General features: G+C 37.0%; 29 protein-coding genes, 1 long non-coding RNA gene and 2 pseudogenes across 45 annotated transcripts; 15 read left to right on the top strand and 17 right to left on the bottom strand.

Moving 5' to 3' along the window:
• Window positions 1–4,151: 4,151 nt before the first annotated feature.
• LOC121800269 lies at window positions 4,152–5,263 on the bottom strand (annotated as a pseudogene).
• Window positions 5,264–14,907: 9,644 nt separating this feature from the next.
• On the bottom strand, window positions 14,908–16,355 carry LOC121801479 (transcription factor TCP15-like). Its single transcript, XM_042200977.1, has one exon. It carries the CDS (start codon window positions 16,066–16,068, stop codon window positions 15,061–15,063), a length of 1,008 nt encoding a protein of 335 aa, XP_042056911.1. The 5' UTR covers window positions 16,069–16,355; the 3' UTR covers window positions 14,908–15,060.
• A 3,327-nt stretch (window positions 16,356–19,682) lies between these two features.
• LOC121801468 (ran guanine nucleotide release factor-like) lies at window positions 19,683–22,858 on the bottom strand. The gene is made up of 7 exons (XM_042200965.1): window positions 22,638–22,858; window positions 22,510–22,545; window positions 22,272–22,409; window positions 20,859–20,945; window positions 20,300–20,347; window positions 20,144–20,220; window positions 19,683–20,026 (listed from the first exon to the last, which is right to left on the bottom strand). The coding sequence occupies exons 1-7, from the start codon at window positions 22,710–22,712 to the stop codon at window positions 19,879–19,881; spliced, it is 609 nt and encodes a 202-aa protein (XP_042056899.1). The 5' UTR covers window positions 22,713–22,858; the 3' UTR covers window positions 19,683–19,878.
• Window positions 22,859–42,527: 19,669 nt separating this feature from the next.
• On the top strand, window positions 42,528–46,280 carry LOC121798098 (cullin-3A-like). Its single transcript, XM_042196937.1, has 2 exons — window positions 42,528–43,033; window positions 43,983–46,280. The coding sequence occupies exons 1-2, from the start codon at window positions 42,870–42,872 to the stop codon at window positions 46,021–46,023; spliced, it is 2,205 nt and encodes a 734-aa protein (XP_042052871.1). The 5' UTR covers window positions 42,528–42,869; the 3' UTR covers window positions 46,024–46,280.
• A 3,163-nt stretch (window positions 46,281–49,443) lies between these two features.
• On the top strand, window positions 49,444–51,241 carry LOC121799538 (origin of replication complex subunit 6-like). The gene is made up of 9 exons (XM_042198940.1): window positions 49,444–49,656; window positions 49,745–49,791; window positions 49,877–49,981; window positions 50,073–50,153; window positions 50,241–50,352; window positions 50,443–50,593; window positions 50,687–50,757; window positions 50,850–50,946; window positions 51,028–51,241. The coding sequence occupies exons 1-9, from the start codon at window positions 49,537–49,539 to the stop codon at window positions 51,108–51,110; spliced, it is 867 nt and encodes a 288-aa protein (XP_042054874.1). The 5' UTR covers window positions 49,444–49,536; the 3' UTR covers window positions 51,111–51,241.
• A 9,537-nt stretch (window positions 51,242–60,778) lies between these two features.
• Window positions 60,779–63,215, bottom strand: LOC121798097 (protein PHYTOCHROME KINASE SUBSTRATE 1-like). Its single transcript, XM_042196936.1, has one exon. It carries the CDS (start codon window positions 62,236–62,238, stop codon window positions 61,093–61,095), a length of 1,146 nt encoding a protein of 381 aa, XP_042052870.1. The 5' UTR covers window positions 62,239–63,215; the 3' UTR covers window positions 60,779–61,092.
• Window positions 63,216–63,326: 111 nt separating this feature from the next.
• LOC121798096 (probable methyltransferase PMT2) lies at window positions 63,327–67,471 on the bottom strand. 3 transcript variants are annotated; one of them, XM_042196932.1, is made up of 7 exons: window positions 67,305–67,471; window positions 65,849–66,503; window positions 65,511–65,721; window positions 65,030–65,324; window positions 64,535–64,906; window positions 64,332–64,409; window positions 63,327–63,873 (listed from the first exon to the last, which is right to left on the bottom strand). In XM_042196932.1, the coding sequence occupies exons 2-7, from the start codon at window positions 66,494–66,496 to the stop codon at window positions 63,648–63,650; spliced, it is 1,830 nt and encodes a 609-aa protein (XP_042052866.1). In that variant the 5' UTR covers window positions 66,497–66,503; window positions 67,305–67,471; the 3' UTR covers window positions 63,327–63,647. The 3 variants fall into 3 exon arrangements, with proteins under 3 accessions (XP_042052866.1, XP_042052868.1, XP_042052867.1); XM_042196934.1 differs by lacking the exon at window positions 67,305–67,471 and adding an exon at window positions 66,895–66,994; XM_042196933.1 differs by lacking the exon at window positions 67,305–67,471 and adding an exon at window positions 66,829–66,975.
• Window positions 67,472–75,722: 8,251 nt separating this feature from the next.
• LOC121801627 (membrane-embedded CAAX protease MroQ-like) lies at window positions 75,723–78,882 on the top strand. The gene is made up of 10 exons (XM_042201160.1): window positions 75,723–76,079; window positions 76,678–76,769; window positions 76,999–77,106; window positions 77,237–77,319; window positions 77,446–77,579; window positions 77,678–77,727; window positions 77,821–77,913; window positions 78,227–78,318; window positions 78,418–78,524; window positions 78,655–78,882. Exons 1-10 carry the CDS (start codon window positions 75,876–75,878, stop codon window positions 78,700–78,702), a joined length of 1,011 nt encoding a protein of 336 aa, XP_042057094.1. The 5' UTR covers window positions 75,723–75,875; the 3' UTR covers window positions 78,703–78,882.
• A 2,684-nt stretch (window positions 78,883–81,566) lies between these two features.
• Window positions 81,567–88,338, top strand: LOC121798094 (protein FEZ-like). Of its 2 annotated transcripts, none has more exons than XM_042196931.1 (4): window positions 81,567–82,011; window positions 82,506–87,534; window positions 87,623–87,915; window positions 87,992–88,338. In XM_042196931.1, exons 2-4 carry the CDS (start codon window positions 87,348–87,350, stop codon window positions 88,055–88,057), a joined length of 546 nt encoding a protein of 181 aa, XP_042052865.1. In that variant the 5' UTR covers window positions 81,567–82,011; window positions 82,506–87,347; the 3' UTR covers window positions 88,058–88,338. The 2 variants fall into 2 exon arrangements, with proteins under 2 accessions (XP_042052865.1, XP_042052864.1); XM_042196930.1 differs by having other exon boundaries at window positions 82,497–87,534.
• LOC121800365 (secreted RxLR effector protein 161-like) lies at window positions 85,223–85,982 on the top strand. Its single transcript, XM_042199936.1, has 3 exons — window positions 85,223–85,490; window positions 85,534–85,768; window positions 85,832–85,982. The coding sequence occupies exons 1-3, from the start codon at window positions 85,223–85,225 to the stop codon at window positions 85,980–85,982; spliced, it is 654 nt and encodes a 217-aa protein (XP_042055870.1).
• Window positions 88,339–88,900: 562 nt separating the features above from the next.
• LOC121801607 (60S ribosomal protein L34) lies at window positions 88,901–90,149 on the bottom strand. Its single transcript, XM_042201133.1, has 4 exons — window positions 89,979–90,149; window positions 89,777–89,856; window positions 89,266–89,375; window positions 88,901–89,178 (listed from the first exon to the last, which is right to left on the bottom strand). Exons 1-4 carry the CDS (start codon window positions 90,055–90,057, stop codon window positions 89,085–89,087), a joined length of 363 nt encoding a protein of 120 aa, XP_042057067.1. The 5' UTR covers window positions 90,058–90,149; the 3' UTR covers window positions 88,901–89,084.
• Window positions 90,150–91,884: 1,735 nt separating this feature from the next.
• LOC121799496 (zinc-finger homeodomain protein 10-like) lies at window positions 91,885–92,878 on the bottom strand. Its single transcript, XM_042198888.1, has one exon. It carries the CDS (start codon window positions 92,772–92,774, stop codon window positions 92,259–92,261), a length of 516 nt encoding a protein of 171 aa, XP_042054822.1. The 5' UTR covers window positions 92,775–92,878; the 3' UTR covers window positions 91,885–92,258.
• A 7,978-nt stretch (window positions 92,879–100,856) lies between these two features.
• On the bottom strand, window positions 100,857–104,232 carry LOC121798093. 2 transcript variants are annotated; one of them, XM_042196928.1, is made up of 8 exons: window positions 104,053–104,232; window positions 103,259–103,596; window positions 102,668–102,739; window positions 102,283–102,347; window positions 101,984–102,140; window positions 101,686–101,775; window positions 101,499–101,588; window positions 100,857–101,403 (listed from the first exon to the last, which is right to left on the bottom strand). In XM_042196928.1, exons 2-8 carry the CDS (start codon window positions 103,538–103,540, stop codon window positions 101,245–101,247), a joined length of 915 nt encoding a protein of 304 aa, XP_042052862.1. In that variant the 5' UTR covers window positions 103,541–103,596; window positions 104,053–104,232; the 3' UTR covers window positions 100,857–101,244. The 2 variants fall into 2 exon arrangements, with proteins under 2 accessions (XP_042052862.1, XP_042052863.1); XM_042196929.1 differs by lacking the exon at window positions 104,053–104,232 and having other exon boundaries at window positions 103,259–104,016.
• Window positions 104,233–105,050: 818 nt separating this feature from the next.
• On the bottom strand, window positions 105,051–109,185 carry LOC121798092 (probable apyrase 6). 2 transcript variants are annotated; one of them, XM_042196927.1, is made up of 9 exons: window positions 108,406–109,185; window positions 107,609–107,721; window positions 107,291–107,398; window positions 106,824–106,878; window positions 106,332–106,523; window positions 106,152–106,249; window positions 105,871–106,067; window positions 105,526–105,764; window positions 105,051–105,446 (listed from the first exon to the last, which is right to left on the bottom strand). In XM_042196927.1, the coding sequence occupies exons 1-9, from the start codon at window positions 108,998–109,000 to the stop codon at window positions 105,421–105,423; spliced, it is 1,623 nt and encodes a 540-aa protein (XP_042052861.1). In that variant the 5' UTR covers window positions 109,001–109,185; the 3' UTR covers window positions 105,051–105,420. The 2 variants fall into 2 exon arrangements, with proteins under 2 accessions (XP_042052861.1, XP_042052860.1); XM_042196926.1 differs by having other exon boundaries at window positions 105,051–105,764.
• Window positions 109,186–113,620: 4,435 nt separating this feature from the next.
• LOC121798631 (amino acid transporter AVT1I-like) lies at window positions 113,621–115,172 on the top strand. 3 transcript variants are annotated; one of them, XM_042197721.1, is made up of 4 exons: window positions 113,621–113,834; window positions 113,911–113,979; window positions 114,067–114,518; window positions 114,591–115,172. In XM_042197721.1, the coding sequence occupies exons 1-4, from the start codon at window positions 113,729–113,731 to the stop codon at window positions 115,110–115,112; spliced, it is 1,149 nt and encodes a 382-aa protein (XP_042053655.1). In that variant the 5' UTR covers window positions 113,621–113,728; the 3' UTR covers window positions 115,113–115,172. The 3 variants fall into 3 exon arrangements, with proteins under 3 accessions (XP_042053655.1, XP_042053656.1, XP_042053654.1); XM_042197722.1 differs by lacking the exon at window positions 113,911–113,979 and having other exon boundaries at window positions 113,622–113,834; window positions 114,007–114,518; XM_042197720.1 differs by having other exon boundaries at window positions 113,624–113,834; window positions 113,911–114,518.
• A 2,193-nt stretch (window positions 115,173–117,365) lies between these two features.
• Window positions 117,366–118,410, top strand: LOC121800090 (extracellular ribonuclease LE-like). The gene is made up of 4 exons (XM_042199650.1): window positions 117,366–117,470; window positions 117,549–117,704; window positions 117,790–117,988; window positions 118,095–118,410. Exons 1-4 carry the CDS (start codon window positions 117,366–117,368, stop codon window positions 118,316–118,318), a joined length of 684 nt encoding a protein of 227 aa, XP_042055584.1. The 3' UTR covers window positions 118,319–118,410.
• Window positions 118,411–119,764: 1,354 nt separating this feature from the next.
• Window positions 119,765–127,293, top strand: LOC121798310 (mitochondrial Rho GTPase 1-like). Of its 2 annotated transcripts, XM_042197240.1 has the most exons (15): window positions 119,765–119,862; window positions 120,058–120,281; window positions 120,897–121,029; window positions 121,200–121,349; window positions 121,757–121,933; window positions 122,066–122,317; window positions 122,645–122,713; window positions 123,776–123,831; window positions 123,961–124,042; window positions 124,949–125,160; window positions 125,263–125,326; window positions 125,681–125,793; window positions 125,891–126,041; window positions 126,590–126,776; window positions 126,904–127,293. In XM_042197240.1, the coding sequence occupies exons 2-15, from the start codon at window positions 120,070–120,072 to the stop codon at window positions 126,975–126,977; spliced, it is 1,932 nt and encodes a 643-aa protein (XP_042053174.1). In that variant the 5' UTR covers window positions 119,765–119,862; window positions 120,058–120,069; the 3' UTR covers window positions 126,978–127,293. The 2 variants fall into 2 exon arrangements, with proteins under 2 accessions (XP_042053174.1, XP_042053173.1); XM_042197239.1 differs by lacking the exon at window positions 119,765–119,862 and having other exon boundaries at window positions 119,892–120,281.
• Window positions 127,294–128,380: 1,087 nt separating this feature from the next.
• On the top strand, window positions 128,381–132,790 carry LOC121798091 (beta-1,3-galactosyltransferase GALT1-like). Its single transcript, XM_042196925.1, has 8 exons — window positions 128,381–128,688; window positions 129,595–130,427; window positions 130,599–130,825; window positions 130,928–131,209; window positions 131,289–131,417; window positions 131,489–131,668; window positions 132,113–132,220; window positions 132,310–132,790. Exons 2-8 carry the CDS (start codon window positions 129,668–129,670, stop codon window positions 132,517–132,519), a joined length of 1,896 nt encoding a protein of 631 aa, XP_042052859.1. The 5' UTR covers window positions 128,381–128,688; window positions 129,595–129,667; the 3' UTR covers window positions 132,520–132,790.
• Window positions 132,791–134,332: 1,542 nt separating this feature from the next.
• LOC121798231 lies at window positions 134,333–135,849 on the top strand (annotated as a pseudogene).
• Window positions 135,850–138,643: 2,794 nt separating this feature from the next.
• LOC121798232 (extracellular ribonuclease LE-like) lies at window positions 138,644–139,850 on the top strand. Its single transcript, XM_042197139.1, has 4 exons — window positions 138,644–138,803; window positions 138,884–139,039; window positions 139,166–139,364; window positions 139,467–139,850. The coding sequence occupies exons 1-4, from the start codon at window positions 138,699–138,701 to the stop codon at window positions 139,688–139,690; spliced, it is 684 nt and encodes a 227-aa protein (XP_042053073.1). The 5' UTR covers window positions 138,644–138,698; the 3' UTR covers window positions 139,691–139,850.
• A 2,289-nt stretch (window positions 139,851–142,139) lies between these two features.
• On the bottom strand, window positions 142,140–143,599 carry LOC121801465 (myb family transcription factor PHL8-like). The gene is made up of 4 exons (XM_042200963.1): window positions 143,117–143,599; window positions 142,976–143,052; window positions 142,792–142,895; window positions 142,140–142,710 (listed from the first exon to the last, which is right to left on the bottom strand). The coding sequence occupies exons 1-4, from the start codon at window positions 143,238–143,240 to the stop codon at window positions 142,239–142,241; spliced, it is 777 nt and encodes a 258-aa protein (XP_042056897.1). The 5' UTR covers window positions 143,241–143,599; the 3' UTR covers window positions 142,140–142,238.
• Window positions 143,600–161,524: 17,925 nt separating this feature from the next.
• LOC121799763 (cyclic dof factor 3-like) lies at window positions 161,525–162,794 on the top strand. Its single transcript, XM_042199224.1, has 2 exons — window positions 161,525–161,849; window positions 161,950–162,794. Exons 1-2 carry the CDS (start codon window positions 161,715–161,717, stop codon window positions 162,538–162,540), a joined length of 726 nt encoding a protein of 241 aa, XP_042055158.1. The 5' UTR covers window positions 161,525–161,714; the 3' UTR covers window positions 162,541–162,794.
• A 3,114-nt stretch (window positions 162,795–165,908) lies between these two features.
• On the bottom strand, window positions 165,909–167,503 carry LOC121798905 (transcription factor MYB105-like). Of its 2 annotated transcripts, XM_042198164.1 has the most exons (3): window positions 166,864–167,502; window positions 166,426–166,782; window positions 165,909–166,314 (listed from the first exon to the last, which is right to left on the bottom strand). In XM_042198164.1, the coding sequence occupies exons 1-3, from the start codon at window positions 167,117–167,119 to the stop codon at window positions 166,070–166,072; spliced, it is 858 nt and encodes a 285-aa protein (XP_042054098.1). In that variant the 5' UTR covers window positions 167,120–167,502; the 3' UTR covers window positions 165,909–166,069. The 2 variants fall into 2 exon arrangements, with proteins under 2 accessions (XP_042054098.1, XP_042054097.1); XM_042198163.1 differs by having other exon boundaries at window positions 166,426–167,503.
• A 26,401-nt stretch (window positions 167,504–193,904) lies between these two features.
• LOC121798085 (transcription termination factor MTEF1, chloroplastic-like) lies at window positions 193,905–202,763 on the bottom strand. Of its 3 annotated transcripts, none has more exons than XM_042196919.1 (2): window positions 201,858–202,763; window positions 193,905–194,164 (listed from the first exon to the last, which is right to left on the bottom strand). In XM_042196919.1, the coding sequence occupies exon 1, from the start codon at window positions 202,740–202,742 to the stop codon at window positions 201,864–201,866; it is 879 nt and encodes a 292-aa protein (XP_042052853.1). In that variant the 5' UTR covers window positions 202,743–202,763; the 3' UTR covers window positions 193,905–194,164; window positions 201,858–201,863. The 3 variants fall into 3 exon arrangements, with proteins under 3 accessions (XP_042052853.1, XP_042052854.1, XP_042052852.1); XM_042196920.1 differs by having other exon boundaries at window positions 193,905–194,159; XM_042196918.1 differs by lacking the exon at window positions 193,905–194,164 and adding an exon at window positions 200,017–200,542.
• On the top strand, window positions 197,801–198,575 carry LOC121798088. Its single transcript, XR_006050000.1, has 2 exons — window positions 197,801–198,173; window positions 198,262–198,575. It is a non-coding gene; the product is annotated as an uncharacterized LOC121798088 (long non-coding RNA).
• Window positions 202,764–208,785: 6,022 nt separating the features above from the next.
• Window positions 208,786–210,404, bottom strand: LOC121798087 (expansin-A1-like). The gene is made up of 3 exons (XM_042196921.1): window positions 210,218–210,404; window positions 209,836–210,148; window positions 208,786–209,517 (listed from the first exon to the last, which is right to left on the bottom strand). The coding sequence occupies exons 1-3, from the start codon at window positions 210,342–210,344 to the stop codon at window positions 209,211–209,213; spliced, it is 747 nt and encodes a 248-aa protein (XP_042052855.1). The 5' UTR covers window positions 210,345–210,404; the 3' UTR covers window positions 208,786–209,210.
• Window positions 210,405–230,325: 19,921 nt separating this feature from the next.
• Window positions 230,326–233,496, bottom strand: LOC121801189. The gene is made up of 4 exons (XM_042200638.1): window positions 233,342–233,496; window positions 232,107–232,761; window positions 231,456–231,496; window positions 230,326–231,372 (listed from the first exon to the last, which is right to left on the bottom strand). The coding sequence occupies exons 2-4, from the start codon at window positions 232,240–232,242 to the stop codon at window positions 230,527–230,529; spliced, it is 1,023 nt and encodes a 340-aa protein (XP_042056572.1). The 5' UTR covers window positions 232,243–232,761; window positions 233,342–233,496; the 3' UTR covers window positions 230,326–230,526.
• A 1,367-nt stretch (window positions 233,497–234,863) lies between these two features.
• LOC121798081 (KH domain-containing protein HEN4-like) lies at window positions 234,864–238,138 on the top strand. Of its 5 annotated transcripts, none has more exons than XM_042196914.1 (7): window positions 234,864–234,938; window positions 235,622–236,197; window positions 236,399–236,782; window positions 236,865–237,119; window positions 237,203–237,457; window positions 237,533–237,597; window positions 237,814–238,138. In XM_042196914.1, the coding sequence occupies exons 2-6, from the start codon at window positions 235,634–235,636 to the stop codon at window positions 237,572–237,574; spliced, it is 1,500 nt and encodes a 499-aa protein (XP_042052848.1). In that variant the 5' UTR covers window positions 234,864–234,938; window positions 235,622–235,633; the 3' UTR covers window positions 237,575–237,597; window positions 237,814–238,138. The 5 variants fall into 5 exon arrangements, with proteins under 5 accessions (XP_042052848.1, XP_042052846.1, XP_042052843.1 ...); XM_042196912.1 differs by having other exon boundaries at window positions 234,931–234,938; window positions 235,618–236,197; XM_042196909.1 differs by lacking the exon at window positions 234,864–234,938 and adding an exon at window positions 235,212–235,283 and having other exon boundaries at window positions 235,618–236,197.
• Window positions 238,139–238,277: 139 nt separating this feature from the next.
• LOC121798082 (casparian strip membrane protein 1-like) lies at window positions 238,278–239,455 on the top strand. The gene is made up of 3 exons (XM_042196915.1): window positions 238,278–238,802; window positions 238,901–239,024; window positions 239,139–239,455. The coding sequence occupies exons 1-3, from the start codon at window positions 238,591–238,593 to the stop codon at window positions 239,358–239,360; spliced, it is 558 nt and encodes a 185-aa protein (XP_042052849.1). The 5' UTR covers window positions 238,278–238,590; the 3' UTR covers window positions 239,361–239,455.
• LOC121798080 (cytochrome P450 704B1-like) lies at window positions 239,420–241,549 on the bottom strand. Its single transcript, XM_042196908.1, has 6 exons — window positions 241,135–241,549; window positions 240,834–241,049; window positions 240,487–240,771; window positions 240,060–240,416; window positions 239,789–239,989; window positions 239,420–239,695 (listed from the first exon to the last, which is right to left on the bottom strand). Exons 1-6 carry the CDS (start codon window positions 241,408–241,410, stop codon window positions 239,516–239,518), a joined length of 1,515 nt encoding a protein of 504 aa, XP_042052842.1. The 5' UTR covers window positions 241,411–241,549; the 3' UTR covers window positions 239,420–239,515.
• A 1,407-nt stretch (window positions 241,550–242,956) lies between these two features.
• Window positions 242,957–244,473, bottom strand: LOC121798079 (NAC domain-containing protein 2-like). The gene is made up of 3 exons (XM_042196907.1): window positions 244,205–244,473; window positions 243,833–244,113; window positions 242,957–243,599 (listed from the first exon to the last, which is right to left on the bottom strand). Exons 1-3 carry the CDS (start codon window positions 244,377–244,379, stop codon window positions 243,207–243,209), a joined length of 849 nt encoding a protein of 282 aa, XP_042052841.1. The 5' UTR covers window positions 244,380–244,473; the 3' UTR covers window positions 242,957–243,206.
• Window positions 244,474–251,735: 7,262 nt separating this feature from the next.
• On the bottom strand, window positions 251,736–259,603 carry LOC121798077 (anaphase-promoting complex subunit 2-like). Its single transcript, XM_042196906.1, has 16 exons — window positions 258,107–259,603; window positions 257,426–257,512; window positions 256,504–256,735; window positions 255,927–256,204; window positions 255,615–255,686; window positions 255,084–255,328; window positions 254,341–254,757; window positions 253,961–254,162; window positions 253,749–253,866; window positions 253,529–253,611; window positions 253,257–253,376; window positions 252,773–252,861; window positions 252,582–252,663; window positions 252,278–252,466; window positions 252,068–252,136; window positions 251,736–251,993 (listed from the first exon to the last, which is right to left on the bottom strand). Exons 1-16 carry the CDS (start codon window positions 258,347–258,349, stop codon window positions 251,871–251,873), a joined length of 2,649 nt encoding a protein of 882 aa, XP_042052840.1. The 5' UTR covers window positions 258,350–259,603; the 3' UTR covers window positions 251,736–251,870.
• Window positions 259,604–276,370: the final 16,767 nt, after the last annotated feature.

Below are 276,370 nucleotides of genomic sequence, written 5' to 3'. Positions count from 1 at the left end.
CATCACACATTTCTGAGCCCTTGCATCAAGCTTTCCCTGCTTGCAGTGGGCATATGCTCTACAACCGAACACCTTGAACTGATTGTACTCTCTATCTCCACCATACCATCTGACATCTGGGATTTCATTTCCTATAGCTGATGATGGAGAACTGTTAATTAGCACTGCAGCAGTACACACAGCCTCCCCCCAGAACATCTTTGGCAAGCCTGATGATAAAAGCATGCATCTGACTCTATCGAGGAGTGTTCGGTTCATTCTTTCAGCAACTCCGTTTTGTTGCGGATTAGCCGGGACTGTCCTATGCCTTTGTATCCCATTTGATTTGCAGAAAGACTCAAAATCTTCAGATAAGAACTCCAGCCCGTTATCAGTCCTCAAGCACTTGAGAGTGGTGGATTTCTTCAGCTTCATCTCTGTGCACCATTCTCTGAATTTTTCAAATGCTTGTGACTTCTGCTTTAGGATGTATATCCAGACTTTTCTGCTATAATCATCTATTATTGACATGAAATACCTGCCTCCTCCCATAGAAGCAGGCTGAGCTGGACCCCATAAATCACAATGCGCATAGTCAAGAGGTAATTTGGAGGTGTGTTTACCAGCCTTGTATGGTAGCTTCTTGCTCTTTCCCAGAGCACAGTGTTCACATTCCTTGAACCTCTGATCACTTCCAGCCGGAATGACCCCTTTCTGGATCAGTTCTCTCATCCCACTTTCTCCAAGGTGGCCGAGCCTCTTGTGCCACAGACTCATATCAGAGTCCTCTGCAAGATTCACTGAAGCAACAACAGTTTCTGCTACTAGATAGTATAAACTGTTTCTTCTCTCAGCAATCAGCAAGATTTTTCCATTAAGTGAGACATTCATATAGCCTTTCTCAGAAGAAAACCTGAAACCTCTAGATTCAAGCATGCCAAGTGAAATCAAATTCCTCTTAATCTCAGGAATGTACCTGACTTGAGTAAGCAGTTTTGTTGATCCATCATGAGCTCTCAATCTGATATCTCCAATGCCTTTGATGTAGCACATCTGATCATTCCCCAACATTACTGACCCGGTTTGCCTCAGAAAGGTTTTCAAACCAAGCTTTGTTGGAACAAATATGGAAGCTGCACCCGGAGTCCATTATCCAAGAACTCTCTATCCCACCACTCACCACATTCATGATCTGGGGTGGATCTGTGTCTTCTGCAAGATCAGCCTGATTTTGGGTAGCCTTCTCTTCGTTTTGCTTCCTTTTCCACGAGTAGCAATCCCTTTTGAGATGCCCAGGTTTCTTGCAGTAATGACAGCTTCGCTTCTCCTCATTTTGCTTCTGATACTTAGGCTTTTGATTCTGATTGAATTTCTTTTTCTTGCCTTTGAAAGCCTTTACATTCAAGGCTTGACTGCCACTTCCTTCATTTGTCGTCGAAGAGTTCTTTTCCAGCTCCTTTGATCGAAGAGCACACTGAACTTCTTCATATGTGATGCCAGATTCTGCATTCCGGCCAAACAGCATTGCATCTTTAAGATGCTGGAATGTTTTGGGAAGAGCATTCAAGAGCAAGATGGCCTTGTCTTCATTCTTCATGGGGCCATCTACATTCTCCAAATCATCCAGATTCTTGCTGAAATCATCAATCTGCTCTGCGAAGGGTCGGTCTTCAAGAATCTTGTATGAAAAGAGGCGCTGCTTCATGTATAGGCGATTAGCAAGCGACTTGGTCATGTACAGCGCTTCGAGCTTCGTCCATACCCCATGCGCTGTGGTTTCCTTCGCAACCTCGCGCAACACCTTGTCCGTGAGATTGAGAATAATGGCGCTATGGGCTTTCTTGGCAATCTCAGCCTTCTTCCTCACGCTCTTCTCATCGAGATCTTCTTTTTCTTTCCCCTTCGGATCAATTGGCTCGATTGCTTCATCGAGCCCTTGCTGGATTAACAGAGCCTTCATCTTGATCTGCCACAGACCAAAGTCATTCTTCCCCGAGAATTTCTCCGCTTCGAACCTCGTCGTCGCCATCGATATCAACTCCGATTGCGTTTCCCACAGACGGCGCCACTTGTTATGAAAGTATGCAAAAGATCGATGATGACAACCATGCGAAAAAGAAAGAACACTAGAGTTTTACGTGGTTCGATCGTAAGATCTACGTCCACGGCCAAAGGCAATATGATTCAGTATATTGAGAAATATGCAGAGATTTACAATCACTCAAGAACTCTCTCCAAGAACTCAACACCTCTAATCTAATTCTAAACCAAGAACTAATCAAGTGATAGTTTGGAGACTCTTTTCTTGAATATCGAAGTAGCTGATTTTCTATTTCAGATGCAGCCTTCGTCTGCTTTATATCAGTCCCTTCATCCTCCAACGGCTCTCTTGAGATGTTAGTTATCAAACCAGTTATAACTGTTCCAACGGCTATTTCCCGTTTCTTGGTTTGCATCAACATGCCGAAGTGCTGCATGATGCCGAGCTCAGTAAAATGCCGAGCTCAATGAAATGCCGAGCTCAATAAAACGCCGAGCTCAATAAAACGCCGAGCTCAATAAAACGCCGAGCTCAATAATATGCCGAGCTCAATAATATCTTGAACGAGCTCAACCTCTAACAAATCTGCAGCTGTTGAGAATGACATTGATTTTAGCTTGCTGCATCCAACGGTGATTGTGAGATTATACTCCAACATGACTCACCCTCCAATTTATTAAATGTAGACAACGTTTTATCAATTAAATTGTGATTTATAGTCGGCATGATAATAGTTACGCTATGAGGCTTTACTCGTAGAATAAGTTGCTTATTCATATTTAATGGCCTAAGATTGAATAAATGACGAACGTTGATGGAGTTCGAAAAGGCCACAGCCTTTGGTTGTCGCACTTGAAATTGCTATTGTAATAGTACTCTCTTTGTCCTCTAAAAATAGAAATTATTTCTTTTTTGGTCTGTCCCAAAACTTTTTATTTTAGGAAATTTCATTTTCTTCTAATGAAGTGAGACCCATTTTCTGCTAACATACTTTTCTTTCTATTCTTTTACTTTACCAGTTTTGTAGTATTAAAATTTGAACCATATCAAAAGTTTCTATTTTTAGGGGACGGATGAATGTGGTATTTTTTTTTCAATTGAATATAGAGATAGGCCAAATTAAATCAATTTCAAGCCCATTGGCCTTTTAAGTATTTTAGCTCATCTTTATAGGTATTTTGTTGGTAGTTTTATGTTTTATTTTAAATAATCTGAGATGTTACTTGCAATATAAAGAATATTTTCCACTTTGTCCTTTCACTTAAATTCGACAATATTATCTTCACATATATGAAAAGTGCATCAATGTAATTAAAGCAATTAAGTTTATGTTTATGTACTCGAGCCAAGGCCTAATTTCATGCGGTTGGTTTTGACCCAATATATCGTTCTTATAAAATAAATAAATCAATCAAATTATTCCTTAATTAGTATACTCCACTAATTGTATAACTTTCACATGGTAAGTTCTTTTTCTTAAAAACAGAGTTTGACAGGTCTTAAATCCTTATCGACATGATAGAAACAGTCCTAGCAATTCAATGTAACATTTAAAAATTAATATTACATGCGATAAATGGTTAGTTTTTATTAAATGGATATCATAAATTAACAAATCCTCCTATAGTACTAGTATTTGTTGCACCCTAATTAACATTTACATTACAGTAATATCATGAATTGAACATCAATAATTAAACACTCCATCTATCTATTCACAAAAAAAAAGTCTTAATTATAGTTGCCTATTCGATTATAGAGAAGAGTTAGCGAGAATTTTGGACGTTCACAAAAAAATTGTCTTATCCTATTTACATTATCCTCTCCTGCTTTTCTTTAATTCAGTGTTCCCCCTTCCTAGGACTATTTGTCTATTTTGTTGATCGAGAGTATTAATTAACAAACTAAAATCCAATAATATAAATTAATTATTATATGTCATAACTGAGAATAATCAGTCATATTTAATTATAAAATTAAATTAAACTAAAACATAAACTGGAATTCCTAAATTCCAATTCCTTGTTGAGTTTCTAAACTCCAGCTCTCCAAATCACATTAACAAACAACATAATTAAACACTTCCAGTAAATTAACACAAACATACATGATGCAACAACTCAAAATTATGTAAAAACCTCCAAGTGACCAAACCAATCAAAAGGTGCGAAAAAACACAGTTCACACACAACAAATTACAACGGTCAGAATTAGGTTAATCAAAATCCAAACTTAACAGCCACATTAGATTAAAAAAAGCTTAATTAATAAAATCAACTCATTAATATTCATAATCATCACGGAAGATCGAGTAGCTGCTCCTCGCTTCTCTATCAGCCTACTCCAAAAATACTCCAAGTAACTAAATAATTCTGCAGATTATTAAATCAACAGCCAATTTAAGAAATAAAAAAGTAATTACCCTAGCAATGAGCCTTTCAAACGCCTCAGGTCCATTTTCTTGAATATATTTTTCAGCAGTTGACAAAACATCATCTGGCTTGCTAAAAACATCCTTTTTTTCTTGGGACGTACCACATTTTGATCGATCACATCCTTATATTTATAGATATATATATTAGTTCTATTAAAATAAGTTGGATATATAGAAATGTTTGATCATTATGTTTTACTATGAATTTACCACTCGATGAGTTTAGAGAATGTGAGCTCGAATAAGGTGATGAGAGAGTAGAGCACCCAACATGTCAGCCATTGCTGACCGTCTATGCGCGATTTAGTCTCGATGGCCTTCACCGAACAATACCTGCCAAATATTTATAGGGCTCAGGGCCAAAATTGAAAAATAAACACCTATTTTGATATTTTTGTAGCGATATTTTTCTAATTCAATGGTTTAAAAAGTAAAGTGTGTTTTCACGGACTAATTTTGAAAGGGAAATGTGACTTACAGAGGATAAACGAGAGAAACCAGAGGCCTGATGAGATCGCACCACGATTATTAGATTGTAAGATAAAGAGAAAAATATAGGTTTGTTGTGAAAGAAAAGTGATACTTACATAGCAAGAACATCAATGTTCTTTGCCACAACAGTGAAGAGAATGTCTCCAGAGCCCATGTTTGAGATTAATTTCTTGTTGAATTAGTTTGTGATATTGTAGAAAGAATAAGTGTAGCAACTCTCAAGTGAGTGGCTGAGTGTATGGGGCAGTAAAACACAAGAAAAGGTGTGTAATTGCAATCATTTATGCGTGTTTTCTGCAAACTAAAGTTTTCAAGTGTGAAAGGAGGGAAATTGTTATAATCCAAATGCAAATTTCTCTCTCTCTCTCTCTTTAAATTTTTGTTAAACATTTTCGCATGATATATAATTTAGTTTAGCACTTTGTCTTAAAACTTTTTATTTGATCTCCTAATTTTTGTGTTGTTACTTGTTAGGTTCACATGTTTAACTAGTTTAGTACTTGCATGGTGATGGTTGGGCGAATTTTTTATGGTGATGAATGCAGGAAAATACAGATCACGACACAGAGATTTACGTGGTTCGATTTACTGAGGTAAATCTACGTCCACGGGAAGAAAAGAGGGCAGAGTTGTATTGCTTGATCTGTTTTCTACAGCTTACAATACAGACTTGCTATTTGATATTTGATCTCTCGAGAGCCTCCTCTCCTATCTGATCTAAGTTCTATTTATACATTGAACTAAGATCGTGGCTTGCATCACCACTAACTAGGTCGTGGCTTACATCATCACTAATTAGGTCGTGGCTTACATCATCACTAATTAGATCGTGGATGTCGTGGAGGTCATGAGATCTTGCATGGGTCCACCACTAAATAGATCGTGTAGTGGAGGTCGTGGAGGTTCTGCATGAGTCCACTATCTCCCAGTTCGGTCGAAAACTGAGACCGAACTGCTGAACTATTGCCGAGCAGCTTTTGCCGATCTGAGAGTAGAGCTTGATTGGTCGGCTTTTACCGAGCTGTAGGCTGGGGCTGAACTCTTTGGTAATGCCGAACTGATTGGTCGGCTTTTACCGAGCTGTAGGCTAGGGCCGAACTCTTTGGTAATGCCGAACTGATACTCTTCCTTGGTCTTTGGGCTGATGGGCCGTCACTGCTATTGGGCTTGTTTAGTACGTACCCCATCACATGGATAAGAAGAAAAAAGGAAACAATATCCAAATTTGAAAAAGTGGACTTTGAAACTGCACAAAAAGGTGAAGAAAATGTGGGAGCCAAATTGATGATGGAGAGAATCTTATGCTTAGCCAAGAAAGAGGCACCGAAACTTAGACTTAATGGACACTACAAAAGACTTATGTTGGACTTCTTCATTTTCTGAAAATTTATTTTGTAAGGGCTCGTTTGATTAGATGAGTAGAGTAGGAAAAGGATGGAAAATGCTGACGTGGACCTTTCTAACCATCGTTTGTTTGCATTTGTTGTTTTTTATCAAGCTCGTTTGAAAAAACACGGCCCGTTTGAAATTAATGTTAGCTACCCATATTCAATTGGTAACTCTAACCCCCAAAAAAGAAGGTTTAGTGAGACAGAGTTTCATTGTTTGAAAAAGACTCCCCCTATTCTTCCCCTTTTACCTTCTCTCTCCATCCTCATTGTTGCTCGAAGGCCACTGCAAAAACGCAGCAAATACGCCATAGCTGCAAAGAAAACTCCATACAGGTCAGTAAATCCAACCATTTTTGTTGTTGCGTAGACATTCGAGCTCGACGCTCTCCGTCGTGGGTAGATGGTTGTTGTCTGCAACATCTATGAATGACCCCCAATTTGATTAGACATGCAAATGAGATTAGATTTGAATTATATGGTGTTTTATTTGGTGCAGGTTCTACAGTTCAATTGTAATTAGGATTGTTACTAAATTCTATTATGTTATTCCCGTTTTTGATGTCTATTTGTGATTTGTACATAAAATGAATAATTTTTCAGTTTTCATATCTAAACTCACGGCTAATCAAATTAAATAATAAAATAAACTAAAACTACAACTAACACAAAATATTATAAGCTGAAAGAAATTGCATATAAGCTGAAAAATGATACTTTAACGTGACAAAATGACATAAAACTGATAAAATGATACTTTTGCCTGATAGAATGATACTTTCAGCCGATAGAATGATACTTTCAGCCGATAGAATAATAGGTAGTTTTTGTGTATAAAATGACATTTTTGTTTAATAAAATGATACTTTTACCTTATAAAATGATAATCTAAGCGGATAAAATGACAATTAGCTTATAAAAATGATAGTTTAGCTGGAGAAATTGCATATAAGCTGAAAAATGATACTTTAACGTGACAAAATGACATAAAACTGATAAAATGATACTTTTGCCCGATAGAATGATACTTTCAGCCTATAGAATGATACTTTCAGCCGATAGAATGATACTTTCAGCTGATAGAATGATAGGTATTTTTGGTGTATAAAATGACATTTTTGTTTAATAAAATGATACTTTTACCTTATAAAATGATAATCTAAGCGGATAAAATGACAGTTAGCTTATAAAAATGATAGTTTAGCTGGAGAAATTGCATATAAGCTGAAAAATGATACTTTAACGTGACAAAATGACATAAAACTGATAAAATGATACTTTTGCCCGATAGAATGATACTTTCAGCCTATAAAATGATACTTTCAGCCGATAGAATGATACTTTCAGCCGATAGAATGATATGTATTTTTGGTGTATAAAATGACATTTTTGTTTAATAAAATGATACTTTTACCTTATAAAATGATAATCTAAGCGGATAAATAGCTTTTTTCATCCTAAACTTCGATTAAAAATGATTTGACAAGTCATACATTACATACAATTAAGTTTCATACATTTCGCCAAAATATCAATGGACTTAGCCATCCAAATGTCCTAATTCAGATCATAGTCATACATTACCACAAAAGCAGCTAAAACATGGCAACCTGTTCCTCGATTCCTAAACATCTCCCGATGTGCAGGCCACCCCATTCGACTTTTGCCATCCAATTCCTGATGCGGTTTTCGATGACATTTCAATTAGCACCAGTCGACAATGAATCATAAACGACTTTGGAAGGCGTGACGATTTATGAACATACGCTGGAGCCGACGATGACTGATTAAGCAATACAAAAATGCAACGAGAATTAGTAAGCAAATTTACCTTGGTCGTGTGCCCAGTCAAAGACGTCGGCTTGTGCTCGACGGTAATTATTTGCCGGCCAAGAGGTGTTGGGCGTCTCCTTTTGGCGGGACTGCTAAGCAGATTTTAGAGAAGGCGGTAGTGAAAAATTTGGGGTAGATCCAAATTATAAATGCTACTTTTGATAAAGGGCAAATTGGAAATTAATGTAATGTGTTAGGGATAAATATGTCATGCAAACCAATAAAACATGCTTCCAACTAATCCAACCAAACACTGATGTTGCCCACATGTTCCAACACAACTCAACGAACCAAACTCCATTATGCATAATATACACTACCACAAACATTAAGTTAGCAACACAACCCTTCAAAAATTTGTATTTGCTACTCATCTAATCAAACGAACCCTAAGTGTTAGTTCGATTATCATAGCTAATTATCCTATTATAGATCATTTATGATTAAATTGTAAGACTACTTAAATTAAAGGAGTACTTATGACTAGTTATCATATGATTATAGGATCGAGTTGTGAAATTCAATCTTATGAACCAAATACAATTCATATTTATTCTGAGATACAATATTCCTTACTAATTTATCACATCGTTAAGTTAATAGAGAATTTTTTTTTGTCATGCATAACTATTTGCATATTCATAGAAGAATATAAAACATTCGTGGAAAGCAGTTAAATTGGGCAAAATGCTCAACGATGTATACTAATAGCATTAACTACTTCCATCTCATAAATTTCTCATTTTACTATTACTAATTTTTAGTAAAATGAGTCTCACATTCTATATGTACTTATTTTCATTCATAGTTAATTATAAAATTAAAATATATACTTATTTTCATTCATATTTAATTATAAAATTAAAATATATGAATCTAACTTACAATTCACTAACTTTTTCACTTATATTTCTTTATATTTTTTAAAATTCATACCAAGCTAATGTATGACGCATAGAACAAAGGAACTTCTAAATTTGGTAAATAAAATTAAAAGAAACGGGCTTTAATTGTAGGTAATTAAAATAACAACTATGTTAATAAATTATTAATCTATTGGCTTAGAGTTCAAATTGGACCCCTTCCCATTCCTCAGATTTAAAAAATATTGGACCGAAAAATGCCATCATTAATTAGTAAGGTATCCCAGCATTCTTTTGCAATTCAAATCATGATTTATAGTAATAGAATTATTTATCTAACTGATCACTATGGATGTATCGCGAAGGAGGAAGAGGCCAAAATATGCTCTTAACAAAACACAAAAGATAATGTAAAGTAGGAAAAAAAAAACAAAGATAATATAATTGCTTTATCTTGGAGATCATGATTAATATTCAACTAAAGAAGAAGCTACTTAACTCATTGCGGGCAAACGGGTTAGGAGAGGACCCTACCAATATAGTATAATAGTAGTATTTTAAATTATTTTTGGGTGTCCAAAAAAAAGGGAATGTCTAGCAAATTACAATGAATGATTTTTGTAGTTCAATTTTATTTAGTGAGTGATAGCGTCACAAAATTAGGAATTTTTGTTAAGCAAATTGGTCCGATTATTGGGTCTCCTGCGGAAATTAGTTAACGACTTTGATAACATCTATAATTGTTGGGTTTTTAAATTTGAAGGCGAAATATATGGGATGATGATTAAATCCATTTTAAAATACTAGGATGAACTATCTACGAGCCCTAAAATGAGGTAAAGTCAAACAAATGTGTGTTACACAGCATGAGAGAGATTTGTGCTTCCCCTGCGAGGAACAATTTTGTTCCCTAAAGCAAAAAAATATATTATTATATTCGTAATGTTCCTTAATTAGCGCTTCTCTTCCTTCTAATAACCTCCTAATTTACGCAGACCAAGCAAAATGTGTCACTTTTCCACATTTCCTGTGCCAAGCAAAAGGCTAAATCGTACTCGACAAAATTTTCAAACAAAAAATATCAATTTAGTTTTGTGTACATCGGAAAACGAATATATAAATATATATTATTATGAGTAGTGATAAACGTACATAATTTCTACATACATAATTGGATATTTGACATAATTCACATTTAAAACCGGTTCACAAAGTTTAATTACGTTTAAATAAATTAGTATATTACGCATTTATCCTTTTATAACAAATACTAACACGCCCATTTCTCTCTCTCCTCTCCCTTCCACAATTTTGATAGAAACGTTATGCAGTTATCTCTGTCCTCCACAATTTTTTCCTAGAATTGTGTATTGTATCTATCTCTCAATATTCCATATATTTTCTACTAGTAGTTTCTATTTCTGTTTTACTCTCACATCAAATATTGTATATTCGAACTAATTAATTTGTTTATAATATTACTTATTGTTGAACTATTTCACTTCGTATTTTTTATTGTTTCGAAATATTTGCATAGTTAGTTAGATATTTATCTGTGAACTTTGATAATGTTAAATAAGTAAATATATTCTATTATACTAATATTTATAAATATAATTTTAAAACATTGCTTTTTATTGTAACAACCCGTTAAAATACATACATACAACGTCGGTGTGTGCTGCCTTCAATATCATTAATCATGAAGATTACAATATTAATTAAGATTATGAAGTGTAAATTACTTGAATTACCATTTTTTTAGTATTGAATTACTTTTGCCCGTATGAATTGTAACGCAGATATATTCTTGTTGAAGTACATGAAATATTAATTAATTATAGTTCCTTATAATTAACTCATTACTGAAATGTACACGAGAGTTAATTTTATTCATAAGAAAAAAGACTCATTAAAATAATCAAATAAAAATTAACAAAAGAATATAAAACTAGAATAGAAACTAAACTTAAACTAAAACTAGAAACTAAACTTAAACTAAAACTAGAAACTAAACTTAAACCAAAACTAGAAAATAAACTTAAACCAAAATGAAATAAAACATAAATAATCCAAATTGATAACATGGATATCGGCGCTCGCCGTCGACACTCCAGCTCCTCCCCGACAAACGTAAATGTATTAAAAAGTAAAAAAAAATTAAGTAAATTTAATTTAGAAATTATTCTCTTTATTTAAAAAAAATCGATTATTTGATTCTTTTCATTCTCATCAACATTGAATTTAATTATGGTTTATCGACGTCAACGTTACTAATTACAATCTTCGCATGTATATCTAGTTTCTATTATGGATCCTTCTAAAGGGAGGAGGAATTCAATATTTATAACTTTAATATTTAAGTAGCACTAGTATTTATTAATCTTAACAACTAAAATTCAACTACAATACAGTTGATAACACTAAAATCAAATATATTTAAAAATTTCATCAAAGAAATGCAATAAAAATAAAATAATTAAACATATAATAAGGTTGCACATACCTTAAATACATATTTTAAGTATAAAGTGAACTACAAATACACATTTAGTTTGCACATATCTTAAATAAATAAAAAAACATAGTATTAGTTTTTTTTAATAAAAAAACACCCAATGGGGATTGGAAGGTTTAGACAGACCCCCAACTCGTGAATATAAGTAAAATATATCGTTCCAAAACATGACCCAAGCCCAAAAGTGACTTGGATCCAAAGATAGATAAGAAACAATAAATTGGAAGCCCCACAGGGTTGGGAAACACCATACTATCAAAACTAAACTAAAACTAGGATGAATAAGGGGAATAACTAAAAACAAAGTATTATATCAACAAGATCAATCCACATCTATACGTCGGAAGCAAAAGTTAGGATATCCAAGCTGAATCAAATACTTAACATATAGTTTAGGTTGCACATGCACGTTATTCATCAAAAAAATATATATAGAATTTAAATAATAACGATTATATATATAAATTATATATATTAAATTATAATGATTTCATCTATTATCTTGTTTTAACTAAGTTTTTTAAAATAAATAAAATATACTGCATAAAATATCAACAAAGTTAATTTTAATTAAAAATAAAACTACTAAAGTTATATAAGTAAAGTAGTAAATGCTTAGATCTCATAAATATTTTAAATATTTATTTTGGTACAAATACAATAAGATTGAATGTAGATAAAAAAAAGATAAATAAATATAATATATATATATATAAAATATACAAACAAAATAATAGCCCATTTAATTTTAATTTTGATTATTCCCACCAAATTACAATAAAAATAGTAAGTAGAGTCTCAACTTGCTATTTTGGTCCGTTCACGATTAGAAGTCCCGATTTCACAAAAATAGTCTAAAAACACCCCATCAAAAGAATGAAGCGATTCATGTTATTTATTTTTCCGGATAACGAGATCCAGCATCCGTGTGACTGTGTGTTCTCAACGAAAAAAACGATGCATAAGTTATTCGTTATCAATCTTTAAATTATAAGTCTTATAATTGTTCATATTCTTATTCTCATTTTCTCAAAAAGAATTGTAGAACACTATTTTTTTTGTAATTCAATTAAAAAGAAAAATAAATTTTTTGCCTGACTAAATTATACTATAAGAATAAAAAAAGAATTATTAGTAAATTGGAAGTTATCAATTATGATAAACATTAAGAAAGTTCGAATATAAAGAATAATAGAAACATTCGTTTGAAAGAAATAATGAGTTTTAATTGAAAAGACATTTATTATTTTAATCGATAGAGGAGTAGGAATTGGAGTATTTGATATGGAGATATAATTTGATGAGATAGATTTAATTGATGGAATATGAGTATTATATATGGAGATTTAACTTGATGAGCTAGAGTTAATCGATAGAGTTAACCGATGGAGTAGGAGTATTAGATATGGTGAATTAATTTGATGATATACTTAAATATTAAGATTACTGTTTTTTAGAATGTAAAATATAATAAGGTTAATTTAGTAAGGAAACAATATAATTAATAATAAACCGGTTTAAACAAAACCGGTTCGGTTAAATAAAAAAATTAAGGGCATTATGTACCTAGAATATTATTTGTTATTTGCGTGTGTACATTGATGTCCATAATAAATTTGTGAAAATAATCACACACCCGTCAAATTGTACTCATATTTGACTGACGTTAGAACTCATTAATAACAGATACAACTAATTGGAATATAGATTTTGACCCAATTCTGGAGTAATTAAAATCTTATGCCAAAGGTTTTAGATTCAAATATATTAATTACTATGACATAATAATATTAATAATATTTAAAAATCTGTGTTTTATGTAATAAATTAACAAAAATAGATATATACAACCGGCTGGATTTAATACCCTTGATGCTTATCCATTGCCGCCAGCATTAGGTATATATATATACTCTTTTTCTCGTATTAACTTTATTTTTATCTTGTAGTAGTAGATTATCCATTTTTTTAGGTGAGTGGTGTTGCCACGACTTATGTCATGCAGAAAAAAATAGACAAATTATTACATTAATTAACTTGTACTTGTATTCCATGAGAAATCACATCAACATTATATAGTAGTAGTATATCATTTTCTTCTTTTCCGTGACTCGACATAATATTCGATTCATAATTCAATTTACCAAAAAAAAAATACGATTTCATAAAAAAAAGAGATAAAATTGTATATCTTCATGGTTGACGTACACCGGATTCCGCTGCCGGCGCCGCCTATTGATGTCGGCGGTGATAGAAAATTTTACAGCTAAAAGGGCAAAATGGAGACAGCATACATATATAGTCAAAGAAGCCAAAAAAGCGTACGCTCACATACTATATACTACTACTAAATAAGTGGAGAAAAGATGCTTCTAAGAAAACTGAGAAAATAAATGGGAGCAGCAAAAAAGAAAGAAAACAGAAATTGATTATTTAGAAGATCATCATCATCATGATTCAGGACTTAAATGAACGGTCCAGATTATGGGGCGACCCCCCTCTAATGGGGGGTGCAGCCTTGTTGTATCAGAAAGTGGAGAAATAAATTTGAAATTCGGAGTCTACTGTAACTAAATAAGCCTCAGTTTTGGGGAATTTCTCATACCTCTGTGGGCTCCTTATCCCACTACTTTATGCATTCAATATTTTCTCTTCTAATTCAGATATTTCTGTGATCATAAGAGTTGTACATGTTCATTACAACAATAATATCACCATAGGGTTGGTTTAATATATAGCCACTAGTAATTTCATTACCATATATCGCATCTGAGTCTGGCCTTTTAAGGAGTTGTTTGATACAGGGAATATATAGATAAGGCAAAATAAATTTTAATGATGCGGTGATTTTAGTTGGGTGATACCGGTGCCATATTTAATTAATTTAAGTGTAACTTTTGGAATATTTGGATGATGGACCTATAAGAAAAAATTTCATGCTTCATACTGGATTTTTATTTGGCAACAATCATAGGCAGTAGGTGGGGGATGCAGTCTTCCAAGAGCCCTACATAGTGCATATATCACATGTTATTTCTGATCAAATTTGCGAATTATATTTAATGCATTTTGTCTTGCAATTGCACTATTTCACTACGTACACAGTTATTTAACTAATTTACCAATGACCCATGTTGAATTATTTGCAATAAAAGTATGAATTTATTTTAATATTTTGTTATTAGTAAGTAGGGCTCAAAACATGGTTCATGCCTATTCCTATTAGTATCTGCAGGTCCACAGATGAAGATCTTTCCCAAATATAATACTAGTTTTGGTCAATGTTAATAATCTTGAGAAATTGAAGGTTTTTTTCCCAAACTAGTAGAGTAAAAAAAGCAAACAAATCAAACTCGATATTCACGCAATCAAATTGCAAAATATAAGAAGAAGAGGATGAGCAAACAAACCCTAATAGAACTAAGCTAATTTCTCAAACTAACCATTCATTATATATGTAAATATATAACGCACACATTTATATATATAGATTCAAATTTGATGAAATCCGTTCAAGTGTGATTACTGCTTGCAATATGCCGGTCATCAGCGGCGCCGTCGTAGCCGTTTCCCTGAGCCTCCATTCCTCCGCCGCCAGGCATATACCTATACGCATTAAGCGCCGCCAGCATGCCTAAATTCCCTTCACCAACCGCTCCACCTCCACCTCCATGCGCCGGCAAGAGCGACATTGCCGTCGGAAAATTCATAAAATGCAGCCCACTGCTTGCCACCGCCGCACTCCCTCTATACACGCCGGAATTCGCAATCGACGGAAAACTCCACAGAGATTCGCTGCCGGAATTTGTGGAATTGAGAAAAGCCGACGCCGGGATCTGGCCCTGGCTCGCCGGAATTGTCCCCGAGCTAGACTGCATCATGTAATTCCCCATCTGATTTTGCACCGCCGAGCGCAGATCCTCTTCCGACGCCCTCTTCCGCTCCGCGCTCCCCTCTCCGTCGCGCGATTCCTGCTTATTGAGAAAGCTCGCCGCATTTTCCGACGAAGACAATCCGCCTCCATGGAAGAAAATCCTCCTCTGCGAAGAATCCCCAAAATTCTGCCCAAAATAAGCGCCGTTGCTCAAGCTCAAATGCGACGGCGCCGAGAACGTCGAGCCGGAGCTTCTCACCGATATATTCAGCGAGGTGAAATTCGCCGGAATCGTTCCAGTGCCGGTGGCGGCGATCACCGACGGCTCCGCCTGCTGCAGCAGCCACTCAATCGTCTCGCCATCCGATTTGTGACCTAATTCCTTGGTGAGCTGGAAAACCCTAGCTGCGCACGTGGCAGGCATTCTAATCCGACGCCCGCGGCCGTCGACCTTCGTGTGTCGATCCTTGGTCGAAGCTCGTTTCGGCGGAAGCTTCTTCTCGGTGGATTTTGATATCGCGACGAGCGATGTGTCGGTCGATTGCTGATGTTGTTGCTGCTGCTGATGATCATAGTCGTCTCGTTTCTCTAAGAGTTGTAAAGGGAAATTAGGTTTTTGCATAGGGTTTCCGTTGCCGCCATTCATGATGAACAAATATAATATGTTAGGCTACTCTAGTACATGACCCTCATTTTGTGGGACTCTCCTTTCTTTTTTTTTTGGAAGATATTAGGAGAGAGAAGAAAAAGGGAATGAAGAGATAAGGGGAGTGATGAAAGAATGAGAGAGAGAGAGAGGGCAAGCTTTAAGCAACAAACATAATGAGTGGGAATTATATGGGTGGTGGGCTAGGCCAAATTAACCTATCTTTTCTTTATTCAAATACTGGAGTATCTTTTTTTGCTTTTTCTTACTATAAATTTTCAATCTTTACTGTATATATATGCATGCAGTAAAAAGTGAAGGCGAAACTAAGGTAGTGAAACATATTTGTATGATCATCTGGAAACAGGTGAGGGTAGTACGATATATATACAGAGGGGGTGAAAACTAAAACTCAGAAATAAAAGTTTGAATTCAAGTGTACTTTTATTTGAAATTTATGATATAAGGCATTTACAAATGTGGGATTGACAGTTTCTTGATTCAGACTCCACGTGCATTGCCCTTTATCATTCAATTAATCTACAAACAGACAATGAACTGGACTGGACCCTACATTTTAAGCCAGGAACTAAGCCTGAGAAAAATAAATGTTTACTAATTAATATCAAACCATTATCCCATAAATGCAATTAGGGATGTCAATTTAGCGCCCGTAACCCGTGGGCTGGCCCGAATAACCCGCCAAATTTATAGGGTTAGGGCTGAAAATTTTCAGCCCGATAAAATTACAGCCCGATCAGCCCGCACCCGATTAACCCGCAACCCGTTAGGGCCAGACCCGAAAACCCGATGGGTTGGCCCAGAAACCCGATAAAATTTCTATTGTTCTATTTGTTTGACTCTAATTCGACACTTCATTGATTATTTTATAATATAGATTACTGAAAAAATAACTTTCCATTTTATATATTAAATATACTATAAATTATATATTAATTTTTTATTAATATAATAATAGATAAATGAATTAGAAACTTCAAATTCTCTAAAAAATATATTTAAATTTCTAAGCATGCTTTAAAATTTCTTGATGTTTATGTTTTATTTTGCATAAATCTCAAATATTAGTATTTGATCATATTTATGTTTGAGTTTAAGCATATATCTCAAATTTATCATAATTAAATATTTTACATTTTATAAATATAACTAATTTTCATCATTATTTATTGGATTGATCGCATGTTAATTTTATCGGTAGCAACCCGATTAACCCGATGGGCTAGCCCGAAACCCGAGTTTTTAGTGTTAGGGTTGAACTTTTATAACCCGGAAAAATCACAACCCGATTAGCCCGCACCCGATTGACCCGCAACCCGAATAAGGTTGGCCCGAAACCCCGGTGGGCTGACCCCGATTGGCATCCCTAAATGCAATCATTGTCACTTCTAACTCTCTGTTAACTATATAGTTGAGATGATTTAATGGCTTTGAAATATATTCCTGATTGTTCTGGTGTCACGAATGCACTCTTGTTTTCCCTTTTTTTTCTTTTTGGATTATTTGGCCCATTATATTAATTAATCATATTTACACATCACATAAGACATGAATATTAGTATGAAATCATGCATATTGAGGGGGGCCGTGGGCTGGAGATTAAGACATTAATTATTAATGAGATATTTGTAGACTAACTAAAGATGATTACACGACAGTTAGTCATGATCAAGCTCCTAACATTATAAGCTACTCTAATCACACTCGTTCAACATAATAATCCATGATTTCATGGCACGTAGAAGACAAATAATTAGGACACTCACCAACTTAATTGTCTAGATTTGATTGTTAAACTGAATATCTTGCTTTTAAATTAACTATAGTCGTCGTTAGTTAATGGCCTCATTTTCTGATTCGATAGTTGGTATTCATCACAATATATATGTTACTAATATTTCATTAGATATCAATGAGGCATTTAAATTAAGAACATTTTCTTGACGGTGCTTGATGATATCTCCATTATATCAATAATTCGTTGCTCCATATTCTTCTTATCATTTAAATATTTAGTGTCATATAACCTATGTCAAGACACACACTTGAAGGAAACAGTACTATTAATTGATGGCACAATCTTATCCACAAATTCATAATTTGAACGACAAGTGAGATTATTATCTTGATTAGGAATATGGCGCCATCATGTGAAATACAGTAATTAATTAGAAACCTTGAGAAAAAAAAACAATATTTTGCTTTCATATACAGTTTCACTATTCATTCACTAATGGAGAAATACAAATCCTAATTTAATTATATTTGCTACTATTGTTTACATTATGTGTGTGTGGATATCATCAAAAAATGATGATAACACTACAAACATAAAAACTCTAGCTAGTTCAATTTCTTCATTCGATTGTTACCTTTTTCGGCCTAAAACTACTAGTGCGATTTTCAAGGAGAAGTTGCTAAATCTTATTTGTGGAGATATAAATATAAGGATGAATTGATGGGGGGGGCATGGAGATTAGGTCAATGATGGTTGTTGGGAGATAATCACGTGCCATGACTTGTCCTATACCGATGATCAAGATGGCTTACCATCCTCTAACTAATTTATCTAATCATGCACAACTATTTGTCGGAATTAATGCATATCTTCTTCATTTTACCCATCTCTTTCCTTTCCTTATTCCTAAATCTATTTACTTCACAATGTATTTTGGTCTTTTTTTCTCAAAAGTCTCGTGTTACATTCAAATTTAATGTAAACAGCAAGAAAAAGATGAACTTTCAATTTAATTAATGACTAGCTAGACTTATTATTTGCAATCCCTTTTCAAATTTCAATACTAATATTTTTGTTTATTTTAACATGATTTCTAATTTGGGCAACATAATATTCAATTTAAAAGCTGTATTTTCTAACTCCATAATTTCGATGGCCAATTGATATCCAAGCTAGGTACAAAGGTGGGTTCAGTTGTACTATTTCAAAAGTCAAATCCGACCCCAACTATAAATAAAATCAATTCCAACAATTAATCTTAGAGACTAGTATTTTGTATTTTACATGTAACGAGTTGACACTACTACTTGTATTTTTCGTCCAATGAAAAAAAATCATACAGCTCAAGAACACAATATTGAGAACATGGGTGGATGGCTAAGGGCCCTTTCATTATTTATTACCGACAAGGTTACAGTTGGGGCAAAACTTTGAGCTTATTATTAATTAATTACTTTTTCCCATTCCATTTTTACTAGTCACGATATAAGATTGTAGTATAACTTTGCCTAAACATATTAATTAGTCACATATTACACATTTGCAGCATCGACGAAATCGCCCCCACACATATTTTACGTAAAGTTTGAATATGAATGAAGGATGAAGATTTGAAGAAAGGGTGTAGTGCGCTGTGTACGTGTACACAAATAGCAATTATTGAATTGATGTGAATTGACTACCCATGTACACAAACAGTTGCACTAGACTTTATTGTATGAAAACAACTCAAATATATTACACTAACATTTTTTTCAAACACCATCACTTACCTATTGATATGAATAGGAAAAAGAGTCAAGCTTTTCCAATTGTGACTTTGAACTATAAAAAAGTGTCCGACATCAATCTATCATTTTCGCCGGCTTAAGAGAATTTCCATATCCTTGACTATTGATGAGTGTACATTTATGTTATTGTTCAAAGATAAATATATAAAACACTATTATCTTGGATACTTTTTATCCGTAAACACAGACATGTATCGAAATGCCGACGATTCTAGATAAAAGACAAACGGCAGAAACTGTAACGTAAGCAAGATGCCTAGCTCAAGCCACGGCACCAAAAAGGCTCCACTCATTCACCTTGAAACTAGAGATGGCACCTCTGAAGACCTCCTCCATCGGCATGCATCCAGACTGTGCAGCAGGCACGGCTAAGCCGGCACCGACTGTTGCAGCACTCTCACTCAAAGGGCTGCAAGAAGGGGTGCAGAAGATGAGCCGGGGAAGAAGAGCACATACTAGAAAGCAGTTTGCACCTGAGATAAAATCAATATGTGCACTGGGGCGGCAGTCATAAAGAAGTACTTACTTTATCATCATCGGCTCATATGCAGTAATCAGAACATCAGTACCGACATCCTTGAGGCGCAAATTAGCTAGATAAACCTGGAAATAACATATATTAAGGTCCCAACCAAAAATCTTTAGACAATTCTCCTAGGAAGAAGAAGAATGGCAAGTTTACCTTAACTAGGTTTTGTGCATCTCTTCCCTGTCTACCTTTAGATATGGCCTGACAATGGAGCATAGCAACAATGAAGTTTGCTGATAAATTATTATAGGAATTAAACACCAAACACACAATGTCAACCTCAATATTCTTGAATATCTTGCTAGATATTTACACTTGTACTACCTAGGCACTAAGAAACAACTCACATTAAGTTCAAGGACCTATATCAGGCTAGCAGAACTTGAATGTCTACAAGAAGCAGATGCAGAGGGCTTTTTTGATGCCAATCTTGAATTGTTTGCAAGAAATCCAATATTGAAAATGTTTTCGATATACATGTTCCAGAAGTAGGGAGATAACAAATGGGGTGTGTAACTACTAACACAGGATCATGCAAGAAAATAATATGTTCAAGGAGAAGTGCGTTTTAACACAGAACATATTTCTTTTAGGTACAGGCTCCAGAGGATTGGGTGGGCTGGTTAAGCTCTGTATATCACAAACTAGATACACTATGATATCACTCTTAATGCATACAAAATAGTATCAATCAGTAAAAGGCTGTGCATACCATCTGCCCAACTGCAGTTGTAATAACAGCAGGACTGTCTCTAAATCGTAGTGCATCAGCCTCAAATACGCCTGATTGTTCAAGCACCTGTTTTATTGAACAAGGGGATGCAACTATTATGAAGGAAACTCAAGATTTTAACCTATCAACTATACATTTCATGCTTTTAATACAATAACATAAATTGTCAGCAAATAAGATCTAGAAAATACTCCCTCCGTTTCCTAAAAGTAGAAATTCTTTCATTTTTAGTCCGTTTCCTAAAAATAGAAACTCTCCATTTTAGGAAATGGACCACACATCCACTAACACTAATTCCACTACTTTTTCTCTTCCTCTCTCTTACTTTACCCATTTTTTCTCTTCATCTCTCTTACTCTACCAATTTTGCATTAAAACTCGTGCCGTTTCCAAAGTTCCTATTTTTAGGATACGGAGGGAGTAATGTTTAGAGTGAAAATTTTCATCTCAGTCAATAAATTACATGATGACCGTGTTGTGCTACACTAACACAAAAGTTGAAATAATAGAATTACAAATGCAGGATCACAACATCATTAACTTCAGTTCTCATATTAAATGACCAAAATCTACATGACAAGCTAGCGATCAGAGAAAACATGTCATCAGCTAGTAAATTAGTACAATGGTGATCATATCTAATAGTAGATAATTCCTCTACAGCAACCTGATTTCAAAGTTAAACCTGTATAAATTTTAGATATGTTTCATCTCTACATCCTCAAGGACAAACTAAAATCTTGAAAGACTCAGTCTGCAATTTCTTTAGGATAAAATTGAAACTGGCAAAACTCAAAAAACCACTTGACAACACACTCGTATTGGAAAACTTTGTTCCAATTTGACCCAAGGTTGCTTTTGGATTTGGAGCTAGAGATTTTTAAAAAAAGGTTAGAAAATAATTGAAATTCCATCCAAGTAACTTTAGAACAGAGAAATTTAAAAAAGAAGATGATACAAATTACAAACCTTTCCCAATCCAAACAACCGCCAGAGTTGATATAATGGAATCCAAATCTATCCCAAGGTACTTTAAGCCCAAAATAAGGCCGTATAGATAACCTCTCTATCACCATCATGTAAACCAGTGCTATCACCAAAACAGCTAATTTGAAGCTAACATCAACCATGATAATGACAAACTTCTCTGACAAAGTTTTAAATAACTGGTGATTCACATTAAAGGGAAAGATCAAATGTGGTAGATAATGGTTTGGCAGTGAACTAAAAAAACAAAATAAATTGATATCATCGACTTCCTAAACTTCACTATTCGTTGGAGTAGCATGAGATGCAGACAATTGGTCCAATTGGGCCAAGTAGCACCATGAAACTCGAAATCTTGCAGAAATTATAAGGAAAAAGAGGTGAGATTAAGAACTCTAATTGTACCGTTGCTCCTTCAGCATCTTGCTCATTAGCCAGGTCTTGAAGAAACCACGTGGCACTTCCGTGATCCGCCACATCTGTCTTCAAGTCGAGGAGCTCAAATATCAAGCTCTCGTCGCGCGTTGGATCAACAAAAACCTCCTACAGCAGCAATTTGATTAATAAAAGAGAGCCGATAAAATACAAAAGAAAACAACGAATTCGGAGGAAAGGCAAATTAAACATTCAGGAAGTCTCTAACCTGATGATCAGGAACTTGGCGCATGTTGCTTACGTCCTGCATAAACAGTAAATTGAAACTTCATTAGATCTAACAAATTAAATTTTTTTTAAAGCAGTACAAAAGGGGGAAAAATAACGAATATAAACCTGAAAGCGAAGCGGAAAGGTGGAGGAGATGGCGCCACCAAAGAGTGGGCGTTGAGTGCATAAATCCGCAGGCATTTTATTCTGCTGCTTCAATCGCGGAGAAATTTGTAGAATTTTCAGCGCGCGAAATCGAAATTGGGGAGTGGAAGAGTGTGGGAGCTCAGAAGAAGAAAGGGATTTAGGTAGCGTTTGTTTTACACGGTGGTTGGGTTTGAAAATTTATGTTTTAAAATGAAATCGAAATAAGGAATAAAGATAAAGAAATTATGATATACTCCCTCCGGAACCATGAGAATATATACTTTTCCTTTTTAGTCAGTCCCAAAAGAATATACATTTTTCAATTTTGAAAACTCTTTTCACTCTAATGAGATGAGACTCATTCTCTACTAATAATACTTTAATTTTTTTTTTCTCTACCTCTCTCTTACTACCCGTGCAAAATCCATAGTTCATATTCTTTGGGGACGGAAGGAGTAGCAGGTAGGTTTTGTAAAATTGTTTAAAAATTGTAAAAAAAAAAAAAGTGTAGCTTAAGGATGACGCTATGATAGACTTAATTGCTTCAAAATTTTAAAAAATAATTAAAAAATAGATGAAAAATGTTTATGACGCATAAAAACATTGTTCTTGTTCCCATCCGTGCATTAATATTTATTTCACAATTAAAACACTTACTATAAATCTTTAAAAAATTATTAATTAGTACTACTACTTTTTTATTTTACAATAAATTAAAATAAATTTAAAGTTTAAAAAAAAAAGAGATTCCTTAATCCGTCCCCAAGAACTTCAGACTATTCAATTGTGTTGTCACAACTTCATCTTAATCAATGTTTTAGAAATTGGACCGAGCGAACCGGCGAAATTACTGGTTCATGGTTTAATTGGTCAGACCGGTTCAATTGGTCAAACCGCTATACTATTACAAATATATTAAATTAAATATATAATACACAAAAATATAATAAATGATAAATTATAGTAATTCATAACAAGTAAAAAAACATTAAGTCTTGTAAATAATTAGTTATAGATATAATATAAATATAAAAAATATTCAAATATTAAAATTAAATATTTTTTATCAGTAATTATAATTAAATACATAAATTATTAATTAATGTAGATGAAAATATAATATTATATGTATAAAAGTAGATAAATTTCATATTATTTCAAAAAAGTGTATGTACCAAAGTAATATTATAAAATATTTAAAAAGAATTATTAGGTAGTTGAAATAAGAATATACTCTAAAAGAATAACATGCATTTATAAAAAATAGTTAATATCCATATTTTACATGTAGGCCTTGTGGTGGAGTGGATGAGGTGTTGACATTTGGAGGAGAGATCATGGGTTCGATTCATTGCAGGAATAAATTTTGATAAAATATTTTGAAAATGAAGAAAACCGGTTACCGGTTTCACTGGTTCACACCGGCTTAACTTGTTGGCGGCTTTTAGTGTTTAACCGGACCGGACTACTTATCGGTTCATGGTTGGACCGGTTGGGGCTTCATCTTCAAAATCCGTTGTCCACTTACAATTTCATGTGGCTTCAAAAGGGATTTTGAAGATTTGACGATGGGCTTCAAAATCACTAATGTTTTGTCCTTCTTCACCGTTGATATTGTCTAAAAACTACATTAGAATCATCGCAATATATATTGCAATTGACATTCTAACATCGTAAGAATTTGAAGGCCACATCATTTCTTATCAAAATATGGAGTTGGAATCATTGCAATACTTATTACAGATAAAATTCTAATATCGTAAAATTTCGAAAGTTGCCAACTCTTAACAAAATATGAACAAACTTATAAGTACAATAATGTTTAAGATCCAAAACTAACAATAAGTAGTATTAAATGACAAAATTATGAAATTTGGTTATTAAGTCATGTTTTATACTCAAAGACTTAGTCTTATAAAAGTAATAACCAATTGACAAACAACTGTGAATACTTTAGAAAATAGAACGAGGGGATGATTAACTTGATTAGGAAGAGTGAGAAAAATGAGTTAGTCTTATAAAAGTAATAACCAATTGACAAACTGCCGTGAATATTTTGGAAATCAGAACGAGATGAGAAAATTAGAACGATTAACGAACGAAATGAGAAAATTAGAACGAGGAGATGATTAACTTGATTAAGAATAGTCAGAACCAATTGACAAGCGGCTGTGAATACTTTAGAAATGAGAACGGGGAGATGATTACCGGACGAGATGAGAACATTAGAACGAGGAGATGATAACTTGATTAGAAAAATGAGAAAATTAGAAATACACAGGTTTCGATCCTGGAACGGGTTATGGTTCCACCACTGCGCCACTCTGATTAATGCTAAATTTACACAATAAGTATATATATTATGACATTATATGTTGGGTTGCGTTGCCGCTGATCTCACACACGTAATCGAGAAAATAAAGCACGCAAACGATATAACGTGGTTCGGTGATAAACCACCTACGTCCACGGAGAAGATGACCGGAATCTTATTGATGAACTCTTTACAATTACAACGAACTCACACTCACACTCTACCGCTCACAACCGCTCGCTATCTTGAGAATTAATCTCTCTAGGTGTGTGTGTATATGGTGTAATTCTGCTACTTCACTACTGAGCTCTATCGAGCTATTTATACAAGATGCAATCAAGAAATAAAGTCCAACTAACTCTATTTCCCAAAGTTAGTTATAACCGCTACTCGGCTCAAAACCGAACTCTTCCTTCTCGGCTAGTTCCAGCTCAAAGCCGAGCTTCCTTCTTCTGCCTTCTTCTTCTCGGCTAGTTCCAGGCTAGTTCCAGCTCGGTAAGCCGAGCTTACCGAACTCCTTTCACCGAACTCCTTTCTAGCCGAACTCCTTTCTAGCCGAACTCCTTTCTGGCCGAACTCCTTTCTAGCCGAGCTAGCTCAAAACCGAGCTTCATTTCTTGATCTCTTCTTTGAGCTGCATCTCGGCTCCAACACTCGATCAAATCAGTAGTTTGCACGGACACACTTTCACAAATCTCCACCTTGTCCTTGCAAAACTCCATCAATATCTAGATTCCCTTCTCAATCCTGTTCCATACTTCAACATTCCACAATTTCCACCAACTTCAAGCAATGCTTGAACTTCAAAGTTGGTAGTGACTTGGTTAACATGTCTGAGGCATTTTCTTCAGTGGGAACCTTCACCACATTGATCTTCCCACTCTGAATTTCGTCTCTGATGAAGTGCCTCCTTACATCGATATGTTTAGATCTCTCATGGAACATTTGGTGCTTGGCTAAGCATATGGCTGAATTGCTGTCACAATTAATCATTACTGCTCCCAGCTCTATCCCCAGATCTTGTAAGATTCCTTGCAGCCATTTTCCCTCCTTTGCGGCCTCTGTCAGTGCAATATATTCTGCCTCAGTTGTGGACAATGCGACCACCGGTTGTAGATTCGACTTCCAACTAATGGCTGTACCAAACAAAGTGAATATGTAGCCGCTTTGGGACTTCCTATTATCCAAGTTGGCCGCATAATCAGAATCACAGTAGCCTACAAGAATCTCATCTTTCTCAGACCATGCTTTTCCACCAAATCTCAAACCAATCATAACAGATCCTCCCAAATATTTCAAGATCCATTTCAGAGCCATCCAGTGTTCTCTACCCGGATCAGCCATGTACCTGCTAGCCACGCTTATAGCATGGGCCACATCCGGCCTTGTACATATCATCAAGTACATTATGCTTCCCACTATATTCGCATATGGTATCGCACTCATTTCCCTTCTGATTTCATCGGTTTTAGGCGCCTGTTCTTTGCTCAACTTAAAATGGCCTGCTAATGGAGTAGAGACTGCCTTTGCATTTGTCACCTGATATTTCCTTATCACTTTCTTGATGTACTCAGCTTGCACAAGCCTCAGTTCCTTCTTCTTCCTATTTCTGACAATGTCCATGCCTAGGATTCGTTTTGCCTCCCCAAGATCCTTCATCTCAAACTTTTGTTTAAGCTCATCTTTTACAATCTGCAATTCACTCAAGCTTGATCCAGCTAGTAGAATATCATCTACATACAGTAACAGGTAGGCTATTATCAAATCTCCACTTCTCTTGACATATACACAGCTATCAAAGCTGGATCTCTCAAACTCCATCAGCTCCATTTGCTCATGGAACTTCTTGTTCCACTGCCTACTGCTCTGCTTGAGCCCGTATAGGCTTTTCTTAAGTAAGCAAACCTTCTTTTCTTCTCCAGGCCTTTCAAAACCCTTAGGCTGCATCATATAGATCGTCTCCTCTAGATCCCCATGTAAAAAAGCTGTTTTTACATCGAGTTGATGCAGCTCCCAATCAAAATGAGCTGTCAAGGCCAATAAGATCCGAATGGAGGTGTGTTTTACCACTGGAGAGAACACCTCAGTGTAGTCAATACCTTCTACTTGTGTGAATCCTCTAGCTACCAACCTTGCCTTAAAACGTATGCTTTCAACTTCCCCAACTTCAACCTTCTTCTTAAATAGCCACTTGCAACTTATGAGTTTCTGAGTCCCTGGGTCATTCACCAGAATCCAAGTCCCATTTCTCAACAAGGACTCTATTTCTTCTTCCATGGCTCTGATCCACTTCTGACTTTCTTTGCATTTTATGGCTTCTTCATAGGTTGAAGGCTCTGAGAACATGAGCACCTCTGCTATACAAAGAGCAAAGAAGCTCATATCATAATCTGAAAACCTGCTGGGCAAGCCTGCATTCCTTCTTGGATTTCTTCTGTTTCCTTGATTTGATGGATCTCCACCTCTTGTGTTTTCATCTGACTGAGAACTGGAAGCTCCACCTTCTTCTTGGTGTTCAGAGATTTCAACACCCTCATCAGCATCAGACCAAGCAGATTTCTCATCAAACTCAAACTCTTGAATGCTAGAGCTACTGTCACCACCAGGGGGTGCTTTAGTTATCTTGAATGACATTTCTCCTTCATTGAACACTACATCTCTACTCACAATGATATTCTGACCCCCTTCATCCATATTCCATAACCTATATCCCTTCACTCCATCTTGGTATCCCAACATCACACATTTTCTTGCTCTTGGTTCCAACTTATTCTGCTTGATATGTGCATAAGCCGCACACCCAAAAATCTTCAAGCCTGAGTAGTCTCCCAAAGTTCCATACCATCTCTGATCAGGAGTCTCATTAGAAATTGATGAAGAGGGGCATTTGTTAATCAGATCAGCTGCAGTAGAAACAGCCTCTGCCCAAAATTTCTTTGGCATTCCAGAGTAGAACAACATGCATCTCACTCTTTCTAGCAACGTCCTGTTCATCCTCTCTGCCAGCCCGTTCTGTTGAGGGTTCCTTGGCACGGTCCTATGCCTTCTTATCCCTTTCATTTTACAGAAGCTATCAAACTCAGTAGATAAGAACTCCATCCCATTATCAGTTCTTAAGTACTTCAGCACCGACCCTTTCTCATTTTCATATCTAGTATGCCATTCTCTAAACCTCTCAAATGCTTGAGACTTCTCTTTGAGGATGTAAACCCATACCTTTCTTGAATAGTCATCTATAATAGATATGAAATACTTACCTCCACCTATGGATTCTGCTGGAGAAGGCCCCCATAAGTCACTGTGAGCATATACAAAGGGAGCTGTTGTAGTGTGCTTTCCACCAGAGAATGGTAGCCTTTTTGCCTTTCCAAGAATACAAGACTCACATTTGTTGAGCCTCTCTGATGTCCCCAGCCTCATTGCACCCAGCCTAGCAAGCTCCTTGATGCCTTTTTCCCCCACATGCCCAAGTCTAGCATGCCACAGATCCAGGCTCTCTGACTGAGTAACATTTGCTGCATTGATCACGGTTTCACCCACCAAGTAATACAGGCTATTCTTTCTTTTGGCCTCCATGACTATTCTGGGACCCTTTGTCACCCTGAGTACTCCGTTACTGGACTCAAACTTGTAGCCCTTGGACTCCAGCAGCCCTAAAGAAATCAAGTTTCTCTTGATCTGAGGTATGAACCTCACTTCTGTGAGAGTTTTTACACTACCATCACTCACCTTCAGCTTGATTTCTCCAATCCCTCTAACATCACATGTCTGATCATTCCCCAACATTACTGATCCTGTGTGTGCTGTCAACTTTTGAAACCAGGATCTGTGGGAGCATATATGAAAGGAGCAACCCGAGTCCATGATCCAACATTCTTCAATTCTTGCCCCTGAGAGTATATTCAAGGCCTCATTGGCCTCCACTTCCTGAGCAAGATCTGCAGTATTTGAACCTGCATTGATCGCTTGTTCTTGCTTCCTTTTCCAAGCAAAACATGCCTTCTTCAAGTGACCCGGCTTTCTGCAATAGTAGCAGCTTCTAGTCTCCCTCTCTCCCTCAGCCTTATCTTTGTTTTGTTTCTTCTTGTTGAAAACTTTCTTGTTCTGACCCTTCTTCAAGAAAAGACTCTCAGCCACTGGATCATTTTGTCTAGTAGAAGTGGAATAATCATTCTTATGCGATTCCTTCATTTTCAGAGCAGAATGAATTTCTTCATATGTAACCTTGGACTCTCTTCCAAGTAACACCGCATCCTTGAAGTGTTCAAAACTCTTAGGAAGCGAATTCAGCAGCATCAAGGCTTTATCTTCATCCTTGATCATTTCATCGATATTTTCCAAATCATCTACACACTTACCAAATTCTTCAAGTTGCTCTGTAATTCCTCTCGCATCTGAGAATCTGAATGCAAGGAGCTTCTGCTTCAGGTGTAAACGATTTGTAATGGACTTGGTCATGTACAATGACTCAAGTTTTGTCCATACTCCCGCAGCTGTCTCCTCTTTGGAGACTTCCCTCAGAACCCTATCTGACAAATTCAAGATTAGGGTGCTGTAGGCTCTATACTGCATATCCTGAAGCTTCCCTTTCTCTTTTTCATCGACCTCCGCTTCTTTCTCGGCATCGACTTCATTCTTCAAGATATTCCATAGGCCCTGCTGCATCAAGATGGCCTTTATCTTCAACCTCCACAGCCCAAAGTCATTTTTCCCGGTGAACTTCTCCACCTCAAACTTAGCTGTAGACATTTCTCAAACAGACGGTGGGCAATCGCCAAGATCAGCTCAAGTACCGGAATTCTTGGACCCTAACTATCCCAGAAAGCAATCAAGAACTCCTTTGGGAAATTCCCACAGACGGCGCCACCTGTTGGGTTGCGTTGCCGCTGATCTCACACACGTAATCGAGAAAATAAAGCACGCAAACGATATACGTGGTTCGGTGATAAACCACCTACGTCCACGAAGAAGATGACCGGAATCTTATTGATGAACTCTTTACAATTACAACGAACTCACACTCACACTCTACCGCTCACAACCGCTCGCTATCTTGAGAATTAATCTCTCTAGGTGTGTGTGTATATGGTGTAATTCTGCTACTTCACTACTGAGCTCTATCGAGCTATTTATACAAGATGCAATCAAGAAATAAAGTCCAACTAACTCTATTTCCCAAAGTTAGTTATAACCGCTACTCGGCTCAAAACCGAACTCTTCCTTCTCGGCTAGTTCCAGCTCAAAGCCGAGCTTCCTTCTTCTGCCTTCTTCTTCTCGGCTAGTTCCAGGCTAGTTCCAGCTCGGTAAGCCGAGCTTACCGAACTCCTTTCACCGAACTCCTTTCTAGCCGAACTCCTTTCTAGCCGAACTCCTTTCTGGCCGAACTCCTTTCTAGCCGAGCTAGCTCAAAACCGAGCTTCATTTCTTGATCTCTTCTTTGAGCTGCATCTCGGCTCCAACACTCGATCAAATCAGTAGTTTGCACGGACACACTTTCACATTATATACTGTAGCTTTTCCCCGCTTTGTTTTACTAGGATTAGGAGTTTATGATTAGTATTTTATTTTCGTCGGAGTGATGGACTGATAGTTTTGGGCTTTTGCGTGACTCAGATTATTTTGCGTCATTTATTTAATTATGCTACTGCATGATATATACCCATATTAAATAACTTTCAGATTTAGTAATACAATGTTGCAGATTCTTAATTTCTAAACACAAACAACCTTTTAGAGCATCCACAAATGTGCTCTTGCCAGCGGCACGGTTGTGGGCCTGGGCGGTACTATTCATGCCTGCTTTCTGGCAAGAGCACAACACCCACAACTGTGCTCTTCAGCAAGGACGAGCACAATTAATTTAAAATTCAATTAAACAATAACATTTCCATAATATTAAAATTCATTTAAAAATCACAATAAATATTACAAATGAAAAATAAAATTAAACATTACATAATTAAAATCCTAAAAATGAAAAATTACATAATTAAAATCCTAAAAATTAAAAATTACATAATTAAAATCCTAAAAATTAAAAAAACCACTACTCGTTGCCGAATTTCGCCCACATGTGGTTGATTAGGTCTTCTTGTAGTTGATTGTGGATTCGAATATCGCGCATTGTGTGTCTTGTCTCGATCCTCTGGCCAACCGTCGTATGCTCGCCTCGGCGTGGGGGAGACCTCGCTGTTGAGCTTCCGGCTTCGTCCTCGTCGTAGAAGCTAGCCGCCCTCGGCCCTTCGTCGGCTATAATCATGTTGTGTAATATAATACACGTGAACATGATGTCGGCGATATTATTCACGTACCACAGCCGAGCCGGGGCCTTCACAATGTTGAATCGAGCTTGAAGGACCCCGAAGGCTCTTTCGACGTCCTTCCGCGCTGACTCTTGACGCTGCGCAAAAAGAACCCGTCTCGGGTCGTGCGGGTTGTGGAGCGTCTTCACGAACGTCGACCACCTTGGGTAGATACCATCGGCGAGATAGTAACCCATGCGGTATGTATTTCCGTTGATGGTGAAGTCGATCGCCGGTGCTACACCATTCATCACATCATTGAAGAGTGGTGAAGAATAGAGCACGTTCAAGTCGTTGTTGGATCCGGCAACGCCGAAATATGCATGCCAAATCCATAGACGATAGTCGGCGACCGCCTCAAGGATAAGTGTTGGGCCGCCGCCTTTGTGACCGCTTAAGTGTTGCCCCCTCCAAGCAGTCGGGCAATTCTTCCACCTCCAATGCATGCAGTCAATGCTGCCAAGCATTCCGGGAAAGCCATGGACTGATTCGTGAAGACGAAGCAACCGTTGGCAATCATCGGTGGTGGGTGCCCGAAGGAATTCATCCCCAAAAGCAGAACGAACGCCCTCGCAAAAATTCTTTAAACAAAGGATTCCAGTGGACTCACCGATATGCAAATACTCGTCGAAGATGTCGGCCGTTTGCCCAGTAGCGAGTTGTCGGATGGCACACGTACACTTCTGCAACGCCGTGATACTTTGGCGGTCGGCTGCATCTACACCTGTTTGAAAGTATTCAACACGTGCGGACAATGTGTTGACAATTCGCATGAACAAGCGCTTTGACATGCGAAAACGGCGCCTGAAGTAATCTGCCGGAAACCACGGATGGTCGGCAAAGTAGTCGGCAACGAGCCTTTCGTGGGCTCCCTCCCGGTCACGATGGATGTAGCGGCGATTTGATCTAGTGCGTTGAGGAGGATGAGCGGGGGTATTCGCCGCGACATATGCTTCGTAAGCGGCACGATGTTGTTCGTAGTATTCTTGTTCTTCGCGCTCCGCTTCCGCCATGAGATGAGTGAAATCCATTTGATGTTTTGAGTGAATGTTGAATGTGTTGATAGTTTGTATAAGAATTATGAATGAGAGATTAATGAGAGATGAATTGATGTGATAAATGAGTGATGAATGTGTGTATTTATAGATGATTTTGGGGGAAAAAAATTAAAAAAAAAATCAAAAAAAATTCAGAAAAACGGGAAAAACGGCCATATTTTTGGGATTTGGAAAATATTTTTTTTTTATTTTTTAGCATTATTTATAATTAAATACCGATTTTTTTTAAAAAAAAATAAAAAATGTTTAAACACAACGGCTATGCCGTTGACGAATGGGAGCGCGCCACGTGTGCGTCCGCTGGCACGGACGTGCTCGATACATCGAGCAGCGCCGTGCCAGCGGCGCGAGCGCAGCGGCGGCGGATGGCGTCCGTGTCAGCGGCGCGGACGGCGGTGGCGACGGACGCCACCGCTGCGCATGCTCTTAGTTTGGTGGATAACTCATATAGGGGTAATTACATGTTTCATACAAAATGTTTTACCTTTGTTTCAATTTAGTACAAATAGTATTAAGTTTACATATTTCATACAAAAAGTTACATTAGTGTTTTAAATTAATACATTCCGTTAAATATTTTAAACACCGTTAGTTAGTTTACAATTTGTCCAACTTATCATCATAATAAAAGAACAATTAGAGTTTTAATACAATTAATCACTCTAAAAAATAGCAGTCAATATCAATTCTTCCAGCAATTGATCGTGGTTTAAAAAAAATTGTCTCTCAATATACTCTATTTTTTATTGTATTTTTTTTATAGAACACAAAATAAAATAAATTCATATTTCATCTTTACAAAATGACTAATTAGAGCTTCAAACACTCAATAAGTTAATATTTGTTTTTTACAAAAAAGATTCAATATATTTTTAGTTGTATTCTCCATTGTTACATGAGAAAGCTTTGACAATAAAATGCAATTCGCTAATTTGATGGTGAAAAGTGGTGATTTTTTTTCTCTGTATTTTTCATTTTTGTGAGTAATAAAAATGATTGTGTTTGAAACATTAATGAAACTTTTTGTATGTATGATGTAATTGGAAGTAACGGTGTTAGTAGGGACATAACGGAATGTATTATTTTGGAACACTAAGTAAACTTTTTGTATGAAATATGAAAACTTAATACTTTTTGTTATAAATTGAAATAAAGGTAAAACATTTTGTATGAAATATGTAATTACCTCACTTATATAGGGACTAGATGGAATTCTAGAACAATTTTTTTTTTTAGAATTTCATCCTTATATGAGTTATCTCCTACCAAACATACACCAAGGTGGTGTTCAGTTTCTTAGATAAAATAGTATCATTATACAATATAAAATTATTCCATGATTATCCATCTAGGATTGAGTTGTGATATCAAATTTCATGAACCAGACACACTACATATTTAATTATTGGATAAAATCTTGCAAATGGAACACCCTTAAGTTACTTTATTCTCCATAAAGTTGAATAGTTTGTAAATAAATGTCATTTCTTTTTTTTCCTCATTTTCAGCAAACAAGCAAGAAGCCAATGAGAATAAATTAATGGCGATGTACCACTGCCTTTGTGCAGAAACTTGTTCGGCGATGTCGATGAAAGTAATTGCGAACCAACACCGGTTTGTGGCCATGCTTGAGTTAGTGAACTTTGAGTATTTATTATATATTTACTTAGTTAATTGAGAATAATTAGAAATATTCTCTCAGTCCGTGAAAATATAACATGTTTTGTCATTTTTAGACGTCCATAAATAATGATTACGTTTTTTTTGGTAATTGAATCAACCATTCTACTAAGACACTAACTCAAATTTCACTAACTTTTTTACTAATTTTATAAGATCAAATAATTTTATAAAGTGCGTGTTGAGTCATAAAATGATTTTTATTCACTTACAAAGGGAGCAATGAATAAAAAAACGAGGTTAATGATGAATTTCTCAAAGATTATTAATAATATTCCATTTATCCCACTTAACAATAATACATTTTCTAATATGAAAACAATAAACAAACACTCAAATAATTTTTTACTCACACAACTAGTTTTAAGAGCTATACATACCTTATTACAAACAATATTTGAGTAGTGAAAATACTACTCTCTTTGTTCCAAGAAAATTGGGTCACTTTTTTTTCACTCATTTAAAAAAAATTATAGTAATAAATAGTTGACCTTTTTTAACCTTTGTTTTATTATTTTGGAGCCAATGCAAATTTAAAATTAATTAAAAAAAATGCTAAACCAAGTGAAAAGCCTGCGAAGAAAAAAGAAAATTGCTTTTGATGTATATATGCATGGTCAAAATTAATCAGTTTAATTTTTCTTTCTTTATATAATTAGGATTTCCCAATGTTTAAGTTATTATAGTATTTATTTATTTTCTTATTTAATTAGACTAAATTAATAGAAAATTGTTGACCAATATTAATTGCCCTTGATATTTATTCTTTTTACAGAACAGTGTTTCATTTTAGTTTATTTTCTTTTAGTTCATTTCCTTTTAAGTTTTATTTTTCATTTGTTTATATAAATGTCATTAATTGTTAGGCTTAAAAGAAACGAGAAAAAATTCAGTGGTCTCAGTATACCACGGTGGAAAGCATATCTGGTATGCCGTGCCAATAGTATTTTGACAAATAGGTATGCATAGGGACCCATCTCCAACTAGAATCACACACAGACACATGCATATATGAAAATTCCTCATGTCCATACATAAATCATATAGTCCTCCATATACACATATATACGCATTAATTACTAGTTTCATATACACATTAACTACTATTATGTTCTTAAAAATCTTTCACATTAATTAAAAAAAGGCACCATTTCTACTATTGTGGAGAAAAAAATCACACTCGGAATCATCACCAATAGCACGTTAACTTGATATTAGTGGTATTATTTTTGTTTTTCTTTTGACTCGTATTGCACATAATAAATTAAATGATAATATGGTGTACTTCTTATTTTATTTTTCTATAGCACGTTAATTGTTGTATACTATGTTAAAATATAAAAATAGGAGTACAAAATAATAATAACATGATCCAAAAAATATTTTTATTATATTGAAAATTTGCCAATATATACCATAAAAAACTCTAGAAACAAAGTAGAATGAATGATTATCGCAGCAAATAGCAATTAAAATAAAATAAAAACAAATAAAACTACTATACTCAAACTAATCACCGACAATAAAATTTAATCATATAAACAATATAGTATAGTTATATGAAATGCAAAATTTTTATATCAAATAAAAATTTTCAAATCAAATTTTTACCGTTAGCTAAGAGGATGGTAATTAATGTGTATATATGTGTATATGGAGTGACTCCATATACAAATATGGAGTTATTTGTGATTCTAGTATACATGCCTATTTGTCAAAATATTATTATCATGGCATACCACATAAGCTTTCCACCGTGATATACTGAGACTGAAACCACTGAATGGTTTCTCAAAAGACACACATTTCTAGTTCATTTCCGTTATCCATATTTTTCCTCGTGTTATCTCTTAAAATTTTAATTAATTGAAACTTTTATGCGACTTATAAACAAATTTATTACACTTCTTTGTGGCATGGTTCACTTTATATGATGACTTATCCATGGGATGGAATCCCCTGCTGTGGTGGGGAGCACAGCAGGGGCTGCTGCCCCTCACAAAAAAATATTTTATATTAAATATATATATTTTTTAATAATTCAAATTTATTATTAAAATATTTGTATGTGAGAGGGCAACAGCCCCTGTTGTGCTCCCCACCACAGCAGGGGATCCCATATAGTTATGTCATATTCATACCAGTTGTGGCGTTGTTCACCTCACCAATCCATGTGAACAACGCCACAACTGGTATGAATATGACATAACTATTGATAAGGGGATCCATCCCCTTATCAATAGTTATGTCATATTCATACCAGTTGTGGCGTTGTTGTAACATCCCAAATTTTGTGACATTTATTTAAGATATGTCGATTGGAAATTTCATTTATGAAATTTAAATTGTTGCTATGTGATTGAGTTTGATTATGTGGAATAAATCGTCATGGGGAAATTGGAATGAAGTGCTAGTTATATTTAATGTGGGGAATCAATTTAAATAAAGATCATGCATCTTGTTCTAGCCAAATAAAGTGGCTATTGTCGGCCCCTCCAATTATTGGATATTTTCTTGGATTTAATTAATTGTTTTGGGATATTCATCCAAATTAAATCCAAATCAAATTATCCCTAAATTGTGCTACATGAAACTCGAACTCTAACCTATTATTTTTGTGAGTTTCGGATATCCTCTACTTGAATTAAGAGGATGAATTAGTTTCTTTGATAAAATTGGTACCTTGTTGATTCCTTCATTTATTTTAAATCCAATTAAATCTTGCCACATTTTATTCCCTCACCCCAATTAAATTAAGAGTTGCATTATTTCCTTGTGACTAATTAAGCCAATTTTCGCCCCCCCTATTTGTAGAGGAGAATATATTTGTTTCCTATTTTGTGGAATTCCCTTTATTCAATACCAAATTAATACCTAAGCCAAATTAATTGGGGATGTGAATATTTTTCTTCTATTGTGTCTTCATCCCACACTTTTTTAAGCTTAATTTCCTTGGGGGAAATCTATTTTATTGCTGCCTATTTATGGGAGTCTTTTCCTATAAAGAAATTACCAAATTTAAATCCTATTCTATTTAATTGAGGATTTAAATAATTTCTTGTGCACACCATCAAGATTTTCGCCCCTTCCCTCATTATTTCCTACTTGAAGATTTAATTTATTTTGTTCCCTTGTTTATGGAATATTCATTGACTTATTTCCTAAATTGTGAATCTATTTCTCTCCAAGTAAATACCAAATAAATTCCTTATTGAATTAATTAACCTAATTTTCGAAATTTTGCCTTCTTTTTAATTGTGGGATTATATTTATTGGCCTCTATTTTATTCCTCCACAATTAATTAATTAATTAATTAATTAATGAGATTAAACCTAGGACTATATAATCACCTAAACTAAACCCTAGCCCCCATTCTCCCTCATAATTTTCGTGCCTCACCTCTCATCCCTCTCTTCAACCTCTCCAAAATTTCTTCCATCCTTGTTCTTGCATCCATTGATGTTTTATTTTCAAGAGTTCCCGACGAATCGCATCAATCTTTGCTTCTATCATTTGGTTTTCGATTCAAGAAGGTATAACTAAATCTTTTCCTCATCTTCTCCATTGAAACCTTGTTCTTGATTCATTCATGCATATAGTGAGTGTAGGAATCACAGATCGCAAAATTAATTGGTGGGAATTTGTGTTTGTATGAGAAAAACTGTGAATATGCGATTGTGAATGAATATGTGTAAAGTTTGAATGATTCATTGGTGAATGATGTGTGGTTATATGAGAACATGATTGTGAGAACCTTTTGAAGCATGTTTGTGTGTGGGAAGCATGAAAAATTGTGTTTGGTTGAATGAGGAAGAAACCCTAATTTTGAAATTTTGAGACCTGAAAACTGTGGTGTTCGGACAGTGGATTCCGACGTGTGTTTGACTGACCAAAGGATTTTATTTTGGTTCGAATTTTTAACTGAGTAAACTTCAAGGTGTTCTGTGTGGTGTGTAAATTTCAGCCCTTTTTGACGAAAGATGAATTTTTAATAAATTTTTTAAGTCGACTGCGCAATTCTGCTAGAAACTTGTATTCACACCCAGAAAGTTTCGTTTTCTATTTGACCGATCAAATGGTCTCATTTTGATGTGAATTTTGAACAGGATAAAATTCGAAGTGTCTTCTGTGTTTTGTGAAAATTTCAGCCTCATTGGGCATCGGATGAAGTTTTGGTGAATTTTTCAAATGAACTGCGCAGTGCTGCCAGAATTTTTATGCTCCGACCAGAGAGTTGCATTAAGGTTTTGACTGACCAATCGACATGATTTGAGTGAGAAATTTTAACTGGATGAACTTGAATGTGTCTACTATGTTGTGACCAAATTTTAGCTTCATATGAGGTCGGATGGATTTTTTGGTGATTTTTACAAACAAACCGCGCAGTTCTGTCAGATTTGTTGTTATGTGGAAATATCACTTGTTGCCAAGTTTTAATGAATTATATGATGCATGTATGATTTGGGAAGGTATCATGTGACGTGATTATGTGTGACAAGTTGAGAAATATTATGGCATGTTGTTCCTTAGGTTGATGAATGTTGGGATGGGTAAATTAAGGGAATGATAAAAGGAACGATAGGACATGCATGGTAATGTGAATTTATGGAAGGCTGATTTGTGTTGTGATGATTGTCAAGGGTTATTGTGTGTACGTGAGCACAAGGAACGAGGGTTGCCTTAAGTGGATATTGAATTGATTAAACCAACGAGGTGGGCTTTCTTTACAAATCTTTTTATTTTCCGAAAATATGACGTGGTGTTATAAGGGTGGTTTAACTTGTTATGTCATGCCATGGATTGTTTTGATTGAGATTGTGTGCTTGATGCCTAGTTCGTCTGAGTTTACTCCGTTAGGCTATATGGCTGTGTTGTGAAACGAATTCGGGTCTGAGTAGGGCCGCAAACCCTATCAGGCTGTGTACACTGGTGAGATCGGGAGCCGTCCTTGCTAGTCGGCCGGTCTCGTGGGCGAATAGTGTGGCCACACTTTCGTCGCACTGTGGATTGATGATTGTGATTGATGGATTGTTGAGAAAATGTGGAGATTATTTGACTGGCCAGTCTATGAAACGTTTTTTTTGTTCTCGATGATATTTCTTTACTACGTATAAAACTCGAGATCACTGGTATGGATGACATAACTGTATAAATGTTTTCGGCATGAGCCCATTGAGTACAACAAGTACTCAGCCCTGCATATGTTTTTCCCTATGTGCAGGTTGAGCGGGATGTTGTGGTGGATGTTGAGTTGGCCTAGGAACTTTGGATGTGTTGTGTCTTCATACCTAGACGTCATCATTGACTCTCTTTAAACCTTATTTCCGCTGCTATATTTTTGAACTATGCCTCAAGACTTTATTCTGTTTCGTACTGTGTTTGAGCATGTTTGATTGTGTTAGGCGTTAATCTGATGTTTACCCTATTACTCTGAAATGGTTTTTCGTGAACTAAACCAAATATTTTCTTTTGGAAGTTAATTGGATTTTAATATTTATTTTCTCCGCTGTTTCTTTTGAAAAATCCTTTGCCATAAGTCGTTGCTAATTAATAATAAATTTATAACATTAAGTTTATTTAAACTAAAAATTAGTTGTCTAAACTTTTAATGAACTAAAATATTATTCCTTTAAGCTAGTTAAGTTTTCATATAAAATGTTATCCTTAAATGGTGTCTCTAATGTTATCCCGTGGTCACGATCGCCTCGTTTGTAGTACCCCAAGTTGGGCGGTCGTGACAGTTGTTCACCTCACCAATCCATCTATATCGTGTCTTCCACCCTGTTCTTACAGAATTTCTCATCATTCATCAAAGGAGAGACAGTGATCATATCAACTTTACCTCATTGGCCGGCGTTAATGGCTTGCCACCTCATTGTGGCAAGAGCCAATAACACATTGTCTTGTAAAAGCAGTAAGCTTAGCTTGATAGAGAACTGCATTAGTGAATTTAGTGGATAAGGAGACACCGTCTAAGACCATCCACTACGCGGCGCGCCACTATCCCGCGTTCCGTCGCGGAGGAACGGAACGCTCTCGCGACGCGTTGCGGCACACCGGCCCGTCCCGCGCCCATCACGATCACGTCCCATGACCCGTCCCTGTGAGACAAGAGACGGGTTGTCTCGCCACACGCCATGGCGACGTGGCGCGCCCCTGCGCCATGCGTGACGCCCACTCACACGCGCTGACGTAATAAATCTTTTTTTTAAAAAAAATTGAATTTTTAAAAAAAATAAAAAATTTTATAAACGGTAATATTACCGATTATATCCATTTTTTCTTGTTTTCTTTTTTAATTAATTATTTTACTCTATAAATACTCCCAATTCATCATCATTTCACACACAACTACACATCCATTCTTCCTAAATCATCTCAATTTCCTCTCCAATTTTCATCTAACATCTCATCACAAAATGTCCGGCGACGGCAACTCCGGCGGTGGAGGCTCCGGCGGGTGGGATCTCAACGCGTTCGGCGATTGGGAGACCATGTACAACACACTGGGTGGCTCCGGTTCGTCGACGCCGGGCACCCAGGGTTCGGCGACGCTGGGGGGTACCAACCACCCAATTTTGACGTGGATGCATATGCTCGTCCCTCCGCCCCGCGGAATTCGCAGGGATTATCCCAGATTCGGGAGGATTTTCCCGTTGAACCCACGCCGGGAGTAGGCCGAGGCGGGGGAGGAGGCCGAGGCGGAGGAAGCTCCAGGGCGGAAGCCCAGGCGGGCACGGAGGAGGAAGAGGATGAGGATCTAGGCCGACATCCGTACAACAACAACGAAACAATGGCGGTGTACAACGCCTGGATTTCTGTCTCGTACGATCCCATCGTCGGGAATCAACAACCCCGGAAGTGCTTCTGGGAAAAGGTCGCCGAGACCTACCACCAGATCAAGCCGAAAGGGTCCTGCAAGCGCACATATAAAATGCCCCGCTCTCACTTTGACCTAGTCGACAAACATGTCAAAAAATTCTGCGGCATCTACTCGACCGAAGCGGCGCACTACCAAAGTGGCGCCACGGGAGCCGACCTTCTGAGGGCAGCTCTGCGCGTCTACAACCAGGACACCGGCAAACAATTCAATTTTGTTGATGTTTGGCAGGTCGTCAAGGACGAGGAACGGTGGGCCGGCGGTGTCCGCTCCAGCTCGGGCTTAACCTCGAAGCGCACGAAGCACACGGCGAGTGGTCAATACTCGTATGGTGACACCGGTGAGGGCAGCGACGCACAAGAGGCTGCCTCGCATGAGTTTGCGGGTACGACCGGCGGTGACGGGGGATCCAGCCGTGGGCGCCGTCAGCCGCAAGGGACGAAGGCGGCGAAAGCGGCTAGAGCGAGGAAGGGCCGAGGCGAATCAAGCTAGGCGGCCCCGGGATCGGGCTCGGGGGAGGCTCGAACTCCCTTATGGCCATGTACATGACCGCCACAATGGCGGGCACTTCCCGCTTCTCGCCCGCCCAATACCAAGCCTGGTGGAACGGAATTGTATATATGGCAGCACAACTTGGCCTTCCGCCTCCTATTGCACCTCCACCGCATTCGGGGGATGATTCGCTGGTGGAGTAGTTTTTTTATGCAACGTTTAATTCTTTAGGATTTTAATTGTGTTTTTTTTTTTTTTACATTTTAAGTTGTAATTTTTTTTATGTTGTGTGTTTTTTAATGAAGTGTGTTTGTTTTAATTGAATTGGGTTGGAAATAAAAATAAAAAATGAAATTGAATGAATAGTAATTTAAGGGACGGTTAAGGGACGGAGGGTTGCAGGTTCCGTCCCTTAGTTAAGGGACGGAATAAAAAAGTACAGTGGGGCCCTTAAATAGTAGTTTAAGGGACGATTAAGGGACGATATAGAGACAACGTAGTGGATGACCTAACAATCGAGGAAGTTGACCGCTACAAATAATTTTGCGTCATGAAGGAACAATTTAATAAGAAAGATAAATAAATAAAATATAATAAAAATATATTCTCTGTCTCATAGAAATATGCCACATATCTTTTTGGTCTCTCATAGAAATAGTCTATATTCATTTATGACAATCCTCTTCTCCATCTCTTTTACTTTATCATTTTATGGCTCCACCATCCACTACACAATTTCAATAATTTTTTTCTCCATCTTCTACTTTATCAATTACGCATTAACACTTTTGTCAATTCTAAATGGTCTATTTCTATAAGATGGATGGAGTATATTTTAAATCATTTCTAGTAATATCATTCTACAACGGAGGAGTTATCTATCCCATTTATGTCATTATCATCTTGTCCATGCTTTAGTTCTTAATAAACCGTCAACATATATTGGTATCCAATGGTTTATAAATGTGATGTGACAAATATTAAAGAAGAAAATTAGTTGATGTAAAATGGTTTAGGAAGATTAATCAATGGGAAATGATTACAAATCAAATGGATAAAAAAAATAGATTGAGAAGTATCTGGAGATTTTTTATAAAATTTACTAATACGGTAATTTACATTTCATAAATGTGTGGGGGAAACCAAGTCACCTTCAATTTCCCTCTTATAATTTCCGAATCGACCCCAACGAAAACCCTATCGAAAACTGGCATCCCCTTTTGACAAAAGAAATGAAGAACGGTTGTTCCTTTTGATCAATTATCTCAAATTCATGTTCATGCTGGATTAGCTCGGCTCACAATTCAATCTATCACTGCATCTCTGCGGTTTTCAGCTCCAATTTCATCCCCTGTACCTGGATTCTTCGCCTCATCAACCAATTGAAAAAAATCCCTAAAATCGCGTCATCGATCTGACCCTAAAACCTCGGGTTTCGTAAATTATAGGCTCTCGGAGATCACAATTTCAAATTTTTCGAAAGGATGAGCAGCGGGCCGAAGAAGAGGAATTTTCAGATTGAAGCGTTCAAGCACAAAGTGGTGGTGGATCCCAAGTATGCAGAAAAGACTTGGAAGGTTTTAGAGGACGCGATTAGAGAGATTTACAACCATAACGCTAGCGGCCTTAGTTTTGAAGAATTATACAGGTTTCTTTTTGCTGTTTCCTGCCCCAGTTTCGTGAAGTTTTGTTTTTACTTCCTTTTTTACGGTTTAGTTCGTCACCAGCTTCTTAAGATATTTGTTATTGAAGTTGATTGGGCGCTACTCCTTTTTTTTGCTGTCAATTGTCTGCGTATGGTTGTTGAATTGCTAGTTTTCTTTAAATTGATGGATGATTCTGTAGCTGTACGCTGTAGGAGTTTACATTTGATTTGGTAATTGTTCAAACGTGTTTTACCACCATTTCTATGCAAGACACGCTAGCTAATCAATGTGTTCGTGGGTGGAATTTCATTGTTTCCTCTTCCCCTATCACATTTGAACAATGTTATCTTAAAGTGTAATCCCGTGGCGCATAGTTTACACACTTGATGTGTAATTATCCTATATTTACATACTATTAACTAAACAGATTAAGAATTCCACAGTGAATGGTATTTTTAGAGAGCTGTGTTTGAAGTTTTTAATAGAAATTGCACATAATATGGTTTCATGGGCGCCTTGTCCTCTGTATGTGTACTGTTACTACATTTCAATCTATGTAGTGGAAAGAACTCTGCTTCTGAATTTGTTTCAGTTAATTTGAATATTACTTTGCTTCAATCCTACTTTGTCTCACCATTATGCATTAGAAAGGAACCTTCCTTCCAGTGCAGAAGGTAATTTGAGTTATGATGTGTTGAAAGAGTCAATAAACATTATCACTGATAATAGTTTGAATGAGGAGAATCAGATATGTGTCCTTTCATTATATGCTGTCTAGAGGCACATTTTCTAATAGATGCTGTGATTTTTGAATATATGCTTCTTTTGGATGAAGTGAATCCTTGCTTAAGTCAGACATTAAGAGTGTATGTGTGAAACGAGTAACTTACCAATTCACATGCTCTTCCTGCAACATATTGGGTCTCTAATTTGGAATTTCTTTGCATCCAGAAATGCTTACAATATGGTATTACATAAATTTGGTGAGAGGCTTTATTCTGGACTTGTGTCTACAATGACACTTCATCTTCAGTCAATGTCCGAATCCATAGAAGCTGCCCAAGGTGCTTCATTCCTGGATGAACTTAATGCTAAATGGAACGATCACAATAAAGCATTGCAAATGATCCGTGACATACTAATGTACATGGACAGAACATTCATCCCAAGCACCCACAAAACCCCTGTTCATGAGCTCGGGTTAAACCTCTGGAGGGACCATGTAATCCACAATAGTAATATCCAGTCAAGACTTTTAAACACCATTCTTGAACTGATACACAGGGAACGCACAGGCGAAGTTATCAACAGAGGGCTTATGAGAAACATTATCAAAATGCTAATGGACTTGGGACCTTCAGTCTACCAAGAAGATTTTGAGAAATCATTTCTTCAAGTTTCTGCTGATTTCTATCGAGCAGAATCTCAGGAATATATCGAATGTTGTGATTGTGCAGACTATCTGAAGAAAGCTGAAAGGCGACTCAATGAAGAAATTGATAGGGTATCGCATTATTTAGACACAAAGACTGAAACAAAGATAACCAATGTTGTAGAAAAGGAGATGATAGCCAACCACAAGCTCAGATTAATACACATGGAGAACTCAGGACTGGTAAAGATGCTTCTCGATGATAAATTTGAAGACTTGGCAAGGATGTACAACTTATTCCATCGGGTTTCTATAGGTCTCTCCACAATCAGGGATGTAATGACGTCTCACATCAGAGATACAGGCAAACAGCTTGTTACTGATCCTGAGAAATCAAAGAATCCTGTGGAGTTTGTTGAGACACTCCTTGAGAAAAGGGATAAGTATGATAAAATCATAAGCTCGGCATTCAGCAATGATAAGACCTTCCAGAATGCCTTGAGTTCTTCATTCGAGTATTTCATCAATTTAAATCCTCGTTCTCCTGAGTACATATCTTTGTTTGTAGATGATAAGCTCCGCAAGGGACTGAAGGGAGTGAAAGACGATGATGTTGAGCTTATTCTTGATAAGGTGATGATATTATTTCGTTACCTTCAGGAGAAAGATGTTTTTGAGAAATACTACAAGCAGCACTTGGCAAAGAGGCTCTTGTCTGGAAAAACAGTATCTGATGATGCAGAGAGAAGTCTCATTGTCAAACTTAAGACTGAATGTGGTTATCAATTTACATCGAAATTGGAAGGGATGTTTACAGATATGAAGACTTCTCAGGACACAATGCATGGGTTTTATGCTGCATGCGGTGCTGAGCTGGGGAATGGCCCAACATTAGTTGTACAGGCTTTGACTACTGGGTCTTGGCCTACTCAATCCACCAATACTTGCAACCTTCCAGTTGAGCTGTCAACTCTGTGTGAGAAGTTTCGATCATATTACTTGGGGACTCATACAGGTAGGAGATTAACCTGGCAGACAAATATGGGAACAGCTGATCTGAGAGCAACCTTTGGGGAAGTACATAAGTATGAGCTGAATGTGTCGACTTATCAAATGTGTGTCCTAATGTTGTTCAACAATACTGAACATCTTAGCTACAAGGAGATTGAGCAGGCCACAGAGATTCCCTCTTCTGATTTGAAACGGTGCCTGCAGTCCCTAGCTTGCGTAAAAGGGAAAAATGTGCTCCGTAAAGAGCCCATGAGCAAGGATATTGGAGAGGATGATGTATTTTCTGTTAATGACAGTTTCACCAGCAAACTTCGAAAGGTTAAAATAGGAACTGTGGTTGCACAGAAGGAATCTGAGCCTGAGAAGCAAGAGACAAGGCAGAGGGTGGAGGAAGATAGGAAACCCCAGATCGAGGCTGCAATAGTCAGAATCATGAAATCGAGGAGGGTATTGGATCACAATAATATCATTGCAGAGGTGACAAAACAATTGCAGTCACGGTTCCTGGCCAACCCTGGGGAGATCAAGAAACGAATTGAATCGCTTATAGAGCGAGACTTCTTGGAAAGGGATGATGAAGATAGGCGATTATACCGGTATCTTGCCTGAAAAATTTCTCTACTTTGCCATGGAAGTGCTGCTGATTGACAGTCGAGGCAAGTTTATTTCTGAAAGATGCAATTAATATTCTGAGTGAAACTTTTATCTCTTCTTGCAATGGCCACTGTTCAATTCAACCCTTTGTAACGTCATCTACATTTTTACCTGCAGTTATGAATTCACTCTCTCGCACCTTTAGTTCCTTGTATGTGCTATACTCATTGACAAGTTATCATATTTCGTAGTATATCTTTTTTGAACCATTATTTATCTCTAACAAAGACCTTCACTTCCAAAACTGTGATGGAAAACGTGTAAATGTTTGTCTGTAGAAGCTTTTATTGGGTTGTTCTGATACATTTTTGTTTATGGTAACAAAAGTTCTAAAGAGCCCATTATATGGAGTAGTATATTGGGCTTAAACTTTTTAGGAAGCTTGTCATTTTTAATTTGTGGATCTATTTATACAATAGGATATTTTAATAAATGATTTTTTTATTATCGATATTTAAGAATAACAGAGTTGAGTCCCATTATTCACAAATCCACTCTTAAAGACCGAACCACCGAACCATACCAAATTAGGGTTTTTAGATCTAGTTTTTTATGGATGAGAGATACAAATTTATCAATTATTTTCGCCTACATCACGAGCCTATTTTAATTCATCCGAAGGTAAATAAGTCACACTAACATGTTACGAAGATTTAACTTCATTCCAGTAGGTTTTTACTTCATTCCAGTAGGTTTTTACTTCATTCCAGTTAGTTTTTACTTCATTCCAGTAGGATTATTACTTCATTCCAGTACGTAAATGCGGTTTCGTCGTCGCGTGCCATTCTTTCTCTCTACAATATCTATCACCACCGCCACAACGCTGATATGGTGTAATAAACACATAGAATGATGTAATAAATTATTGGAATGAAGTATGTGTAGAAGCATTTGAAGTCCTACTGGAATGAAGTAAAAACCTTATCCAATGAAGTAATAACGTTTCTGAATGAAGTAATAAATGCACTTGAATAAAGTGCATTTTTAATGTAAATAAAGTAAAAACCCAGGTCAATGAATTCAAATGAAACATATGTTGAATCATTTCAAAACCTACTGGAAGAAAGTAAAAACATGTTGTAGTTTCAAGGTATTACGAACGGAATGAAGTAAAATGGGCTTGTAATGAAGACCGAAAAATTTACACAGCAGCACATCTCATCAAAAAAACTAAATCTAATGGCCTAAATTTGGTCTCTAGTTCGGTCTTTAAAATTGGTTTGACATTGATCACAACTCTAACAGAGTTTGTTCTACCTTATAACCTACCCTCAATAAAAGAGTACTATATGTAAAATATAATGAGTTTCAATTGTATAAAGCTATAAGTAGATTTGCAAAAGTGTTCCAAACATTATCATAAATAAATGAAATGCAGTCTAAGGGCAATGGTATTGGGAGAATAGGACGGCGCCAACGCTCGAGAGGGAGGGGGGGGGGGGCACCCCGCGTTGCTGGAGTGGAGGGGGAGAGAGGAGAGGAGAGGAGAGGAGAGATGGGGCACTGGGTTTTCTATGCGTCTGACATGCAGGGGCGGACGTAGAAAAAATTGACGGTAAGGGCTGGACTTCACTATATATTTTTTTACAGTCAAATATAATTATATAAGTATAAAAATTGCAAAAATTGTAAAAATGCATATATATTTAATACGAAGTAGTCCAAAATATATCTAATAAAAAAACATGTGACAGCTGTGGTTTTACATTTAAAGTGGTAGCAACTGAATTCTATGTGTTTTCATCCCAACGCTTTTTTTTAAAGAAGCGTCCCATCTTCTATGGTCAAGTCAAAAAATAATGATTGAAGTACAATATACATAACTTCATAAGATACTATCAACACTCACTAGCATAAACTGTATTCTATACGACAATCACGAATATTAGCTTGCAACTAACCATTGTTATAACTTTTTTAGCTTGCAACTATTCTATCAAAATCTTATAAAAACAAGAGATAGAATATAAAATTAATAATTAATAACTTTAATACACTCCCTACTCACAATTTGTGTAAAATTTGAATATTAATTTCTCCAAAAATTTCAAAAACTCAAACTCTCATTTACAAAATTGCACCGTTTCTGTATTGTTGCAGCCGCTCTCTGTAAACTTCAAAAACTCTTTCTGTTTCTCTCGCTTTAATTTTTTAAAATCCTAAAGAAGTATGTACTTTAAATTTTATACCCATTTTACTTAAATTTTAACAAAAAAAGTGTGTCAACTTGAAAAGGTGATAGCACTTTTAAAGAATAGGAGTACATTCTCTTTTTAAAAAGTTACTCTACAAACTAGTCAATGAATATAAAGTTGGGTCCATCTGACTTTTACCTTTATACTATTAATTATTTAATTCATTTGCGAATATACTTCCATCTTCCTTACTCTTCAAACACCATTTTTACGCTTTTCTTCTGCATATGCTTATTTTTTCCTTCTTTAATTTCAGCCCCTCACAGTTATTCATTCCAAGATAATTTGTTCTTTAGTGGCATTATTTGGTAAGGGCTTAATACAATTTTTTAAAATTTTAAAAAATTTGAAAGTAGAAAATATAAAAAAAATAAAATTGGGTAAGGGCTTCAGCCCTACCCAGTTTCTACGTGTGTCCGCCCCTGCTGACATGCACAGGGCTATGCGTTGCGACACTTCACGCCAGACCACAAAACATTTCTATTTATTTTTATTTTTTTAGGAAATTTACTTAAGCAATCTTTGGTATATAAATTTTCAAACTCTAAATATCAACACATTTTTAATAGAGTATTTTTATTATTTAAAATATTTTTTTATTCTGTAAAGTGAATCATGAATAAAAGATTAAAAAAAATTTGTAAGCGTTGATGTATGAAGAGAAGTAGTAGAAAAAAATTAAAATTAAAATTAAAATAAATAAGGAGAGGAATGATGTGTTATACTCCCTCCGTTCCATAGTAATAGTATCATTTTGCTATTTTCGTACTTTCTATAGTAATAGAGTCATTTATCTTTTTAGTATAAGTCACTCTCTCTTACTTTTTTCTCTCTCTTCATCTCTCTACCTTTTTCATTTTCCACTTTATTCTCCTTTTACTTAACTCAACTAACACAAAATTTCTTAATCTCCCTACCAAAAAGAAACGCATCTATTACTATAGAACTGAGGGATAATTAAAATATAGAAATATTCACCGTTAACCAGTGAGGATATCTCGAATAACTGTCTGTAACTAAAAACCCGCGCACTGTCGTCGTGTGCCAGTTGGCGCCAAATAAAGAATCGGCATTTTTAATTTTCCCCGCGCGCCAATGAACCCCAAAAATTTCAACGCCACCGCATTCCCGCCATTAATTCTTGATAATAAAACTGAAAATTCCCAGCAACCCAATAACACAAACCCCCCAATATTTCTCTACAGATTTCATTTCTCTCAATCCCAAAAACCAACAACAAGAATCGCGTAGTCCAATTTCATTTGCTCAAAAAATGGACATGTCTGACATAGCCAGGAAATTAGGCCTCTCCGAATCCAAATACGTCGTCCGTAAGGCTGCCGAGCTCCGCCGGCTAGCCGACATCCAGTTCGATTCCTCCATCATCGGCGTCGTACGTTTTCTCCTTTCATTCCGATAAAAATCGGCCCATTTTCATAGATTCAATTGATTTATAAAGTGTGCTTGATTTTGATATTCAGGGCGAGATCTGCAAGGCCGTAATTTGCCTCGAGATTGCAGCTTCCAGGTATTTGATCAATCATGATAAGATTTCTATGCGAATTCGAATTTAATTTCACTCAATTGATGCGATCTATGCAAAATTGTATCAGAATGGAAGTTTTGTTTGATCGGCATGAAGCAATAAAGCTGAGTGGGGTTTCCGAGAAGGCTTACAACAGATCCTTCAACTCGATGCAGAATGGCATGAATTTGAAGTCAGTATCTGCTATTGGAATTAGAACCTTTTTAGGGTGTTGATGCTATCAAAATTTTCTTTTACTTATTTAGTAATCTTGTTTTGTGAAGGAATAAACTTGATGTAAGAGAATTGGCCATTCAATTTGGATGCGTGCGCCTCATCCCTTTTGTTCACAAGGGCCTTTCTCTGTAAGCATTTGCTATCCCTAATTTTGTAGCCAAAATGACAAATTGTCTGTTTTGCTGTCTGGTTATAATCATATGGTGTTGTTTTAGGTATAAGGATCGGTTTCTTGCTTCGTTGCCTCTTTCTCGAAGGGGCGGTACTGATTTTAGTCGGCCGGTTTTTACTGCAGTAGCATTCTACCTTTGTGCCAAGAGGCATAAGGTACATATATATACATAAATTTTGCTATCTTTTATGTTGGGTTAAGAGAGTGCTTTGAGTCATTTTAGTGAGTGTTTTATGTGAATGCAGCTCAAGGCAGACAAGTTCAAGCTGATTGAGCTTGCTGGCACATCAGAGTCTGAATTTGCTAATATATCTACTTCGATGTTGGACCTATGCTTTGATGTGTTTGGAATAGCCAAGGAGAAAAAGGATGCAAGGAAAATCCAAGGCAACCGAGGTAACATAACATCAATGGATCATCACCATAGCTTTTAATGTGGCTAAGATCATTCTGAATCAGTTTCTTTAATCAAACAAATTGTATTTGCAGAGCTTATTGATGCATTGCCTGAAAAGAGAAGGCTAGAGGATGGTGGCTACTCTTCTAGTGATGGTGAAGAGGTAATAACAATTGTTCATTGGTGTAATGTGTTGTGGTCTAGCATGAGTTTTGGATGGTGCTGAAGCTGAAGTTAAACTGATGTTTGATGCAGTCTCCGGCCTACAAGAAGCGCAAGCAGATGGATAAACGGGATCACGATGAGTGGAAATCTGCTGTTTTGAAGTCTAACAAGCTTGGCAAGGCTCAAGGTAGTTAAGAAGAAAAACTTTACAATTTTTTGAAGTTTGTTGCATTTTTAGTGAGTAATGTGATTTTTTGTTCTATTGTAGCTGCTGCAAAGCTAACGAAAAGCAGACAGAGCAGGCTTGATTTTCTGAAGAAGGCTCCTGAAACTGCAGCAAAAGCCTTGTGATCATAGATATTGATTTTTTGTTTCAATTTTGCTGATCTCAACTACAGTATGATTTTTCAAACTGTACATGACAATTGAAAGAAATGGATATAAATTATTGTTGAAATGAAATTGGCTCATATGTGAAACAATCATAGATTACAACATCTGCAAGTTTACCATGGCTGATTCTGGTGTCAAAATAATTATAGAACAAATACGCAAACATATCTCAAATTCTCAATCTTACAGAATAGTATTATTTTAGATGGTAATCAAGGGGGATAATTAGGAGTAAAAATTTCATGATCCTTCCATACCAAGTTGGCATGGTGATTTGGTATACTTTACCAATAATTTATTGACAAATGGAAATAAAAAGCCCCTCATGCCTCATCAATTCAATAAAACTTAACTGCACAAAATAAACGTTCACTAATCATGGAAAGTAGCATTATATCACTATTAACTATGGAAATTACCAAATAGAATAGGCGTGCAATATTACTAGACATATATATGTATATTGACCTCTTAATATAATAGGAGTAATATTTACACATAAAAAAGTAATCATATTATACTATTTTTTTATGTAAAGAAAGAAATTACTCCTTGATAGTACTAGTTTGAGATTTTATTAGTGAGGCCTTTTTTTCTTATTTTATATTTAAATATATATTCGAAAATTTTATACAAATAACAACTATGACTATAATATTATATTTTCTTATCATAATCCAAGTCTTAAGCAACTAATTAAGTATATTTTTTTATATTTTCAATAACTTTCATATATTTCTTGATATTTTTAGCATGGTAATAAGAAAATATTGAAAATCATAACTGATTACTTAATATGCTAACAAAATACTATATTAGTTATAGTCATAAATTTTATTTGTGTAAAATTTTTGAATATACATAAATATAAAATAAGAAAAAAAGGTCTCATTAATAAAATCTTAAAATAGTACTATCAAAGAGTTGTAATGTGATTTTTTTTTCTTGACATGTAATATGATTACTTTTTTACGTGAAATATTATTACATTAAGAAGTCAATATACATACATAATTACATATTGTAGGACCTATTATATGAATGTCTCAATATTTAATAGTAGTAAATGTTACTTTCCATGATTAGTGGACGTTTATTTTGTGCAGTTAAGTTTTATTGAATTGGTGTGTAATTGATATGGCATGAAAGGCTTTTTTATTTTTATTTGTCAATAAATTATTGGTGAGGTATACCAAATCACCATGCCAACTTGATATGGAAGGATCATGGAATTTTTACTCGATAATTAGAATTCATAGTTTTATTGATGTACAGTATTATAGGATTCACAAGCTCTCGTTATATGGGAGGATTGTGTTTATACAAGGAAAAATATTAGTATCTACTTTAATGTCTTATCAATTATTCTAATTTATTCTTTAATCTCTCCTCTAATTTTGATTTATTATACGTTTCACACCTCCCCTTAAGTTAGACCAACGATATCTTTGACGCTTCACTTGCAAAGACCAAAAATATTTTTGAAACTTCTACACAATTTACTGTCTTTGTCAATATATGTGCCAATTGATCCTCTAATAGGAAAAAGATTAGTTTCACTTTCATTTGCAATCTTCTTTTTCATGAAATGTCAATCTATCTCTAGTTCTCTACGTGTTTGGTTTTGTCATATTTGGCTGGATTTTATGCAATGCTAGTTGTTGTATTATCACTAAACAATTTGTTCTTATGCGTTAGGGGAAACCCAAGTTTTGGTAGTACTTCTTAGCTATAATAATATCTATGTTATGTCACTTTTCATTAATCAAATTTTACCTCAACACTTATAGGGCAATAAAATTTTAGGAGTATTTCTCAGTGATCATGTTTTCTCCAACAAAGGTAAAATATCAAGCTATGGAGTCGATGAGATTGCTTGCCTAATCACATTGATGCACCCAAGAATCTCTAAGTATTCATTCCTTCAAGTAAGGCTATATCCCATAGTGCCCTTCAAATATGAGGCTAACCTTAGTTTTACTTTCACATGAGCTTCCTGTAGCCGACGGATGAATTGGCTTATAACCCCGACATCATAAGCTAATCTAGTCGAGTATGCGAGAGATAAATCAATTTTCCAACCAAGTGTTGTGTTGGCATCTCTTGCAATCAGTTGTTTTCTTGCTTAATTTCCAACAAAGCGTTGGATGGTCTTTTAATACCGAATTTCAACAAGTGCATAAAAATGAATAAACTTGTCCTCAAAGTGCAATAATTGATAAACAACAAAAACTATTTAAGGCCTTGATCATCAATAACAGGAGCATAGCCCTAAATATCCGAATGGATTAGAGAAAAAATAGATTCCATGCACATGTATGTGGCTTTTGGCCAAAAACCTCCGAGAACAAGATTTTTTAAATATCCCGTACATGAGTGTCCTAACCGACGATGCCAAAGTCCGACAGTTTGCAGATCCATGTGTCAGCAACACAGTACCTTGTTGAGCCATTTTGTTCTTTCTTTCAGTGCCAGAACCAAAGTCCGTCCTCGTCCGAATATTCTGCAACATACAAAAGTGCGATTGAATTAATAAGATAGTTACGACTGAGAGTAGTTGAGCTAAATTGAGGGATTTTACCCTCCTCCTCCTCTGTTATGTTTGACACAGCTGTTCCGATTCCACGGAAGAATCCGCCATAGGTGGGGGCTGCTTTGGCGCGGTTGATCGATCTCGCAGAGATTGCCATTGGCTGACAAGTGCCGGACGATTGCGGATGCCAGAATTTGTGGATGGCTTCATCTTCTTCGCCCCTTCCCACCATTCTGGAAACCCGATCAAGTAGAAGCAGCCATCCCTGTCGTGTCTCCGCCCTCCGCAATGTGAGCACACAAGTTTGCTCTTATCTTCTCTCACCTTTCTCCGATTCTCGCCTCACCATCGCATATGCCGTCGTCAATGAGGGCAACGGATCCGTCAACAGCACCTCTCTTCTCACCGATTCGAATCGATCGTCTATTGCCATAAGGAACGGTAACAGCCTCTCTGTTTGCACGTAGTTATCGAATTTCTCGATACACTCACTACAAGTCATCGGATTCGGTTTCCTGCAGTCCATCTCAAACCATATCTCTTGAAATCTGCTCCAAATTGAATCCAACGATCCTCCGTTCTGTTTGATGGAATAGGCATCCCAGAGGTGCTTCGCGGTTGGGTGTTGAGCAACAGCTAAGTTGACAAGGCTTGGATCCATGTTTTGAATGATCCAGATTGCAGTCTGATTGGGGGAAAGAGGGATCTGTGTTGAGAGGGGGCTTCGGGTCTCCGGTGATGTGAGACGTCAAACCCTTGCCGCCTAGCTCTCGCTTCATCGGGTAGTTATCGTCGTTTAGTTTGAAAGCGATAACGGTTGGTGTATTGTCTATGGTTAGGTTTTGCGGATCCACAGGGTTGTAGCGCAAAAACAATTTTGCCAGATTCATGGCTAATTCATCTCTAATTTCTATTGACATTGTTGAAATTTTGCAGGTGTTGTGGCGGGATAGGTATTCTAGATTATAGATTCACAAGCTCTATTTATATGGAGAGGATTATCAATTAGACAAGGAAAAATATATTTACTTTATTAACATATCAATTATGCATAATTCTATTCCTAAGATTGATTTCATTCTATATGTTTGAAATATCGATTATCGAGTTTCTAATTTTTGACAATTAATTAAACAGATTTATAGGATTCAAGAGAAAGGTGGCGTTTTGTGAATATAAATTTCATTCAATTGTTTCCCTAAGATGTCTTGTTTTAATTATTCGAATCATCTCCAATTTTTTTTTATTTTTTCACATGTTTTAATTAAAAGCTTTCTACTGCATTGCGTTAGACTTGGATTGTTATGTTGATACATAATATACAGGTATTTATAGACTCTTGAATATAAATGTACCCAGGAACTCTACTTATTGGAACTTTACATTATAAATGCTATTGTATCATCTTTCCAATACACTTGAAACTCACATGTTCTCTTCCTAACATATTTGGGAGTATGTTTTAAAATCCGGACCGGTAAGCGAATCGGCAAAGCTATCGGTTCACGATTTAACTAGTCAGATCGGTCAGACCAATGGTCGAACCAGAATACTATTATAAATAAATAATTAAATAATTATATATGTGTACATTTATATAGTAATAATATTAAATTTAGTGAATAACAAATTAGAACTTAATAAGTACAGTAAATATTAAGAGTTACACATTTATAAATAATTTCAAATAATAAATTATTTTTTGTGAAACATCCCAATATAATAGTATAACAAAATTTGAAAATTAAATATATTATTATTTGGTAAAAATTAATAAATTTAAATGAATCCTCAAATTTGAATAATAGTAAAAAAATTTCCACAACATAGCAATTACTATATTTAAATATTGCAATGGGATTCAGAAAGTTTTTTCCATTAATTATTTCGCTCCCCAAATATACATAGCAGAGACGTTTCCTTTTCCTTTTCCTATTCCCAAGCTGTCTTATATGCAATTAATCCTCGTTGCAATTTATCATATCACCATGGCAGCACCGCAGCAGCATGGAAGTGCAGGTTTTGCAAGAGGCGCCAGCATTGAGACCATCCACAATGCCGCCCAGCCGAGCGCCGGCGCTGGGCGGTTCGCTGGGCGGTCTATTGCAGTCGCCCAGCGGGCGAATGGAGAGAGAAACCGCGCAGCGCTGGGCGGTGCGCTGGGCGATCTGCTCGGCGCTATTGCAGCGCCCGGATCGCCCAGCGCACCGCCTAGCGCGAAATTTAAATTTTTTTTTCGAAACACTATATATACGCGCTTTGCTCGTCATTTTCATTCGCACCACTTGTTTTAACGAGTACTCTCTCTATCTTAATTTCTGTACAAGAGCAACAACGCGAAATGAGTAACGCTGGTAGTGGTAGTGGTGGTAGCGGAGGGGATGCTGAGGAGTACGAACGTCGAATGGCCGAAGCGTTGGACGCCTATACGACCAACGCGATAAACCAATGGATGGAAAGAGCCTTGCAGCCGGCGATACCTCGACCTCCCCCAGTGGTCCACCGCCGCAGTGTGATTGATCGGGATCACGTAGCTGCACATCAGCGCCTATACGAAGACTACTTCGCACAGGAGCCTCGGTTCAACGCCAACCTTTTCATGAGTCGTTTTAGGATGAGCAGAGACCTGTTTATGCGTATTGTCAACGCATTGGAGTCTCGATATCTGTATTTCCGCTTCAGGCACGATGCGGCTGGCGGACCCGGCCACACACCTATTCAAAAGTGCACTGCGGCAATCCGGCAGTTGGCCTACGGAGGCGCGACAGACATGTGGGACGAGTATCTCCACATCGGTGAGACGACTGCCCTGCAATGTCTGAAGAATTTCTGTCTGGGAGTGATAGAAGTATTCGGTGATCAGTATCTCCGAACGCATACCCCCAAAGACTGCCAAGATCTGTTGCGGATGCACGGGAGTCAGCATGGGTTCCCGAGTATGTTAGGCAGCATAGATTGTATGCATTGGGAGTGGAAGAACTGTCCCACAGCCTGAAAGGGGTTCTACACGTCCGACTACAAGGGAAAGAATCCCACGATGATCCTGGAGGCCGTAGCTGATTACCGGCTTTGAATTTGGCACGCGTATTTTGGGATAGCTGGTTCGAAAAAACGACCTCAACGTCCTCAACTCGTCGCCACTTTTCAACGAGCAGTGCCAGGGCGTCGGTCCGGCCATCAGTTTTGTCGCCAACGACAACCAACATGATATGGGCTACTACTTGGCGGATGGGATATACCCTAGGTGGCCCGTCTTTGTGAAGACGATCCGATGCCCAGGAGATGAGAAGAAGGCCTACTTTGCGGCACGGCAGGAGTCGGCGCGCAAGGACGTGGAGCGCGCATTTGGTGTGCTCCAGTCTCGATGGGCGACAATTAAGGGTCCAACGCATTTGTGGAATGTCCAATGCATTGCTGATATAATGTACGCTTGTATTATCATGCACAACATGATTGTCGAAGATGAAGGTGGCGAACTGACCAATTGGGTCAACGACGATAATGAAGCCGGTCCAAGCCACGACGTGGCCGCCCCCAACGTACGGAGTGGGGTACCTCACGATGAAGCCGGCCTCCTACAAGCACATGCCGACATGCGCCAAACGACGGCTCATATTCGACTCCAAAAGGATTTAATTGAAGAGTTATGGGCGCGGAGGATTGACAGCCGTTAGTTTTTTTAATTATGTAATTTTTTTTAATTAATGTACTTTTTAAATTTTATTAATATTAGTGAATTTTCTTGTTTTTGTGTCGTAAATTTAATTCCGTATATTGTGTGATTGTTAATTATTTCATTTTGTATATATTTGTTAATAGTGATGTGGATATTATGTGGCTAGGCTATGGCTGGGCTATTGCTGGGCTATTTGCTTGTTTTGATGATGTGGCAGGAAGATTTTTAGTGCTGATGATGTGGCAGTGGCTAGGCTATGGCTGGGCTATTGCTGGGCTATTCCTATTGTGGATGGTCTGAAGGAGACGCGGAGGAGCGGTAATTATTGCAGTACGTTAAAAAGAGGGAGCACAGATACAAAACCTAGCTATAAATCAACAGAAATCACTTTAAATTTTTTGAAACGGTCGGGCCGGTTCACGGTTTCCGGCCGAACCGTCCGGTTTAACTGGTTCAAAATGGTCTGTAGATCAAACGGTTCAATATGCCTAACCGGACCAGACAAGGCATTGGTCCGCTGCTGAACCGGTCAACCAGCCGGTCCAGTTTTTAAAACACTCATATGTTCTCTTTCCAACACTCCTCTAAGGGCATCCGCAGTGGTGCGGATGTCTCGGCGGACATTCCCGCGGACATCCCAAAAACACCTCCTGTCACGTCATACGGACTTCCCACTGCGGATGCCACGTCATACAGACATCTCACTGCACAGTAGCGGACATCCCCAAGAACATCCCGACGGACTTCACACATTCATAAAAATTCACAAATTCACAAATTAAACAATTTACGGATCTAAACAATTTACAGAATTAAAAATTCGACGCAAATACGGAGATCTTACAACCACTTTATTAAAAAAAAAGATACATAATTATAAAAAAACATACATAGTAATTTAAAAAAATTACATAGATAAAAAAAGGCCGACTCACTCCTCGGATTCCCCGCCGCCAGTACCCTCGTCATCACCGCCGCCACCCCCTCGTCGTCACTCCCCGACATGTATCCGAACCCCAAATCGCGCTGCATAGTGTTGATGAGGGGTTTAAGCGACCGCTTGTAATGGGGTCGGTCGATTGGCGCCATTCAACCATCACACGTAACAAGGTTTCATGTGCTGCGATGCGGGCGAAGGAGGGGTTCTCGGGATTATTTTAGGTGGGCGCTGCCGATTGGGCCTCGGCGGATCCACTGGTGCTTCCCCTCGCAGTCCGCACCGCCGCCTTTTGCCCAATCGGGCGACGGCGACGGTTCGACGATATGGGTGCGGGGAATTCTGCCTCGGCGGGGGGGAGTTCGTGGGAACCAACACTGCTACTGTACTCCCCGGAGGCGCTGATCTTCGTCCGCTTCGGCCAGCCAAATTCAACTCCCGCAGTGAACTTGGGCGAAGACTGCACCACAAGATAGACCTCCCAATATTTGAATTCCCCGAACCCCTTTTCACTGTCAGGGAACTGCTGGTGCGCCAGAAGCTTCACATCCTCGGAAGACATGCCGCTGGTTGCCGAACGGAGGTTGTTTGTGTAAATGCCGGAAAATCGGCTGTGCTGCCTCCTCAGCCGCTCCCACTGTTTCCGGCATTGCTCTCCGTTGTGAGGCTTCCCCCCTGGCGGTTTGAACTGGAGGTAGCTTTGGCTAATGCGCCACCACATCCTGTCGATGTGCTGGTTCGCCCCGACGTAGGGATCCTCCACTACACTGATCCACGCCTTCGACAGCGCAATGCACTCCTCCATGCTCTAGACGGTCCTCTTGTTCCCACTGGACCCCTCCCCCGCCTCACCACCGTACATCGGGACGGGCGAGGTATTGCCCCGTCCCCTGCCCCTCACTCTCCCCCTCCTCCCTATCGCCGTTGGTGCGTCTGTGGGAGAATCCCGGCATTTGGGGCATCGCGGCGGACACCGGCGTACTCCCGCTGCCGGAAAAATAAGGCGACTATGACTCGCTCGTAGCGGAGGAATCGCTATCGTGATGCTCCATTGTTCTTCAAAAGAAAAGTATTTTAGAGAGAGATACTCATTAATACAAGTGGTGCGAATGAAATGAAGTGCAACGAGACGTATTTATAGAATTTTTTTTAAAAAAATTAATGCAATAATCGGGACGTCCGCGCTGATGTCCGTGAGAGAACGCAATGACGGACGTCCGCACGTACGTCGCGACGGACGTCCGCACGTACGTCGCGACGGACGTCAGCGGAAGGCCGCAGAACTGCGGCGTCCACAGCGGATGTCCATATCCGCGTCACATGCACACAATGGCGGACGTCCTGCACGCCTGTCTGACGTCCGCCGGGACATCTGCCACTGCGGATGCTCTAAGTAAAGTATCGAGTTTTTACGATCTTCACATTGATAAATAGTTTATACTCGTATGCAGGAGTCCTTCAATTTTCATTGATAATTTATGCTCGCATCATAGAGTTTCTTCTATTGTAAATGCTTCCCAATTTTAATCGGTTATCGATGAACTTTCTAAGGGCATCTCTAACCCTCTACACTAAATTTAAACTCAATTATGAGTATATGTCACATAAAAAAAGTAATTTTACTCTAACCATTATTACGAAACTCAAAAGTTTACACCATTTTTTAGTGTGTCATAAAATTTTGTATTAGCTCTGTAGTTGGTGTAATTTTGTAGAAAAAAGCAAAAATAGGTTTAGGTTTGTAGTATAATTGGAGAAGTTTTCTACACCAAAAATAAGATTTGGTGTATGGTTATATATGGTCTAATGACTCTAATCCAATGCCTATCGCCATCTTATTTGAGTATGGTATGTGTTGTTTTCTCAATAAATTTTTTGTTCTTTTTGCCTTGCTACCAAGTCATTTAATAGTCATATTTCTTGATATATGTTACTCCTTATCTATTCAGTCCGAACTGCATTAACGCTTAGGTCCCCAGCTGAATTGCACACCAGCTTTCTCCATCAACAAAACTATACGCCTACATATATATATATGCTAGAGGAATTTTGGTAATGAAGAAAATGATAGTGCTATATGTAAATAGCACACCTCTCTAAATCATGAAAACCATGCACTTCTCTACTTCATCATTGGTTACATTACATGAGGCAGTTGGCAGTTTAGACTTTGGAATCTCAAGGTATCAATTCTTCATTTATTGTAGTCTGCTGTGGGGATTATTATCTCTTCATCATATCATATTCAACCAATCCCACTCATGAAAACAAATTTTCAACTAAGTTTTTACTCTTCAACTTGCCCCATTTTTTCCTTCAGCTGGTGATTGAAATATAAGTAATCATAATGAAATCAAGAATCACAACATTTAGTTGCACTAGGTGATCCATTATCCATCTATGAAGATTGAATGCTAGTATAAGATAAAAAGATGAAGTCTAAAATGTCATACCGGCTGTCTCCTTTGAAGGAGGGGCCATGCCATTAATACGGCGCTTATGGAGTGCGACTGCACCCCACCAATCCATCTCGTCTCATGCTCTCCTGTCTCGTGGCCTCCGTTAGAGCAACGTGTCGCACCAAAAGGCAAAAACACAACCCACTCTTGGCATGACTTACCACCAAATTTTGCAGAATATTTAGCTTGTGATGTCTTAGTTGTACATTGAACGCTACAATAATGCTGCATAAAGGGTAATTATTTATTTACTAATGAGCTATTTATACATATGTGATATGGTCTTGCTAAAAATAACTAACTTGGTAAAAAAAATTAACAGGAAAAAAACTTGACTAAGTACACAAGATATGTGCAGAAGTTGCAGATCTTGATTGAGACATGACACGGTGATCAAGTGAGTTCTGCCTGCTCTTTCCATCAAAGCTGAGCTTGCTATCGTCGTGGAACCGTGTCATCGGCGTGAGGGGCCACCTCTTCGTCTGTGCATCTCCGGCAACATTAACAGCTTTCTGGCTCTTGCAGCCTGAGAGAATACTCGGCCGAATCTTTGGCATTTCTTTGAATGGAGCAGTTTTCTTGGCACACGGCTTTTGGATGGTGGAGGATATGTCGTCAGAATCCGAAAGGAGGGAGAAATCTGCAGCGCTGGCAGTGACAACACTCCACTCTATGCTGGCCTCACTCGGAGCATAGCATGTTGTGGGATCAAAAGGGTTGTCTATGCACAAGCTCTCGATTTCAAACAGATCAGAGCTTGCGTCGCTGTCACTGTCGTTGTGCATTTCACTTGATATTGAAGGGATTTTGAGCTCTTCAGCTGCTGAGAATGGAGTGATTGCATCCCATGTAACCATGGTGTCCAAGGTGAAGCAGTTGTTCCCTTTTATGTGGATTGGGGAGCCAAACACTTGTTTCTGAGATCTCTTCACGATCTCCTGTTTCTCTCTCTTGGTGAAGAGATCATTATTGGTTTTGTTTCCTGGTTTTGATCTGCCACTGATGATGCTGGTGGTCAAGCAGGAGCAGTTGCAGCCAATGCTGGAAAGGAAGCTCTTCTTGCTTGCCTTGCTCAGCTGCTGCTGGCTTCCCGGGGCAGTGCGGAGCAGGGAGCTCCAGCTGTTCCAGCTCGACTGAGAGCGTATGCTGAGCGGATGCTCCTTGACTGCAGTTTGGACAACATCCTTGTTGAGCTGTTGCTGATGGAGGTGATCTGGAAGATTCTTGGCGGAGATTTTGGGAGTGTCGTGCAGACCCTCGTCGAAGTATTTCCGAGCATCGAAGACGTCTATTTCTTTGTCTGGCGATGTCTTCTTGCCAAGGAAGATCCGATCATGAGTGGCGGTGAGGCCTTGAGTGAATGAGGCTGCACTGCTAGTGTTGTTTTTGGTGATTTCGGAAGCGTGTTTGGGAGGCAGAGCCAGCATGGTTACGGGCATCGACATTTTAGGTACCGGGGCGGGCTCGAGCTTAGTGTTCATACAAGAAAGATGGGGGAGAAGGGTTTTCAAAGATTTTTTTTTTCAAGTGAAAAAGGGCTAATAGAAAAGGATGAGTTTGTGGAAAGTTGGCAAACCATGATAAGTGTATATATAAGGGAGACTGACTAGATTGGCTGTGTTGCTGTTATTTAACTGGAAATACTCTTTTGGATTTGAATTAAGTAGCAAGGGGTGTGAGCACCACAGAATCCCATTATGATAGCCATTTTTGGACAAGAACATAAAGCAGCTACAGCATCTCACTTTCTTCTACAGTAGCATTATGATCACATTCACACATCTTTTCCCTTCACGTATCTTTGGTCAATTCATCTCAGCCTACTATTATATCTATCATCATTCATCACTATTCTCCAGCTACTATCTCTGCATTTCCAAACATCATTGGCTGCCTTACTTTACACACACACACACACACACACACACCATCATTCATCTTTTCAAGAACTGCTAGATAAAATAAGGTCAATTTACTTAGCACTAGCATGTTACTATGATGCATGCATGAGCCCACAAAGGAAAATGGCTTGTTTCAAGAAAACAAATTGTGTTTTTATTCTTGGCAGTCAAAAACATCCACTAAAGCAAGTTTTAACCTATGAGGTGTAATAATTGACAAGTTAATACCAATTGACAGGAAATTTATTAGCAGAATTCACAATAATATTTTCTCCTGTCTCCACATTTTCTTTCAATCTAATCAGAGAAAAAATAATTCCAGATTTAAGTTTCTTGAGAGCATTACTGCATACGCCCCACTTGTTTTATCTGTGTTATAATAAACTCTTTCACTAAAAAACAATGGTGCTGTCTTATGAATTTGTCATGCTGTCGGAATTGATTCCAAAATCTACTTACTGTCGACATATACCTATAAATGAAATCAATCTTAAATGTTTTTTGTAACCAGACAAACTTGTCCTTTTACTACACATCACATGAAAATCATAGCAAAACAACAGTATGTGTTCGTGTACCTTTTAAATCTGTAAATCAACATAGATAGCAACGTTTTGGTTTTCACTTAACTGGCAAATTCTCCTATATTGCAACATAGAGAAAGGGAATGACTGAAACTTCACACATCCGAGACTCCTATAACATGAATATATAGTAGTTGACATAAATAGTTCTGTCATTAGCAACTTGCTTGAAAAAAGTAGAGCTAGAAGCAAAACGAAAGAAGGATCAAAAAATGCTCTAGTGTTACATAGTAGAAGTACAATCTATAACTTACTGACCTATCCCTGGTGGGATCAAGCCTAATGTCGCCTCTTTTTCATGGCAGAATCATCGATCTGCAGAACTCTCATGGGATAGTGATGCAGGGAGATTGTATTAAAGATCAAAGAATTGCAGTGAGCTCATGCAGTTTTGCAGCCTTGTTTTCACTGGGAAAAAGTCGAGTTGCCAACCCAATATTTCTTGACAGCAACCAGTACTTTCTCGGGAACAAGTGGACCGTCCTCATGATCGATCATCTTGGAGTCCCATCTCATACCTCCGATCATTCTCTTCACCTTCACAAGTACATCAACTTCATCTCTGAATATAACCGCACCTTCTGGACGTAAAATCCGGTCCATTTCTAATAATATGTCTTCAAAGTCACACCTGTGTTGGAAGGGGAAAAACCATAAACTCAAAGAATCATTTTCTAAATCTAGACATGCATTTTAGGAGCGGAAGACAACTAAAAAATGATGACATTCTTTTATAATTGAATAGAGGAGAACCACACAGGAGAGGATAATCAGAAGAATTTTCACATAAGTAGAAATGTAATTGTCCCAGACTTAACTGACTATTGATCCTCAAATTCATTCGAGATAAGATCAAGTATGTCAGGATTTGGTTTCAAATTAGTGAATCAGGCATCAGTCAGAAGAATCATTAAATCAGTAATCTCCTGTATTTCTGCAATTGCTTGATTGCGAGAAAAGTTTCTAAATTTATTTATGTCAGGTAGCTAATTTCATGTAGAGAAGTCCAGAGTCCATACTGAATATAATGGAAATAGAATAATGTTTCGCAGCAAAATATCCGAGTAAAGGGATTATGAGTGAACTTACTTGTCCTTGTACAAGCTAAAAACACCATTAGCATGAATGAGATCATATGTTCTAGGATAAGTAGAGAAGGCTTCACACCTGGAAAGGAAATTTCAATAGGCTGTCATTATCAGAGTAGATAGTTGTTGCACCAAAGATATTTGTGTAGTTTAAGGTAGATGATAGGGTAGGTGGACAGAAAACAGTGGGCAAAGAATACATACCAGTCATGATAGATACCAACCAATCCTCGTTCATAAACAACACCAAGGGTATTTTTCTTGGCAATAGTGGGTACAACATTCATGACCCACAATTTGGGCGATTGAAGTGCAGCAGCAAAACCACCGAATCCAGCATTCATATCCATGATGTTGCGGTACCTTCCAGAGTCGAGAATTGGGATAGTCTTTCTGTAGGCATTGACATGTTTTTTCCATTGCTTATCATCCTCGAGGAATGCCTCTGCAGAAACTCCAGAAACTGAGCCACTAACAATTCGTGGAGGTACTGAATGAAGCCTCTCGGGGAATGGTTTAATTTCTTCACTGTTAGGATTCTTATTTGGAGTAATGCATTGCTCCATTTTCTTATACCTGATAAAAGAAGCATTAGTCATTACTCATGGTGAGCAAACTCAACCACTTTGGTAACAAGGAAAATAATCAAACAATAAGATCTGCAACATGAACTCTATCAATGAATTGTCGGACACATACCAGACATTATCAGAATCTTCAGATTGACAGAATGTTGCTCCGGCACTTTCCTGTTTAGCACGACAAGCATCAGAATCCATTGTCTTCTGCCACACAGCTATTTCACCTTTCTCTGACTTTTTCTCCCAACAGAGAAGTTTAGCAGCATCTTCTATCTTTCTCTGCTCTTCCTTAAGGTCTTCAAGTGGTCGTTGCCATGCCTTGTAGTTAGTCTTCCAGTTGATAGGAGGGCCTGAAAGCACCCAATAGCCACCAGGTCTAAGCACACGATCAACTTCCTTCATATAGAGTCCATCTGCAAAATGGAAGTGAAAAGGTTGAAATATAACTTCAACAGCTCCACAGCTCAAAGATGACAATGAAACTTCCAAGAGGGTGGTGGTAAAATTGTATCACATTCTAATGACTTCCTCTAATAAGATAAAGGTTTGGCTTTCCATGATGATTGTGCAAACAAGAACAACAAAAGTTTAATTTTCACCATTTATCCCCCAAGGTATAAGACAGCGAGAACAATGAGCCATGTCAAAAGCTCTAGATGGATATGGCATTTTTATCGACCCAAGAACACCAATGACAGCAGGTACACCCCTTTCCAGAGCAAACTGAACTTGGGCTTCATGTGAATCTCTAGGTGCAAAAGACATTGCTATGACATTTTTTTTCCATAGATACGCACCCCAACTGGCTACCTGAAAAGCAGGATCAGATGGAAAGTCAATTCAGTGCAGTCCATCTCATAATCTTAACTTTTGGAAGAGAAATACATTGCATAGTATAAAAGATTTTTGAAGAAAGAATTCTATTAATATGACATACCCCACAACCAGTGTCCAATGCGGTTCTAACAGTTCCATTGTCAATTGGTATAACCGAAGCAAGCTGGTCAATGTACTTATCGGCTCCTTGAGGAAATTGGGTTCCTCCACCAGGGAACCTGAACACATTACCTTCATATTGGATCCAGTTTTGTATAGCCTTCTCTACTGTCAAGCTCTTATATGGAGCATTAGCATAGGGCACATAATCACGACTTTTTGGCCACGGAAATGGGGTCACATATCCTTCTGGAGCCGGAATGAGGCAATGCAACTTCTCTGCTTGAGGAGGGCAGTGCCTCTCACGGTAGATCATATTATCCCTCGGGAATGTCATTGCACGCCCTTGGTCCTGACAGGGGGTGTAATCAGTGTAGCGTTGATGGCATGGTTTGTAAACTGTTGCTTTTGAATCAGAATCATCAATAATCCCAGCTTCACCGCCATGATGGGTTTCGAAATTGAGATTGGGAAGAACGTTACAATTTTCTCCACTCTTAGTCATCTCCAATGCTATACTGTCCCCCTTTCCAAACCCACTTCTCTGCCATGCTCCTAATAGATAGAAGAAACAGCAAAGACCTGCTACTATAAAAATTGACACATGACTCCTGGTCCTACCATCTCCCGCATTAAACTTGTTCGCCATTACAGGCCTGAAACATCAATAGGGCATAACTCAAGTTAAATAGAGGCAGTGGAATGCCTGTTAACCTTACTTCTCCCTCTTTGACAAAATACTCCCGTATTATAAAGCACGAGAGTCCAAACAGCATATATACACGATAAGATTTGAATATAATTATAGCCCCAAACCACAAAACCACTCAAAGATTATAAAAATATGAAAAATAAAATCTTCTTCTGGAACAACTAATTACTTGTGACAAATATAGGCTACAGAAGTAAGATCCACCAACTTTATCAAGATCTGTTTCGAGTTTTTAATGAAATGTGAGCTCAGATCTAAAGAAAATTTACCTTTTTGCTTCAAGTTCAACCAATAATTAAGTTTCATAACCATTTTCAGCAAACCAATACAACAACCTAAAAGATTAGATTAGATCATCATCCAGATTCGGAAAATACATGGAAAATGAACAAACGTCAATCACACTCCACCCACACGAGGCAGCAAATTGATAATCCTTCAAATCAAGAGACATTTGCTTCAATATACAGCAAAAATTAATTAATCAATGACACCAACAAACACAAAGATAAACCGGTATCCTAGTACAAATAGTAGCTTGATTTGAAAGGCCCCCCCTCATAAGTATCGCATTCCTAATTAATGATTCGACTCGCATCTCAAAAGTCAAAACAATATTACCAAAGCCTGAAAACAGATATCATTCATCCAGTCATTGATTCAGTCACAAAAAAAAGTGAAAACAAATCATAACTTTCGAATGTTTCACGTATGAATATGATGCATGAACGATGAAATCACATACCAATTGCATCAGTTGAGCGAGTCCTGAATCGAGATCTATAAATCTCACAGCTTTGTTATTTTTTTTTTCCAATTTGAAAATGGCTGGAGCGGATCCAATAAGTAGAGAAAAAAAAGCCCCAACTTTGACATTCAGGAAACAGTCTGTGTATATATAAACATTTATATATTCGTCGAAGTATACAGATCAGCGTATTACGTCGTGCGCTCAATCTCATTTTAAATCATCTTTAAAAATGCATTGTTGCTTTAAAATCAAATATATTTATAAATAGATTTACATGAACAACAATAGTGCGATATTATTGAATTCTAATACTCCCTCCGTTTCATAAAATATAAGTAATTGATATGACACGAGAATTAAAATAAAATTAATAAAATAAGAGATAAAAAGAATGATATGATAAAGTAAGAAAGATGAGGAGAATTGTATAATTAAAATAGTATTAATAGATAATAGAATCTATATTATTAAATTGATATAACTTCCTAAAAATAAAATATAAATATTTTTATGAGACAACAAAAATAGAAATTGGACATATTTTTTTTTTCGGATGACGGCGGGAATATAAACCGACTTACTAGATGAGGGCAAAAATAATTTAAATATGAATAAAGATAAAGCATAGATATGCACTTTATGGGTGATTGTGGGACCCACTGCTATTGCGGTGCACTGCCCTCCCAGTTCCCATGCTTCTTTAGATAGTTATAAAATTTCAATTTTATGGTGGAATTCCATAAAATGCAATGCAACTATTCTTATTTATTTTAGTGTAATTAGATTAACTTGATTGATCAATATTGTCATAACGAGACCTCATATAAGTTGGAAGTGTATAGTGCAAGTTTGTTTGAATTCATTATGACAAGACGGGGGTTCGGGGGCAGCGCCCCCGAGTAGCGGGGTCCAAGGGGCAGAGCCCCTGGCTGGGGTCAAGCTGTATAGAAAATTCATTTATTTCCATTAAACTTGCTGTACAGAAAATTCATCCGGAAATATAATTTCTGATAATTGAAGGACTAATTTGCAATTTTAGAAACCCGCCAAAATCAGTTAAAATCGGTTAACTGATGAAGAGACACAATGTTTCGTGAAGAGACGCTATGCTTCGTTTCTGCATCTTCTTATTGATCATTTTCGGTTCTAAGATCGGATCGAGAAATCAACATACGAATCTTCTACAAACCTGAATTGTATCCGATCAAATATTGGTAGAACCACCAAATTGATTTGATCTGAAAGTGTTTCACGCCTTCCAGGATATCCAGATTGTTCACAATTTGTTTAAACTCCCTAACAACTATCATCATTATATTATATTTTATTTATATACATATGTACTTCGCTATTTATTTTGAACAATTTCAAACCATTAACTTGATCTCAGAAACCATAGGCAGAGTTATATTCATATTTACTTATTTGAGTTATTAGCAACAATGCAGCACTAATGTCATGCAATAAGGCTTTAGTAGAATGATTTTGCCTTCAAAACCTCGTACTAATAAATACTGAGATTAACACATTAATGGAGACTGGAGAGAGACACAAAGTAAATCCAAACAATTAATGTAGTACTTGTATTTATGTGCGTCACAACAGCCATATAATAGAATTGATATATCATGACCAGATTTAATACTGTGGAGTATTAAAATTCAGATCTAGGACTACCAAGAAACATACAAAATAAATCGATTGAAAGATCTAATTAGGTTGACATCATTCTCTGTCATTGGCTTCTTATTTGCTCTATCTCATCTTGATTCAGGAAGATTATTTTAAAGGTTGGATGCTTAGAAACCAAATATCACGAGCATTTTGTACATCTTGTTATATTATTATTGTTTTTAGTTTAAGGATATCCACCAACGGAATCAATGACTATTCCTCGTACTGATTTGCAGACATTTCAAAAAGTGGGACAACTGACCAAAAAATTTTAAAATTGTTCCATCTTCAAAAGTAAGGATCGGATGAACGGGTCTTATGTCACTTATCCCTTGTGTTTTTGTTATGATATTATTAGGCATATGATATACTACTACCTGATTATCCAGCCCATAAAGTTGTTCGAGGCCCACCAGTGTGAATTATAGGGATTCATCATTTGGCGTCCACTGTCCACCAATACCAAATCGTGGTAGTGTATTTAATTAACAATTTTGAAATTACTACCTACTAATGCATGTACTATATTTATACATATATAACTTATTAATAATCAAATCAATTAAAATTATTCCTTCTATCCCAACTAGATTGACTCATTTCTTTTTTACATACATTTTAGAAAAATTGTAAAAAATAATTAAAGTGGATATACAATAAAGTAAAAATGAGAATAATGTAAATAATATTCTTCTCTATAGTATTCTCGCTTTTTCTTTACTGTATATCAACTTTAACTATTTATTACGATTTTTTCAAAACGAGTGCAAAAAAGAAGTGCAACTTAATTGAGACGGAGGAGAGAGTATTATTTTATAAAATATATGAAGTACTATACTAGTCAGAACATACATACGCTTAGAATTAATTGCCTGATCACTATATTGGAAGGAAGATGGAGAGAATTTTGGTGCCAATAAAGTGAAGTGGAACTGTGGAAGTGATGTATTTGTAGATTGAATTTAAAAATGATGTTAAAAATAGCTATTTTTACCTTTGGACATTTAACTTTGTTTTTTTATATATATTCAATTTTACTAATTTATTGAAAAAAACAAAAATTCTAGTTGCCTTTAAGCACAACGCTCCCATTCTCTTATTGTGTAGGCGGTATATTCCTAGGTGAAAAATAAGCATATAATCCCATCCTTATGCAATATAATGCTTTATTTTGTTATATCGATGCTTTAGTAATTAAAAGTCTTATTTAGTACCATCACTGAAATTTTGTTACATTTTTTCATTTATATTTGTCTCAAAAAATTTATCACATTTCACTTTTTACTATTTTTGGTAATGGATCCTACATTTCACTAATTTATTCACACTCACATTTTGTTATAAAACTAATACTTTAAAAATAAGACTTCGCGTCCTACCAACTTTTTCAACTCACTTTTCATTATATTTCTTAAAATCAATGCCGGATCAAACTGTGACAATATTTAAAGGACGAAGAAAGTACTCTAGTATTTTATTAAGTAATAGAATTTCACATTTCACTAAATTATTATACTAACTTCCTGTTATAAAATTAATACTTCAAATAAAAGTGAAATATATGTTCCAAAAAATTTTATTCACTTTTCTTTATAAGTACTATTAACAAATCTATCAGGTCAAATGACATAGACATTATTATTTTGTGAACCAACAACGTACTGTACAGCTGTAAGAAGGCAAAATTGGCAGGGTAGGTGCAATTTTTTTTAACTTTTAGTACTGCTCCCTATTTTTAAGAGCATGCGTAACAGTGGACGGACGGACCCGCTAGTACGAACAAGCTCCACCGCCGCTGCGCTCGCGCCGCTGGCACGACGCTGCTAGCTGCGAAGAGCACGTCCGTGCCAGCGAGCATGCGACGTGGCGGCACGCGATTGGGCAACGGCATAGTCGTTGCCTTTGAAATTTTTTTTATTAAAAATTCAGTATTTAATTTTTAAAAATGATAAAAAATATTTTCCAAATCCAAAAAATATGGCCTTTTTTTGCCCGTTTTCTGATTTTTTTTATTTTTTTTAAATTTTCCTCCCAAAATCATCTATAAATACACACATTCATCATCCATTTATCACTTCAAATCATCTCTTATTCATAATTCTCATACAAACTATCTACACCTTCATCTCTCACTCAAAACCTCAAATGGATTTCACCCATCTTATGGCGGAAGCGGAGCGCGAAGAACAAGAATACTACGAACAACATCGTGCCGCTTACGAAGCATATGTCGCGGCGAATACCCCCGCTCCTCCTCCTCAACGCAAGGTGGTCGACTTTCGTGAAGACGCTCAGCAACCCGCACGACCCGAGACGGGTTCTTTTTGCGCAGCGTTAAGAGTCCGCGCGGAAAGACGTTGAAAGAGCCTTCGGGGTCCTTCAAGCCCGATTCAACATTGTGAAGGCCCCGGCTCGGCTGTGGTACGTCAATAATATCGCCGACATCATGTTCACGTGTATTATCTTACACAACATGATTATAGCCGACGAAGGACCGAGGGCGGCTAGCTTCTACGACGAGGATGAAGCCGGAAGCTCAACCGCGAGGTCTCCCCCACGCCGAGGTGTGCATACGACGGTGGGCCAGAGGATCGAGACAAGGCACACAATGCGCGATACCCGAACCCACATTGAGCTACAAGAAGACCTAATCAAACACATGTGGGCGAAATTCGTCAACGCGTAGTGGTTTTTTTAATTATAGGATTTTAATTATGTAATTTTTAATTTTTAGGATTTTAATTATGTAATTTTTAATTTTTAGGCTTTTAATTATGTCTTTTTAAATTTATTTGTAATTTGTAATGTTATTTCGGTTTTTAATGAATTTTCATATTATGGAAATGTTTTTGTTTAATTTAATTTTAAATTGAATTGTGCTCGTCCTTGCGGAAGAGCACAGCTGTGGGTGTTGTGCTCTTGCCAGAGAGCAGACAGAAAAAGTGGGGCCGGACCCACAACCGTGCCGCTGGCAAGAACACGGTTGTGGTTGCTCTAAGGAGTGAAATCGTTATCCTATTAGAGAAATTTAAATACAGGCCTTCAGCATCCACATCCATGCTCTTTGACAAGAGCATGAATGTGAGCCCGAACCCACTTTTATTAATTTTTTACTTCATCTTCTTCCCCAAGAGCACAAAACTCACATCCATGCTCTTCCGCAAGGACATACTCAAGGGTCCCACCATTCTATTATTCAATTTAAATAAAAACATTTCCACAATATTAAAATACATTAAAAATGCCTGAAATACTATTACAAATTACAAAAAAAATTAAAAATTACATAATTAAAATCCTAAAAATTTAAAATTACATAATTAAATTCATAAAATTAAAAAAACCCACTACTCGTGGCTGAATTTCGCTGAAATGTGTTTGATTAGGTCTTCTTGTAGCTCAATGTGGGTTCTGGTATCGCGCATTGTATGTCTTGTTTTGATCCTCTCGCCCACCGTCATATGCACACCTCGGCGTGGGGGAGACCTCGCGGTTGAGCTTCCGGCTTCATCATCGTCGTAAAAGTTAGCCCCCTCGGTCCTTCGTCAGCTATAATCATGTTGTGCAAGATAATACACGTGTACATGATGTCGATGATATTCTTAATGTACCACAGCCGAGACGGGGCCTTCACAATGTTGAATCGGGCTTGAAGGACCCCAAAAGCTCTTTCGATGTCTTTCCGAGCAGACTCTTGATGCTGCGCAAAAAGAACCCATCTCGAGTCTTGCGGATTGCTGAACGTCTTCACGAAAGTCGACCACCTTGGGTAGATACCATCGACGAGATACTAACCCATGTGGTATGCATTTCGGTTGACGGTGAAGTCGATCGCCGGTGCTATACCATTCAAAACATCATTGAAGAGTGGTGAAGAATAGAGCACGTTCAAGTCGTTGTTGGATACGGCAACACCGAAATATGCATGTCAAATCCATAGGCGGTAGTCGGCGACCGCTTCAAGGATAAGCGTTGGGCCGCTGCCTCTGTGGTCGCTTAAGTATTGCCCCCTCCAAGCAGTCGGACAATTCTTCCACTTCTAATGCATGCAGTCAATGCTGGCAAGCATACCGGGATAACCGTGGACTGTTTCGTGAAGATGAAGCAACCGTTGACAATCTTCGGTGGGGATGCCCGAAGGAATTCCTCACCAAAAGCAGAACGAACTTCGTCGCAAAAATTTTTGAGGCATAAGATTCCAGTTGACTCAGCCACATGCAAGTACTCGTCGAAGAGGTCAGTTGTTTGCCCAGTAGCAAGTTGTCGGATGACACAAATACAATTCTGCAACGCCGAGAGACTTTGCCGACCGGTTGCGTCTCTACGTGATTGAAAGTATTCAACAAGGGCGGACAATGTGTTGACAATATGCATAAACAACCGTTTTGACATGCGAAAACGGTGCCGAAAGTAATCTTCCGGAAACCGCGGCTGGTCGAAAAATTAGCCGGCAACGAGCCTTTCGTTGGCTCCCTCCCGGTCATGAGGGATGTAGCGGCGAATTGATCTAGTTGGTCGAGGAGGAGGGGTGGGGGTAGTGGCGGTGACATAGGCTTCATAGACGGCACGATATTGTTCATAATATTCTTGTTCTTCGCGCTCCGCTTCCGCAATGATATTGGTGAAATCCATTTTTGAATTTTTTAGAGAGAGTTTGAGTGAGAGAGGAAGATGTAGATGAGTTGTATGAAAAATATGAATGAGAGATAATTTGATGTGAAAAATGGATGATGAATGTGTGTATTTATAGATGATTTTGGGATTTAAAAATTATAAAAAAAAACGGTAATAAAACGGCTATATTTTTGGGAATCTAAAAATAGATTTTTTAAAATTTTTTGGTATTATTTTCGATTTTAAGAAAATCCAACGGATAATCCGTTGGTGAATAGAAACGCACCACGTCGCTTGCTCAGCGGCACGGACGACGTCTGTTCCAGCGAGCACCGTTGCAGATCCCCTTTGAAGACAAAGTAAATGTAGTGGCTCAAAGATCAAAATAATTAATTACACACAAACAGAAAGTCAAACAATTAAGGTGATTGGTAGTACCGATTTAAGTTTTGATTTACTCCCTCCTTTCTATAGAGATTCTCTCGTGACATGAATTTTAAGAAATATAATAAAAGTGAGCACAAAAAATTAGTGTAACATAGCTCCTACTTCTGTATATTAGTTTTATGATAAAATATGAGTATAAATAAGTTAGTGAAATATGATGTCCACTACTAAAAATGATAAAAAGTAAAACGAGATAAATTTTATGGGATAGATGAAAATGAGAAAATGAGACAATCTTTATGGGACGGAGGATGTATGTAGAATGAGATTCCTATTTTGTAATATTACTATAATTTTTATAAATGTATGTAGAATAAGCATCAGTAATATCTGATTCATTATTAAATATAATAAAATATAGATGAGACAATTATTTATAAATAAATGAAAAACTACACTCCTACGAGACAATTAATATGTACTCCTATGATTTTTAATATATATAGAAATGGTACACATGAACTTTAGGTTATTTTCCAAGGTATACTAATTTTAGATTATTGGCTATCTTCAACTAGTACTTCGCATAATTGGGTGTGAATTAATCGGACTCTAAAATTATTGGATTAAATTTTTTCAAATGTAATCTTACTCGAATTATAGGCTACTCGAATAAGTCTACGAATTTTGAGAAATTTCGGAATATGGGTTTAAATTCGCTGACCTTTCGAGATAAGGGATTCAATTCGCTTACCTTTCGAAATATGGGTCTGAGACATGCGAATTTTTCGGAACAAGGGTTTTACACCTTTTTATATTTATTGACTTCATTTTTCTTATTATTTCCCTTCCAATAATTATAGATTTACTAAACTATCCTTTAACTCATCTCTCAAAAATTTCATTTTACCTCCCTCCAATAATAACATACAGTTAAACTTTCATTTCTTAGATTAACGTTATTTTGAGCACCCACTTATGTTTTCTCCCCTTTTATACTGTCTTTTAATCTCATATCCTCAAAACAGGATGAAGTAGACATCTTGAAAAAGACATCTACAAATACCATCGATAACTTTATGATCTACTCTGAATGAACAAGCAAAAACTCCATTAGTCGAACTGCTCAAATTTTTATAGCAACTGGAAATCATAAAGCATCAGAGACATTTAGTCGTTCACATATAAGTATGTGCACAATCATAATCTGATAACAGATGTCCTCAGTAACAAATCCACTTCCTCAATCAACAAATATTTCTCTAATTTCCGCAATAAATTCCAAATTTAAACGAATAATAACAAAAAATTTCTCAAAGGATAATTTTAGTAAATAATAAGAAATAATAAGAAAAATGAAGAGAATAAATAAGAGAATAATTTCTCAAATGAAATTTTTGAGAGATGAGTTAAAGGATAGTTTAGTAAATCTATAATTATTAGAAGGGAAATAATAAAAAAAATGAAGAGAATAAATATAAAAAGTGTAAAACCCTTGTTTCGAAAAATTCGCATGTCTCGGTCCCATATTTCGAAAGATAAGCGAATTGAATCCCTTATCTCGAAAGGTCAGCGAATTTAAACCCATATTCTGAAATTTCTCACGAATTTTCAAGCTTCGGTGTCAAGTGATTAAGGTTGACCAAGAGGATGGTTTGTTGAGTTGGTCAAACACAGCAATTCCTTTTTCCATTTTTGATGATTTTATTCAAGATTTTCAATAGATGACATGAAAATGGCGTGAAGAAGATTCAGGTGGAAATTCCTTTCTTTAAATCCTCGACAAAATTGTCAATTTTTTTAGGCTTATCTTCAACTTTTATCCCAACAATATATATAAGCATTGTACATCCAAACTCACTCAAATCAATTTTGTAAAATCCGTTCAAAATGTCAGTTGCTGTATTCACTTCGTATAGTCTCTCGGCACCCTCTCTCCCATCCATCAAAAGATTCAAATCCCAAGTAGAGCAAACCCTTCCCCTTCGATCTTCGCCATTAACACCTGCTCTCAAGCTTCAAGGCACAACCACAAGAGGGCTGTGCGGCATATGCTGTTATAAGGATAATGATTCAAAAGAATCCGTTAAAGAGGTAAGCTTTACGCACTTTTCAGTCAATTGATTTCTCTGTTCCTTGTAAATTGCCTATATATATGTATACAATTGATTAAAGGGCTTTCTTGATTAGAACTTTTCTGCTGCGGGCAGAAGATTTGTTGTTGAATTGAGAGTGGATTTCTTGAATTAGTGAAAAAGAGTACTAACAGTTTTAATGCAACTATTTGGGGTTCTTGAATTGATTTTATACTGAAAATAATTGGCCAACTACTAAGAATTGATGGTAAGACATGAAACATAACATGGTTTAGGATTGATATATTGATATTCTTTGATTTTTCAGATTTACTGTTGAATAGGGAGTGGATTACTCGGAATTAGTGAAAAGATAACATTTTCATGAAACTGCTTGGGTGTGTGTGTGGCTGGGGGGTGTTTTGGAATTGATTTTCGATTGATAAGGATTGATAATTGCTAGCAATTTGATACTAAGAATCAGGCTTTTAGTATGTATTTGAAGAATAAAATGAAATGCAATATGTTTGGTTCATATTAGTTGATTTCATTGATTCTGGTGCGTGCAGACCTAAGTGCCTTTGGTTAGTTACAGTGCTTTATTGTAATCTTTACAGGAAAAGAGATTAGAATGGCGAATATTGAAACGTTGGGATGTTCCATGGAATTGGCAAACAATCTCACTAACCTCGCTTGCTTGTGGAATAAGGTGCATTGTGATACTGGCTTTTATAGTTTATTCTAGTAAAAGAGCAGTCATATATGCTCTGATTGATGATGCCTGTGTTTGCTACAGACTTAACTTCAGTCTTTTCTAGCTATGTAATTGGATGTTTTGTCTACCTTATGTATGAATACATGATCTTTAGTCATGGAGTTGTCAAGCATATTGGATCTCCTCTGTTTATATGGGAAAAACTGATAAGTTTTTCAGACAGTTTTGTTTTGACAGGACTAATTGAAGCAGCAGCAGTAGAGTACTCAGGGATTCAAATCGAGGAGTTAAGTCTGGATGAGAAGGCGGAGATCTTATTTTTGGATCAAGGGTACGAAACATCTTTAAGACATGTAGTACTTCTTTATCATGGATTTATTGGTTCTGTCCTTACATATTCTCCTCTGTTTGCCATTGTTTATTTGCACCAATTCTGATGTGTTCCATTTTCTCTATTGTAGAATTGCAACTACAGTGGTTCTTGCAGTTTTGTATAGTCTGACAAAGTCATTCTCTCCCCTTCCTGATGACATATATCGATATGGTAACTAGCTCAGTTTATATAAATCAAATCAATCTAAATGGTCTCATTTAGATTGTTTTCGGCAAAAGTTTAATCGCCATAACTAATTACAAAAAAACTCTGAGATAAGCTCAATTCATACTTTAGATTGGAGGGATCCTTTCAATCTTCAAAAAGGCTGGTTGTTATGGGCGGGGATTGGTCTTGGTGGAGCTTTGGCTGCCATTGCGGGAACAGGAGTTGTGATGTCTTTTTTCAACGGTGAGCCCCCACAGAGAGAGGTGAGAATATCTTTCTAGCTTAAATAATGTTTTCCGCCCTTGTCTAGCTCATAAATACTACATTCAACATAATTTGATAATTCATTCGGTTACTCTAGACTGATGCCCTTGTGCGCTTGCTTCCACTTATCGGATCTTCGAGTATCAGGTACTTTTCTCAATCAGTTTATGTTTCTGCCACTTTGTTTTCCTCCTTGGTATGATACAAAGGGAACTAACCATTTTCCCTTGTGAAATATAGCACTGCTGCTTTGGTAGGTATTGTAGGTGTGCTTGCTCCTATTCTCGAAGAAACTGTCTTTAGAGGGTTTTTCATGGTAGCTCTCACCAAATGGTAAGCTTTATAAATTGCATTTATGGATAGTACCAGCAATTATGAAATACTATGTGGTTATACTAGATACACTACTTTATACTCCCTCCGCCCCATGATAAAACTGTCATTTTCGGGTGTCCCACAAAATAGTGTACACTCTCTTACAAGGCCTACCCATCCAAACCAGTTGATGTTTTCAAATGTTAACGGCTATTGGATTTATTAACCAAACAAAAAGGTCTCTTTGGGCACAATGGCATGAATTTGGGGATATATCGCCATCAAAGTGCCAATATAAATTAGACGCAGCTGATTGGAACTCGACTGACAGGTTGCCAACGCCTCTTGCTGTGCTAGTCAGTGCTGCTGTATTTGCAGGAGCACATCTCACTCCGGGTGAATTTCCTCAGCTGTTTGTACTCGGTATTTATTCTTATCTACAACTTTTGTCCATTGTTTGAAGTAGCAACAACACACAGTTAATGTGATATGGGTAACACTGCAATGCTGGTATTTACACAGGAACGGCATTAGGGCTAACTTACGCTCAAACGCGCAACCTTCTAGCACCAATCACTATCCACGCCTTCTGGAACTCGGGTGTTATATTGCTTCTAACCTTCCTTCAGGTAATTTCCCCACACGACAGACACACAAAACATAATCACTCACACATTGATATATATGATGCCGTTTTGATCTGTTAAAACTGTAGCTTCGACTGATGGATAAAAAATTCAATTTATTTGTGTTCCATAGCTGCAGGGATATGACATCAAGGACTTGTTGTTACAAGGGTCGTATTGAACTGAAGCTCGTGTTATTGATCTCAAACCTTTCTAGAATCTTCCTGAATCGACTGTGTTAGAGCTCTTTTTCCATATTCGGGAAATGTATATGCTAGTAACAGGAAACTTACTCCAATAAATTGTATTGTACACATTAGTTGGTACCGTTTTATCCACACCAATCAATTTCAGTTGCTCATATTGTTCATCTGCAGATGAGAATACAAAGTAATTTTACATTTAATCGTGATTAACTCAACTAGACTTAAACCAACTCAACATGGCTTGTTAACTCTCCTAGATAGAAAGTGAATTTAGTATATTCATTCGTCACAATTATATATATTTCAAAGAGGGGAATTCTTACACCAAGTTTGAGTTCACTTGTTAGTGACATTTTCATTTCAGTTTGCAAATGGTAACATATTTTTCTTGTTACATTTTTTTCTTTTTTCACTCCTATGATTTAAATGAGGAATAGTGGGATACAAGGGGTGAAGAGGAATCGACCCTTCCCATATAAAAGTGTAATATAACAACTAATTACTTAAATCTTCACACGAATTGATGCTTTAAATGGTAACAAAAGTCTAGGATGCTTTGAGTTGAAATATATGAAAAGAAAAATGGGACACGTATTTTCACATTGCACGATTGGGAAGCAAAAATCTAGGTCAAAACAATCAAATGAGAATGGAACAAAACGAGGTTTAGGTTTCTGGAATTGCTACATCTTCATTTAATTGAGCACATTCAAGGCAGGGAATTATGGACAAAACGTTGGCACGACAAAACTAAATTAAAAATATAGACAAGTAGTAATCTTCTAGTCCTAACTTTGAAAAATGGTGTTTCATATTTGCTAGAAATTCAAACTTTTATGATGTTATAAACAAGAAAATTAAAAACTTGAGGAAATCCATGCCCTGAATCTCTAAAAGGGCTACACTATCCAAGATTATTGACTTCTGCTTCCCAAACAACCCCCTCTTCGTCTCCTATATTTTATTTCTAATATTTTTCAAAAAGTCAGTTAAATAAAAATAGTTAAGTTTGGATTTAAATGCTTGTAGCAAATATTTTATTTGTCGTTTTCATTTTGGACGGGGATTGCTCTATACTTCTTCTTTACTAAACTCACCGACAATTTACTTAGCTTTTCCTAAATTTTAGATGCTTGTTTATATATTACATCAAATCATGTACGTAGTACTATATTAATTTCTGGAGTAATTTTACATCATAAATGTATTCAAACTAATTACTACTTTACCAACACCGAGATATTGATTACTTCATGTTTGTATATATGACTAGAATACGTTTACTTTGATTGATGTGATTGACCGATAAAATATTGAGATTTGAGTATTTGGATATGATGAAAAAATAAACTCAAAATTAATCATTCCATTCAAGTAATTAAGCAGTAAATCAGCTTGTGATTATGTTTATCATTCTATCATATCAATTAGAGTAAACACTCCTTAAATTTAGTAGGGTATTACTCCCTCCGTCCATGAAATATTGTTCAAGTTTGACTCGGCAAGAGTTTTAAGAAATATGAAAGGTTGAAAAAGTTAGTAGAATGAGGGTCCCACATTTATATATTAGTTTTATAATAGAATGTGAGGTTAAAGAGTTGGTGGAAAGTGAGGTTTATTTACTAAAAATAGAAAAAAAGCAAAGTGGACAACTTTTAACGGACGAACCAAAATGGCAAAACTGGACAACATTTCACGGATAGAGGGAGTATATACTACTCCCTCAGTTCCATAGTAGTGGATGGTATTTCTTTTTGGCACGCGATTTAACAAAAATTATGTTAAATGAGTTAAGTAAATGAAGAAAAAAGTAGGAAATGAAAAATGTAATGAGATGAAGAGAGAATAACTCGATAAAGTAAGTGAGAAAAATGTGTTGACTTTTATCAAAAAGAGAAATGACTTGACTACTATGGAACGTGCAAAATGACTCCACTACTATGAAACGGATGGAGTAGTATAATTGTTGGTGTAGTTATACTTATATATGGATGTCAGCCAAACGATTTAGCTACACTACCAAAAAAACAATGTTTACATACTTAGCAAATGATTCCGAGCACCAATATGTGCAACATATCTTTATATCCAAATATCATTTGTATGTACCAAATCAGCATATTATTATTGAAATAGTATGAAACATAACTTCTCAAGCCATGCCCGTTTCAATAAAAGGGCAAAACAAGATAGCAAGGAGCTGTGAGCCTGTGACATACTATTAATTACCTTAATTTCACCAAAATTAGTCAACCATTCTTGATCTCTGAATAGGAAGGCACTTGTTTATTGGACCAATTAATATTGTAAAGACCTATACTGAAGATAATGGAAGATCAGCCAAGATCCGTGTCAAAAAAATATGAGAAAACCCTAATAGTGATTAACTAGTTAGGATTAATAACTGTGGTCCATTATTTACGTTTTAAACAAAAGGCATCTTTGATTAGTCAAAATCTGACAAAGTCAGTGGAATAGAAGCTTACAGGAATGGAATAGAAGATTGGATCCTGAGACACTGACTCCACTTAATTATTTTTTTAGAATTAAACTAAGCTCTCATACTATAGTCTCATCACACAATTTAATTATTTCTTGAATACAATTTGAAGCCTCTCTGCATTGGGAGTGGTTCACTTGGTCGTCCACATTTTCAAATCAAATTTATTTATCATACCATGCTTTTTAATAGAAGCTTGCTTTGTCGACTTCACCCACTTTAATAATACAAATAAGTGTAATAGTATGACCCTTAAATGTGGCCAAACCTGCTCCATCTAAAACCAGCCCAAGATGCAACTTGGGCTTGAGCCCAACTCCTTAAAACCCTTGATATGTGGCAATCTGGTAATACAAGAGATCTCTATTTCGGTCTCTTGCTCTGGTATTGTAGTTTGACTTCTCTCCTCTTCCGTTGTGCTTTCTGTTCTTTCTGGTTTGGTCTGGTTTGTGCTGCTGGTTTTGGTTTACTTTCTTGGTCAGTGGAAGTTTTAAAACGTGTGGCTGCAACAGAGCTGAGAATCTCTGTCAGTGACCCCCTACGTCCTCGAAAAATCGAGTGTTTGTGAACTGGGAAATCCTAACTTAGATGCACTGTTGTGTAACTTCCTACTGAGTCTGTTTCCCTTAACTGCTTCCTTCTTGCTGCTTCTTCTTGAGCTTTCTGGTTGTTTCTTGGTTGTTCGATAATGTCTAACCTCCCTTTTGGCCTTGTTCCCTTTAATGGGAAAGCTGATTTCAGTATCTGGAAGCAAAAGTCGAAGTGTGTACTCGTGCAGTAGAAGGTATACAAAGCTGTTGATGGCTCTACCATTGATGATCCTACCAAACAGGCTGAAATGAATGAGTTAGCCTGTTCTACAATTTTATTGAGTTTGAGTGATTCTGTCATTAGAAAAGTTGGTGTTATTGATTCTGCAAAAGTTCTTTGGGATAAACTTGATGAGTTGTATACTCAAACTTCTTTGTCCAATCGCATGTATTTGCTTGAAAAACTTTTTAAGTTAAACTGGTTTTGTCTAAGGACATTGATGAGAACCTTGACTGTTTTTCAAAATTTATGCTAGATATTAAGAGGTTTGGGGATAAAAATATTGATGATTATACAACTATAGCTCTTATGAATGCTATTCTAGACTCCTATGGTGATGTTAAGGCTGCAATCAAGTATGGTAGAGATAATGCTGCCATGGATATGATTGTCAGTGCTTTAAAATCAAAGGAACTGGAATTGAAAGAGAAGTCTGACACTAAAGCTGCTCTTGATAAGGCTTTGCAGGTCAGGGGTAGATCTCTCACCAAGGCTAAAGACAAGCAATCTAATGACATGACCTCTGATAAGGGAAACAAGAAGAATCACAAAGGCAAATCAAGATCCTCCTCACAAGAATATAAAAAGTCTAAGAGGTGTTTCAAATGCCATGAACTTGGACATTTCAGTAAGGAGTGCCAATTGAAAAAGAATAAGAAAGCCGATTCTGACATGGTTGCAAGCCTTGTCAAATCTGATGATGACAATGGCACTTGTTTTATGCATTGTGATGTTACTTCTGCTAATGTTTCCCTGAATTCAGAATTCAACAAATCTGAATGGCTTGTTGATTATGGATGCACTTACCATATTTCACCTTTCAAATAATTATTTTCTGAATTAACTCATGTTACTAATGGTTTTGTGTCTATGGCAAATAATAAGCAGTGCGAGATTGAAGGCATTGGTCAAGTATGCCTGAAGTTTGATTCTGGTTCTACTCACACCTTGAAGAATGTGAAATATGTTCCTAGCCTCTACTACAACCTCCTATCCTGCTCAGCCCTGGAGTCAGAAGGGCTGGAGGGCAGATGGGGGAATGGGGTTATGAAAATTCTTAAGGGTTCTTTGTGCATGTTTAAAGCTGTTAAGAAAAATAATCTCTATGTGTGCACTGCTATGCCCTTAAGTGATTTACCTGTTGCCAATGTTGTTAAGTTGAATCCTACTGTGCTTTAGCATAATAGATTAGGACATATGAGTGAAGACATGTATATTATGTGCAAAGATGGTGTTTTATCTGATAATGATGTAAACATGCCTTTACCTTTCTGTGATACTTGTGTGAAGGGGAAGCAACATAAAGTTGTCTTTCCTTCTTCTGTGCCTACTTGTTCCAACACTGATATTCTTGATTATTTACATGCTGATGTTTGGGGGCTAGCTTCTGTTACTACTCATGGAGGGTGCTCTTATTTCTTGTCTATTGTTGATGATTTTTCAAGGAAAGTTTGGGTTTTCTTGTTGAAAAACAAGTCTGATGTCTTTGAAAAATTCAAAAATTGGTTGTGTTTGATTGAGAACCAAACTAGGAAGAAGGTCAGGACCCTTAGGACAGACAATGGCCTGTAGTTCTGCAATCACCAGTTGAATGAGTTATGTGTTAAATTTGGTATTAGGAGACATAAAACAGTCTCCTATACTCCTCAACAGAATGGTGTGGCTGAAAGAATGAACATGACTTTGCTAGAAAGAGTTAGATGCCTTCTTTCTTTAAGTGGTTTGTCAAAAAGTTTCGGGGTGAGGCTATTAACACTGCTGCTTATTTGGTTAATAGATCCCCCTCTGTCCCTCTGAAAGGAAAGTGTCCTGAGTCTATTTTTTGGGATAAACCTGTTAACATTTCTCATCTTAGAGTTTTTGGATGCAGTGCATTTATACATTCAAAGACTGACAAGCTTGAACCAAGATCCATGAAGGGCATCTTCTTGGGCTATCCAGATGGAGTGAAAGGTTACAGGGTGTGGCTTAGGGATGAGCCTGGATTCAGAGTCACAATTAGTAGGGATGTGGTCTTTAATGAGACTGAATTTCCTTGCTTGATTGATTCTGTTATTTCTAAGCCTGATGACACCTCAAATGAGGTGGAGCCTGCCTCCTGTGAGGTGGAATCCACTTCAAATGAGGTGGAGGGCTCAGTACCTTTTGAGAGTGTGCAAACTGACAATTTTTTGTAGGAGAACTCAGAACCTGTTACTGAAAACACTGATTCCCAATTTCATCCCACTGGGACTCAAGATACTTCTGAAATTATGCAACCTGATCTTGTTATTGTCCCTAATGACTATCTTTTGGCCATGGATAGAGGTAGAAGGACAATAAAACCACCACAAAGATTTGGTAATGGACTGAACTTGTTAGCTTTGGCTTTCAATGTTCATGAATCAGATGGGGATGAGCCCCAGTCATATAAACATGCTCTTAAGTCCATGTTTTATCCTAAGTGGCTGCTGGCCATGGAAGATGAAATGAAGTCTTTGATTTTGAATAAAACTTGGATTTTGGTTCCTAGACCTAAAGATTGTACTACTGTTGAGTGCAGGTGGTTGTTCAAACTGAAGCAGGAGCTTAATGGTTTGAGGTACAAAGCCAGTCTGGTTGCTAAAGGCTTCACTCAACAAGATGGGGTAGATTACACAGAAATCTTTGCTCTTGTGGTAAAATTTACAACTGTTAGCTTATTGCTTGCCTTGTGTGTTTTTTTTACTGGGATCTTAAACAAATAGATGTTAAAACTGCCTTTTTACATGGTGATCTTGATAAGCCTATTTACATGAGCCAACCTGAGGGGTTTGTTGACCCCTAAGTACCCTGATCATGTGCGTCTCTTGAAAAAGGCTTTGTATGGCTAAAAACAGTCACCTAGGAGATGGAATATTAAGTTTGATCAATGCATGCAATCTATGGGATTTAGTAGAAGTGCTTTTGATCATTGTCTGTATTTCAAGGATCTCAATTTTGTTCCTGTTTTTCTTCTCTTGTATATTGATGACATGCTAATAATGAGTCAGAGTTCTTATACTGTCAAACATGTCCAGAATTTGCTTTCTACTAACTTTGATATGAAGGATTTAGGAGATGCTTAGAAAATTTTGGGCATTGACAATGTGAGAAACAAGAAGAAAAAGGGGTTGACTCTCAGCCAAAGTTCATATGTAAAAAAGATTCTCAGTAAGTTTAATATGATGGATGTCAAGTCCTCCACTATTCCCTTGGCTGCACACTTCATTCTCAGCAAGGACCAGTGTCCTAAGAATGAAAGTGAGATCCAAAAGATGAAGAGTATTCCTTACTCTAATGCTATTGGGTCAGTTATGTACTTGATGGTGAGCACAAGGCCTGACATTGCTTACTCTGTATCATGCCTGTCAAGATACATGTCAAATCCAGGACAACTTCATTGGGAAGCCCTTAAGTGGCTACTGAGATACCTTAAGCATACTGCTCATTATGGTTTGAAAGTGTACAGATAATACTAACCTTTGTGGTTTTGTAGATTCAAACTATGCAAATGACAGGGATAAGAGGAAATCTACAACCTCTTATGTATTTACACTTGGTGGATCTTGTGTAAGCTGGAAATCAAAATTGCAACATATTGTGGCCTTATCCACTACTGACTCTGAGTACATTGCCATCACAGAGGCAATGAAAGAGGCTCTATTGCTGAAAGGGGTTATGAGTGAATTAAAATTCCTCAAGCAACCTGTTGTGGTCTTTTCTGATAGCCAGTCAGCCATATAAGTGTGCAAAAATCCTGTTTTTCATTATACGACTAAATACATTGATGTCAGATTTCATTTTATCAGGGATATAGTGGAAAAGGGTGAGGTCCTGCTAGAGAAGATCCATACTGATCACAACCCAGCTGATATGGGGAACAAGTGTCTCTATGTGGAGAAGATGCTTTCATGCATTAGGAAGCTTCACATTGATTCTAGTTAGATAAAGTGATCAGGTATATCTTTCCTTATTTTGTCTTGTTGTACTTTGGTACACCTAAAGTAGATAAACTGTGGAAAGGGTGTTTGTCTAGCCCTTGACTTAGCAAACACTATCAGGCGATGATGAAGAGCACATGCCAGATCCCTTATTGGTTTGATAAGGTCCAAGGTGGAGAAATGTAATAGTATGGCTCTTAAATGTGGCCCAGCCTACTCCATCAGTAACTAGCCCAACTCCTTGAAACCCTTGATACGTGGCAGCATCTTGTGGGGTGTTGAGGCTGAGTCAATTAAATACTCCCAACCCTCTTTTCCCTTCCTCACTTTTCGATTTTCCCTCTCTCTTCTGTCAGACCTTGAGTGATGATATTTGGGTTTCGATGCATCCTCCTCTTCTGAGATCTCTCTGTGCTGTGAGCTTGAGAGTGTTGATCTCTTCTTCCTCTGTTCTGCGTGTGTTTATACACTGAGTCAGTGAGTGAGTGGAGTGTTTGGAAACCCCTGGTTTCTGGTCTGGTGCAATAGGCCAAGTGTGGTGGTTTCTTGAGGTACTGGAGACTTGGATGTACGGTGTTTGGCCGCGGCTTTGATCCTAGGTTGATTCTGCAGCGGGGCAGTTACTGGATCTAGGGTTATAGTGGATACGGTGGAGCAGATCTGTCAACTGCTATAGTTTTCTCCCTGAGTGGCAAATCAACCGGTGAACAAGGGATTGGAGGGTCGGATAAATAGGCATGTGCAGTTGTACCTAGTGCAACTTGAGCCTATTTGATTTCTTCGATAGATTTCCTTGTTTCTGTTTTAGTTATATTTCCTGTTACACTATTATTGTATCCAAACGCTTTTGATATGTGTGCTAAGTGTTTTCAGGTAATGAATCTCCAAGATCTAAGATGTGAAGCTGCTTGATGATTGAGTAGTTAGATCTGTTGTTATCTTGTATTACCTTGTAATTTTCTGGGCTGATAGTCACCTTAAAATAAGCATAATAAAGATTACAATCACTCCCATTCAAATCTCCCTGAGCACTGATTTGGTGGCTTCTTGAGATTCCTCATTTTGTGCGTGTGCGTGTGTGTATTCTTGACTTCATTAGTGTTTAGTCCAATTTGTTGATAAAATAAAAGTGAATTAAAGTCAGCCAGAAAAGGCGGCTGAAGCTTCGGAGGCAGACTCCTCCTTGGGAAGCAAGCCATGCCTCTCCATATTAACTCCCCATTTTAGCCTCTTCAAACTTCATCTTCTCCATTTCTACTGCATGCTTTCACCTCACTCCATTTTAGGGTTTTCACCTTCTTGTTTTCTTTTCTTTTATGTTGTGTTGTGTTCTGTTACTTGACTAGTAATTTCTTGAAACAAAATTAATATGGAGGAGAGGAATAGTAATGAATTAGGTGACAAATTTGATGAGGAGCTGCCAGGGTTCAGATTCCATCCAACTGATGAAGAGCTAGTAGGGTTTTACCTCACTAGAAAGATTCACCACAAACCTCTCTCGATCGAGCTCATCAAGCACATCGACATCTACAAATACGATCCATGGGATCTTCCAAGTATATAACTTTCTCCTCAAATATTCAGTGTCATGTTTCACTTTTTTTATGAACTTGAAAAATAATAGTAGTAGCTTTGTTTATGCAGAGATAGCAACGAATGGGGAGAAGGAGTGGTATTTCTACTGCCCGAGAGACCGCAAGTACAGAAACAGCAGCCGGCCTAATCGTGTGACCGGGGCTGGTTTCTGGAAGGCCACTGGAACTGACAGGCCGATCTACTCTTCCGAGACCAGTAAATGCATAGGTTTGAAGAAATCCCTTGTTTTCTACAAAGGGAAGGCAGCAAAAGGGATCAAAACTGATTGGATGATGCATGAGTTTCGGCTTCCCTCTCTCTCACCTTCTTCCTCTTCGACCAACAAAAATATCCCCATAAATGTACGAATTTATTTAAGTTTATAACTATTTTAGATGCTACTGGTTATAACTGTGCATGCTCTTTGTCTTCTTTCAGGAAGCATGGGCGATATGTAGGATTTTCAAGAATTTAAATATTGAGAGAAAAAAATTATCAGCTTGATCATAGGAGCCTGATCTTGCTACATGATTCAATGACTTAATCTGTCATCACTTAGCCCAACGACTACATAATCCAGATCTCCATGAATCAAAATTTTCATCGTTCAAACTCTCCTCATATTGAAAAATGACCTCTAAATGAATAAAAATAGGCCCTGATAATAATATAAGAGAGAGTTTTTCCATATAGAAACCAAAAATTAGATTGTTGAACATGGACACTACGTTCCCTTTTGGCATAATTCGAACTACATTTTAAAATAGAAAACATTCAAACTGTAAGATGAAACTTATTGGTGAAATCTTTCCAATAAGAAAACACTTGGAGCATGTACAATCATTTACATTAAACTCAAATTCAATATAGTGTAAATGTCACATTAAAGCAATTTTACTCCACCAATTTACACTACACGTTAACTTAAAAGATCATTTTCTATATCCTTTTTTACTCATACACTTTGAAAAAATGTTTTGGGTTTGTTTTAGCATAAACTTAAAGATAGTTATATTTTACTCAAAAACCAAAAATAGAATTAGTTTTGCAGTACATTAGAACAAAAAAATTACCATGAGAAATGGTCTCAAGAAGAATGAGATTACAAAATGGGTCACCTTTGAATACATCACAAAGTTGAGTCCCAACTAAGTTAAGTCCAAAATTTCAGAATGATGACTAAACTTCTGTGGATGTATTTGTTTTGTTTTAAAAAGGAAATGACAGATTTTAGTTGAAACGAAAACGAAAGTAGTAGTATTTATTTTGAAGTGTCACAATTAAATATACTTGAGCTTTTTTATAAGCATCAACAAAACAATGAATTGTGAATAAGAGGAAGAATAATTAGAGGAAACCGCGTACAGTACTAGTTCATAAATGAGTATCATCAAACAGAAGAACGCGAGTCATTTCAATAGGGGAAAAAAAGAAACCTGGAAAAAACAGGCAATTCAAACTCTCACAATACAATTTCTAAATCTCTCTGATAAATTGCTTTTCAAAATTATCTTAGCCTCAAGCTTTGAATCTAGTTCTTGGAAGCAACCTTTTCCTTGGCCTTCTGAATCTTCAGAACCTTCTTCACAATCTTTTGTTCTTCCACCAAGAAAGCTCTAATGATCCTTTAAATTTAGAAGATAAATGATGTGTCAGATCACAAGTCAAGAATCGACAACTTAATTGAACAATAAAGTAAATAAAACACCAACCTTTCCCTCACAGCAGAACCAGATAAGACTCCGCCATAGGCCCGATTCACAGTTCTGCGGTTCCTGGACAATCTGGACCTCTTATACTCTGCAGGTCTTAGGTGAGGAATCTGTCCACATTTAAAAATTCAAAGCATACTATTCATGTCAAGTATTACTCCAAAGAAATTCAAAGCAATGAAGTACAAGTTCATGATTTACAAATGATCTAAGTAGAAGATTGATTGGCCGATTGCATATTCAACTATACAGGCCATCAGATCCAAGCTCCAGGGATTAAAACTTACCATCGATAAACCACTCTTAACCCAAAAAAGTTGAAAAACTATCTGGATAGTGGATAGGCTTAAATGAAATAATCGAAAACTAATTCCATAATCCAAACCAAGTTATGAAGGCAATGAAAACCATAAATTGGTAGCTAAAAATACGAGCATACTTTAGTTTACAAATCCATTGAATAAAGTAAAAACAGCAAAATCAAGCTTTCGAATCCATTAACGACACATACCCCTTGGATCCTCTTTCCGGTGACGGGGCATTTTGGTCCACTCGCTCTCTTCTTGGTGGTCTGATACACTAGCTTCCCACCTAGAATTCACATATGACACGCATTCCATCACTCACACGCCAAATCGATTTGATTCGTGGATAGAAGAGAAATCATTGAAAACAAACACAATCAATTCGAGCAAAATGTTAAGTAAATTAACCGGGAGTTTTGACGACGCGGTGTTGATTGGATTTGGTGGCGTAACTATGACGCTTCCTGTATGTCAGACGCTGCACCATTTTTCCGACTGGGGGTTTGGCCGTTTGGGTGGGAGAATGCGAGCGCGAGAAGCGATGAAGGGGGAGAGCGTTGCTGCTGTCGTAGCCCTAAATCCGACGGTGGATATTTTTATATTTAGGAGATTGGGCTTGTTTACATGCCTCGTAAATTAGCCCAATTATAATATTTGTGTTGGAATTGAGCCCATTACCAAAATATAAGTCCATTTTAATAGAAGAAATTATAAAACTCTTTTTTTTTTTATCAAATTAAGTTATTGCACCCGATCAAATATAACAATCCTAATATAAATATCAGAGCTATTACATTTTACCTATGAAATTACAAGGATGGATGGTTATAAACCCCGGAGATAGTCCAGAATAGAATGAAAATGGAGACAGATCGAAAAAGTTGTACAGGAGTCTAAAAACACTAAAATTAGTATCATATGAGAAAAAAAATTAATGATGAGAGTATTTTTAGTTGAAAATGGAAAAATAGAAGAGTGATAGAGCAAAAGTAGGAGAGAGTGTGGAAAAAATAGTGATTTATTGACATCAATAAAACAAAAAAAGTGTAAATATGCTACTAGGGTTCGGTTTGCAAGATTGTATCTCAGATTAAATATATAGTGTATTTAGTTCATGATATTCAATACCATAACTCAATTCTAGATGGATAATCATGAGAAAATTAATTATAGCTATCCCTTTATGATTAAAATAATCTCACAACTCTATCATAAAATTGTATTTTAAGGAGTACTATTTTATCTAGAAAATCGAATACCAATAGTGTAAATTTTAGCACACTATCAACAAGTTTAAGAATTCAATATTGAAAGCGATGGTAAAACTCATATTTATAATGATTGAAAATCATGTTCTAACATTCCCAACCCACAAGATTTCAATACTATATTTTATCACGAAAGTGGAGATTTCGTAAACAAAAATCAATTCCGTGAGATTTTCGATAAAAGAATCTAACATCTCATGCCTGACGCCACACCCACCAAATCTTATTAGAGCATCCGCAATGGGGCGGATGATAGGCCGCTCGATGTCTCGGGCGCGCCATCGTCCGCCCACTGTGGGTGCGCGGATGATGCCCGATGCATCGTTCGCGCCCTATAGATCATCCGTCCCATCGTCCGCCCATTGTGGGCGACGCGGACGATACAACGCGTTTCCGTTTTTTTTTCTCGAATTTTTGTCTATTTAAACATCGTTTGTCATTCTATTTTTCATACGAACATTTCTCTCATCTCTCACATTCCATACGAATATTTTGATAATCTCTCACAAACAAAAATGAACCACGACGACGACTGGAGTACCTCGGAGGGCGTTAGTCGGACCTTGACGTGAGCCTTATTCGATGTCGTCAATAACCGTCGTCGTTGAGAATGCGTATTTTTTTAATTCGTATTGTAATGTATTAATTTTAAATGAAATGAATGTTTTTTTTCTAATTTTTGTAGTTATTTAAATATTTAAATAAAGAAAATGCTTAGGACGGCCTTTAGGGCGGCTTATATGTCACGACCGCCCTCACTAAGGATAGTAAAGACGGGGAAATCGTGACTAGGGAAGGGACGAAGGAGCAGGGAAGAAAAAGGGGGAGGCAAATATGAAAAACCCAATTAACTTCAAAAAGAAATATGTTAGTTTATTGAAAAGTTAAGCAACGGATTTTAGCCTCAAAATACTTAATGTCATAAAGCAGTATTAAATAGTGCGGAAGACTTCTAGAAATTTATTTCAAACACGGCAGCGGAAAAACAAGTATCAGAGGAGAGTCATAGGATGACGCACATGTTTGAAGACACGACGCATCCGGGAATTCCTAAAGCTCACTCAACATCCGCCGCAACATCACCCCTCAACCTGCACATAAAGAAAAAGGATATGCAGGGCTGAGTACTTGTTGTACTCAATAGGCTCATGCCGAAAATATTTTATAAAACAAGATGTAGATACAAGAATTTGACCAACTTTACTATCAATTGAAGTATGGTCATACCAAAATATTTATTATGGTATTTATGATTCACAACCACATCACCCGATTCCAACAGAGAAATATTCTCAATTTAGTTTTTCATTTTTTTCAAAATTATAGAATACCGGTGGATTTATAAGTTGTATGAGAAAATAAAATACTTAAAATGGGAGTGAAAATGAAATTAATTAGTGAATAACAACAATAAACAGCGTTAATGAAGTGAAAAACTCTTTCCACTCTCGCCATTGATGTTCTTGTTGTTGTGCATCCACACTTTGAGCACTCCTCTAGCGACGCCGACGTCGAGGCAGAACTCTTCCACGGCCGCCTCGTCGCACCTCTGCATTTTCCAGCCGAGCTTCTCGGAGAAGGAATGCATCCTCTCCTTCTGCTCCTGGCTGAATTTCGTCCTCGACCGCTTTCTCCCCACTTCTTTAACGGTTAGCTTGGGCTGAGGCTGTCCGAAATTGAGAAAGTGTGCGCGGCGGTGGAAGTTGCGGTGGCAGCCGCAGGCGGCGCATATCAGTGAGATAGGGACGGCGGAGCGGGGCGGCATCGGCATGTACTCTCCGCAGCCGTCTACTGCGTGGCCACCTATATTGGCTGCGTGATTCTTCATGCATTCTTTGAACGCCGGCGAAGGGTGGGATGGAGTGGGCGTGTGCGGTGGGGTGTCAGGTTCGGTTTCTTCGCCACTTTTAGTGGGGATTAAGTCAAGGTCGACCATTGCTAATTTGTGTGTGTGAGAAAGAGAGAGGTTTAGGTTTTACAAAAATAGCAATAAAATTGTAATATGAGAGATTGTTGTAATATGGAAGAATAAGTGGCTATATATTGAAGAATAAGTATAGGTCCATTGCTAATTAAGTATTTTTAATACAACTAAGTGTGTCTTTACGCACAAGAGATCATCCCCAACCCAACCCCCCTTAAGCATAGAGAAAATATACGACTAATGAAAATAGTTTCTCTACAATTAATCAAATCACAATTTTGTATGAATTCTTTTAGGTGGCAACAATGACTGATCCAAGAGATAAAATTTGTGGGATAGGATACATCCATCTTTTTAGTTTTATTTTTAGAGGTAAAATGAAGGTCAAGAAGCAAGATATCAAATTAATCCATGACTCCTAGCTCAACTGGTTAAGAAGGGAGGCGAGGATACCGGATCTTGAGTTCGAATCCTGGATGGTGCAACCTGTGATTAATTTCCCTGTGGGCCTTTACAAGGCTTGTTGCCTTGGGGCTTGGCATGCTGATGAGCCTTGACCCGTCCGGGACAGCGCTGGTCTACGGGCCGAACCCGTCGAAGGGTGGCTGGTCTACGAGCCTGACCAAGGCTAGTTCACGAGACCGAATCCGGCTGGAGGAAGGCTAGTTCACGAGCCACGAGGGTTGGATGGTGCAACCTGGGATTAATTTCCCTGTTGGCCTTTACAAGGCTTGTTGCCTTGGGGCTTGGCATGCTGATGAGCCTTGACCCGTCCGGGACAGCGCTGGTCTACGGGCCGAACCCGTCGGAGGGTGGCTGGTCTACGAGCCTGACCAAGGCTAGTTCACGAGACCGAATCCGGCTGGACGGAGGCTAGTTCACGAGCCACGAGGGTTGGGGAGGGCTAGTTAGCTTGTTAAATGTATCACGAACTCCGATGTATGTGTGTGTTAAAAAAACAAGATATCAAATTATACTTAAATTAATATAAGGTAGTTAGCTATTCTAAATATATATTGTTATGCGTGTCTTCGCTTAAAGGAGTCTACGTGTAGAAAAGGCAAACAGTTATATCTTCATTAATTATTTGGAGCAGAACGAAGTAATACATAAGCTCTAACTATACCCTTTAATTTAGCGTGCAGCACATCATGATTTTGGTTTTTTGATATTGTATATACTTAAAAATGCATCATGGATTATTAGTCCAAATAATTAGCATGTCCGAGTGAGTGATTGAATGCATATATAAAAAATTCAAACAACGAATTTAATTGATCGGTCGTTACGGTCAGAATTTGCTTCTAAGTTAATTATTGTGTATATCTTCTGGATTTCACAAATTAACTAGGAGTATAATATTTTTAATTTGTTTGGTTTATCTTCAAGGAAGAACACTTGCAACTAACAATGCGAAAAGGTATTCACGATTAATAAGCAAGTACCACGAAGCAGAAATATAGGGGTTTAAATAGTGACGATATGCAACAGTATTGCTTAAGCTAGAAGTTACCATATAATACAAAATGAGTTTTTAATTATAGCTAGTGTGTGTATGAGGTATAGTCAATTTTAAAATAAATGAAAATAGTAAAAAAAATCCTTTAAATGGAGCAATTATTTCTAACCTCGAAATTATTACATAGAGTGACCAAATGACCACATTAAATGGAGCAATTTAAAAGATTCCTTGGAATGACGATGTGATCTGATTTACATAAAATGGGACTTGATCAAACTTCAAATCCTACAAAAATGTTAATACTAGTATTTTGATTGAAATATCATCTAGTGATAAGGAGGCATGCAGACAAATAGTAGTGCTAAGCTTTGTGCTGGAAAAAACCTATAAAGTAGGAAATGACAGCCAAAGATTTGCAATAGTGTAAAACAAGCATGAAGCTAAGTGCTGAAAATTTTAATGGCTTCAAATTTCAACACTATGCACCACCCTGTCTGCGGAATTGATACTTAATTGGTGGATCAAGAAAATGTCAAGACCATAAGTGACTTATTTGTCGAATATTATATTAATTTAATTTTGAATCTGTAATTTTCAAGCATAGTACTGTATACTAGTACTTCTAAAAATTGAAATATAGTAGTACAAAATTGGACTCTATGTTGATAAATTGGATTATGTATTAATATTGGAAATGAGCGGTAGTAATGAGTTTTTGATTAAAAACTAAGGTTGCATAATTTTCATATATAAATAAAGTTCATAAATATATAGCACTATAAAATAATTAGGGGTGCAATTATTCCCTCTTGTTCTCACATAGATACTCTATCCGTTTCTCCATAGTTGAGTCATTTTTTTCATTTTGGAAAGTTCCCTCATAGTTGAGTCATTTCCCTATATAGTAACTTTTTTCTCTTTCTTACTTTAATCTCTCTTACTTTATTATCTCCATTTTATTCACTTTCTATTTTATTCTCTCTACTTTTTTCTCTCTCTTACTTTTTTATCTATTTAATTAACACATTCAACATCTTTTTCTTAAATTCTGTGCCGAAAATTTTTGCGTCAACTATGAAGAAAAATAGGAAGTACATGATTGTAATCTTCCTCCCTCACTCTCCCATCCTCGCCTTGGCCGCGCCACCGCCTTTGTCTCGCTTAATTCATCCCCCTCTCTCCTCCACCGCCGCACTCGGCCTCGCTGCCGTCCGTCATTTTGGATTTTGTTTGAGGATTGGATGTTGAATTTTGTTGGGATGTGATAAGATGGGAGGGTCGGTGGGTTTAATCTTCTTTTGACTAATTTATTAATTAATTTCTACTAATTCCTAGTAGTATTACTTTAAATTTTAATAAAAATAAGATAAATATGTTTGTAAAGACAAAAAATAATACTACTAATTTTGACTACTAATATTTCGATCTTGTTTTTTAATTTTATCTACCAATGTAATAACTTAAAAATCAATACAAATTTAATTTTCTTTTTATCTGCATTAATTTAATCTCTGTTTTTTCCATATCGTATTTTACTTGTACTCCTTGTCTTGAAATATTGCTCCCATGAATTGTCGGCAAATTTGATATTTCCAATCTTTAGTAGTATATGAGGCGTACACTTAGGGCATCAGCCGTGGGACGCTCTAAGGCGCGCCATGAATCCCGCCCTATGCACCGTCACGTCAGCATTTTATTCTCCTGCCCTTTCACCTGCAGTGGGACGCCCTAAGGCGCACCCTAAGGGGTGCCCTAAGCATTTTCTTTTATTTGAATAATTAAATAACTACAAAAATTGGGAAAAACCTTCATTTCATTTATAAAATTAATACATTACAATACGAATTAAAAAAATACGCAAACTCAGTGACGGCGATTATGGGCCCACACTTCTTCAATCATGTCGTTCATGAGCTGCACATGGTCGTGTTGGTTGTGCATTGAGGCCTGTCTAGATAGAACATCATTGAAGCCCGACTGCATTTAAGGCTTGAGTCAAGGTCGGACTACCGTCCTTCGAGGAACTCCGGTCGTCGTGGTGGTTCATTTTGGTTTGTGAGAGATGCGAGAAATGTTCGTATGAAAAATAGAATGAGAATCGAGGTTTAAAAAGACAAATTTCAAAAAAAAAAACAAAAACGCGTTGTATCGTCCGCGTTGCCCACAGTGGGCGGACGATGCCCTATCGTCCGCGCTTCGTCCTCGGACTAAGCTTAGGGCGCGGACGACGCATCGTCCGTCGTCCGCGCACCCACAATGGCGGATGATGGCGCGCCCGAGGCATCGGCCGGCCTATCATCCGCCCCACTGTGAATGCTCTTACACGGCCACTAATATTATTGACTGCTTTTAAGAGCTTCACATAATTTAGGTACCTGAAATCAAACCTCCCACCAATCGAATCTATGGAAGTATTAATGTAGCAACAATTATCATCAATAATCTTTTCAAGAAAGGCTACTGCTTTAAGCCGATGTGTGCCTTAAATATGCTTGTGTAGGTGTAGCCACTTTTCTATGTTGTCGACCGAAGTCATGCACTCTCTCTGGTGCATATTCATCAAAGAATTAGGCATCGTGCTCGATTGACCCTTTAATGCATATTTATTTACGTAGTATTAAAAAACTAGTGATGTAGATGAATTGTAGTAATTGTTTGATAATTTTCAAAAATAGGAGAAAAAATCACTATTAAAATTTTAAAAAATTGCGGTGTGATCCACACCAGGAGGATACAACGCACCCAACCCCACCCATCCGCCCCGAGCCCTCCTCCCTTGCAATGCACGGGATCGGACAGCACCACAATTTTCGCGGTCTGGTCCTAGCTATTTCCGGTATGCGACGTGGATGCTCTATGTTTCCCATATGCTAATCTTTCATCTTTTTCAAAGTGGAGGGGGATTTTATTTTGTGGTGGGAATAATGTCAAACTTATTTTACAAGATTATGGTTGTTTGCGTGGGTTAAAAGCTGAGATTAGTTATTATAAGTTCATAACCATTCAGATTAAATAAAGAATCTGTCTCATATAATTTGCCAACTCAGTTGTAATTTAGTAAAGGCTTCAAGTTCAGAATGTGCTCAAAACTTATGTAACAATCGGACAAAATAGAACAGGTAAAAAACAACAAAAAAAACCGTTACATGACAAAGAAATAATGAATCAAAACCAACTGAATTCTGTGGCTTTCAATAACACCTGTCTACTGCTTCGCCTCAAGTTGTTTCTCGCGCCGCCGCGGCTGCTTCCGGTGGGGGCGGCTCTCCGGCTTCCTATGCTACACTATACACATCTCCAAATCCAAACTCCAAAAAGCTCAAGCCTAAACATCATATCTACCTAGTAGACATGATTTCTCCTCCCCCTTTTCTCCTTCCATCTCCCAAATGTGGTGTTGTAACTTGCAAGTGAGACAGTACCCTCAATCTCAAGTTCTATTGTGGATAGGATCCGATCCTCTCCGAACTTTCCTCTTGCTGGAACGGCTCGGATCAATTGTCCGCTCCAAAGCAGGTGACCCCTTGTTGCCAGTGGGCATCGTGTTCGTGTTTGTGTCAGGTGCCACGAGCATCGGGTGATCCGCAAGAAGGCGGCCGCCGCGGGCTTCTTGAGGATGGAAGGCTAACAATCCCACACATATCAACACCAAAACTGACCTATGAATGCACATCATCACCATAGCTTAATTAGCTTGTGAATTATGTAAGAAATGTGGGGCTATTGCTAATAAATGTGTAACAATGTTTCCATCCAAAACTACTTCTTATATAATTCTTGGAGGGTAGTTTCAAAGCATAAAGCAATGAGAGGGCCCCCAATCCATATAAGAGTTTTGGATTCACCCTTCAATCATAAATCTATGCTAAAAACTAATAAGGCTGTGTATTTATTTATTGAGAGAAAAGGAAAAGAATCTAAATAAGGGATGAATAAAGGTGATTGGAATGAAACACATACACCACCCTCGAGAAGCTAAGCATCTTTTTCTTCCTTACATTTTCTATCATTTGCTCTGCTTTTGTCCTCTTCAACAAAGACCAATGCCAACTCATCTTGGACCGGCCGCCACATCGGCGCGCCCTCCAGCCTACGTGGATGCACTTTTCTGACATGTACTATAACACTGTCGGAATATCATGATATCATGATTTTTACCTTTATGAGATGCTTACTAGTAGATTACCCTTACTTAATGGTTAAGAAATAAAGTTAGTTAATTAATTATGTTTGAGCAGCCAAAACATAAGATCAGTCATAAAAGCAGAAGGGTAAAAGGATTTGGGCATAAACATCTTCTCTTAAAAAAACCCAAATTCAGCTTTATGCTATTTTTGAGATCTCACTTTAGAATTCCAAGCTCTCTTCTCTATGCAACAAAAAATACAATTCCTGGTTTCTTGTGCTAAATGTGTTTTCTTTATGCTTCTTTTGCCAGTTTCTCTGAGTTTTTTCTTTATGAAAATTATTTATTTTTATCTCTAATTTTCACATATAACCAGGAAGACCATCTTTTTCTTTATCCACTTTATTTTGGATATTAATCAAATATTAAAATCACATGCAACTTGGAACATTCTAAAGACATGTTCTGATGCTTTATTTTAAATCTCTCTGCTTTTATGAGATTCGATGGAGTTTGAAGGGAATGTTTTTGTTTTTATTTAATGGTCCAAACTTATTGCAGCCCGACAAGAAAATGTGATAAATGGACAGAAACTGTGCTTTTGATTGTCCAATTTGAGTTAAGGATTGAGATGTCATAAATGAACAATGAAATCTATGAATGTGAGCAAGAGAAATATGATTTGTAGAGTGTGTTTTGTATATATAATGGGCTACACATCAGTCATATCTTGCAGTGAAACAGAGGGCTTTTACCATTGTTGAAAGTTTTCACTTTATCTATGCATGAATATGTTCTTGAGAATATCAGTATAGTAGTAGATACTTATGTGAAAGTACTGGTTTGCCCTCATGGATGTGTCCAAATGACTCTATCACATACTGTCATATCAAATTGTTTTGAGACCATATTGTATTGATATGTTCTTTGGTTTCATATTTAAAATTGGAATAAATATAAGGTAAAAGACCAATTTTTTTCTCCAATTGAGTGAACTACATAAACGGTTCCTAAACTTTGACGTTTGCACGTGCGTGGTCCTTGTTTTTTGGTATTTATGCATTTCAGGTATTTCAATCCGAAAAAAATGAAAAAATGTGCAAAAATAGGAAACGAGCAAAAGTCAAAGTCAAGAGACTTCACATGATATCTTTTTCTCCGGGATTGCAGATGTGCAAACATTAAAGTTCAAGGGCGGTTTACGTAATTTACTATATTTGAAATGACTTTTTTTTATAGGATAGGGGTGTGGCTAAGATAAAATCATTCTTATTGTATGTTGGTGTATGGTATGCAACTATCAAACTTAACCAAAGAGTTTTATGAAGGAAGTTGTTCAACATTTGAAGGGAACCAAAAAACAGAACAAGCAAAAAGGATTAACAAAAATCGTGATTAGTTATAGAATTTTGCTTGCATTTGGATCCATGCCCTAAAGCGCTGGACAATCAATAAAAGGGATGGATCCAATTATGTTAGAAAAGATAAGTGGGACATCAATATTCAAGAATTAAGTTAGAAAGAATATCCACATTTGTTTTTGAGTTTAGTGATGCAGTCTCAAAGCAAAGCAATATGATCTTTTAAGCCTTTCATGAAACAGATGGGCTCCATTGCATTCCGATCTTTGAACGTTGATCCACAGTCAAATTAATATTTATCAATTCATCCTTGCTAATCATTAGTAGTATTAATTCTATTGCTTTGCAATTTGAGACCGTAATCTTTTAGTAGATGATCAAACATAATCATTTTTTCATTATATATCATTTTCAAAAGAGTGGCTAAAGTGTCGGTAACCTTTTAATATGAGTGAGAAATAATTTTCATATTTATGAAAAATGGAATGCCACATATTCTAGACCAAGACCACTTCGGTATTGGTTCACTGTTTTTCATTAATACTACTATTTTTAAGATTAAATTATAAAATAAATAATGAAGGATGCTCATATTTTAGTCTCTCTCATATTTTTCAAAATTTGAAATAAATTATGAAGTTTGAGATTTTCGCAATCATCTCATCCTTCTATTTTTCATCAAATTATGCGCTGATGTGTTAATCGATTTAACACAAATGGACAAAATGACAACATCTAATTAAGTTAAAATTTACGTTTTGCCCTTCGTATTTTAAACCGGCTACCAAATCAGCCGCAATTAGCTAAAACATGAAAAGACCAGATAATAGTAAAAATCACAAATTTCATAATTTATTTTTCAGATTTTGATTTAAGTGATAAAACTAACCAGCATTCGATCACCGACTTATTTAATAATCACAGAAGAAACTAGAAAACTAGAAAAGGCTCAATCCCAAAAATAGAGTAAATATCAATCTCTCCACAAAAAGCCGGTATTGGGATTGATGACCGTTAACTTTATTTTTTGTATACTTTTTTTTATTTTTATTTTGTAAGGTTGTGACTCGATAAGTCGATTCTTGTGCGCATTTTTCTTGAATTTGTTTACAAAATTAAGAAATTTAACCAAAGCTTGCATCACATAGTTTAAAGACATATATACATTCCCACCAACAACGTTCGAAAGAACAAAATGGCGAAACAAAGAATAAATTGCCAAAATACATATTATTACACTAGCAAGGTACATCAAATACGTACACTTCTCATCAGTACTTTTTTGGGTTTTTCTTTCCAGGTGGGAGTTCTGTCCTGAGTAGGCGAACGTCTACGTTAGTCGAAAACGCCGTTGATCAGCTCGTCTCACGGTCAGAAATTCATAAATCATATACACATGTAACAGAGCCAAGTCTCACATTGAAAATTTAACATGAAAGTAACCGCAAAAGAGTCGACTGCAAACGCTGAGACTGGAGCACAACTACCGCATGCCTTGAATGGGCAGAGGGAGATAATGAAACTATTGTTGGATCAGACGTGCTCATGCTGAGGCGCGGCCTGTGAAGGGCCAGCAGCATGTGGAGTGGCCAACGGAGTGACTGCTGGTGCGGCTGAGGTGACGATGAGGCCTCTGCTTTGGGCTGATTGAACCATGATTGCAAACTGTGCAGCCGCTAGTGTTGCAGCCTCCTATGCCAGCAAACGACGATTTCAGGACATTAATAATGGTTGGCTTCTAACGTCCAAGACGGAAATTTCTGTTAGAGCAATTATATGTAACATACCTGTCTTTGTCTCCTACGTTGCAAGATGCTTATGGCCCAGATCATGATGTAGCAAGGCATAAGAAATCCAACAGCTCGAAGCAAGAAAAGCTGCAAGTGATGTTGATATTGGATTATTCAGCAATTTTTTGAGAATCGAGAGGGTTGGACAGCATCTAACATATTAAGATGATCTATGAAAACTTACAGATAAGAAAGTTGATGCGTCGTCCTCTCCGTCTGCATCCCCATCATCAGTGATGGACAGTGCATGTCTCAGTAGCAAAAGAGCCATTAACTGCCAATTGAAAGATACCTCTCAATATTTCGATTGAATGTGGTCTTTAATGCAGGGAGAAAAATAAGTAATGGGGGGACTAGAATTGAAAGATGACTATAATTTCCCACTAAGGGCATAGCATTTTAATCTATTTTCTCAAATCTTAGTCAAACTATAGAGATACTGCCCAATGAGGAATTGCAACAAAGAAATAGCAAAGGCTTACAATCAGAGCAGCTGAACGGCAGAAGGCAGCACCACTGCTGTTAGCGTTGTTATAATCATCATAGTCAGCATCAAACAACTGACGCTCAGCCTCAGTAATTGCCAGAAGACGTGGATCATGCATGTCTAGTGGTGTGCCAGATATTTGCCACACTCCACTGGAAAGAGTTTCAAGAAACCAGATCATAGTTAGACTTTAATCCCATGAAAACTGAAACAAACTTTTACTTTTCTCTTTTTCATTGTGACCAAATGAAGTTGGGAAACATAATATGTGCACTTTTAAAATCAAATTATTACCCTATATCAATGGTAGTTTCATCAGGTTGAGGACGTGGTATAGCAGTATAACCAGGCTGATATTGCTGCAGAACAAGGTAAACAATGTCAAAAAAAGAGGCAAAAACATCTGTATCACAAATCTTCATGTGAGATAAGCAATTTCATTTTTCAGTTAGATGGTATTTGAGTTCATAATAGGTGAAATCGTTGCTAGTGTAATGCATCACATGAAATTGAACCAGCACATTGAGGCTGTCATGATTGATGAACAAATACAATCCACAAGTGTTCCAATAAATATATTTCATGGTTGTGATATATCATCATTGACATAAGAGAGAATATGTAAACCAACAGCATAAGAGGGAAGATATCATCAAGAAGTAAACGTAAAATCACATACCTTGTGACAAATCTCACAAGTAATATCTCCCTTCTCATTGCACCAGTGTTGAACACATTTCCTATGAGCATACTGCAAAGTAAAAGATCGTAGTAAAATAGTAACCAAGTCGCTTGAAGAAATGAATACCCAAGAGCAAAGAGGAGAGGAAGGATCAGGATCGTCATACATTAACGGGCAAAAAGGATAACCTAAATATTACATGCCATACTGAAAGGAAAAGGCATGCTGTTTGATTATAAATATAAAAACACAATCATGACAGAGAATTCAAGAAACTTCAGTAAGAGAACTCCCACAAAAAATTATTCAGAGATCTATATCCCCACCATCAAATAACACTGGTATCCCTGCAGTCCCAAATTGCATCAAATCTACTACAACTAGATGCTCACAATCATTCATACATGCATAATACTTTTATTTATCTTTTCGGTAATCTGAATATTTTGCCTAACACCTATAAGATGCCAGTTTTAGTGGACTCAGAAGCACACAGCTTAAACAAAGCAGCTAAATTACAACCCAGAAATATATATACAAATCAACCCAAACTAAACCAAAAGAGCAAGCATCAAAGGAGCATTTTACCTTAAGACTCCCACTGCAAGCACAGGGACTCTCCAAATTATTTACAGAATCCTCTTCTTGACAAATCCGGCATTCCCCCATCCCTATCAGTGGTGCATTCTCGTCTTCCTCCTCATTGTCAACTGTCACTACCACTTGGTTATCTTCAGCCACTGATGATGAGGAACCCACCACTTCAGGCTTCTTTCCATTTAGCCCCACAGCCTCAGGAAGCGGCTGGCTCGGGCCACCCGCCTCAGTCTTCAGTAGCTGGTTCACATTCCCCACCAAAGGTTCAGCCATTTTAACCTTGTCTACACCACCACCGCCTCAAGCAACAAGAACAAGCACAAAAAATCCTGGGTTGAGCAAGTCAACAGAAACCCTTCAAAATCAGAATCCAAATACTGCAATTTTCCAATATATTCACAGAAAAGATAAAATCTTTCGGCCTCGGGATTACAATAAGACAAATGCCCTTTTCAATTTAACGAGAAAGGTCTGATCTTTTGACCTGTACATTGACTCAAACCACCCAAAGAAAAGAAATTGAAACCAAAACAAAAGAAACTCATCTCAACGAAGACGTAAAAACCCTAATCCCTAACAAAAGAAAAAAAATTGAGGATCAAAAGGCGTCAGAAATTCATTGATCACGCTGGCAAATGCAGCGGGATCAGCGAATTTTCTAGCTTAGGGCGCCAAAACAAAAGGTCAATATCTAATCAACAGCACAAAAAATGAATTGGGGGAAACAATTCAAACAACGACTAGGAATGAAATAGAGAGAGAAAAAGGAAAAAAAAAAAAGGTACCTGAATGAGAAACAGAATACTCGAACGAAAACGGGAAAGAAATCGCGAATTTGTTGCACAACCAATAAAATCAAAATTCTATAAAAGGGTCAATAAATATATTATGAAGTTGTTGATTGCTCACGCGAATTTGATGACTTTGGCTTATTCAAACTTATCGCCAAGAATTACTCTGTTGGTGAATAAGGTGGATTCCTCTACTTTTCATTATTATAATAAAATAATTTTCATTTTGTTTGGTGTAAAACTAAATACAGATAAAATAATGTTGTTTTTGTCATATATAGAAAATGGGGTTTGTGTATGTAGAGTCCGGATTGTGGACATGGTGAAAGAGTTTGTTTTTATTAATGAGGATGGTGATATAAAATAATTGTGGGGAATGGGTTTTATTATTATTAATTAATAATTAATATTACTATATTACTTATTATTTATTGTTTCCAACGGTCTGATGATATGAATGGGAAATGGACAAAAACGTAGCTCAGACGGTGCAATACAATTCGAAGTTTGTTTGAATTTTACTTTTCTCTAGATGAATATCAATGGAATCCATATATTGGTGTGCTGTCCAAGAAAAGGAACGCCAAGTCATCGGCGGCGATTGAATCTTTTACATTTTTTTGTATTCTCTATTTTTTACTATTCTATATGATTTGGTTATATAAACAAGTTTGAAATAAATAATTTAATTTATAAAGATTGAATAACAGTAGTAGGGGAGTAATATGTCTTTTTCCTATGAGAACTTACATATATAAATGATTTGATACTTTTGTGATTAAATGTTTGTTAATACTTCAAAGATATGTTTGTGATTAAATGTTTGTTAATACTTCACAATCGAGATTTGAGTTTCGAATTAGACAAATGCAAAGCTTATAAAAACCTAATGGAAATTAAAAATCGATTATATATTTGACATAAGACTATTATAAACAGAGGATTGTAGAGATTCATATAAATACTGGGAAAAAATAAATAATCCTAGCAAATTGAGATGAAATATAAATTACTACTCATAATACATTGTGGAACAACCATTCACTGTGTACAAAAAACAAACCCTAAATATTGATAAGATTAATAGTTAAAATGATGCTACAATCAGAGCAGAGCTCCCATTTGTGCAATCAATCACTGGATTGTGTAAACAGAATCCTACACTAAATCTTCTTCTATACCAATGGACATACAAGAACTGTACTCACCCGTAAACATGGCCATGCGCCCTGGCTAAACCCCTCGCTCCTTAACTTGCTCGACAATCGGCCAGATTCCTCTATTCTTGGCCGAGATTCGGATGGGAACCGAGGTTGAGGGAGTGCAGAAGCAACAAACTTCTTCACATGCAGTCTAGATAGATCACTGAGGCACTTGGTCGTCGTCGTCTGAGTAAATTCAGTGACGTACATTTGTAACTCCGCTACTTTTATGAGTATCGACTGATGCGCGTGGTTATGTATTTACCTTTTTCCATATCATAGATCGTCTTCAGATGAGGCTTCCGCCTTCTCACCACGAACCATGACACAAGCACCACCATTAGGAAGATTCCGAAGAGAAGAGGTAGGGGCGAAGATTCACCTCCTATAACTGGGGCCAACCAATCTGCATTATCTGCGTCTAACTCGGCTGCACTCTGCAGAATGAAGGCTCCCAGCGCCCAGTCAAGTGGGATACTGTCAACCTGGCTCGCGTATTTAATCCTGCTCCAAGATCATTCAGAAACAGTGGAATATGATGTTATGAATTAGCAGGAAACAAATATTAGCGTCCCCTCAACTCCCTAAGATCGATGCTTGAAAAATGTACCTTCGATCATCCAAAGCAATTCCTAGACTATCGTGAAGCATGGCGACAATATATGCTGAAGAGAAGCAATAGTGCTTAAGGTCCTCTGCATTGAGAAATGAGTATTTCTTTGTCAACTTTGACCAGTCATCTTTGCAGAATTCTTCCCCGGCAGCCATCAGACCAGACAAAAATGATCTTTGCCTCAACCTAAAGAACTATTTGATGGAAGAGAAGAGAAAAACTTTAGGAAAAAAACAAGTATTGAAAAAGAATGAAATTTCTCGAACGTTGAACGACACCTTTGAAGTGTGAAAGAAATTCTCTGTTGCCAGAAACTTCCCCTGCAGCTTTGGAATAAATGTTGATCCGATGTAGCAAGTGTGATAAGAGCATTTGTCTGTATTTGACATAAAAGAGTCAGTTAAACATATCCTATAAAAAGATCTTTAAGAAGCATGTGAAGTCATCAGATAAAGTACCTTTCCCTCTCTGCAGCAGCTTCAAAGAAGCAGATCGGCACTCGGAGAAATTACCACTGGGAGACAAAGTAGACATGTATCTCCTTTTTTCGACCAAAGAAATAGGAGAGAGCCTCCGTGCCTCCTTTTCATAGGCATATCCTCTAGGAGTACAAGGATCCATTGGTTTCTTTATGTAAAGAGATTCGGCAGCTGCAGCAACAAACAAATTTACAAACTTCAAACAAAGGTTATGTGCCCAGTGTAGAAATTATGAGCAACCAATCTAGCTGAGATAACTAGACAGCATAATTCAGCTAGTTCTCATAAAGGTTCCAGACCCTAACTACTCCAAATGAAGAGTGAACGCGGTATAGTATAATATAGTTTTCCCATAGCATTTCCACTCTAATACCAAATAATTCACCAGATGAGATAGGTATAGGGGGGGGGGGATTGGGGAAGCTCTATAAAGATAACCAGACGATAAAAGAATTCTTCAGCTTGACATACGCAATTCTTGGTGCCCTGATAGAAGAGATTCTTTCAACGACTCGAAGGCAACATTCTGCAAAAATATAGTAGTCAAAAACCTTGGAAGAGGCACCAGTCTTCACAGCTAGTAGCATAATGACATCACGATCAGCAGTCATGTGTTTTCAGTATGCAGTGAAGAAGCCAGAATACCATAAATCTATTTACAAGAGTTACATGTATATTCCTAAGTCGCAAAATCTATTAAATGACACCATTATTACACAAGCAATAGGAAAGATTGTTTCAGAAATTTTCAATTGATATTTCTTTATAAATTCAAATTAAATGCAAGAGAATACCAATTACTCAACATGCACAAACTCTGAAGGTATGCAGTGACTGTAGTCTTATAAAAGTGGCAATCCATATTTTGAGAAATCCACTAAAACATATGAAACTCAGCCACAGGAAGGATGCTTTAACACTGATATTAAGTCATGTACCTGGCCATAGTGAAGTAAGCTGTGACTGTATAGGTTGTAAGTGAAATTCCCAAATTTAACTTGCCGGGAGAACTCAGGGGCCATGGGCTCATTCGAGACGAATGTGACCTGTAGAAATTCAGAATCTAAATAAAAACCAAAGAGATGAAAAATAGGAAAATGAAAATGTACACTATATAGCTTAAGACACATCATGGAGTAACATATTTGCAGCTTCATTTTCAGAAAGGTAAAAACTTGACCCACAAACCATTGATATTGTTGTTTCTAACTGTGATATGATTTGCAACAAAAAACTAACAATAACCAGAATAGAACCTGAGCTGAAGCACCACCAAGTTCAATGATACCAGTTGTATGTGCTGGTTCGGCTCCAAGAGTTCCAAGAGCATAGTTAGCCACAACCCAAGCATACAAGCCTTCATCAGACCCTACAACAATTCAGAAATTACCATTGAAATCATAAAAAATTGTGAAGCACATAACACAGACTAAATAGTACTCCTAGGTGGTGTTCGGTTTGCAAGATAAAATAATACCAAGATATAATCTAGGATTGAGTTGTGAGATTATTTTAGTCATATGGGGTTAGCTATGACTAATTATCCCATGATTATCCATCTAGGATTGAGTTGTGGGGTTGAATCTCACGAACCAAACACACAACAAATTTAATCTCCGATACAATCTTGCAAACCGAACACCCCCCTAGTAGTAGTAGTATATAATTCCAACTGCTGCACATGCAGATTGATATCAGCGGAGTCTGAAAGCGAAGGAGCAAACTTAAGGAACTATAGGCTTGAGAATGTACAAAGTCAAATAATTGGTCACGAAGAGCGGTTAACACTTAATTTCCACAATCAAGACGTCAATACAAGGAACCAAATAGACTTATAAGCTCAAAGCTCAATTCTTTCCATACAATCCACAACACAATTTTACTAACTTCCCTCAAAAGCTTTCTTCAGTTTCAACTTAATCAGCAAGAAGCTTATTTCCAACAGATTGATTAAAAAGAAAAAACTCAGCTTATCCCACATAGAGATCAACAAACTAAGAGACAACAAGAACAATAATTATGCAAAACGTAAAGACATCAAATTTGACCATACCAGTGATGACACTAGCCCAATCATCACGAAACCTAAATCCAGATGCTCCCAAAGTTCTCCTACAAGCATCCAAGATCCTCTCTTGACCTTCTTTCTCCAACAACCTCAAACCAGCCGTCGCCATTAGGCGAATCTCGGTGTCGCCCCAACGCTCTCTCGGCACATTTCTCTTAGCGAATTCCACCAATTGTGCCACGGCGGCGCCAGCCCCCTGCGGATCCTCCGCGTAAGCCGAGAGACCCGGATTCACCCTCATCGACGCCCGCCCCTTGTCGGAGAAATCCAGGGCCAAATTCCCATTCACAAAGTCGTACTTGAACACATGAATCCTGGTACCCGTGCTCCCTCCGTCGATCACGATGCCGTATTTCTTGTTTTCGTCGATTCTGTTCCCATACAACAGAGCGTAGCAAAATAGCAAAATCGCAATTGAGATAGCAATGTAGAGACAGAACTTTGATATTGGATTTGGCTGCTTGTTGTTGGGGGGTCGGAATCCGGGTCGGGCCGTCCGGAATTGGAATTTGATCGGATCCATATCTTTGTTCTCTTCTTCAGGACTAGGGCTTACTGTGCGGGCATTCAATCGGCGCATCAAAGAATTGAATTTTGTGAACCATAGGAATGTGTTAACGATGAACAGAAACAAAATTCCTATGATTCACAAATGAAAATTTGTTTTTTTGGGGAAAAAGGTTTGAGTTTTGAGAGGGGCCTTCAAAACGAAAATTTGCAGCCCTCTCCCTCTCCTCTTTGTTGATTCTGAAACTGTTTTTCTTTTTTTTTTTTATCTTTTTCCTGTTTCTCTTTAAATGCGACGAAATTTCCTCTTAAATATTTTTCGATTTAAAATTTGTAGTCCGTACGAAGGAAATCACGTCCAATAATAGAAGCAGGGGTGCGGAATTTTCCGCGGAATTCCCAAAAACACATCCAGCCACGTCATACGGAATTCACACTGCACTGTCACGTCATACGGAATTCCCCGCGGAATTCCCGAATGAAATCCCACAATAAAAAAAATTCACAAATTAAACAATTTCCGGAAATAAGAACTTTACGGTGAATAAGCTGAGCCGATTTACGAGCAACCCAAGCAAGGATCATTGGAAAGCTTTGCGTAGGGTTTTGAGATACTTGAAGTATACTCTTAACTTTGAGCTGCATTACACAAACTATCCTCAAGTACTTGAAGGGTATTGTGATGTAATTAAAACAAGAAATATGAAAACAATGCTCTCTGAGATTTTTGGAATTACAGTCAAATGTCGAATCAAGTAAAACTCGACAATTTCAAAGGTTAGTCTAGTCCGACGGCGGTGGGAACCTCGCATAATAGGCCCGGTAGACGGCCTGATGCAAATAGGGAAAAATATTCCATTAATAAAAAAATAGAAAAGTATATTTCACCAAATTAAAAAATACATTTCAATAATGCCCACCTCCACATCAACGACGACCCATCCGCTGCCATACTTCTTCAATAATATCGTTATGGAGTCAAACATGGACTTGTTTTTAGCGCATGTCGGCGAATGCACGAACTCGATCGACATCGTCGTGGGGTATCCCCATGCGGACATTGCCAGTGGCCACGCCGTGGCTTGGACCCGCAGCATCCGCGTCATCGTTGGTCCAATCAGTCAGTGCTAGACCTTCATCTTCGGCAATCATGTTGTGCATGATAATACATGCGTACATGATGTCGGCGATGCTGTTAACATACCACAGTCGTGCGGGACCCTTCACTGCCGCCCATCGAGCCTGTAGCACCCCGAATGCCCGCTCCACATCCTTGCGCGCTGCCTCCTGGCGACCTGCAAAATATATCTTCTTTTCATCTGCTGGGCACCTGATCGTCTTCACAAAGACGGGCCACATAGGGTATATCCCATCCGCCAAATAATAGCCCATGTTGAGCTGGTTGCCGTTGGCGACGAAGTTGACGGTCGAACCAACGCCCATGCACTGGTCGTTGAAAAGGGGCGACGACTGGAGGACGTTGACGTCATTGTTCGACCCGGCTACTCCAAAATAGGCATGCCAAATCCACAGCTGGTAGTCAGCTACCGCTTCAAGGATCATCGTGGGATTCTTGGCCTTGAAACTAGTAGTGTACATCCCTTTCCAGACAGCGGGCAGTTCTTCCATTCCCAATGCATACAATCTATGCTGCCTAACATCCCCGGAAACCCGTGCTGATTCTCGTGCATATCCAGCAGAGCCTGACAATCTTCGGGGGTAGGCTTCCGAAGATACCTATCCCCGAATATCTCTCTAACGCCGTGACAAAAATACTTCAGGCAGTCCCGCGCAGTCGTCTCGCAGATGTGGAGGTACTCGTCGAACATGTCGGCCGAACCTCCGTATGCCAACTGCCTAATTGCGGCAGTGCACTTCTGAATCGGCGTGTGGCCGGGTTTACCAGTCGCATCCTCCTGCACCCTAAAATACTTGTATCGACTCTCCAAAGCACCCACGATACGCATAAAGAGCGCCCGATGCATCCTAAACCGTCGCCGGAATAGGTTCTCCCCAAACCGTGGCTCCGGCGCAAAGTAATCCTCGTACAACCGCCTATGGGCAGCGAGGTGATCCCAGGGCACTATAGTGCGACGATGGATAGGTCGAGGCACCGCCGGCGCAGAGGCCGCTTGTTCCACCCTCTCTGCGGCCTCCCGCACACGTGCGTGTATCATCCGCATCATGTGTTCATAATGCCCATCACCACCACTACCACTACCACTACCGGCCATTACGGATATATAAAATAAATTTAGAGAGAGAGAGAAACTTGTTAATACGAGTGATGCGAATGAAATAAAGTTCAACGGGATGTATATATAGGAACTGAAAAAAAAACATTTAATGCATTCAACGCGGAATTCCGCGGGCGTCAACGCAATGGGGAACGTCTTTACGGAATTCCCCGCGGAATTCCGCGGAACCCCGCGGAACTGCGAATTCCTTTGCTGAATTCCGTATCCGTGGAAGGGACGCACAATGGCGGACGTCCGCCACGGAATTCCTGCACGCCGGTGGGAATTCCGCGTGGACGTCTGCCATTGCTGATGCTTTAACACTCCATATTTCTCTCTTTTTAGTATCCATTTGCTATTGGTGAATTTCTTCATAAATTATCTACCGTATATCACTGGATTTTAGAGATCAATACTATCTCCACAGATTTGAACTTGAAATTCGACTAATATATCACACTCTCACTAATCATAAAAAAATTATGACACTATTAATTATCACCATTGCATGCAATAACTCCATAACATTAATTATTTATACTGTGTCTTACGCTTTGAATTGATAATACTACTATAAATATTTTGACACATTATTCTTACTCAACTGTTTATTTACTGCATTTTAGTATTTTACTATATCATTTTGAAAATTGGAATTAGCACTCTCTGTTCAGATTACATCCAATAAATGATTAGGCCAAGAGGCCCAACTAAGAGGGGTATAAGATTTAATTCATATGATTGGGCCAAAGCCTAAGACTGGGAGTATTAGACCCCAAATTATTTTCTGCAGTTGGCCTGTAATTTCATTAATATCTATGAATATAGTACATAAATGAAAGCACAATGTTCATTTAATCTTTGTTGAATACACACAGGCCACAGCTATAAACACTTACCTATTATTCCTTTCATTGAGATAATATTAAAATTGCATTTTTAGTTACTTCTTGTAGGTTACTCCCTCCGTCCCATTAAATATAAAATATTTAATTTTTGGCATGGAACTTTGTGTAGTGTTGTTTTGTGAATATAATTAATGGAGGAAGAATAAAGTAAAAGAGATGAAAAAGTAGAGATGATGTTATTTTCAAATTAGGAAACGTCTAATTTTTAATGGGACAAACCAAAAAAAGAAAACGTTTCATTTTTAATGGGGCATTGAGAATATAATTTTCACTAAAATATCTCAACAAATGATTCTATCGCTAACTCATTTGTTGAGATATTTTACATACAACTGTATCGTCACGCATAATGAGCACAAAAAAAAATTAGTAAAGACTATTTTTCTATATTTTATATATTTCAAAGTATAAATTGGGATTAATTAGATAATTTACATTTGATGGAGATTTGAAAATTGCATAAAAGAATTACTTTAGCAAGGGCATTAGCCCCTTGAGGTCCATCAAGTGCCCCATATTATTTTTTGTTTGTAATTGAAATTATTTCAGCCCTCCAGTGCTCGGGTTGTAGAATCAACTCATACGGGAGATGCATCAATTTGTATGATTTCGGAGTACGTATTATTATGCATTATGTCTAATTTTATTTACTGTTTTCTATGTTTATCAGCCAATAATGTGGATTGAACATTTCAATTTGTTAATAAAAATAATAATGATAATCCTTACATAACATCTGTTTAGTTAAAATTGAGATAAAGAATCTCGTAGTGCTTGAAACTTTGAAAACCGTGGTGGAGATTAGAGAAATGCATGCACTTGATATATAGTGGGATTCTTGATACATGAGTTGTCTTACATATTTATGATTCCACTCATTTTTAACTTTTAAGGTGTCTATACTAAAAAAGGTTGATAAAGAAAATATTCTTAATTCCATGGACAATTTTTAGTGCCATGCAATTTCCAAACTTGTGTTGTGAATTACGTATCGTCATCAGGATTAGAAATTTAAAAGCAGGAAATTCTTACTAAATATTAACAAAATTTGATTTGAAATTTTAGACTGATTCAACCATTTAAAGACAAGATTGATATCCATTTAAAAAATTAATTTAAACAGCTTAATAAAAGATAAGAGTATCAATGCATGTGTATCGTTACCCTCCTATTTTTGCTAGTTTCATCTTATTTTTATATGAATAATAGTATGTAGATACCAATTTTTATTTTTAAATGAAAAAATCACTATTTAATCCACTTCTTATAATAATAAATCACTTTCCACATATGTGGGTACGTTTTCTGAATTATTTTCTTCCCCGGTCTCTTATTATCAAACTCTATGTTGGTAGTCTAGTCATCCCCATTACCTTGTGAACCATGCCTCTTAATTTTATTCCAAAAAGTGCAGCATATTGTATCTTTATGGAAGCACAAAAAAATAGAATATTGCATCCACTATGACTGAATTTTATTGCAAAGTAAAGCTGAAACAGACATAGCTTTAAAGTGACCTAATCTAACTTCAAGAATGCTTGAAAAAACAATTAGTTAGAAACAACAAACACCAACATTTGCGTACATGCTAATATATATAAATACATGTTCATCTCCTTCAAAATTGAAGGTAGAACTTCTTACTTGTCATAAAACATGGAGTTGCCTAATATTGAGAAATTGGAATCCCAAAACCATCCACCACAAAAAAATGGTGCTTCTTTCATCACTACTTGCTTCAATGGCCTTAATGCTCTAACTGGTAAATATATATATGAATATAAATCGTAGGTTTCAAATATGATTTTATTTATATAAATCTTTTCTTGTTTAATTAGGTATTGGACTATTATCGATACCATATGCACTATCACAAGGAGGGTGGCTTTCTCTCATAACACTTATTGGTATAGCAATGATATGTTTTTACACAGCTTTACTTCTCAAAAAATGCATGGATTCGAATAGTCTCATCAAGACTTACCCGGACATAGGCGAGCATGCGTTTGGAAAGAAAGGGAGAGCCCTAATATCCATCTTCATGTACCTTGAGCTCTTCCTCCTCGCAGTGGAGTTCCTCATCTTGGAAGGTGACAACTTGCACAAGCTCTTCCCTTACACAAACGTTCGCGTTTGGGGGAAGACCATCGGGGGAAAGCCAATTTTCATCATCCTCACCGCGCTAGTGATGCTGCCCACGACGTGGCTGAGAGATCTCTCCCTCCTAGCTTATGTCTCTGCAGGTGGGATTCTTGCCTCTCTGATTCTTGTTGCTACGGTTTTTTGGATTGGGGCGTTTGAGAATGTGGGATTTCATGAAAAGGGAGCTCTTTGGAGGTATAATGGAATGCCAACTGCAGTGAGCTTGTACACATTTTGTTACTGTGGTCATGCTGTTTTCCCTACTATTTGCACTTCAATGAAAGACAAAACACAATTTCCTAAGGTATTTACTACTTATATATTCACTTCTAATTTTAGTTGAACCCTAATATTTTTTTTCCAACGAATTTTTCAGGTATTGTTGGTGTGCTTTGTTTTTAGTAGTGTAAGCTATGGATCAATGGCTATTATGGGATACCTAATGTATGGAGAAAATTTGATGTCACAAGTGACTTTAAATCTCCCATTACAAAGCATTGCCACAAAAATTGCAATCTACACAACGCTTATCAATCCCATTACGAAATACGCCATCATTATATCTCCAATCGCAACTGCTCTCGAAGAGAAGTTTGTGCAAAATAATAGTTATGGATTAAGCTTGTTAATTCGAACGAGTTTAGTGGTGTGCAGTGTTGTTATTGCGCTAATCATGCCCTTTTTCGGATACGTGATGGCATTTATTGGAGCGTTCCTGAGCGTGAGTGCATCCATATTATTTCCATGCCTTTGCTATGTGAAGATCAACAAAGCATCTCGAGGATTAGGGTTGGAGCTTATGTTTATTTTGGTCATTCTTATTTTTGGAATTTTTATTGCCGTCACGGGGACTTTTGTTTCCGTTAGAGACATCGTTCAACATGTTGGTATCAAATAATTAATATTGTATAAATGGGTAGATGATCAAGTATAATTAAACTCTCTTTGTAAAGTCTCATGATATTGTCTATTGGTCGTCTATAGCTGTAATAAAATAAAGTGCACCAATTTATTATATAAACCTTATGAATATATACATACTCCCAATAATACATGTTTGGGATAGTGCATTATACCTTGTATAAGAGACTGTGACGGATTCAAGATTTTTTGTCTGGGGGTACGATAAATAATTATAGTTATTCGAAGTCTCAAAATTTAACCAATTTTTTTATTTTCTTTAATTTGTTTTCTCAATTAAAATTTATGATTTTATTTGTATTATTAAAAACATCATGATGTGCATTAGAAGAGAATTGGAAAGATAAAAAGTAATTATATATTATGCCGAAACCATATGGAATTAAAATACATTAGAATATTTTTAAAAAGCTAAAATAATGAAGATATAAAAAATTCTTTTACTGATTTGAAAAACAGAAAGAAAAATGTACTCATGTGCGAATTGAGTTGGTTTCAAATGCATTAAATTATTTTGAAACAGCTAAAATGAGGAAGGTACCGAAAAATGCTTAAGATCCCTATTAGAATATTTAAACAGGATAAACAAGATTTGAATAAATAAAAAGTAATAATACGGAAAGGAACAAAGGGCGACATTGGTAGGATTCGAACTCGGGCCTTTGTTGCAGAACAAGATGTGATTACCGCTGGACCAAGTATGGGAACTACATATAAATAGAGGTGCCCACGGTTCCGGAACCGGCGGTTAGGTTTGGAACAGCCGGTTCCGGTTTTGGAAATTGTCAAACCGGAACCGAACCGTGAGGGTGTTTCGCGGTTACGGTTACGGTTCCGGTTCCAAAACCGCCGGTTTCGGTTTCGAACCGGTGGTTTTCCGACTGTTTTTTACAGTTCCAAACCGTCGGTTTTTTGCGGTTCCGGCTTGGTTTCAAGGTTTTCCGACGTTTTTTCGCGGTTCCGATACAGTTTCGGTTCGAAAATTTTTGAACCTGAACCGAACCACGGTTCAAAAATTAACGGTTTCGGTTCAGGTAAATTCTCACGGTTTCGGTTTTAACCGCCGGTTCGGTAAACCTTGGGCATGTCTACATATAAATACTTTATAGCGATAAGTTTTGGGAGTATAGTGGTACCCCTTGTTCCCATGTGGCTCCGCCATTAATAAGAGACATGTACACTTCAATTTTAAACCTATATATAGAGAGAGATTCAAGTATTAACTCTTTGTATCTTGAGAACGTGAGAACAATTCAGTACTTTTGTAAAAATCTAGGATAGATGGTGCATCATTTTAATATTTTTTTAATGAATTAAATTTAATAGTCTTCTTACATTTTATTTTAATTTTAATCTAAATCAGTACAGTATGATGTTGATTTTCGATTTAGTGATAAAGCTTTGCGAACACTTAAGGTTCTTTTCTTTGTTTATATGATATTGAATAATGGCGTAAGACTCTTATTACAACTTTTCCGATAATAACATTTTTAACATCACCTTGGTTACTTACGAGTGGAGTTTTATACTACTAAAAAAGTGAAAATGGGTGAAAATATTCATTCTACATGAGAGGTGCACGGATTTAACAACTTGATTTCTAAATAGATAATAAAATGCATATACATTTTTCAGACAAAAAAGTAATGTGTACTCTATATCTCAAATGAATATATAAATTTAACAATAAAGAATTACTCGTATTACTTATAAATATAAAACGGACCGTTGACAAATGAACGTTGGACTTTCCAAATACACAAAGTGCGTTAATAATGGAAATCTCGAATCAATATTATTAATTTGATGATTATTACTACCTTCACGTGCCGAAAAATAGAAAGTTACATTGAAGGGAATTGAAATGGACATAAATTTGATTGGATTGACACTTGCCATTGAAATAATAATTGACTAACATCCCATTTAAGTTTTATTTCTAATGTAAATGTTCGTCTCTAAATATTTATTGCTTTCACATTTTCACACTATCAATTATTGTGATCCCGTAATTAAAATTCATATCCACTCCCAATCTAAACAAATATGCCATAAATGATCCAATGCACATACATTATTTTTATTTCTATTCCATAAATGGTCTCAATCAAATACAAGCAATATAATGTCATTCTAGAGTTCACATTCGTTGCCGGCATCGACCGTTTTCATTTTCATATCTGCCTATAAAAGTGACTGAATTTTATCATTCAATTTAACACATCTCACAATGGAGAAAGCTAGTGTGACTCTTACTATTAAGTTCTTGCTCTTACAATATCTCTTTGCGTTTTCTATAGCTCAAGATTTTGATTTCTTCTACTTCGTTCAGCAGGTAATTAATCGTAGCCAAATTCGTGAATGGTATACTTTTAAAAAGTTGTTGAATTATAACGTTATGATTTTAATTTAGTGGCCCGGATCGTATTGTGATACGAAAAAAAGTTGTTGTTATCCAACCACGGGAAAGCCCGCGGCTGATTTTGGCATCCATGGACTCTGGCCGAATTACAAAGACGGCACTTACCCTTCAAATTGCGATCCCAACAATTCTTATGATGAGTCCAAGGTAGTTTTCAAATATGATATTTTTGCTATTCTAAATTCACATTAAAACGTAGACAGTCTCCTTAACCTTTGAATTTAATATGCAGATATCAGATCTAATTAGCCGAATGCAACAAGATTGGGCTACATTAGCTTGTCCTAGCAACAGCGGCTCGACATTCTGGTCACACGAGTGGGACAAACACGGCACGTGTTCAGAATCTAATTTGGACCAACACGCCTACTTCAAAGCCGCTCTAAGCCTCAAATCTAAGTTTGATCTCCTTCAAATCCTTCAAAGTGCAGGTAATTCCCCTTCCTAGCCTTATGTTAATAGTGAAAAATACTAATCGAATTTTGAAATTAAGTTACGGTGAGAAAAAGTTACGAAACCTAATTATTTGATTATCAGGGATAAATCCGGACGGAGGTTCTTACAGCTTGAGTGACATAAAAAGTGCAATTAGCAATGCGATAGGTTACGCTCCATGGATCGAGTGCAATTCCGATGCAGATGGAAGCAAACAGTTGTACCAGATATATCTATGCGTCGATACTTCGGGCTCTAATTTGATTGCATGTCCTACTTTTCCTCATGGAAAATGTGCACCCACCATCCAGTTTCCATCGTTTTGATATCGATGCTTGTTTTACAATTTTAGAATTTGTGTTGTTACTACAATGTAATGTCTCATTGACTATTTGATTGCATATGTAATGACTTTCGATTGCCATGAAATGCATTTTAAATTGTATTGTTTCCTTTTTTTAATGAATAGGATTGATTCTATAAATATTTTTATTTGCCTGTTATTCTAATCACCATATAGTATTAGATTTAGATGCGTTTGATACTATAATTATTTTTATTAGATTTAGATGCGCTTGACTGTTTATTTGCCAATTATTCAAATCTTTAGGTAAATGCAAAACACCGTGGGAGAAATTGGTAGTATATTAATGCCGTGCACGGGCTCTCTATCTTTTCAGTTTACTATCTTTGAAATGACGAACCAAATATTCGATATATTTAAATCATTACACACATTCAATGCATGAATGATGCGCTGTAAATTATGCAAAACGACGATTAAATTCATTCAGGTTCGTTTGGTAACATGAAATTGAGTATGTGAAATTAGAATTGGAGCTTTGGTTTCAAATTCAATGTTTGGTAATATGAAAAAATTAGATTTAAAATTGAATTACAATTTTCATTATACACATACGACACACATTTTACACACACCAGACGCACAACACATAGACTTGCGCACACAATACATAATTTTTCAAATTCAATTTCATATCAAGGTACATACTCCCCCGTCCTACAAGAATATTCATTCTTTCATTTTTAGTCCGTCCCATAAGACTATGTACTTTCCAATTTTGTAAAGTCTTTTTACTCTAATGAGGTGTGACTCATTTTCCACTAACAATACTTTAATTACTTTTTCTCTCTACCTCTTTCTTACTTTACCCATTTTGCATTAAAATCAGTGTCGAACACAAAGTGGATATTATTTGGAGACAGATGGAATATTATTTTTTTCTACCAAAGAATTTGTAATTGAGTTATAATTCTTCAAATTCTATTTCATAGAATTATAGTTCCAATTATGTGTACCGAATGAACCATAAAGCTAGTAGCCTAAATATCTGCCTCACACGCGGAAAACTTGATGTAGCATTTTTATGAATACTACTAAACATGGGTTAAATTATGGTCTCTCACAATATATTTTTTTGGTTTTGGGGCATATTTGATGCTACATAAATTTTAGATACTATGGATGCATATTCTTCCATATTTGATATAGTTATTGACAAAATACTATAATTAATGAGACACTAAACATAATTACATAATGTCCAATTTACTGAATGTCTTCGTAACCTATTGAATCTTAGTAAATAAATTGTGGATTAAAAGAATCTGTGTTTTCATTATTTTGTCTGGGCCAAAAACTTAGCACATCGAACTTATGAATTTCAGCCCAAATTGTTATAAAACCAATTGGGCTTTGGCCTAATTATGAAGTTAAAATTTAGCAGTTCATATTTGGTGTCATCTCCACCGTCCGATCAAATTAGAGACGGCATCTCTCCATCTCGATTCCGAACTCTGTTCTAAGCTCAAGCTTAAACCCACAGGTTCCGGTTTCCCCTTCCGCAAGGTATACATATATCTTTATATGTATATTTATATATGTGTGTCTGTGCATTTTCTGTTTGCTCTTGTATCATCGACTGTTAGTTTTTTTTTCTTCCGAATTTGGGGAAGTTCTTCGATTAACCACAAGCAGCTCCGTGCACGTACAAACGTATTTTAATCTCCGATTCTCGTATCTGATTCGATTCCTCGCGCGCAGCGGTGATTGAAAATGACGGGAGGTGCTCTGGCTGGTGATGGGGCGGGGAATGGTGTCAGAATTGTGGTTGCCGGAGACGCAAAGACGGGAAAATCGAGTTTGATTGTCACGGCAGCTGCTGAAAACTTTCCGACTAATGTACCACCGGTGCTGCCGCCTACGAGGCTCCCCGTAGACTTGTACCCGGAACGTGTTCCTGTCACCATTATTGATACTTCATCCAGGTATTGGCTCCTTTTCGTTAGAGCGTGTGCATTTTTTTCTGATTTATTGGGAAGTGATGGAATTTATTAGTTGCATGGTAATCGTGTGTATTATGGTGTTCTGGAAGAAGCTTTCAAGTTGGCATGGTGAGAATTAGAGTGCGTGTGTTTGTTAATTGTTGATGTTAAGGGGAAGTTGAACTTGGAGATTGTTAATTTCCACTTCTCTTTTATGTACATAACATTTCATCTTTTCTTTTGTTCACGGTCTGCTTGTGTATGACTGAAGATTATATGCGAATCATGGTGGAAAACTTTGCCCACAATGCATGCATTGACGGATAGCAAAATTTTGAGATTTTTGTGCTTGTAAATTTGTTTTTGATATCTAGCCTAGTAAATCCACCCATTAAATTAGTGTATATGGGTGTCTGTGAACTGTGATTATGAATTTAATATCTATTAGTACTTCATTGGCTATATGATACAATCTGTTCAACTAATGAATATTGGAATCAAATGTCACTTGCGTGATTTTTCTGTTCATATGTGTCTTTAGCTCATTATTTAGCTGCTTGTCCTTCTAAGTTCATTTTGATTAATTATTGTTTCTACCCTTTGCAAATTGGAATGCAGTCCTGAAAATAGGGGCAGGCTTGTTGAAGACCTCACAAGGGCTGATGCTGTTATCCTTACTTACGCATGTGATAGGCCCGATACTCTTGACAGACTAAGTGCTCATTGGCTTCCTGAACTTCACCGACTAGAGGTGTCCACTACAAACCCTGTGGAAATTGGATTGAAGTTTCACAACTGATTTCTAGAGCAAGATATATTAATGCTGCACTTGTTGTTTTTTATAGTAATTAGCTTTGACATACTGGAATCCATCTTTCTCGGTAATTGTGTTGAAAATTTTGTTCGATTTATCTTTTGCAGGTTAAAGTGCCTGTTGTTGTGGTTGGTTGCATGCTAGATAAGAGAGGTGATCAACAACCAGTTAGCCTGGAGCAAGTTATGTCACCTATAATGCAACAGTTTCGGGAGATCGAAACCTGTATTGAGTGCTCTGCATTGAACCATATTCAGGTTGAGTTTACTTTGTTTCCAATTAAATATGTGAAGTGGTACTAAACCTAAGATTTTATTAGGTATGTAAAGAGATTATTGAAATCTGTCAGTATCTTGGATTTCCATTTGTAATAATGCCAGCATCTTCTTTGTTATGGAAACTTTATAACATATATGTCTCCGTTCCTTGTATATTATAGATCCATTCGTTTTTCCTTATTGATACTGGAAATAATATCAACTTTAAATGCGTTGTTTAGCCGCACACTATGTCATAATATCAGTGGCTATATATGCTTTAACATATCAAATTGCCTTTGAAGTAATTTTGATCCTTTTTGTTGACATTCTTTGTGGATGATAGTTTCATCTTGCATTCTTTGTCAGTACAAGTTTTCTAACTGAATGATAGTTTCATCTTGCAGATCCCAGAGGTTTTCTACTATGCTCAAAAGGCTGTACTCCATCCAACTGCACCACTATTTGATCAGGAGCAACAAGTTTTGAAACCACGTTGTGTGAGGGCATTAAAAAGGATATTTATTCTCTGCGATCATGATAGGGATGGATCACTCAGTGATGCAGAGTTGAATGAGTTTCAGGTTATTTTCTTCAAATTACATTTCTACAATGTTACATGTGTTTTCTGGTGTAGGAACCAGGACATTCCATGTGCTGTGAATAGTTTCTTTGTGATAATGGACAGTCTAATATGTTAAATAACAAATATGCAGGTCAAGTGTTTCAATGCTCCACTTCAAGCATCAGAAATAGTGGGCGTTAAAAGGGTCGTACAAGAGAAATTGCGAGAAGGTGTCGATGATCGTGGACTTACATTGTCAGGCTTTCTATTTCTGCATGCTCTTTTCATTGAGAAAGGGCGTCTGGAGACAACATGGACTGTCCTAAGGAAATTCGGGTACAATAATGAGATCAGATTGCGTGATGATCAGTTGCCACCTCCAATAAAGAGATATCCCGACCAAGTAACTTTCCTTGTCTAAGCAACTAATAAAGAGATATCCTGAAATAATATTGTTTGGAGGACGTCCTGATGGAGGCCTTAAGGCCATCTCAGCTTTCCTATCAGAACTAGCTGAGCGTATCTAATGCTACCTTTTGGCTTTTTCAAAAAATTAACTAACTTCTATATGTGTAGATGTCCATTGAGATTCACATCTAACTTATATGGCTATTTGCAATAACGACTCCTTTTTCTTTGAGGTTGTTCTTTCTATTAGGATTGCTTGTACCTTTTAAGAGGACAAGGTCTCGTATTTACATCTCTAACACTTGCGTGTTCATTTGTATAGAGCGTGGAGCTAACTACTGAAGCTACAGAGTTTTTGAGAAAGACTTTCCTCACCTATGATGTTGATTGTGTACGTAAAGTCTCCTCCAGTTGATTTCTTTAGTTCCATGCTTATGTCATCTTCTTCAGTGTGATTATTTCAAGTCACTTAATTCCATTATGCATCTCCCCATATGAGCACTTTTAAGACCTCTGTTTCATTTTACTGATTGTAATATCTATTTGATATCATGACTCTGTACAATATAAAGAATTTCATAAGTCATAACATCCAGTCGATTGAATCTCTCAATTAAACAATCACCCTGGGTTTCTCAATTCTAATAGTAATTGGATATCCAGGCACTTACGATCTCTTACAGTTTACTTATTGTAGATCATATGATATCCAGAATGGAGAGATTCATTTCTAACTTTAAATGATACTCTACTATTTTCTTAATGAACTGATCATGTGAATACTAGCATCCAGAGATTTGTTTTTGTTTTCTTGCCATGGCTGGTAGCATAAACACGCCAATCATCTCCTGAACTCAATAATGCACTCTGTGAAGTAGCCATGTGGGATTGTGGGGACCTTTATAGTATCGTAGTCACTTGCTACCATTGTCAACTCTGGGAAAAGATCTGATATATTTATGCATCTCGTAGCAGAATAAATTATCTTTCAGTAAATTGTTTTAGAAATAATCTTGCTCATTCATTTTCAACTAAACATTTCAAGCAGTTTTATATATAGTGTTACTGAAAATGCTCAATCGTGCATCTGACATTTGCTTGTACAATACCTTTAGTCTGAACTTTTAAGCCAGCATTGTTTTGTGGACGTGTACTCAGCAGTGTTAGTATTACCTGTTTTATTCTCATATGTGTACCTTTACATTCTTTACTGTAACTGTAAGACAAAGATACCTATATCTTTTCCAAAAACATTTGTGATATTCCCAATTACAAGAAAGTTCCATAAAAAACCTATGAAGCAGTTGAATGTTCACTTGATTGATAACATTTAATGTATGTTACTCCACGTTATACTACTCTTTTTACCTGTATCATATGTTGACCTTTTTTCTTATTGATTTCGTATATCTTAGAGTCTCAAATACTGAATATTATATTGTATCTTCTTCAGGATGGAGCCCTTCGATCTCATGAAGTAGAAGATTTGTTTTCTACAGCACCTGAAAAGTAATCTTTTTTGCTTTAGGTTTTTAGGATGTCTTGTATGTTATTGTCCTTCAGACCAATCTTTTTTGCTAAAGAAGTTGCATTCATTTTTCCACTTTTTGCTAATGTGGTTTACTCCTTGAAATTTAGTCCTTGGAATGAAGCTCCATATGTAGATGCTGCAGAGAAGACGGCTCTTGAAGGGCTATCCCTTGATGGATTTTTGTCACTGGTAACTGCTGTGTTTGTTTGTTATAGCTGATCAATTTACCTACGGTTCATTAGTTATTTCAAACTTCTAGTCTCTTCAACTAACATTTATTACAGCTTCACTAGGTGGCCAGTTACAATTTAACCTGCTGTCCCCCATGTCTCTAAAACCTTACTGGGTCTTATAACTGAATATCAGTTGCATACACGAATGTATACTGGGAACAAATCTGATCCATTAGCATCATTAATTACAGTAGGAAAAGGTCCTAATCCATGACAACGAATTATTAAATATAATTAGTTTTGCTCTCTCCCAATAGTGACATTAAATGTCACCAAGCATGACATACACAGATTTTGTAATAAAAATCAACAAATACACCCAATATAAAACTGCCTTGCACATCAGGGATATTAATCTGGAACTTTCCGTGCTGAATTGGTCTATAATAATTAATAAAACCATCTGAATTAACCAATGCTTCAGAACCAATGCAGACAATATAAATTTTCTGGCTGTTTATGGTATTATAGTTTTTCTTTCTTAGTTTTTTCTGTTTGAGGGCATATTAGCATGGAGTTAAAGCAAACTAATTATATAAATGCTTAAAATTAAATGTATTTTGTGATGAATATACATTCCATTTTAAACATATTATTGTGTCACGGAATATGATTACCAGATACATGCGATGTCTAAAGTTGTTAGCATGAAGAAGTTTTTTTCATATAGCTTGGCACGAACACAACACGACACAAATTTGTCAACATGATAACAATTTGGATACAATAGGTCTAGATGCGAACCCATTATATTTGTGTCAATAGTCGTCGTGCGATGTTATTGTGGTGTGGCAATCTATGATCATGTTTTGCTTACTAAAACATCTTTTGATGTCTAAACTAAGGATTAAATATATTGCAGTGGGCCCTTATGACGCTTTTGGACCCAATTCGTAGTGTTGAGACCCTCATATACATCGGATATGGTATTGATCCATCATCTGCTTTTCGTGTAACTCGAAGAAGACGATTAGATCGCAAGAAGCAGCAAACAGAAAGAAATGTTTATCAATGTTTTGTTTTTGGACCAAAAGAAACTGGAAAATCCGCTTTGCTTAATGCTTTTATTGGAAGGTATGTTTCTGGATATGCACAAGAATCTATCCTCAAATGGGATTTGTTTCATGTATTTACATAGATATTATTCCATTCTCTAAAACTATGCTTATCAAACAGGCCTGAAGAATATGCTCCAACAATTGGCAACAGATATGCTGTTAATGTTATCTATCAACCATCAGTAAGTGCCCACGTTCGATTGCTTGCAAATGTAGACATGCCAAAGCATAGCAAAGGTGTCTCATAATAAGCATAAGTCTACAAATATGTATACATCCAAGTATCTGCAAATGCTTGCCTAGTTACAAAAGTGAGCTCTTCCTCACTGACACATGGTGTTCTTTCTCATTGAAAACAGAACAATCTAAAAATCAGTGAAAAATAGAAAAATCTAAAAATATACTATCATGTATTATGTTCAGTGACTTGAGATGAAACTTATACTAAATCTGTGGCCATTGTATGAGATAAGTGAATGTTGCTCAATGCTCCAAATCCAATTTCTTATGGTGGAAGATGAGGGTTTTTAATACAGGGACTTAAGAAGACTCTTGTATTGCGAGAAATTCATGAGGAAGGAGTTAAAGAGTTACTAGCAAAGAAGGATGCTCTGGCTGCATGCGATGTGGCAGTGTTTGTTCATGACAGGTAACTGATTTTCTTGAAACTGTTGTTTTAATTTCACCGAGCTTGTAATAAAAAAGTCATAGTATACCTTTATAACTGAGTTTTTTTGCTAATTTAGTTCCCGCGAACCTTCTTGGGAGAAAGCAATGGAGATGCTTGTGGAAGTAGCAAGTCAAGGGGAAGCCACTGGTTATGAGGTGCCATGCCTCATTGTTGCTGCCAAGGATTCTCTTGACCCTCACTTGTCAGTGATCCAGGATTCTACACGGGTACTAATCCTTGAGTGTGTACATTTGAATATTTTTGGTCTCCCCCTGTCCTGTTACCTGTTTGGGTTTCAACTTGAGTTGTACAGATGAATCAAGATCTTTGTCTCCTAAAAACCCTTCAAGCTTGAATCCTCTTATGTAGAATCAATCACCTGATATGTTGAGGATCATGAAAATAGAAAGGTTTTACAAATTACCATGGAAAGCTTGCCTATCAGATTTTTAAACACATTCATTAGGTTGTCTTTTTTTCTTCACTGCTATTGAGGATCTGTGTCTCACACATCACATGCCATTAAAAGAAACTGTTCCAGCCATCGATTTATGAAACTACTAAAACAAGATAGATAATGTTTGTTCTCACTTATATACTATACCATTTAAACTATATTCATGGAGTTATACGATTGTATTACTTCGTGGTGTCATTGTATATTTTATGTGAGTTCAGGAAGATGATTACACTTTCGAGCTCGATGATGTTATCATTTTTGGGGAATTCTAGTATAGTGTCCTTCAGAAGATGATATTGTCGTGAATTCAAACAGGTAAGCCAGGACATGGGAATAGAGGCTCCTATCCCTCTTAGCACAAAGCTCGGAGATTTCAGTAACATATTCGATAGGGTTGTGAGGGCTGCAGAACACCCTCACTTGAGTATTCCCGAGACGTCAGCTGGGAAAAGCCGTAAGCAGTACCACAGGCTGCTTAATCGCTCCCTAATGTTTATATCTGGTGAGTATAAACATCATAATCTTATGAAAAACTGCAATGCTTGTTCGAAATACATGTCTTGGATGTGATGTTCTATTAGTGCATGCTTTATTCGAGGTAACAATGGGTTTTTCTATTCGTCGTGCAGTTGGAGCTGCAGTTGCTGTCGTTGGGTTGGGTGTTTATCGGGTTTATTCTGCAAGAAGGAATTCTTCTAGTTAGGAGGGGGATGGCAAGACTCCCTCCCATATGCAACACTTCATTTTGGTGGATTTTCTTTTCTTTTTATTTTTAAATTTAATTATACTGAGATAAGTTAGATGGGGGGGATTGCGCTGAGAAATATATAACCTCTTGCTGAAATTTATGTTTGCCATTTTTTCCATTCTTTGATAAAAAGCTGTAATGAGGGTATATTTTAAGGTTTGACTCGTTTGGAGAATGACAATTTCTTCTGGGAATACCCAAAACCCATGATCGCAATAAGACAAACGATGAAACTCTTGTCTTTTTTTCTTATATAAATGTCTGTATCATATTTCTGAGTATAATACATATGTACTATGTAGGCAGATGTGATTCGTACACGCCATCACCATAAACCATACACAGATCTTAAAATAAAATAAAGTCTTCAATTTCTAACAAGTGTCAAGCAATATTTTAAAGTTCCGTTTTACCTTAACAATAAAATAAAAAAAGGAGATGATATTTGACTTGAGATGCACTCCATAACGCTGCTCACTTTGGTAGGCAACGATGTTAAACGGTAGTCTTCAAAAGTTGTTTAATTAAAAAATGAAAGCAGTTGAAAAACATTAGATAAAATAAAGGAAACGAGTGTATACGTTAAAACGACAGTGTAACTACTACTATCTCCACAACCAACCGCCTCTACGTTACTATTTGGATATTACCAAACGATTTCAATTGAATTATCGCAGATAAAACTTTTCTTGAATTATGTATATGGGGCTTGATTGCCTTATTTGGCTGGGTAGACAGTATTTACCCATGAATTGTGACGTTCTCTGTAACAAAATTAATTAATTTTTTATAATACTATCAAGCCACTTTAATATCACATAATTAATCTTGATTTATAAATCTGACCATTTCCTCGTAACCAATTAATTTTGTATAACTATATATACTAATTTAACTTCGGAATTATAATCCATAAAGTACAAACGAGACAGGAATTCAAATAAAATGAATCTAGAAATTCCACATGACTTAAAGCAAAATCTCTTATAGAGAATTCCAATGTCTCAACTTTATCCTTTAAATTAAGTTTTCTAGAAGTGAAACTTTAAATAGTAGTACTATAAATATCGAGAAATATTATCTTAATAGTAGATTTTATGTGAGCGCATGAGAACTACTTTCATTTTGTTCATGTTACCATTATTTATTGTCTTAATCATTATTCCAATACCTCAAAAATTATGGAGTACTAAATGAATAAAATAAAAAATCGAAAAAAATTCGATATTAATCCAAAAAAAACAAAGCAAATAACATTAAATTTTAACTAATCGAGGGTGGTAACAATATTAAGAAATGAATCCTATTTGAAATTTGAATAATTCAGTTTATATGCCCCACGCTGCCAGCCAAAGAAAACACAACACATATCACACGCGCTTTAACTTTTTTTATTATCTTGCTCCTCCTCCCTTGCGGTCCGGTTCCTATTTTCCTTTCCGAAATCAAAGTATGTAGCCAGTCAAGCAAGCAGCCTGGCATAATTAATGCCATTTTAATGATAAAAAGAAGGCAATTAACCTTAAACTACATCTAAATTTCAACCAAACCAAGCATAACTAGTCTACCAAAGCAGCAGGCACCAACTTTGAAGTTGAGTTTCAGGCTAAACAAAAATCATCTGCTTCCTTCACTTTCTCGCTCTAAAACGAGGCTGCGTGTTGCGGTAAGGATCGCTTTACGATTATGTTTTGAGGCAATGTACTGATTTCACGTTATAGCGCTTATTAAGCAGGAATTATGGCTTTCTTCTTTTGTATTTTGGTTTAGTGCATTGGATTTAGATCTGTAAAGTTGTCGGTGTCGATTTTCATGTGTTGCTGTGGAGGGATATGGTTTGTGAAATGCTGGTGCTGTTTTGAGTCGATTGGAAGGTTTATTGAGTTGCTAATGGAGTAGATTTTTTAGAGTTTTAGTTGTTGGGAACCCCCATGCGGGTTTTGGTTATTAGTAGTCATTTTATGTGATTCTGTGTGGAGATTATGATTATAATTAATTGAGGTTTGAAATCGAGATCTGCGTTTGGAGGCTGCACTCAATTTGTGTTTTTGATTTTTGATTTGGATCTATAAATCTAGGTGCAAGTTGATAACTTCTGTTAGTTTTTGTTTCTGACCATTAATTGGTGTGATTCCAGTTGATAATAATCTCTACAACTTTTTGTTCTGAATGCTGGCTTATAAAGTACTATACCAGAACTTCTGCTTTCGTGCGTTGTAGTGAGTTCAGAAGCATTTGCATCAAATGTTTGATGAACTTCTGCTTTCGCGCGTTGTAGTGAGTTCAGAAGCACTTGCATCAAATGTTTGATGAACCTCTGCTTTCGGGCATTGTTGTGAGTTCGGAAGCACTTGCATCAAATGTTTGATGAACTTCTGCTTTCGGGTGTTGTAGTGAGTTCGGAAGCACTTGCAACTATTGTTTGTGGTATTACCAAAAGTCGAAACTGTTTGTTTGTTACTTTGAGTGCTGCAGATATGCAGTGTTCGGACTTTCTGAATTTGGGTGGAATACCTAAATGAGTTTGTTGAAGGGGTTGAATTTTTACTTCTAATTTACTTTGCCGTTCCAGGTACCTTTTTCTATGTAGTTATCCTGGTTCCTCCGAGTTCATTGGTATGTAGGCTCACCATTAATGAGCAGAGATGAAGAAATGGTATGGTGGTGTTCTGACGGCGTCTTTCTTGATGTTATTTGTTCTTGGATACTATATTATTAGAAATCCTATAAATGAGAACTACTTCACTAGTCCTGTGATTTTCAATGGGACAAATCCTCTGGAGTGGATAAGTGCAGGTAGTCCTCCTGCAATCCCCAATCCAGAGAAAACTTCTCAAGTCTTCTCTGCTGAAGCTATTGTGGCTAATTTATTTGCTCAAAGGAACTTGTCAAATGAAGAAGAGACTTCTCTTTACACATGGAACCGTTTGAAACCCCTGGTTATGCATGCGGAGGTCTTACCTAATGCTGTTGAAGCTATCAAAGAAGCTGGTGTAGCTTGGAAAAACTTGATGGCTTCACATGAAGAAGAAAAGTTGCAGAGTAATGGAAGTTTACCAAAGAGAGGGAAAGAGAAACAGTGTCCTCATTTTCTTAGTAAAATGAATGCGTCGGAGCTTGATGATAATGGATTTAAGTTACGTGTACCTTGTGGCTTGACTCAAGGCTCGTCAATCACATTGATAGGCATTCCTACAGGCCTTCTTGGTAATTTCCGAATAGACCTGACTGGTGAACCTCTCCCAGGCGAGCCAGATCCTCCTGTTATTTTGCACTACAATGTTAGGCTCCATGGTGATAAAATAACTGAGGATCCTGTAATTGTCCAAAACACCTGGACAATTGCACATGACTGGGGCGACGAAGAGCGCTGTCCAATTCCAGATGAGGGAAAAAGTAAAAAAGGTATTGGCCTTTTTCCAACAAGCTCGAGTTATAAGTATTAAAGCAATATCTAATATATATTGATTTCAAATTTATTGAGTTATTATTATATTTCCTTTTTTTGTTTCCAAGTTTGTTCTATTATTCTGATGATGCTTGTCTTCCTGGCTGCTTGTATGTTGTTGATATCAGTGGATGAGCTAGACCAATGCAATGAGCTTTTGGGTCAAGAGAATAACCATACAATCAAAGCTAACCGGTATAGTGATGGATCGATTTCTTTGGTGCATGATGGGAAACCTAGAAAATACTTTCCTTTTAAGCAAAATGATTTATTTGTTGCTACACTGAGAGTTGGTTCAGAAGGAATCCAAATGACAGTGGATGGAAAGCACATAACTTCGTTTGCTTTCCGTGAAGTAATGAATCTCCACCCCCCTTGATTAAAAATTCACTAAATTATTCAAATTACCCCTACTCAATGATTGACACAATTTTTTTTCCCTCTGTTAACTGTGCAGACATTGGAACCGTGGCTTGTTAATGAAGTACGGATTTCTGGGGATATAAATTTAATTTCTGTTGTTTCCAGTGGTTTGCCAACATCAGAGGATTTGGAACATATAATAGACTTGGAAGAGCTTAAAGCTGTTCCAATACCTCCTCGAAAACAACTTAATCTCTTTGTTGGGATTTTCTCCACTGCAAATAATTTCAAGCGTAGGATGGCGATAAGAAGATCCTGGATGCAGTATCCCGAAGTACGATCAGGACAGGTTGCTGTCCATTTCTTTGTCGGACTGGTATGTTGTTTTTCTGGATAAAATTCCTTTTAACTTACCCCTTTGCGATGCTAATAGAAATACGACCTGCATCTTGTAGCATAAAAACCAAATGGTGAATGAGGAGCTCTGGAATGAAGCACGCACCTATCAGGACATCCAACTGATGCCTTTTATGGACTACTACAGTTTGATTACGTGGAAGACCATAGCCATCTGCATCTTTGGGGTAAAAATATCTTACCTTCCTCACTCATGGAGTATTCCTTCAGTACCTCATGGTCGTAGTATCTTGGACAGACCGAGGTTTTTTCAGCTAAGTTTATAATGAAGACAGATGACGATGCATTTGTTCGTATAGATGAAATCTCGAACTCTCTAGGGAGCACCAATGTGACTCGTGGTTTGCTCTATGGCCTCATCAATTCAGACTCACAGCCTCATCGGAATCCAGACAGCAAGTGGTACATCAACCCTGAGGTAGTAGCTATTCAACTTTATTTCAGCATCTTGTTTAATCAGCTTTACACACAAATCAGATGAATAAATTGTAGAGCATTATCTAAGTAGAAGCATTGGCCTATTTCTGCACCGCCGCATCATGGAAATAAGGGTGACGATGCAATTTAAAATGATACAAAATGAATATCTCATCATGTACAACCTATGGAGTTGGTGGCTAGAAGAGAAGGGTGAAATCATAGTTACACAAAAGATCTTAAGTGTCTTCTAATCGAAGCATATATATTGTGTTGTGTCATACTTTTTATTGTTTTCTACAATCAGTAGCCATTAAGGTTTGGATTTTACTTGCAAATATTTCTGGGATAATGGTGGGCTTTTGTATCACTTTCTCCCTATATAATTTGTGAAGTTCCAAATGGATACCAATCTAACTTGGTTATAACTGAAACTCTTTTGAAGGAATGGCAAGAGGAAACATATCCACCTTTTGCCAATGGTCCTGGTTATATTGTGTCAAATGATATAGCAAGGACAGTAAGCAAGAAACATCGGAAGGGGAGCCTGAAGGTAAGACCGCAATTATGCAGATCCTGTCTCAGTGTTGTGCCTTACAATCAGGTTTTGGGTATCACAAACTCAAGAAACTGTAACTGCAGATATTCAAACTAGAAGACGTTGCCATGGGAATCTGGATCTCAGAAATGAAGAAGAACGGGATGGAGGTGACTTACCGTAAGGACGAGAGGATCATCTATGACGGTTGCAGGGATGGTTATGTTGTTGCCCATTACCAAGGCCCCAGAGAGCTCCTCTGTTTGTGGCAGAAGATTCAAGAGAAAAAACGCCCTGTTTGCTGCGGCGAATAACTGAATGACAACAGGTGTAGATGATATTTGTTCTAGGAGAAGCGATTATATGAGTAGAATATATTATTGCTGTCTTTTTTTTTTGGACAGCAACGGAGATATTTGTATCATATGATATGTATATACCGAGGGAGGCGAGACACGAAATATTTATTAGTATGTCGATCATATTTTTGGCAGAGAAACAGGATACCATCAATTGCTAATTAATTTAACGTCTAATTTCTCCACACTGGGAGTGATGATTTGGAGAGATTTGATTGAATCTAAAGTGAAATGTTTTTTGGAGTTTGCATTTAATCATCGGTCGTTAATTTGTGAAGTGAAATTAAAAAAACTTCAACCAATAACACGGTCAACTGAGGGAAGACCTTCCCTTGTTTTCAAAAAATATTAGATTGATCCCGGAATATTTCGATAGTTACGTATAAAGCTACCTAAAATCTTACAAATTCATATTTCATCACTAAAAGTTCATATGAAACACATAAAAAGGAAATAATGAAATTTGAAAATACAGTGAGACAGCTGAATTGGAAGGGTTTTAGAATGACATCTCTAGCGAATTAAGAAACCATGTCGACCAATGGAAACTTCAAAGGCTTGCAACCATTGTCATACACTCGGCCAATTCCGATCATATGATAACATCTTAGTTATGTTTGAGATCTTCACAGGTCTTGATCCACTCTTCCCCAACCCTCTTTGCCGCGTCCTATGAATTCTACACATTTTACTTTCATTCTAAGAGCATCCACAATGGTTATAGCCCAGCCACAAACTCCTCCTGCCACATCATCAATACTAAAAATCCTACTGCCACATCAGATATAGCCCAGCCATAGCCTAGCCATATCATAAATAGCCCAGCCACATCAATAGCCACATCACTAATAACACAATATACGGAATTTAATTTACGAGACATATACGAGAAACATTAATAATACTATTTTAATTTTTAAAAAAAAGTACAATAAATTAAAAAAAGTACAAAATTTTTAAAAAAGTACATTAATAAAAAAAATTACATTCATAATCGAAAAAGTACATTGCTTAAAAAAAATCACAAGTGGTGCAAATGAAAATGAAGTGCAAATCGCGTATATATAGTGTTTCGAAAATTAAAAAAAAAAATCCGCTGGGCGATCCGGACACTGCAATGGAGCCGAGTGGATCGCCCAGCGCATAGCCCAGCGGTTTTCGACCGCCTAGCGCTAGGCGAAATTGATTTCCGAAAAACCGCTCGGCGGTTTTCGGATTCTCCAATGGTTTGCCTAGCGGCCGCCTAGCGCCGGCGCTTGGCTAGGCGGTGCGCTAGGCGCCATTGTGGATGCTCTAATACTGACTTTACACAATCAGAAATGCGGGTTTCATAAGCACCGTGCGAATTTCATGTCTTTTCAAGAACATGTTCCGATTTCAATTATTTTTGGTAAATACGCAATAAAAAATCTATAAAAATACAATCCGATGTTATGACACTGTAATTAAGTAAGAGTGAATTTGAAAATAAATATAAAGACTATTAATACCATTAAATAAAATAGAATATTAATTAAGTTTAATTAAGACAACTAAGGATTAGTGTAGCAATTAGTTATAGCCTTTGTTTCGCGTGCGTTAGGGAGTTTCGCAATCATTCACCTTATATAAAGAAAAACTAACAATACCATTAATTACATGATATAGAATATTAATGAATTATGTTTAATTAAGGAAATTTATTAATTACTCTTCTTGTTTTGCGCGTAGAGAGTGGGTTTAAATTCACCATTATATCTCTTCTTCAAAAATTGCTTGTCATAAAAAATCAAACTCCATTTTCAGTTTTTCACAAACATAAATTCAAGTCCACTTTCACACAAACATGGAGTCTCTCGAATATGAATCGGAATCTCAAAGTGGTGCTTCTTTCATGACAACTTGCTTCAATGGCCTCAGTGCTCTAACAGGTATATGTGTTACATGTATATATTTCAAGATCCAACAAATTCATTTCGTATATTTCACATTTAATTTTTGAATTATTTTCTTGTTTTAGGGATTGGAGTATTATCCATACCATGTGCACTATCTCAAGGAGGATGGCTTTCTTTTGCATCCCTTATTGTTATAGCAATAATATGTTTCTACACAGCTTTACTCATGAAAAGGTGTATGGATTCAAGCAGTCGGATTAAATCCTACCCCGACATAGGCGAGCATGCATTCGGGAAGAAATGGAGTGTTCTAATATCTGTCTTCATATATCTCGAGCTCTTCCTCCTTGCAGTCGCCTTCCTCATCATGGAAGGTGATAGCTTACACAAGCTCTTCCCTCACACAAACGTTTGTGTTTGGGGGAAGACCATCGAAGGGAAGCCGATGTTCATCATCCTTACTGCACTTGTAATGCTGCCTACGACATGGTTGAGAGATCTCTCTATCCTCGCTTATGTCTCTGCAGGTGCGATTAGGCCATTTTTTTTAATTATTATTGTTGCTACGGTTTTTGGTCGAAGTTCTATCACCTTGCTTATTTCTCTGCAGGTGGGATTTTGGCCTCAATGATTATTATTGCTATGATTGTTTGGATTGGAGCGTTTGAGAATGTTGGATTTCATGAAAAGGGAACTCTTTGGAGGTATAATGGAACGCCAACTGCAGTGAGCTTGTACACATTCTGTTATTGTGGTCATGCTATTTTCCCTACTATTTGCAATTCAATGAGAGACAAAACAAAATTTCCTAAGGTATATATATACTCCATTATTCCCTTTACTTTTTTTTCTTCTTGTAATTAATTGAATAATTTATTTGCTACTCTCTTTTTTTTAGGTACTGGTGGTGTGTTTTGTTATGAGCCTATAGTCTATGGATCAATGGGTGTTGTGGGATACTTAATGTATGGAGATAACTTGATGTCACAAGTGACTTTAAATCTCCCATTACAAAACATAAGTACCAAAATCGAAATTGGCATGACACTTGTCATTCCCATTACAAAGTATGCCATCATTATATCTCCCATCACAACGGATCTTGAAGAGAAGTTTGCACGAAATAATAACATATTACGCTACTTAATCCGTACGAGTTTAGCAGCTTGCACGAAATAATAACATATTACGCTACTTAATCCGTACGAGTTTAGCAGCTTGTAGTGCTGTTATTGCTCTAAGTGTACCCTTTTTTGGATACGTAATGGCGTTTATTGGGGTGTTTCTAAGCGTGAGTGCCTCCATATTGTTTCCATGTCTTTGCTATTTGAAGATCAATCGAGTATCTCGCAAATTTGGGTTGGAGCTTATACTTATTTTGGTGATTCTTGGTGTTGGAATTTTTTTTGCCATGGCGGGGACTTTAGTTTCGGTTAGGGACATTGTTCTACATCTTTAGTATTTGTAAAGTATGTTAAGTATGGGTGAGCTACTCATGTTGCTTGTTGTTTTTTTCTAAGTACTTCTTATTTTGTTAGTTGACCGTTGAAATTTTACTATGTTTGTATTGATTTTGTTTTAGTAATGCTACGAACACTTTAGGTTATTGTGGTATGCATTTTGCAAACACCGTGTCATTCCGAGAACGTGCTAATTTCAAGTCATTTTTCCGATGTCAACTTTTTTTGTAAAGGATGTTAAGTAATATGGGTGAGCTACTCTTGTTTGCTTGTTGTTTTTTTGTACTCCCTATTGTGTTAGTTGACCGTTGAAATTTTACTATGTTTGTATTGATTTCGTTTTAGTAATGCTACGAACACTTTAGGATATTGTGGAGTGCATTTTGCAAACACCGTGCGAATTAAGTCATTTTTCTGATTTCAATTTTTCTTGTAAATACTACACAATAAAAAAAAATCTATAAAAATACAACCAGCACATATAATATGATGGATCATTATTATGACACACTACCGTGCGAATTCAAGTCATTATGAAATCGTTTTCCTATTTTGGCATTTTTCGTAAGTGTTTAATACAAATTGGACATGTTGACTATATAGATTCTTTATAGTGTTTATATTGATTTTCACAAGTACATATAGAGATTAAGGATTAATATAGGTCCAGTTTTTTGTTATTTTCATATTTTTATAGAAAAAATAATCATATGGAAATATACATAATACAATTGATATTTCATGAGAATCATTATAGAATAACATTTAATTTTATGTATAACATGTGGAGGATTGTGAGGATACATACCGTCCATATTTAGGCGCTGTTAACATGATTAATTTCAAGATTTCAGTTACAATTAAGTTTCATACTATTTGGTTTACTGGACTGTATTGGAAAACAAAACAATAGTACGTACTAGCTCATCTCGGAAAATCATACTCCATTCTTATCAACTTTGGTTTATTGGACTGTATTGTTCTGCGTAAATTTGTTAAAATTATAAAGAAATTGTTACATGCCAAAATTTAAAGTCAACCCTAAATTTTAAAAATTTATTGCTGTCCGATAATGTTAAGTTCAGAAGCAAATTCGGCTACTCATCCGAAATTCTGCTATTACCATTCACATAAGCTTCGAAAGATTGATGTGACATTGTGAGTACTAGCTAGTTATACAAAGAAACAAATTACTTATTTAATCTTTTCTTTTACATATAAAAATATAGAATTTGTCCAAAGATATGGCTCTTATATTTCAGAGACGCGGAATTTTTTTTTGATAAGGGTGGTGTATTTTCAATTTTGATTTCGGTTATACGTGTTTTTTGCATAATTATTTATTCAAAATATTTAAAATTTGGCGATATTATACTACTCCCTTGTTAGGAATTAGAGTCCCATGTTAGTCGGTGAAGACAAAAACATGTTTGGAAATTCAAAACAGTCTTCAAACATTAAGATTTGAATCATGCATGGTTTTCATTTTAGAACATCTTTAAGAAATAGAGAGGATTTTAGAACATCTCTAAGAGGAGAGGTAAATGGAGAGGAAAAGTTATATAACTACTATATTTACCTTTTTTTTTATGAAAAATCATTCTCCAATGGAAGAGGTATTTGAGAAGATACTATACATTTTTTTTCATTTTGAAGAGATATCTTTACCTCTCTATCAATGGAGAGGTAAAATCTTATAACTACCGTATTTGTCTTCTTTATGAGCACTAGGTTCTTTGCTTTGTCCATAAAACGTACTCCATCCGTTCCACAAAAATATACACTCTTTCCTTTTTAGTCCATTCTACAAGAATATGCACTTTCTAATTTTGGAAAGTCTTTTCTCTCTAACGAGGTGTGACCCATTCTCCACCAACAATACTTTATTTACCTTTTCTCTCTGCCTCTCTTTTATTTTATTAATTTACATTAAAATACATACTGAACTCCAATGTGTATATTCTTTGGGATAATAATGGCATGAGTATCGAAACTTTTACCAATAAAGAAAATTGCTAACGTCACTTCTGTTGCAGTTGGTACTCAATTATTATTCGATGCGTGTGATGCGTGAATTTAATTTTCAAAGAAATATTTTGCAAGTGAGGTGCACGGTTTGATAAGTTTTTCTAAATAGATAAACACATATACATAGTTTTAAAAATTAGTAGATAGATAATTTCAACAATAAAGAGTTAATAAGTAGATAAAATTAGTAGTTGACAAATGTACGTGGACCCGGCCAAATATACAAAGTGAGTTAATGAATTGAATTGATTACTACTACCTTGACGTGCTTAAAAATAGAAAGTAAAGGGAAACGAAAATAAATTTGATTGGATTGACAGTTAAAATGAATTAATGCCATTGAAATAACAATTAACTAACATCCCTTTATTACCCTAAACCAGAGCGGATTCGGCTAATCAAATTGAAATCCATCACAAGTTTTATTTATAATGTAAATGTTTATCTCTAAATATTTATTGCTTTCATATTTTCACAATATCAATTATTGTGATTGCGTAACTAAAATTCATATCCACTCCCAATCCAAGGAATATGCCAAAAATGATCCAATGCACATACATTATTTTTTATTTTTATTTCGAGCCATAAATGGTCCCAATCAAATGCAAGCAATCAATATAATGTCACAATTCATCTATTTCTTGAGTTCACATTCATAGAATCGTAGCAGTTTGATTAAGTTGCCATTGCCGGCATCGACCGTTCACATTTCACATCTCTCTATAAAACTCACAAATTTGCATCACTCAATGTAACACATCTCAAAATGGAGAAAAATAGTGTAACTCTTACTATTAAGTTCTTGCTCTTACAATATCTTTTTGTGTTGTCTGTTGCTCAAAATTTCGATTTCTTTTACTTTGTTCAACAGGTAATTTAATCATAGCCTAATTCTTTACATTATAATTTTGTACTATTGTAGTTGAATTATAACATATGATTTTAATCTAGTGGCCTGGATCATATTGTGATACGAAACAAAGTTGTTGCTATCCAACGACGGGCAAGCCTGCAGCAGATTTCGGCATCCATGGACTATGGCCCAATTACAACGACGGCACTTACCCTTCAAATTGTGACCCCAACAATTTATATGACCAGTCCAAGGTAATAACAATTGTAAATTATTTTTAAACTATTAATTATAATTTTATAATACTGGTAGGTTTCATTTATTTTGCTATTCTCCTTATAGATTTTTTGTAATTTGTAATATTTCAATTTATTATATAGATATCAGACCTAATTAGCCGAATGCAACAAGATTGGCCTACTTTAGCTTGTCCCAGCAACAGTGGCACCACATTCTGGTCACACGAGTGGGACAAACATGGCACGTGTTCGGAATCTAATCTGGACCAACATGGCTACTTCAAAGCCACTCTCAACCTCAAATCTAAATTTGATCTTCTCCAAATTCTACAAAATGGAGGTAATTCCCATTCCTAGATTTAATATTAATTGATTTTAGTTTGAACAAACAAAAATTATTTTGAGTAATTTTTTTTATTAAATCTAAATACTTGATTACCAGGGATAAATCCAGATGGTGGTTCTTATAGCTTAAGCAGCATAAAGACTACAATAAGTAATGCAATAGGTTACACTCCATGGATCGAGTGCAATTCTGATGCAGACGGCAACAACCAACTATACCAAATTTATTTATGCGTTGATAAATCAGGCTCTAATTTAATCAAATGTCCTATTTTTCCAAATGGGCAATGTGCATCTACCATTCGGTTTCCATCGTTTTAATTTGATTTAGACATATGTTTCTTGGTGTAGCATTTGCTTTTGTTACGTCAATGTATTTTTCCATAACCGTTTGATTGTACGTATGTAATCACATTGTCATGAAATGTATTTTAAATGTCCTGTTTCCGTGTAAGTGCAAAATGACTGTTAGTATTGTCAATTTTTTTCTATGTCGATTATTTAATGAGTATATATTGGGTGTGCATGTTTACTAAAAACGGGACTGTGATCGAGATGAGGAGGGGTTAATTTCGGGGGAAGAGAAGTAGAAACGAAATTAAACACACTGTATAAATTCGATTCATAAAGGAATTAATTAGTGGTATTATTTTGGTGCAAGAATTAATTCGATCATCTTATTATTTTGGTGCAAGAATTAATTCGATCATCTTATTATAGTATATGTATGTGTGATTTTATTGGGTTATGAGTGCTATGGGAAATAGGAGTAATAAGGATTTTGTCATAGCACCCATAACCCAATAAAATGAACTATTACAACTAATATAAAAAATAAATACAAGCATATTATTCGTAGTATAGCTCTATTTAATTATTTGGTTATTAAAATAAATAACAAACATAAAAATTTAACTGTTTTATCAATAGATTTTTTTCTTAATCCTTGATGTCAATAAACCCTATAAAATTTTTTAAAAACTATGTATGCATATTTCGTGTTTGATATTTATTGACATTTAAAAGAATATATTCATCTCTCTCACGAGAATATACTCCTTTTGTTCTTTAAATTTTGTCACATGTTTTCATTTCCGTCCATCTCTCAAAATTTGTCTCATTTCATTTTTTTACCATTTGGTAGTGGACCTCATATTTCACTAATTAGTTTCAACTCATGTTTTATTATAAAACTAATATATAAAAGTAGGACTCACTCTCTACTAATTTTCTGAACTTACTTTCCATTATATTTCCTAAAACAAGTGTCCGGTCAAAGTGTGACAAAATTTAAGGGACATAGAGAGTAGTACATTTTTTATTGGGTATATATTTTAATGCACAATAGGTAAAATATGAACAAAAAAGTAAACAAAGTATTTAGTGAAAAATGAGTCACCCCCATTAAAGAAAAAAATAGTTTCCAGTATTAGAAAATGTTAGTCCTATGAGACGGACTAAAAAATAATAAAGTGCATACTCTTGCATAAGAAAGTAAGTAATAAATAAAGAGTAAACACAAAATTCATTTTTTCAATTTCTACGTGCAAAGTTTTTGTTTTTTCATTACAGGCTGTATGTACCAAATTAGACTCGATTCATTTTGGATTAAAATAACCTCCACTTTTATTTTATATTTTCATTATTTAATAAGGGTCCCCGAATACTTGAAAAGCCCAAAATTAGCTTATCGAATTTGAGCCCAATTATTATGAAATCAATTGGGCATATAAGCCTAAATAACAACCTTGAGGCCTCTAGATTCATCTTCAAAATGTGAGACTATGAGGTTTTTTATGAGAGTTTGGAGACAAAGAAAGCAAGGAGTTGGACTATAAACCCTTATTCAATTTTATCTTCCACTGCAACTTCATAAATAAAAGATTTTATATTATCCTCAATTTTTCTAATTTACTACCTGTTTGTTACGAATTTTTGGGCGCTCCGTCCGTTGTTGAATCACCAGACCAGAGGCTTCATCGCAACATCTGGAATAAAACTTTCATCACGTTCTCTCTCACAACCATTAACACAAACACCTTCCTTGCAAAGTACTAGTAGTAAAACAGGGGGGAGAGGATAGATCCTGGAGGAAATTCCCAATTTCTTCATCAATCCATTTCCATTTAATCATCAATCTCTCTTCTCTCTTTTCAATTCGTCGCCAAAAATGGCTTCGGAGCCCTCTCCCTCTTCCTTCCCTTCCTCCTCGGCCTTATCAACCCCTTGACGCAGGGCATGGTGGTGATCGAGAGAAGCAGCACCGATAATAGCAGCAGCTCGTCAGGTTTTGGGTCCTTTGTTCTCTCGCAAGAGCGGCGTCGATCAGTGCTTGGAGGATTGGGAAGCCGGGAAGAAGGAGAAACAGATGCCGTGCAAGCATAGGTTTCACGGCGAGAAATGGCTGAAAATTAACGCCTCCTGCCCCGTTTGTAGATACGAGAAGAAGACAGAGAGTGAGATTGATGGCGATTCCATTTGAATCTGCTTGATTGATTTGTGTATAAATCTCTGGTTTTTGTTCAAAGGTTGATCGAATTGGTGAAGTGAAAAATTAGATGAATTCAACAATGAATTTACTTTGTCATTCACACAAACAGAACACACACAAGAAGATTTTGCTACATGATCACCATTTCTTGATGTGCTAGTATGCTAGTACAGTACTAGTTTGTATTTCTATTCATAAATTCAGTAACTTCTTTTCAAATCTTCTAAACTATAGTACGTGTGTGTTTTGAGGTGGAGAATATGCATGAACTAGACTATATACTTTAAAAATAAGGATATCCTCCAATAAAAATCTTATAATAATAGCACAAGTAATTATATTATAATAAGATGAACATTATGTTGATGAATATACACACTAAAAAGTCCCATCGGAGTTCAAGTCAATCCCTCTAGGTCTAGGCCCCGAGTCGAATTCATTGAGATTCAAATCTATATCATCCCTTTTCCGTTTCTCCAAAACCGGATTATCATTGATTCCCTTCTCATGAGAGTTCTCCGAGGAGGTGAGAGAGCTCTCAAAGGAGCAACCAGCGAAGATCTTGTCGGCGGCCACGACGAGCATGGAGGCGTCGCTGTCGGTCATGACAGAGGTGGTGCATCCGGAGTCGACCATGGAGGCAAGGTGAGAGAGCTGAGCTCGAGCACGCTCAGCCTCGATGGAGCAAGCTCTGTATCCAGAGAGAGTCTCCTCCGCCTTCTTCAGCACCGACTGGAGATATCTCCCTTGCGCTTCCATTCTCAGCTGCAAATGCTTCTGCACCTCTATCTGCTGATGCAGCTTCTTCTGCACCTCCATCTGCATTTTCAGAGCCTCCGCCACCTGCACTCTGCATCCACAAACACAACACACTCAGCCACCTCCACCACCCCTTTCTCTGCCTACTGGACCCTCTAATTGAAGTTATTACTCATTTGTCTTCTCCGCATTGCTCTTCTTGCTAGTCACTATCTTGCTACTCTCCGTCTCGATGCTCTGCGACGACGACGGCTGGCTTCGTCCCACTCTGTATTTCTGCACAGTAGAAGAATCCATTCTGTTAGTATACCATACTTTTCCAACATGAATATGATAAAAGGGAATAAAATATTTGCCTGTAAATGGCTCTTGAGGTGGTAAAGAGTCAATCCTTGAATGCCCATGACCCTCATCAAGGATTTGGGAGTGGCCTCTGCAAACAAAGTTGTTAGACATTAGATTATATGGTTGTAGGAATGGACAAGTGTGATACTGACTCTCAGGGCCTCCGAGCTGTTTGACAGCGTCGACGAATCGTCGGTGGAGCTGAGGGGTCCATTTGAGTCGGGGCTTGGCGTCGCTGGAGAGGACGAGGTTCATGTCTTGGTTATGAAGAGCCATGGATGGTGATGATGATGATCATAGGAGGTGATTGAATTCTCTTTATAGTTGTTGGCATGTACTATGTTGTCACTCCATATCTGGAAACATAAGTGGGGTTGTGTTGTGAGGGAATATATGCTGTGAGCTGTGGCCCTTTCTTTTCTCCCATTTCCCATTTCTTTTTTAATTTGACTTGAAAGGGTGGGGAGAATCTCTGTGATGCAGCAAAAACAGAGAAAGCAACATACTTCAATTTGGAGTCTCAAAAGGAGAGAAAGAGAGCAAAAAAAAAAGTGTATGGTTTGTTTTTATCCTCCTGTATTCCCACCTCTCTTTCACTCTTATTCCCATAGGAGTTAGGCAGTGCCCACCATGATGTATAATGGGAGCAACTTTTGTCAAACCCTTAAGAAGCTTTGATGGAAAGAAGAAAGAAAATTTAATCATCATGATATGTTTCTTTTAGAAGATTGAAAAGGGACAACAAAATCAATGCATATAAACTTAATTAGATTTTGGGGGTAATTATCACATTTTATTTTTCTTTTTCCAATTTCCTCTCTGAGAGGGTGTGGTGTGGATAGATTTGGCCGGTTCTTTTTGTTGTTTGTAGGGATAGAGGAATAAAGGAATCTAGCATTAGATTTTTGGACAAGCAAGTATTAGTGTTATCGATAAGTACTGCATTGATATTATTAATCAGGAATAATATGATTGACATGATAAAAAACAATTTGGTACAATGACCCTTTTGGCCATCTTGTTTTTTTCATTTTGTAGCTGTCTGACACTCTGAACCAAATAATAACAGAAACTCATACTAACATAGGCAGAAACAGAAGCACTATTCAAGAATGAGTTTACTTAAGTCAGAAATTCAATCTCTGCAGCAGTCTTAAAATATGTATTTATTTTATAGTATTTGAAGTGTCAAAGTGATGTAAAGAAAGCCCATCTTTTCCTCTTTGCTTAAAGTCCAAGAATTGCATGGATTCTTGCTCAATGATTTAAAATATTAAGCAGTCAAGTTGATGAAGTGAAGCAGTCTAACCTAGTCTTTTGCCTTTTGATCATTAAGGATTTAATTATTAAAAGTTGTTTCCTGAATATATAAACAATGATGTCTGTTTGGAATTTAATTAAGTGGTAATAGAATCTTTTTTTCCCCCTCAATCACAGACACAAGGAAATGACAAAAAGCCTCACATTAATACATGCATCCACACTAAAGCAATCCATGAAAAAGGGAGCATACAGATACAATACAATCAAAAGGAGGGAGAAAATTAAAATTCACACGTAAAAAATTGCATGTCTTGAAATTACCTATGAAATAAGATAAATTCATTATCATTTTTACAAAAACTGTAAAACCAAAAAAGGAATAGGAGAGAGGTACAATGGCAAACAGCAAATCCTAAAAGTCATTTAGATCAGATCAGTCTTTTGCATTTCTTGGGTTGCGCGCAAAGAGTCGGATCCATGGAATAAAAATTCAATGATTGATCACCAAAAAAAGCATTGCCATTACTTATCTTTATAGAGAAGATCATTAGATGCAAAGTAGAAAAAAGGAAACAAAAGCTTAATGTTTAGCTTTTAGCTCTTAACACTCTTAACACATGTTACATTGCTCACTCATGTCTAACTATGTTGAGGTGCAACAGTTGACTGAACATCTAGGGGCAAAGCACTGTTTCTATGCGTGACGTGAGAGTAGTACCAAATCGAAGTAAACACTACCTTCAGCGATGCCGATTTAGTTAGCATGACTAACAATGTTGCTTTGTCTATACCGCAATCTAAAAGAAATCAAGTTCACATTTAAAAGGGGAAATGGAAGACATAAGTGGCCCAAAAGTTTGAAAAATGAGGTGAAGAAACAAGAGCTTTCCCTTTAAGCAGGTTGGTGTACTTTTATATATTCCATGGAGAGTAAAGAAGATTGTAGGATGATGCAAAAACATGGCCTTGGGATTTTGAGGGAAGCTCCAGTGAATCAAAAGTCATCAAATTATTATTCTCTTTGGGTCCCACTTAGGAATCAACAAAAGGAACTTGTCACAATCTCCCACCTATTTGTATTTCTTATTACTGATATTTATCCACATTAAATTTTGTGGAAAGATCATTGTAATCCCTTACGTAAGCATTATGCAAGCATTCTGCCTTCCTCTCTGATTGGCTCGAAGACCCTAGATATATATGGTTGAGTCAGTCATTTTTCTATTTCAACAAATGTTTGCTGATCATTTGAGAAACAAATTGAGTTTAGACAGCAAGATTTTTGCATTTAAATGAGATCATACAAGAAAATGTAAATTTGGTATGGTTTCACAAGGGGGATCTTCCTTTGGATAGAATGAGGTTGCATAAAGTTGAATATTGTGACCTAATATTTTTACTAGTTTTGTAGCCACCCATTTTTCATAGTACTATGCTACATACATCGATCATGTGCTGTCCAATTCTGCTTTAGTATATATCATCAATTCATGTAATATATTGAGATATAAGCCCAATTAAGTTTATGATAACAACTAAAAATATAGGGTAGCAAACAGATAGCTAAGTAAGGAATGCTACTAGTACATTTTTCTCCAAATTCATTAGTGGCAGATAATGTTTCACTCACTCTCTCAGCTATGATATATAGATCTGCTGATGAAATTATAAGAAATTGTATTTTTCTTCAGTAAATAAGTACCAAAAAGTAAGCCCAATTTTCTTCTTCTGAGAAGCCGTTGCATCCATCTCCGCCTTAAAGCTCTTCTATCCGATGATTTCTACAAGTTTTTGAGGACGATATTATTAATAGCTTCACCAAATGAAGGCTATTTGAATGTATTAGTTTAATTACTTAGTAGTATTTAATTTTACGTTATGTTATGTATTATTTGTCGCACTCCAAGCACAAAACTCTGGCTCCACCTCATGTGTTCATCAGTTTCCTGAGAACTATACAAGAAATTTGTGAAATCCAATTGGAGCAAGATCATTCAATAACACAGAGATATAAGTGGTTTGACATAAGCCTACGTTGTTGGATATTTTAGTGTAATTGGATTAACTTAATTGATCAATATGATCATAATGATATATCAAATAAGTTGGAAGTGCGGAGTGCACACTTACTTTGAATTCGTTATGATTAGACAAGGGTTCGGGGGCAGCGCCCCCGAGTAGCGGGGTCCAAGGGGCAGAGCCCCTGGCTGTATAGAAAATGAATCCGGAAATATAATTTCTGAAAATTTGAAGGACTAAAATGCAATTTTCTAAACCCACCAAAACTGTTAAAAAACAGTTATGAAATTGAAGAGATGCAACGTTTCATCTTCAACCTCTTCTTATTGATCATTTTATGGTTCAAAGAGGATGAACAGAAAAGACATACGAATTCCTCAAAACCTGAATTGTATCCAATCAAATATTGGTAGAACCACCAAATTGATTTGATCTGAAAGTGTTTCACGCCTTTCAGGATATCCGATTTGTTCACATTTTGTAAATCTCCCTAACATACGTCCACTGACAGAATGAGAAGGATATATTGATGATCAGCTAAGAATTACAACGAAGAAGAACACTCTCAGATCGAATACAAACGGGAATTATGAACACTCATTTTCTCCCTCAATCTAACTTGAAACACACCCTGGTTTCACTCCGTATTCTCTCTGATCTGGAGATGCTCTCTCTTGCTTATTTCTGATGCTTGTAGCACTACTTATAGGAAGAGTAAGATCGAACTCAATGCTTCTCGATCAGTTTCAATAACCGCTTCTTGATAACTACTCTTCATCAATCGGTTGTAACCGCCGTCAACCGCCAACTGCTACCATGATCACTTCTTGAATCGTTTAAGTGTTTTATCAGCTCAAAAACGCCTAACAAAATTCATCGAAACATGACCGGCAAATTAATGGATCACACACACATACTGAACACACACACATACGCATCAAGAGCAGAGCTCTTCTTGCTGAAGAGATGATATCAAAGTGGCAGACTAATAATAGTTCATCATCTTTCATGAAAAAAATAATAAAATAAAAGTAAGTTTATTTATCATCTTAAAAATGTGACAAACTTGACCTATGATGAATAGTCAACTAATCCTCATATTGCTTCAGTTCCTAATCCTAGGTTAATTAGTCAATAAACCTTGAAACTTCCCAACAAAATCCACCCAAAAACAATCATCATATTCCTGCCACAATTCCACAAGCAAAAATGATATAGCATGAAGATGTGGACCTTTTTAGAGGATGGGGCAATGCATGATGCACGCCAAAGGGGAAAACTTTCTAGTTCTGCAACAAGATGGTGATATACATATACATAAATTGGGGTGATTATTTCTTTTCTAGTACTACAAGTGGCTGACACCTCACACCCACTTCCTCCACTTAGGCATTATTATCATTTCATTGTCTCTGCTTTTCTTCTTTGTGGATAGATTTAGGTGGTTTACATAGCATAGCATAGCATAGCATAGCATAGCATAGCAATAGCATGTTCCTTTTCCAAGTTTTGAATAATTTTAAAGATATTCCAATAACTTAGATGCTCTCATCCTTTCTTTTTCTTTTCAAACCTAATTTTGACATCACTACACCTTCTATACCACCGTGTTTTATGCTTCTTATTCGAGGGTGATTCCGGCATCTAACTTAATTTGCTTCAGAAATCAAATTTCATGGTTAGAGAGTAACAATCGATTTGATTTATATAGTCTAATCATAATAATAATAATAATAATAATAATAATAATAATAATAATAATAATAATAATAATAATAATAATAATGGAGTATTTTGGATTAGAATGTAATGACAAAATTGCCCTTAATGATATTCCAATAAAATAAAATAAAATTTAGAACCAATCCCACCCCTCTAATCTCGCCATTAAACCTGCGATTACCCTTAAACACATACACGGCTCTCCTAGTTTACTACTCATACTTGCCAAAAGATTCGATCTTTCTAGTTTCAAAGATTCTTCAACTCTTGTTCATTTTCAGTAGCCAAAATTTCGAATGGCCCTTTTGTTCGGATTTGTTCTGGACTTTATTCTGCTTATTCTTAAGTCTTAACTTGCAGAATAATGAAGAAGAAGAATATTGCAGGTTTTTCTAAACTTTCGAAAAAAATAAATGAGAAAGAATTAAGAAGGTAATCGTTTTTCTTCTTAAATTTCAGAAAAAATAGGAAGAAGACGACTAAAAAGGATAAATGCGTCATCTTGCATAGTTTTCCCGGATATATAGAGTTTTTGATAGAAATCAATGGGTTCCATCTTAAAACCAATTGGTGATAAGAGGAGGAGGAGAGACACATGAGACTTATATAGTGGATTAAGCTCTTTGTAAAACCAATTGGTGATAAGAGGAGGAGGAGAGGCACATGAGACTTATATAGTGGATTAAGCTATTTGTGTACAAAGATGTGCCTCTCTCAAACCCTTCAAGGATCTTGGAGGGGTAGGACTTTTTAATGATCGGGACAATCGGCCCAATTTTTTTTTCGATCGGTTGGACCACTGGCCCAAATTTTCAACCCAGTTATGACCACTGGCCCAAATTTTCAACCCAGTTATACTGCTAGATCAATCATTTTTTTCGGTTTCAGCCCAGATATACCCTTCAAGGTGAATCTTGAAGGGGTTGGACTTTTTTATGATCGATTGGACAATCGGCCCATTTTTTTTCGATCGATTGGACCACTGGCCTAAATTTTCAGCCCAGTTATACTGCTGGGTCAGTCATTTTTTTAGGTTTCAGCCCAGATATACTGCTGGGTCAGTTAAATATGACCCACAGTCAGCGACCCGCTACCAATTTGTGACAAGAGGAGAGGCACATAAGACTTATATAGTGGATTAAGCTATTTGTGTACACCGATGTGAGATATTATTATATTTATTTTTATGTTTCAATTGCCAACCGTTTTTACACTAGTACTAGTTATTTTTTATAAAAAAATGAGAAAAGTGGAAGATAATCTTTGTAATTACTTTATAGGGATGCCAAAACCCTTTGTGATGATACACTAGCAAATTCATAGTGCGTTCATTCGCATTCCACTGGATAAATCTTGATAAGATACTTATTACTTTAAATATCAAATTTACAGTACTATAAATGAGTTTTGTCGAATCAAATAATATTCTTATGGTCGAATGTAAATAGAATTGAATGGAGATGTTGAAGTAGATTATATGTATTGTCCGTAGCCACAAGCAAAGCACTCAATGCAAATGGTAAATGCAGTTTGGTCAGCCAAATTTGAGAGGAATTTGAACAATTGAGGTTGACATCTTTGCCATCATCCAAAGTTGTATGGTCACTTGTGCTTATTGCCGCCTGATGAATCCGCGAATTTTTGATGATGATAAATGCTCGTAAAAATAAATTACGACACAGAGAATTTTACGTGGTTCGATTTACTGAGGTAAATCTACGTCCACGGGGAGAAATGGGGGCAGGTTTGTATTGCTTGATCTGCGAATTACAGCTTACAACACAGACTTGCTATATGATTATTTCTCTAGAGAGATTCTAACCCCTTTCTACCAGATCTAAGTTCTATTTATACATTGAACTAAGATCGTGGCTTACATCATCACTCTAGGTCGTGGAGGTCGTGTAGGTCATGGCCTAAGATCGTGGCCTGAGTTGACGCCACGTGGTAGTGGGTGTGTTGGAAGTTGTGGAAATCCTGCATGGGTCCACTAACTCCTTGTTCGGTCGAATACTGAGACCGAACTGCTTTGGTTGCCGATCTGAGAGTAGAGCTTGATGCCGACCTGAGAGCAGAGCTTGATTGGTTGGCTTTTACCGAGCTGTAGGCTGAGGCCGAACTCTTTGGTAATGCCGAACTCCTCCGAACTCTTTGGTAATGCCGAACTCATACTCTTCCTTGGGCTTTGGGCTGATGGGCCGTCACTGCTGTTGGGCTTGTTTAGTTCGTACCCCATCACTACCCCCCCCGAAAGACGAAGTGAATCACTTCGGCGAAGCGAGTCACTTCGGCATTCTGGATAAAGGTACGGGGGAGGCTGACGTCAGGGGACGTGCCTTGCATGTGACTGCATTAAATGCGACAGTAAAATCCGGCCGTTGAATCCTGAAAAGGTGGGATTCGAAACGGTGCGACGATTTTGAAATCTTCGCCGAATCTGATAAATATGCTCTTTCTTCCTCATTTGAACACCTTTGCTGTTGCGTCTTCTATACTCTCTCTTTCTCGAGAAATTTTCTTCCGCTTTCAAGAGCTTCTTCAGACTTTCTTCACTTTCAAAAAGTAAGAAAAATGTCTTCTTCTTCTTCTTCGGTGTCGGGTAGCGGTAGGAAAGGGGATAAGGGGTCTTCTAGCCGGAAAGAATCCGGGGAGAAGACCGTAGAGTATTTTCACAGTATCTTGAGTAAGGATACTGTGATATCCCTTCACGAAAAATACTCTTTTCCTGGGGGGAAGGTTGCGATTCCTGACGACCTTTATAGGGCGGACTCGCCGCCGGAAGGTTACGCCACCGTCTACGAAGCCAGCTTAGAATGCGGGCTTCGTTTCCCCCTTCCCCTTGCCTTTGTAGAGTTGCTAGATTTTTTTCAACTCCCTTTAGGTCAGGTGACTCCGAACTCTTGGAGGCACTTATCGGCTTTTGCTGCCGAACTGCGTAGGCTAGATAAGGATCTGTCTCTGAGGGCAATCCTTAATTTTTTCCAGTTTAAAAGGAAGGGATCTTGGTTTTACTTGGTCCCTTTACAGCCTTTTAGGGCCTTTTGTAAAACCAAATGGCCGAAATGGCAAAATCGCTTCTTTTTTTATAATAGGACTGCGGCTCCTAGTTTTCCCTGGAGAGGGCCGAAGTCCGTTATCCGTCATCCTCGGCCTGAACCGTTGGACGAGCTCGATGGCGAGCTCAACAAGATTCCCATAGTTAGGAAACAATACACGGAGTCTGAGCTCGTCAAGGGCGACGTCGTGTTCGACATCTCGTCTTCGGACGAAGAGGCCGAGGGTGAGGATTTCTCTTTATCTTTATGCTCTACTGCTTTAACGAAGAAAACTAACCTTGCTTTCTTGCTTTTTGGCAGTGTACATGCTGAACAAGGCTACCCGAAAATCTTCGGAGTCCAAGGAGCCGGAGAGAGAGAAGGCTACCAGCTCGGCGCCTGATGCCGAGAAGAATCCGAAGAGGCAAAAGACTTCTTCGGGTCCAAAGAAGCCGGAGTCGACTTCGGCAAGTAGGAAGGGGAAGACCCAGAAGCCCCCGAGAGCGCCAGAGAAAGACGTGGTCTTGGCGCCCCCTTCGGAGCATATCTGTGAGCCATTTTTATGGCCCACGGACTTCGCCGAGGTGAATTGTCTTCTTGATTCTTTGGCTTGGCTTCTGTCCTGTATTTTTGGTGCCCTCTGTTGACTTTTTTCTTTATCCATTTTCAGAGGAACGATATGCTCTCCAAGCTCGTCGCCGTCGAACTCTCCAAAGCGTCCAACGACTATGCTGAGATGCAGAGGAAATTGGCGGCTGCTTGTCACCGGGCCGAGCAGGCTGAGGCAAACTTTGAGAAAGCCAGAGCTGCTAGGATTTCGGCCCAGGATGAAGCTCAGTTTGCCAAAAACCAGCTCGTCATCCAGCGAGAGCAGACGAAACGGAGTGATGCTGCCGCCGTGGTTGCCCAAGGAGAGGGTCTCCGTGTTTACACGGAGAAACTCTTTTTGAGCAGCCAGTTCTCGGCCTTTGTCGGTAGTCTGGTAAGGCTAATTGCCGATAAGGGCGAGCAGGGGGCCGACGTCGTGCTGCCTCTGTACAGCCGAGAGATAGCAGCTCGGCTTCAGAATCTGCCGCTCCTTGAGGAGCTCGCTTCATCCTCGGTCCTGCTTTCTGCAGACCGAGTCCGGAGTTGTCGAGCTGATCGGGACGAGAACCTGGAGGCTATCTTTGCCTCTGTGGGACCCGTTTCACCCGCTTCGACTTACAACGGAGAGGGTGAGGCCGAGCCGTTGGAGCTGGAGGCCGAAGTCGAGCGGGCCGGGCATCCGGAGAAGGAGGCCGATCAGGAGGCGGAGGCGAGGCCGGCAGGAGGCGAGGCCGAGGCTGAGGTAGCCCAGGAGAAAGAAGCTGTACCAGACCGAGGAGCCGGAGACGAAGCTGGCGGAGTATGATTTCGTCTCCCTTCTCTTAGTCTAGTTTCTTCCTTGTAAAATGGCCTTGAAGCCCTAGTGTAAAAAATTTTCCTTGTGAATGAAAAATTCTCTACACTTGTCTTCGTATAGCTTTTCGTACTCGCCTTTATTCTTGTTGGATTTTACTATCTGCTCGGTACAGCTGCCGAACTAATATAGCTGCTTTGTACCCAAGGAGATGGAGATACTTCACTGGAAACGGCTGTACTCTTCGGCTTTGGACGAAGCTGAGAGAAGAGCTATAGCCGATCAGACGAAGAATGACGAGCTTCTGGCTCGTTTAGTGAAGCTGGATGCCGATAATAAGGACTTAGAGTCCGATAAGAATGATCTGGAGGCCGAGCTGAATACGACCATTGCCGAGAGGACTGCGTACGAGGATTACATCCGTGTGCGCGGGGGAATGACCATATCAGATGTTCAGAGTCGAGTTGACGAACTGTGGGAGGAATATAATGTACTCCGGAGGAACAATGCGCTGGAGAGCTCGGCTTGCCAACAAGTCGTGACATCATTGCGGCGCTGGGCCTCTCGGTACGACATAGTTCTTGCCCGGCGTCCCTCAATTGAGAGATTCCTCCGGCATTTCCCGCCAACAGATGCTAGTACTCCAGCTCAAACCTCTGATTCACTTGCTCAAAACCCTACTCCAAGTCAGCAACGAACTCAGGGACAACCGGAGACGTCAAGTCGAGGACGGACTGAAGTTCGCAGAGGAGCTGTGGTTATGAGTGAGCAAGATCGGCAGATGCTTCGTGAAGAGACTCTTCGCCGCCGAGGTGCTAGGGCTTCCCGGGCTCAGAGAAGAGGTGGCAGGTCGATTAGAGCATCTCGTCGACCTGCTTATTCTGCGGCTGCCTGGAACGCCCGAACTCAGCTTCACGAGGATTTTGTGAATAGATGGCTCAACTTTAGCAACCCTGGACAGTAGAATAGTCCTTTGTAATAGCGTAACGCCATCTCGTAGGGTAGCGGAGTTGTGTGCCGAACAAGATTTGAAAAATGAAATTTTGTTTTCGCTTCTAACACTGTATTTACAGCTTAGCGATAAATTTCATCGTACTTGTCCTCGGTCTTATGAAGTAAACTTCTTTGACCGGACTTGGTCCTTGATCTTATGAAGTAAACATCTTTGACCGGACTCGTCTTTGGTCTGATGAAATAAACATCTTTGACCGGACTCGTCTTTGGTCTGATGAAATAAACATCTTTGACCGGACTCGTCTTTGGTCTGATGAAATAAACATCTTTGACCGGACTCGTCTTTGGTCTGATGAAATAAACATCTTTTGACCGGACTCGTCTTTAGTCTGTGTTCTAATTTGGCGATTTTTGTCGCCGGGATCGAACTTTCCCTTGTCCTAATTCGGCGAGTTTTATCGCGTGGATCGGACTTTCCCAGTTAACCGAAGTGGTCTTATGCAGTAAACCTCTTTGACTAGACATGGTCGTCCTCGGTCTTATGAGGTAAACTGCTTTGACCGAACTTGGTCGTCCTAATTCGGCGAGTTTTATCGCATGGATTGGACTTTCCCTTGTCCTAATTCAGGCAAGTTTTATCGCGAGAATCGGACTTTTGTTGCAGTTCGTTTCAGACGAAGTGCTTGATTCTTAAGCAAAATTGTGGTCTTGTATCCTCTTTAGAAGCTTTGACACACAATCTTTGGCTTGTTGCAGCTCGTTTCGGACGAACTGCTTGTTTAAGCTGAATTGTGGTCTTGTATCCTCTTTAGAAGCTTTGACGCACAATCGTTGGCTTGTTGCAGCTCGTTTCGGACGAACTGCTTGTTTAAGCTGAACTGTGGTCTTGTATCCTCTTTAGAAGCTTTGACGCACAATCGTTGGCTTGTTGCAGCTCGTTTCGGACGAACTGCTTGTTTAAGCTGAACTGTGGTCTTGTATCCTCTTTAGAAGCTTTGACTCACAATCGTTTAGCTTGTATATGTTCTAAGAAGGGGATCAGCCTTTGAAGAACGAGATACCTCAGTTATATTTGTAAGAGACGACACTCACATAGACAGACACAACGCACGTAGAGACAAGAACAAGTAAAAAACAAAGAAAACACATAAGACTGACTGACCGGACTGTCTCTTACAAATGGAACTTTTTGAGGTTGGAAACGTACCATGTTCGGGGTACTTGTGCTCCTGACGTGAGTCAATTTGCAAGACCCTTTGCCGAGGACTTCTGACACCCGATGTGGACCTTCCCATGTGGGTTCGAGTTCGCCCAGCTTTTCTGCTCGGCTTACTTCGTTGTTTCTCAAGATGAGATCTCCCACTTGAAATTGCAGCTTTTTCACCCTTTGGTTATAATACCGGGCTACTTGCTCCTTGTACTTGGCTGCTTTTATGCAGGCCAATTCTCTTCTTTCTTCGGCCAGATGTAGTTCGGCTCTTAGTCCGTCACCATTCATTTCTGAGGAGAAATTGAGTTCGGGGACTGGATATGCCGATCTCAACCGGAATCACAGCTTCAGTGCCGTACACCATCGAGTTCGGCTCCGGTGTGACTTCGGTCATTTCGCCGGCCTCTGATTCCGGCTGCTGTGATTGCTATGCTTGATGGTGCCGAACTGATTGCTCGGCACTTTTAAGCGCAATCTGCGAACACACTTGCTCTTTTTCGATCACCTCGGATGACCGCTATCTCTCCTTTGGTGGGGAAGGCGTTCGGCGAGGAAGCCTCTGATCGCTATGATCGGGCTTCTTTTTGTCTTCTCTAGATGAGCTGTCTAAAGACCGTTTTCGACGGTCTGCCTCATCGGCACGAGAAAACTTGTCCGCAATGTCCCACATCTCTTGAGCTGTTTGCGGACTGCATTCCACGAGCTTTCTGTAGAGAGCTCCGGGCAGGATTCCATTTTGGAATGCCGAAATGACAAGTAGATCATTGAGATTATCTACTTGTAGGCATTCCTTATGGAATCTCGTCAGGAAGTCGCTGATCTTTTCGTCGCGACCTTGACGTATAGAAAGCAGCTGAGCCGAAGTAATCCAGGCTTCCGCTTTCTGAAAGAACCTCCTGTGGAAAGCATCCATTAGATCTCGGTAGGATCTAATGCTGCCTTGGGGGAGGCTATCGAACCACCTTCTTGCGTTCCCGATAAGCAGTTCGGGAAACAGCTTGCACATGTGGACCTCGTTGAGACCCTGGTTCGCCATGTTATATTGATAGCGTCCCAAGAAATCATGAGGATCCACGAGTCCGTCATAGGTTATCGACGGAGTTCGGTAGTTCTGTGGTAGGGAAGTTCGGGTAATATCGTCCGAGAACGGAGTCCTCAATGCTCCGTACATGGCGAACCCGACATTTCTTCGGTATGGAGGAGATGGAGTTCTCCTGTGATTCCGGTACCGAGGATTCTTTCTTCTGGAAGACATGATACTACTGCGGTAGTGACTGTCTCGTATGGAGGGAGAGGGAGAATCCGCCGTTTTCGCCTCCGGCTGCTTTTGGCTTCTCTGCAGGAAGGTTAAGAATTCCTCCTGCTTTTCAGCCAAAAACAGCTTGACAGCCTCGTTCAAATCGGGCTGCTGGGAAGACTCGGTGTGACGGCTTTTGGAGCGGCTTGTTCCTCCGCCATGAGAACTGGTGGTGGATTTATCCCTAGGCTGTTTTCCAGACCTATGGGGTGGATTGGCTTCCTCCTGGTTCTCACGGGCAGGAATACGGGTCTTCTGCGATCTGGTATGCATTTTTTGGGTTGAAAAAATGGTCAAAAATTCGCTTTATCACAAATTTGGTTCTCTGTTTCCCACAGACGGCGCCAGTGATGAATCCGCGAATTTTTGATGATGATAAATGCTCGTAAAAATAAATTACGACACAGAGAATTTTACGTGGTTCGATTTACTGAGGTAAATCTACGTCCACGGGGAGAAATGGGGGCAGGTTTGTATTGCTTGATCTGCGAATTACAGCTTACAACACAGACTTGCTATATGATTATTTCTCTAGAGAGATTCTAACCCCTTTCTACCAGATCTAAGTTCTATTTATACATTGAACTAAGATCGTGGCTTACATCATCACTCTAGGTCGTGGAGGTCGTGTAGGTCATGGCCTAAGATCGTGGCCTGAGTTGACGCCACGTGGTAGTGGGTGTGTTGGAAGTTGTGGAAATCCTGCATGGGTCCACTAACTCCTTGTTCGGTCGAATACTGAGACCGAACTGCTTTGGTTGCCGATCTGAGAGTAGAGCTTGATGCCGACCTGAGAGCAGAGCTTGATTGGTTGGCTTTTACCGAGCTGTAGGCTGAGGCCGAACTCTTTGGTAATGCCGAACTCCTCCGAACTCTTTGGTAATGCCGAACTCATACTCTTCCTTGGGCTTTGGGCTGATGGGCCGTCACTGCTGTTGGGCTTGTTTAGTTCGTACCCCATCACCGCCTATCAACAACAACCAAATTTTATCTATACATTAGACAACGTTGGATCAAGAAAGGTGGATTTGGGTTTGGCCAGAGAGTTGATCAATCGTACTACCAATTTATCAAGTGTAAAAAATTTCATTAAAAATCAAACCTTTAAATTATATTTGTCATTGATCATATGATATGGTTGAGTTTCACTTCCATACTTGTATCTTTCTATCATTCGGTATTCATCATGACTAGTGATGATCAACTATTTCTATATTCCGACGCTTACACTATCTAATCTCAAGAATCTATGTTACTAGATCCACTTTGGCATCATAGGGATTAGGAGTTTAGGAATATTTAACGGATCAAAATTTGCCACGTAATACAACATTTTTTCTAAAGATGTAACACTCGTAATGAAAGAAGTGATACACTTGGGGAATCTAGTTTTCACCTTGGACCTATTTCAAGAATTTTGGCCGACAAGTTCCCAATTTGTGAATCGATGCCATCATAACATTAATTTCAAATTTAATGTTATGGAGTAATTTTTTTAAATGTTTAAATATCGATCGCAGTGGGGTCATATAATTTTAAAAAAAATTGGATCATAATTTAAATAAATTAGTATATTCATATTTATTCAATATTTACGGTGTCACATAAATGAGACATTCTTTTATGGAACATCCTTACCGCTAGCTAGGAGCAATTATTTATCCACATTCTGCATCTCAGTGAGCCGACAAATGATTTTCTATATAACAAAATCACTTTAAGCGTATGTTTTTATTTATTTATTTCACAGGCATTGACGTTACTTCAAGATTTGTGCAATTTCATTTCAAGTAACCTAAACTCTAATCAAATTTATTTGTTGGTGAATGATGACTACGATAAGATGTCTCCAAGTCCATTTAATAAGTTGGAGATTTAAGATCTGAAAAATTCGAGTCGATATGGATGTGTTATATATTTTGTATTTCTTGTAATAATAAGTTTACAAAATACAAACACACTTTTTTTGTGGGTACAAAGTTGGAGTGAGTAGATTTAGTGAAATCATTTTGCAACACATATACAGTAAAATTTTAAATATTCCCTCCGCTTTAGGAAATAATGAATTATCTCCTTTTAAATCTTACTTTGAAAAGTGCTCCATTCAACCCATAATAGGAATCACATTTGCACAGATTTTAAAAAATATAAACAATAGTGGGTTGAAAAGTAAGTAGAATATAAACTCCACTTTTTTATATTAATTTTATAATAAAAAGTTAAGTTGAGTGGAGTGGAGTGGGTTAGTAGAATGTGATAACTGCTCACCTTTTATAGTAAAAATGAAATGTAAATCTTATTATGGACAGATCAAAATGGCAAAATGTGACTCTTATTATGTGACCGATAGAGTATGACTTTCTAATTTTAGAAATATAATTACATTATTAATAATGTGAACCACCCTCCCCACTAACACTATTTATTTTTTGCTTTCTTTACATTTTTCCTACTTTATAAATTATACATTAAAATTAGTGTTTAACCAAATATTCATGCATTTTAGGGAAGGATGAAGTATTATTTTTTAGTTAATTTATAACAGTTTATATGAACTAAAGAATTTGATGCGAGCACTTTCCCACTTGGGGAGTAAAAAACAATGGAGTATAATTAATAAATATGGAAAATGATTTAGCAAACAGGATAATGGAGGAAAAGATACTCCGTGGACCCAGTCTTATCTCTTGACACGTGTCAAAAACTGGTAAAGGATTGCTTCAACTGGATTTGGATCCGACAAACCTCAGCCACGAAAAAATGATTCTCCGCTGTGTGGGCCTACTTGCTTACGTCAGTGGAACACGCGTCCAAAAGCTGTTAGCTGGTTGAGGAACTAACCTGGGCTGACAGATGGGCTTCTTTCACAAACCTTTTCAGATGGGGCCCATAACGCCAGCAAGCGTGGCTCAATTGCCACGTGCGACTCTTTGTCAAACTTTGACAGCTTGGAAATTTGCTCTGCAAAATATCCTTTTGAGCATCTCCAATAGCACTGGACGTCAAATAGCCATCAAATAGCCTTCACACTGCCACATCATCAGCACTACAATTCTCCTGCCACATCAGCTTGCCACATCAACTGGACATCAAATAGCCCTCACATAGCCTTCACACTACCTATCCACATCACTAATAACAATTATATAATTTAATTTACACTCGTATCAACATACGAAATTTAATTTACGAGACAAATACGGGAAATTCGAATAATACTATTAAAATTTAGAAAGTACATTAATTTTAAAAAAAAGTACAATAATTTAAAAAAAGTACAAAAATTAAAAAGTACAATTAAAAAAGTACAATATTTCTATATGGAAACATAAAACATTCAAGGATGTCTCTATAAAAGAGAGACAACCTAGAATGATTTTTGTCCCACGTCGAATGTGAAACATAAAACATTCAAGGATGTCTCTATAAAAGAGAGACAACCTAGAATGATTTTTGTCCCACATCGAATGTGAAACATAAAACATTCAAGGATGTCTCTATAAAAGAGAGACTACCTAGAGTGGTTTTTGTCCCACATCGAATGTGGAACATAAAACATTCAAGGATGTCTCTATAAAAGAGAGACTACCTAGAGTGGTTTTTGTCCCACATCGAATGTGGAACATAAAACATTCAAGGATGTCTCTATAAAAGAGAGACTACCTAGAGTGGTTTTTGTCCCACATCGAATGTGGAACATAAAACATTCAAGGATGTCTCTATAAAAGAGAGACTACCTAGAGTGGTTTTTGTCATGGTTTCATAATTCGCAAGCCCATTAAATATATATTGGCTATTACGAATTTCTTGTATAAATTTATTTGTAAAAATTGTTTTAAAATATTAAAAACAATTTTCATAAATAAATAGTATTTTTAAAAAACATTTTTAAATTCGAATTTTTAAAATTCGAATTAAAAAAAAAAATTTAAATCCGACGCCGGTTTGGCGCCGATCCGGGACGCACAATGGCGCCCGTGAGGATCGGCGTCGGAACCGGCGTCAGCGCGGGAATCGGCATGGCGACGCCGATTTTGACGCCGATTTCGCCGACGCCGGTTCCAATGGTTCGGTGTCAAACCGGCGTCGGCGAAAAATCGGCGTCGCGGTGGTGACGCCGGTTATTGGAGATGCTCTTATATTCTCTGTATAATTAATTCTCTACAAGAAATAGAATATATGGCTTAGACAATTTCGCTTCATATGCATAGGCTTTCTGCACTTTCAACAATCAATACCCTTTAAATCTCCCCATCTCAATTTGTTAATACCCATCATTGTTGATTTTTTTTGTTAAAGTTTGCCTTATACAGTATTTGTCAATCTTCTGTACTCATAAAGAAGTTTTCATGCGATTACATCAAAATTAAACATTTATTCTCATATATCAAAATGGGGTTTGAAATGTTATAATAGGAATATGTTAGAGATAAATGAGTCTAAACGCCTTATCCTCATTTCCATTTCCCACATCGATCCATTATTTATAATTCACAGATAATGTCATTAAAAATACGCAAATATTCTGAATTTACATCTATAATTAAGTATGAAATTTTCCTTCATATGCAATCAATTTGAAATGCCCTATGCTTGATATAGAGCTTCCAACTCTTCATACAGGCTACAGTTCTTTTGCATTCGAAATCTCATGTACATTTGGAGAATGTTTTTTTGGGCAATACAGAAACATACGCCCTTAAATTCTCATCACTGATACCAGAATCTTTCTAGCTTGTAACTCTAGTTTAATTCGGTCAACTCCTTGTAGCTTTATAAACACCAGATTGCATCAACACATTACACATCCTTGACTTACACACCACAAGCAAAGTTGACTTTTTCATCATACTTTTTCATATCAAACTTTATTTAACTAGAAATCGTCTTCACTTATTGTTTCTCCAAATATTTGCCTCAGAAAAGATACAAAAGTTATTGAACAAATATCTTTTAACTTAACACAAGCAAAATCCAACATATTGTTAGTCTAATAATCCAACAAATTTGCACATATAATCTACTTAGACTTTGAATATATGATTGCATTTTTGAAACATGAGAACAAAAAATGGAGAAAAGCACAATAGAGTTTAATGTACGGTTCATATTGTTACAAAGGATAAGATAATCCATTTATAAGATGCCTTCTTTTCAATTGAAAACGGTCATTGGATAATTTTCTCAAATTATGTAAAAGCATTTCAGTATTTTCCGCCTTCAATTCCGGATAATATAAAAAGAAATATTGACATGCATGGTTATATATTTCCAGTCTTCCACCCTAAAGAACATGTGAAAAAAACAAGTGATTTAATAAATAAAATTGATATTTTAATGTCTTTTTTCTGTCATGATAAATTTACAATAAAAAAACACGCTTAAAATTTATTTATTTATTTATTTAAAATCTCTGGAAAGTGAAAATTGGAATACTTTTTAAGTACGCAGTCAGTCAAGTGGAGTACTATTATTTGATGAGTAAAACAAGAACAAAAAAATGGTGGTAAATTGAAACCTGAGCTGTACAAGAAAAAGGCATTTTGTTGAAGAAAAAGGTTGAATTCAAAGGCGGCACTCTAAAATCCATTAATAAAGATTTTCGCAAGGCCACAAAACAAACTTGTGGCTCAGAATACATTTGCTCCGCTGACGTGGCTCCTTGGCCCAACTTTCTCTCTCCTACCATCTTCCCATATACACCGCAAATTCACCGAAATAAAGAGAAAAAGGGTAAACCAAAATAACTGAAAAGACCTCAAAATTTCCGAACAATCAAATACTCCCAGATAGAAGAGGAAAGACGTCTCTCATTAGGTAGAAACAGAGATCTTTAAATTGCAGAGATTGAAACTGCAGATCATAAAGAATGTCAGAAGTTATAAAAGATTCAGCAATCAAACTGTTTGGTAAAACCATATCGCCAGACATCCTCTTTCCCGATGCATCACTTTCTCAGCTCACACAATCTTCCTTCACATCATCAACCTCTCCTGATAGCAGGGTATATACTCTTTTTTTACTTGATTTAGCCATGAATGTGTTTGACGAATTTATGCTATTTCCGACCGATTTTAAAGTTTTGTTGATGTGGTTATCTACAGGATGAATCGGTAGTTGAGTCAAACGAAGAAAAGTCAGGCGAGGATGAAAAGAAGGAGGCGGCGGGGAAGAAGCCGGAGAAGATAATCCCGTGCCCGCGGTGCAGCAGCATGGACACGAAATTCTGCTACTTCAACAACTACAACGTGAACCAGCCACGTCACTTCTGCAAGAAGTGCCAGAGATACTGGACAAGCGGCGGCACCATGCGAAACGTCGCCGTCGGATCCGGCCGCCGCAAAACCAAGAACTCCCCCAACTACCACGGCATAGTGGTTTCCGACGCTGACGCCTTGCTTTTCACCCCTCATCACGGCGGCTTCCCCTTCAGCTTCTACCCCGCCGCATTCTACTGCAGCTCGGCCCTCGGGAAGCACTCGCGCGATGGGGTTTTGGTGCCCAGGACGCTCAGGATTCATGACCCCACCGAGGCGGCCAAGAGCTCCATATGGAAGACTCTGGGGATCAAAAAGGACGGCGCGGGCATGTTTGTTGGGAGGAGAGGCGTTGCTAATGATACTACGGCCGTGGCGCTGCTGCGGGCGAATCCGGCGGCCTTGTCGCGCTCGCTTAACTTCCATGAAAGGGCCTAAACCTAAAGTTTGGTTTTTGGTCTTGTCATATTCTAACACTAGATCATATTGTCTGATTTTGGGGATTTGATGAGTTTATATATATATATGGGGTAGAATTTGCATAATGTATTAAGGTGTTTTATATTCTGCTTGTACAAGAGTTTTTGCTAACTTGATTAATTAGATGTGGTAAATAAGAATTAACTTGTATGAAATGTAGTACTATATCTTTCTGTAACTTTGGAAAGCAAATAAATCTTGAGAGTTTTGTAGATTGAAAAGAGTCCTTTCTGTAATTATATGTAAGTAAACATCCTTTGTAACAAAAGTATTTTTGGTGAACCCAAGTTCAAATCTTGGGTTGAGTAAGGTTATGACTATCATATTCTGTGGATTTCTTCTGGTATATGAATGACATTTGTCGGAAATTGCTTACCATCCTGAGTTTTCAGCATACACCTGATTGGCGAATACAAGACTTGATGAATAGAATATGACAATCCTTTCCATCTGAATAGAAAATGAATTAAATAATCTCCTGGTGCTGAAAATATGGGACCATAAATTATTTTCTTTGCTAAATTTGGCCTATTTAAAATTCATTCCTCCAACCATATTGTAACACGAGAGAATATTTTAATTACTACCACACAAATCTGTTTAGGAAAATAACTACTGGCAGTCTGGCAGCAAGTTGGATTTGGAGAAATTATTTTTCTTTAATTTCGTAATTTGATTTTCTGTTTTGTTTGGTGTGTTTCAATGATCTAAAAGGTGAGAGACAAGGAAGATATTTAGATGTTGTTTTCAGCAATTGCAGACCACAAACTTTTTTAGCAGTAAATTAGTTGGAATGGGACCTAAGCTTCTAAACCATGCGGTACTGCGACACCTTTTATTTATTATCTATATGCTTCAGTATCTAATATATATATATTTTTCTTTATCCTTTTATTTTCTTCTTGTCTTTTTTGTACACTATTCTTGTTGACACGAATAGTGTTTGGTGAATATCGAGCACAATACATATTAATATTAATACAAAGTTATTGGAGGTTTTTATCCATTCTATTATCCATACGAGATTGAGATTACGGGTTGAATTATCACCGTTGGGGCGATTTCAAAAAAAAAATCATGGCTAAGTCATGCAATCATATACTCCCTCCGTACCAAGATAAGTGGGTCGTATTCCTTTTTGGGATGTCCCACTATAAGTGAGTCATTTTCAATTTTAGCAAAAAATCATCTCTCTTAATTTATTCTACACCTATTTTATTCTCTCTTTACTCATCTACTTTTCTCTCTCTCATACTTTACTCTCTCTATTTTAACTTATTTAATATCAATTCTTTAAACCTCGTACCGGAAAGAAGTACTTCGCTTATCTAGGGACAGATGTAGTATATGATAGGCAAACACATTATTTTGTCACATATATAAAGAACAATTAATTAATTTCATAAATACATGCCATTGAAGATATGTAAATGAAATTTGATTAAGAGATAAAGTATGATATAAGTAAATTAACATTACTTTTTTATCATAAATTTAATATTGTAATTTATGATTTTTAATTCTTACAGAGTTTATTTTATTTACATTGGAGAAGGCGACTTAAATAATTATCCGAACTATTGGCTACTGGATAATGGAATGAACACCTTGATTCGACGTCGGTATACTACTTAATATCAACCAAGATTTCACAAAAATCGTGATTTTAAAATATTTTATTTAAATTATATTTAATTTTCTTTTTGGGAAAAAGTTATTTGAGCAAGCCCATAATGCTACTCGGATGAGCCAAGCCCAATCTAGATATCAGATAAACCCGGTTAAGATTAAATAGTAGTAATTCTAGCCCATTGAAATTGAAATTATTTACGTAACTACTTCCATCTCCTAAAAATAGTTTTTCTTGTCATTTTACTCTGTCTCAAAAGTAGTTTATTTTTTATTGTGTAAAATTTTCATCTTATCCATTCAAAAAAGGGGAGATAAGAATATAATAGTAGTTGAGTTGATTTATTTTTTATATATATAAAAATTTTATTCCCTCTCTCACTTTACTCTTTTTCTTTCTTATATTTTATTTTCTCATACTTTATTCTCTCCTAATTAACATTTAAATACCAATTTCTTAATTCTCGTACCGAAAAGAAATATTTAACTAATTTGGAACAGATATGATTGCTTATTTACTGTAATTCGTTGGGAAAAAAAACAAAAGTGCTTGTCAAATAATTCGATAAATAAACAATATCAATATAAGAAAATAAACAATATCATTATAAATAAAAAATATTATTTATTGTTTGTGGCACAGACAACATACTATTTAGCATACTTATACCTATTTAGCATTCCTAACGTCCCATAAAAAATAGAGAATTTTGAGAACAACACAGATTTTAATATAAACTACTTCATTCGTTCTATGCTAATAGAGTCATTTTGCTATTTTGGTACGTTCCATAGGAGTAGAGTCGTTTCCCTCTTCTCACTTATTTTTCTCTCTCTCCTACTTTCTTCTCTCTACTTTTCTCTCTCTCATACTTTATTATCTTTTTATTTAATACATTACACACTTTTTTCTTAATCTTCACGCTAAAAAGAAATAACTCCACTACTATGAAGCGAAGAGTACTAATTTGTAAAGTAGACTTGAGGTAGAAAAAAATGATTCAAGTATTGTTAGTGAACAATGAATACTAAAAATAAAAGTACACAAATATTGGGGGACGAACTAAAAGTACTGGACTAATTTTTTTAGGATAAGGGGGTTCTATTTATATCCTTTAATAAATTTGTAATTTAAAGTGAGATCTCTAAGCCTTTTAACAGAGGGGCAAGAGATTATTGTAATGAACATATGTTTGAGCCAAATGTAATGTTGTTGGAAACAAATTAAGATGGTTAGAAAACAAGTATTGACTGTTGGATGGGTGATGATGAAGGCATGTGGGTGACGTGAAGTTTGAATCAGCAAAGATTGTGGAGATGGGGGGCAAGAGATTGTTCAAACAGTTAAGCAACATTGAATGCCAATCGAAGAAAAGGAAGAGCTGAATTTTGCAGCCCATGAGAAATGGATGTCTGTGTGGATCATTATAATAATACTGTAATTTGTTAATTCCAATCTATATATATTGTCTGTCTTTTCCCTTGTTGATGATATGTTTGCTCCCACAAAATCACTCACTCCCCTCTTTCCATTTTTGGTCATAAACACAAACCATTTAATCACATGAACGTGTGCCAAAAAGTTATGCCTTTTTGCATCTTTATATGTAATTCACACCTAACATGTTACCATACAGTTCACCACTATCTATTCTCGTATATGTAAGATGTAAACACTAAACACAGTGATCACGAAGTGACAACACATTTTCAAACAGTTCCATCCAAGGATTTCGAACTTACGAGGAAAGAGAAATTATAAAATACGAGTACATGTTTCTCATCAAAGAATTCCTACTGTTCCCAAATTCAGTACACGTTAATTAATTATTCGCTAATGATTCAAAGATTAACAACACTAATTAATTCCCTCACAAAGAGAATCCCCGCCGCCGACTCCGAGAAAATCTATAAATTGCGGCGCCATCCGGTCATCCTCATCCGGCTTGGGCTCGGCTGCATCGGCTTCGGCTTCGGCTTGGCGTGGGAAATGATAGAGTGTGTGCTGGTGCAGTGGAGTGTAGTGGTGGGGGTTATAGTTGGTTTCTTCCCATGATTTGTTGTGGTTTAAAATGCTAATTATCTCATTGCTGTAACTCTGGCCTGCACCAATAAACAAATACTAAATAAAACAAAGATTCTTCTTCTGATTTTTGTCTTTGCTAGTGCTATATTTTGGGGATTAATTAATGATGATTAATGAATAAATCAGACCTGGGTGGAAAGCAAGAGAAGGCTGCGGAGCCCAAAGGCCAGGGCGGGAGGCGGCGCAGAAAAGGGCAGAATCGGGTATGATCTGGTTTTGATCCTCCACCCGCTTGAAAACAAACTGGCCCATTTTCCGGCGGCGGTAGGCGGAAGATTGCTCCCTGTATTTGCGAGCCATAATGACATGCCAGTGATTCTTGACGGCATTGTCGGTTCTCCCCGGGAAGAGACGCGCAATCATGGCCCATTTGTTACCGTACAAGCGGTGCGCGGCAATGAGGCGGTCCTCCTCCTCCTCGGTGAAAGCCCTGCGGTTTATCCTGGGATCCAGCTGATTAAACCACCTAAGCCTACAGCTCTTACCTAATAAGTAGTAAGAGATGGAAATTTGAGTAGAAAAGAAAAAGAAGCAAGCCCTATATACAGAATGAAAGAATGTATGACCAGATCGGCCGTCGAGCTTCTCGGCGATGAGGTTCCAGTTCTGGGGGCCGTAGAGGGCGACGAGATCCTTGAGCTTGGCGTCCTCAGCGGGGCGCCAATGCCCTCTGGCACACAGCTTGGACTGCCCCATCTCCTTGCTTCCAGACCCATGCACGTCATCCTCCTCGTTCAACGACGCATTCAGATCGATCGCTTCGTTGTTTGCTTCCTCCGAGAAAGGTAAACCCCACTCGTCGGCGTACACCATCCCCACCATGAGCACAATACTACTAGTCTAGTAGTGTAATGTTCTTTTTTTTTATTTGTAGATTATGATGATGTGTGGAATGGAGAAGGCGTTGTCTGAATTGAAAACATATTTAGGAGATACTGTTACGAGGTGTGGTCTGATTAAGGAAGGAAACAAGGGGAAAAGAGAAAGAGAGAGGGGAAATGGGGAATGGTGGGTTTGGGTTGTGTTTGGGAGTGAACAATCTTGGGAACACAAGAGGAGCAGCGGAAAGTATGAGTAGTATAGAGATCTCAACACAGATCATCATCATCATCACTTCTCCATCGCCATTCGTAACCCACTGTGTTTTACTGCACACATATTTAATTTCACCACCTCCTCCTTTTTTATATTCCCTTTTTCCAAATACATTCTCTACACTGTAGATTATCTAATTTTATTACCGCTCTCCTCTCTCTACTACTCCACTAAATTCCAAATTTAAATCTTCAATTCAACTTTTTACCTTTGGGATAGTTTACTAACTGGAGTACTACTCTGTGGAATTAAATCCAATTCAATTTTAAATTTTATGTGTAAAATAATTAGTACTCTAATTGATATAAAATTAAATTTAAAGAATTTGTGCAGACACAACACACATAAGATAATGCGCAAGTGCAGTATATTTATTTTGTATATAATGTGTAGTGCATAATTTAGATAGTATGCATAGTGTGTCAAGTATATATCTTTTGTGTATGTGTGTGGAGCTATATATAGTGAAATTATCTAAATTATATTTACAATTCCGATTATCAACTTTATATCTAGAATTCAAATTATGGAATTCACATATTTAGGAATCGAAGGCTCCTAATGGAGCTGTAATCAATTTTACTTTTAGCTACTTAACTTTTGCGTCATCAGAGGCGAAAAGATGATATAATTACGTCATGGAAATCATAGATCAGTTTCTAGCTGTAGCTTTAGTCATATGAATATGTTTTTTTTAGATAACAAAAAAGGGGAAAGCCAATGATATGTAATTTACCTTATTGAAGATTCACATATTGTTAGGTAAATAATGAATAATCTCAAAGTCTCCACCAAACCCAACTAGTAGGGTTTTAGGGCTCTAGCCTGTCTCTCTGTGATCTCATGTCTAAACATTGACAAGAAAGACTCCCAACCTCATGTCTGATAATGAGTTGTTTCACACACTGACAATTTTTCAACAAGATTAACATTGTTCTATGCCTTGAAATCACAATTAGTCGTTTTATAGGCTACTATAATGCAAAGGGCATCAACAGCGATGTTCTTTGGCAAGAGCACCGTCTTTGCCGTCGGCAAGAGCATGACTGTGTTGCCTCTGTGCTGTTGTCGACGACATGGCCGTGCTCGATAGCAAGAGCACTGTCGTGCCGAAGAGCACGCCTACGCGGCGCATCCTGATTGAGCTCTTTTTTATTCCATTAATATTTTTTTAAATTCATAAAATATTGAAAATAATCCCGAAAAAAAAATCAGATTCCCTAAAATATAGCTGTTTTTCTACCATTTTTTTCAATTTTTTATTTAAAAAAAAATAAATCATAAATCATCTATAAATACCCACATTCATCATTCATTCTTTACTTCAAATTATCTCTCATTCATACTTAAAATTTTTTATTATTATGAATTTAATAATGTAATTTTTAATTTTTAGGATTTTAGTAAGGTAATTTTTAATTTTTTTAGTAATTTGTAATAAAATTTCGGGAATTTTTAATGCATTTTAATATTGTGGAAATGTTTTTAGTAATTTAAGTATTTAAATTGAATAATAGAATGGTGGGACATTGAGCATGCTCTTGTGTAATAGCATGGATACACAAGAGCATACATGTAAGTGTTGTGTTCTTGCATAAGATCAGGGAATAAAAAATGAATAAAAGTAGGTCTATACTCATATTCATGCTCTTATCTATGAGAATGTGGATGCTCTAACGATTTTTTAACAAGACTAAAATTGTTATCTGCCTTGAAATCACAATTAGTCGTTTTATAGGCTACTGTACTGCAAAGTAATAGTAGTATTAAAAAGTTCATTTTGCATTTTTCTCTTTTAACATTGATTTTCGGATTAACAAGATAAGCAGATGTTCCCCAGAAGCTTAGTCTAAACTCCGGAAAATAGTACTACACACTTTGTCATTGATTTCGTCAGAAAATTAATGTATATTTCCTTATTCCATTTTTAGATATCATACATTTAATTTCTCTCTCTTTTTTTTTATCGGTAACGGCACCCACAATGGGGCGCCCGATGGCACGCCCGATGGCGGCCGTCGTACTCTGGCGCTGACGATGGCACCATTGTGGGTGCCTGCCATCGGGCGCGGCCGAAGCACACGCCCGATAGATCGTCCGCGGCGTATAGCGCGGACGATGGCCTATCGTCCGCGCCATCGTCCGCCCCACTGTAGGATCGGTGGACGATGGTTGAGGACGATGCCACGCGTTTTTTATTTTCCTATTTAAATCTCGTTTCTCATTCACTTGTGCATACGAACATATCGCCTCTCTCATTCCGCTCATCTCTCACGATTCTACCTCTCTCGCATACGAAAATGAACCCCAGCGACGACACCAATAATTCTAGTTCCTCGGAATCAAGTAGTTCGACATCTGAAGCCATAGATGCAGCCGTTGAAGAGGCCATGACGGCATGCTTTGTGGAAATGCAGCGCGAGGCAGCGGCAGCGGCCGAGCAGGTCCATAGGCCTATTCGACGTCGGACGTATGTCCCACACGACCACGCGGCAGCTCACCAACGTCTGGTTGAAGACTATTTTGCCGATCGACCACGGTGCAGACCGATTGTTTTCCGCCGCCGGTTTAGAATGTCGCGGTACCTTTTTCTCAGCATTGTGCGGACGTTGTCGTCACGTGATGAATACTTCACGTATCGGGAAGACGGCATCGGCAAACCCGGCCTTACACCATTGCAGAAGTGCACTGCTGCAATCCGTCAGTTGGCCTACGGCACCACGGCGGATATATTCGACGAATACCTCCACGTCGGGGAAACAATAGGCCGCGAGTGCCTGAAGAACTTTTGTAGGGGGCTTGTGGAGGCCTACGGCGACACTTATTTGTGCAAGCCGACTGTCACTAATTGTCAGGGCCTGATGTAGATGCACGAGACGGTGCACGGCTTTCCTGGGATGATAGGGAGCATCGACTGTATGCACTGGCAGTGGAAGTATTGTCCGACGGCTTGGAGAGGCCAATTCACTAGTGGATACAAGGGCAGCCACCTGACGATGATCCTCGAAGCCGTCGCTGACCATCGGCTCTGGATCTGGCATGCTTACTTCGGCGTAGCCGGGTCGAACAACGACATTAACGTCCTCAACTCATCCACCCTCTTCGCCGAGCAATGTAACGGCAACGGTCCGGCCATCGAGTTCACTGCCAACAGGCGCCAATACCACATGGGGTACTACTTGGCCGATGGCATCTACCCACGATGGCCTTTTTTATGAAGACGATCATCTGCCCAATTGGTGAGAATAGAGTTTTATTTGCGCAGAAGCAGGAGTCGGCGAGGAAGGATGTCGAGCGGGCATTTGGTGTGCTCCAAACACGGTGGGCAATTGTGAAAGGGCCGGCTCGTTTCTGGTTCAAGGGAGTCATCGCCGATGTCATGTACGCGTGCATAATCATGCACAACATGATAGTCGAGAATGAAGGCGGAAGCATCATCGATTGGAACGAAGATGATAGTGCATCTAGCTCGTCCAGCACGGCGACCGAGCCCCCCCGCTAGAGGATTACCGTTGGGTTTCAATGAGGTTCTAGTTAGACAGGCCTCAATGCGCAACCAACAAGCCCATGCTCAGCTCATGAACGACATGGTTGAAGAAGTGTGGGCTCGTAACCACCGTCGCTTAGTTTGCGTATTTTTTTTAATTCGTATTGTAATGTATTAATTTTTATAAATGAAATGAAATTTTTTCATAATTTTTGCAGTTATTTAAATATTCAAAAAAAAATGCATATGACGCGCCTTAGGGCGCCCCACTGTAGATGAAGGGTAGGAGGATAAAACTGATGACGTGGCGCGCCTTAGGGCGCCCTACTGTTAATGGCCTAACTAAACTTTCTTCAATTATTTATAATTTTAGCATGCATGTTCCACCATTGACAACTCACCTCTGAAAATGAATCTTTTTCCTCCACTCAAAATACGCTCTAGATTTTACCTGTTCCACATCTCTAATCTTTATTAAAACGATAACGAACATTTATTTGAAAAAACGTGTGTGTTCCTACTATCCAATGTGAGCATCATTGATGTCATATCCACATCGATTTTTGTGGATAGTGCAAAATTTTCCTCCTTCCGTTCCATTCTAAGTAAAACCTTTCTATTTTTAGCATAAGAATTTAGGTAGTTCAATAATTTTTAGTTAATTAAATTATTAATAGTAAAGTAAGTGATGAATAAAGTAAGAATAAAAAAAGAGATAAGAGGATAAAGCAGGAGAGAGAAAGTGAACTAATTAACCCTCAATTTGTCACATTTCATCACATATATATATATATATATATATAGATGATTGTATATATATATTACTAGTAGGAGTACAATTTAGTAAATCAGTTTCACGTGAGTGTAATATTTTGTTAGATTAAAGGAGTATTTATTGACATGATACATTTTGAGTTATGCACATTTTAATATATCATCAATATTTTTGGATACATAAAATAAAAGAATAACTGGAGTACATATCTTATAGTGGAAAGAATGAACTTTTTAGTAAACAAATAAATAAATTGCGGTAAACCATGAACTGAGGAACTGTAAAATTTTGAAAATAAGAACTTAGATTCAGTTTGATCTTTTACCGGTTGTAAATCCTATAACTAAAGCCCAAACAAAAATTTCAGACGTTTCCATTTATTGGTGGCAGTAGATTTAGTATGTTTATCACTGTGAAACTATTTTTGGACTAAAACTGCGAAAATTTTGTTTTAGTTGAAACTTGAAAGTGTCACTCTTTTCACTTTTCTTCAGGAATTCTTTAAATGCCTAAAATTTTATCAATACTCACACGTGGATATATAATTATTATGTGTGCAGCGCGAATATAAAACTTAACTGATTAAATAATACTATCTCTAACTTAATTTCAGATCTTTCTATTTGAAATAAATGAAATTAACTCTGAAAAATTAATAAATGGGTAAAACCCCATAAATTCACTAGAAACTTTTTATAGTCAAAGCAATAAATGGATTTGACCCAACTCATTCACCTGTATGTCCAGAGTAATATGAATGCATCCCAAAATATTAAAAAAAAATAATTTTTTTAATATTGGTTGGCGAATTCATTCCCAGCTAGTGTATTTTATTGAAGAATGTGTGTGGGCTTGTGTGTTTTCTGAAGCTATATCCTAGAATTGCAATTTTTGCTGTTTAATTATTACTTTACAGTTACAAACTTACAATATGCAGTGCTTGTTATTTTTTCTCTCTTTTTTTGTGGCACAGTTTACAGTTCTGAGTTTTGTTGCGAGAATATAGTATAGTAGTAGTACATATCTATTTTACTGCTGGAGACATAATTAGGTTAGTACGAATTTTTATATTTGTTTTTGACGATAACATGTTTCAAATAACAGAAGACCGAGTCAAGTATAGTAATATTAGGTTGGTTCATTATTATGGAACTTAAATTTTAATCTCTCCGTTCCGCTTTAGGAGTCCCGTTTGATCAATTTTGTGCGTCCCGCTTTAGGAGTCCCGGTTGGGGTCAATTAATAAAAATTGCTTATAATTTAATTTAAAAAGTGTTAAAAGTGGGTCTCAATATCCACTACAACATTTATTTATTACACACTCAAATACTTTCTTAAAACAAGTGCCAAAAGTGGGTCTCAATATCCACTACAATATTTATTTATTACATACTCAAAACACTTTCTTAAACATGTGTCCGACTCAATCGGGACTCCTAAAGCGGGACCGAGGGGGTATAATCATGTGTGGAAAATACTTACAATCATATAATTGTGCAAATTACTTATAAAAACGTTAAGAATATGATAATTTTTTAAAGAGGGAAACTTTTAAAGCATAATAACAATTGATTAAATAATTAATAACTTGTTAATGAATTAACTAATGATATTTTTGAGTGGTTCCCATTTGGGATAGCGGCCAAAGAAATCATCTCTTTTTTAAAATATGATAAATTGCAAACTTAATTGGTAACATATTTTTCTTTTACTTAATACATTTGGATTCGGACATCACGAAATAGATATAGAATATTAACGATCATCATTTAAAGAATATCTCTTCATAAAATTACCTTGCACTCTAATCCGCCATCCAGTCCATGTCAGGCATTTGGGTGTCACGTAAAATTAATCTCTTTTGATTTATCAATACTAGTATTAAATTATTATCCACAATATATGAATTTAGTTATTATTTGTATTATATGACCCATCATTTTGCTTCATCGTCATTCCCATCTTTTATGTGAAACACATTTATTCATATTACTTTCATTAATTAAAATGTGCATGTCACATTCAACTAGACCATTCAAATGGACAGTACTAGTAATTATAATATTATCTTCATTTTTAATACACTGGAAATAATAACTAAGACTATCAGCAGTGGGGCGCCCTATGGCGCGCCACGTCAGCATTTTTATCCTCATCCTTCTCCATCGTCCGCGGCCTTCACAATGGGGCGGACGATGTTGCGGACGATGGCCATCGTCCGCAACCATCGTCCGCGACGTCCGCAATGGAGCGGACGATGGCGCGGACGATGGCCATCGTCAGCGGTTTAAGTCGCGCCCGAAGCATAGGCCGCGACTATCGTCCGCGGCCTATGCCACACACCCACAGTGGGGGCGGACGATGAATAGCGTGGACGATGCGCGCCATCGTCCGCCCATTGCGGATGGCCTAAACAATAGTACGACGGTCTAGTATATCATCTATAAAGTGAAGAGTAAAATAAAGAGAAGTAAAAATAGAAATAGAAAAATAATTGAAAAAGAAGAGCCATGCGTGTGTGTATGATTTGAGTAGGTTTCCAGACAAGGACAATCTAATATCTGGTCTGCAACTTTTCGGACCATAAAGATATACCACTACTATTATTATATCACAGATAAACTTTATAATTTCTCATCACTGCGTGTCTGTGTGTTTTGCCAGTACACGATTTTAACATTTGCGAGACTCCTATCCAATCCCCAGAGATTTTGTACATTATTTACACTTACACACACGCACACCCACACGTGTGTGTGTTCATTCATGTAGTCAATAATAGCGAGTATGCATAATCAAGATATTATTTTAATGTAACTTAGTACCTTAATTTTCGGTTTGAGCATATACTCCAAGAATTTATAAACTTGTTTTTATATACATATACATGCTTCTGGTTTCCATTCCCATTATCATCTTGTATACGTGAGTTGGTCTAGTGGTAGAATGAGAACAAGCCCACACAGAAGTCGATCACCTTGTTGGCAGAGTGCTTGCTTTTTCTCTTGTTTCTGGCTTGATGTCTACTTTAAATTGAGTGACTTGGTTGATTCTCCCGGTTGCTAGCTGCATCATTTCTACTAGTTGGTGTTTGATTTGTGTCTCTTTGGTTAATTTAATCGTTTGCTTTTTTTGTCTAGTCACTCTAGAGATGACGTGTTTTGGTTCTGTTTTTTTTTTCTCTCTCTCCCTTGTTGTAGTTGGGCTTTTGCTGCCTTCTTGTATTCTACCTCACCACTCCAGAATGGTTTGAGATTTTTGGATTACAAAAAAAATGTCAATTCATTTACTGGTTAGTTCGGCTTTTACTGTCTTCTCGAATTCAAATTATTCATGACGTGACCTTTAAATTTCAATTCATTTCTTTTTCATAAAAAAGCTCTCTCTCTAAAATCCAAATTATAAATCCACACATGTATATAGGTAGGAATTGGATCATCTAGTTTACAAGTTCTAGGTTAGTTTACTCTATCATTTGGTCTATACTACATCCATCCCGTTATATTCTCTATTCATTTTTCTACAATTTTAATCTCTTTCACATAAGTCATTTTATACCTAAAAAATGCTTCACTTATAATGAGATTAAGAATTACTACATAGTAGTACTAAAAGTTTGGATATAAGAGCATCCACAGTGGTGTCCTTGCCGACGGACGTGCTCTTGCCGTCGGCAAGGACAAGCCTTGTCCGCCGCTGTGCTCTTGCTGACGGCAGGGCGCTGCTCTATGCATAGAGCATGTCCGTGCCAACGGCAAGAGCACAAGGCGTCGACGTGGGATGCTCTGATTGGCCTGTTGGTTTATTATTTTATTATTATTATTTTTTAAAAAAATCGAAAAAATCTGAAAATTTCAGATTTAATAAAAAAAATATTTTCCCACTTCCTAATAAAATATATCCATTTTTTCCACACTTTTAATTTATTTTTTCATTATTTTTACCCCAAAATTCATACTTTCATATATAAATACTCTCATTTCAAACACAAAAAATGACAATATACCAAACAACTCTATCAATCTCAATTTTGAGGATTTTATTGTGTAATTTTTAATTTTGAGGATTTTAATTATGTAATTTTTTATTTTGAGGATTTTAATTATGTAATTTTTTAATTTTTTTATAATTTGTAATATTATTTCGGGTAATTTTAATGCATTTTAATATTACAGAAATGTTTTTATTTAAATTGAATAATAGAATGGTGGGACCCTTGAGCTTGTCCTTGCGGAAGAGCACGCATGTGAGTGTTGTGCTCTTGCCTAAGAGCAGAGAGTAAAAGTGGGTCCGGGCCCACATCCATGCTCGTTGGCAAGAGCACGAATGTGGATGCTCTAATCAAAACCAGTCCTAATGTCCTATATGATTTTTATTTGATCAATCAATCCTTATATTCTTGATTTAAAAAAATGTAGGTTGTTTATACTATCTCCCCAAACTTAAATCCTGGGTAGGCCATGGTGCTGGTCATTTCAAACCATAAATTTCAGATCACGATATGAGTGGTAATAATTAATTTGTGTAAATATTTTCGTAAAAATAATAATCGGCCAGTGCTTTATATCTGCGGAACTATGAATCCAGTCCCACACGTGTGCCTCCACACTGAATCGCACGTGGGAAAGCTTCCCCACTTTGATACTTTTATTGACTGCACCACGAATAATTGATGGCATATAGGTTGCCTTTTTACGCTTGAACTGTTTTCTATATGTATCCCACTCATCTAGCTTAATTTCTTTCGAAAATATTTCTACTTTTGATTTGATGACAGCTGGAATTAAGTTCCAATTTGCCATCCTCTAAAATTTACCGAATAATTGGAAGAAAGAAAATCTATGAATTTTCGGATATTTACTTCATTTTCATGAAAAGGGGAAACCATATTAGTATCGTAAATAAATGGAGTAAGTACTATCAGTATAAAATATATATGGACATGAAACTTTAAATTAATTTAATAAGGTTATAATAAATGACAACGGATTAGAGCCTTAACATCCATTGAGTATAAGTTGTTTGAGCTTATATATGTGCTTGCTCTTCCATAGAAGTATTTACTATAAAGCTACCATTACGAAATTGAGTATGGCAATATTTCTTCAAATATATAGATCATGTTTTTTTTTTTATTGTGTGTTGCTTCACGGCAAGTTGGTAATTTCGGAAGTTCGTGGATGGATTTGGAGTTCACTTGCATTCAAATATAAAAGAAATAGTATAAGTAATTTTCTAAATTGTCTCTACTCTCGACTCTCAGTTATCTACTTCCCACTCCACTCTCGGCTCTCAAACTCTCACTGTCTCTCCATCTCTGATCTCTATATCTTGAAAGTAAGATTTCATCTATAGATGAAAATTAGAGCTAAAATAAAGTACTCTCCCCTTCTCACTTAAGATGACTCACTTTTCTTTTTGATTTGGCTCACTCAAGATGACTCATTACTAAAAATAGAAACTCATTTATCTCTAATTTATTCCATCCCCATTACTTTATTCTTTCCACCTAACACCTAAAATAAAACTGCATAAAATCTCGTAGCGCCCAAGGAATGGGTCATCTTCCTTGGGACGGATGGAGTACAAGTAATTTTTTAGGACATTGGCAATGGTGGCCGATCGCCACAGCCGAGCGATCGGCCACCTCATCGACGTCTGTCGGCCTCCACTGCGGAGGGAGGGCCGATCTCCCTTCCCCAATGCCTCCCCCCCATGCCCGATCAATCGGCTGAGCCGATATCCCATTTTTTCATTTTTTTATTTAATTTATTTTTATTCCACTATAGATACCTTATTCCACATCAATTCACATTCATCCCTTTCCAATCTCAATTTCAATTCTACTTCTCTCCACGGTGATATGAATTTCAGCAATTTTACATCAATTCACATTTTATCGATCTTTATCTTATTTTTTTTAATGTAGGATGTTTTATTTTGTTTTTAATAAAATTTGTTTTTTGTATATTACGTTGTCTTTAATTTATACCAATAATTAAAAGTGAAATATAAAAAAATAGTGCTGATTTGGAAATGAAATAGGCTCTGTGATAGGCTTTGGGATGTGCTCTCATTACAAAGAGATAGACTCTGAGATAGGATCTACGATGGGCTCCAGAGATAGGTCACAATGCTCTTAGAAACACCCGGCCGTTAAAGAGCCGTTAGGAGTTTTGAAGATTACATTTTTGGGACTTGAAAAATGACACATGCCATGCTCTCACTGGAGGAAACAATAGTAGCAAAATGAGAGATACTTTTGTTTTGATTGATTTGAAGAATTGGTGAGAAATTGAAGAATTGGTTAGTGAACGTGCAAGTTGTGACAGTTGATTGAAAAAGCAAGACCACTCATACAACAAAATGAGCATCTATGAAGAAATGATTCTAGCGTTACACGAGAAGATGGCTACAAAGACTAGTCCGTAGGTAGAGTTCATATATGGTGATAGTAAAAAAGCGCACATGCATGTGGACATCAACCACCATTTAATTCAAACATAAAGGACTACATTATACCCCTACATACATATAAAATTAAATTAGGATGATAACTTTTTTTAAATGAAATTTTAAGATCTACTATAATTCATATCCGTTCTTGATATTGAGTTCACTAATATTTATGAATCAACGAAGTGATATTGAGTGAGAACTGATACGTTTTGTGATACTAACTGATAGTATTAATGAACCATATGTGGAGTATAGTATTATACTACAAAAGAAAAGGTGAGGAGAGAGGGGGGTAGCACAAGAATAGTAGAGTTGATGAAGATGAAATGAGATGATAATTGGATGACCCACCATATATAAGTAGGACTGATGGCATGAGATTCTGTTGGGTGTGTTTCCTTTGGAAGTATGTGGCTCAGCCTCATATATATTCAATGATGCTTACTGCTCTCTCTCTACCTAGGGTTCCACCTCCTTCACTCACTACCAGACAATTACATCAACATATATACATACATGCATATATACATAGTATTTATGATGAAATTCTGGGGCACAACCAAACAAGAAATGTGAAGTTAGATATGAAGCATGAAAATCAGTTAAATTTGTCCAAATGGTGCAGGCACAAGTGGGAAAGTGTTCTTGTCACCTTACACTTGCAGGGTCAAGTCAAGTGGCTGGTTCAATTAATTGTATCACTAATTTTAACCGACTACCTAATTATGTTGTTACTTAATTACTAATTACGGACTAAGTACATTCGGGCATTCCTTTTATGTGATTATGGCCCGTGACACTCATGATTATATTCAAATTTTTGCCAAATTAATCTATAGTGAATGATATCATGTCCGTGTGTTGCGCTAATTAATTAAGCACCATAGTTGCATTTAAGACAGAAACAAGAGTACAACCCAAAAATATTGTACGATTGACTTTATTATTATATATATGTCATCTTCTTAATTTAGTTTGGTGACTAGATGCATATTTACATTGTATGACCAGAAATTTTACCGCAATTTCTGTATTAATCATGACTCCAAACTAGTAGTAATATTAATTAAAGTTCTTATCTAGTAAACATAACCCGTTGTTTACTTTTGTAAAAAAATCATGGATTAAAATATGTCCGGTCAATGGATTTTGACCAAATAATAAATGTGACGAGACATTTAATTTTGTGAAATTAAATGACATATCGTCGATCTACATTTTACGTAGATAAATGTAGTATATTCACTTTCTCAAATCCGATTTCCGGTGAGTGAGAAATAGCGGATTAAAGTTAGGCATAATTAGCTTTTAATTAAAGCTTGAAGTTGGAGCTTAGGGAATAATTAACTAGTGTTAATTATCCCACATTGGAGGATTAACACATCTTTTAATGTGTATAAATTAAGTGACTTTATGTTACTTAATAATTATAGTGGACCAAGATGGGTGAAAGAGCCCACACGCTCGCACACGCGCGCGCCGCCGCCGCCGCCCGCCTGAGCCCGTGGGCCTCGGGCCCGATCTCGATCTTGGACTTGGACTTGGACTTGGTCTTTGGGTGGTCTTTGGGCTTGGTGCTTGGTCCAAACTATTCTTTTTAGACCACCGCCGAGTCAGCAATCCAAGTGGCTTGACACGTCGTCAAGCGAGGCACAGTCACGGCTGCCACGTGAGAAATCCATACGCTCCACACACGGATGGCACACTCCTGCCACACGCTCGTAACCGTCGGCGGTTACGGATCTGCCATGATAAGCCTTCATGGCTTGGTTGACCCTGCATGGTGGCTCGGCCTATAAATAGGCTAGCCATTCCACTGCATTAGCTACTACATCATTCACAAGCATTACAACATAAGCTCTCTCCCTCTCTGCATTGTCTTTCTGTCGAAGCTCTGCCCTCTCCTCCATCCAGTTCGCCGGAGCTCTGCTGATTGCGGTGCTGCATCAAAAGATGTTGTTCTACTTGACAACATTGGGCGTCGCTAACTTTCTCACTGAAAACGAGCCGCCCGCACCAAGCGACCAAGAGACTAGGCTCGAAGTCATGGCAGACTAGGCTCGAAGTCATGTCTTTCAAATATTATATTTGGAATGTCAAAAAAATCAACCAAAATTTTACGTGAATATTTTTAATTTTTTTATCTACATACATTACGTTTTTATATATTAGTACTACTTTTTAATATATTTTGAGTTGTTTGCATGAGTGTAAGTAATGTGGACACATAAGTTCGCCATCGAGCGTAATGCCATATTCAATGCCCGATGCTTGATTGCAGAGCCGAAAAAGAAGGCGAGAATGGAGTTTCGGTTCGACAAAAGGCTCTCAAAGGGACCAAAGGACCCTATCCGACTAACTGAAACCTTGTGCACCTCCTACCTTTCCGGTTTAGCGTGCCGAGCTCCAACGACTCATACCCGATCGTGTAAGATGCAGATGAAATTTTTTAGTTAGAAAGCGCACTTTTTTGATGTGTTATTTCCCTCAATAAATAGGACTTCTAGGGTTTATTTTAAGTAGAACGTTTTGATTTGTATAGCCACCTTAGGAAGAGTTCTTTCCCTTATAAGATTGAGATGGGTGTTTGAAATTTCATTGTAAGGGCTTTGGTTGCATTGTGGTTTATCCATTTTATATAATCAAATAATGGATTTTGAATTAAAGACAAAAGTTATAAATTGAAGCCATCCATTTTATGGTCACGTGCGGACCTTCCTATTTACTAACTTCTCCATTGTATAGTCTTATTTGTGGATAATACGAGTTTTAATGCATAATTGACAAAATAGAAGAAAGAAAGATAAAAAATTATTAGGAGAATTTCATACTCCATACAGAAATGGGAATAATTTTGATGCACAAGCTAAAATGAAAAAATAAGACTATTTGTCTTGAACGACGTGAGTATTTTGCATTTCGATTGCTTGTTCAAATGGATGATAAGTTGTAAATGCTTCTCATGATATTCCTTCGGGAATATTGGAGTGAAAGTCTTCTCTCCAGAGAGGTGTATAGATTAAATCTCACCCCTTCTCTTCTCCAAAAAAAAAAAAGTTTAATTTCTAAAATGCATCAATTTTAAAAACTGAGCTAAATAAATCTTACATTAAAGTCCTGAACTCTCTGAAAAAGTGCATAAGGATGACATTGTGAATACGATTATTGTTGGAAACAATCCCTCCCTCATTAATCTCATTGTTCCCTTTCAACCATTTATTAAATTCGACAAAATCAGAACTTGTATTCAACGATTTCTTTCCTTTTCAAATTCCCATTGAGCTAAATTACCGTTGCATGTTTGATAACAAAACGATAAAATGCAAGCTAAGGCCAAAACCTAAAATGAAGTAGAATAATAACTCTAACAGAACTGCAAAACCAATCTCATTATAAGTTTTTGAAGAAAAAATACATATCTTTAGGTTTGCACTAAAAGTATACCAAAAACATTTTTCATAGTTTGAGTTATTGCATTCAAGTCTAAATCAATTCATATTTATCAAAATAGAAGAAGAGAAGGAAGAGAAATGAAAATACGGAGATTGAAAAACTTACAGACAAAATGTAACGGCTTGGGGAAGAAGAAGTGGTGAAATAATAACTTAATTTAATCTTATTAATATTTGATTAGCTATTAAATAATGGGCTGGCCCATGTTAGTATATATTATTCAACATAATTGGAAAAAAATAATATAGTACTATTATTTTACCAAGAGCCGTTACTTCATCAAATTTTATTAGACAGATTAATAAATTATAGTACATATAAATCTATGGAATCAATTATTTTATTAGTTAATTAAACAGTACTATACGTACATTATTATCAAATATAGAGAAATAAATATGCTATCAAATATACTATACGTACATTAATATATTATATATACATTAATATTATTCAAACCAAATATGCTATCAAATATAACAAAAAATAGTTAAATATTAGTAATAAATAGTAATAGATTTCATATTTAGTTATATGGAGTAATTAATAAATCTTATATTATACTTATTTTATTTAATTTAAGATATTGACAAAGTGTTATAGGTTAGTGTGTAATTTAGATAAAATATATAGGTATGATTGAAAAGTATAAAAAGTTAGTGGATGAGGAACATTCTTTTGGGTTTGAGTTTAGTGTAAATGGTCGGAGCAAAATCAATATTTAGTGTGACATTTATACTAAAATGGGTTTAAGTTTAGTGTAATGGTTGGAGATGCTCTAAATGACGTCATTACACTTTTTTGGATGGCCTAGTACGTTGAGAATGTTCCCAAAAATAAAATATGGTAGATTTAAATCTCACTATTATTGCCTATATAGGGTTAAGTTTGCATTATTCTAAGTGTGGTTTACTCGTCTTGTTTACTTTGATGGCTAGAGTAGGGATGTGAGTTTATCAACCGAGGTAGCTATTGCTAGATGCCATAAACTTATGCATATCTAGATATGTAAAATGAATAATAAATGTAGCACATGGTATGATTTATGATAAACTATAGAATGAGATGGATAAATAGTCGAAAATAGTAACTTAGAGAAACTCGTTAGGACATAAACAGAACATCTATTAGTGAAATGTTTAAAATAGTTAAATTTGTAGATGGGTTTGTTGTATATAGTACTATAATATACAGAGTACATGTATACAAATTAATAGTCTTCGTTTTTATATGTTCTCTTTTGTACAAAATTAATTTTGAGAAAAGGGTAAAAAAAACACCCTCAGTGATTAAGCATGAGAATATCTCTAAATCCTTAATCTATTTTAGGTACCATTAAACCCTTAGGAGTTAGGACCCGACTATTTATCGAAAAAAATAATTTAATTATAGAATAATAGTATTCCTATAATAAACATGATTAGTAGTACTAATAGATCACTTATAGTACTGTATTTGAAAACATCAAACGAAATTATTATGATTCTGAACTTACATTAATTAGTTAAATATAATTAATTATTAATGTAATAAAAATAATAATTTCTTGATTAAATTATTAATTGATAGTAATAATAATTATAAGATCCAAAATTTAATTTTTTTGACAAAAAAAATACACTACTATCTGGTAATGAAGAGAGGCATTGGCGTTTAGAATTACATTAGGCAGAGTTAATTGTACCTACAAATACATTAAAATAAAGTTGAAGGTTGGTGGCCGGTGCAAACATCGAAGGTTTACAGGATTAATCAGTGTGTAAATTATCTTTCGTTTATTTAAGAAATCAATTGGGGGCAGACTTTGTTCTTCCAAACTTCTTGTTTCTTTAAATGGCTGTAATCTTCTTAACATTCATTATATGAACATCCAACTAAAAGTAGTTTCAAAATCACACAAACACACACGATCTAATTTATAAAAGGAAAGAAAGTAAATCTGGTAGTGATACTAATAACATAGCCAAAAACCCTGTACAGGCAGCTGACATAGAGTACAAGTAGTGGATACATAGCCAACCATATCAAGAATTATAAAAAAAAACATATCAAGAAGCAATTTTGAAAGCTGACATCACTCTAAATATTTCGAAATAAATCACTGCCATTTGGGTAGATTTTATTTAAACGAATGAAATACGATAAATAAAATAAGAAATTGACAATAAAATAATAGATGAAAAATAAAGTAAGAGATAAATCAAAAAAATAAAATAGGAAATCCTCATAAAAATTTAGAGTTTGTAGAAAATTGTCATTTGTCTTTCATCTCAAATTGACTATACGATTTTAGACACAAAAATTCCAAAATATATACTACATCCGTCTCACGTTAATGTCACATTTTGCCATTTCGGTCCGTTCCACAATAAGAGTCATATTTCACTTTTACCATAAATGACAAGTAGACCTAACATTTCAACAACCAATTCTACTCACATTTTATTATAAAACTAATATATATATATATATGGAGATGATCCAAATAAAAATGTATTTAAATTCAGAAATGCAGCCCAAATCTTGGCCCTAGGATTAGATGATCTAATGGTCAATAATTAACCAAAAACACGGAAGATCATAATTAAGTAATTTTATGTCATATTATAATATTTGAGTTTAATGTCATGCTAAGATCATTTTAGGTCATGCTTTGTTAGCATGACCTAAAAATTAACTAACTATGACCTAAAAGTGCTCTACGTATGATATTGTTCTGCGTTTCTGTATTTAAATCTAGTTTTGCATAGATCAAAACCATATATATATATATATATATATATATGGGGATGTATTCATTTCCTTTTCCTATATTTCCTCCTTTTTCCTTCTTAATATCAGCCATTAGATTAGAGAAATGGACGGTCAAGATCAACATTGGGTAATTAATCTCGTGTTGCATTATTTGTCCTATTTTGTGCATTATGAGGGTACAATAGTAATCTAATAATGGCTGGAAACCGCTACGAATAATGCACCGCATGGTCACGAGTAATGCATATAATTGCCTATATAATGCACAATATGTGAACTGCAATGCATACGAATAAGATGTGCTGTGTTATGATGTTTGGACACACGTTTCTTGTTTCCCCTAAGGGTTTAATAAGCTTAGGGGCTAGGGTATAGTACGTAGACACGTATGTAATCTTCACATGGTAACGAGTAATGAATATAATTGACTATATAATGCACAATTTGTGAACTGCAATGCATACGAACAAGATGTGTTGTGTTATGATGTTTGACACACGTTTCTTGTTTCCCCTAAGGGTTTAATAAGCTTAGGGGCTAGGGTATAGTACGTACGCATTAATAACAAATTATAAAACGATACGAATAATTCATCAGATTGTCACGAGTAATGGATGTTATTAACTATATAATGCACAATATGTGAACTGCAATGCATACGAATAAGATGTACCATGTTATGATGTTTGACACACGTTTCTTGTTTCCCCTAAGGGTTTAATAAGCTTAGGGGCTAGGGTATAGTACGTAGACATTACTAAATGCACGTATGTAATCTTCAATCCGTTGATTAACCCATATATACAATACCTCTAATAATGCATAATATACTGAGATAATGACAATTAACAGCTACATAATGCACTACCTAAATCAAATAATGCACATACGTATATTCCAATAACAACAATTTGTTAGTAATGTCTACGTACTATACCCTAGCCCCTAAGCTTATTAAACCCTTAGGGGAAACAAGAAACGTGTGTCAAACATCATAACATGGTACATCTTATTCGTATGCATTGCAGTTCACATATTGTGCATTATATAGTTAATAACATCCATTACTCTTGACAATCTGGTGAATTATTCGTATCGTTTTATAATTTGTTATTAATGCGTACGTACTATACCCTAGCCCCTAAGCTTATTAAACCCTTAGGGGAAACAAGAAACGTGTGTCAAACATCATAACACAGCAAATCTTGTTCGTATGCATTGCAGTTCACAAATTGTGCATTATATAGTCAATTATATCCATTACTCGTTACCATGTGAAGATTACATACGTGTCTACGTACTATACCCTAGCCCCTAAGCTTATTAAACCCTTAGGGGAAACAAGAAACGTGTGTCCAAACATCATAACATGGTACATCTTATTCGTATGCATTGCAGTTCACATATTGTGCATTATTTAGTCAATTATATGCATTACTCGTGACCATGTGGTGCAATATTCGCAGATACCAAAATGTGGCAGTTACTTTTCCGTCAAATGTCAATAATAACCCTGTAATGCATACAACCACCTTCTATAATGCAACACGGAACCAGTTTTATAGAATCAATCTGATCCGTTGATGCCTTAGATCTAACGCGTAATATTAAGAAGGAAAAATGATCTAAGATGTGAAAAGGAGAATAACGCTCCCCCATATATATATATATATATATATATATATATATATATATATATAGGAAAATGATCAATACAAAACTTGATCTCAATACAAAATCCAGACCAAATCTTTACCATGAGATTTGATAATCCAATGGTCAATAATTAAACAAAACACGGAGGGTCATTGTAAAGCAGTTTTAGGTCATATTATAAATTTTGAGTTTAAGGTCATGTTAAGATCATTTCATGTCATCCTTACTATAATGACGTAAAAATAAGCTTACAATGACCTAAAAATAACTTTTGTATGCTTGGTTCTGCATTTTTGTATTAAGAATGAGTTTGCATAGATCAAAACCCTATATATATATATATATATATAGGGTAGTGATCTATGGCAAACACCACTTAACCAAATAACTAGAGAACAAATCTCAGCCACACATCTTAATACTCCAAATTAATCTTATGGCTAAGTTATTTTTACCTGATTGTCGATGCAGAAAGTCGCTGCAAGCAGAGACTGCTCAAACTCCACTTCCACGCGTTGGCGCCGTCATCCTCGATCGCCATTTCTGAATTGAGTTTGCGAGGATCTTCCCTCGCTTCATATTTGGGCGATTCCACTTTCATGTCGACTGATTCAGCCTCCTTCAATTTGTTGAAGAAATCCTGTGAGATCGGGTCCTGATCGGCGTTGAAGGATTCGATCTTACTCTGAATCGGCTGATCACGATCAGAAGCGTGGAGAAGTTGATTGGTAGTAGTTTCGACAAATTGAGGAGACAGCTGGGAGATGAAGTAGTTCATGTGGACAACCGAGTAAATCTGCTTCCCAGCCTCGTCGTTGATCTCAAGGTAGTCCTCGTCGGAGAGGAGCTCCCACTCATCGTCAACATCTATTAAACTGCGTAGAACATAATTCAACAATTGTTTTGAAGTGATTCTGATTGTGATTGAAGATTACATACGTGCATTTAGTAATGTCTACGTACTATACCCTAGCCCCTAAGCTTATTAAACCCTTAGGGGAAACAAGAAACGTGTGTCAAACATCATAACATGGTACATCTTATTCGTATGCATTGCAGTTCACATATTGTGCATTATATAGTTAATAACATCCATTACTCGTGACAATCTGATGAATTATTCGTATCGTTTTATAATTTGTTATTAATGCGTACGTACTATACCCTAGCCCCTAAGCTTATTAAACCCTTAGGGGAAACAAGAAACGTGTGTCAAACATCATAACACAGCACATCTTGTTCGTATGCATTGCAGTTCACAAATTGTGCATTATATAGTCAATTATATTCATTACTCGTTACCATGTGAAGATTACATACGTGTCTACGTACTATACCCTAGCCCCTAAGCTTATTAAACCCTTAGGGGAAACAAGAAACGTGTGTCCAAACATCATAACACAGCACATCTTATTCGTATGCATTGCAGTTCACATATTGTGCATTATATAGGCAATTATATGCATTACTCGTGACCATGCGGTGCATTATTCGTAGCGGTTTCCAGCCATTATTAGATTACTATTGTACCCTCATAATGCACAAAATAGGACAAATAATGCAACACGGGATTAATTACCCAATGTTGATCTTGACCGTCCATTTCTCTAATCTAATGGCTGATATTAAGAAGGAAAAAGGAGGAAATATAGGAAAAGGAAATGAATACATCCCTATATATATATATATATATATATATGGTAGTGATCTATGGCAAACACCCCTTAACCAAATAACTAGAGAACAAATCTCAGCCACACATCTTAATACTCCAAATTAATCTTATGGCTAAGTTATTTTTACCTGATTGTCGATGCAGAAAGTCGCTGCAAGCAGAGACTGCTCAAACTCCACTTCCACGCGTTGGCGCCGTCATCCTCGATCGCCATTTCTGAATTGAGTTTGCGAGGATCTTCCCTCGCTTCATATTTGGGCGATTCCACTTTCATGTCGACTGATTCAGCCTCCTTCAATTTGTTGAAGAAATCCTGTGAGATCGGGTCCTGATCGGCGTTGAAGGATTCGATCTTACTCTGAATCGGCTGATCACGATCAGAAGCGTGGAGAAGTTGATTGGTAGTAGTTTCGACAAATTGAGGAGACAGCTGGGAGATGAAGTAGTTCATGTGGACAACCGAGTAAATCTGCTTCCCAGCCTCGTCGTTGATCTCAAGGTAGTCCTCGTCGGAGAGGAGCTCCCACTCATCGTCAACATCTATTAAACTGCGTAGAACATAATTCAACAATTGTTTTGAAGTGATTCTGATTGTGATTTTGATATAGAAATAACAGTAGAAGGCATTGGGGAATTTGAATTTGGTTTGGTAATTGCTTCAAGAGATGAATCGTGGAATTTTTATCTCATTTTTTATTCAGCATATTTAAAGTGTAATTTTTATTAAAGAGTGATGTGTTTTGTAAACAACAGTGAAGTAAAATCATGTTAAGAGTGATGTGTTTTGTAAACAAGAGTGAAGTAATATCATAATAAGAGTGATGTGTTTTGTAAACAAGAGTGAAGTAATATCATAATAAGAGTGATGTGTTTTGTAAACAAGAGTGAAGTAAAATCATAACAAGAGTGATGTGTTTTGTAAACAAGAGTGAAGTAAAATCATAATAAGAGTGATGTGTTTTGTAAACAAGAGTGAAGTAAAATCATGCTAAGAGTGATGTGATTTGTAAACAAGAGTGAAGTAAAATCATGCTAAGAGTGATGTGTTTTGTAAACAAGAATGAAGTAAAATCATAATAAGAGTGATGCGTTTTGTAAACAAGAGTGAAGTAAAATCATAATAAGAGTGATGTGTTTTGTAAAGAAAAGTGAAGTAAAATCATAATAAGAGTGATGCGTTTTGTAAACAAGAGTGAAGTAAAATCATGATAAGAGTGATGTGTTTTGTAAACAAAAGTGAAGTAAAATCATGCTAAGAGTGATGTGTTTTGTAAATAAGAGTGATGTGTTTTGTAAATAACAGTGAAGTAAAATCATAATACAATCTACAAAATTAATGTATAGAAGATTATTGCAGATTGCATTGGGAAATGAGTAGAAGCATTTCATAACACATTAAACATATACTATAATGAAAACTAGTAATAAAGTTGTATTTAAAAATTTCAACTTTCAAATCTATTACACAAAAACAAATTAATAAAGGATAAAAGCAGATGTATAGATAATAGATCTAGTGGTAGAAGATGTTGTAGTTGCGCAGCGGCACTTTGATATAGGCAGCCTAGAGAATATCAAAGTATAAAGGCAACTGCCCGATGGCAAAGAGCACGATCGGTAACATCGCCACTGCGTATATAGGCACCGCCGCTATCCTCAGCTTCTCCCTCATTATGAAAGTATGCCCCGCGCAGAACGACAGCAGCATCGCCGCTATGCCCGAGAACAAACAGCTCATCCCCATCAGCAGCCTCCTCGGCAGCTCTTGCTTGAAATCGCGCTCCTCGAATCGGGAAGTGATGATCGCGAGGAAGAAAACGAGGGCTGCATTTATTTTTCATTATTAAAATAAATAATATTTATTCCATTTTTATTTGTGTGGCTGAGATTTGTTCTCTAGTTATACACTTAAAATTAGTTATATCTTGATCACTAACCTATATATATATATATATAAATGATACTCATAGTCCACTAACTTATTCAATCCATTTTTCTTTATATTTCTTAAAATTCGTGCCCACACTAAATGTGACACTTAATGTGGGACAGAGGTACTGAAAATTTCATCCAGTACATCAAAGTCTAAAGACGTATGAGGATATATTTGAAGTTTGACTACTGTGTTTAATACAATTTCAAAGTTTATGTATCAAAAATGTAGTTCATCATGTTAAGATATGGAATTGCAATAATGTATATTATTGCTTTATTCGTTTTCAAAAAATAGACAAACTTAAACGATACGAATTTTAATGTGAAATTAGTAAAGTAAGATAGAAATGAGAAAAAATAAGGAGGAACGAGGGAAAAGGTAGTGGAATAAGTGCTAGTAAAGTATGGGCACACATTATAAATTATGTGTAGTAGGAGTATTATTAATTGTTGAAAACTTTACAATAGCATATTTTGACTTGGTCTAATTTTGGAGAACGACCAAAATAGTAAAACTAGTTTATTTTTAGGACAGAGAGAGTAATACTACTACATAGTATCACTCTATTCGATCCAAGGAAGATGACTCGTCCTTGGTCGACACAAGATTTTATGAAAAATAACTTTGTGGGTTGAGTGGAAAAATAAAGTATGAGAGGTGGGATAAAATAGAGATAAATGTATTTTTACTTTTTGTAATGAGTTTCTTAATTGGGACAAATCAGAAAGGAAAATGAGTGATGTTTGGTGAGATTAAAAAATAGAAGAGGTGAAGAAGAAATAAATGGTGGTAGAGGTGAAGATGGGTGTTGGCGTTTCCAATGAAATGGCAGAGAGATGGTAACGAGTGAGATGAGAAGCCCCAATATTGTTGCAGGTGCTGTTACTAGCATAATTGCATTCAGACAGACCAGAAAGAAAGCACTGACCCCCCACACAAAGGGCATTCTTGGTATTTCACCTTCATACATAATAGAGATTAATGTACTCCATGTATTGGGATGAGAGATTTGAGGATTGATATCGTGTCTTAAACTAAGTGAAGGGGGTTTGGTTTGTCCTCTGTTGCCATTGGAGATGCAGATTTTATGCATTCCCATTTAAGCATTGCCTACTGAAACCCTACTACCCTACTGTCCTCTCCTCTCTGCCTCTCTCCATTCATTCAGTATTTTTTTTACTAAAAACCAAAGATGTAAACACATCCCATGATCTCAGCATTTGGCATGACAGCCTTCTGCAACACTCAACCTGAAACTACTCTTATTCATTATTGTTTGTATTAGAATTATTGAACCCAAAATTACTTACAACATGGGGAGTACTAATACTGGATGGATGGACTCAATCTGTATCCCATTTACTACACTTTTACTCCATATATATGTGTGTTGTGTGGAGTTCCAATAACATCAAATCAAATTATCAATACCAGACTTTCAGAGTGGCACAATGCCCACAGTAACTGATACAGGTAAAAAGCCTGCCTGACTCTTCCCATTGAAATATAGCCATCTCAATTCTGTTACCATCTTATTTTTCAAACATAAATACAATCACTACTAATATATGGGAAAAACAACGTTTCCAAAGGAAATGTGAAAATGCCAATTATAGTATTGACTAGACAATTTTATAGTAGCTTGTAGGGGCTTTAGCTGAATGAATTGGTTTAGAGTATTACTCCACCAAACAGGAATGTCATCATCCCTTTATACATCTTGTACAGTGCTGCTTTTTCAACGGAAGTCTGTCATGAAATACAATTGATCCTTGAGCACTACACTATTCACATTCTATTCAACACTATTCAATACCATACTCCCTCATTCCCCCAAATTTTATCACAGTTTGACCGAATACGGGTTTTAAGAAATGTAATGAAAAGTGGGTTGAAAAAGTTGGTAGGATGTGAGTCCTACTTTTAAAGTATTAGTTTTATACTCCCTCCGTCCGCAAAGAATATGCACTTTGGGGTCAGCACGAGTTTTAATGTAAAATTGGTGAAGTAAGAGAGAGATAGAGAGAAAAAGTAAATAAAGTATTATCAGTAGAGAATGAGAGTCTCACTTCATTAAAGAGAAAAGACTTTCTAAAATTAGAAAGTGCATATTGTTATGGGACGGATTAAAAAAGAAAGAATGCATATTATTGGGAGAATGAGGGAGTAATAAAATGTGAATGAGAATAAATTAGTGGAATGTATGGTCTACTACCAAAAATGGTAAAAAGTGAAATGTGCCAAATTTTATGGGACGGATGAAAATGGAAAAATGTGACAAAATTTCAGGGACGGAGAGAGTAGTTTCTTTCATGCTTATAAACTCGAATTAAATTTGTTTAATAATAAACAAAAATTATTAAAAGCGCATACTTGTAATGAACAAAAAATTAACATAGCTAAAATAATTATATAATTTAAATAGGACATCTACTTGTTCAGTGATACCATACCGCCTAGTTACAAAGCCATTTTTTACTTCTCATAGTGCAAGTGAAAGAAGAAGAAGAATAATGTGAAGGTGTGAAAAATGTGTAAATCTATAGATGTAAAAAAATAGATTATGGAATTGAAAAATAATTAAAGCAAGTACACATGTCGCCATATTATTGGCCCACCATTGCGTGCAATCTCTGTGTGTTCATGACGTTTAAGCGTCACTGCAGTCCATAGTATAAGAGTATAGCAAAATATCACACACAAATTAAGTTGTGAATTTATTAGTAGACGAAATAATTTCATAATTTATTTAGGTTTTTTAAAAACGTTCATTTGTAGCCTAAGACAAACGGAGTACCAATTTTAGAAGGCAAGTTGAACTCGAGTCCACATTTTTATGAACTTTAAACTTGAGGAGTAACTGGACCATTACAATTGAGAAAAGAGGGATAGCATATAGCCAGCAACATTAGGGGTGGATCGATATGATGTATCGTATCGAAAACGTTGTATCGTATCGTCTTGAAAATATCGATATGAATGAATTTCATATCTTTATCGTATCGAAAGTTTCGATATATCGAACTTTCGATATGGATGATATCAATATCATTATCGTATCGATATTTCGATATATCGTACCGAAATTCGATATATCGTTCAGAACGATATATCAAAGTTCGATACAATATATCGAAATATCGTACCGTTTCAAATACCTGTATATCGAAAAATATAATTTCAAAACTGAAAAATAACACAAAAATTAATTCAAAAATATGTTGAATTTCAATATATTTCTATATATACGGTATATATCGATAATTCAATATGTATTAATTTTCAATATAATTCGATATACCGAAAATATCGATATATATAGTATATTCGATATAGAACGATATATCGCGATATAAGGAAATTCATATCGTTATCGTATTGAAAACTTACGATACGGTATCGTATCGTATCAAAAATTACGATATACCGAAAATTCGATAATTTTTTGATATTTTTCAATACGATACGAGCGATATATCATTTTTTCGATATTTTCCCCCAGCCCTAAGCAACATTACTTGATACATCCTCATTTGAAGCTATTGCCATGAAAAAATAGATGATGTTGAATGGGATAAAGATAAAGATTTCAAGAATTTTTGAGTTAATCTAAATCAACTCTATCTGTTTTCCAACTATCTGAACTTTACCACACTAAAGAAGTTGGATTGGTAATAGCCAAGGCTTGGCAATGGCAATGACAATGCCAAGCAGTTGAAGTCTCTGAAAACATGGCCATGACACTCTCTTTATTCATTGGATGGAGATATTAGTGGCATTTTTTGGCATTTTTGCTTTCGTTTTTGGACCACATAACTTCTCTATGTTGTGGGGGTGTTGGTCTTTGATAGTGATTCATAGTCGCATTCATGTTTCTGGGATTCTCAACTTGTCCATTTTGTGATGGCTAAAGAGTTGCCATTCATTAAAGAATTCGAAAGATGTCTAGTTCCATGAAATTATGTTGTATCCCCTCATAAATGAAGTGGGTTACTTAGTTGGTGTCTATGGATTCCGTTTTATATTTTTCTGATATACTTTGTTACAAAAAAATAATGCGACTCTTTACAACAATAAAACAGATTCATCAATCAATCCAAACTAATAAAGCATTCCCAATATTAGTAACAAACAATTATAGGTGTTGCATTTGTTGAAAGGAATAACTTTAAATGTATATGTGTCAACTCCATTTCCACTAACTTCATTTTTTATTCTTTAAACACTTTATGACCACCAACTAATATAGCCAAAGTAGCATCACTGTCACGACCACTACTCCCTAGTACTAGTGAGCGTAGTTATCTCGCAATTAAATTAAACTCATCAACCAATAAACTCATCATAAAAGGAATACTTAATTCGAGAAATTTGTCTGGAAGGCAAATGGGTACAACCAAGTCAATATCAGAGTATTTAGGCCAATAACATTTGTTCACTAGGACAATACTTAAACGTGCAATGGAAGGTTCCAAGAAGAAGTAATATGTATGGAGACATATTAATTCGGCTACTTAACTACTTATTCATAGGTTTTCTCCCAACACCTTCAACACCTCGATCACCTTCAACCTGCACTTTAGAAAAATAAACATGCAGGGCTGAGTATTTGATATTCCCAGTGGACTTAGTGCCAAAAACAGTTCTTCTTTAAAAAGGCCCGAGTCACTCAGTCCTTTTTCATTTCATGAATTTGATTGCGCAATCACATAAACATCATATACCATATCTGATCGTATGTGAACCGGGAATGTGGCCACATTCCACGACGGTCACTGGACCGGCCAACTAGGAAGCTAGCACACAGTCCCATATGTGCACACTCGTCCGAGTAGGGTTTGCGGCCCTACTGGGACCCGAATTCGATTTAACATGTTTGGCATAGCCAAGCAGATAGGTAATCATAAAATAAAAAGCGACATGACAACTCATTCAAAATATGTTCACGTTTTCACATAAAATCACGTTTTGAAAGAAAAGCCCGCCTCGTTTGCTTAAACTCTCAAGTGATCGTTCCTCTACTTGCTTTCACTTGTCGTGCGACGACGCCCCTTTATAAACAAATAATATACTTAAATTAGGCTTAAGTAATTATTTATTTAGCGTGCATGCATTCCTAAACTTGTGATCACTTTTATTTTCTTCTTCCTAAATCCATAAAATCTTTGAGTATTAATTAAATCAAGCGATTTAATTTAGTTGGGCATTTGCCGAATTATTCGTGCCATTGATTACATTCCAAACATCTTAAACTTTATTTCCGCGAAAACAAATAACGGCTATCCATTATTTAATTAGGCCAAAACATTAGGAGAGTCTATAAATTAAATTCGATGCTTTCGGCATACTAGTATTTTAATTAGTAGCCTGCTCTATGCTCAAATTTCTTTTTTATTATTCTATCCTTAATTTAGTTCTTGGACTAAAAGGTTAATTGGATTTTTGATGTCAAGAGCCCAATTTAAACATTTATTTGTCAAGTATTAAGTTGACCTACATCTTTTATGGCCCAAATAAATAATTAAGGCAGTGGCCCGAATTTAAATAACATTGTGGCCCAACTAAAATCCAATTCCTTTATTACTTAAGCTTCCTGGCCCAAAATGCTAAATCAAATTCTAGGCCCCAAAAAAAGTGGCCCAAGCCGAAAACATACTCCCTCTCGTCATCCCCTCTCTCTCTTTCTCATTTCTCTCCCAATTCCAGCCCTAGTCTCGCCCTCTCTCTCGTCTCGGCGAACCACGCCGCTGCACCGGCCGTCGGCGCCATCTCCCTCACTCTCCATTCCATGCCGAAAACCCCTCTCTTCCCAAACTATCTCCCACTTCCATCCTAAATCGCAAGGGACAAACCCAAATTGGTGTAACCCTAGAGCGAAATCGGCGTCTCCACCTCCGTCACCATCGCCGCTCACCACCGTGCCGGACTCCGCCTCGTTCCTCTCTCCTTCAGTGGCGACACGGCGTCGCCGCCAGCGCCGCCGCTTAAATTACGCTCCACGGCTCCTCCAGCCGTCCGTCGTACGTTTCGGCGTCTCGGCGCCGTCGAACCTGCGTCCCGGTGCCATCGGAGCTAAAAGGCGTCGCCTCTCGGGGAAGAAAAACCGCCGGTGAGCCTGGATCGGGGCGACTGTTCGGCGTGAAGCGAAGCGTAGGCTTCGATAGCGGCTTCGCCGCCCCTCCTCCGTGATGCAGCAGCTAAGTCTTTTACTCACTAGTTTACGTTTCCTTAGACGAAATTGGTCCCTAGTACAGATTAGATTTTGGCAGATTATGATGTTCCTCTTATGAGCTTCAACTAGCGTGTGACTGCAATTACTTGAGCATATCGTCTAGTGTTATAGTGTTAGTTCCAGTAAGTTCCTATAAGGCATTCGAGTGGAGTTTCTAATCGGTTCTGGAGTTATCGGCTATTGCTGAAAATCTCTAGTGTTTCTACAGTTATGGATTTTAATTGGTGATGTTGCTATCTGTGATGTTTCCTAATTTATGCAAGGGTGAGGGCCTTACCTCTTGGGAGGGGGGGTTTCTGCCCTTAGATCACGGCCTAGTGCTTGAGGTTTCTACTTGTTCACTTTACCGCTGTGTTATTGGATTTCTTGATGGTGTATGGAGGGAGTTTGATGGTATGAAGGGCTGCCTATATAGGGAGATTGTGGACTCGTGGAAATCTGATGCTGATGAGTCCTTGCTTTGTCCTGCAGCACTTTAACTGCATTTCGCATCTTATGGATGCTTAGAGCATCCGCAATGGGCGGACGATGGCACGCCCGATGGCGTGCATCGTCCGCGCCATCCATCGTCCGCACCCATTGCGGGTGCGCGCCATAGGGCGCGGACGATAGTCGCGCCCAATACTTCGGTCGCGGAGGATAGCGCGGACGATGGCCATCGTCCGCCCCATTGCGGCTGTCGCGGACGATGGCCGCGGACGATGGCCATCGTCCGCGCTATTGTGGAGGTCGCGGACGATGGCACGCGGTTTCGTTTTTTTATAAATACCGTTAATTTGTAACATTTCACGCGATTTCATTTTCGAAACTTACATTTACATAATTACTACGAAATGGATTCAAGCCCCAATAGTCCTAAGTTTAGCGCAGGGGCGCATTGGCCGTGTACAGAACCCGGCGATTATCGTTCGTTTGACACCAACACCCATTACGATCCCGATTTCAGTACGGAATCGTATGGGTTGTCTGACATGGAGCCGTCTCCGCACCGCCCAACCGCAGCGGCCGATCCCGACCCCGCCGCGACCGCTTCCGCCCCAGCCAGAAAGAAGCGGAACCGGCAGCGGGCGCAGAAGTTGCCGCCTCCCGGTGATTGCGATGAGTATGCCCTCGGCCGTACGAACTACAACGACGACGAAACTCTCACTTTGGCTCGGTGTTGGGTAGATATATAGGAAGATCCGATATTCGCGAACAACCAGCGACAAATCGCGTACTGGGAACGCATCGCGGACCTCTACAATTCGGTCAAGCCGCCGACCGCATACAAGCGCAAGCGTGAGCAACTCCGCAAGCACTGGGATCAAGTCAAGAAGCAAGTGAACTTGTACGCGGCGGAGTTCGAGAAGTTCACGCGGTCACAGGTGAGCGGCGAGAGCGCGAGCGACGTGCGCACTAAAGCGATGTTGTCGTACCGGTCGATGTACGGCGATTTTAAGCACGAGGCCATCTGGGCGCTCTTGAGGGAGAAGCAGAAGTTTCAAGGTGGAATTCTGCACACTGGTGCGCCGAAGAGGACGAAGGTCACCGAAGTTGGTGACTACACGAGCAGCGGCGGCGGCAGTCATCAGGTTGACCACAACCGGACGTACGTGGATGAAGGGAGTTCCGGCACACCGGTGTCCTTCCGGCGTCCTCCCGGCGTCAAGGCTGCGAAGGCCAAGGGGAAGGCGACCGCGACATCATCGTCGACCGCTGCAACCCAAGCTCCGGTCCCGGTAGAGCTCCCGACCCAGACGGCCACCGCGTTTGAGTCGTTAGCAACAGCGTTGATGGCAAGGACGATGTTGCAGACGCACAGGGCCTTCAAGAAGTGTACCGACCTCGATTAGCTGCGTCGGAAGTTGGGAATTGGTTCGACTTAGTTTTTTTTTTTTATTTGTTCAATGATGTAACTTTTTTTTATTAAAACTTCGCCGTTTGTTATTTAGACCGTTTTTATTTACTCGTTACTTGTTATTTGAAAACAGTTAAATTAATTAAACAAAACAATAAAATGATGATGTGGCGCGCCATAGGGAGCGCCTTAGGGCGCCCCACTGCAGGTGGGGAGGTAGGAGGATAAAACTGCTGACGTGGGCGCGCCTTAGGGCGCCCCATTGCTAATTCTCTTAGTACCTTAATTCATTTATGGAGTTCGTTTCTTGTGGTAGGTGCACTAGAATGGCAGGGATTTTGTAGCTGAATTTTCTCGGCAGTGGCAGGTGGAGAGGTGGTTTGGCTGTGCCCTGCAGGCTGCTGCAGTTAAAAGGCTGATATGGCTCCATGGCAGCCTTCGGTTGAGCTGGGGAAGTGCAGGGGTTGTTGTCATCTATCTTCCCTAATTTGGCATTCCCTTGGTCTTCATAAAAAAGGTAATGTTGCCTCTTACTTTCACTTGTTTGTTATCTTTTGGCAGTTCAAAAGACTCATTTAACTTGTTTACATTTTGGTATTTTGTAGAGATGGGCAAGCACTAGTTGGCTGGGAATCCTCTCGTGACATGGGTCGTTCTTTTTGGCCTGATGGTCGATCAAGACACGACGTGGGCGTAGCTCAGCTCGATATGAGGGATACATGTTTTTATTCTAATTATTTACCCCACTTGTAAAATAGTCACTTTAGTGCATTTGTAATAGATTTTGTGTTACATCTAAACTGTTACATCTAAACTATTCTCCTTTATCCTTTCTTGGGTAGATTAAGGCATAGTTTGTAGTACTAAAGATACTTTGTATTATATACTTGACGAAATAAATGAACGATACTCATTCTTATTCGGACCTTGCTCGTTTCCCCTATTTTTCTAGATTTACATTAGTCTCTGATCGTGCAAATCAGTATAGGGATCGCATAATTACCGCGCTTAAAGTATTGTAAAAAGAGACATGTGTTTCGTAGGTCAACATGATTTTATATAGTTGAGGCAAATTAGCACGTGGCCATTACAATCACACAGTTACAACATTGGTGATAATAAACTTCTTACCATGGACTGAATCCCATTTACTTGTAAGAGCATCAGCAATAGCGGACGTCACCGCGGAATTCCCACCGGCGTGCGGGAATTCCATGGCGAACGTCCGCCATTGTGCGTGGTATGCACGGATACGGAATTCCGTCGAGGAATTCGCAGTTCTGCGGCGTTCCGCGGGGAATTCCGTGCGGGCGTCCGCCATTGCGTTGATTCCCGCGGAATTCCCGTTTATTGCATTATTGTGGGAAGTCCGTTGGGAATTCCGCAGGGAATTCCGCAACTGTGCAGTGGGAAGTCCGTATGACATGGCAGGAGGTGTTTTTAGGAATTCCGCGAGGAATTCCGCTGGGAGCTCCGCGCCACTGCTGATGCTCTAATGAATGTATATGTGTAGAAATCCAATGAGATTGAATTAGCAATTATCAGTAATGAATGTATATGTGTAGAAATCCAATGAGATTGAATCAATTAGCAATTAGCAATTATCAGTATCTCAGAGAGGAGGTGGCACAATGTCCACAGTAACTGAAAATCTGATTCATGCAGCAAAGTGATTAAACATCTTGTACAGCAATAAATAAAGCCTGTCTCTTTTACAGCATTATAGCCTTCTGAATTCTGTTATACTATCATCTTATTTTCAAACACATCACATTTACATATTTATTGGAACTAATACATTTATTATAATAGCATATGGGGTAAAAAAAACTTTTCAAACAGAATTGTGAAATATGCCAATTATAGTATTGACTAGGCAGTTTCACAGCATGTAGGGCAGTAACTGAAGGGGATCGATCCCCTGCTGTGCTCCCCACCACAGCAGGGTGCTGTGCCTCTCACTTCACAATTAAATATTAATAAAATAAAATATTAAAATATTAATTAAATTTTGTTTTTTTATTGCACTGTGAGAGCGCAGCACCCCTGCTGTGGTGGGGAGCACAGCAGGGGATCCATTCCCGTAACTGAATGCATTTAAAGAGGAAAGAGGCAATGTCAAGCTTTCATGGAGCTTTATGCCTTTTGTACAGTGGTGCTTTTAGAGCATCCATAGTGGTGCGGATGTCCCGGCGGACGTCTCGACGGACTTCTAAAAAATACCTTCTGTCACGTCATAAGGACATCCCACTGCACAATGGCGGACATCCCCAAGGACATCCCGACGGACTTCCCACAATAATAAAAATTCACAAATTCACCAAATTAAACAATTTATGGAATTAAAATTTCGACACAAATACGGAGAAAATGCAACCACTTTATTTAAAACAAAAATATACATAATTATTAAAAAATACATAGTTAAAAAAATAACATACAGCTTCGACAAATGCGGCCCCCGTCTCACTCCTCGTCCTCCATGTCGCCGATGGCATCTCAGTGGGAGAATCCCTAACCGGAGATAGCCCCAACTCCTCAAAAGAGAAAGTCTCGACGCCGGTGAACTGAGTCTTCAGATGAATACTCTGGTGGGAATCACCCGACAATAGATTCATGTAGGGGCGATAGACATTGTCCCCAGGTGATTGGGGGACCCGCTCCCCCCATAGCGGCAGGCATGCCCTGCATCATCCGGAGCATCGCGGCACTCATCCCGGGCATTTGGGGCATCATCCCACACCAAGGGGGGTACATATTGTAGTACCCGGGCATCACCCCGGACATCGGTGCACTCCTGCCGGCATTTCCCCCAACTCTAACGGAAAAAGTCGGCGTTTGTGACTCGCTCGTGACGGGGGAATCACTATCGAAGTGCTCCATTATCTTCAAAAGAAATGAAAGTAGAGAGAGAGAGAAACTCGTTAAAACAAGTGGTGTGAATGAAATAAAGTTCAACGAGCCGTATATATAGAGTTTTTTTTTTAAAATAAAAAACCGGGACGTCCGCCGGGACGTCCGTCGTGTCACCGCAATGGCGGACGTCACGACGGACGTCCCTGGAATGCCGCGGAACTCCGGTGTCCGCATCGCACGTCCGCGTCCGCCTCCCTGATGCCTAATGGCGGACGGCCGCCGGGACGGCCGTCGTTGTGGATGCTCTTATTAGTTGATGATTCAGTAACATAGGGGTTTATGCTTATCTGTTGCCTTAAGACAAACTATCCATACTTCAAACTTCAGCAGTAATTGGATCATTACAATTGAGAACAGGGGTTTATAAACTGAAGAGGGATAATAGGCAACATCACTTGATATATCATTACATTCTGCGTTCGTAAAATGAAGGATTTGTTTGAACCTATTGCCATCATGCCATGAGAAACTAGAGCATGTGGAATGGGATAAAAATGAAGTAAAGTGGACTCAAGGTTATTAAGATTTCCAGAAGTTATCAGTTGATGTACATCAAGTCTCTCCGTTTTCCAGTCACCTGAAGGTTACCGCACTAAAGAAGTTGAAATGAATATACTAGAGCAAAGGCTGGAGAGTGGGTGCTCACACACCCGCGCATCTGCTCATCCCCACTTTGTTGGAGCAGAGATGGTTATCAAGCAGATGAACATGTCTTACAATAGCTGCTGGGGCTAAGCCTCCAGTACCGGATAAATCAAGACTGGGAATGGATTGTGTACTTAAAAATGACAAGATAATAAGGAAGAGAATACCGAGCTAGAGATAGATTACGATGTGCATTTTCGTTTGCAACACACTATAAAGTACAATCTATAGCTTGAGTCAGAGTGTATACAAACTACACCACCAAGACAGAAATCACTACAATCAAATTGGTACAATCCTACATCCAATACTCTATCTATATTTTCACATTTGCTTCATTAGAGACAACAATTCACCAACGAATGCAGCAAGATGCAAAGTAGTACAGTACTATGTTAACAAACTCATCGCGAAAACAGTAAAATTCAACACTCCCTAGTCCCTACCAATGCATATATAACATAAACACGAAGGACAACACGATAACCAAACTTGTGGAATTTTAACTTCAGTATGTGAGGCTAAAGCTCTGGGCACATTGCAAAATTTGACAAGAATTGACATTTTCATCTATAAACAGTCAAATAATCAACCTCAAAACAATCATATCATATACAAATGTGAAAGAGTGGCAACTTACATAAAGCTAGGATGATCTGATTTCCACCATCTGCAGTCGCCTCTCAATCAACCGCGCATTGAACTCCCCATCACTAACCTTCAACATATCCGACAACGGCATAGAAAATCCATGCTCCATCAAAAGCCTGTGGCGCGGCTTAATCTTCTTCTCCAAGCTAAACGAAAAATACTGCGGAAAACGCTTAATTTCAACCAAATCCCCATTCATTTCCTTCAAGAAATACTCCACCTTGGGCACGTAATTATTCTCCAGACTAAATGTCAACAGCCCCGGCGACCTCAGCACCATATTCCTTACTTCATCGTAAGCAAACCCTAGCCCCACCAAAAAATCAATCTTGGGCATCAAAGTAAACTCGACGCTAGAAACCAGTAACATCGTGGTCTGAGCGGTCAATCTATTTGATCCCGAAAACCCCAATTCAGTCAGGAACTGAAACGCCGGCCTCAACTGAGTATCCGGATCGGAAACAAGGAGCCTAGGGCATCGAATTATTGCCTTCCTGATATCGGGAAATGGAATTCGGACAACGTTGATTAGAAAATCGAAAATTGGGTATATATCCGCGTAAGGATCGGCGGTGAGAAGCTGCGGGTACATGTCCAGAATGCGGCCGGCAGAGGCGAGCTCGACGCCCATGGATGAGAGGCATTGGGTGACGGAGAGGAGAGTGGAAATAGGGGCAGAACGGAGATTAGGATTTTTGTGGAGGGCTTTTGTGGGATTTACTCTCAGGAATTGGAGATATCTTACCTTCTGCCTGAATCTCAAGCCGGGGTCGGCGGCGACGGCGACGGCGACAGCGGTGGTGGGAAGCAGAGTTTTGAGGTTATTTTGGGTATTTTTAAGTTTTGGAAGGATGGCGATTTGCAGTACTATCATTTTCAGCGAAATGGCTTTTTTTTCTCTAATTCGAACATTCAAATAAAAGGTAGCTTACGGATTGGGCTACAAGGTGTTGGGCTTAAAATATTACTAAACCAGTTGGAATAGGTGGGCCTCAAAATTGGTGTGTTACATTCATTTTTAACTGACAAAAAAAGAGGCTGATTGGTGAAAATGCTAAATGGGCTTCATTAAGTTTGGGATATGAAGGCCTTATTTCAACTATAGTTCGTGAATTTAAATGAGGAGGATGATTCTCATTGGTTGTTTTAGAATTTGGAGTTGCTAAAGAAATAAATATTCCTACATTTTTATTTTACTTACCTCTATATGCTGACCATTTTTTTTATCATCGTTCTCATTCACTCCACTTTGATTTATGCTACCTCAAAAGTTCGTTGCATATTTTTCTACGTTTTATGCGATTATAATTGCATATATTGTATTGTGAAATTAGTGGAGATCTGTTTCACTCTACATGCATATTTTTGTTTTAGATATCTCATTTTGATGGACGCATTTTTTAAAATAGAAATATCAATATCGCTAATTTAATCCCTTTTTAATAAGAGTGTCCACAATGGTGGCCCTTGAAGGCAACCAAAGTTGGCCCGGCCACCATTTGTGGCTCTCTTATGGCCCTCCGCAATGGTAATTAACAAAACTAAACAAAAACAAAGAGAGCCACGAAATGTGGCTCTCTAAAAAAAATAATTTGATTGCCTTTTTAAATGATATTTTTAATTTAAGTTCAATAAATTTTATTAGACTACAATTTATTATATTTATAATTTTAATTAAAATAAAATAATTTGGAATAAAAAAAAATCATAACCTAAAGCTCGCTCAACATCCTTCCTAGCACCCTCTTGTTTTTTCGCGAAGTAGGTTTGCTTCGGCCCAACGGGTTGTCGGATCGACTTCACAAACACGGGCCAGCGAGGGTATATCCCATCGGCCAAATAGTATCCCATATTGTAATGCGTGCCGTTGGCCATGAATCTAACTTGCGGACCCTCACCCTGGCTCTCGTCATTGAACAGGTGGGACGAGCGTAGAACGTTGATGTCGTTGTTCGACCCAGCGACCCCAAAATACGCATGCCAGATTCGCAAGCGATAATCAGCAATGGCTTCCAGGATCATCGACGGGTGTCGGCCTTTGAAACCAGAAGTGAACTGCCCATTCCAAGCCACCGGGCAGTTCCGCCACTCCCAGTGCATGCAATCGATGCTCCCCAACATCCCTGGAAAATGATGTACCGTCCCGTGCATATCAATCAGTTGTTGGCAATCATCGGTCGTTGGCTTCCGTAGATACTCCCCTTTGAAGATATCCTTAATGCCCCTACAAAACTGCCTCAACGTCTGTAGGGCAATCGTTTCGCCCATTTGTAGGTATTCGTCGAACATGTCGGCGGGCCCGGCATAGGCAAGCTGCCTAATTGCCACCGCACACTTCTGGTATGTCGACAAGCCGTGTCGGCCGGTGGCATCATATCGCAAGTTGAAGCACTTGAACCGCTGCGCCAAACAGGTCGCTATATGGACGAAGAGATTTTGCGACATTCTGAATCGCCGACGGAAAATTTCTGGCAGATAACGGGCGTTCTCGTTGAAATAGTCTTCCATCAACCGGCGGTCAGCCCCGGCAAGGTCACGGTCGATATACCGCAGATGATAGAACAGCCGAGGGACCGCCACCGCCGCCTCCGCCTCGTCAGCTTCACGTTGCACCACTGCAACAAGGTTTTGGAACTCCAGATCTACCACTTCTTGAAACTGTTCATCGTCGGAATCCATAATTCAAAAGTTGAATTGAAATAGATTGGAAAGAGTGGTGTTTGAATTGGGGATTGGAAGTGTAAAATGGAGTGAAAAAAATGGAAATGGAAGTAATATTTATAAAATAATTTTGAAAATTAAAAAAAAAAAAAAATTATATCGCGGCCCAACCGCGAAATGTGGCCTGCTGCAGTGGAGGGCCGCGGCTCTCTCTCGGATCTCGGCCCTTAGCCGCGTCTCTCGGCTCTCTGCAGTAGGAGGCCGCGGCTCCCCCAATGTGGACGCTCTAAGTCCAAATAATAATAAAAAAATCTTATATTTACACCGGACACAAGGAATATCATAATTAAGCATATACAGGTGTGAGAAGGTTTAGATTGTAGCGAGTCGCGGGGCTCGAGACTCGATAGAGGCATGGCTCAGAGTTGAAGACTACGCTTTCATTTGACTTCACCTTTTTTATGGATTTCACTTTCCAAGGAGTTGAATGCTCTGCTTCACCCATTTCACTCAAGGTCTTTTCTTAACAATAAATTGACGTCACCAAATTTTGTATAGTCAAAAACTAGTTTATTTGAGAAAAAAATTAGTGTATTTATGTATTTAATTAAAATATATGTATGGAATGTGCATAATATTATGATCACATATTAATGATGTGTATATAATTTTTTTTAATTTTTTGGAACATAAAATATAATTAATGATATTTTAATTCAAATTTGAAAAACAATAGATAGATAATTCAAATAAAAAATAAAAAATTGAAAATGAGTCCTAAGACTAATAAAGTCTTTTTAACTTTTCCACTAACTATAGTTATTATTTTAATATATAATTAATACATCAAAATTACTAATATAATCTTATTTTGGTGGTATAAAATTTGGTTATTTATCATCACTCTTTTCTTAATGGACAGTAATTACGAATAACTACTTATATTTTATCTAACTTCCACATCCACCAAACTTTCCATTTTGCTATTTTCATTTGGTCATAAACAAAAATCTCATTTACGTTTTATCATTTTTAGTAATGAATCCTATATTTCATCAACTTTATTTCAATCACGTTTCATTATAAAATTAATACTACTATATAAAAGTAGAATTAATATTTCATTAGCCTTTTCCTATCAACTTTCTACTATAAGTATTTCTTATTATTTGTGTCAGGACTTGTAATTGTGGACGGAGGGTGTATACAAAATAAAAAATTACTAAAATTAAATAATTTTGGATAAATCTAAAAAAAATACTCCTTCCGTCCCAACTTAAGAGTCCTAATTAGTTAGAGCACGGGTTTTAAGAAATGTAAAAAAAAGTGAGTTGAATAAGTTAGTGGAATATGAGTCTCACTTATATACATTACTTTTATAATAAAATGTGAGTGAAATAAGTTGGTGGAATGTTGGGCTACTTATCATTTATGGTAAAAGTGAAATAAAAATCTAAGTCTCACTTATATATAAAATAAAAATGTGAGAGAAATAAGTTGGTGGAATGTGGTGCTACTTACCATTTATGGTAAAAGAGACATAAGAGCATCCACAACCGTGCTCTTGCCAGCGGCACGGTTGTGGGCCCGGACGGTACTATTCATGCCTGCTCTCTGGCAAGAGCACAACACCCACAACTGTGCTCTTCCGCAAGGACGAGCACAATTAATTTAAAATTCAATTAAACAATAACATTTCCATAATACTAAAATTCATTAAAAAACCACAATAAATATTACAAATTTCAAATAAAATAAAAAAGACATAATTAAAATCCTAAAAATTAAAAATTACATAATTAAAATACTAAAAATTAAAAATTACATAATTAAACTCCTAAAAATTAAAAATTACATAATTAAAATCCTAAAAATTGAGATTGAGAGAGTTGTTTAGTATAGTGTCATTTTTTGTGTTTGAAATGAGAGTATTTATAGATGAAAGTATGAATTTTGGGGTAAAAATAATGAAAAAAATAAATTAAAAGTGTGGAAAAAATGGATATATTTTATTAGGAAGTGAGACAATATTTTTTATTAATTTTGAATTTTTCAGATTTTTTCGATTTTTTTTAAAAAATAAATAAAAAATGATAAATCAACGGGCCAATCGGAAGCTGCCACGTCGACGCGCTGTGCTCTTGCCGCTGGCACGGACGTGCTCTATGCATAGAGCAGCGCCCTGCCAGCGGCAAGAGCGCAATGGTGGCGGAGCGCGTCCTTGCCAGCGGTAAGGACGGACGGTGAGCTGCTGCTCACCGTTGGGAATGCTCTAAGACTCTTAAATTGGGACGAATATAAACGACAAAATATGAATCTTAAGTTGGGACGGAGAGAGTACAGTACTAAGAAAAAAACTTTTCAAATATAGATAAGAAATAGAATTCCACGCGTTTTCAAGTTTTCTTTTTTTTTTGTACTGTAGCCAAATTATTTATGTGGTGGACATGAGATTAATATTTTAGCCTCATGTAGGTGTCACTGTCCAAATTAGCCGACACATACACGATCATATCTGTAATCAATCTCCTTTTTTGTGTTTTTGCAGTACTAACTAAACAAGTAGTCAAAAAATAATACTACATGCAATCACCAAAGGAGTACTCCTCCACTTATTAGAGAACGCGAATGAAATGTATACACCATTCATATCAACGAGGCTATATATGGTAGCGATGTCAAATTAAAAAAATTTAGTAGTATATGATTTTCACATACATAATGAAAAAGTGAAACAATTATTAAAGTAAATAAGGCCAAAGAGTGATCATATCGATACATTGTTATCTATATGTAATGAGAACACGTTGTGGCTGGTCATGGTCTCGAATTTCGACCCATATGGCTACGTACCAATTAATACCAAATTTTATTCAAATTACAATGAATTGATGTTTCTTTGCATATAATTGACCACGAATTTTATAAAATTCGATACGGTATTTTCATAATATTAGTGATGGATAATTACTGCTATAGTAAGGTGAATCCGAGTACAAATCGTAATTGGTCTGGTTGAAGATGATCTAATTTGTTTAAGAATTCAACTACTGTTCAAAACTTATTCTATTTTCTTCAAGGACGTTAATATACTCCTGTAGTGTAGTCTATTGGAAATACAAGAATAATACATTATATTATTCCTCTTTAACAGAAGTTTCTGTTTGACTAGAGTGTTTTGTCCAAACTCCAACAATAGTATTTGTATATCCAAGACCAGTCTAGGTATATATTTCACTACCTTTAATTTAATTAATCATTTAGTTTTGGTGAACTTGTTAGATCTGCTTTAATTTGGAGTATTTTAATTCGAGTAATAAAAGGCCAAGTTGTGGAATAAAATTTCAGGAGAAAATGGTCAGATGTAGCAAGCTTAAGGGTTATAGTATAGGTGTAGTATTTTTTCATTTTGTCCCGAGTATAAATTAATTTCTAATGAAATACTTGAATTTGCTATGAAACATTATGTATTTGTCATGAAAAATCATCAGATAAAAAATAGTACTCCTATCTTGTAGGGTTACAAGTACGACATATTATTTGAACACTAATTTAAGAAAATGATGTTAAAAGAATAAGTCGAGAAAAATAAAGTAGAAATGAGAAAAAAGTAAATGTTCTATTTATTTTACTGAAATGGAAATGACTGTGGGATGAAATATAATCGGATTATCGTGGGGCGGAGGAGCAAATTTTTCATGAGCAATGGATTTAAACCTTAGATCGCAAATCAATCTTCAAAAGGATGAATTAAACGGTTATCTTTACAAGCTTAAGGTGTAAAATAGTTTCTATGTCATCCAACACATAATTCTTCATCCCTATGTGTGTGGGTGATGTCGGTAGTAGTAATTGATTACTAATTTTGGATATATATATATATATATTCTTCATTCCATAGTCTTTACTCTTTATGTTGGAGTTTCATATAAATTTGCATAACCCTATTATTCATTGATGCAAATTGTAGTTCTTGGTGATCTTTTCTTTTCTGTAATTATTAAATTCATAACCTGTTTTTTTCGCTAAACAGGGCGCCGACACTATATGTATTTTATAGCCGGGCAAAGTTGGGCCTATTAATGTTAATGTAGTTTAGGTCCAAGCCCAGTAAAAGCTCAATTAATTGTACGTACTCGACATTAAAGAGCCTCCAAAATCCAAACATTGAATTCATTATCATTATTTTACCATTTTCAAAATAGCCGGTTATATTAAGTCGTTCAAATAAAATTCAACAGATGAAAATAGACGTGTAACAAGAAACAAGCCATTTCATTAAAATTTAATTACATATTGATCTTCAAAACAAGACAAAAATAGTAATATAAGCCTTGAATAGGAAGCGGGTGGTAATATATCCACCTCAGCCATCTTCTGCCTTTCAAGCGACAGTAAAATAGTTCCCATCAAGAAAGCAAAATTAAAAAAATAAAAATAAAAATAAAAATAAAATCCCCAAAACAATAGCCTCAAGTCAAGAGCAAGAAAGAGAATCCCACCCCCACAAATACGTGATTCTCATTTCAACCCCAAAAAGACAAGGACCATTTAAAATTAGCCCCTTCTATTTCTTTTTCTACTCACGCTTACTACTTTATCTTATAATAACACTAGCATCCTAACTTAGGTGTGGCCATATATTATAAATATAAAATTCATTAATAATCCTTAGATAATTTCAACGGAATTGAGCCCCGGAGTAGGTCTGGCCAAAGGACCACCCGGCAGGAGCCGCGTTGTTAGAGATTAGGGTGCGGCCGTCGCTGGTGGTGACCTTGAAGGAGAGGCTCTGGCCGTTGAGGTTGCTGTTGCTCTGCCAGTTCTGGCCCCAGTTCCTTGACATTGCCTGCCACCCGGTCCTCGACCCCTTGATCGACACCGAGTGCACGTCCCCGGCGCCGCCGACGTTGGTGATAAGCACTAGGTTGAAGAAGGAGTGCCCATTGACGGTGAACCTAATTCCACCCCTTCTACGGCATGCTACACTGCAACATTCAACATCATGTACAAAATTGTAAATAAACTATTGTTTCAATTTCAAATAAAATAATTAATTATTGTACTTTGTCACATGGGCCGTTGGGTAAATTTAGTATTTCCATACATCTGAGGGGCCTACATGTAAAAACTTAATTGGTTCCTAACTAACTCCACAATTTCTGTTAAAATTATTGGAAACTCGAGTAATATTCCACTGTTTTACATCAAGCCATTAAGGCGAGTCATGAAACACAACAAAAAGCAAGACGCAATTAAAGGAGAAATTAATCGTAAAACTAAAATAAAAAGGAAAAAAATGTTACCGGCGGTAGGCAACGGGGACAATGCCGGCGCGGTACTGAGCAATGTGTTGGAAGACGGGCTGAGAGAGGTCGAAGTGGTGGAGGGGAGGGTTGCACCACCCGCCGGCATTGTTGGGTAGGGCGTTGTTTGGGGGGCAGAAATTGGTCGCCGTGACCAGAATCGAACCTGGCAGGCACGACCGCCTGTCGCCGGCGCACCGGATCTCATAGCAGGACCCGCAGCTCAGGCCGTTGTTGAACAGAGCAGTACTCAGCGCTGCAGTGTTTGTACCGTAGCCCTGGCTGTACAGATTCCCGTACCCACACGCGCCGCCTGTTTCCACAAATTCGAGTTCAGCTCATAAAAATTAAATGAAATTTATTTAATTTATGAAAAACGTACCCATTGTTCCAGAAGCGTCGCTTCCTCCGTAGAAGGTTGCATGGGCGTTAGCCCAGCCGCCGCCGTAGGCATTGGCAAGCGACGCCATTGCCAGAAATCCGGCAATGAAGAAGCCGAGCAGAGCCATTGATTGATTTCTAGAGAGAGGAGAAGTGGAGATTGAAATTGAGTTGAGGAAAATGTGAAGGGAGAGTGGCGATATAAATAGGGGTAAAGTGCTTCTAAACTGGAACTTAAAGGCTATTGCTGTGGGGACCATATACTGTTGGGGGCTTAAACCACCGAACTCATAGGCAAAATGGTCTATTCACTCCCACTCCAAATTTGTTTTCTGCCCCCTTTAATCACCAATATATCATATACACCAAATTTAATTTTTTTCCCTCTAAGTAAGATGAAAATACATAAGATCAGCAAAGATATATCCCGCCATTTGCTGAGAGGGAATCCACCATTAGTCCATTTCCTTCTTTTGCTCCATATAAGCATATAACCAACGGAGGATCCTGAATCCGAACATATAATTAAATATTTAAAATTTAAATATAAATAATATATTAATATTCAAGTATCGATTGCGTGTGACAATTATAACTGAGTTTTTTTTATATGTATACAAATGAAAAAATGTACAAGGAGTATGATAATAGGTGAAAAATAGGAGAAGTTTTAACTTAATCCTTGTGAGAATATCCACCGATTTCCTTTTCTCTTGATTTAATATGGTTAACTAGGGTTAAAATCTATCAATTCGTAGCATGTGAAATTGTGCATATAGCAAAAGGCCATATGCCTCAAGGTGCATTTTCTATCTTGTCTTTTCTCTCCTTTGGTTTGATATGAGTGTATAAATTTCTTTTTGTTTTGAAAAAATTGATTTCTGCACTTTCCTAAAATGTGAATTCAATTTATTATTTACAAACTAATTACTTGGAAATACTAAAAATTGATATAGGTTTAATTTACTTTTGGTTTTCGTAGCGGTGCAGAAGTTTCTTCTCCTCATATGTATATTTATCTAGTTATCTTCCCTTGTCCCCCTTATTTAATATAGTAATTTGACAGCAATATTTTTCAGCCTCTTTTTTAGACTAGAAATTTGCATTGCGTTTGCACATAGATTTGGCTTACAGTCAAATATTTTTAGTCAGATGCTTTTAATTTGATATATTATGCTGCTTTGTAGTACCAAATAAGAAAAATAGTGGCAGTGTGAAATGTCACCTAGATTGTTTCTTTCAATATTTTGGAATTTTGATACACCTTGTGCCTTTGAAATTTCGAAAGTTGGTTAACTGCTTGCCATGATTAGTGGCATGATAAAGGGATATTACTACTAACTAGTAGGGTAAGCACAGAAAGGTTAATAGTATATTTTTCGTTATAAAAACTAATCGTGCAATTTTTTAACATTGATAACGGTTAACCATAACAAAAACTTTGCAATATACTGTATTACTATATTTAATTTATACTACCTCCGTCCCACATTAACTGTCACATTTACTTTTCTGCACTCGTTTTGTAAAAATGATACTCCCTACGTCCCTTAAAATTCTTCACATTTCATTTTCTGCACTCGTTTTGAAAAAATGATAATAAATAGTTAAGGTTGAAAGAGAATAAAGTAAGAGCGAGAAAATATAGAGGAGACTCTTCTCTACATTATTCTCTCTTTCACTTTACCTTATCATTATTTTAACTATTTATTATTATTTTTCCAAAACGAGTGCAGAAAATTAAATGTGATAAATTTTCAGGGACGGAGAGACTAGTGAGTAATAAATCGTTAAAATGGAAAATAGTAAAATAAGAAAGAGAATAATGTAAAGAAGACTTTTCTCTACCTTATTCTCTGTCTTATTTTACTATTTCTCGACTTTAACTATTTATTCTCATTTTTATAAAACGAGTGCACAAAAACAAATATAACAGTTAATGAGTTAATGCGGGATGGAGGTAGTAATTGCTAACATAAATATGGTGAACATTTTTAGTAGTATAATTGTTAAGTGTATGACTATAATGTAAAGGACTTATATTAATATACGTATAATAGGGAAGATTGAGATGGAATTTAGTTTTTTTTTAGTTGTCTTCAAATCGTATTGTTTGATCATTAATGTGGATCGTAAAACCTGTTTAATAGAGCTATATATATGGCAGAAGCCATAAAAATTAAAATAAGAGCCCCCATTTCCAGTTAAGTTAAATGCTAATTAATTATAAATGCATGAGAATATACATTTAGTGCCATATGGCATTAGGGCTCAAAGCCTAAAGTCATCCTAGTGAAAGGGGTCCAAGCAAATATAAAGCTAATCTCCAATTTATAGTATAGATCATTAATCCGATATTCACAACCCAATATTTTTAATTTATTATAATACGGGTGTATTAAACTACATTGATCTATTCGGGTCTTCTTATATTGCTTATAGCATCATAATCTAAAATTAAAATCAAATCTACACCCTTAGATTTTAAAATGAGTGGATGAGATTAAATCTTACGAATTTCAATAAATAATAGACAAAATATCAACAAAGTGGTAAGATCGTCATTCTGTTATCATATCATAATTTTCATGTTTTTTTATCAACATAGTGTATTACAAATATCAACACAGTGACATGAGAATCTCAACCCAAATAACCGAAAATATCAACACAGTTTTATTGAGATTTTACATGCATTATATTAAAAAAATTTATATACGAAAGTTGAAATAAAAATCATCAAATTTCATCATCCAAACGTCCTCGGAACATATGCAATTGAGATCTCGTTAGGATCCTTATAAAATTGCCTTTAATTTTATATATTTTTGTGAACAAATAATTTAAACCGAGAGAGTTATGTAAAAATTTAAAGTTTTAGATTAATTTTTATAAGAGAAAATTGACATTAATACCCTTTAATTTTATTTAATAATTATTTAAATTTAAAATGTAATCCATTTGACATTATATCAACCACATAATCTCCTAATTTAATCGTTAAAATTTGATCTTAGTTTTAAATTGCTAATTAATTAGCAATCGATCACGTGTAATCTATTCATTGTTATATATAACTGAAATTAATAGGACTAAGCAAATCATTTTCTCCTTATTTGGTGGCATATTTATAATCTTTCTATTCATATATTCTCAATTCTCCTGCATTCCTCGTAAATTACATTTCGTATACCTCATTTGGTTCTAATTACACTACCTTGAATAAACTTACACTCATCACAAATATAATTTAGTTTTAACGATTAATAATACGTTGGTCACTAAATAAATTACACAAATAACACCAGCCCATATGGTAGAACAATCACAAATCTATAATTTTACATTACCTTTTAATTTTATTAATTTTGTAATTCAACATTCACTTATATTGATGTTTCACCAAATGACAAAGTTGGGAGTCCTCACAAGTTGGATTTTCCCTCTTTTTCAGTTTTAATGGAGTATTTCAAAACAATGTCCAATGTCTTTATATACATACGCATGTATTAGCTCAATTTTGATTTGGTCATAATTTTAAAACGTGGGAAATTAACTACAACATCAAACTTCACCACCTTTTCGTCGAATTTAAAAGTTCATTGAAGATACAAGAATTCGATAAAATTTACGACTTTGAGGCTAATACTAGGGTATAAACAGAAAAAAACATGTTTTTCGTTGTTTGACGTATAATTGAACAAATAAATTGCTCTTCAATATCGTAGACTAATCAATAGACCTTAGATTACAGAATATCTTTCAGTCGATACCTTGTAGAATTAATATTAAATATTCTCAACTTAAATCAATGCGAACAATTTATCGTGAATAGTTACTAATATCAATATGAAATTATTCCTATTATGAATTTTTGGATAGCTGGTGATAATGGAGTGCGGTATAACACTGAATATAATCCGCTTCTTCAAAGAAATGTTGAATGCCCCTACTGAAATATTTCAAATGGCTTGAGGGAAAGTGTGGGTAGATTATTATGAGTAGGCGCATCATAAGTCATAACTAGTGAAGCAATAAGTGTCATTAAATACCAACTGAAAACTTTTTTAGATTTTTCAATATCATAGTAGTGCCTAAAAAATAATTGTAGTGTATATTAAATATCGTAGCAAATATTAAAAGTATATAAAGTCTGGTCGATTAATTTTAAATTCAAATACTCCATATGATATAGCTAAGCAAGATATGGTCGACAATTTAGATATTACTATAATCATATCAAGAAAATGGCTTCTCAGACTTGATTTAGGGAAGATTACGAAATCTGCATGGAAAATGATATGTGATTAATGACATGCGTGCTTAAATTAATATAACGCGTCCGTGATTCTCGCTATGTTAATACATTCAGTTTTTATATTTGAAGCTCTAGCCGACGTCGTTTAGTGATTGTTATGTAGGGGGAAGTACATCAATTTTTTTATTGTAGCAAGAAGTTGGGATATAAATATTAGAAAGTAGTTTTATTATAACAAAAATATGTAAAATGTTGTTAAATTGTTGGGTGATATATTCAGAAATTAACCCTAGTTAATAAGTAAGGTTAACATCTTTTTTCGATGGATTAATTCTCCGATGGCTTTGTTATTATTGTATTTTTTGACTCTAGTCTAATCGTCTTAATAACATACTTAGAAATTTATCCAAGTGGGCTAAGTAATTATATGCACGTGTTTCTGTTATTATTATGTAAACTTCAATGTACAAATTGTTATGTAAACTTCAATGTATAAATTGTTTAATTAGACAAGTTGAGGACATGAAGTCAGCTCTATGTCCTTGCAAAATGTACATGAAATCCAAAATTAACCTGCCAAACGGTAATTCACCATGAAAGAAAGTTGACTAATAGTATATGGTGAAGACTATTTTATTATTCTGCAATTTGGGCAAATGGGAAGCTATGCATCAACAAGTGGACTATATAGGTCAGATACTTTGATTATTACATGTATAATGATATGTTGTCGTCATAAAATTAAAAAAAAACACACAATAAGTGTAACTGAATACCTATAATTTATCTTGCTTAATTTGATCTTGGCTGTGAAAAATTCAGCGCATCAAAATTATTTAACAAGCTATGGCTGATTATGAATAATAGAATTCCGTACTATAATTTTGTCGCATTTCTATCATTTTTTTGAACAAGCTATGGCTTATTATGAACATCAGATTGACACAAATATATAAACATAAAGTTGACACGCGTTTCGGAAAATTGGTAAAATCTGGAAGTCATATATTTAATGTGTGTTAGTTGTACATATTTTTTTGTCTTTTTTCAATTTTATGTATTTTCCAAGATTGGTATAGCGAAATGTGGTTGAATTCAACCGGCGCCGAAGCCGGATTTAATTTCCTTTTCTTTTCTTCTCCTCGTTCATGTCGCCCAAATTAATCCAATCCTTCTTCTCTCTCATTATTTGTTTGTTGTTTAATTAGTAGTAGGATTATTAATTAAGGTATTGAATGTTTTTTCTTTTAATAAAAAATAGATGCAAATAGGTATATTTTAGAATATGGTGGATGCACGGTTATAGAATTCCAGACTTTTAGCAAATTTTCACTAAAATGTGTATAAAAAATGAAAAAGAAATTGTCACATGCACAAGGAAATGAGTAATGACATTGATAAACAGGGGCAAGGGTAATTTAGAGAAATAAAAAAGATCTGACAAACGCGGGAGTATGAAAGCGACTGGGAAAAGGCTTTAACGGCGGAGATGGAGCAGCTGCACATGCACGAATCTGCCTGCACATGCATTCCCAGCTTCTACTTCCGTGAACAATATTGTTTTTGCTCCTCTTTTATTTTCCTTCTTTTCATCAAATTTCCCCTTTTCGCTTTCATTTAATTCGCATCCAACTTAGGCTACTTTGTTAGCAGTAAAAGTGATTCACATATCTAATAGGAGGAGTAACTAAATAACCCACCAATTGAAACCAATTGTACTTAAAATTAACTAATACTATTTCAATAATTAAAATTTATGTGTAAGTCAACATATGATTTAAAACAATAGATTATATATTTAAGATATTACTCCATCCATCCCATAATAAATGTCATACTTTCCTTTTTAATTTATCCTATAAAAATGTCACATTTCTTTTCTTAGAAAAAGTTTTCTCTCACGTTAATATAAATATACTTTTTTCTCTCTCCACTTAACATATACAACAATATCTCCTAAGATCACGGGTCATTTTCCAAGTGTGTCATCTATTATAGGACGGAAAGAAGTAGTAGTATATTACTATATCCTATTGACTATAAAACAGTAGTACTATATGGTAAAAAAATCATTGACATATCTTTTGGGAATTATAAGTACATTAATATAAAGATAAAATACAACTGAATATTGCACGGCTATCAAATGCCAAAATATTCCAAAAACGTCACATAATACTAGTATTCCATTTCATTCATTAAAAAAGGAATAATCGAATAAACAAATTGGCTACTATATGATATGTAGGTTGTGATCAATTGAGATTTTTTAGCATAATTAAGAATTGAGATGCATTATCAATTACTCATTTTTATTAAATGAGTAGTCCAGAATTTGCCACATAAAAAATATTTTTATATTAATTAATTATAAAAGGGCATAATGGTAATTTCATATTTTAATTAATCTTCTTCATCCTTTTTCCCAAATATTTGAGCAGCAACTCTCTTCTCTGCCTCTCTTCTTCTCGAAATAAATCAGACTCTCACATGTGCCCAATCACGCTCTCTCTGCCCTCTGATCTGAACTTCGTCATCACCGTCGGCGAGCTCGAAGGCTCAGCTCTCCGCCTATCTTCTTCTCTAATCGCCGCTGCAAATCCGCCGCAGTCTCTGCCCGAATCACAAAGGCTTCAGCGCCGCCCCGTCGCTGTTCGATCCGTCAATCATTGCCGCTGAACTGACATTGCTGCTCCGCCGCAGCCTTCCTCACGCCGTTGCTGCCACTGTATGCCGTGAGATCGTGATCCACCGTCATGCTTGCTCCACCGCGGCGCTTCCGTCCCAATCTAAAGCCTCTGTTGATGTGCTAATTCATAGTAGCCCCTTAATTCTTCACTTTCTTTCACCCTCTTGTATTTGGCGATTTTGGCGATTTCTGTGAGATTTCTCTCGGATTTCAACGATTCCTCAGCATTCACAGGATTTTGTCTCTGATTTAAATCGAAATCTCTCCTATTTCTTCTCGGTTTTAGGTTTGTGGGTTCCACTTTGAACTTGTAGATGAATTTTGAAATATGTAGATGAATTTGAGAAGGCGATTTATTTGATGTCCAACAATCACGATTAATTTGTGAAATATATGGATGCAGCTTTTAATTCGATTGTGTTGTTGGAATTTGTGAGTTGTGTAAATAAGGTTGTTGACATGAAATATTGCCTAAAATATTATCGTTGACATAAATTATATAAGTTGTTGACATGAAAATGTTTGTTGTTGAGTACGAAAACAATGTCAACTATATATATAATTCATGTCAACTACATATAAAATTTATATCAACTACACACATGGAATGTCAACTATATGTACAATCCATGTCAATTACATATATAATCCATGTCAACTACATATATACAATATCAATTATATATAAAATGTTGTTATTGACATAATTTAGACTTAAAATGTTGTTGTTGACATTAATTATATGTAAAACGTTGTTGTTGACATTAATTATATAGGTCGTTGACATGAAAATGTTTATTCTTAACCTGAATTATATAGCTCGTTGACATAATAACGTTTGTTGTTGTCATGAATTATATAGGTCGTTGATATAAATTTTATGAAAAATGTTGTTGACATAAATTATATGTAAAACATTGTCGTTGATATGAATTATATGTAAAACGATGTTGTTGACATAAATAATATAGGTCGTTGACATGAAAATATTTGTTGTTGACATTAATTATTTGTAAAATGTTGCTATTGACATAATAGTTGGCATAAATAACTAAGGGTGTCGAAACGGGTACCTGCGGGTATTCGCACCCGATTATGCGGGTACCCAACCCTAAAATTTTAAAATTTTACTACCCGAAACCTGACCCGCAGGCATTGCGGGTATCCCGATACCCGCACCCGAAGCTTGCAACTTACCAGACTCAACAATTATCAATATTTATAAGGATTATGGTTATGCCTCTTGTGTCTATCAGGCCATCCGCAATGGCGCCTAGCGCACCGCCTAGCCGAGCAACGGCGCTAGGCGGTCCGCTAGGCAGTCCATTGCAACCGCCCACCGGATTTCGAAATTAAAAACCGCCGAGCGCTCGGCGGTTTCGCGGCGCTAGGCGGTGCGCTGGGCGATCCGCTCGGCGCTATTGCAGCGCCCGGATCGCCTAGCGCACCGCCGAGCGGATTTTTTTTTCGAAACACTATATATACTCGGTTTGCACGTCATTTTCATTCGCACCACTTGTTTTAACGAGTACTCTCTCTATCTTACTTTCTGCACAAGATCAACACCGAGAAATGGAGAACACCAACAAAGGTATTCCAGTGACGAGCAGGTCTCAAACTCCCCCGGTACCCGTGGGAGGTGGTACAAGCGGGCTCAGGAGGTCCCGACCCCTCGTTCGTTCCCTCGCCGAACTCGCCCGGTTGGGCACAAGCGGGCTCAACGGGAGGCGAGGGGGGCAGCCGGGGGTTCACAGGAGGTCCAGTCGGCATCCCCCCTTGGCCAATTCACAGCGGATCTCAAATTCTTCGCACGTCAACAAACGCGCAATCAGATGGTCAAGACGATGGCCGAATGGCGGGCGGCGGTGGACCCCGTGGTAAACTCTTCTCATGAGCATGCATGACGAGTTGGAGGCGGCACGGAGGGAGACCGGCGGGAGTAGAGGATGTGGCGACGGAGGCGGAGGCCAGGGTGGCGACAACGACGGAGTAGACGACGACGAAGGCGATGAGTGAATTATTGTACTTTTTTTTAATTATTGTAATTTTTTTAAATTATTGTACTTTTTAAAAATTATTGTACTTTTTAAAATTTTAATAGTATTATTAATGTTTCTCGTATATGTCTCGTAAATTAAATTCCGTATATTGTGTGATTGTTAATTATTTCATTTTTATATAATTGTTATTAGTGATGTGGCTAGGCTATGGCTGGGCTATTTGCTTGTCTTGATGATGTGGCAGGAGGATTTTTAGTGTTGATGATGTGGCAGGAGAAGTTTGTGGCTAGACTATAGCTGGACTATTCCTATTGTGGATGGCCTCAGCCGATGTGGGATTCTTCTTTTCGGAAGCTTCCTGAATCATGCCTAATACCAAATTACCAATATTCTTGCCTAAAGCCTTTTCCACTGTAGTTCCTATACTCTTTTCGGCCGGGATTCTCAATTAATAAGTGGCTGAAAATACATCTTAATTCTCAATTAAGTCCAAAAATTTCAATCTAACAAGACCATGTACATCAATACATATAAATACGGGGTTCAGTTATTCTACAAACAAACGATTCTTAAACTATTAAATTAAAAATCATTTACTACATCTTTTTGGATCATAAAGATTTCTGGTAAATTTATAATCTTATTGATAAATTCGTGAATCATGGTTCAAATTCCAAACGTCACGAGTTTTTTGTTTGTTGAATATATACAATTTCCCACCAAATTTATGTATGTTGAATAATAAATTCATTCATGATCCACGATCACAATTTTATTCTTTTACTCCCTCCGTCCCTAAATAATATGCATTTTGGGGTCGGCACGAGTTTTAATGTAAAATTGGTGAAGTAAGAGAGAGGTAGAGAGAAAAAGTAAATAAAGTATTATTATTGCAGAATGAGTTTCATCTCATTAGAGAGAAGACTTTCCAAAATTAAAAAATGCATATTTTTGTGGGACGGACTAAAAAGGAAAGATTGCATATTCTTGAGGGATGGAGGGGGTATATAACAAATTTATTTTAAAATTTATTGGAAGTAATCAAAATTTATAAACTTTTTTTATACTAGTACCTGTTTTGAATTGGCCCCATCTGTTTTGAATTTCACGAGAATGAAGATCTGGAATGCCTTGTCTCTTTATATCTTACATCTAAAATTTACCCTTTGTGATTTTAACATTTTAATTGATTCTACAAAAATTCAGAGCCGGACACTTGTAGCCTTTAGGGTATATGTATTTATTAGACACTCTAAAAATGTACAATAATTATTAGTCCTAAATAAATTTATTTTTGTTAGATACCAAAATTTTCGATGATTTGCCAACTTGTTATTGGTTCTAGATTCATATATTAAGAAGTGTAGTTTTTGTTTGAATTTATTAGAATTCATCAAGAAAAAGTGATTATAACACATCAGTCTAAAAAATGATCAATAAGCATATGTTCATTCCGATATGATACCTATGTAAAGATAGGGTAAATGGTTTGATTGTATCTTATTTTATGTTTAGGCATTTACTTGAAAATGTCTTCCATTTATATAATTATCATTTAATACACATCATTTCATTTTTTTTAATTTAAGTCGGGTTAGAAATTGCACACTATCAAAAATTTGTGATTTTAATACCCCATCCAATATTCATAAAAAATAACTATCAAAATTCACCCAAAATATATGATGGTTAAGGTAATATCCCTAATTTTAATGATGAAATCCAGTTGATTTATTAAATGTCAACAACAACCTTATCTTCTGTTAAATTTCCTAAACGACCCTATTTGCCACCAAACTTCTCGTTTTGTCTACTTAATCTTAAAGCAACCCTTGATGTACAAATTGAAAACAATAAATCTATGTGACCAAATTTTGTATAACTAAAACCTAGTTTATTTGAGAAAAAACTAGTTTATTTATGTATTTAATTAAAATATATGGACACAAATATAGTACATGGAAAGTGTATTGTATTATGGTCATATATTAATGATTTGTGTATAAATTTTTTACTTTTTTAGAACCATAAAATGTAATTAATACATTTTTTAATTCAAATTGAAAACAATAGAGAAATAACTCAAATATAAAAATAAAAAATTGAAAATGAGGCCAAAGACTAATAAAGGCTTTTTAACTTGTCCCCTAACTATTTTTATTATTTTAATATATAATTAATACATCAAAATTACTAATATAACTTTATTTTGGTTGTACAAAATTTAGTTGTTTATCATCACTCAGTTGAAAATCGTGGCCGTTTATTCTGTACTTGTAATCAGAATTGTTTATAACGGAATGACGAAATTATTAGCAACATTGACTTACAAAGAATGACATTTTTAGGGAAAATCGCAAAATTAGATTTGGTTGTTCAATTAATTTGATTGGCCTACAAGCAGTCTATTTCATTACATGCATCTGTAAGTAACTAATTAACTATCTAAATATACATTACTTTATAATATTATTGTTATTAGTTTAATTACTAGGGAAAGTGGGAACTGGAGTAGATTTATTGACCTCACTCATTAACCTAAGGAGGTTTTTCATATTGATATTACTAATTATTCATAATAATAAAATTCGAGTTATATTTTTTTATTATTTTTTACTATACTAGGGAAATGGGAACTGGAGTTGATTAATTGACCTCACTCATTAATCTAAGGAGGTTTTTCATACTGATATTACTAATTTTTCATAATAAAACTCGTAGTCGTTTTACTGGTCATTACGGTTATAAAAATTCAATCACGTGCTTGAATTTCTAAATCTGCCTTTCAATATTTTCAAATGACATGCCATCCTATAACTCTATAGCAGTTTTAATAAATTAGAGTAGTAGTCATAATTCAAAGTAAAATAAATAAATTTTCATAATTTAAAATTCCAAACTATAGAGCCAAGTAAAATTTAATTTTCTGGATTACAAACTGCGTAGCCGATTCTCGTAGTCACCTAAGATAGTGTTCGGTTTCCTAGATAAAAAAATACGGAGATATAATCTAGAATTAAGTGATGAGATTATTTTAGTCATATGGGGTTTGTTATGACTAATTATCTCATGATTATTCATCTAGGATTGAGTTGTGTGATTGAATCTCATGAACCAAACACACTATATACCTTTACAAACCAAACACCCCTACGTGTATTACAGACCCATGACTCTTACTATGAGTATCTAGTGTGCCTATTTGTGCGCTCATGCACATCCGCGGCACGTTTTATATTTAAAATTTTACCAATAGGAAAAAAATTAAAGAATACAATTAAATACTTCCTCCATTCCTCCTTAATAGAGACGTTTCATTTCCTGCACTCGTTTTAGAAAAATTATATTACTAATAAATAGTTTAAGTGGATCGACACGATACAACCGCAATTTAAGAAAAATTGTAAAAAAGGTTAAGTAGATGGAGACTGAAATCGAGGCCGCCTAGATGGGGTCTTGCTCAGATGCTCTAAGTTACTCTTGTACATTAAACATGATTAAAAAGGTAAAAGTGGGGCAAGAGAAACATTTGACTAATCTAAGTTTCAAATATATTTTATCAATGATGATTATTTAATTTAAGCGCCTTCAGTTCAGCTCATTTAGTAGCAAATTCAAACATTTATACATCCATAGAAAAAATTTACACAAGTTTAAACCACCAAATACTCACCATAAATCAATGGTTGTTGTTGACAAAATACCATGTTAAGTGAATGCGTGGACACACACACTTATTCATTTGCTACAATGTCTTTTTTTGGTTAGTTTGCAAAAAATTACTTACTTTCATTTTTAGTACTTTGAGTTGTCCATAATGTGACAATTATTTTTGTAAGCAAAGGGAGTAATGTGCAATTCTGAAGATAAAAATATATTAGATGAATATAAGATATACACGATCTTATTATATTCTATAAGCAGGCCAAGGCCAACAGTTTAATTATGACACGGTGATCGTATTATCCCAAATTTAAGAAAGAATTGCGAGAAAAGATATGAAATTTGTTGTTTTTTGTATTAGAAGGGGGCAAAAGATTAATAATAGGCAGTCACATCTTAATATGTGGAGTATGTATATATGTAAGTAATACACTACTTTGATAACGTTATTGCAAAACAGCGAATCATCCTAGTTGGATCACACTGATTACAAGTTGACAAATTACTAAATTCCGGTATAGAAAATTATAGCAGCACATCTAATCAGAAAGCAATAATTATAATTTGCAGTTAAACATCACATAATTATCACATATATTGATTTAATGTGACAACTATAACATACATCAATGGTTATTTTGAAAATTAGTATTATATAGTACTATATTCGTATAGATTTTATGATACTACATTTTTTTCTTATATCAGAGTAATATGAATATGTTAATATAACTTTAAATATATAAAAATCAATTCATTCATTTTCATTATACTTTCAAAAATGAATAAAGAATAAAGAATAGATAGAACTTTTATTTTTGTATAAGTATTTAGCCAGCATAATTTAGATCAGGTTTTATATTCAATAATTGAGTTAAGATTCTCGAATCAATTCATTAAATAAGTTATAGTAATAACGGATAGCGGAGGCCTTTAAAAATGCATTGATTTTTGGTGATATGAACTAATAATATGACAATAGTTATGCCTACAGTTTTCGTGGTTTTCATTAAGAAAAAAAATCGTAATTTTAAAATGATAAATATAATCCAACGGCGTCGTTTACGACGTAGACACGTAGACGGAAGTGCCGTCTAATGCTCCGCGATCAGTGGAACCTTTTTGCTAAAAAGTGGAGAAAATGCTGTGCTTTTAATTCTTTTTTCTTCTTTTGTTTTTCATTTTCTTTCATTCCCACATTTAAAATTTAAAAAGATTTGGTGGCTTTAATATTTTTTTGACTTGGTGGCTTTAATATTTAACTACCTGATCTGATCAACCTAACTACCACATTTGCCGTTGGATTTGTAGTAAATTTATTTTAAAAGTCTAACTACCTCATTTCCGCCTATGCACATTAATTCTAAATAAGAATTAGGTGGTATTTTCATTCATCTTGATTATTGAGAAGTACATTATGTCGTGTCATTGTTAAAATTTATTTCATACTCCTCTCCAAGGGCTGATTTATAGTGGGTAGAGGAAAATGTAGTGTTTTATCTTTCAAAAATTATGGTTGTTCCATTGTCATTAAATTTTTTTTTTCAAATGTAGTAAACGTTCTAAATGGCTGAATAATTTGCAATAGATGACGTAAAAAATATACAACCAGCCTTCGTTAAGGAAAGACCATTCTTAACGGAGCTTTCATCGCCAACCAAATGTTTTTTTCTTAAGTAAACTATAAAAATAGTCCTGAACTAAGGGTTTATTTTATCAGTAGTCCATGAGCTTTAAAAATATCTCTGTTAGTCCTCGAACTAAGGGTTTATTCAAAATCGATATTTTTTCACTATTTTCACCCAAAAATGCCCTTTTGGGGCCTAGGCAATCGCCTTTACACAATTTTAATTTTTTCAATATTTCAATGATTTACTACATCTGATATTATTTCAAAATTATCTTCTTCTTCCCTTGACATACTTCAGATTTAATTTTATAAAATTAAATTTAAAATTTATATTTTTAAATATCAATATATTATTTTAATTAAAATTATTAATTTATGTATTCTTTCTTGACTCACAATTATATATATAGAAACAAAACTATACAACCAATTCACACAAAACTTTTTTTATAATAGAATACATAATTAATATTTTAATTCAAAACAATTTATTGGTATTTAAAAATCTAAATTTAAATTTACTTTTATAAATTAAATCTGATATTGAAATAAAGAAACAAAGTTTTGAAATAATATCAAAGAGAAGAAGAAGATAATTTTGAAATAATATCAAATATCATTGAAATAATATCAGATTGAAAAAGTAAAAATTGTGTAAAGACGAAATTACCAGCCCCCATAAGGGCATTTTCAGGTGAAAAAATGTAAAAGGACCGATTTTAAAATAAACCTTAGTTCATGGACTACTGGAAATAGTTTTAAAGTTCAGGGACTATTGGTGAAATAAACCCTTAATTAAGGGAACATTTTTATAGTTTACTCTTTTTTTTTCTTTTTAAGAGAATCAATGGCTATCTATTCCATGATAACTCGAATCGCCTGACATTGGGATGGAGGATAAATATCTTCCGAATCGATAACAATATGATTTGGTGGATGAAGAAAACTGAACAAAAAAGTGTTCAAAATAAAGTCAAACTTGAAACTCATCCTTAATAAAATGAAGAAGAGACTTGCGTTGTGGAATGCAAACACTAGCCGACAGATTGGTCCTAATTAAGGCAGTCCAAAACCTTTCAATGTAAATCATATACTATTGAAATTACCAAAGGATGTGGTAATACATTATCTAGATGGGTGCATCCAGAAACGAGTTGACCAAGGTGGGCTTGAGGTTGGAGACGTTCACACCAGGAATGTTGGCCTATTATTCAAATGGTGGTCGAAATTTGCGGACATCCATCGACCTCTATTAAAGAAGATTGTGAGCTCTATCCATCACATAATTATATTAACCTGGAGATTTAAAAGAGCAAACATCTTATATGAATGTTATTATTAGTTAGTTTTTTATTTCATTTTATAAAATTTGAATTTGAAAATTTTAGATTATTTTAAGTCTTCTTTTTAAAATGACCTAAAACTAACTTACAATGACCTCCGTTATATTTAAAAGGACCTCCGTATTTTGGTTTTATGTTTTGTTTTAAGATTGAGTTTTACATAGACACAGTCCAGTAACAAAGTAAGTAACAACCACAAGTTTCCTCGTCACATAATTGAAATTTAATACTCCCCCCTTCCCCAAGAGTATGAACTATTTTCTTTTTCGTCCGTTCCTAAAGAGTATGAACTTTCTAAATTTAAAAAATTCAAACAACATACTACCCCTACACATCATTTTATTTACAACTTATACCATTTGCATTAACACTTATACCATTATAATAATATGGACTATATTTTCCACTCACATTATTTCCACTACCCTTTTTCTCTCTCCCTCTTACTTTTCCCCCTATATATTAAAACCCGTGCCGAACCTAAAATTTATACTCTTTGGGGACGGAGTGAGTACTTAGTATGAATCCATAGCTTAATAGTATCCATAAGAACACAATTTAATGAGTGCCTTAGCTATTAATAAAAAATAGTAAATTTTTTTAGTTTACATGTCTTATAGTAGTACATTTTACACGTAAAATGGAAGAGGAAAATATTATAGAACACCCGTGTAACCATTAAACTTATCTCAAAAACACCAAACATCTTGGATTTCTATAAGAAAGAGGGAGAGTATAAAAGTAACATTACTTGTTCGTAGACCTCAAACATTTTATCGATTCATCCGAGTAATTTGTTGAGGCAAAAAGTAGGAAATAAACCTCTTTCCCTAAAAAAGCAAACAAGAGATAGTAGTGAAAATAGTGTAGTTAAAAGGAAAAGGGAGATCATCAACTATCCACATTTTATCAACATTTTTTTTGTTTTTGGTCATGAAGATTTAAAAGGTTAATTAAATGAATACATTTTTAATTCCACTCATATGGTTAAATTTCTTCGATTGGACCACTTAAAACATTAATTGCTTATTAAGATGTTACTCAAAGGGTAGTGATAAACTTATATAAATGAATGCCCATAATAGGATTAATTATGTAGTAACCATTAATTAAAATTTGATACGATTATGGTGTATTTGTTTACTAAATAATTAGATGGCATGAGTGTGCCTTAGCTAAGAGCACGGTTAGGGGTGTTGTGTCTTATCTAAAAGCGCAAAAAAAAAAAAAAATAAAAGTGAGACCAGATCCACAACCGTGCTCTTAACTATGAGTACGGTTGGGGATGGTCTAAATGGAATAGAATCACAAGATCTCACCACATTCAAAATTACTATGTAGGATGGATAAACTAGTACTCCCTTCATTCTCTAATAATTGAGTCATTTTTCCATTTCGAGAAATTCTCTTATAGTTGAGTCATTTCCATATATAATAACATGTTTCTATTTCTTACTCCCTTTACTCTATCTTACTTTATTCACTTTTTACTTTATTCTCTCTACTTTCTTCATTCTCTTACTTTTTATCTATTTATTTAACACATTCGACATCTCTTTTTTAAACTTCGTGTCAAAAAGTTGCCTCAACTATGAGGTAACGGAGGGAGTATCCAAATTGTATAATCAATAAAAAAATCGGTTTAACATTTGGGTCAAATTCAGTTCAATACTTGGAAGCGTTAAGTTTTTACGTATCATGAACATATTTTTTCCTTAACATCGAAATACTTTTAGTTTTACGGATGATATTTTCCCATGTAGATCACATCAAACATGCATTTAATACATTTTCCCAGTCAAAGAACTACTCAAGATTTTGATTTTGATATACAACCGCAAAATAAATCAAAAGTTAAACACAAATCACTTTCCAAAAATATAAATAAAAATCGTTAGTTGCCAAAAACAAAATACAAAAGTGTAAATATTTCGCAAACCTTTTCGTGCGACAAAGATAAACTCTAGATAGTGCAGTATTTACCATTGTCTGCCATGATTAAAATTTGCCTGAACGATCGTTTTCTGTTACAAAGCGTTAATTAACTACCTCAATTTTATAATTTAAACTACTACTACTATATAATTCAAGACATGACTTGTCGTTTCGGCCACAACACTTTTTGAAATGATTTGCACGTGAATTGAGCATGTACACTTTCAAATGAACATTAACTAAAATTCACCAATAGTCCATAATGAAAATTTATTATTTGTAATTAGAATTTAATTCGATTGAAATGGATTACGCATCAATGCCGTGCCTCTACATATAAAATGGTCTTTTACAAACTCTTAACATCGTTTTCATCTTTTTGCCGAAAAATAAATATGAGAGAAGGAAAGAAGAAATTCTTTTAAGTTAGTTATAAAGATAATGGCAAATATTTTTTTATTTTTTATTTTTCGTGAATGGTGGATAACAACTGGCCCTTTCAACCAAGTCTATTATTAGAAGTGTTGACGGCTCCATTGCTAGTGAAAGAGGATTATATGTCAAACCAGCACATGGCCAATTTGGAATGCAAATATTGACGTTTCGTATCATTAATAATGATGATGATTTATTGTTATTTGGATAATTATTATAAACCCAATTATGCCAAAATATCAATTACAGCATAAAGTCCTCCAAATTGGAAATATACAGATATTTTGAATCGATATAAATTCAAGAAATATTTCGATAAGGAAGAGGGTTTCTCGTGAATTGTAAAAAAAAAAAACTAATACCTACTACAACTGAAAAAGTATCTCTCTTTTAACTTTCTACTAATATTTTGCATATCAATTTTAAATCCACTTATAGATTATTACAATTAATGTCCCGATTTTGCAGCCAATTAAGATTTTGACGCTAATATGGTTGAATTTAAACCATAATTCGACAAATGAAATAATTAAAACTAGTATAATACGATATTGTTTCGTTGATTAAAACATGACGTCGTTTTGGTTAACGACCAAGAATGTCACGTAAGTAAGCCATCAAGCTTCGTAAACACCGACACCTTGATTGATTGCAAAATCAGAAGAAATCAATAGTTTAATACTAGTTTACAGGCGGATTTTAAAGTTGGCGTGAAAAATTCAGCAAAATTTTATAAAATTACAAATAAATTACCCTAGAAAAAATATATTTCTTCCTCAATATAGATATAGAAACTCGGTACAATATTCCAACCAACACACCTAAAAATGTAGCTAAAGAGTGATGATACTTAAATGTGAATATGCATGCATAGGCTAAGAATGACAGATATATGATGTAAAACAGCATTAACAAAAATAAAAAGAAGCGCATTACCTTTTCTTTAGTTGGAGGTGTGTGTTTACCAGTAAATAGAATACTATAGTACAAAATAATAATAACAATATATCTTTTGGTAAAGATTCAAAGCTTACGTAGGTAACAGTGAGATATGCAGGGTCCAGGATGTCTGAGAAATTTAGATGAATACAATGATTCTGTTATACATTACATACTGTTTTTGCAATGGACCCATTTCTCACATGTGCTCACATGAATTCATTCTCCACTTTTTATTTTAAAAAAATTTCTTGCCAAACTTTATCACTTGTAAAATTTGTTCTTGTATATTAGTAAATGAGAGATGAACGGAATATCATTGCACAAGTAACATAAGTTGAATATGAATTAGTACTAGTATAATTTAAGAAAATTTGAGTGAACAAGTTGTAGGGGGCCGGATTATACTGGCTATCGGCAATGAAAATGACTTATTTTGAAAGGTTGTTGGAAAATAAAATGACAAGAGCCATTAAGGGTGGATAGCGAACCCCAAATTGATGTATAGGTATAAAGCAACAAAGAAATTTAGACGAATGTCACATGCAAATACTACTACAATTATTTAGGCAATATTTTTAATGGTCCCACTTTTTGAGTACTTTTGTGGCCAAAAATTGTAACTGTGTAGTTTCGCTCTTTTTATCTCTAACAGAAAATATAATTATTGCGGACATTGTTCACATGACAATCAACATGTGTTCAATTTCTAAAATGATACTTATTTTTACTAGGAGTATTTAATTAGAAAATGTCTTTTGATTCGAATTCAACACAAAGGTTTACAAACAATAGTTAGTTTGATCATAAAAATTATCATTAAAAGTGAAACCTTCTGATATTTTTTTTTGAAAATTGTTTGAGTAGAAATGAAATAGTATCACTTCAAATTGCCATGGACTTATACAGATGAAATCAGAATCGGTTTAGATTTTAATACTTGGACCCTAATTCAGCCCAAAACTTACCTGTCACTTCTTGGTCCAGACTTGAAAATGAAACAATTTTTGAATTGTTTTCTTTCCATAAACATTAAATGCTAGTATTGGTTTGTCGTCTTAACTAACAAAGTAATTATCAATTTGGTTGCCAACACTACATTGGATCTTTGACTTAATATTGATAGGATTGCGTTATCACCTTTTACTTGATAATTAATTGAAATTAGTTAGTTATTCTATAAAGGATAATCTCTGTGTGTGTGTGGGTAACCTAGAAAATCAGAAGGTAGATGTAGTTGAATATATTTGCGGTGAAGGGGTTTAAACACAAAGGGATTCTAGAATAACAATATGATGGCTAGAGGCAACATACAACAAACACCAATCATACATCACAAGGAGCCCAGAATCAACAGTAGCAGGCACAACTCATAACCCAATCCTTTGACTATCCCTATACACAAATTCCACTTTTCTTTACTTGAAACTGGAACCCCCAATTGTCTTTGAGGAGCCAGCTGAACCATGTTCACCTGATGCTGTGAAAATCTGGGGCGAGAACGAGCCACTCTTACTCAATCTCCCTGCATTTCCCTTGAGTGAGAGGTTTTTCCGCAACTGGTTCCTGTTAAGGGACAGCAATGTGCTTCGACTGGGGGTGTGGAATGCTCCTTCAACACAATCTCCTGCTTGAACGCAGCCCCATTGCTTGGATGGCGCGCCCTCGGAGAAAGGTCTGAGCCGGGGGAAGGTGTTCCTCAGCTTGGAAAACAATCTCTGGTCTGGGGAGTTACCTTCATCAATCTTGATGCAGATGGGACAAGGAGGGTCACTCTTACAAGCTTTAGGCGTTGTTTGGTCCAAGCACTCTGCATGGAAGACATGGCGACAGGAAAGGACTCCAGCAACTGGCATATCTCCACTCTTGACAATCCTACGAGAGCTCCACGGCGATCTCTGTGAAAGGAACCTCTCACATAACCCGCATCTGAAACAATCTGCAGGGCTCCGAGACCTGTTTGACTGATCACATTCAAACGTCTCGGGTGCTTCAGTGAAATCAATGCTGCCACTAGTGCTGCTCAAATGATGTCTGTCTCTTTGTGGAGTCATAGGATCAAACTCAGCCAGCCCAGCAGATGCAATACTGGAACTCTCTCTAGCGCACCTTTCTGATGGAAGGGACAGAGGATGAATAGCTTTAGACATAAAGCAGCGACGGTTACGATGAAGGGTATGTGACTTGACCATGGACTCATAATCACAACTACTATCTGATCGGGACGATGTAGAGCCTCCACCATCCCTAGCTGCTGATGTTCCCTATAAGATTGTTTGGTTTTGTAAGCATCACATTTAGCGCAACTAAATGTTGTTAGAACAATAACATGAACACAGTTGCGTACCTCCATTGTGGGAGAAAAGGATAGTGGCCTCCAAGTTACATCTGAAAAGGATGTTGAAATAAACATCAGGCAGTACCATTACACCATAAAGATCAATAGTCAGGGCAAAATTTCTATAGAAAACCTGTAGAATCTCAAACTTATTTGTTTACTGACAAAACTTCAATCATTATATTGAGCTCTTAGAGAAAGATTAAAACCAAACCATGCAATTGCTTGCTCCACAAATACAGTTCACAAATTATAACATGAGTTTGAATATTAGTTTACCCATTTATGTGAAGCAATCTCAACTTCAATTCTAGTTGTAAGAGCTGTATAATCACTAATTGTGTACACCAATCCCTTGCTCAACTTGAAAACATGAGTCAGAGGAAATGGTATGGCTCAGAAGGTTTGGGTTGTTATTTTTTAATTACATAATTCTTGAAAAGATAGCAGAATGTCTGAGTAAAGGATTTCAACTGTGAGCATATAGTGAGGTTATGAGATACATGTGATCCAGAACAATTTGAGTCAGGTATAAAGGGAAGAGATCTAGGGTGTAAACAAATGTTATCAAACTAGGAACTCATAATATTAAAATGGAAAGGAGAAAATAGATCAAGACTTCTACAGTATATATACGAGGACATGAAATTCATTCCATACCTCTCCCTGAAGCACCATAATCATCAGTGCCAATTTCTTGTATTGCTGGGGGTGTCCATTGCTGCGAAGGAGATATGCCAGCTGGACTACTTAAATAGGGACCAATGCCATCAGATACAAGAAACTGATGATTCATCAGATTGTTTCCTCTCACCCAACTTCTACTTCCTCTACTATTTGATGATGCTGAAGACCCATACAACTGAATGCCATCATGGGAACCAAAAGACACTCCTTCCGGTTGGAATTGTAAGTCCCATCTTGAAGGTGGAGGAGAAAAGCTAGTGTTAGTTCTCCAGTAAGGTTCGTGTGGTCCCACAGACCAGTCCCGGCTGGCTGCATTAGACCCATGTGGCCTTGCAGCCACACAACAAAGGGACCCCGTTTTAGCTATCTTTCACAACACACCACAGTTACTTAGGCACCAAACTATCCCCACACCTCCAAAAACTTCTCAACTCTCAGAAGACAAATGCAGATCAGTTCAGCATACAACACAATAAATAAATTACTTTCTACTGTCTGATCACTGAGAACAAACTATACTAGCCTGCTATGGACTTAACAAAAAGCACAGAGCCTGATCATCAAAATTATATCCTCTCTTCCTGTCTGCAAGTTGTCCAAAAGCTTCAAATATTTGAATCCTTCATATCTAAGATAGACAAGGATGAAGTTAGATTGAAGTCACATGCTGCAAGGAGCATATACACTACAAATTTTTGTTAAAAAAACAATCTTTTAAAATAGTACTCCATGTTATGAAATGCCAGTTTTTGTAATGTAAAAATACCCACATTTTCTGCTAAAAACAGTACATTTTTAAGGGAAAACGTTAAAAGGGTATTAATTATAAAGCATCTCGTAATAGATATTGAAGAAATTTACAGAAGTACCGAAGCTTACATTTTTCACCACAAAAATCAATCACAATAACGGTTTTGTAAGAAAATTAAATAGAAGTCGTTCAATTAGTTCAATTATTGCAGTTGCAGCTCATGTAAATTGATGAAGCAAGCAGCATATCGCCATAAGAAGAGGACACATAAAAATTTAAAAACCAAAATTTGAGCTTAAACTAGCATGAAATGGAGAAAACATTGCACTAGCCCAGAAAATAATAACTAGTATGGCTTGCCAATTCATCACTAAGACTACCAATTACTCGCTCCGAAATCTGCATACATATACAATATTACTAATACATACTACAACAGTAGAGATAAAAAGCTTACTTGTTTGCATAAAAACTGGGCTGAAGAGAGTGAATGAGATTATTTGTGCGTTCGAGTCGAATATAAGAACCCTAATTTAACGGAGAGAAGCGCGATTTTTCCAGTCGCTATTTTCACATTTGCCCCTCACCTTTATGGTATTTCTATCTCATACCCCATGGCTTTGTTTTCCAGCTGCCCCTCCCATTTTACTTTTATTTATAATCCACGACACTAAATATTTCAATTTCAATATTATGGCATGTTCCTATTTTATTTTTATTTTTATATTTTCAAATTGAATGAAATAAATATACTATGGTGATCATTTTCCCTTTTGCATCTACACAAAGAAGAGTGGTGGTTTTGTTGTCATAATCTATTGAGATGAGTTCTTCACCAAAAACAAATGTAATGAGCACAACCGAATTTGATTAAATCCATTAAGCTACGCAATAAAACAACACTAAATTGATGGGAATGAATAAGACCAGAAAGATGAAGAAAAAAGGGCAATAACAATATTCCTTAATTAATTAAATTTGATAATGGTCCACATGATTAGCTGTTTATCTCCAATCATGAATCAGCAGGTGAAAATGCTGGAGATGCTTACCAACATAACTACAAAAGGGATTCTCCAAAATCCCAAAACAAACAAACTGACAAATACACAAGAAATCTCATTACTATTCTAAAAATGGTTAGCTGAAACATGGGAGAAAACTAGGACAAGAAGCTTAAGAACATAGTAGTACATTTGAAAGCTGTCCATTCAACCACTCCATTATCCTTCTTGCCATGTCACCACCTTCTGCCTTCCCTCCCTCAGACATCTCGACAACGGGGTTATGCCATAGAATCGCAACTCATAGCCAGATCACTTGTGAGACTATATATAGGCGATCCGTGGATAGAGCCGCTTGATTAAGATGAAGATTTGCAAAGCCGGGTGTGGAAATTCTGCAGTGAATCAAGAATTCCTTGTACAAATCGAACAAGTGTTCCATCAGCATGACAGCACATAATGAGACCAGAAAAATCAAAGCAAAAAATACTAATCATGGTGATTCTACGCTTGAAACCTTATTCATCAATAGTCTATACACAATAAGGGATTAAGTCAACAAAGGAACGAGAACTGGGAAGAAACTTACTTACCACCCTAATGCAGGCATAGAACTAGCTCAGTGATAAGGGCTAAAACATTAGAATAAGTCATCATTTCGTTCTGATATACAATTGCAATTGCAAACCAAGCTAGCTGCTCACACTACATCGACAAGCATGTGAAACCTTCGATAACATGTATGAGAAACGCTTGTGCGAAAGTCTGAGAAGCAGGATGGACAGAATCAGCCAACATATAGCAGAAATTAAGAAATGTCAACACATTCCTAAAATTCGATCGAGGGTGTGAAGATGGGCTTTTGCTTGACTATCCAAGATTCTGGGGGCTTGCTATAACTCACTTCATCTTTTGACTTTTCTTGCTCCGAATTCCCTAGTTTCTGGCATTTTACACATTTCTTGATATCCAAGAAAGTACTTCTTCATACGTGCTTTCCAAATTTTGCATTACTTTTTACATAAAATTCGGTGAAGAAAATCGAAAAAGGTTATTAATTTTATTCTTATTGATTCAATTAAATTAGTGTAATTTTTTGTGTTTTAAGATTCTTTATGGGGCGGGGCACATTCTATAATACTTGAATAGTAGTGATTTTTCTCTGTGTTATTAGTTTTATAAAAATCTTATTATACCTAGGAATAGTGGATGGAGAAATTATTGCTTTGGAGTTTTCTCCATAATATTGATTTATTCTTACCCTAAAAGTAAAACCAACAAACTATTTGATTGGATATATTTGGAATTTTGGTGAAATGCCCTTCAACATTTGAAGAGGCGGTTACAAACACAGCCTACTAACTTCAACATTTGCGCTGCTCTAGAGATTCCTAGGTGAAGCGTTCGCCATTAAATCTCCACTGTAACTATGCATTCTTATCGTATAAATTTCTGCATTTCTTTCAAATTATTGCCTTTGGAACATTTGATTTGAATGTGGTATTTGTTGGCAGAAAGGTCTTCATATATTTTGTGATTTGTGTTGAAATTATCAATTATCGTCGTTTTGACTGAAAATCGGAAGAAGAAAAGAAGAGGAAGCCTTTAGCGCGTTAATTGCTTTTTTGTATGCATGTTTGTCTGAAATTTAAGCCCTTTGTGTTTGATTAGCGTGGACGTTTCTGTATCTGTTTTTTTGGTCACATTTTGATTATGGTATTTGTTGTAGTAAGTTAAATCACAGAATGAGCCAACGAGGAAGGGGACCTCATGGTGTATCTGATTACTCTGCAAGTGAAGGAGGGAAAAGAAGAAATGGGATTGACGAAAAGGAACAAAATTCGATTGGAATGGAGCATACAGTTTATCGATATTTATGCCCGTTGAGGAAAATTGGGAGCATTATTGGCATTGGTGGGGATATTGCTAAGCAGCTGAGATCTGAAACTCATGCAAAGATAAGGATTAGTGAGACCATACCAGGCTGTGATGAACGTGTTGTCACCATCTACAGCACGAGCGATGAGACCAACAGTTATGAAAACGGACAAGTTTCCCCTGCTCAGGATGCCCTGTTTAGGGTGCATGGCAAGGTGGTGGCCGAGGAGCAGCCTGTGAATGGTGGCACTTCTGAGGAGACCCTGCAGATCACAGTGCGATTGCTTGTCCCATCGGATCAGATAGGTTGTGTGATTGGCAAAGGTGGGCATATAGTTCAGAATATACGCAATGAAACTCATGCTCAGATCAGAATCTTGGGCAGCGACCATTTACCGCCTTGTGCTCTGAGCTCCGATGAGCTCATCCAGGTACATGCTGTTTCAGTTCTCTGTTTAGCTACTACTTGCATTACTTCTAGGTTTTGAATATTGTTCCATGCTAATTTTTTTACTAGTTGTTACGAAATATAAGTCATATTAAATGTTGCACACTGTGTTTTCTACTTCTAACATCTGTTAGCAAACATTATCTTTCGTCTTGATTGGTGATAATATGCTTGGTTGTATTAGATAAATGGCGAAGCCACTGTTGTGAAGAATGCCCTCTGTCAAGTGGCTTTTCGTCTTCATGATAACCCCTCCCGGTCACAGCAGTCAATATTGACTTCGCCAAGCATATATAGATCTGGAATTTCATTTAATAACACGAATCTTGGTGGAGCGCCGGCCTCCTTGATGGGTCCTTACAGGAATCACAGAAAAGACAGGGAATGGTCTTCTGTTGCCAGAGAATTCTCACTTCGTTTAGTTTGTCCAACTGAAAATCTTGGTGCTGTGATTGGTAAAGGTGGTTCTGTTGTTAAACAAATAAGACAGGACTCGGGTGCGTTTATTGTAGTTGATAGTGCTAATGCTGACGGAGATAACTGTATAATATCGGTTTCTGCTATGGAGGTATGCATATGACTACTGTATGTGATTCTGCTCATATAACAATATTGAAAGACATAGTCTTAATCTATTTCTGATCATGCAGATGCTCGAAGCACCATCCCGAACTATAGATGCAATAATGCGGTTGCAACCACGGTGTAGTGAGAAAATAGAAAGAGATTCAGGCGATCCTGTGATCACAACGCGTTTTCTGGTTCCGAGCTCAAGAATTGGATGCATCATTGGCAAAGGAGGGGCTATCATAAAAGAGATGAGAAGTAGCTCTAGAGCAAATATTCGAATTTTTTCTGATGAAAGCATTCCCAAAGTTGCATCCGAAGACGATGAGATGGTCCAGGTGAATGAATTAGTCTGTCATATTATTATTATTATTATTTATCACGAGATAGCATAACAGAATTGACCATATATGCTGAACAGGTAAGTGGAGAACTGAATGCCGCTAAAAATGCAATGTTACAAGTAATGCAACGGCTGAGGGCCAACATACTTGAGAGTGATGGAAGCTCGTCAGCATTTCCTATACTTGCTCCACCGATTGAGGCGTTTCAAGGGCAAGCATATGTAAATCGTGATAACAGAATGCATAATCATGTACATTCAGCTTACTCCGGTGGGTACAGTAGCAAAACCTTGCCTCGAACCGACAATTATGGGAGCTACGATGATCCTCAGGTAGTAGTCTTGATCTTATTGTTTGTTAGTAAAATATTTGTCATTTCCATATCATGATCTAAGTTTATGATACAGATGGTGCACGGGAGCGGTTATGAAGCATATGCTGCTTATTAACCCGGTCAATCGACTGGTGCCAGGTAAAGTTGTACCTCCCCCATGAACTTTCTCAATCATCTCCAATTCCCAACCCTCCCACCAAATTTCGCAACGAAACAAAGAAACACAACAGGGATTGGGATTGGCATCTTTACTGCTTAACACCGCTTTATTCATTTCCGTTTCATTTGGACTAGTAATTCTTTCTTTTTTTCATGAGTTCATCATCCTAATATGCGTTGCTGATGCCAATGCAGCTATCGCGTATGATAGTTGAAGGAGTGCGGTGCCCTGTTTGGAGAGGCCACCGATACAAGTCGAGAATCGAGAACCAGATAAACAGGACATGCTGGAGCTAATGCCGCACCTAAAAGTCTTCGAATCGGCTTATGCTTTTATATAATAATAATAATAATAATAATAATAATAATAATAATAATAATAATAGAAACCACATGAGCTCCTTCGAATTTTGCTTAAGATTTATGGAGCAATCACTTTGCCCTCAGCTATGTATTTACCACGTTTTGGGGAAATGTTGCTGCTTTTAGGTTTAATCAATGGTCTTGATTTTTGTTACAACACCTTAGATAGCAACTCTGACAGTGGTTGAACTATAACTGTCTGAAATTTTGTGAGTTTGTCTCTCTGCTTCAACATACATGTGATGAAGAAGAAAGAACAAAGAACAAATGAAGCAGTTAAATGATATAGACAGTTGTAAAATTTTCTACAGATAAACATATCATTTTTGGTATATTCAATTCAAAACACAAAAGCAGTAAAAAGCTACACAAACAGAATGATACTTACCTCATAAACTAATCTTAAATCTTGGTATATTTATCGATGTGGAAAGCAAAAGTAGATACTTACAAGATCATTGCAACCTAATCCACGTTGATCTTCAACCATTGATGGATTATCTAGGAAGATCCAAACTTGCTTATGTCTGCAAATACTGATAATGTTTCTTGACACTCTGCAGCTGTCCCATTTTAAGACAGATGCACTGAACTCTGAGGCACAGAAAAATGAATCCAGAAGAAGGTACAGACTATGACCGAGAACCGAAAGTGGTGAGACCGTACAGAGGATTTTCGATAGTAGACCTCTTTCTCAGAATACTAGCTATTGTCGGGACACTAGGAAGTGCTGTGGCGATGGGAACTACAGATGAGACGCTTCCCTTCTCAACTCGAGCATTCATATTCCAAGCTCAATATGATGATATCCCAGCTTTTAGGTCTGTCAATAAACTCTCACATAGTCACATGAAATGATTCATTGTAGTATTATTCGTGTTTTTGGTTTCATCGTTTGTTGTGTTTGGTTTCATCAAAGGTTCTTTGTGATCTCGAATGGAACAGTATGCGGATATCTTTCTCTCTCTCTACCAATGGCCATCTATCATGTTATCAGGAAAGGAGCAGCTAGGAGCCGGGCTCTGCTGATCTTTCTAGACGCGGTAAAGACTTATTTTTCTTCGTTATGGAAACATGCATTGCTAATATATCTTACTATATTCAATACTTACTCGAAAATCATGTAAGGATTCATTGTTTTAAAAACAATTGTGCAGATAATGCTAGCTGTACTAACTGCTGGAGCCTCAACAGCAGCAGCTATTGTGTATTTAGCACACAAGGGGAATGCTTCAGCAAATTGGTTAGCTATATGTCAACAGTACCAGGGTTTCTGCAACCGTGTCACAGGATCTTTAATCGGCTCTTTTGGTGCAGTTCTTATCTTAATTTTGTTAATCTTTTTGTCAGGTTTAGTACTATCTAAACGAGCGATGTAGGAAGACAAAGATGATGCTTCACTAGAAAAAATACTCTGCTAAACTATGTGATCATGCTATAATTCAATGAAACAAGTTCCACCTTCTGCTTAAAACTTATATAAACTTTTGTTCTGTCATCTGATGATTGTCATGATATGAATGAAGCAAGAAAGCTAAGAACGTCTAGAAATGGTAAGTTTCAAGCCGTTCGCCATGGACAAAATAGTCATCATTCTGTACTTAACCGGGTGCCCTTGCACCAGCTTAAACTCGTAGAATCTGCACAAAATGGCAAGAGCCATCTTCATCTGCAGATATGCCGAGTCTTTCCCCAGACAGATCCTTGGCCCTGCCTGCACCACGATCATTTTACACTGTCAAGATCAGTGTAATCTAAACCAACAGAAAGAATATTAAGTTATTTTTAGTCTTTGATTCTGATGTACCTGAAATGCAGTGAACTTGAAAGGAGATGCATTTTGGAAGACTCCATCTTTGAGCCATCTTTCGGGTTTGAAAGATGCTGCATCCGAGCCCCAGTTGTATTCCATTCTTCCCATGGAATACGGTACGTATGTCACCATCCCTCCAGCCTTTACCTTGGTTCCTGCTGGTAAAACATCGTCCTCTAAGATGCCTTTTGGATCCTGAAAAACTCAACACAGTTTCTCATCAGTGATTGTATTCCCCCCAGATTTTAGTCATGAATGGCCTAACCTGAGGAACAGCAGGGTAGAGTCGAAGCGTTTCTGTTATGACAGCGTGCAAGTAGTATAGTTTCCCTAGTGAATCATAGTTTAAAAGTCCAGAGAAATGCTTTAGTCTCTGATCAAATGATTCATGTTCGTCCAGAGATGTGCATTCCCCTTCAACGCTCCTCAGCTCTGAATAGAGCTTTTCTGCTACATGCTCATGACTCATGACCATGTAGATAGCCCAAGTGAGGGTTGTGGCAGTTGTGTCACGGCCAGCAATCACAAAGTTGAGAACCACATCTCTGAGGCTCTTGTCCGTCATGTTGTTGTCCGGATCCTTGCTCAGCTCGATGAATCTTGACAGTATGTCGTGCTTCATCTAAAACAAACAATGCATTTCTTGTTAGAACAACAACATAATAGGCCAAATATATATGTTAGCTACCTACCTTTTCATCTCTGGTTTCTTCCAATTCTGCCTTCCGCCTTCTGATGACGGAGTAAGTGAAATCATCAATGATCTTAATGTCTTGATCAAGCACAGCCTCTGATCCCATATTCAAGAACTTCTTGATTTTCCAGAGTGGATCAATAAACCTCAAAGTCACAGTTATATTTGCAGAATCAAATGCCTTTGCAAATAGATTGTCTGGTAAATCCGCAGCTAGTGTCCCTATCTCCACACCAAATCCAACCTTGCAGATCGAATCCAGAGTCATCCTCATCAAAAGCTCCTACAAAAATGCAAATCATCAACAAGAATCTCAAAAATGAATCTTGGTTTAGTTAATCATACCTGCATATCCACTACTTGGTTACTACAAGAAGCATGGCTCAAAATGGAAGCAAGTTTAAGGCCATATTCTCTGAAAACCACAGTGCTGAAATCCCTCAAATTCTTCGAAGCAAATTCTAAGCTAGCAGTCTTCCTCTGCTTCCTCCACAGCTCACCATCCACATTAAAAATCCCATCTCCCAACAGCACTTCCATGTAAGAATGGTACACCTCACCCTTCACACAACAAATACATTAGACTCCTCGAAAATTCAAACCAAAACCTAGTATGCATGTATGTATACAAAACCCAAAAAAAAACCTTAGGGTAGTTGTTGAAGTTGGTTTTCAAGACATGCTCGACGTCGGCTGGATGGGCAATGTAGGTGTAGGTGGAGAAAGGCATGGGAACGACGACGGTTCTTGATGCCATTAAGTAGTTGAGGATCCAATCGTGCATGACATCGTAGTTCATCAATTGTTCGATGGCCGAGCCCAGCAAAGGCCATGTTTTGGGGCCTATGATACCCCTTTGCTTCACTCTGTGGAGGAATGCCCATGCAAATAGAATACAAACAGATACCACTACTATTTGCATTTTTTTTTCTTTCAAGAATTAATGAAAAAGTGATGAAGTTGTGAAATGGAACCCTTCAATTTTTAATTACGTATTGATATACACACACTTTCACATGAGTGGGAGATAGTAAAGGTTAGGTGATCAATAATCTTGGCGTTTGAAGACATATACTTGTTGCCTCCAACGAAAACTCATGGATGAGATCAACAATTTTAGGTGATTTTTTCATTGAGATGTGACTCACCAGCTTTGTAACTGTGAACTATCTAAAACATCATGAAACCCATACTGATTTTATTTTCTTACATAAATAATTCAAATTGCTTAATTTGAATCATACTCCTATAAAAAAAATCTTTAATTTCCAATTTTTATGTTAATTTAATTTTGCAATTATTAGCTGAGAGTGGGACAAAAATTTATGAATGGTTAAGCATATCAAAATACTAAATGGGTTTAATTAATACATTTATTACAATTTATTCACAAAATAATTAATTAAATTTAATGCTACAGTAATTAATGTAATTAGTAGTCATGTTATTTGACAATTAAGTAACGCGAACTGTTACATCAACGTAAGCGACTTGTCAAAGCCTAACACAAAATTATAATTTCATTTCGACAACTAGATCGATATTTCTTTAATTTATAATCTCAATTAAAATTTTCTCACAGGTAGGTTAGCCCTGTGTTAGTTTTCAGCCAATTAACATCCTTGAAATTAAACATATTAAGTAGTCATGGGCCCCATTCAATGAAGAGAACTCGAACCTAGTCCAAACTAATTCACCTAAACCACTAATACAATTTAAATGTCAATATAAATAAATTCGTCCTCATCCAAAGAGTACCCTATGAAATGTCAGTGTCATTGGAGTGACTGCATGCATGCACCTACTGCCTATATAAATATAGAAAAATTCTTATCCATGCGCGCAATTTATGTTTTATTTTAAATACAATATTTACATAATTAGTAATCACTTTTAATAATTATTTTAAAAATATTATATAGCCTAATTGTAGATAATCTGTCCCATAATCAATTTATTAGCTAGAAATTGAAGATTGCCTATAATATTTATTCTCACCCACTTATTTTTTCTTACTATTTCGTGGAATCAAAATAAAACATTATTTCACAGACGAAAAGAGTATATTATATATATGCCCAATATTTATCAACCATCGTCACAAATTTGAATTTCTATAAAAGAAATCAGCCACCATGCAATCAATCTGACCAGTAAGTCAGAAATAAATAACTGCAAAGTAGTATATTATTTGTTCATCAAAGGTTCATCAGTAAAAAATGCAGATTTAATCTTATTTTCGAATTGCGGCGCAACTTGCTCTTTAAATATTGCTCAATTTCTTTTTCTATGATGAATTAAGCAGAATTCCATAACCATAAATTCGTAACCTTAACCATATATTGAATGTACTACTAATACTTACAATAAAATACTTTCTTAAACATTGATAAATCATTACTTAAATTTTTATGAGACCATGGTATCAATATTATGCAAGTGAGTAGTTGTAGGTAAATCATCCATCATAACAAGAAGTTTCTTTATACCTTTCCAAAATCAGATAAGTATATATATACAAACCCCTAGCTTTACCAATAATCTATAAACTAAGAAAGCTAATTAGTAAGTAATTAGATGGATAATAATGCACAGACAAACAGCCAAGAATCCAAATTAGATATTTTCTACATTGAAAACGACTGATCGATTCCATCCCCACCATTTCTTCTGTACACTTAATTAATCCTCATATCTTTCTCAATCCATCATCATCAATTATTGAAACTGATCATAAACCGGGTTCACAAACGTCGTCTGATGCACGTGGGATTTTGCAGAATCTGACGATTGCTGTACAACTGCTTGTCCAAATTGAATCCCATTGTAAGTTTCTTGATTATTGAAGGCCACATTCAGATTATTGTACGAAGAGTTGTCGTTGAGAAGGTGGGAGATGGAGGAGCCCATGTAGTTATCGAATTCCCATAAATGATTTAATGAATGAGTTCTTGGAAATCTGTTTGCAGCTTCTTGCTCTTCGCTAGTGCTTGTAGATGCAATCTGATTATGACTTGATGTAGACGAATCTTCGACTTTAATCGGACGATGTTCTATACTTGTTGCTAGATTCTTCTTCTTGTAGATTCTGCACAGCACCCAGTCATCCAACTGCATGCACACCATATATAAATAACTTCGATTAGTTTGATTGGATAACTATTTATGGTTTTGGAGTTTAATGTGTTTGTCTGTCATATGAATAACTTGGATTAGTATTTACTTGACATAACAAACGAGACTAGATCCAATTTTACGTAGAGTTAGATATGTACAAGTAACTAATTAATGTTTCATACGTGCACGAAAATGAGAAGTTACCAAATAAAAAAAAAGAATTATACCCTCATAGAGCCATTCTGCTTGTAGGGTTGGGATCGTGATTCGTTGAGGCGATACTCGTGCATGATCCAGTCGGTCTTGACGCCCTTAGGCGGGCGGCCCTTGTAGAAAACAAGGGCTTTCTTTACTCCCACGTATTTGGAGCCGCTCTGGATGGCTTTGTCCGTGCCCGTTGCTTTCCAGTAGCCGGACACGGCCGCCCTATTTGGCCTGACGCCGTTAGGGTACTTGCGATCACGTGGGGTGAAGAAGTACCACTCCTTCTCTCCAAATTCCGCCTTGTCTGCATGCAACAATAAATATCATCAACACAACACAACACAAAACCAAATCGTATTACTATTAAATTTATGTATGTGAGAATCGAAACTAACTGGGAAGCTGCCATGGATCGAATTTGTAGATATCGACTTCAGGGATGATCGAAACAGGGCAAGGTCTAGATGTGGCTTGGTTGCGAAGGTAGTAGATGATTAGTTCTTCATCGGTAGGGTGGAATCTGAATCCAGGTGGAAGTCCTGAGCTGATTCTTGATCCTAAGCCTACCATTTTTTTTTATTTTTTGGTTTTAGATATGAAAAGGGTTTGAGTAGAATATAGGAGGGGAAAGAGGAGAGGGTTTGAAATGTTTACAAGGAGGTGTGAAGGGATTTTATATTTGTGGGAATTTGTCATCTTGTATTTTGATTAGGTTCATTTTTTGACTTTCAACATCACGACTATGTGATATTAATACTACTACTATTCTAACTTTTATTCTTCGTTTTTATTCTTTATTCTCTCAATGATTTTCTCGCCGATAACTTTGATATACGGCTGGAGCTAGCTAGCTAGAGAAGATCAAATGAAAACGTTTTTCTATGTGTTAGGTAAAAAGGATTGATTAATGTACCTACAATAATTATTATTCTATGCATAAACATATATGCTATTCAAAATTTATTATATTTGAGTTGTTTAATTCTTTTGTGTAGAATCAACGTGTTTAATTAATTTATTATATGCATTACAATAATGCAGTCATATTAGTAGCGCATGTGAAATCAAATGTAAAAATGATTCAATTGGTTACTCACCAACTCTTTGAAAAGTAAAAAATATTATTTAATTCCATTAATATGCACATGCACCTATTATTATGCCAAGCCTCCTCATATAAATTTCTGCACATGATTTTCAAGTCAGCAAATTATATAGCATGGCAAGAATAGACTTTGGTTTTTTATTTTATTTTTATTGTTGTGAGTTGAGAATAGCCTAAATTGCTGACCTTAATTAAACATCACTTTTAGGTCAGTACTTACCAGCCAAGGTACTCAAATTACCACATTTTTCACACTTGGTTTTGAAAATACAATAGTTTATTTTCATAGCTAGAGATATGTATCTATAACGTTTTATTTGTTATGATTTCACTGTCATATTAATGAATTAATAAATGTCTGTTTAATATACATATAAATCTTCGATGTAGCTCATTCATTCATCACCAACAATTACAATATTTTCGTATAATTATACGTATATAATTTAAATCTCAACATATATAGATTTTCTCTAGTGCATTAGGCAAACTCTAAATTGGGTCAATAACGTATAAAACCAAACTATGTTCTGCATTCATTCCCCCAGTCTACTAAGAACTGCTCTAATCCCATATGATTTTCCAACCTTTTAATTTATTCGATAAGTACTCAACTTTATTTAAAAATTCTAAGGTGTGTGACCGAATCATCTTCCAAAAAAGTAGGTATCGCAACGTACTTAGAAGATCGACACCTGTCCTTTATCTCGTAGAGAGATGAGGCCAATCACTCCAATTTAATCCATTTGTCTCTAAAATTAATATTCACATAGAATTTCGAACCAATAGCTACTAATGTTATCTGCAACGCTATCTTTTATCCGTCTCTTAACCGTCTCATCTCTTAACTATTCATGGGTCCCACTGTACTTTTCACTCCATCTCTTAACTAAGAAATAGCACTTGCAACCCTCCATCTCTTATCCGTCTCTTAACCATCTCATCCCTTAATTATTCATTCAATTTCATTTTTTATTTTTATTTCCAACAAATTCAATTAATAAAAAACACACTTCATTAAATAAGATAAAAATACAACTTAAAATTCACAAAAAACAAAAAAAAAACACATAATTAAAATCCTAAAAAAAAATAAAAATTACATAATTTAAAATACAATTTTATAGAAACTAAAAAAACTACTACGCCGGCGAATCATCCTCCGAAGGCGGTGGTGGTGCACTCAAACTACCTGGAGGCGGAATACCAATTTGTCTTGCCATATACTCAATTCCGGCAAGATGGGCTTGATATTGTGGAGGCGTCATGCGAGAAGTGTCCGTCATCGTGGCAGTCAAGTACATGGACAATAGGGTGTTCGAGCCCGAGACCGAGCCCGCCTGGCTTGATTCGCCTCGGCCACTCCTCCCTCTAGCCGCCTTGGTCCCTTGCGGCCGACGGCGCCCACGGGAGGACCCCTGCATCGGTGGTCGTGCCATCAACCTCCTGTGAGGCAAACTCTTGTGCGGCGCTGCCTGAACCGCCCTCACTAGACGAGTATTGGTCACCCGCCGTGTGCTTCGTGCGTTTCGAGGTCGAGCCTGTGCTGGACTGGACACCGCCAGCCTACCTTTCCTCGCCTCTGACCACCTCCCAAACATCGACATGTTTGAATTCTTTGTCGTTGTCGTCAAAAAAGACTCGCAAAGCCGCTCTCAGAATGTTGGCTCCACTGGCTCCACTTTAGTAATTCGCCGCTTCATTCTTGTAGATCCCGCAAAATTTTTTGACTTCTCTGTCGACTCTGTCAAAATGACTGCGGAGCATCTTCAATGTGCGGCGGCGGGACCCCTTTGGCTTAATCTCGTTGTAGGCGTCGGTGACCTTTTCCCAAAAATACTTCCGGGTTTGTTGATTCCCGAATATGGGATCGTACGAGACGCTGACCCAGGCGTTGTACAGAGCCATTGTGTCCTTGCGGTTGTATGGATGACGACCTACATCCTCCTCCTCGGCCGCCTCCTCTTCTTCCTCCACGGTGTCGAATGCGCGAGCCCTGGAGCTTCCACCGCCTCGTCCTCCTTCCGGATTGGGTTCATCCGGATAATCCTCCTTAATTTGGGATAATCCCTGCGAATACCTCGGGGCGGAGGGACGAGCGTATGCATCCACATCAAAATGGGATGGTTGGTACGCCGCCGGCGTCGACGAGCCTTGGGTGCCCGGCGTTGACGAACCGGAACCAGAACCACCCAAGACATTGTACATGCCCCCAGTCGCCAAACACGTTTATGTCAAAGCCGCCGGAGCCGCCAGAGTTTCCACCGCCAGACATTTTTTGATGAAAATTAGAGAGGTGAGATGAACATTGGAGAGGAAATGGAGATGATTTGAGAAGAATAGATGTGTGTTTGTCTGTACAATGAGGATGAAAGAGGAGTATTTATAGAATAAAAAAAAGAAAAAATAATAAAAAAATAACCGTTGAACAGTCATATGACCGTTTTTTTAATTAATTTATTTATTTTTTTTAAAATCGAATTTTAAAAAATGATTTATTGCTTCAGCGTGACGACGCCCACTCGCCAGCGCGCGCCACGTGGCGCTGGCGCGTAGCGAGCTAGCGCGCCAACCGTCTCACTGGGACGAGACGCTTGCCGAGATCGGGACGAGATGCGGGGCTGCAACGCCGTCTCGTCTCGCCGAGACGAGATAGAGATGGCAACGAGACGCGTTGCGGATGGCTTTAGCATTTGAAAGTGATAGAATTATAAAATCATTGATAGGTTTGCTTTGTGGTTCTTATCTAGCCACATCAAGATATGGGTACTTATTGGAACACATTACCATTTTTTAATTAAGATCTGATTTTGAGTTATTAAAATATTAAATAATCAAAATTATGCATTTCTCTTCGAGATCTTGCATGCAAAAATGTGGTTCGCAAAATTTAATAATACTAGTACTATTTGTTATTAAAAATATGATTGTAAATACATATATATGTATATTAATACTATAAAAAAGCAGAATTAATAATTTGCATGAATTAAGAAAAAGTTTCCTGCAAAATAATCCCCGTGTATATAATATACCATCACAAGTTGTTCATAGCATACTTATAGTTATAAAGCATGTCCCAATCTACTTTAATTTAATTAACTAATCCTCCAACCTTGTGCAGACAACGTACCACCTACTTGATTTGAAATATGGAAAGGGGAATAGATTTTTTATTTTATTTTCAATTTTAGTTTTATCTATAGATACGAATAATGATATCTTGATTAAGATTAATTTATTAAAGTCGTGGGTGTTGGCGGCGTGATCGTTTGGATTAACATCATCTTATGAACACGTGGCGTGATTGAATTGTGCACTAACTTGCCAGAAAATGGAAAAGGAAATAAATCTGGTCCAAGATAAATCGAGAATATTCCTGTGAATCTCATTACTTTGGCTAACTAATTAATTAATAAATTAATTACCTTTTCATTTTATTTTTAATTAAAGATTATGATAGATTGCATATTTTTCTCTTCGGGTTATTTGTGACTTGTGAGTGGGGTTTGTCTTTATTTGATGATTTTACAGTCTAGTTTAGAAATTGTGTTAAGAAATGCCAAAACTAAGAAATGCCAAAACTCATTCAGTGGGACTTCACTAATACTAATATATGGAGTATATTGGATTATATTGTTTCAAGATGAAAGGATATGCAACTATGCAAGTCTCTAATAATTTTTTTATTCGTTTTTTTCACATTTCTTAAAATTATTTGTATTGAATTAAAATAACACTTTATATTGCATACGAATCGAATAAAATAGTAATAAGTCGACAAATCTCAAAGTTATAGCCATGAATTATATAATTCGATTCTAATATAGATTTTCCTATATTTAACTTTTTCCACTTATGCTCTATATATACATTTTAGGGATTGAATTCCAAAGTTCATGTTGCTGAACATTATTTAATAATTAATACGTTGTAACTAATTATGAAATAATGTTAGAAAATGGAACATTTATTGTTAGCATGTAGATATATAATTATGTAAATTAATCACTATTGTTCTATGATATGAGAATTAGGTACTCTCTACTAAGTAAAATCACCATTATTCATTTCTATTTAATTTTATTCTATTTTGCAGTATTATTTTTAGAATATCTTTTGCTCTTTATATAAAGGTAAGGTCAGGATGGACTCCCACTAAAAGAAAAGGAAATATAATTGGTGCCCATAAAAATCATTATCTCATAAATAAAGAAATAAATTGATGGGCGTTAATAGATGGCGAGATTAGGGCTATGGTTACAATGATGAAATATAAAATGGGTCCTTTTCTCTATTATGATTTATGAATATGTTTACGGGGAGTGATCAATTGCAAACCCACTCTCTAGTTGCTAACTACAATTAATTTAAGATCATAAGATTTTAGAAATCTAGTGGTCTAAAATTTGCCACGGGTAGTTTTTGTTTTTATTAATTAAATCGAAAAAGATAAAAAAATAACTAAATTAGGGTTTTTGATGAAAATGTCAATATAATATTTTGAAAATATTAACACAATGCTTTGAGAATGTCAACGCATTGCTTATGTCAACACTTTGCTTTAACAATGACATTCTACATGTATTATATTGACATATTTTATATACTATGTTAACATTGTTGTACGAAAAAAATGGAAAATTTTTGAAAAAAAATTCAAATTTTGACATTGGAACATATGCAAATGAGATCTCGTTAGAATCCTTATGAAATTATCTTTAATTTGATAAATTTTGTGCGAAAAAATAACTTGAATCAAGAAAATTATATGCATTTTAAAGTTATGTGATATTTTTTGTTGATCGTATTGGCATTTTGAGGCTAATGATCTATGTATTTGATTTAAATATCTAAGAATTATTATTTAATTGTAATTAATAATTAAATATTGAGTTAGTAATATAACACTTCCACGTGTTTATGTTTACGTTCGTCAAATATTTGATCATCTAATTTGGAATTTAATTTCCAAACTGGAAATTTAGTTGCTATCATCAGATATTTTTATTCATAAATGCATGACGAGAGCTTTCACGACCCACTCATGATAAATCCAAACAACACCTCATTATTAATTTAAAGGAGGCTCGAATAGCTTAGCATTATTGCATAGGGAAGGAATCCAAGGATAATTATATTTAATTTGAAAATTGAGAAATATGCACAACTAAATACTATGCGACTGGAATTGTATTCATCCAACAATAAGATACATGCAGTTTTTTGTGATCGACCAACTATAATTATTTTCATTTCTCTCAATTATTTATTACTACTATTATTTTTTATCTTTACGCTATATATATTTAGTACTGTATTTTATATCTCGAGATATAATTATATATAATACAGTGCAAGTAAAATGAAAGATATAGACGAATTAGATAAACTATTGTTGAATATGAAATGTCGAATGGTACAATAGTTATAAGATAAAGTGGTTCACATAAAACTAAAGGATCTAATATTCTCAAAGTGAAGGTAGATGATGAATACAGAGTTGAAATCATGCACATCAATTCAATGTTCCAGAACCACATATATGTAAACAACACTTCAAATTTATGCATTCGTTTTTATTCTTGTCACTCACCATTCTTATCCTATTGTCAAATCACAGTTCATAGATATGGTTGAATTTACCTGCAGCCAAACCGAGGATAACCTTTTTATTTCTAAAATATATAGTATTCAAAATATTTTATGATAACTAAATTAGAAAGTATATATGCTCAGGCGTTGGGACAATATTTTATACTGTTAATTTATATTTTTATCAATATCTCATTTAAATTTGAAACAGCTAGTATATAGTAATCTGTAAGAAAAACTTAATCAATAATATTGGTTACATATATAGTATCTACAAGGCATGTAGCCTCTACATCAGTAGATATTAGTACTATATATTTTTTTTGTTATGATGTATTTTTCCAATATTTTTGGTTTGAGCTTATCTTCAATCACAACCATATATACCATTAGTTGTTTCTCTCTTTTTGTGTGTGGTGGTGGTGGCCAGCCTACTTCTAGTTGCCGCCAACACCATACTTTCCTTAATCTGAAAATATTTCCCTTTTTAATCTTTCTCTATATTCACGACTACTACAAATTTCCAATTTTTTTATATGATTAAACATGTTCCCTAAAATTTAACCTATTTTTGTTATTGGGTGGTATACTATATTTCTATACTTCGTTACTGTTTTTAGTGTTTTATTAATTAGTATATCTTGAAAACGAGGTCATGTTTTACTTTAAAATACAGTACATATATGAGTGAAATTAGAATGCATGAAAACATGCACTATATCAATGTTACATCGTACTGTACTATTTACATGGGCTGACACAACTGTACAGCCCATCTTCACAACTAAAGCCCATTAGGACTACCCAATAACAGTAACCCACATTTAATTATCCCAGCTTTGAATTATCTTCATGATGCTAGTTTTCAAATATTTTATAATGCTAGCGTAATCTTCCATCCGTCTGCTAATTAAAGATACACTTTGACTCAGCACGTGTTTAAGGAAATTGTTTAACTTTACAAAGAAATGAGTAAAAATGTTTATGAAAAATGAGTCTCATTTTTATATACTGTATTAATTTTATAGTAAAATGTGAGTGTAATAAGTTGGCATGTGTTTAAATGACAGACACCTTAAAATGCCAAAATGTTGTCTTGGCAGACAGAGGGAGTAATACGTGGCAAAGTTGGTAACAATTTTTTTTTTTAAATCTCAAAAAAATATATTCTATATGAAATATATTTTCTTGGAACTTTGTGTACAGTACAAAATGCAACAATGAAGTAGAACGAAAATAGGCATATTCTATTACATTAACATGGAGTAGTTTACATGATTCAAGGAAGTTTAAATAGGTCAAAATTTGTGCTTGGTAATATAGAGTTTTCAGCCAAGCACAATGAAAATATATGTTAAGTACTACTTCTTCAAGAAATACATTCCATCTCTGAGTTCGAGCTTCTCTTCTGCAACTAGACCAGCTAAAAAACTTTGCAGCTGTTGGAGTGATTTGTCGTACGAGGGGTCGCCTATACAGAACATCTATCAAAAACATCGTTAGTGAGTCATGCCAGCAGATAATGGTCCTCATTTTTCACAAGTTTGGGTTTGTTTACCTTGAGAGTATTGTGAATCCGGTCTAGTGCCATGCTGCCAAAATTGGTGAGCATCCCTGTGATGAATTTCTGCAGCAATTTGTGGCAAACAATGTTCAACTCATAGCAGTGAAATGCAATTTGAAGGAAATACGCATAGGAAACAACAGATTTTAGCTAATCACTATGTAGCTTCCAGAAACGTAGAGATCAATTTTTCATCATGCCTACCTCATAAACAGTCATTTCTTTTCGGAGCTGGTCTTCAACAGATGCTACGGATCTCTCTCCATCCTCATCACCTGCTAGAAGCTCTTCAGGACTACCACTTCCAACACCAGCCTTGCCACCCTCGGCCATGGCTTCCACCAGAGTAAATGTGTGATCCCCAGAATCCGGAACTGATTCTGCTAGGATCCCCTAAATTATCCACAGGTAAAAAAAAGTTCGATCCACAGAGATTGTCAGATCCCTAATTAAACACCTTTGTTGAAAATAATTTGAAGTGTAGATTTTCTATTAGTTGACATGCAACCTTGTTTATCCAAAAATATATTCTTCTGTTCAATACATCATTTGGTACACCAACAGCAGCAGCAAGATTCTTCGACGTCCAACTGAAAGAAACATTTTACATGACGAAAATCAGTAACAAAGTCAGGCAACCTGGTAAATTAGCATGCTTTAGAAAATTATCTTATAACAAAGTAAATCTTCCCAGCCTACCTTGTTTGATCCTCGAATTGACCAATGATGGCAGCTTGGAGAGGTGTGACCATAAATGGCAGTGTTCTATCTTCGAATTGCAGCTCCAACTGAACCAAAACGAAACCATATGCTACTAATGATCTAACAAGGTAAGAAAGCACATGTAGATATGCATGTATGCAGTATATTCCTTAGATAGAGAAGGTGTTTGCATCAGCTGCTAATCTTTTTTTGACGAGGTAAGAAAGCACAAGAACATGCTCATGTACATTAAACTAAGATAATGAAGTATTATGTCAGCTGCTGTAGTGGAAACTATAGTTTCTTAACATTCTTTTGACAATTTTTAACCAGCTGTTTTCTTCAGCGTCTACAACTGAGATTATTTCAGACATTTCCAAGTATGACTATTTACCACTTGACCTGTAATTGTCTTGATGTAATAAGACCGTTTTTAGCTTTAAAAGAAAATGCCACATCATTTTCCATGGAAGCTACTAACCTTCACAGTACCAAGACTTTTCTTCCATAGGAGCTTACGAGGGGTCTTGATTTCATTGAACTTCTTAGCATAATCACTTAAAAGCTGGTCCACAGGTCCAGGTATATTTAGGGCCTCATCCTGAAATAAGAAACATAATCACTTAAATCATAAGGACATTCATAATTCAAACCACGGAGCATAACTTCCATAAACATTTATTTACTTTTACAAGGTTCGAGGAAAGGCTACACAATTATGTGAAAAATGAATTTAAAGAATTGATATTGTACCTGGATAGGTGGCCAGAAATTGGATGATATAATGGTAGCATCAACATTATCAAGTGAAAGCTCAACCTCTCCGATGTCAGCAACTGTATAATTTGCACACGCTAATGAGAGACATAATCACAAGCATATACAATTATTTAAAAAATAATTTTTCCAATGAACTGAATGAGAAGCATAAGTCTTCATCTGTACTATATTTTAAAGAAAATGTAAATAAGACCTGGCTTAGGTTGTTGCTTGATGGTTGCTTTTTTAATATTGGTGTTCGTCCTTTTTGAATCAATTAGATCATTGAGCATTATTTCACATTTCTGCATGCTGCTCTCACCAAAATGAATCTGTGAATTAAAGTTACACAGGATATTAGCAAAAAGAAAAGACAGAATAGAAGATTTTAAAGTAGCAGAAACCTTAATTATCGTAATGAACAACCTTCAGGAGTTCCAGTGTACGTATCTCCGAATCAATGTCATAATCAGATTTATTCAGAAGCTTTTCAGCCAGCATAACACGATACTCATTCACCAACTGATCCTTCGAACCAATTATGCCGACAATCATACCAAGAATGTCAACCTTCCTCCGGTACCTGCTGCCCTTCAAGGGATCTGCTTCCACTGGATCAGGTTCCCAACTTGAAAAGTGCATACCACCACACTATGTCAACAGTTTGAAATTTGAAAGCAGTAGAGCATCTCTTAATATTATGACAAGGAGCACATAACAATTAGTTTGATCTTTATGTATAGGTGTATCTATGAAATAGATCTTTCTATTGTTAATATGAAGTTTTAAGTAGTTATGTGGAGTACCTTTGGGCATTTATCCAAGCTTGTTTGTCATCACTGCAAACATCATCATCAAAGCTAGAACTCTCTTGATTTTCTTCATCTCTATTTAGCTCTTCAAGAAGGCTATCCCCAGTACTTCCAGGTCCAGTAGGATTTCCACCAGCCCCATCAGTGAGCATGGTAACAATGCATTTAATGGTATCCTTCCTTCCTTTCAAGTATTCTCTTATTGGTTCACCAACAGATTCAAGGAATACGCCAGCTGGGTCTATGGTTCGAAGGGCTTTAATAGTTGAAACATATTGATGCAATATATCATTGGTAGAGGCACCAGCTGTTAGTAACCGATATTTGAGTGCAGCTATGAAAGAATCAACAAGTTTCGAGTGCTGCCCGGTATATTCAAGACACAGTTTCAAGTCTTCAATAGCAGGGGAACTGAAATACAAAGATGATAACTAAGCATCGAAAGTTCTTTCAAAGATCAGAAGAAATTTACTTTCTTTTGTCCAATCCACCAAACACATAACAAAACCCTAATCTGTAACCCTTTCGCTAGCTTTTGAAGTTTCATCTATGATTTCTTTCCAACCATAACATCAGAGAAGAAATAACATGAACTTTAATGAAATGTTTAGGTGACTGATAACACACATAGAAGCCCTTCCTCAACTCAAGCTGGATGGCATACCTTCCTGAAGCACTGCCCTAAATTTTGTAAACCAACTTATAAATGTGTTGGTGCACAAAAGAGATAAAGTTACCTGTCAGGATAATCCACAATAATTTCAAAAAGCTTGGCTATTCTTAGATCTTGTAATGTTTCATAAGCAAAATACTCTAGGCGTAACTGCCATCGGATGAGTCCTTCTGAAGGAACTTCGTTTCCACAATACTTATAAGATGGGTGAGATGCCAAAGGAGATTTCAGACCAGAAGAAGGGCTTCCATAACTGACAGAGTCACCCAGGTATGCAAGAAGGGCATGTAAAAACTGAAGAGGCACATCCTGCAAAACACAACACCCTATTTAAAAGGTCATACACATAACAAAAGTGGAGTCCAATATCTCCTAAATTGTAACAGCAACCATGAGAACTGAAGAAATAACATTTTTAAGTGAGGTCGTGTATCCACATTTAATTGGGGTGCACGAGAACAGAGTTTGATAAAGGACTCGAGCATGAGATATTAAAATATTCAACAACATACAACAACAAATTATGGAGACCAGTATCCCTCAGGTTCTAATAGGACCCATCAGAACTGAAAAACACCATTTCCACACGAATTACCTGTATCCACTGCTTAATGGAGTCTAATACTGAAAATCTGAAATCATCACCAGCCAGCTCATGCACTTTGCCCTGACAAGAGAGCAGGAATCAGAATGAAATTGTATCAAAAATTCAGTGAACTTTAAAGTACAAGGGCATAGCTTTCTTTGGGTGTCATAAAAGTTTCCTGAATTTGAATACAGTAAGAAAAGATTAAGTGTCATAGAATCAGAAAACGGTATCATCAGTCATCACTTTTGTGAAAATAATCAACCCGAAAAAAAGAGAGGAAATTTGAGTGTGCTCAACTGTATATTAACAAATATGAACCTTCAATAGAAAAAATATGGCAGACGCATAGGCATCTTCGGCCATTGAGGTAAAACCAAGATGCCTCAGATCACGTACAACCTCCCCAATGTTCTTTACTAATTTATTGTTTCCCAGTACAATTCTTTGGTGTTGGTTTTCATCAATATCCATTTCCACTCTTCTGCAATCCCGGTCCCCTTCATCATCTACACTTAACTTGTTATTGTACTCAGACCCTGTCGCCATCATCGCACTTAACTCCTCAAGCCTTCCCTTAAAGTACCACTGAAGCACATCTAAGCATCAAATGAAACAAATAAATACAGTTAAGGCATTAATCTACAGAGTTGTATGAATGCCATAAGATCTTTCATCTATTTTAAGAATCTGGTGAATATGGCCCATAAAGACTGCCCGTTTAGGCTATGCAATGGAGATGTTAAAAAGTTATTGTGAAGCAATAATCTAATAATGATTGATTGCATAATGCAAACTAAATGCATTTTAGGTTTTTTTTCCTGTGCTCCAGCCCAATGAGTTACTACACAATATGTGGTCACTTGCAAAGAATAAATTGATTTAAATGATTAAGTACCAGGGAAATGTCGAGGAAGACTAGCCATGAGAACCGAAGTTACTATTAGTTGATATTTTGATAATAAGTAGTTTCGCTCTGCATCTGAGTGGGCTGTTTCTTCAGGCTTACTCTCCCTACATGTCTCTAAAGCATGAATTAACACAAATAGGCACTTCTCCAGGTATTGCTTTTCAGATGTTATCTGTTCTAAGGCTGTATGTAGCACTTCTAGCATCTCCCCTTGTTGATCCTGTTTCATGACACTGATCAATCACTGCATATCTTATGTGGATCAGCCGATTCAAGTTTATTAAAGTCGCTTTTTTTACTAAAGACCGTTAGCAGGTAAAAAAATAGAATGTAAGCTGCAACTATAAAATTTTATAATTTTACTAACCCGGTAAAATAACATGGAAATATGATTTACATATACATACTCATTGACATGCGTGCATACACTTACTGTATTTGGCGATTTTTTGACACGTACATTTAAGAAATGCATGAACTAAAATTGGTAGTGCAACGTTAAGTATATGGTTCTGATTTTTGCAATGCTAGGCACCTAAAAAGGTACAGCTACCAATAGATTTACCAGGAGAACCATTAATATTTTATCAATATTCCAAAACACTAACAGTTTCCTAGTCTATTCAAGATCAACAAAAAATGGGAAGGCTAAGAGAAAACAGTCAAATTAAAATTCAATACAACTGTGTTCAGCACCAAGCTTGATTTTGTTTATCGTATTTCAGTTTGGGTTGCTTGTCTTCCAAAGAAAGATGAACATCTGAAATTTTGAATGGATACTAAATGAACAAATTTTTATTAAGGTGACACTGAAACTTGAACATGGAAGTTTGGATCACGAATTTGCTCAATAATCCCACAAGCACTGGAATGACAAAAACAAAGATTCACGCTAATGCATGAGTCATACCATGTCTTCCATATCCTGAACCACCATTTTGCTGTAAGCATCAAAATGCTTCCAAAACCTTGATGCTCCATTTTTCTCAAATGTTTTCTGTAGCAACACAAGTACATATGAGTTTACAAAGACGCAGCAGATAAGGAAACCATTCCATCTATGATGCTCACACAATTAACAAAACACCACTGCATAATTATCCGTTTGATCTCCCAACTCATTATCATTCTTATATGAGAATTTTCAAGTTAAACAAACTTCCCACATACATCACACAACAACAAGTGCGGAAAGGCATAAATTTGAATCTCCAAATAGATTTTGCACTCACATGAGTAAAAATTAGACAGCATTTTAAATCTAGATCCACAATATTAGTACTTAATAAAGAAAATGCAAAAAATCAGAAAGCGGTGAATGCGGGAGGCTATAATGCCTCAAATGTATAATGCTAATGCTTTTCAAAATCAAGCAAAAAAACCCTCTTGAAATGAAAGTTTAGTTCTTAAAGTCTTTTATAGTGACCCTGTCAACGGCCAAGTAAAATCAAAATCAATATTAAGTTACGAATAATACTGTAGAAGAATGGACGAAAGCTTAAGGTAGTAAAAAAATCAAATTCCTCATTCAAAAATAAAATGCAAACTCAGCAATTCAAAATTCAGTGATTAAATTAAACTATAATAGTACCTCTACAGAGCAAAGGAAGTGCTCGATGATCAGTGACTGGAGTCCATAACCGCATAGAGTTCGGACACGTGGCACGATATCAGAAGCGAACGACAGATTTTTATCGCGCCTCAGCTGCGCTTCTGTTGCTGCGCAAAACGCATTCCAGCTATTCGTCATTTCTCCGATTGAGTTCTCATTCAGAGAATCCAGAGCCGCCAAATTACATGTCGGCGACGACGACGAACCCTTCGTCGCCGCCATTTTCACAAAAATAAAATTTATAAAGGGAAAAACGAAAAGAATTTCAGCTTGAAATGCGAATAAAAACCTTCACTTGACCAGTACATACGCATAAAAATCACTCCAATGCGCCGATCTTTATAGAGCTGAAAATGAGCTAAGAGCCCGAGTTCGTTTTACATTTGAAAGATGGAAAATGCAGATGGAAATCAAAGAACGAGAAATGTGATATCGAAGGTGGAAAACAGATTTACTTTTTGGGCCGAGACAATTATTCTTTCCTAGCCCAATTATTTATATAAACTGAAGTCATTTGAGAAAGCCCAAAATAAATTCTTTTGCAGCCCAAACTTTACTCAAAACTTCCTCCACGGTCCCCACTACTCCCAACACAACGCAGATTTTACATCGATATACATATATACTCACGGCTTCCCCACTTTCATACAATCTTGCACCACATTCTTTTTCAATACCAAAGAATTGAGAAATTAGAGAAAGAGAGGGAGGAGAAACGAAATTGTCAGCACCGGGCAGCAGGGGCTGACCGCGACGATGAAGGACTCACTGCTGGAACGCGATGGAGGATTGGACGGCGGCGGGTAACACCGCGAAAACACGACGGCGCGGCTCTAACTGGGATGCCGCTGACGGAGGCTCGAGATAGAGCGCAATTCAACGGATGACGGCAGCGGTGGCGGAGAACAGAATGAGAGGGAGACCGAGAGGGGGAAACGGAGAACAGTGAGATGGATTCAGTGACGCTTAACGAGAGTGTAGTGGCTACCAGTAACTGAAGTCGAGAAAGAGCGTAGAAGAGAGCGACTGAGACTGATTCTACAGATATGGGAACTGACGCCGGCGAAGGCGCTGTTTTCCGCCGAGATGGTTGGGATTCTGATTTTGGAACAGCTACTGACGGTGGCTAAGAATTTCCTGAGAGAGCGAGAGAGATAACCGGTGGCGGCGCTGAATCATAGTGAGGAATATGAGAGTGCAATTTGAGATTTTTCAATTGAGATGAAAGGGGAAGAGAGAGAGGGAGAGTTTGCTGTCGAAATTGAGAGATAATTAGATGGAGAGAAAGAGTTGCAGCGATGCAAATCGCGTGAGAGAAAAGAGGAGATGATTTTGGGGATTTTCAGTTTCTGGGAACAAGAAGTGAGAGAGACGGACCGATTAGAATGGTGAAAGAGAAGTCATTTTTAGGTGTGGTTTGGGCCAACTTTTTAAAAATTAGAAGTTGGGTCAAGGAAATAAAGGAGATGGGTGTGTTAAACTTGGGCCAGCGTTTAAGAGCTTCAAGGATTGGATTCAGTCTTCTGAATGAATTATTTTCTTAAAGTCTAATTTTTGCGTATTATATTATTTCAAAATGGTTGATTTTTGGGTGCTATTTGAGAACGGAAAAGATTGACAAGTGGAGGATTTAAGAGAATCAGGTGGGCTTTCTTTTTAAATAAGGACTATGTCCTAAGCATGTTTATTTTTCAAATGAACATGCCATGTTTTTGTGTTGCTACGTGACCTATCTGAAGTGGCTTTTGCCACATATGTTTAATCGAATTCGGGTCTGATTAGGGAGTGAGTCCCTACTCAGGCTAGTGTACACCCCGTAGATCGTGTGCTATCTCTTCGAGTTGAACAGTCTAGTGACTTTGAATATGGCCACATTCCTTGTCATGTATGTTCAGATATGGTATGGTGATGTTGATGATGGTGGTGTGATGGATGGTACGTTGAAATGTTTTGAGTAACTCGGGACCTTTCAAAGTTAAAACACCGAGGTCACTCGTTGATGACATGATAAATAATTTTTATAAAATATTTTCGGCATGAGTCCACTGAGTGCATCAAGTACTCAGCCCTGCATGTGTTTTCCTTATGTGCAGGTTGAGCTGTGACCAACTCAGTAGGTGTTGAGCAGAACTGATGAAGATTTGTGTTTGCTTTTAAATGTTCCCAATATATTATGTCTTCATACATAATATTATTCTTCTCTCGAATGCTTCCGTTGAATGTAGTTTCTTTTGAGTTTATATATTGATGAGATATTGTATTCCTTTGAGTTGTTAATTGTTGAAATGATATTCTGATTTTATTCGAGTTATTCCAATTATTTCAAGCTATGTGTTGTTGGGTTGTTTTTCCCCTTTCTTCCCACTTCTTTAACCCTTCCCTGGGTGCGGTCAACTGTATTTTCTATCATTAGAAAATGTGGGCGTGACACCATATTTTCTCCCAATTACTGAACTTCGCAATTGCTAACCTTTTCAATATAGCCCGATGTTGCGATGGAGTTGGGCTAAGCCAGATTTAATAAAGCCCGATAAAATGTCAAACCCAAACATAAACGGATGGGCCTATTCTCTTCATCGATAAGCATAAAGAGTAGTGAGATGTTGGATAAGCATAATATTGCAAAACTTTTTTGTTTGTAATATTTTTTACTTTTACCGATGCTGTAGTTTTTATTTGTGATACATCTATGTCAGCCGCATCATTAACTGTTAGACATATATACATTATTGCGGAAAAGTATGAAACTGATGATATACGCAGTTGACTTTGAAACTTGTGAAGTGCCTAAAATTTTACCAAATTTAAGTGGAGTAATTTTTTACAGTAACTAATCTTACAAAAAATTATGTTGTTTAAGTGGCCGAACATATATCCACACAATATTTTTCGATTGCAACATCAAACATAATTTTTCCCGAATCCGAGTTCATAGGACAATTGTAAAAAACATCAAAGACACGATATAAGCAGTTAATTTTTAAATTTGTGGAACCAACCGAAGTAACTTTTCCAGGTTTCTCCAATATGTGGTTTATTAAAACGGGAACAAGAGAATCTGCCACTGATTTACACACCTTTATGGAGTATATACGAATGAATAGATACATATATAATTACATAGCACTGTAAGTTGTAACAAAAAAATAGTGTTCCCTATGTGTTTGTGTTACTTCTCATCTGGTTGTCCTTGGCAATAATTAGGGCATCCGCAGGGCTGCGGATGTCCCGGCGGAATTCCCCGTGAAATTTCCAAAAACACCTCCAGCCACGTCATACGGACTTCCCACTGCACTGCCACGTCATACGGACTTCCCACTGCACAGTGGAGGAATTCCCCTGCGGAATTCCCGACGGAATTCCCACATTAAAAAAAATCACAAATTCACAAATTAAACAATTTCCGAAAGTAAACAATTTACGTAATTAAAATTTCGACGAAAATAAGGAAAAAATTCCATTAAAATAAGAAAAGTACATTTCACCAAATAAAAAAAATATATTTCAATAATTAAAAACTACATCAACGACGACCCCTACGCTGCCACACTTCTTCAATAATATCGTTATGGAGTCGAACGTGGGCTTGTTTTTGGCGCATGTCGGCAAATGCACGGACTCGATCGACGTCGTCATGGGGAATCCCCATGCGTACATTGCTAGTGGCCACGCCGTGGCTTGGACCCGCAGCATCAGCATCATCATTGGCCCAATTGGTCAGTGCTGGACCTTCATCTTCGACGATCGTGTTGTGCATAATAATACATGCGTACATGATGTCGGCAATGCTGTCAACGTACCACAGCCGTGATGGACCCTTTACTGCCGCCCATCGAGTCTGGAGCACACCAAATGCCCGCTCCACATCCTTGCGCGCTGCCTCCTGACGTTGCGCAAAGTATACCTTCTTCGCATCCGTTGGGCATCTGATCGTCTTCACAAAGACGGGCCACATCGGGTATATCACATCCGCCAAATAATAGCCCATGTTGTGCTGGTTGCCGTTGGCGACGAAGTTGACGGCCGGACCGATGCCCATGCACTGGTTGTTGAAAGGGGGCGACGACTGGAGAACGTTGATGTCGTTGTTCGATCCGGCTACTCCAAAATAGGCATGCCATATCCACAACCGGTAGTCAGCTACCGCTTCAAGGATCATCGTGGGATTCTTGGCCTTGAAACCGGTAGTGTACATCCCTTTCCATGCAGCGGGGCAGTTCTTCCATTCCCAGTGCATACAATCTATGCTGCCCAGCATCCCCGGGAAGCCGTGCTGAGCCCCGTGCATATCCAGCAGAGCCTGACAATCTTTGGGGGTAGTCTTCCGAAGATACTTATCCCCGAATATCTCCCTAACGCCCTGACAAAAATACTTTAGGCAGTCGCGGGCTGTCGACTCGCCGATGTGGAGGTACTCATCGAACATGTCCGCCGCACCTCCGTACGCCAACTGTCTGAGTGCGGCAGTGCACTTCTGAATCGGTGTGTGGCCGGGTTTACCCGTTGCATCCTTCCGCACACTGAAATACCCGTATCGACGCTCCAAAACACCAACGATACGCATAAACAGTGGCCGCTGCATCCTAAACCGTCGTCGGAATATGGTCTCCCCAAACCGTGGCTCCGGCGCAAAGTAGTCCTCGTACAACCGACGGTGGGCAGCGAGGTGGTCGCGGGGTACTATAGTGCGTCGGTGGATGGGTCAAGGCATCTCCGGCGCTGAGGCCTCTTGTTCCTCCCTCGTCGCGGCCTCCCGCACACGTGCCCAAATCGGAGCCATTACGTGTTCGTGATGGCCACTACCACTACCAGCCATTACTATTATATAAATGAAATTTATAGAGAGGGAATCTTGTTAAAACAAGTGGTGCGAAATGAAACGAAGTTCAACGAGCGGTATATATACACATTAAAAAAACGAAATAAAGCGGAATTCCGCTTAACGCCGCGGACCTGCGATGTCCTCAGCCAAATTCCGTATCCATGGCGGGCACGCCTAATGGCGGACGTCCGTGGGAATTCCGCGCGGAAGTCCGCCATTGCGGATGCTCTTAGGAAGGCTCATTTCCCCACGTGATGAAACTGGTATTCCCCAACCGAATTCCATGATCACCTTTCTGCTACTTAATCATCTTTAACATCAATATTGCGTACTTATATATATTCAAGTACAACAACATAAACTTGTCTGATTTATAACAGAAAGAAACTCAAACAATATAAAGTAGGAGTAGTTAATTATCCTAAATGTTGAGATCAAAAGGTGATGAGGAGAGTGCAGCTGCTCTGGGACTGGGGCTTTCCTCAGCTTTAACGGTTAAAGAAACATGGTAGTAATAGTGAGCTACATAATGAGACAGGCCTTACATATTGGTGCTCAAGAGAGAGACAAGAGAGGGAGAGAGAGAGAGGCAGCACCGCAGAAGCAGCAGAAGCACCAGCAGCAGCAGAGGCAGAAGCAGCTAGTTGTGAGGTTTTTTGCAACTGTGCAATGCTAATAATAATTGCATTGCAGAATGGAAGGTGGGAGAAGGATTCAAAGATTTAATATTTGATATGACCACTAATTGCATTACAATCTTATATCATACTTACATCAGCTGCACCTCACTCTCTCACCCATCTTTTGTCCTTTTCAGTCTATCCGCATTTATATCCTTGCATCATTACTTAACCCCCAAATTTAATGTTCTCCCCTTTAAACACACACATGACACATTATTACCGCCATTCTTTAATACATCTAGCTACAAGACTCAATAATTTGTGTTTCATTCACACCCCTCCTTCTCTGCCCACCCCTAAACAATACACCATTGTTAGGGTTCTTACTTTTTTTTTGTTTGATTCCAAGCTTAGAGCATAGCATTACACTATTTATGGATCTCACACTTATTTTGTATAGTGGAGTAATTCATAAGCTTCAGAATTAACTAGGATATAGTACTTGATTTTAAAAGCCACTACAAATTGGAATAAATTTAGTAATTTCAAAGCATGAAAAGGAATAAAATCACCTTATTTTGTAATATAGTCCTTGATTAAAAAAGCCGCTACAAATTGGAATATATATTTTAACACAAACCTATATAGGGGAGTGATCAATTGCTAACTCATTATTTAATTGCTAACTACAACTAATTTAAGACCATATAATTTTAGAAATTTTGTGGTCTACAAATTGCCATGTGTAATTTCGTTTTTCATTTTTTAAGATTAAAAAGATAATAACAACTATCAAATTTAACGTTTAGAAACACAATGTCAAACAATGTATGAAATACGTTAACACAAAGACATGACAATGTCAATACAATTTCATATTGACATTATACAAGCATTGTATTGACATATTATGTGGTGTGTATTGATATAAAGTTGTTTACGAAATTTATGAATATTTAAGAAAATTTTATCAAATTTTGACATCGAAACATATGCATATTGGACTTCGTTGGAATCCTTATAAAATTATCTTTAACTTGATATATGTTATGCGAAAAAATAATTTAAATCGAGATAGTTATATATATTTAAAGTTTTTGGATATTTTTCAAAAGTTAGTTATAGCTGTTAATTGACATTAATACCCTAATTGATATTTTTTTACATGATATTCATATTCAAGGTTGAATGATCTTGACCTTTAATTTAAAAATCTAATCGCTATTATTTAATTATAGTTAGTAATTTAAAAATGAGTTAGCAATATAACACACCCCTATATATATATATATATTATAATTATAGTATATTCCAAAACTTGAAAGGAATAAAATCAATCATTAACCCTATTTTATTAGGCATTCCAAAATTTTCTAAATACTGTATATTTTGACAAAGTAAAAGGCACCAATATTATATATGGAGGCATATTTATTAGATATCACTTTATTTTGGTATAATAATAAATGAGACAGGCTTACTATGACAAAGGATGACGACTAAAATATGAGATGAATAATTGTCAAACACGTGGGAAATTTATGGATTCTATTCTCCAAATATCGTTATTTTATGAGCAATAAGGTCATTATTCACCACGCTGTCTCTATATCGTCCCTTAACCGTCCCTTAAACTACTATTTGAGGGTCCCACTGTACTTTTTTACTCCCTCCCTTTAACTAAGGGACGGAACCTGCAACGCTCCGTCCCTTAACCGTCTCTTAACCGTCGCTTAAATTACTATTCATTCAATTTTATTTTTTTAATCTTTTTTCCCCACAAATTCAATTAAAAAAGCACACTTCATTAAAATTAAAACAACATTACAACTTAAAATTTAAAAAATAGAAAAAATACATAATTAAAATCCTAAAAAAATAAAAATGACATAATTTAATTTTCTCCGTCAAAGTTTTCCCAAATGTGCTCAATTAGATCCTCTTGGAGTTGGGCGTGGGCGCTAGAGTCGTGTGTCCTTGCCCGAATAGACAACCGTTCTTGTATAGACGGATGCGCTCCACTTCGCGGCGGACTACTTGCGGTTGAGCTTCCGGGGGATTCGGGGTCGAACCAATTTCCATCCTCGGGTCCTTCGTCTTGGACAATCATGTTGTGCAAGATTATGCACGTATACATGATGTCGACCATGCTCTCCATGAACCACGAACGAGCCGAGGCTTTGATGATGTTGAAGCGCGCTTGAAGAACCCCGAACGCCCTCTCCACATCCTTGCGAGCAGCCTCCTGCTTCTGCGCAAAAAGAGCTTGCTTTGGGTTCGCAGGCCTGCTGCACGTCTTCACGAAGGTCGGCCACTTCGGGTAGATGTCGTCGGCGAGATAGTACCCCATTTTATACATCCGGTTGTTGGCGACGAAGTTGATGGCCGTCGCTTTACCATCCAAAACTTCGGTAAAGAGGTCGGACTGGTGGAGCACGTTTACGTCGTTGTTCGAGCCAGGGACCCCGAAGTACGCGTGCCAGATCTAAAGCAGGTAGTCGGCAACGGCCTCGAGTACAATGGTTGGGTGGGTGCCTTTGTGGCCGCTCGTGTAGGACCCCCTCCACGCCACCGGGAAATTCTTCCATTGCCAGTGCATGCAATCGACACTGCCAAGCATCCCGGGGAATCCGTGCACTTGTTCGTGCAGGTCGAGGAGGAACTGACAATCGGTCGTGCCTGGCCTCCGGAGAAATTCGTCGGTGAAGGCTGCCCGGACGCCTTTGCAGAATTTGAGCAAGCACGTGCGCCCAGTGGTGTCTCCGATGTGGAGGTATTCGTCGAACATGTCGGTCGTTTGTCCAGTCGGAAGCTGACGGATTAATGTAGTATATTTCTGCAACGTCGTGTGGCTAGGACGGCCGACCGCGTCAAACCCTTCTCTGAAGAACTCTTCCCGGGCCGCCAAAGAATTCGCGATGTGGAGAAATAGCGGTTTCCTCATGCGGACACGGCGACGGAAGTAGGTATCACCCCAAATCGGGTTATCGCAGAAGTAGTCGAGTACTAACCTTGCTGCGGCTTACTCCCGGTTACGGTGGATGTAAGTCCGGGAGCGTCGTGGGGTCGGCGCGGCTTCCTCCGCCTCCCGGCGTCGATCTTCTTCAAGTGATTGTTCCATTATTTGACGCATTTGCTCAAAAGGATTCATTAGTTTGAGTTGATTTGAGATGGAAATTGGAGTGAATATAGAGAGGATTTGAGAGGAATAGATGTGTGTTTATGTGTGAAATGAGTATGAAATAGGAGTATTTATAGAGTAAAGAAATAAAAAAATAAAAAAAATAAAAAAACGGAAAAAATAACGGTAACATTACCGTTTGAATTTTTTATATTTTTTTATTAAAATTCAAATTTAAAAAAAATTGAATTATTGCGTCATCGTGACGACGCCCACTCGCGGTCCAGCGAGTGGGCGTCACGCATGCATCGGGAGCTCGCCATGTCGCCTCAGCGCATGGGGCGACGTCGCGTCCTGCGTCGCGTGGTCGCGGGCTTCGGGACGGCATGGAGACGGGCTAGGGACGGAACGCGTCGCTGCAACGCGTCCCGCGGCGGTTCCGTCCCTCCGGAACGAAACGTGCGCCTGTCGCGGGACGCGTAGTGGATGCTCTAAGAATATCCACTATAGGGGCGGTGCGCCGGGCTCCGCATTCCCGCCGCCCCGTCGATCTATAGTGGCGAGGACGTGCGGACTGCATTTCCGGGGTGGAAGGGCCTCCGCCGAGAGTTGTGCGAGGACGCGCCGGTGCCCGATCGCCGCGCCTATAGGCTCGCCGGTCGCCCCGGTCAAATTTTTTATTTCGAAAATTCTATTATAAATACCACCCCTCCACCACCCATTTTACACTCTTTTCACACACTCTCCATTCATTCAAACTCTACACTTTCACTCTCTAAAAATGCACGGTGGAGACGAAGAATCACTCGGCACTGACGAATCGGGATATGGCGGCAATCCGTCCCAGCCGTGGAGTTGGAGTCAAACTCCCCCTCCGTGGGGATCGAGTCCAACCCCTCCTCCATCTCAGCCGTTGAGGTCTTCTCCAAAGCCCCAACCTTTTCAGAGGAATTTGAGTCGCTCGGCGTTTGGAGATTACAGACCCAACCTCAACGCTCTTAACCATCCGCGTCCGGAGACCCCTTTCCAATCCATCCAATCTCCTTTCATTGTTGCAGATCGAGATGTGCTGGAGACGATGATGGGTCTGCTCAGTCCGGGCGTACCGGATACGCCGGCAGCGGGCGTGGACACGCTCGTTCCGACGAGAGCGGGTGGAAGCAGTGGCGGCGGGGGCGGCGGAAGAGACGGCATCCGCGGTGGCAGCGGGAAGGCGGCTCGGGCAGTGGCGCGGGCAGCACCGGCGGTGGCGGCGAGGGCAGCGAGGCAGCGGCGCTGGAAGCCGGCGGTAAACGGGCCACGCTCTACACCAAAGCGGAGTCCATTACTGTGGCGCGGACGTGGGATGCCGTTACATCGGACCCCATAGTGGGAACCGATCAGACCGAGGGGAGCTTTTGGAAGCGCGTCATGTTGGCATACAACGAGTTCTAACCTCAAGGCGTCAAACCGCGTGACGGGGAACATCTTCGCAAAAAAGTGGTCTAGGATTTTGACGATCACCAAGTGGTTCGCGGGCATATACGAGAACAACCTGCTCAATGCTGAGAGTGGCCGAAGCGAAGTCGACGTGAAGGCACTGTCTATGAGCCAATTTAACATGAAAACTGGCCGAAGTTCACAATATGGGAGGAGTATCTTGTTTTCGAGCATGTCCGAAATTCAAGGCCATCTGTGCTCAAGACCGGGTAGGAGCTCCTGGGGTGAAGCGTACTAGACACAGCATAGCCGGGGACTACAGCAGCGGCAGCGGCTCGCAATCAATCGACCTCAACGACGAGCAAACCGAAGAGCCCTCTGCTACACACTCTATGCGCCCATGCCCTCTGGGACAACAGGCCTCTATCCGAAGCGCTAGAGTGACTGGAAGTTACTCCCGCCTATCGTCGGCCGCGTCTGGATCGCGCATCTCGCAGCCTGCCCCTATACCGCAGCCCATGGCCCCTGGTTCCCACGAGGTCTTGAAGGAGAACCTAGATGTGCAGTTGATGCAACAACTGCATGATAACTGCCTTCGCTACGAGACCGCAACCGACATGGTCATTAAGGGTATATACTGAAAACTCATAGGTCGGATCCAGCGCCGTCTAGGCTTGTCTGATGAGGATTTGGCAGGAGCGGCCGGCGGAAGCGGGGGAGACGACGGAGAAGAGGAGGAGGAATCCGACTCTGCCACCGAGTAGACGGTGGCGGCGTTTTTATTTGTATTGTTTTTAAATGTTTGTTGTAAAATTTTCCCGGTTCCATAATACAACGAATATTCGGTCTCAATTACCCCGTTTTCTAATTATTTACATTCTGATAATTTTTTATTATAATTGATTTAAGATAAATGAAAATAAAATTAAATGAAAAGTGGATACAAAATTTTGGGACTATTGGAAGTGTCCACCTTATAGCTGCGGATAACTTTTTTTGTGGCGCGGACAAATAAACTGGGGCTGTGGACAAAAAAAGAGGGCGGGGCTATTGGGCCTGTCCGCCTACAGTGGATACTCTAAATACCCACAACTAAACATAACCATTTATTTTTTGCCAATACGTACGTCCGATGCTTCAGTACTATTTCATGCACGGTCTATTTTACTTAATTTCTCCATTAGTTCTCCTCCATTTACTTAATACTATGCTCAAATTATATGTGACCTAGGTGTGTCGAAAAGGGTACCTGCGGGTACCCACACCCGATTTTACGGATACCCGAACCCGAAAAACACATTTTATACTACCCAATACTCGACCCACAAGGCATTGCGGGTATCGGGTATCCCGCACCAGCAGGCGTAGTTAATTTAATTAGTGTGCATCTGCCAATATTTGTATAGATTTGGTTAAGGGACTAGTATTAAGTACTTAGGCATGTGGGATAGCTTTTAAACCTTGTGAATAAGCTCATTAACATCTTATATCTATTTATACACAACTCATGTTTTTATTTATATTTTCTGAGATTGGCAGCATGCGAAGAGACACTCAATATAAATCAAGTGTAACAATGATTAATATTTTAACAAAGTCTTAAATATGAAATGGAGTAGAAATTAAATAAGACGACACACCTTCTATATACAGTAATTAGTAAAAGTTAGATACTAAGTTGGTAAACTATATAGTTACATGTAGAATATTAATCTAATTTCTCAGTTTACAATTATATTTAATAAATATTTTGGAAAAATGTTCTTTGACTTTATCTTACAATTTTAATGTTTGTTTACGCTTTTAGATATATTATTTTTTAGTCTTAAGTCCAATTATTTTTGTAAACTATTTTGATAGTTATTTCATTTTAAATATTCGAAATTAATAATAAAAATTTATGTTTGTTTGACCAAGTCGTCCCAAATTGTACATTCACTTGATTCAAATTTATATGTTACTATTTGAATTGAATGATATTTGAAAAAGTAGCTAGAGGTGGTGGCTAACCAAGTTGTCCCACATTGAAAGTGAGATTAATGATAGAGGACTTGTACAGTATAAATATAAGATATATTCTACTTTACAATTCTAATCGGGTATTTATTCGGGTATTCGGGTATACCGATACCCGGTCGGGTATACCAGATACCCGATATTTTGAAAATTTTACTACCCGGCCCCCATCTCGATTTTTGCGGGTAACAGGTATCCGATACCCGACAGGTATCGGGTCGGGTTGGGAAATACCCGCTACCCGTTTCGACAGGCATAATGTGACCACTCCATGTATTTAACCCTAGGCTAGAGCATCAAGCAATCTAGGCGTATATATGTCGAATGGTCCGTCCAAGAATGTTTAATTGTTGTGTTAGATGATTAGAAAAAGAGAAAGAAAAAGAAACTGTGTTTGTTAGAATGTATGTAACGTGCATATAATACCATATCTGGGTCGCGATAGGGTACCAATTTATAGAGGGACGGAGGGAGTAACTAATAATTTCAATTCGATGTATTAAAATTATCAACACAAAAAATAATTATATCCATACAATATGTAAATTTAAATATCAACACAAAGACATAAGTTTATCAACACAAGAAGATTGATAAATTTTGTCTTTGTGTTGATATTTTTAACATAAAAAATTGAAATTAGTTATTAGTTACTACATCCGTCCCACTTTAGGAGTCCTGGTCACTTTTGCACATCCGTTTTGTAAAAATCATAATAAATAATTAAAGTGGAGAAATTGTAAAGTAAAAGAGATAATAATGTAAACAAGACTCTTCTCTATATTATTTTCTCTCTTACTTTACCATTTCTCCACTTTAACTATTTATTATGAGTTTTACAAAATAGGTGTGCAAAAGTGACCAGGACAGGACTCCTAAAGTGAGACAAAGAAAGTATTACTGTAAATTAATTAGTATTTGATCACACCATATATCTTTTAACCATAATTCGTCGACCCTATATAATTTTCAACCAAGATTTAGTAGTAACAATTTATTAGTCACACAGAGAACTAATTAGGGCGGATATACATAAATTCTGATGCACCACACCATGCCTAAAACGTATGACATTCCAATGTATGTAGTACTCAATTCCTTTAATGTTCAGTTAGAAGAAATTTTAAAAAATTGTAATAAATAAATACTATTTCCTGTGTCTCGTTATAAAGTGGTGTGATGATTATATACTCTATTAGTTAAAGTTATATGAGTGATAAATGTGTCATAGTGTTATATCATATTTTCTATTAAATTTGATGAAACAATGAAATAATTGAAAGGGGTTGGCAGCGGAAGCATACATAAATCAATTACATAATAATTCTGATCTATTTAGCATATTATTTAGACAAATTCTATTCGCGCAAATATCACATGTATCATGATCACAACTTGAAATAAATCATGCTTTAAGTATAATTGAAACCTAAAACATGCTTCTCTACGGATTAGCCATTTTACCTTAAGGATTTTCCAAAGAATCGAAGATAGCTCATGCCTTCTCCACGTGAAGATCTTGAGTACTAAATCACAGATCTTCTGACTGGTTCCCGGACTGTACGCTGATATCAGTGTGGGCTGATCTCACCAGAATACTAGGACTTAAATAAAGAAGACAAAAATTTTATCTCACGGAGGAGAGCTGAAGGAAAAATTTCGTCCTTCACAGTGTAGGAGAGGGGAACGAAAATTGGGAATAAAAATAAGTGTATTTTCTGTCTCATTTATTCTCCTATTTATATTAAGTCACATATTGGGCCCAGTTAGGGATCTATGGAAGGTTTTGGATATGACCTCCCCTAATTAGCTTTTTACTAATTAAATTGAACCCACGATTTAATACAAGCTCATATTGGAATATTATGAGCCGCCACTACAGAAGTAATATTGCACTGCCCATCCAAATCCGAAATTATAAGTAATCCGGGTTTCTATTGTTTGTCATTCATTTCCCGCGCTTAAGATAGAAACGTCCATTAATTAATTAGTGTCTGCTATGAACTTAATTAATTAACATCTTATTAATTCCAAGAGTGGACTTAGCAAGAAACGCTTATTTATTATTCATAGAGTAATCAAGCTCCAACTAGCTAGGTTCCTAATAATAAAGCCTTGTTTCGAGCTCCTCTTGAGGACGTTATGAAACTAGACTCACCTCGCGCACGATTCAATATAATAGCAATCCTAGCACCGCTAGATATTAATCACCACTACCCAATATACCATGATTATTGGGTTGCGACCGCACCATTTGGTAAGCCAAAGTAGTGCATAATCAATACCGTATGCTCAATGCTAACGTACATTGAGTAAGAAATAAATAATTTATCAAGACCTCGTCTTTCAGTAGATAGCACAAAGACTTGTCTCATTGTTAGATCCAATTCAGTGTTCTACCACAGCAATGCCATCTTATTTCGGTAAGACTTAGAAATATGCGGAATGATATTGCAACGTTTCACGATAGGTAGTTTAGGCCTATCTGGGTTGTGAAATTCTTATTTTTCTTTGTTCACAACTGACCGTGTTACCTTAAAGTGGACGACGCACACAACCGGTCTACTAAAACAAAGACTTAGACTTTGTTAAATTACTTATACATTTAAACATAACAACATTATGGTAAAAATAATCTGGTGCACCAATTGGAAAATAAAATAAGAGTTTTTACAGTATTCAATCACTCGAAAAGTGATTTCTAGTATACAAACTCTAACAAAAATATTGGAACACGATGAGACACAAAAAAAATACGGAGTAGAGGATTCCGAATCACTAAATATAGTGCTCTATAGATGTATGTGTACAAGTGTAACCTCTATTCCACAACGAGTCAAAAATATTTAAACCAAAAAATATTGTTTTATTAAAAAATCATATGATCGGATGGGATTAGTAAATCTAAATTAATAGTAGTAATTTTTAAAACAAGGTAAAATAAAAGGGCTTAAAATTGAAGAATGAATTAATACCTAAAGGCTAAAAAGATGTGATTGAAAAACTTATAAAAATTGTTGAAACACTCACGCATGCATGTAACAATCCAAAAAAGTGTAAAACAAGCGCCCTAATTTAAGCACGTCGACATTTAAATTTTGTCATATTCAGTTCGGCAGGCCTATCCGAAGTTTTCATCACACAAAACCTAAAACTCTGACAAATTTATGTATATGTATATAATTGCGATCTGTATGATATATACATATCGGTGTCCGATAATTATCCATTCAGTCAGTCATAATGTTGAAATACAAAGAGCCGTTAAAAAAGTGAATACATGCAGCCATTGCGGTGCAGTATAATGAAGATGGATACAAACATTTCATGAAAATGTACATTGTTTTGTAAATAGGGTTGATGCCATTTATAACCGAAACTGGGCTTTTAAGTTGGAATAAAGACTATAATCGAGAATCAATAGGTGAATGAAGCAATTAAAAATCGAGACTTGAATAAATTGATTGAATTCGACTTACCTGGGCTTCTATTCATAGTTATTGTTATTCTCGCTGTACACAGAAAACGATGCATGTGTGCCCCTTTTTGTATTTTCTATCAATTCATTCTGGAGAGTATGCATGCTATGCTACACACTGACAATATAGAGGAAAAAGTAGATAAATGTATAAATATTTTATCTTACGATACAATTTTTGAAATCAAACTGTACTAATATCCGTCGATGCTGGCAGCAGTTCGTACAATATCGCGTGAGAAGCATTGAAGTTGCCCCCTTTAACGCCGTCATACAAGAAGTGGGAGACGTTATTTTATGCACTATAAATTATTTGCTGAATTATTAAATGAGTGAACTATACATTTAGCCAATGGATTTTAGGGTTGTAAGGACATCTCCGGTGGCTTTTGCTCAGCAATAGCTCAGGCATAAACACCTTCTGTCATATTATCAGTACTAAAAATTCTCCTGACATATCATCATGACAAACAAATAGCCCAGCAATAGCCTAGCCACATCACCCCTAATTATATAAAACAAATAATTGACAATCACACAAAATACGGAATTAAATGTACGACACAGATACAAGTAAATTCAATAATATTATTTAAAATTAGAAAAAGTACAATAAAAAAATACATTAATTTTAAAAAAAATTACATTAAAAAATACATTAATTTTAAAAAAATTACATTATTTAAAAAAAACACGACCTCCGCCTCATTCCTCGTCTCTGTCGCCCCCCTCGCCACAGTCACCGTCGCCGCCGCCTCCGTATCTGCCGGAACCCCCCGGTCTTCAAATCATCACGCATGCTCACGAGCATTGCGTGAAGAAAACTCTTCTCCCTGGGGTCCGTCGCCGTCCGCCATTCGGCTAACGTCTTGGCCATCTGAGCGCGCGTTTGTTGACGCGCGAAGAATTTGAGATCCTCTGTCGACTGGCCAAGGGGGATGCCGACTGTACCTCTTGGGACCCCCAGGCGCCCCCCTCGCCTCCCGTTGCGCCCGCCTTTGACCAACAGGGCGAGTTTGTCGAGCGAACGATGGCGGGGACGGGAGCTCCTCCGCATCCTCGGGGATGTCGTGTGAACCGCCGCTGCTGCCGCTGTAATCACCGGTATAGCTCAGTCGTTGCTTCTTCGGCCAGTCAGCGTCGACACCTGCCCGGAACTTCTTGGAGTCGTTCAACACCTCGTAGCAGGTCCAGTAGGTGAACTCCTTATACAACCCGGGCTGGGGGAAGGCTTTCTCCGCTATCCTCCTGCGGTCATCCTCCGTTTGGCCACTGCTCTGCATGCGGAGGGCGTTGGCGTACAAGCCCGAAAATCGGGAGACCCCAGCCCTGATTCGGTCCCACCCCTTCCGGCACTCATCCCCGGTGCGCGGCCTCTCCTCCGGGCAAAATCTTATGTAGGCTGCAGCAATTTTGGCCCACATGTTGACGATCCTCTGATTGTTCGAAGTCAGAGGATCATCACAGACACTCACCCACGCCTTGGAAAGCGCGACGTTCTCTGCGTCCGTCCACTTCCTCCGCACCGAGGGGTCGTCCTCAACCGGCTGCGACGACTGGCCGACCCTCTTGTCCTTCCCCTTGCCCTTCTTCTTTGTGGGGCCCTGACCCCGCCCTACTTCCCCCGTTTGAACGGGAGTTTTCGGAACACCGAGAAGATCAAACCCCAACTCCTCTAAGGAGAAAGTCTCATATTGCGTGAACTGCGCCTCCGTTGGGGTCGATGTGTGCTCATTCAAAAAATCAAAACTGGGGCGATAGACGTTCCTCCCCCCCCCCCCCCCCCCCCCCCCCCCCCCCCGCGGCGTCCCCTGCGTCGCCGGTACCCCCCGCGGCATCCCCTGCGTCGCCGGTACCCCTCCTGGCATCATCTGCATCCCGGGTGTCCACCCCGGCATAGCCGGTAAACCCCCCGGCATACTCCCCTGGGTGCCATCCCGGGCATCATCTGCTGCCACGGGTACATGTTGTAACACCCGGGCATCAGACCCCATCCACCTCCCACGGGTACCGGGGGAGTTTGAGACCCGCTCGTCATTGGAGTACCTTCGTTGTTGTTCTCCATTTCGCGTTATTGATCTTGTACAGAAATTAAGATAGAGAGTATTCGTTAAAACAAGTGGTGTGAATGAAAATGTCGTGCCAATCTCGTATATATAGTGTTTCAAAAATTAAAAAAAAAATTCACACGCCGAACGCTGGCCGGTCCTGAGCCTGCAATGGCGGCGAGCGCATCGGCGAGCGCTAGCCGATTTTTTGGCCAAAATGGCGCTCGCCGGTTCCAATGGTTCGGCGAGCGGACCGGCGAGCGCTGAAAATTGGCTAGCCGGCCCGCTCGCCGCCATTGAAGATGCTCTAACACCGTAAAAAAAAATATGAGTGAACTATACATTTAGTCTATGGATTTTAGGGTTGTAACACCCTGACAAAAAAAAATAACGACATATACTTATACCATTCAATATAATTATGAATGAGATTTTTGGTCTAAAATACCTCTAGCCAATATAGTTATGAATAAGATATTTTTGGTCTAAAATACCCTTAGCCTCTGAGGGGCATTTTTGTCAACTCCATAAATTTGTTGACGTCTTCATTCTGCCACCTTTTACAGACTTTCAAATTTAAATGCGTACTTCGTATGTTATTTTAAATATACATGGGTACTTCGTATATGATTTTGTAATAAGATTTGGTACATCATACGAGATTAAAGTTTTACTCGGTACTACAATAATGACACGTGGGATATAACGACAACAAC

The sequence above is a fragment of the Salvia splendens genome, chromosome 4 (genome assembly GCF_004379255.2).
Source record: "Salvia splendens isolate huo1 chromosome 4, SspV2, whole genome shotgun sequence".
NCBI lineage: Eukaryota > Viridiplantae > Streptophyta > Magnoliopsida > Lamiales > Lamiaceae > Salvia > Salvia splendens.
This window is presented reverse-complemented; position numbering and strand designations above follow the sequence as displayed.

Bases quoted from the DNA above. Each gene is read 5' to 3' on its own strand.
- LOC121798096 (XM_042196932.1), bottom strand. From the start codon at position 66,496: ATGGCGAACAAGTTTAATGCGGGAGATGGTAGGACCAGGAGTCATGTG. The intron at 64,907-65,029 runs GTATGTGTCCGA...TTCTTTTATCAG, and splicing joins GAAGATTCTGATAATGTCTG to GTATAAGAAAATGGAGCAAT. The intron at 63,874-64,331 runs GTAAGTTCACTC...CTTCCAACACAG, and splicing joins TTTAGCTTGTACAAGGACAA to GTGTGACTTTGAAGACATAT.
- LOC121798085 (XM_042196919.1), bottom strand. From the start codon at position 202,742: ATGATAGTACTGCAAATCGCCATCCTTCCAAAACTTAAAAATACCCAA.
- LOC121798092 (XM_042196926.1), bottom strand. From the start codon at position 109,000: ATGCGCCGATTGAATGCCCGCACAGTAAGCCCTAGTCCTGAAGAAGAG. The intron at 107,399-107,608 runs GTTCTATTCTGG...GAATTTCTACAG, and splicing joins TTGGTGGTGCTTCAGCTCAG to GTCACATTCGTCTCGAATGA. The intron at 106,068-106,151 runs GTGTCGTTCAAC...TCCATCAAATAG, and splicing joins ATTTCTTTCACACTTCAAAG to TTCTTTAGGTTGAGGCAAAG.
- LOC121799538 (XM_042198940.1), top strand. From the start codon at position 49,537: ATGGACATGTCTGACATAGCCAGGAAATTAGGCCTCTCCGAATCCAAA. The intron at 49,792-49,876 runs GTATTTGATCAA...AAATTGTATCAG, and splicing joins CTCGAGATTGCAGCTTCCAG to AATGGAAGTTTTGTTTGATC. The intron at 50,594-50,686 runs GTAACATAACAT...TTGTATTTGCAG, and splicing joins GAAAATCCAAGGCAACCGAG to AGCTTATTGATGCATTGCCT.
- LOC121801607 (XM_042201133.1), bottom strand. From the start codon at position 90,057: ATGGTGCAGCGTCTGACATACAGGAAGCGTCATAGTTACGCCACCAAA. The intron at 89,857-89,978 runs GTTAATTTACTT...TGTGAATTCTAG, and splicing joins CCGCGTCGTCAAAACTCCCG to GTGGGAAGCTAGTGTATCAG. The intron at 89,179-89,265 runs GTTGGTGTTTTA...CTAAATTTAAAG, and splicing joins GGTTCTGCTGTGAGGGAAAG to GATCATTAGAGCTTTCTTGG.
- LOC121798091 (XM_042196925.1), top strand. From the start codon at position 129,668: ATGAAGAAATGGTATGGTGGTGTTCTGACGGCGTCTTTCTTGATGTTA. The intron at 131,418-131,488 runs GTAAAAATATCT...TATCTTGGACAG, and splicing joins TAGCCATCTGCATCTTTGGG to ACCGAGGTTTTTTCAGCTAA. The intron at 132,221-132,309 runs GTAAGACCGCAA...CTGTAACTGCAG, and splicing joins ATCGGAAGGGGAGCCTGAAG to ATATTCAAACTAGAAGACGT.
- LOC121798081 (XM_042196914.1), top strand. From the start codon at position 235,634: ATGAGCCAACGAGGAAGGGGACCTCATGGTGTATCTGATTACTCTGCA. The intron at 236,198-236,398 runs GTACATGCTGTT...TGGTTGTATTAG, and splicing joins GCTCCGATGAGCTCATCCAG to ATAAATGGCGAAGCCACTGT. The intron at 237,458-237,532 runs GTAGTAGTCTTG...TTTATGATACAG, and splicing joins GGAGCTACGATGATCCTCAG to ATGGTGCACGGGAGCGGTTA.
- LOC121798905 (XM_042198163.1), bottom strand. From the start codon at position 167,119: ATGGTGGGGATGGTGTACGCCGACGAGTGGGGTTTACCTTTCTCGGAG. The intron at 166,315-166,425 runs GTCTGATTTATT...TTATTGGTGCAG, and splicing joins TTCTCTTGCTTTCCACCCAG to GCCAGAGTTACAGCAATGAG.
- LOC121798232 (XM_042197139.1), top strand. From the start codon at position 138,699: ATGGAGAAAAATAGTGTAACTCTTACTATTAAGTTCTTGCTCTTACAA. The intron at 138,804-138,883 runs GTAATTTAATCA...ATTTTAATCTAG, and splicing joins TCTTTTACTTTGTTCAACAG to TGGCCTGGATCATATTGTGA. The intron at 139,365-139,466 runs GTAATTCCCATT...CTTGATTACCAG, and splicing joins CCAAATTCTACAAAATGGAG to GGATAAATCCAGATGGTGGT.
- LOC121799496 (XM_042198888.1), bottom strand. From the start codon at position 92,774: ATGGTCGACCTTGACTTAATCCCCACTAAAAGTGGCGAAGAAACCGAA.
- LOC121798079 (XM_042196907.1), bottom strand. From the start codon at position 244,379: ATGGTAGGCTTAGGATCAAGAATCAGCTCAGGACTTCCACCTGGATTC. The intron at 244,114-244,204 runs GTTAGTTTCGAT...TGTTGCATGCAG, and splicing joins CGATCCATGGCAGCTTCCCA to ACAAGGCGGAATTTGGAGAG. The intron at 243,600-243,832 runs GTATAATTCTTT...GTGTGCATGCAG, and splicing joins AGCAGAATGGCTCTATGAGG to TTGGATGACTGGGTGCTGTG.
- LOC121800365 (XM_042199936.1), top strand. From the start codon at position 85,223: ATGGATGTCAAGTCCTCCACTATTCCCTTGGCTGCACACTTCATTCTC. The intron at 85,491-85,533 runs GTTTGAAAGTGT...GTGGTTTTGTAG, and splicing joins TAAGCATACTGCTCATTATG to ATTCAAACTATGCAAATGAC. The intron at 85,769-85,831 runs GTCAGCCATATA...CATTGATGTCAG, and splicing joins GTGGTCTTTTCTGATAGCCA to ATTTCATTTTATCAGGGATA.
- LOC121798080 (XM_042196908.1), bottom strand. From the start codon at position 241,410: ATGCAAATAGTAGTGGTATCTGTTTGTATTCTATTTGCATGGGCATTC. The intron at 241,050-241,134 runs GTTTTTTTTTGG...TGTTGTGTGAAG, and splicing joins ACTTCAACAACTACCCTAAG to GGTGAGGTGTACCATTCTTA. The intron at 239,990-240,059 runs GTTAGGCCATTC...TGAGTTTTTCAG, and splicing joins TCTACCCTGCTGTTCCTCAG to GATCCAAAAGGCATCTTAGA.
- LOC121801627 (XM_042201160.1), top strand. From the start codon at position 75,876: ATGTCAGTTGCTGTATTCACTTCGTATAGTCTCTCGGCACCCTCTCTC. The intron at 76,080-76,677 runs GTAAGCTTTACG...TAATCTTTACAG, and splicing joins CAAAAGAATCCGTTAAAGAG to GAAAAGAGATTAGAATGGCG. The intron at 77,914-78,226 runs GTAAGCTTTATA...CTCGACTGACAG, and splicing joins ATGGTAGCTCTCACCAAATG to GTTGCCAACGCCTCTTGCTG.
- LOC121798082 (XM_042196915.1), top strand. From the start codon at position 238,591: ATGAATCCAGAAGAAGGTACAGACTATGACCGAGAACCGAAAGTGGTG. The intron at 238,803-238,900 runs GTCTGTCAATAA...GTTTCATCAAAG, and splicing joins GATGATATCCCAGCTTTTAG to GTTCTTTGTGATCTCGAATG. The intron at 239,025-239,138 runs GTAAAGACTTAT...ACAATTGTGCAG, and splicing joins TGCTGATCTTTCTAGACGCG to ATAATGCTAGCTGTACTAAC.
- LOC121798094 (XM_042196931.1), top strand. From the start codon at position 87,348: ATGGAGGAGAGGAATAGTAATGAATTAGGTGACAAATTTGATGAGGAG. The intron at 87,535-87,622 runs GTATATAACTTT...TTGTTTATGCAG, and splicing joins CGATCCATGGGATCTTCCAA to AGATAGCAACGAATGGGGAG. The intron at 87,916-87,991 runs GTACGAATTTAT...GTCTTCTTTCAG, and splicing joins ACAAAAATATCCCCATAAAT to GAAGCATGGGCGATATGTAG.
- LOC121799763 (XM_042199224.1), top strand. From the start codon at position 161,715: ATGTCAGAAGTTATAAAAGATTCAGCAATCAAACTGTTTGGTAAAACC. The intron at 161,850-161,949 runs GTATATACTCTT...GGTTATCTACAG, and splicing joins CAACCTCTCCTGATAGCAGG to GATGAATCGGTAGTTGAGTC.
- LOC121798093 (XM_042196928.1), bottom strand. From the start codon at position 103,540: ATGGCTGAACCTTTGGTGGGGAATGTGAACCAGCTACTGAAGACTGAG. The intron at 102,740-103,258 runs GTAAAATGCTCC...TTTACTTTGCAG, and splicing joins CTTGCAGTGGGAGTCTTAAG to TATGCTCATAGGAAATGTGT. The intron at 101,776-101,983 runs GTAAGCCTTTGC...TTCAATTGGCAG, and splicing joins GCCGTTCAGCTGCTCTGATT to TTAATGGCTCTTTTGCTACT.
- LOC121801189 (XM_042200638.1), bottom strand. From the start codon at position 232,242: ATGAATCATCAGTTTCTTGTATCTGATGGCATTGGTCCCTATTTAAGT. The intron at 231,497-232,106 runs GTATGGAATGAA...CATCCTTTTCAG, and splicing joins TTATGGTGCTTCAGGGAGAG to ATGTAACTTGGAGGCCACTA. The intron at 231,373-231,455 runs GTACGCAACTGT...ACAATCTTATAG, and splicing joins CCTTTTCTCCCACAATGGAG to GGAACATCAGCAGCTAGGGA.
- LOC121798087 (XM_042196921.1), bottom strand. From the start codon at position 210,344: ATGGCTCTGCTCGGCTTCTTCATTGCCGGATTTCTGGCAATGGCGTCG. The intron at 210,149-210,217 runs GTACGTTTTTCA...TTGTGGAAACAG, and splicing joins CGACGCTTCTGGAACAATGG to GCGGCGCGTGTGGGTACGGG. The intron at 209,518-209,835 runs GTAACATTTTTT...TGAATGTTGCAG, and splicing joins GTCCCCGTTGCCTACCGCCG to TGTAGCATGCCGTAGAAGGG.
- LOC121798077 (XM_042196906.1), bottom strand. From the start codon at position 258,349: ATGGCGGCGACGAAGGGTTCGTCGTCGTCGCCGACATGTAATTTGGCG. The intron at 256,736-257,425 runs GTATGACTCATG...GTCATGAAACAG, and splicing joins TTCAGGATATGGAAGACATG to GATCAACAAGGGGAGATGCT. The intron at 253,867-253,960 runs GTTGTTCATTAC...TTTAATTCACAG, and splicing joins GTACACTGGAACTCCTGAAG to ATTCATTTTGGTGAGAGCAG.
- LOC121798631 (XM_042197720.1), top strand. From the start codon at position 113,729: ATGGAGTTGCCTAATATTGAGAAATTGGAATCCCAAAACCATCCACCA. The intron at 113,835-113,910 runs GTAAATATATAT...TTGTTTAATTAG, and splicing joins TGGCCTTAATGCTCTAACTG to GTATTGGACTATTATCGATA. The intron at 114,519-114,590 runs GTATTTACTACT...CGAATTTTTCAG, and splicing joins ACAAAACACAATTTCCTAAG to GTATTGTTGGTGTGCTTTGT.
- LOC121801468 (XM_042200965.1), bottom strand. From the start codon at position 22,712: ATGCCTGCGGATTTATGCACTCAACGCCCACTCTTTGGTGGCGCCATC. The intron at 20,946-22,271 runs GTACAATTAGAG...TCAATAAAACAG, and splicing joins AAGATGCTGAAGGAGCAACG to GTGCTTGAACAATCAGGCGT. The intron at 20,221-20,299 runs GTAAACTTGCCA...TGTTATTTCCAG, and splicing joins ATGCACAAAACCTAGTTAAG to GTTTATCTAGCTAATTTGCG.
- LOC121801465 (XM_042200963.1), bottom strand. From the start codon at position 143,240: ATGGCTCTTCATAACCAAGACATGAACCTCGTCCTCTCCAGCGACGCC. The intron at 143,053-143,116 runs GTCAGTATCACA...CTTTGTTTGCAG, and splicing joins ACAGCTCGGAGGCCCTGAGA to AGGCCACTCCCAAATCCTTG. The intron at 142,896-142,975 runs GCAAATATTTTA...TCTACTGTGCAG, and splicing joins ACCTCAAGAGCCATTTACAG to AAATACAGAGTGGGACGAAG.
- LOC121798098 (XM_042196937.1), top strand. From the start codon at position 42,870: ATGAGCAGCGGGCCGAAGAAGAGGAATTTTCAGATTGAAGCGTTCAAG. The intron at 43,034-43,982 runs GTTTCTTTTTGC...CTTTGCATCCAG, and splicing joins AGTTTTGAAGAATTATACAG to AAATGCTTACAATATGGTAT.
- LOC121800090 (XM_042199650.1), top strand. From the start codon at position 117,366: ATGGAGAAAGCTAGTGTGACTCTTACTATTAAGTTCTTGCTCTTACAA. The intron at 117,471-117,548 runs GTAATTAATCGT...ATTTTAATTTAG, and splicing joins TCTTCTACTTCGTTCAGCAG to TGGCCCGGATCGTATTGTGA. The intron at 117,705-117,789 runs GTAGTTTTCAAA...TTTAATATGCAG, and splicing joins ATTCTTATGATGAGTCCAAG to ATATCAGATCTAATTAGCCG.
- LOC121798097 (XM_042196936.1), bottom strand. From the start codon at position 62,238: ATGAACACTAAGCTCGAGCCCGCCCCGGTACCTAAAATGTCGATGCCC.
- LOC121801479 (XM_042200977.1), bottom strand. From the start codon at position 16,068: ATGAATGGCGGCAACGGAAACCCTATGCAAAAACCTAATTTCCCTTTA.
- LOC121798310 (XM_042197240.1), top strand. From the start codon at position 120,070: ATGACGGGAGGTGCTCTGGCTGGTGATGGGGCGGGGAATGGTGTCAGA. The intron at 122,714-123,775 runs GTACGTAAAGTC...TATCTTCTTCAG, and splicing joins TCACCTATGATGTTGATTGT to GATGGAGCCCTTCGATCTCA. The intron at 126,777-126,903 runs GTGAGTATAAAC...TTCGTCGTGCAG, and splicing joins CTCCCTAATGTTTATATCTG to TTGGAGCTGCAGTTGCTGTC.